Below are 255,000 nucleotides of genomic sequence, written 5' to 3'. Positions count from 1 at the left end.
AAAAATAAGAATCTTGTTCCTTGTTTGTTTTGCAAGTTAAGCGAATTGAATAATACGTTTTTAGGCTTTTTCTTCCCAATCAGAAACATACTATTAGTAAATAAAACTGAAAAATCCGTGGATTGTTGTATTGAAAATGCCATTTGGTTCCGTTTAACATTTTAAGTTCGCTAATTATTCCCCTCGATCAAAAATAAATTTCGGTTGCAGAAAAAGAAAATTCAATACGCACGAAAACAAATAAGATAAATGACTACAGTCTATTTGAATTTGAATTTCATTTGCTTCCAAAGCAGAATTTTTGTCAGATGATTCAGCTCTCTTTGGACTCTCAAGAACAACAGACTTTGGGAATGAATACCTAGGTGATCACAAATCCATAGAAGCTTTATTTTGTTATCACTCTAGGAGTAGAAAAGCTTATAACTAGGGAATGTGAAGACAGCCTAGGAAGGACGCTCGTTTCTCCGCCCGCCGGAAGATTTGAGACGATTAAAGACAGGAAACCTAATTGAAAAAGGTTCCGCGATTGATTTGAATGTCTAAATTACGTGCTGGCGTAATATAAACGTTCTTCTTTCACTGGTTTTATCAGTTCGCTGGTTTTATAATGTATATACGTAACTTAGCCGCTGTAGAAATTTTTTAAAGCTGACGTTTCGAGCGTCAGTTCTTTGTCAGTGCGAATCAATAGTGGACAATTTACAATTTGGTTTTCTCTACGGAGGCCAATTTACATTATAATAACATTTGACAATGCCGAAAAACCTTGTATTACCCTTCCACCAACGCAGCATCACAGTTTCTATAGAAATTTGCGCTCTTCATTACTCTTTACAGGGACATATTTCAATAAGAAAGTCTTGTTTCAAATTCATACTTTGATCAATACTTGGATGAATGATGCGGAAACCAGTTCTCCCGTACACAGAGCTTATTGCGTCAAGGTGGCAGCCGGCCTCGTACACAAAAATGGACCAGCGCTGCAAGTGCCAGTCTTCAACAGAACAAACCCACGCGGGACTTAAAGATTACTCATTTCCTGACAAAAAATTAACTTTTAAGGAGCAGATATTTTGTGGGTCAGCTGGATAGAAGTTGATATTTTGCACGAGCTGTGGTACAGTAAAGCTTCTTTGATGAACGGATGATGAACATCATAACTAAAAAAGCATTTATAAAAAAATTTATAGTTTTAATCGAATATTCTAAATTTCATCAAGCGAATGCAACCAATTTTCGAAAGTGAGACTTCTTTTTTCTTCACAAAATATTATAACAATTTAAAAACGACCCACCTCTTCCGAGTATTTCCCTTTTTTTTTTCTTTTATCATTATTTTTATTTATGATTACGTAGCATACCATGTATAGGCATGATTCGAAACATATTATGGGAGCGTGGATCGAACGAGCACGACGAACTTTGATGCCCAATGCAGTCCAGGAACAGAAGATTTTAAGTATCCTCAGAAACATATTTGAAGTTAAGCTTCTCTCCTTTCCCTGTCATGCAAGCCCTACAGTTTGTCACGATTGAATCATGAATGAAAATATTCCATTACCTGAAAGACCTCACTGTGTTTGCTAAGTCCTCCTTTGGAAATATATAGGTTGACCGGCTTCACAAAACTGTACGGGAAGTAGTGAAAAATTGCGTGAGTCCGATGTGACAATTTTCAGCCCAGCTAACAAAATCTTCTCTGCGTGAAATTATCGGCTTAATACCGCACCAAGCTCATAGAAACAAAGCAGCTGTTTTTTGTCGAAGAAAATTCCCTTTATGCTTATTATCCTTCTTCACTTACAATTGATTGATTTAATTTTTTCCCTTAAAGAACATTTTTTATCACCATTAAACCATTTACTGCAACATTTGCTTCAGTAGAAAGTAAAATTAAATGACAAACAGATGAACAACTGTTTACCGAACGAAAACCTTTCAGAAATCTTTTTTCCTCTTAGGTAAACGGATGAATTATTCAACACAAATATATTTTTATTTAAAGAAAAATTTTACGTGATGGTTAGTTTAAAATCTACTCTCCATTTTATCAATGGATTTCATCATAGGATTTCCCTGGATGGAGTGACAGACTGACAAGGAAATTGATTCCTACGTGCTAATTTTTATTACACTCAAACCGCAGTGTTTAAAGACCATCTTGAATATGAAGTGAGAGAAAATGTTGAATAAAACTTGTAAGAAGGAAATAGATGATTTAAGACCTCATTTGATAAATGATAATTATTTCCTTTTAGGTTTATGCAGACGCTTCCTTGGTTTTTCCGCTATTGGTGGCGGAGACCTTTGCCCGGAATTTTAAAATGGACGACTGGGACTGAAAGGGGGTAAGCGATTTGGTGAAGAAAAATACTTCGCCAATGGAGACAAATTTTGAAGCTTCCAGGAGGCTTTCAGTGAAATTAAAAGACGGCGGACGTGGTCCAAATACAGAAGATTCTCGACATTTTGTCACAGCAGTAATTGAATTTATTTAATTAAAAGTTCGGGCCTTTAATTGTAGTTTGCATAAACCATGGTTCAAATATTCGTAGATTGTAGAAAGTAAATATAATGCAATGTCTTGAAGACTGCGTGGACTTCAATTCTTACTCACTTCAAAATATTGGCGCAATTAACATTAAGAACCCAAAGGAGTATTAAAAGATGGAAAATTGAAATTCGTTCTTCAATGCGAAATTTAAGTTTGTGAGGGAACTTTATACCGAGTTGCGAAAGGTTTTCTCGGGGAATTTGTGCCACCGCACAAGATGCTGTGAACTCTTTATTTAAACAATCTTCACGTAAGGAAGAGCAAAAGTCAACACAAAACTAAACCTCAATGGCGAAACTTTACTTTGTTTTCTTCGTTACCTTAATTGCTTTGCATCTTTTCCTAAACACTAAAAAGGTAACCAAATCATCCAATGCGAGGAGTCAGAGCTCGCTTCCGATTTTTTCTCAGTTTTTCAAATAATGATTCCACTTGTCCCATCTGCTGAAGTTGTTATTAAAGAGTAAAGTTGTCAACAAGAAATGATGGTGTCTTTTTTTTTAAAACCGGGTTTGGAAGGGTTGAAAGAATTTAATTCATCGATTTGAAATCAATGAAAAAAACTCAGTGCGAGGAAAAACAACTGTCATCGCAGAACTTTGTGTTTCGATTGTTTTGATAGCTTTCTTATTCTAACATGTAAGGAGGAAGTTGTTAAACGGTGACAGCTTGCGATCTCGTATTTGTTTCTGTAATGAATTCGAAATAGTTACCAGTTTGACATTTAATTTCCGTTGTTGTATATAATGTTGGCATATAATAATGAACGCGTTTCAAACTGAAGAAAAAAAAAGCTTATTCATGTAGGGAAGAGTTTTAAGCCACTAAAAACATTCATGACAGAATTTCAATGCTGCTTTTATTTTCCACAGAGCTTTTCAGAAGTTACATTTGATCTAGCGTAATTACATGATTTTGTTTTTTGTGTGTGTTCAGTACTATTAGATTAGAGGCGATCGACTTTGTATCCTTTTTTCTTGGTAAACATGTGTACATATGACGGTTAAACAATGTTCCTGTACGTTAACAAGTGTCATAACTATTTTTGTTGATGACCATCGAAAGATCAGCTTTCAATACTTTGATAGCGGAAACAAACGAGCATATTTTTTTCACAAATTGTTTCTTCATACTCGCTTTACTGAAGGTGAGATAATGAATTTCTTATTAGAAATATCACGTTCAACAAAACTCTTCAAATTAGTAGGACGTGCTTAATTAAACACTTTGCTGCACCCGAACGAACTCAAAATTAACTGTCATTTTTAATGGTAAGCTGCGTAAAACTCAGCCCTTTTCATTGGTTTATATCCTGACAGCTTTAGAGCTTAAATGTAATTGCATTTTCCAAACAATTTTTTATGCAGGTGACAATTGTCCGTTGGGTGTTAATATTTCAGTTGAGCTTTGTTCGTCAGTAGGCGACTATCACAATGAAAAGCTGAAGCTTAAGTGCAAGCACGCAGCGAATCTGCAGGAGTGATCGACAGGTAGTTTAATACAAGATAGTCTATTTTAGCTTATTCTCCCTTAAACTGGCCTTGTATGATTGTTTCTGCCCCATTTTTCTTCTCTTGAAATTTGCGGCGAAGGGGAATTTCGGTCGTAAGCTGATACCGTTACCAACTTGTAAATTGTAATGACTATACATGTCCTGAGAAGTGCAGAATGATGTATGTTTTCCTGTAAGTTATGATGTGGCGATCTTCTTGTAGTTTTACCGACTAAAACAATATTTCACAGTATTGTCTTTCATTTTCGGTCTGTGAGTGGCTCGAAATGAAAGATGGAATCACAGCACTGAAATGGGTTGTGCAGTTACAAACCCACCAAAACAGAAGAAAATCGCCATGCGCTGGATGCTGCTTTCACGGCAAAGTTTAATCATATTTCAAGGTACTTCTTTGTTATAATAACATTCAAAGAGGCAAATTTAGGACGATCTTTTTTCCTTCCGCCTCAACAACAAACTTGTACGATGTACGAAAAAGCCTAACCATAAGTAAGTTTGAGAGAATTTTAAAAACTCTCGACAACAAGAAATAACGATACCAACGAAGATAAAGATGTAAGTTACGATTTTAAATACTTTTTATTGTGCTACTGAGTGATTTCCTTCAACTTTTGGCGAATATGTTGATTCTCATTTTCAGATTTTCACGCTTTGCACTTTAACTTCGACAGTCCAGCTGCCGTTTCCTTGCACTTTTTCACCCATTCAAAAAACAATCACGGAGACAAACAGTTTTGGCGACTCTGGCAAAATTTCGACTTAGAAATTTGCCTCAGAATAAGAGCGAACCTGATTCAGTTTCTGGACACTGAAATGAAAAGTACTTGGTGAAAACAAGGAAAAGTATACTCGTTTCTATTCATCGAACGACCAAATTTGCCATCTTTTGCTTCGAGATCTGAAATAACTATTAAAACAACTTCCCAGAAACATACAAGTTGAATGCTGCATTATTTAATTGCTACTTGGCCCTCGAGCTCCATATTAAAAGATTTGTGGTGAATTCTTTGCTTTCAGACTGGCTCTTTTTCAACATGAAGCGCTACTAAATGATCTCTCAAATACCGCGCGATTAATCGAGATACTGTTGCCATAAAGGCATTTAGCAAGAAAAAGTAATTGAAATTTTAATTAGGTACCAAAACTATTGAAAGCGTAGAGAAATATATTTTATGATGTTTGCGTCTAAAAATACAATTAGTGTTAAATGGCGATAATTCAACAATTGTTTCGAGGCTTTCAATTAGCTGCATAAGTTATCTTGAGTTTTACATTATAAACGGATTCGATTGTGCGGAGAAACGCATTACAACTTGATACTCTATCGAAGCCGAGAAACGCGCATAAAAAAAATTTATAATGGATTTGAAGCTCAACGAAGCTGCTTATTACATTTGTAAGTCACACATGTTCATTCCCCTGGTTCAGTTACTCTAAAACTTGCGAAAGGACATAAAATTTTCAAGTCGCTACAAACGTTCCTTTTGCATCACACAGTGGTTAAATTTAGAGACAATATTATAATGACATTTTCGATTTGGAAGTTGTCCAAGAAACAGTCACGATAGCTGCAAAGATCCTCATAGATTCCGGAAGTTTTAACGGCTTTCCTCTCTGGAATATGGAGGGGCTGAACCGCTGTGAGGGCCCACATTATCTTGAAATATTTTTTAAAGACCTCGAACTCTCTTATAGTTGTAAAAGAACTCTATTTTTAAAAGTATTCAAGTCTTTCATCAAAATAAATAAAGGCTCTTAACTTCCATTTAACGATTGTTAAAAATTCTACGCAGTAATTAAAGGAAGAAACATATATTCATCCGTGGAGACTGTCAAGAGGAAAGAAAAAGAAAGGCAGTTTTAATTTAACGATAAAGAAAAAAAACAGATTAAGTTGCTAAATTAAATGGGTTTCCATGAAGGACTGTTGTTTACGTTTATCCTAAACATGGTTTTCGCAGAAATTCTAAGCAGCGTTTGTTTGGCCATCAGTGATGTTTTGCGAACGGGAAGATTATGGAGCAATGAACAGTTTCTTTGCTAAGGCGTTCTCTAAAATCACTCTTTGTTTATTAAACAATGATGAATGTGTTTCTTTCAAGTTCGAGAAAATTCTTAGGTTCATTTTGCCTTGTTATTAGAGCCGTTTCCGAATGAAAGATTTTTCAACTTGAGTTGTTCCTCCTCGCCGTTTAGGACTGGTGAGTTTGTCTCGAAATTGACTTGTTGACTGGGCCATTATTTCATACACAGACTTATCATAATGATAATGTTTATGCAGCTTGCGTATCTGCGGCAACAACGATAGTAGAATATACTTTTGAGCTACGTTACAAATGTAAGTGATATGACAAAGGGAAAATGCTTACTTGTTGAGAAGAAATTAAATTTGACTAAGGCCCTTTAAGTGCATGATAAAATATTATCTTCTTGTTTTTGATAGCGAATTCCTGTTCAGATTGAAAACGAGACTTACCTGTAAGTTGAATCCATCAGGCACTTCTTTCATGTAGTCATTGTCAACGATATGTAAGCTTTGTCCTCTTTGTACAGTGACCAATGACATCGACATCACCAACTTTAGCGCGAGAGTTTTCAGATCAAGCTTCTCATGGGGTTTGAGAGAGGAAATACAAGTCAAAACAGGTTGCACATCCCAAGGTCACTGGTACCGAGAAGTTGGCGGGGAACCCTTGTATACACCTTTCATGAACCTGGAAATGAGTGGATGAGTGCCAATGGTCATATTGTTCACTAGTACAGTAATGGCTGATATGGCACTCCTGGCAGTATTAATGGTGGTGTACGACAGTCTCTTGTCATGGAGACTGACCAGAAAATACAAAACCGCTGTCAAAGGTGGGTCGTAAGGATCACTCTTCCATTTGCTAAAAAAAACAATCCATTACGTGATGCTAGGCTTGTACTGCTTCTATGTCCCTGCGGACCAGGACTTGAGGATGATTTGTGCAGCCTTGTCTGAAACATTCCTCTGCAGTAGGTTTTTCCGGAGAGCTTGCGGGCCGTTAGTTTCATCTGTTCCCGGAGGGGATGCAACGCATGATTGTGAGGTTGTATCAGTAGGTGGTGTGACCGAAGAAGAAGGACAGTGTAGTCTACTCACAGATGCAGGAGAACCAAGGTTGGGTCCACCAAATTGGAACTAGGAGTACACCAGTCGCTTGGTCCTGTTCTATTTTCTGTAAACAGGCCGCTATGACACTGAAAGGTGGAAAAGCATAGAAAAAGTATTCTTTCCATCTCATAAAGAATGCATTGACAGATATTGCGCCAGGGTCCAGTTTCCATGACACATAACTAGGAATCTTTAAATTGAGTCTGAATGCAAATAGATCTATTTGGAACGGACCCCACATTTTGTTTATATCTTCGAACACATCTGAATGTAAGGATCACTCAGTTGAACTGTTAATTTTCCTAGATTCAGCGTTGGCATCCACATTAGTTGAGCCAGGTATGTGACATGCACTGAGCCAGATTTCTCTCTCCTGGCACCACTGCCAAATTTGATTGGCCACATTATTACAGTCAGTGGATTTCATAACCCCCATTGCATTTACATATGCTACTGTCGCAGCATTGTCATATTGAATCCGAATGTGTTTGTTACGAATAGTGCTGCACAAGCATTTCGAACCCAACAGAACTGCTTTCAGTTCTAAGTAATTGATATGGAAAGCTTGTTCTTCCAGAATCCATAATTCCCCGGTTTTTTGATCCCCACGTACTGCCCCCCCATCCTATTGTAGAGGTATCAGTAATAAGGGTGAGGTCAGGGTTGGTCTGCGTAATGTTTCGGAAAGCGAAAGTCACATTGTTCACCCACCGGTACAAATCGGATCTGACCTCTTGTGACAGACTCATGGGTGCATCATAATCACCCTTATTATCCTATAAAGCCTGGATTTTGTCTTGCTCCAAATATCTATATAACAACTCCCCGTATTGTACACCTGAGAAACTGGATACTATCAAACCTATATCATGAGCAACCTCTCTAATGGTAAGGTTATGTTGGTGTAATAGGTCCTCATATGCCTGCCTGACATAAGTAACCTTCCTGGGTGGGAGGCATATACTCATCGAAATGTTGTTTAGCAGAAAACCAAGAAACTTTAGTTCTTGTGGTGGTATAAGTCCTGACTTTGCAAGGTGGATGACAAAACCCAACTTGAGAAACATATTAACCGTCTGCACAATGTTTTCCTCACAGGATGCATAAATGTATCTCATGAGGAAAGAGTCATCAATGTGGCCCATACAAAAATGGCCCAGAGATCTGAGGCCAACATGGACTAGTTTTAACAATTTGGTACTAATGGTCTCGTGGCAGATGCAAGCCCATTTGGGAGACAAGTAAACTGAAAATAGTTTCCCTTCCATTCAAACTTAAGGAATTGTCTATCGTCTTCCGCCATAGGGACGGAGTAATATGCATCCTTAGGATCATCTGCGCCTTCGAGGCCTGAGTTAGTCTTGATAAGGTGCTGGTTAGGTTCTGTAGGACGTTCATCAGATTGTTGTCGTTCATACTTGACGCCGCTACCGTTGGGCCTGAAAACTCTGCTGGTGACTCGTCTGGTATTGTGGATATGGAGAATGTTGTTAAAAATGGACTGAGCGAAGTTTCGCTTCGATAAAATCGAAAAATTGCAAAAAACAGCAAAAATATTGTCCTTAGCACTGAAGACTGCAAACTGATTTCGGGCGCCAAAAGCACTGGTTATGCGCATGCGCTTAGCTATCTCATGGGATCCCTGGGGCAGTGATGACGAGTTAGAATTACATTAAATTGTAAAGAGCTCCAAATTTAGAAACTGCTGCTATTTAGAGCATGCGCACGTCGCATGAAAATTTTTCAATGACGAGATATCTCTTGCCGAACGACAAATGGTTTTCATGAAACTTTGGAGGGCTAATGGGCCATCTATTCCTAAGTTGTCAGTTGTTTTCACAGTTGGCTTATCGTTTACGGTTTTTTGAAATGAATGTTGAGACCTCGGGCACAGTTTTTCCCAATACGGACCTCCCGGCTGGCGAATAACACTTATAAATCATGCTCAACCTCGTCCCATTATCACGTTACCGAATATTTCCCCAGCTGAAGCTGGAGAACATCTAAAGCACATGTCTGTTAGTTCATAAAATCGTACCAGAGAACACTGAAAAGTGAACATCCCACGCAACAAACGGTAAGCTATTCGTTAAAATTTTTTCACGTGCGTTAAAAAATGTTTGAAGGATAATAAACACAATAGCATCGATTTTGCACTAAAAACATCCTCGTAAGTGTGTCCTTGGGCATAATCTGTTACTCGAATCACTCGTTTCTCTTCGAGCTTCGCTCTCGAGAAACTGTATCCGTGCATTTTAATTTTTTGCCCCAAGTAGAGGCTATTGTTGATTGTTGTTTTCGAGGGTATGAAAATTAGTTTGGAGCTTTTCATTTTGTGAAAATCGCAACATTGTCGTTTACATCACTACATAATCTTATTAGGCACCCTGTTGTTAAACCTGGAATTCAAAGCAAATCTTAGCATTCAGAACTGACTCGATCTCAAAACCAACTTAGTCAGCTAACCTTACAAAGATGACGATGGCCATTTTGGTGGTTAACCTTGCTTTCGTTTCAAATTCCCATCTGTTGCACGTGGCGAAGGTGTTTATCGGATAACACATTCCTTAACGGTGCAGTAGGCGTCTGTTTTTCTTCACATATTCGAAGACATTTAAGTTTTCAGAAATTTCTAGAATAAAAGTGAGCTTCATTGTGGACTTGATGGAGGATAATTTAAGCATAAATACCTGTAGGTCAATAGTTCTTTGCCGAAGACGAGACGAGCAGCAAGCTGATGCACGTGTAGATGCAACACACTCACTGAAGAGTTTATCACACGAGGCTAAACGTATTACCATCACGACAAATTTTTATTGTTCTCGAATGATAGAATTTAATACAACATATTGTCGAACCTGAGTTAAGCGGCACCGTATTAAATGTTTACCTATTAATAAGTGGTCCTTGTCAAATTTCCCTTAAGTATTTTAACTTTTACTTCTTCATGCGCCAAGTTTATTGAGCGGTCGTGGTCACCCTTGACTAAGTCCCAACTGTTGCGTATTCCGAGCGGGGTTGCTCGTCGGGTCTGACTTCCCCATGAACAGGAAGCAGCGTGTAAAGCTTTCAAGTGACTGTTTCTCGGAATGGGGAGCCGTTGCATCTGGAGTGCCTCAAGGCACCAAACTTGGATATCTTACTTGTATTAGGCCTCTACTCGAATATTGTGCTCGTCTTTACCATCATGCACTGCCTGATTATTTAAGTGACGACATAGAACGTGTTCAAAAACGCGCACTATCTATAATTTTTCCTGGCCTATCATATCTCGCCAACCTTTCATTGTTTAACCTTAACTCACTGAAGGATAGACGTACTGAGCAATGTAATAAATTTTTCGAACCAATAGTGTCCAATACGGAGCACAAGCTTCATCATTTTTTGTCACTGAAGAACTATATTACTTATAATCATATAAATCAACGTCAGTCTGTTAACCCAGTAATGCGCGCCAAGCGTTTCTCCCAGACATATTTACCAGCCATATGTAGACAATAGGTCTGTGTATTATTCTTGTATTATTCTTGAAATAATATGTTCTGTAAATATAATTTATAATTTTTAGCCACTGTATTGCATAATCATCATGATGCAATTCAGCCTTACTGGGCTGTCATGTGATTTTTAATAAATCTATCTATCTATCTATCTATCTATCTATCTATCTATCCAACTGCTTGTTTGTATTGTTTTCCACGTGTATTGAAGGGTCACGTAAAGCGAAAACTCTAAAAAAAACCCAATAATAATCTCTCAAGTCAAATTTTCCATGTTTATCTCCCAAACCAATGTTAGCGCTTTGAGTTCCAATGTCTTTCTTTTTCGGACTGTTAAGTCAAAATGGTGTTTTGTTAGGAGGTTATGTTTTGATAAGTAGTTAGAAGGTTCTTGCGTCATCTTTACGTGATTGAATATCCGTTGTTTAGGAAGATCACAGTTTACAATAATCAGTGGTAAAATAAGATTAATGTGATGAACTTCCAAGCCAAGAAACTAATTAAGAATCAGACGTCTGAGAACCAAATGTGTTTTCCTTTTCGTACAAACATGGTTCTCCGCAGCTAACAACGCTGAGAAGACACTAGTTGTCCCGCCTTACGCGTTTTAGCGGCGCTGTCGGACTGCTTTGGACTGGGGTTTAAGGAAATTGAAAGATTGATGTGTCATTGAGCATCTGCCAAATGTTCTCTCAGTCAATAAATACGAAAAATTCATTTGATTCAATTGCAAATTTTCATTCAAGTTCTAACTTGAACTACTTAGACTTTAATTCTACATACTACTCCTGAGCTGTCAATAAAGAGATGGTATCTATTTTTTATTATCGGTTTCTTTCGATACAAAAGACAGGAATTAGATCAAGCTGATCAGACCTCGCAAGTAACCGTTAGGCATGAAATTGTGCCGTTCGATTTTGATCAAATGTGCAGTAGAGGTTCCTAGCATACGCACGCGGCAACAAAAGAACATTAGTGTTAGCTATGAGTGAACACGGTGGGTCAAGAAAGGCCGAGGTGCTTCTCTAATTTTTTAACAGGCTGACGTCTTGTGCTCTCATCAAACTATCAAATGCTTGGTTAAAAAGCAGTTTCATATTTTTCAGTCTGAGTTGTCTCTGCAGTTTAAATCTCTGTTTCCTTTTAAAAAAATTCATATGTTTCCTTTTAAAAAAATTCATAAGTTTCCTTTTAAAAAAATTCATATGCTGATTGAAAAGAAAATTGTTATTTGCAAACCTGTCCGAAGTGAATTTTGCTAAAAGCTGTAGCTACGTCATAATCGATATCTTGCGTGAGTTTTTCCCTATACAAAACTAAGTGAAAAGCTGTAAGTAGATTCTAGTGATAACTGAAGTGAGTTTTATCTCTGTCTATCGGTAGGATATCTTCAATAATTTACTTCGATAACTTCCTCTTATAATACGATGGCATACTTTAACCATATAGAATGTTTACAAGGTTATTTAAAGTCCACCAATGTACTTCGCGAATCTCTGGCAGTTGTGATGTTTGTGTGATCTTAAACTGTTGCAATGATTATAGCTCTGTACCAGCTGGGTTTTTAGTATACCAAGCCTCACGCCGTTCTTGGAGCGATCTTTGACGAGACCGGCATTTATAATTTATCACTGATTCGTCATTCATTTGTCACTCACGGTCTGAAAATTTGGTGTCATTTGTGTCAGTCAATACTCAACAAAGAATTCATCGGGGAAAATGTTTAAAAGCCTTTAAAAGTGTAATTTTGGTGATTATCGTCAGCTAATGTTTATCGAGATACAAGATACGAGAGCTGCAATGATAACTTTAATTATAATTAAAATCAATATGAAAATTCGTCATTCATATATTGACAGGTTTAAAATTCGAAGTCATTTGTGACGTTGACTATCAATAAAACAGTGGAGAGGAAGACGGAGCAAAAGTCTTTGAGAAAACAGCTTCGCACTACAGTATCTGTTGTCTGCTTATCTCTCTCACAATAAAGGTGTTAACAAAGAGGACAAGAATACTGAACGACAAGAGCCGGAAGACGGCAAAAACGATGGAGTTTATCAACAATACGAACATCGCAAACTCAACAGAGCCCTCCACGGTGGGATCTGTTTCCTGGATAGAACAGTATGAAGAACCAAAAGCTCTTTACATTTTCCGTTTTACCCTGTTCTCCGTGATCATCTCGGCCAGTTTAATCGGCAACTCGATGGTTTGTTATGCTGTGTGTACCATACCTTCCCGCAAGCCTCTGTCCTACCATCTCGTCGCTAACATGGCCTTCGCAGAAATTCTAAGCAGTGTTTGTTTGGCCGTCATGTTTGCGAGCGGGCAGAATCCAACTGACGTCGTTCTTCAAGAGGCCGCATGCATTTTGAATCCGTTGCAAGTAGTTGCTCTTCTCGTTGTGATCTACTCACTGGCTGCCATCGCTTTTTATCGTTACAGATTCATTGTAAACCCTCTTCCACGTACACCATCATCAGTAAAGACAATTACAATTCTGACCATATCAGGGCTGTGGCTGTTGTCATTTGCAATCGCCTGCCCTTATTTCTTTGGTCTCAGGTTTAGAAATGGTGAATGCATCGAGCTGCCTGTCGTAGACAATAGGTCCTATGTAGCTATCAGATTCATCCTGAACTACGCTTTACCTTATGTGATAATGCTGGCATCTTACGGAGCAGTGGCGTGGAACTTGAAGATGCGAATTGTACAGATTAACGGAAGAAATCGGACCTCGACTGCCGAATCGTCTTGTGTTGTCCAAATCGAAGATCAAATGGAGCTACAAGATTTGGGAGAGGACATGAGAATGAAGGAACGAAAGAGTGTCGTGCTCGATCAGAATAACCGAAGAGACAGCAAACCCGAAAGCACAAACCCAGAGAAAGATTTACTTAAGATGATTTTTATGCTTATTATCATTTATGTCGTTTGTTATTTTCCATATCAAGCCCATTATGTGTGGGAAAGGGTTCGTAACATCACTGTGTATCAATTTAGATATCATCGACTCCTTATTTATTATAATTTTATTTTGATTTGCCTTCCCAGCGCCTTACATCCTTTGTGTTATGGAACAATGAACAGTTTCTTTGCTAAGGCGTTCTCCAAAATCATTCTTTGTAGATCTTATGAATAATGTGTATCTCAATTCGTAAGCGGAACTTTGGATAAACCTTTACCAAGCTGCGAATCATTTACGTCGTTTGTTATTTTCCTTATCAAGCCCACTGTGTGTGGGAAAGGGTTTGTAACATCACTGCGTATCAATTTAGATATCATCGACTCCTTATTGATTATAATTTTATTTTGATTTGCCTTCCCAGTGCCTTAGATCCTTTGTGTAATGGAACAATGAAAAGTTTCTTTGCTGAGGCGTTCTCCAAAATTATTCTTTGTAGATCTTAAAAACACAATAATGAATATGTTTCTTAAGTCGTAAAGCGCCTTGTTCAAGTTCGAGCAAACTCTTAGCTTCGTTTTGCCTTGTTATTAGAGCAGTTTCAGGATGGAAGTTTTGACAACTGAGTAGTTCCTCAGTGTTTTATGCCGTTCAGGAATGGTGAGTTTATCTCAAAATTGACTTGTTAACTAGGCCATTATTTCGTATACAGACTTATCATCTTGTGCAGTCTGTGTATCTGCGGCGACAACGTTAATAGGAGATACTTTTGAGCAACTTTACAAATTTAAGTGATATGAATAAAGAAGAATGCTTATTTGTTGAGAAGAAATTAAACTTGACTAGGCCCCTTTAAGTGCATGATAAAATATTATCTTTTTGTTGCTGACGACGAATTCCCTTTCATTTGCGGCATCCAATAAATTTAAAATTACAATAAGTTGGCGAAACTGCTGCTATTTAGAGCATGCGCACATATTCTGAAATTTTTTCAATGACGAGATTTCTTTTGTCGACTGACAAACGGTTTTCATGAAACTTTGGAAGGCTGATGGGCCATTTATTCCTAAATTGTCAGTTGTTTTCACTGTTGGCTTGTTGTTTGCGGTTTTTTGACATGTTGTTTGTAAATGACAGGCACGTCACCTACTTGTCTCTGTTCATTAATCATGCGAACCATGAGCAATTTTCGATGGAGATTTGAAAACAATTCAGCACTGCATTGGTTATTCTTCAATGCGCTTTATGATTGATTTAGAGAACTCGCGCCATGGTCTTTATGCAGACTCTAAAATTGAAACCAATTGCGATTTCATTCAATCCACTTTCCGCCTTTGAGGTCGTTGACTACTTGTGATGTCAACGTTTTATCTGCTTGGCCGATGTTATCAGTTTGGTTTTGGTTATACAAAACTCAATCGAACAGCTCTCCAATTACGAAGTATAGCAGACATTAATTTACGTTATATTATAATAAAGTTCGGATATGACGTGCGCTTTCATTGGTTGATAGAGCGTGCTGAATCAGAGTACAAAACACGGAGCTGAGCTAAAGCTGTCACGCCATCTGCCAACTTTTACTATGTCCGACCATTTTCCGGACTTCTCTATCGCTTTTTTTCGTCAATTAAAAGTGAAATTTCAGAGCAAGCGTGCCGGCAAGTAGCATCAGATGAACCAAAGAAAGGTTTGTAATCCTCAAGTTATACAACATCATAAATTTTGTATAATGATACATGATAAATTGGAGATAATCTTTAAGTTGGCTGTTTCCACTTATTTACTCTGCCTAAGAATGAAATGATTTCTATAAAAGAGGACGACGATTGTTTCGTAGGGGGAGGGGGGGGGGAGAGGGAGACTGAAAATAAGAAACTCGAATATAACTTCATGGATTCAAAGATAAACTAAAATAGCACAATATAATAAATAATAAATAAATTAATTGATCGGGAAATTGTTCTTGTAGGACTGCAGAAGAAGCCAAATTCCACTTAGGACAAAAGTATTTGAAGCCAGAATTGTTATGAAGTACGAAATTAAAAGTATAATTATTGAGAAGAAAGCATGATGTTTAATAGGACTGAGCTAAAGGGTAAAAAATTATCAGTTTATAATATCTTGCTGAAGGGTGAATAAATATGTAGTGCAAATATGATCTTGCAAGTGTAATTTTAGAAAAGTTATCATCATCTTGGGAATTTTTTTTATTTTTTGCTTTTTTGTTAGAAATGTTTACAGTGATAATTTAAATAGTGCCGTAATGTTAATTTTGTAATGAATAAAAAAAATAAAAATGAATTAATTTGATGACTTGCACATTTCATCGTCTATGTTAAAGTCCTCAGGATCCATTTTTCGGTATATTAACATAAAAGAACATCTCTGGTTTAACCCGAACCATTAGCTTGAATCTCTCGAGATTTGCTATATATCCTTAGTAGTGTGACTAAAAAACAAGCAAATATTGCATGACTAATGTGAGCCTTAATTTTGTCATAGAGTTATCCAAAGTGATTTGGCGCTCTTTAGTACGCTTCTACTGAGTTGAACACGTGAAAATCGCAAAAATGTAAGTTATGGTCGAAAAATGGAAACTTTCATATTTAGCCCAGATTCCCAAAATTACTTCTGTGTTAGAAAATTCACGAAAACTGGAATGAGCACCGGGAGGCGGTGCCCTGGTTAGAAGCAAATGAAATTTGCTCATGAAAAGGGCAAAAAAAAAAAAAAAAAGAAGCTGGCATCAATTTAACAAATTCTTATAGGAGGGATCGAGTTATGGTTTAAGTTTAAAACTAAACCATTTTATTTCAATTTGAGCGGACGGCACATTTTTGAAAACCCTAAGCAATATTTCAATATCCGAATATCTTGTTTCGTGGTAAATTCTCATTTAACAATGTCTTCATGCGGTATAACACAGAATTTGACCAGGTTAAGTTCGTGATAAGAGGAATTATTATACCCTAGACTTACTACGTATAATCTGATTGGTCGAGAGCATATATCAATTTACAATAGCGTGTGACACAGTGTGAAGCTGACATGATAAATACAATATCTGCAGGGGATATGACACTCAGCGGATATTGCGTTCAAAGTCTGCTTCGTTTTCAAGCCTTCCGTCCGTGTTAAATTTTCAAACTTTTGCAGACTCGGAGAGAAGTGTCGTCTTTTGCAGATTACTATTAATTAAAAAATGTAGGATGAAACACTTACTGAATTTGGTTTTCGTATGATATCATAAATTATCAAACCTCGTGTCTGCGTTATCAACATTAGTCTTCGACTTCGGCAAATAATTCAGACCTCAGTACGGATGATTCATAAGATCATGCTCAACATCATACCATTATTCCTTCTTTGAATCCATCAAATATTTTTGCTCGCGTGCGACTGGTCTAAAAGTATTACGTTACCGAATATTTCCACAGCTAAAGCTGGAGAATATCCAAAGCACATTTCTGTTAGTTCATAAAATCCTACTAGAGAACACGGAAAAGTAAACCTCCCACGTAACAAACGGTAAGCTATTCGCAAACATTTTTTCACGCGCGTTACAAAATGTTTGAAGGATACTTAACACAATAGCCTCCATTTTGCACTAAAATATCATCGTATATGTGTCCTTGGGCATAATCTGTTCCTCGAATCTCTCGTTTCTCAACGAATTTCACTCTCGAAAAACTGTATCCATACATATTTTTGCACCAAGTAGAGGCTATTGTTGATATCCTCTACTTGAGGCGTCTGTTTTTCTTCGCATATTCGAACACATTTAAGTTTTCAGAAAGTTCTAGAATAAAAGTGAGCTTCATTGTGGACTTGATGGAGGATAATTCGAACATGAATACCTGTGGGCCAACAGTTCTTTGCCGAATACGAGACGAGCAGCGAGCTGATGTAAGTGTTGATGCAACATACTCTAGAGTTTGTAACACAAGACTAAACGTAGTACCGCAATGAAAAATTTGTATTGTTCTCGAATGATAGACATTAATACAACGTATAGTCGGACCTGTGTTTAAGGGGCACCATATTGGTCAAAGTTCCGAAATTTGTTTCGAAATTGTTTCTCCTCAAGTATTTTAATTTTTACCTCTTTATGCGCCACCGTTATTAAGCGGTCGTGGTCACCCTTGACTGAGTCCCAACTGCTTGTTTTATTGTTTCCACCTGCATTGTACGACCACTTAAAGTGAAAACACCAAAAAAAACCAATAATAATCTCTCAAGTCAAATTTTCCATGTTTATCTCCCGAACAAATGTTAGCACTTTGAGTTCAAATGTCTTTCTTGCTTGGACTGTTAGGACAAAAAGATGTTTTTTCATCGCGTTTGGCCCCTATTCTGTCGAAGCTGTATTAAGCGGTTAACCTGTATTAAGCAGCCACCCCTCCATTCCCCGTGGGTAACCCGTCAATACAAGGTTCGATTGTCAATGATGTCCATTTGACGAGAGTCAGTTTCGCATTTGATCCAGGCAGATCAATGTAACAAAGAGAAATGACTAAATACTCCTTAACATGGTCACACCTTTGATCATCATTTTTTTTCAATGCAGTTTTGAGTATGTGATTGACGACTCTATGATAAACGGATTAAGCTAAGGATAAGTTGTCAGCCAGAGCTGTCAAGTCTAAAACCAACCTTTCAAACGGCTGAAACTCTATGCATACGCTCAGTTATTACTTCTGAAACTGTGCTTGTCAACATGTAGAGCCTTCAAGCCTCTAGTAAACAGATCCAACTGAGGAAAAGTTGTCAGCAAAAGCAGTTGAGTGAAAAATCAAACTTTCTAAATGTTATCCGTAATGACGGCTAAGGAGCTAGGTAGACATTGAGTTATAATTTCTTATGCCATACTACTAAATATATACAACAGACAGAATATCTTAGTTCTTATCAATGTGATTTTAAGTTCTATGTAATCTTAAGTTTTATAATATCCTTAGTATCTTCCTATTTTAGTATAATAAATGTCTGTAATCAAAATTACTGTAATTCAGTTTGATAGGGCCATAAGGGAGAATACAGTCTTGACTGTAATTGCGCACCCTATTGAAATCAAGATTTACTTACTTATTTACTTACTTACTTACTACAACTTCCTTAAAGGAAGTTACAAAGACTGGAAACTCATGGATTACTTTATTTTCTGTAAATTTAGGAACAAAGATAAGCGGATAAAAGATTGAGTATCATTGAGGCTTGGTTCAAATATACCTTTAGTCTGATTTTCTTTTTAGAAGGACCTTCGGTTGCCTATTATATTCTCTGACAGTTCCACGGGTTTAGGAGGTTATGTTCTGATAAGCAGTTAGAAGGTTCTTGCGTCATCTTTATGTGATTGAATATGCGTTGTTTTGGAAGATCACAGTTTACAAAAATCACAGGTAAAATAAGATTGGTGTGATGACATTTAAATCCGGTTTTTTTTCAGTTTCACTTCCAAGCCAAGAAACTGATTAACAATCAGACGTCTGAGAACCAAACGTTTTTCCCTTTTCGTTTAAGCAAGATTCTCCGCGGCTGACAGCGCTGAGTTGTCCCGCCTCATGCGTTGTAGCGGCGCTTCATAGTTCGGACTACTTGAGACCAGGGTTTAAGGAAATTGAAAGATTGATGTGCCATTGAGCATCTGCCAGATGTTCTCTCAGTCAGTAAATACGAAAAATTCGTTTGATTCAATTGAAAATTTTCATTCAAGTTCTAACCTGAACTACTTAGACTTTAATTCTACATACAACTCCTGAGCTGTCAATAAAGAGATGGTATCTATTTTTTATCATCGGTTTCTTTCGATAGAAAAGACAGGAATTAGATCAAGCTGATCAAACCTCGCAAATAACCGTCAGGTATGAGATTGTGCAGTTCAATTTTGATCAAATGTGCAGTAGAGGTTCCTAGCGTACGCGCACGGTAACAAAAGAACATTAGTGTTAGCTATGAGTGAACAGTGTGGGTGACGAGAAGAAAGTTCGAGGTGCTTCTCTTATTTTTTAACAGGCTGACGTCTTGTGCTCTCATCAAACTATCAAATGTTTGGTTAAAAAGCAGTTTCATATTTTCTGATCTGAGTTGTCTCTGCAGTATAAATCTCTGTTTACTTTTAAAAAAATTAATATGCTGATTGAGAAGTAAATTGTTATTTGCAAACCTGTCCGAAGTGAATTTTGCTAAAAGCTGTAGCTACGATATCTCGCGTGAGTTTTTCCCCATACAAAACTAAATGAAAAGCTGTAGGTAGATTCTAGTGATAACTGAAGTGAGTTTTATCTCTGTCTATCGGTAGGATATCTTCAATAATTTACCTCGATAACTTCCTCTTATAGTACGATGGCATACTTAAACCCCATAGAATGTTTACAAGGTTATTTAAAGCCCACCAATGTACTTCGCGAATCTCTGGCAGTTGTGATGTTTGTGTGATCTTAAACTGTTGCAATGATTATGGCTCTGTACCAGCTGGGTTTTTAATATACCAAGTACACTCGCGCCGTTCTTTGTTCTCGGAGCGATCTTTGACGAGACCGGCATTGATAATTTATCACTGATTCGTCATTCATTTGCCATTCACGGTCCGAAAATTTGGTGTCGTTTGTGTCAGTCAATACTCAACAGAGAATTCATCGGGGAAAATGTTTAAAAGCCTTTAAAAGTGTAATTCTAGTTATTATCATCAGCTAATGTATATCGAGATACAAGATACGAGAGCTGCAATGATAACTTTAATTATAATTAAAATCAATACAATTCGTCATTCGTATATTGACAGGTTTAAAATTTGAAGCCATTCGTGACGTTGAATATCAACAAAACAGTCGGGAGGAAGACGGCGGAAAAGTCTTTGTGAAAACGGCTTCGCACTACAGTATCTGTTGTCTGCTTATCTCTCTCACAGTAAAGGTGTTAACAAAGAGGACAAGACCAACGACAAGAGCGGGAGGACGACAAAAAACATGGAGTTTATCAACAATTCGTACATCGCAAACTCAACAGAGCCCTCCACGGTGGGATCTGTTTCCTGAATAGAACAGTATGAAGAACCAAAAGCTCTTTACATTTTCCGTTTAACCCTCTTCTCCGTGGTCATCTCGGCCAGTGTGATCGGCAACTCGATGGTTTGTTATGCTGTGTGTACCATACCTTCCCGCAAGCCTCAGTCTGTCTTATCATCTCGTCGCTAATATGGCCTTCGCAGAAATTCTAAGCAGTGTTTGTTTGGCCGTCATGTTTGCGAGCTGGCAGAATCCAACTGACGTCGTTCTTCAAGAGGCCGCATGCATTTTGAATCCGTTGCAAGTAGTTGCTATTCTCGTTGTGATCTACTCACTGGCTGCCATCGCTTTTTATCGTTACAGATTCATTGTAAACCCTCTTCTACGCGGACCGTCCGTTAAGAAGATTACAATTCTGACCATATCTGGGTTGTGGCTGTTGTCATTTGCAATCGCCTGCCCCTATTTCTTCGGTCTCAGATTTAGAAATGGTGAATGCATCGAGCTGTCTGTCGCAAACAATGAGTACTATGTAATAATTAGATTCATCCTGAATTACGCTTTACCTTATGTGATAATGCTGGCATCCTACGGAGCAGTGGCGTGGAACTTGAAGATGCGAATTGTACGGATTAACGAAAGAAATCGGGCCTCGACTGCCGAATCGTCTTGTGTTGTCGAAGATCAAATGGATCTACAAGATTTGGGAGAGGACACGAGAATGAAGGAACGAAAGAGTGTCGTGTTCGATCAGAATAACCGAAGAGACAGCAAACCCGAAAACACAGACCCGGAGAAAGATTTACTTAAGATGATTTTTATGCTTATCATTATTTTTGTTGCCTGCTATTTTCCGTATCAAGCCCATTATGTGTGGGAAAGAGTTTGAAACATCACTGCGTATCAATTTAGATATCATCAACTCTTTATTGATTATAATTTTATTTTGATTTGCCTTCCCAGCGCCTTACATCCTTTGTGTTATGGAACAATGAACAGTTTCTTTGCTAAGGCGTTCTCCAAAATCATTCTTTGTAGACCTTATGACTGATGTGTACCTCAAGTCGCAAGTGGAACTTTGGATAAACCTTTACCAAGCTGTGAAACTGACTCATTTTTGAATCGAACTCAGTAAAAGTTATACGCTCCCAGTGTGGCAGCTGTAAATGTCTGGCAGCCATCTTGGACACGAAAGGAATGTCCTCCAGTCGAGAGTTCCAAAGTTTAAATACCGCAAAAGATTGTTCGCGGAAAACTGTTTGTTTTCGAACAACTTTAAAAAAAATACCAATTACAACGATGCAAGCTTGGTAGAGGTTGATATGTAAGAGTATGTTTATTTTAAAAATATAATTCACGCCAGTGAAAGCACTCGCGTCAATAGTCTCCTTAATCTAAATCACAGGAATACTTGAAACGGATACCTTCAGTAACGTATTGAAAATTGAGTTATGCTGGGGATCGTTTTCAGCAAGATCAGATTGAAGCAAACCAGCCTTTCAATTTGTCGTCGTAAATAACGACTTCCTGCCGCCACGTGCATTTTGTATAAAAACTCTTGAGAATTACATATCGGTGGTTTTGCTTGTAAATATGTTCACCGTTCGCAAGGAAAATTACTTAGACTAGAAGCTCATAGATTATTTCCTGATCATTCAGTTCCTTGAGCAAAATTTGCCAGATGATATATAGTTTAAACCATTGTATATAGAAATATATGTGCTTCTGGTGGTTTAATGAGACGAAGCTGATTAAAGGATTTTAAAATGTGATCAATAACTGTAAAAGTCCTCTGAAGTACTTCAGGAAAGTTTAATGTGTGTTTTTTGGAAGGATGGGGGGGTATTTTTGTCAACATAAAAATGCCTGAAAAGAACTGATTCTGTGGGCAAAGGAAAAATAATTTGACTCCTAATAAATCGAACTTATAGGGAAAGCGAAAGAGCTTCAAGTAATCGAGTGATCGGGTTATCGGGCGTAGGGAACAAGTGACCAGAAATACGAAACAGATGGTGTATTTTGTACTTTTATAAATACATCGCATATTTTAATAAAAATTAACCACAGATATGTCGGGTTACATAAAAATTTCAGCAAGCAGCGAAATCAGCGCCAGGTTCGAGTCTGCAAATGTTCCAGTTATTGGATATGGATCTGTGTTGAACAGAAGAGGGAGAAACTTCGAGAACAATCATTACAAGCGTGTCTTTGTTCGGAAGAAACACACGCATTTGATGAAAAGTCATCATGAAAACAAAACCTGGGGTAATTATATTTAACGCTGAGTGTGAGTCGATGTGTTTTAAACATCCTCAGGGCTCCAGACATAGTGACAATCAGAAGTCAAAACATCCTGCAGTTCAAATTTGTTGACAAGAACCTCGAGGTTGTTTACAGCTGATAGAGCTAAAGAATATTATAGATCTCATAAGGTAGATGAAAGAAGGAAACGGGAAAATCTACTTTTAAACATCTCTCAGATGTTCCTTCAGTCGGTAAACATAACATGTTCGCCGGAATTAATTGCAAATTTCAGTCTGTACCTTAAACGTTAAAGTACAGACTGCACATAAATGATAATTATATATACAAGTTCTATGAAATAACGGAACTGAGTTGTCAGTCATAAGATGGACCTAAGTATTTGTTCTCTTAATTTCAAGTGATCATTGGTTCTTTTCAAAGAAAATGACAGAAGTATAGACGCATTGATCTCAACAATAATATGATAACCGTCTTTAAAACGTGCTGTTCAATTTGAATTAAAATGTGCGGAGGATTTTTCTGGAATACGTGCGTGGTTGAAAGGCCTCACTGACACTGAGTGAATTGTCCGAGTGATGAGTTAAAATGCGGCTTCGAATATGTTATGCAGTTGAGGTTGTAGTTGAGGGGTTTCTCGGTGAAAATCCAAGATGTAAAGGAAAATCGCGGCCCTCAAACCCCCAAAACACCGGCAAAATGTCGTGCCATTAAGCAGGATTGCCACTGTTGCTTTTGTCCATGCGCGTAAACGTGCGTTTAAAAAAATTACATACTTTGGTACGTTGAGATGAACGTTTACGTGCGTCGACAAAACGTTATCATATGTCTACTTCCTCGTTTTTTTTCTGGAGGTTTACGTACTACGTGCGTTTTACGCACGTTGCAATCGTAAGAGTGCAAGTTAAGTTGCACACTTCTTCAACTTCTACGCATAGGCCAACATTTTCCTCACGTTAAAAGGCATGGCAGTCATTTTTACGTGGCGGTGGAAATTGTTCGCATGCGTTTTCTTTACGCACGTTTTACGAACAGAAAAACTCATGCGACTGGAAGCCGTGAATACACATTTACATCGGCAGCAACTGGACGGCTCATGAGGAACCAAAAAAATTTGTTAAAAGCCCTTGCTACGTCACAATCGACATTTCGCGTGCTTTTCCCCCTAAACAAACCCAAGTGAAAATCTGCTTGCAAATCCAGCGAGAATTGAGCGGCGGTCAGTTTAATCTATCGCTATATCCTAAATTATTCAGAACGATTTCAAATTCCTCTTGTAATACAACGGCATCTTCAAGGCACCGATCTGTTTGAAAGAAAAAGATTACCGAAAAAAAAATATCGGCACTTGCGGAAGGTTTGGATTCTAAGTTTTTTGTTGATGTGTCGACAAACTGTGTTTGCGCTAATCACAGTGAAATTTTCCCGCGCAGTCGTTTGTCATGACCAGCTTTTTAAAATAATTTTTTTGTGTCCTTTGATTGCCGTCGCCATTTTCATACTCTCAACAAAGTCGCAGACGGGAATATTTTGTAAATGAGAGAACCTTTTCTCAACGGTTCATTACAAACGTTTCCGCGTACACGGTTCCTATTTAAGCTAAAATTTAATGCTTTTCAAAGCAGTCTTAAACTGCCATATTAGGAACAGGTTTTGATATCTTCTTGTCAAGCTTTCGCAAAAAATAATTTGATAAAGGAGATAGCATCATCATAAGAAACAAGCGCCGTAAAATGAATGAAATCTTATCAATCGGGCTACCTTAGCTGCTCTACGATATTAACATTTTTCTACGATCACATTTCTGCCTATAAGTGTCTGTATATCTATCTTGCTAGGGTAGTAGCAGAAATTTCTCCACAGCACAATATCCGAGAAATAAAAACTAGGTAGCTTCTTGGAAGCATTGTTAACGTCTTGTTCAGCTCATTTAAAGATAAAAATTGAAATATCAATTTGTGGGAATGATTCGAGGAAAGGTCAATTTCAAGTTATGCCGACTGTACAGCACGCCATACTAACTTGATCAATAATTCACTACCGAAATAAGATGGAGCGTCATTCGATTGAATTCATAAAAGAAATTTGGACTGTCAGCAAGATAAACATCCCATGGAGACAAAGAGAGCGCGGCAAAACTCGAGTGACTAAGAGGTGGTGCAAATTTTCTAAACCAATCCCAGTCATAAAGCATCGTGATGTAACACCAATTAACTTCATCTTTAAAAGATAATCTACCAGCAGTACACCGTATCTTCTTGATTCAAAGGCGGGAATCCAAGTTAGAATCGTTATAATAAAAACTTTTGTTACTGCGAGCATTAGCGAGCAGCAAAACTGTTCCTGACTTTCCGTGTTAGGCCTGGGCTCTAAATGTATGCGTTCAACACTCGATCCATTGAATTGTGACTTCGTTCGTTCGGTGGAGATGATTTTGAAGATGCAGTATGAAGATCAGCGGCGGTAGTTTTTTAATTGTGCGTGCGCAGCCCACATGGTCCAATGTTCCTGCCATCAAGCCCTGGGGAGTTCATTAGTCGACCAGCGAGTAAGTTTTTATTGCTCTTTTTGAACTGATCTATCATGTCAGGTGCAATTATATCAATCGCTGGAACTATTTATCAAGGTCACCGACGATTTGGTGACATTTCCAGGGGAAGAAAGTGCTTTCTTATGAGTTTTTCAGCGCTGTCGTGTGCACAATCATGTCCAGTGCGACACTTGGATACTGCTGACGGGGATTGTCGATCCTTTTATTTTCATTTATTAATCAAGTCGACTTTTTTTGTCAAAAATGGGCTATTGTGTGAATAAACAAAATAAAACATGGTTATTTTCAGATATAAAATTTCTCTTCTCGTATTTGTTCTAGAGTTTTGCGGCTTTCCGAATTGCTTAGATAGAGGGAAATGCCGCAAACTGCTATATGCTGCTCAGAGTAATTCGGGAAATTGTGGCGTCTAGCGACTGGTTTGGATGCGTCCTTTTCATTTCTTTCTACGTCACGAAATTGTTCTCGGAATCGGTCACCTAGTCGTCTTCCTGTTTCACTAATGTATAACTTTTTGTATCAAGTGCTAGTTACGCAATAGATGACATTGGCGGAGGTGCACGTGAAGTGATCAGTAATCTTAATGGATCTCTCGGGTTCCGACATTTTCTCTCTACGTTGTAAATGAAAGGACAAGTTTTGCTTCGAGAGCGAGCGCATTTGCTTAGTTCCAGGTTGGCCGTTGGTCTCATATCTTGAACTTTTGACCAAAAAGTTGCTTATGTTTTTGTTACTTTGGAACGAAATTAGTGGAGGTTGCGTAAAGGTAGTACCGGTCTCTGAATCGTTTTGAAGTGATTTAAAGTTTTTAACATTTGTAACGTTGCTCAAGAGTATCTTCCACTATCTTTGTTGCCGCAGGTGTGCAGGCCGCATAAACATTTATCATCGTGATAAGTCTGTATATGTTAAAAAGCCAATTTTGAGATAAACTCACCAATCCTGAACGGCGTAAAATGCTGAGGAACAAGTTGACAAAACTTTCATCCGGAAACTGCCTTAATAACAATGCAAAACAAACCTGAGAATTTGCTCGAACTTGAGCAAAGCATTCTACGACTTGAGATACATATTTATTCTTGTGTTTTCAAGATCTACAAAGAATGATTTTGGAGAACGCCTTAGCAAAGAAACTGTTCATTGTTCCATAACACAAAGGATGTAAGGCGCTGGGAAGGCAAATCAAAATAAAATTAAAATCAATAAAGAGTTGATGATATCTAAATTGATACGCAGTGATGTTACAAACCCTTTCCCACACATAGTGGGCTTGATACGGAAAATAACAAACAACAAAAATAATGATAAGCATAAAAATCATCTTAAGTAAATCTTTCTCCGGGTCTGTGTTTTCGGGTTTACTGTCTCTTCGGTTATTCTGTTCGAGCAGAACACTTCTTCGTTCCTCCATTCTCGCGCCATCTCGCAACTCTTGGAGTTTAGTTTCAACAATACAAGAGGGTGCAACTTTCAAATCCCGATTCCTTTTCTTTATCTCTGCGATTCGCCTCCCTAAGTTCCACGCCACTGCTCCGTAAGATGCTAGCATTATCATATATGGTAAAGCGTAATTCAGGATGAATCTGATAGCTACATAGGATCTATTATTTACGACAGACAGCTCCTCACACTCACCATTTCTAAACCTGAGACCAAAGAAATAGGGGAAGGCGATTGCAAATGACAACAGCCACAGCCCAGATATGGTCAGAATTGTAATCTTCTTAGCGGATGATCCGCGTGGAAGAGGGTTTACAATGAATCTGTAACGATAAAAAGCGATGGCAGCCAGTGAGTAGATCACAATGAGAAGAGCAATTACTTGGAACGGATTCAAAATGCATGCGGCCTCTTGAAGGACGTAGTCAGTTGGATTCTGCTCTCTCGCAAACATGACGGCTAAACAAACACTGCTTAGAATTTCTGCGAAGGCCATGTTAGCGACGAGATGGTAGGACAGAGGCTTGCGGGAAGGTATGGTACACACAGCATAACAAACCATCGAGTTGCCGATTAAACTGGCCGAGATGATCACGGAGAAGAGGGTTAAACGGAAAATGTACAGAGCTTTTGGTTCTTCATATTGTTCAATTGTGCTCTCGGTGGAGGTATTGGTTCCACCTATGGTAGTGTTGGTAAATAACGACATTTCTGTGTTCCTTCGATGGAGAACTCCTAAGGGGTTGAAAAAGAGCGTTACATAGAATCGTCTATCACAGGTTACTTGCTCTACTGCTACTAGAAAGAGATATACAGAAACTTAATCCATGGTAGCTAATTTACATATCATTGCACTCTTACCTTTAAGAATCAATTAAACGTTTTTTATGCCATTGGATGTCGACAGTTAGATTTTGGTGCTTTCTGAAATTCCACATTTATGGCGAATTTACGGAAGTTATAAAAAATTGATAGCATTCCAAAACTTCCAGAGCCGCGACGAATTGTCTTTCAATCATTCTTTGTCCATCCTCAAGCGTTTATAATAATTTAAGAGAGTATCTCTGTAAGAGCAGTCCGGTCGATTTTGCTTGAGACACGGATTTCGCTCGTTTCTCGTGTGTTGTAAGACATTCATGTACCTATACTAAAACCACAATCAGTTTGATCGGATCTCTTTATTTTTCAGAGTTTTACGGAAATTAAATTTCACTCGAGCGAAGGCTTGTTGTGGCACTTTTTAAGACTTTAATTTCATACAACTTCAGAGGACAATTTACAAAAAACTACGGAACTCAGCAAAAAACAAATACCACAGCCATGTATATTAACTCTATCTTATCTATCGAGGCGACTTTCGTAAACATCACGTGTCAATCAAGGAAACAGGAAGACTTGAATGACACCTTATCGGTTCGCCTAAATCAAACACGCCAAAACCGATCAAATTCAAGGTAAATTTTTGAAAAAGTGAGGCGTTCTTAACTGGTCCAACTAACATAGCTAGGAAGTAGGTGCCATAGAAAAGATAACTACAGAAAAAAACTTTGCGGCCCGACCTTTACGAGAACTTTATAACTCCGTGAACTTACCTAATTTTCGGCAATCTCCAAGTTTGGCCGCCATTTTGAGGGACTTGTCAACATGAAGCGAAACTACTCGAAGTCTGTATTCCGTTCAACCATTTTATAAGAGTGACGCGAGTCTTTCAATTGAATGAGAAAGTCACAAACCCATTCTTTACCTCACTAGCGTAACCACTGACCACTCACGAATTACAGTAGGCTTCTCCTTTGACGCGGAAATTGAAATCGTATCGAATATACAAAGTTATAATGAGTTCCTTTAGATCTTCCGAACTTGTATCGCGTTGGAAACAATTACAAGTACAGGAAGAAGTCGTTCACAAGCGAGACGTTCATTATGTCTCAGGACTGCTTTTTGAATAGCAAAGATGGAAAAAACTTTGGTTCATCGTGTGGCTTAAGTGGTTTGGTACGACTGTCTGAATACAATGACGAAGTAAAACATCATTTGATAAGCTGCCACCTGTCTAAAGAGGTTTTTAAGTGAAAATGAGCTAATCTTGGCAAGGATTGGCCTATTTCACCTCGCTCAGGAGGATAAACAAAAAAATGTGGATTTGCTATAGGCATCGCTACACTCTGGGGAAGTTTTGGAGAAGTGCAAAGGTAACACGTCAGTACCCTGATCATGATGGTGTCAGGAAGCGTATCCAAGGCAGAGATGTAATTACCTTGCATATGTCTCAGGACTTTCAAAAGCTGTTTGGAGTTATTATTCCAGTTGAATCAGGTGGTCTTCAGTAACATTTTGTGTTATCTATTTTTGTCACGTGACATATCTGCTCGAAAAGAGAAGAAATTCTTTATTAGATGAAGGGTACTTAAGTACACATCACGTTGAAAAACGTAAGTGCTTTTTATCACAGATGGAAATATGTACAAAGTTGCTCGGTTGATAATCAATAATGTTTTTGTAGAAGATCAAATCACCTGACAACGCAATCTACTTACTCATGCGTACGGTTCACAATTATTTGCGGTCAGTTTTCCTCAGTTTGTATGATTCTCATTAACCGATATGATTAAACTTGCAGACTAAAACACCCCTTATTTGATTAAGAATAATAAAAGTAAACAGTGCATGTCGGTTTTTAATTCCTGATGGATGCTACTGGGCTTTACTTTAACTGAGAAATTTGCAATCGCTTACCTCAGCTCACTGTGTCCCATGCCGTAAGAAGCACAAGAAAAAAGTTGATGATAGTGAGTCTTGGCTGAGACAAGAAGAATCAAAGAAGAATCTACGGTCCCCAGAAACGCCACTTTTAAACACGAGACAACTAAGGTAAATTGAATGAATTGTTATTTGTTTTATTTAAAACTATCGTTCAGATTATAAGATACGCGAAAAACTCTCCCCACCGATTTTTTCCTACATACTGTTAATCAAAAGTTTCAATAATTATAAAGGCTTTCTTGTTGATCGTCTTAATAGTAACAGTTTCCAGGATCCAAGGGGAGCAAAAGAGAGAACAATTTTCTGTGTAGCTAGGTAAGGCGACATGCCGGCTTTATACTTCTTCCGGCGTGATAACGATAATGATGACAACAATGGGCAAAAAGCACCGTCCGCTAATGATGACGATTATCATAGTTATTAACAATTCTCAGTTATAGTCCTGAAAAAATTCTCAAGGGGTCCTTTGAACCATCCTCTTAATCTCGCCAGAAGTCAAAGTTGCCTAAACTCATTCTAGGGTTCGTGCGATTTTACGACGAATTTTCAATTCCGGTGTGTTGCACGCGCGACTTTTGATAGAAAAAACCTGCACGCGCCATAACTTAAAGAACGTGTCAGCGGAATGAATCAAATCTCTATCACTTTGCATACATTCTTGGGAACAGAAAAAATTAATTAGAGCAAACATTCTAAGTATAGTGTTCATTCCGTGCAATGGGGCATAAATAAAAGGTTCTGGTGGAAAAGACATTTTATTTTATACCACTGATGACAAGCAAAAAGGTTATATGGGTGCCCCGGTTAAAAATATATTGATAACTCTATTAATTAATACCAGTTCTAATTTAAAGGAGAAAGTTATGAGAATAAAACAAAAATTGTCTCTACCTCGAAGCATGCCTTCACTGTTTAGACTGATAGTCCTAAAGCTTTTTGAGCATGCATTCGAATATCTTATGACGATAAGCCCGCCAACCACCCCACCCCGCGCTATGCTATTTTCACTTAGCGGCTGGTCAGAGGTCACGTTTACGAGGTAAACAAACCGATCTATTCCTGATCACCGTTCTTGTCGATCGGAAAATCAAAATACCAGCGTGATATTGCCGCGAAGATGAAGCAGTTATGTTATTTGATTCGAACTTCATATTCGAGTCGAAGCTTGGGTGACACAGGTTATTTCTTGCGGTGGAATCGACGAGGAGAATTCGAACACTAGTTGTAGTGTTTGAATTGTTGAAAGAAATGGTCGCATGATGATTGTAAGTTTAACGAACAATTTCAAATTTTGCCGCTTGAATTGAAAGAAAAGTTCATTTGAATTGCTTTCGTATGTATTTCTGACGGTTTTAGATTAACCTGCCCTATTTATATCGGTTACGCTTCATGTTGACAAGTCCCTCAATGGCGGCCAAACTTGGAGATTGCCGAAAATTAGGTAAGTTCACGGAGTTATAAAGTTCTCGTAAAGGTCGGGCCGCAAAGTTTTTTTCTGTAGTTATCTTTTCTATGGCACCTACTTCCTAGCTATGTTAGTTGGATCAGTTAAGAACGCCTCACTTTCTCAAAAATTTACCTTGAATTTGATCGGTTTTGGCGTGTTTGATTTAGGCGAACCGATAAGGTGTCATTCAAGTCTTCCTGTTTCCTTGATTGACACGTGATGTTTACGAAAGTCGCCTCGATAGATAAGATAGAGTTAATATACATGGCTGTGGTATTTGTTTTTTGCTGAGTTCCGTAGTTTTTTGTAAATTGTCCTCTGAAGTTGTATGAAATTAAAGTCTTAAAAAGTGCCACAACAAGCCTTCGCTCGAGTGAAATTTAATTTCCGTAAAACTCTGAAAAATAAAGAGATCCGATCAAACTGATTGTGGTTTTAGTATAGGTACATGAATGTCTTACAACACACGAGAAACGAGCGAAATCCGTGTCTCAAGCAAAATCGACCGGACCGCTCTTACAGAGACACTCTTAAATATCAGGAACAATGAGCTAATGCATCGAAGACAAATAATGGCCTTGATAGCAATTATTTACTTAAGTGGAAGGAAGGAAGTACTCATAATTTTTATCATGGAAGAATAAACCTTCGGATGGATAGATATAAATTTTCAAAACTGTCGGCTGAAGGAGTTAATGAGCCGACACAACGGGGTTTTTGTTTTCATAATTTGAAGGTAGTTTTTGAATTCGTCTCGTCACATATAGACTTAACTTAAAACTCATATTGCCGTGACGCGTTGGTGAGCTGTGGTTTCCTGATTTGCAATGTTTGTTCCGTATTCTTATACATTCCGAGCTTGACTTTTCATTGCCAGCAAAACTCACTTTGTAGGCTGATGGACAAAAAAAAAACCTATTTCCTTGCATCAAGTTTATGGTGTTTTGCAGTTCAGTCAATACAACCCGATTCAAAATTACCTTTTCGCGATTCGCGTCAAACATTCCATACCTAGCTGGAGTGCACCTACTACGGTAAAGCGGCATTCGAAATTCTATAAAACTATAATAACATAAATAAATGGCAAAGTTCCCTTGCTTTTAATAAATTTGCCGTTTTTATGATAGATATTGGTTGTTCTCTGTCACCACACGTACTATTTGTACAGAGGGAACTTTGCGACAGTCTATGAAAACAGAACAATAGCTTAATTCACGATGCGTTGCCCTCAACGCTATTCGGACTTTCATAAAAAATTATATTTTTTGGTGCATCAAATATAACGGAACCAAAATACTGAGTTTTATTGGGGCCCACCGACCGCAAGAATAAAAAATCAGAATCTTGTTCCTTGTTTGTTTTGCAAGTTAAGCGAATTGAATAATACGTTTTTAAATTTTTCTTCCCAATCAGAAACATACTATTAGTAAATAAAACTGAAAAATCCGTGGATTGTTGTATTGAAAATGCCATTTGGTTCCGTTTAACATTTTAAGTTCGCTAATTATTCCCCTCGATCAAAAATAAATTTCGGTTGCAGAAAAAGAAAATTCAATACGCACGAAAACAAATAAGATAAATGATTACAGTCTATTTGAATTTGAATTTCATTTGCTTCCAAAGCAGAATTTTTGTCAGATGATTCAGCTCTCTTTGGACTCTCAAGAACAACAGACTTTGGGAATGAATACCTAGGTGATCACAAATCCATAGAAGCTTTATTTTGTTATCACTCTAGGAGTAGAAAAGCTTATAACTAGGGAATGTGAAGACAGCCTAGGAAGGACGCTCGTTTCCCCGCCCGCCGGAAGATTTGAGACGATTAAAGACAGGAAACCTAATTGAAAAAGGTTCCGCGATTGATTTGAATGTCTAAATTACGTGCTGGCGTAATATAAACGTTCTTCTTTCACTGGTTTTATCAGTTCGCTGGTTTTATAATGTATATACGTAACTTAGCCGCTGTAGAAATTTTTTAAAGCTGACGTTTCGAGCGTCAGTTCTTTGTCAGTGCGAATCAATAGTGGACAATTTACAATTCGGTTTTCTCTACGGAGGCCAATTTACATTATAATAACATTTGACAATGCCGAAAAACCTTGTATTACCCTTCCACCAACGCAGCATCACAGTTTCTATAGAAATTTGCGCTCTTCATTACTCTTTACAGGGACATATTTCAATAAGAAAGTCTTGTTTCAAATTCATACTTTGATCAATACTTGGATGAATGGTCAGCGGTCAGCGATGGCGGTCGGTCAACTAATTTTTAGCTCCGTTCTTATGTTCACTTTCCACGTGTTTTTACTGTTCAGCTGCTTGAACAATCTAAGCCACTACTCTAATTGGCGGTTTTCCTCAATTGGGCATGGATTTGACACACCGGGAAGCGCCCCAGAACCTTCCTCGATGCCTTATCTCGATCCTAGTAGTTTTTGCCGAATCCGCCATTTTGGATTGAAATCATGGTACAAAAGAATGAAGCGAAGGCGGTTTCTCCGAAGACGGCTTCTGTACTCAGCTAACGGAACAGCGTCTTTTAACCCATCTCTCTTGGAAAACAATCTTAGCGGCGACATTCATCCACATCCTGGACCAAACTCTACTTCTAATTCTTCATCTACATCGACGAACACAAATATTAGCTTTCCCTGCAACACGAAGTCAAACATCAGGATTGCTCATTTAAATATCCGCTCCTTGAAGTCCAGGGAACACTTCACTCTGCTAAAGGATTCCGTTGTCTCAAATAATTTCGACATCTTTACGATATCAGAGACTTGGCTGGATTCTTCAGTCAACAACGAGAGCATTCATATTCCAGGCTACACTTTGTATAGACAAGACCGTGGCCCGCACAAACCTGGCGGCGGACTATGTGTTTACATTAAGAAAAACTACAAAGTTTCATCACTGGAGAATGTATCCTCAGTTTCTGATAATAACTTTCAGCAATTGTGGCTAAAAGTGCAAAGTCGCTGTTATAAGTCATTCGTCATCTGCACAGTATATCGACCACCGAGTACTCCATTAAATTTTATAGATGATCTTGCCAACAGTCTTATCGAATCCCTCCTGTCAGGTCTTGATGTCATTATATTGGGTGACCTCAATTGCAACCTCCTTCAAGATAACGCAGAATCCCGTGCTTTAAACGATTTTTGCTCTACTTTTAACCTCACCCAATTAATCAATAAACCAACCAGAGCTACGGAGAATGGGGAATCGTTAATCGATGTTGTGATGACCACGAATGAGAAACTAATTGCTTCAAACGACGTCCTTATGTCAACTATTAGCGATCACAATCTTGTCTACATCTCGCTGAAGTTAAAAAAGCCAAGGATCAAGCCCTGTTACGTCACTATTAGAAGCTATACTAATTACAGCGCCGACAATTTCCTACGTGATTTGTCATTTGCGCCTTTTCACATAATAAGCCTATTTGACGATTTCAACGATCAAGTTGATGTATTCAACGAACTGTTCTTGGAAGTACTAAGTCAACATGCTCCAGTCAAGAGGGTTAAAATTAGATCTAAACCTAACCCGTTTATAACACCAGAAATTCGTCAACTAATGAGAACGCGCGACCAATGGCGCAAACTTGCGGGAAAAACAAATGACCCCTTCCACTGGAACGGATACAGATTTTTTCGTCAAGAAGTGAAAAGGGAGATTCGTGTGGCCGAAAAAGTTCACGTCAGGACTCAGATCCTGGATAGCAATGGAAACCCTAATTCAATTTGGAAAATCATTAACCGGTGTCTACCACGTAAACAACAAGATAGTTTTATGGCTTCTGAGGATCCCACTGGGTTAGCTAACGAATTAAATGATTTCTTCATCTCCGTCGGCAGTATTACTGCTCAAAAAGCCAGGGACTTATCTTTACATCATGGACTTAGTGTAAATTTGGACGTGCCGACTCCTTTACACATATCCACCGACGTTAGCCCCGAATTATTCGTTCTCCATCAAGTCACGGAAAATCAGGTAGAAAGGGTGATTAGAAGCCTACCATCTAACAAAGCTCCTGGAATGGACAAGATATCCTCCAGAATTCTTAAAGACAGTTTACCCGGTACGCTAACAACAATTACCCACATTGTGAATAACTCCTTTGTTACCAACACATTTGCACGTGCATGGAAAACAGCAGAGGTTACACCTATTCTCAAATGCGGTAATCCAGATGTCCCTAACAACTATCGCCCCATCTCATTATTACCAATAGTCTCAAAAGTCACTGAAAGGTTGGTACATGGACAACTTATGAAGCATCTAATTAGAAATAATAAACTGGCAGCACATCAGAGCGGAAATAGAAAGCTTCACTCGACAGAAACAGCTCTGTTGTACGTTACAGATCAGTTGCTCCAGGCTATGGATAACAAGAAAGTTTCCATCATGGTCTTATTAGACATGTCTAAAGCATTTGATAGTATTCGACACGACATCTTGTTATCCAAGCTACAAAATCTCGATTTTTCCCAGGGTGCGTTGAATTGGTTTCAGAGTTACCTTTCTAACCGACAACAGTGCGTTCGAATAGGTGACGCAGTTTCTAAAGTACTCCCACTTGAGTTCGGAGTTTCGCAAGACTCTATTTTAGGTCCGGTTTTGTTTACAAGCTATGTTAACGACCTCCTTTCTGTTCCTAAACGTTGTCTATCTGCCTCCTATGTTGATGACTGTAAATTGTACTTGTCCTTTTCACCTGCCGAATTACCCACGTCCATCCTCGCCTTAAACGAAGATCTTACGAGAATATCTCAATGGTGCTGTAAAAACTCTCTTTTGATTAATCCGGACAAAACTAAGGTTCTAGCTGTTGGATTACCACAACTTTTAAAGAAACTGTCATCATTCAGTATAACACTTTTTGACAAGGAAATAACACCTGTGCCTGTCGTTAAGGACTTGGGTGTTCTTCTCGACACACACCTCAGTTATAACCAACATATCACTGAGATTGCCTCTAAATGCCTTTTTAAATTGTACCAAATTAACAGAATCAAACACCTCCTGGATAGGAAAACACTTCTGTTCGTAATAAATTCTTTTGTCTTTAGTAAACTCCAATATTGTTCAACTGTCTGGAGTAATACCAGCAGCAGCAATATTGACAAGTTACAAAAAGTCCAAAACTTTGCCGGGCGAATTATTCTGGGACTAAGAAAGTATGACCATATTTCGGATGGGTTGCGATCGTTGAAATGGCTTCCTATTAGAGAGAAACTCATTCTAAATGACGCTACTATGATGCACAAATGTATTAACAAGCTTGTTCCAGACTATCTTGCTGATATGTTTAAATCACGTTCTCAAGTCCATAATAGACAAACTCGATCATCTGGTGCTTTGGATATACCTTTATGTCGCCTGTCAACAGGGCAGCGCTCCTTTGCTTTCAGAGGAGCCAAACTCTGGAACTGCTTGAATGATAACATTAAGTCTTTAAAATGCCCCAGGAATTTTAGACGTCATCTTGCAAACGTTTTATTAAGTTGATATATTATATTATTGATATATATTTTGTAATTATAATATTATTGTATTTACATTCTCAATTAATTTATATATTGAGCTGAAAAGCCCACTTAGGGAGCATCAATAAAGTATATGTATGTATATGTATGTATGTATGAATGATGCGGAAACCAGTTCTCCCGTACACAGAGCTTATTGCGTCAAGGTGGCAGCCGGCCTCGTACACAAAAATGGACCAGCGCTGCAAATGCCAGTCTTCAACAGAACAAACCCACGCGGGACTTAAAGATTACTCATTTCCTGACAAAAAATTAACTTTTAAGGAGCAGATATTTTGTGGGTCAGCTGGATAGAAGTTGATATTTTGCACGAGCTGTGGTACAGTAAAGCTTCTTTGATGAACGGATGATGAACATCATAACTAAAAAAGCATTTATAAAAAAATTTATAGTTTTAATCGAATATTCTAAATTTCATCAAGCGAATGCAACCAATTTTCGAAAGTGAGACTTCTTTTTTCTTCACAAAATATTATAACAATTTAAAAACGACCCACCTCTTCCGAGTATTTCCCTTTTTTTTTTTCTTTTATCATTATTTTTATTTATGATTACGTAGCATACCATGTATAGGCATGATTCGAAACATATTATGGGAGCGTGGATCGAACGAGCACGACGAACTTTGATGTCCAATGCAGTCCAGGAACAGAAGATTTTAAGTATCCTCAGAAACATATTTGAAGTTAAGCTTCTCCCCTTTCCCTGTCATGCAAGCCCTACAGTTTGTCACGATTGAATCATGAATGAAAATATTCCATTACCTGAAAGACCTCACTGTGTTTGCTAAGTCCTCCTTTGGAAATATATAGGTTGACCGGCTTCACAAAACTATACGGGAAGTAGTGAAAAATTGCGTGAGTCCGATGTGACAATTTTCAGCCCAGCTAACAAAATCTTCTCTGCGTGAAATTATCGGCTTAATACCGCACCAAGCTCATAGAAACAAAGCAGCTGTTTTTTGTCGAAGAAAATTCCCTTTATGCTTATTATCCTTCTTCACTTACAATTGATTGATTTAATTTTTCCCTTAAAGAACATTTTTTATCACCATTAAACCATTTACTGCAACATTTGCTTCAGTAGAAAGTAAAATTAAATGAGAAACAGATGAACAACTGTTTACCGAACGAAAACCTTTCAGAAATCTTTTTTCCTCTTAGGTAAACGGATGAATTATTCAACACAAATATATTTTTATTTAAAGAAAAATTTTACGTGATGGTTAGTTTAAAATCTACTCTCCATTTTATCAATGGATTTCATCATAGGATTTCCCTGGATGGAGTGACAGACTGACAAGGAAATTGATTCCTACGTGCTAATTTTTATTACACTCAAACCGCAGTGTTTAAAGACCATCTTGAATATGAAGTGAGAGAAAATGTTGAATAAAACTTGTAAGAAGGAAATAGATGATTTAAGACCTCATTTGATAAATGATAATTATTTCCTTTTAGGTTTATGCAGACGCTTCCTTGGTTTTTCCGCTATTGGTGGCGGAGACCTTTGCCCGGAATTTTAAAATGGACGACTGGGATTGAAAGGGGGTAAGCGATTTGGTGAAGAAAAAAACTTCGCCAATGGAGACAAATTTTGAAGCTTCCAGGAGGCTTTCAGTGAAATTAAAAGACGGCGGACGTGGTCCAAATACAGAAGATTCTCGACATTTTGTCACAGCAGTAATTGAATTTATTTAATTAAAAGTTCGGGCCTTTAATTGTAGTTTGCATAAACCATGGTTCAAATATTCGTAGATTGTAGAAAGTAAATATAATGCGATGTCTTGAAGACTGCGTGGACTTCAATTCTTACTCACTTCAAAATATTGGCGCAATTAACATTAAGAACCCAAAGGAGTATTAAAAGATGGAAAATTGAAATTCGTTCTTCAATGCGAAATTTAAGTTTGTGAGGAAACTTTATACCGAGTTGCGAAAGGTTTTCTCGGGGAATTTGTGCCACCGCACAAGATGCTGTGAACTCTTTATTTAAACAATCTTGACGTAAGGAAGAGTAAAAGTCAACACAAAACTAAACCTCAATGGCGAAACTTTACTTTGTTTTCCCCGTTACCTTAATTGCTTTGCATCTTTTCCTAAACACTAAAAAGGTAACCAAATCATCCAATGCGAGGAGTCTCTCGCCTCGAGTCAGAGCTCGCTTCCGATTTTTTCTCAGTTTTTCAAATAATGATTCCACTTGTCCCATCTGCTGAAGTTGTTATTAAAGAGTAAAGTTGTCAACAAGAAATGATGGTGTCTTTTTTTTTAAAACCGGGTTTGGAAGGGTTGAAAGAATTTAATTCATCGATTTGAAATCAATGAAAAAAACTCAGTGCGAGTCATCGCAGAACTTTGTGTTTCGATTGTTTTGATAGCTTTCTTATTCTAACATGTAAGGAGGAAGTTGTTAAACGGTGACAGCTTGCGATCTCGTATTTGTTTCTGTAATGAATTCGAAATAGTTACCAGTTTGACATTTAATTTCCGTTGTTGTATATAATGTTGGCATATAATAATGAACGCGTTTCAAACTGAAGAAAAAAAAAGCTTATTCATGTAGGGAAGAGTTTTAAGCCACTAAAAACATTCATGACAGAATTTCAATGCTGCTTTTATTTTCCACAGAGCTTTTCAGAAGTTACATTTGATCTAGCGTAGTTACATGATTTTGTTTTTTGTGTGTGTTCAGTACTATTAGATTAGAGGCGATCGACTTTGTATCCTTTTTGCTTGGTAAACATGTGTACATATGACGGTTAAACAATGTTCCTGTACGTTAACAAGTGTCATAACTATTTTTGTTGATGACCATCGAAAGATCAGCTTTCAATACTTTGATAGCGGAAACAAACGAGCATATTTTTTTTCACAAATTGTTTCTTCATACTCGCTTTACTGAAGGTGAGATAATGAATTTCTTATTAGAAATATCACGTTCAACAAAACTCTTAAAATTAGTAGGACGTGCTTAATTAAACACTTTGCTGCACCCGAACGAACTCAAAATTAACTGTCATTTTTAATGGTAAGCTGCGTAAAACTCAGCCCTTTTCATTGGTTTATATCCTGACAGCTTTAGAGCTTAAATGTAATTGCATTTTCCAAACAATTTTTTATGCAGGTGACAATTGTCCGTTGGGTGTTAATATTTCAGTTGAGCTTTGTTCGTCAGTAGGCGACTATCACAATGAAAGGCTGAAGCTTAAGTGCAAGCACGCAGCGAATCTGCAGGAGTGATCGACAGGTAGTTTAATACAAGATAGTCTATTTTAGCTTATTCTCCCTTAAACTGGCCTTGTATGATTGTTTCTGCCCCACTTTTCTTCTCTTGAAATTTGCGGCGAAGGGGAATTTCGGTCGTAAGCTGATACCGTTACCAACTTGTAAATTGTAATGACTATACATGTCCTGAGAAGTGCAGAATGATGTATGTTTTCCTGTAAGTTATGATGTGGCGATCTTCTTGTAGTTTTACCGACTAAAACAATATTTCACAGTATTGTCTTTCATTTTCGGTCTGTGAGTGGCTCGAAATGAAAGATGGAATCACAGCACTGAAATGGGTTGTGCAGTTACAAACCCACCAAAACAGAAGAAAATCGCCATGCGGTGGATAGTGCTTTCACGGCAAAGTTTAATCATATTTCAAGGTACTTCTTTGTTATAATAACTTTCAAAGTGGCAAATTTAGGACGATCTTTTTTCCTTCCGCCTCAACAACAAACTTGTACGATGTACGAAAAAGCCTAACCATAAGTAAGTTTGAGAGAACTTCAAAAACTATCGACAACAAGAAATAACGATACCAACGAAGATAAAGATGTAAGTTACGATTTTAAATACTTTTTATTGTGCTACTGAGTGATCTCCTTCAACTTTAGGCGAATACGTTGATTCTCATTTTCAGATTGTGGATCTTGTAAAACGCTTTGCACTTTAACTTCGACAGTCCAGCTGCCGTTTCCTTGCACTTTTTCACCCATTAAAAAAACAATTACGGAGACAAACAGTTTTGGCGACTCTGGCAAAATTTAGAAAATTTACCTCAGAATGAGAGCGAACCTGATTCAGTTTCTGGACACTGAAATGAAAAGTACTTGGTGAAAACAAGGAAAAGTATACTTGTTTCTATTCATCGAACGACCAAATTTGCCATCTTTTGCTTCGAGATCTGAAATAACTCCTAAAACAACTTCCCAGAAACAAACAAGTTGAATGCTGCATTATTTAATTGCTACTTGGGCCTCAAGCTCCATATTAAAAGATTTGTGGTGAATTCTTTGCTTTCAGACTGGCTCTTTTTCAACATGAAGCGCTACTAAATGATCTCTCAAATACCGCGCGATTAATCGAGATATTGTTGCCATAAAGGCATTTAGCAAGAAAAAGTAATTGAAATTTTAATTAGGTACCAAAACTATTGAAAGCGTAGAGAAATATATTTTATGATGTTTGCGTCCAAAAATACAATTAGTGTTAAATGGCGATAATTCAACAATTGTTTCGAGGCTTTCAATGAGCTGCATAAGTTATCTTGAGTTTTACATTATAAACGGATTCGATTGTGTGGAGAAACGCATTACAACTTGATACTCTATCGAAGCCGAGAAACGCGCATAAAAAAAATTTATAATGGATTTGCAGCTCAACGAAGCTCCTTATTACATTTGTAAGTCACACATGTTCATTCCCCTGGTTCAGTTACTCTAAAACTCGCGAAAGGACATTACATTTTCAAGTCACTACAAACGTTCCTTTTGCATCACACATTGGTTAAATTTAGAGACAATATTATAATGACATTTTCGATTTGGAAGTTGTCCAAGAAACAGTCACGGTAGCTGCAAAGATCCTCATAGATTCCGGAAGTTTTAACGGCTTTCCTCTCCGGAATATGGAAGGGCTGAACCGCCGTGAGGGCCCACAGTATCTTGAAATATTCTTTAAAGACCTCGAACTCTCTTATAGTCGTAAAAGAACTCTATTTTTAAAAGTATTCAAAAGTCTTTCATCAAAATAAATAAAGGCTCTTAACTTCCATTTAATGATTGTTAAAAATTCTACGCAGTAATCAAAGGAAGAAACATATATTCATCCGTGGAGACTGTCAAGAGGAAATAAAAAGAAAGGCAGTTTTAATTTAATGATAAAGAAAAACAGATTAAGTTGCTAAATTAAATGGGTTTCGATGAAATGAAGGACTGTTGTTTATGTTTATCCTAAACATGGCCTTCGCAGAAATTTTATGCAGCGTTTGTTTGGCCGTCAATGATGTTTTGCGACCGGGAAGAATCGAACTAACGTCGTTCTGCAAGAGGCTGCATGCACTGTGAATCCGTTCCAAGTATTTGCTCTTCTCGTTGTGATCTACTCACTGGCTGCCATCGCTTTTTATCGTTACAAATTCATTGTAAACCCTCTTCCACGCACACCATCATCAGTAAAGACAATTACAATTCTGACCATATCTGGGTTGTGGCTGTTGTCATTTGCAATCGCCTGCCCTTATTTCTTTGGTCTCAGGTTTAGAAATGGTAACTGTGAGGAGCTGCCTGTCGTAAACAATAGGTCCTATGTAGCTATCACATTCATCCTGAACTACGCTTTACCTTATGTAATAATGCTGGCATCTTACGGAGCAGTGGCGTGGAACTTCAGGAGGCGAATTGTACAGATTAACGAAAGAAATCGGGATTTGAATGTTTCATCCTCTTGTGTTGTTGAAACTGAACTCCGAGAGTTTCGAGATGGCGCGAGAATGGAGGAACGAAGAAATGTTCTGCTCGAACAGAATCATGAACGGAAGAGACAGTAAACCCGAAAACACAGACCCGGTGAAAGATTTACTTAAGATGATTTTTATGCTTATTATCATTTACGTCGTTTGTTACTTTCCGTATCAAGCCCATTATGTGTGGGAAAGGGTTTGTAACATCACTGTGCGTCAATTTAGATATCATCAACTCTTTATGGATTATAATTTTATTTTGATTTGCGTTCCCATCGCCCTACATCCTTTGTGTTATGGAACAATGAAGAGTTTCTTTGCTAAGGCGTTCTCTAAAATCATTCTTCGTTTAAAAAAACAATGATGAATGTGAATGAAAGTGATCTTCGCAGTGATGTGCACTACTTAGGCAGTAGTGAAAATAAGGCCTGAAAAAAATTCAGGCCTGTACGGGATTTGAACCCATGACCTCTGCGATACCGGTGCAGCGCTCTACCAACTGAGCTATCAAGCCAACTGGGAGCTGGTCATGATGGTGGAGTTCTAAATAAACCCGTGAAGTGATGAATAGACGGTTAAGAATAAGTAGTGCACATCACTGCGAAGATCACTTTCATTCATGTCTTTATCCGCAGTTCAAATATATGACCTTCATATATTCTTAATGATGAATGTGTTTCTCAAGTCGTAGAGTGTCTTTTTCAAGTTCGAGCAAATTCTTAGGTTCATTTTGCCTTGTTATTAGAGCCGTTTCCGAATGAAAGATTTTTCAACTTGAGTTGTTCCTCCTCGCCGTTTAGGACTGGTGAGTTTATCTCGAAATTGACTTGTTGACTAGGCCATTATTTCATACACAGACTTATCATAATGATAATGTTTATGCAGCTTGCGTATCTGCGGCAACAACGATAGTAGAATATACTTTTGAGCTACGTTACAAATGTAAGTGATATGATTAAAGGAATATGCTTACTTGTTGAGAAGAAATTAAATTTGACTAAGGTCCTTTAAGTGCATGATAAAATATTATCTTCTTGTTGTTGATAGCGAATTCCTGTTCAAATTGAAAACGAGACTTACCTGTAAGTTGAATCCATCAGGCACTTCTTTCATGTAGTCATTGTCAACGATGTGTAAGGTTTGTCCTCTTTGTACAGTGACCAATGACATCGACATCACCAACTTTAGCGCGAGAGTTTTCAGATCAAGCTTCTCATGGGGTTTGAGAAAGGAAATACAAGTCAAAACAGGTTGCACATCCCAAGGTCACTGGTACCGAGAAGTTGGCGGGGAACCCTTGTATACACCTTTCATGAACCTGGAAATGAGTGGATGAGTGCCAATGGTCATATTGTTCACTAGTACAGTAATGGCTGATATGGCACTCCTGGCAGTATTAATGGTGGTGTACGACAGTCTCTTGTCATGGAGACTGGCCAGAAAATACAAAACCGCTGTCAAAGGTGGGTCGTAAGGATCACTCTTCCATTTGCTTAAAAAAAACAATCCATTGTGTGATGCAAGGCTTGTACTGCTTCTATGTCCCTGCGGACCAGGACTTGAGGATGATTTGTGCAGCCTTGTCTGAAACATTTCTCTGCAGTAGGCTTTTCCGGAGAGCTTGCGGGCCGTTAGTTTCATATGTTCCCGGAGGGGATGCAACGCATGATTGTGAGGTTGTATCAGTAGGTGGTGTGACCGTGGAAGAAGGACAGTGTAGTCTACTCACAGATGCAGGAGAACCAAGGTTGGGTCCACCAAATTGGAACTAGGAGTACATCAGTCGCTTGGTCCTGTTCTATTTTCTGTAAACAGGCCGCTATGACACTGAAAGGTGGAAAAGCATAGAAAAAGTATTCTTTCCACCTCATAAAGAATGCATTGACAGATATTGCACCAGGGTCCAGTTTCCATGACACATAACTAGGAACCTTAAAATTGAGTCTGGATGCAAATAGATCTATTTGGAACGGACCCCACATTTTGTTTATATCTTCGAACACATCTGAATGTAAGGATCACTCAGTTGAACTGTTAATTTTCCTAGATTCAGCGTTGGCATCCACATTAGTTGAGCCAGGTATGTGACAAGCACTGAGCCAGATTACTCTCTCGCGGCACCACTCCCAAATTTGCTTGGCCACATTATTACAGTCAGTGGATTTCATAACCCCCATTGCATTTACATATGCTACTGTCGCAGCATTGTCAGATTGAATCCGAATGTGTTTGTTACGAATAGTGCTGCACAAGGATTTCGAACCCAACAGAACTGCTTTCAGTTCTAAGTAATTGATATGGTAAGCTTGTTCTTCCAGAATCCATAATTCCCCGGTTTTTTGATCCCCACGTACTGCCCCCATCCTATTGTGGAGGCATCAGTAGTAAGGGTGAGGTCAGGGTTGGTCTGCGTAATGTTTCGGAAAGCGAAAGTCACATTGTTCACCCACCAGTGCAAATCGGATCTAGCCTCTTGTGACAGACTCATGGGTGCATCATAATCACCCCTATTATCCTATAAAGCCTGGATTTTGTCTCGCTCCAAATATCTATAAAACAACTCCCCGTATTGTTCACCTTGGCAACTGGATACTATCAAACCTATAACATGAGCAACCTCTCTAATGGTAAGGTTATGTTGGTGTAATAGGTCCTCATATGCCTGCCTGACATAAGTAACCTTCCTGGGTGGGAGGCGTATACTCATCGAAATGTTGTTTAGCAGAAAACCAAGAAACTTTAGTTCTTGTGTTGGTATAAGTACTGACTTTGTAGGGTGGATGACAAAACCCAACTTGAGAAACATATTAACCGTCTGCACAATGTTTTCCTCACAGGATGCATAAATGTATCTCATGAGGAAAGAGTCATCAATGTGGCCCATACAAAAATGGCCCAGAGATCTGAGGCCAACATGGACTAGTTTTAGCAATTTGGTAAATGGTCTCGTGGATCATCTGCGCCTCCGAGGCCTGAGTTAGTCTTGATAAGGTGCTGGTTAGGTTCTGTAGGACGTTCATCAGATTGTTGTTGTTCATACTTGACGTTGCTACTGTTGAGCCTGAAAACTCTGCTGGTGACTCGTCTGGTATTGTGGATATGGAGAACGTTGTTAAAAATCGACTGAGCGATGTTTTGCTTCGATAAAATCGAAAAATTGCGAAAAAACAGCAAAAATTTTGTCCTTAGCACTGAAGCCTGCAAACTGATTTCGGGCGCCAAAAGCACTGGTTATGCGCATGCACTTAGCTATCTCATGGGATCCCTGAGGCAGTGATGACGAGTTAGAATTACATAAACTGTAAAGAGCTCCAAATTTAGAAACTGCTGCTATTTAGAGCATGCGCACGTCGCATGAAATTTTTTTCAATGACGAGATATCTCTTGCCGACCGACAAATGGTTTTCATGAAACTTTGGAAGGCTAATGGGCCATCTATTCCTAAGTTGTCAGTTGTTTTCACAGTTAGCTTATCGTTTGCGGTTTTTTGAAATGAATGTTGAGACCTTGGGCACAGTTTTTCTCAATACGAACCTCCCGGCTGGCAAATAACACTTATAAATCATGCTCAACCTCGTCCCATTATCACGTTACCGCTGAAGCTGGAGAACATCTAAAGCACATGTCTGTTAGTTCATAAAATCGTACCAGAGAACACTGAAAAGAGAGCATTCCACGCAACAAACGGTAAGCTATTCGTTAACATTTTTTCACGTGCGTTAAAAAATGTTTGAAGGATAATAAACACAATAGCATCCATTTTGCACTAAAAATATCCTCGTAAGTGTGTCCTTGAGCATAATCTGTTCCTCTAATCACTCGTTTCTCTTCGAGCTTCGCTCTCGAGAAACTGTATCCGTGCATGTTTTTGCCCCAAGTAGAGGCTATTGTTGATTGTTGTTTTCGAGGGTATGAAAATTAGTTTGGAGCTTTTCATTTTGTGAAAATCGCAACATTGTCGTTTACATCAGGACATAATCTTATTAGGCACCCTGTCGTTAAACCTGGAATTCAAAGCAAATCTTAGCATTCCGAACCGTACTTGATCACAAAACCAACTGAATCAGCTAACCTCGCAAAGATGACGATGGCCATTTTGGTGGTTAACCCAGCTTTCGTTTCAAATTCCCATCTGTTGCACGTGGCGAAGGTGTTTATTTGATAACACATTCCTCAACGGTGCATTAAGCGTCTGTTTTTCTTCACATATTCGAAGACATTTAAGTTTTCAGAAATTTCTAGAATAAAAGTGAGCTTCATTGTGGACTTGATGGAGGGTAATTTAATCATAAATACCTGTAGGTCAATAGTTCTTTGCCGAAGACGAGACGAGCAGCAAGCTGATGCACGTGTAGTGCAACACACTCACTGAAGAGTTTATCACACGAGGCTAAACGTATTACCATCACGACAAATTTTTATTGTTCTCGAATGATAGAATTTAATACAACATACTGTCGAACCTGAGTTAAGCGGCACCGTATTAAATGTTTACCTATTAATAAGTGGTCCTTGTCAAAGTTCCCTTAAGTATTTTAACTTTTACTTCTTTATGCGCCAACTTTATTGAGCGGTCGTGGTCACCCTTGACTAAGTCCCAACTGTTGCGTATTCCGAGCGGGGTTGCTCGTCGGGTCTGACTTCCCCATGGACAGGAAGCAGCGTATAAAGCTTTCAAGTGACTGTTTCTCGGAATGGGGAGCCGTTGCATCTGGAGTGCCTCAAGGCACCAAACTTGGATATCTTACTTGTATTAGGCCTCTAGTCGAATATTGTGCTCGTCTTTACCATCATGCACTGCCTGATTATTTAAGTGACGACATAGAACGTGTTCAAAAACGCGCACTATCTATAATTTTTCCTGGCCTATCATATCTCGCCAACCTTTCATTGTTTAACCTAAACTCACTGAAGGATAGACGTACCGAGCGAAGTGATAAATAAATTTTTCGAACCAATAGTATCCAATACGGAGCACAAGCTTCACCATTTTTTGCCACTGAAGAACTATATTACTTATAATCATATAAATCAACGTCAGTCTGTTAACCCAGTAATGCGCGCCAAGCGTTTCTCCTAGACATATTTACCAGCCATATGTAGACAATAGGTCTGTGTATTATTCTTGTATTATTCTTGAAATAATATGTTCTGTAAATATAATTTATAATTTTTAGCCACTGTATTGCATAATCATCATGATGCAATTCAGCCTTACTGGGCTGTCATGTGATTTTTAATAAAGCTATCTATCTATCTATCTATCTATCTATCTATCTATCCAACTGCTTGTTTGTATTGTTTTCCACGTGTATTGAAGGGTCACGTAAAGCGAAAACTCTAAAAAAAACCCAATAATAATCTCTCAAGTCAAATTTTCCGTGTATATGTCCCGAACCAATGTTAGCGCTTTGAGTTCCAATGTCTTTCTTTTTCGGACTGTTAAGTCAAAATGGTGTTTTGTTAGGAGGTTATGTTCTGATAAGTAGTTAGAAGGTTCTTGCGTCATCTTTACGTGATTGAATATCCGTTGTTTAGGAAGATCACAGTTTACAATAATCAGTGGTAAAATAAGATTAATGTGATGAACTTCCAAGCCAAGAAACTAATTAAGAATCAGACGTCTGAGAACCAAATGTGTTTTCCTTTTCGTACAAACATGGTTCTCCGCAGCTAACAACGCTGAGAAGACACTAGTTGTCCCGCCTTACGCGTTTTAGCGGCGCTGTCGGACTGCTTTGGACTGGGGTTTAAGGAAATTGAAAGATTGATGTGTCATTGAGCATCTGCCAAATGTTCTCTCAGTCAATAAATACGAAAAATTCATTTGATTCAATTGCAAATTTTCATTCAAGTTCTAACTTGAACTACTTAGACTTTAATTCTACATACTACTCCTGAGCTGTCAATAAAGAGATGGTATCCATTTTTTATTATCGGTTTCTTTCGATACAAAAGACAGGAATTAGATCAAGCTGATCAGACCTCGCAAGTAACCGTTAGGCATGAAATTGTGCCGTTCAATTTTGATCAAATGTGCAGTAGAGGTTCCTAGCATACGCACGCCGCAGCAAAAGAACATTAGTGTTAGCTATGAGTGAACACGGTGGGTCAAGAAAGGCCGAGGTGCTTCTCTAATTTTTTAACAGGCTGACGTCTTGTGCTCTCATCAAACTATCAAATGCTTGGTTAAAAAGCAGTTTCATATTTTTCAGTCTGAGTTGTCTCTGCAGTTTAAATCTCTGTTTCCTTTTAAAAAAATTCATATGTTTCCTTTTAAAAAAATTCATATGCTGATTGAAAAGAAAATTGTTATTTGCAAACCTGTCCGAAGTGAATTTTGCTAAAAGCTGTAGCTACGTCATAATCGATATCTTGCGTGAGTTTTTCCCTACACAAAACTAAGTGAAAAGCTGTAAGTAGATTCTAGTGATAACTGAAGTGAGTTTTATCTCTGTCTATCGGTAGGATATCTTCAATAAGATTTTTTTATCTTTACTTCGATAACTTCCTCTTATAATACGATGGCATACTTTAACCACATAGAATGTTTACAAGGTTATTTAAAGTCCACCAATGTACTTCGCGAATCTCTGGCAGTTGTGATGTTTGTGTGATCTTACACTGTTGCAATGATTATAGCTCTGTACCAGCTGGGTTTTTAGTATACCAAGCCTCGCGCCGTTCTTGGAGCGATCTTTGACGAGACCAGCATTTATAATTTATCACTGATTCGTCATTCATTTGTCACTCACGGTCTGAAAATTTGGTGTCATTTGTGTCAGTCAATACTCAACAAAGAATTCGTCGGGGAAAATGTTTAAAAGCCTTTAAAAGTGTAATTCTGGTGATTATCGTCAGCTAATGTTTATCGAGATACAAGATACGAGAACAGCAATGATAACTTTAATTATAATTAAAATCAATATGAAAATTCGTCATTCATATATTGACAGGTTTAAAATTCGAAGTCATTTGTGACGTTGACTATCAACAAAACAGTGGAGAGGAAGACGGAGCAAAAGTCTTTGAGAAAACAGTTTCGCACTACATTATCTGTTGTCTGCTTATCTCTCTCACAATAAAGGTATTAACAAAGAGGACAAGAATACTGAACGACAAGAGCCGGAAGACGGCAAAAGCGATGGAGTTTATCAACAATACGAACATCACAAACTCAACAGAGCCCTCCACGGTGGGATCTGTTTCCTGGATAGAACAGTATGAAGAACCAAAAGCTCTTTACATTTTCCGTTTAACCCTGTTCTCCGTGATCATCTCGGCCAGTGTGATCGGCAACTCGATGGTTTGTTATGCTGTGTGTACCATACCTTCCCGCAAGCCTCTCTCCTACCATCTCGTCGCTAACATGGCCTTCGCAGAAATTCTAAGCAGTGTTTGTTTGGCCGTTATGTTTGCGAGCGGGCAGAATCCAACTGACGTCGTTCTTCAAGAGGCCGCATGCATTTTGAATCCGTTGCAAGTAGTTGCTCTTCTCGTTGTGATCTACTCACTGGCTGCCATCGCTTTTTACCGTTACAGATTTATTGTAAACCCTCTTCCACGCGGACCATCCGTTAAGAAGATTACACTTCTGACCATATCTGGGCTGTGGCTGTTGTCATTTTCAATCGCCTGCCCGTTTTTCTTCGGTCTCAGGTTTAGAAATGGTGAATGCATCGAGCTGTCTTTCGTAAACGATAGGTCCTATGTAGCTATCAGATTCATCCTGAACTACGCTTTACCTTATGTGATAATGCTGGCATCCTACGGAGCAGTGGCGTGGAACTTGAAGATGCGAATTGTACAGATTAACGAAAGAAATCGGACCTCGACTGCCGAATCGTCTTGTGTTGTCCAAATCGAAGATCAAATGGAGCTAAAAGATTTGAGAGAGGACACGAGAATGAAGGAACGAAAGAGTGTCGTGTTCGATCAGAATAACCGAAGAGACAGCAAACCCGAAAACACAGACCCGGAGAAAGACTTACTTAAGATGATTTTTATGCTTATTATCATTTATGTCGTTTGTTATTTTCCATATCAAGCCCATTATGTGTGGGAAAGGGTTTGTAACATCACTGCGTATCAATTTAGATATCATCAACTCTTTATTGATTATAATTTTATTTTGATTTGCCTTCCCAGTGCCTTACATCCTTTGTGTTATGGAACAATGAACAGTTTCTTTGCTAAGGCGTTCTCCAAAATCATTCTTTGTAGATCTTTTGATTAATGTTTATCTCAAGTCGTAAGCGGAACTTTGGATAAACCTTTACCAAGCTGCGAAACGGACTCAGTTTTAAATCGAACTCAGTAAAAGTTCTATGCTCCCAATGTGGCATCTGTAAATGTCTGGCATCCATCTTGAACACTATAGGGAAGTCCTCTAGTCAAGAGTTTCAGAGTTTAAATACCGCAAAAATTGTTCGTGGAAAACTGTATTTTTCCGAACAACTTTGAAAAAAAATGTACATATTATAGCGTCAATAGCCTCTTAGTCTAAATCATAGGAACACTATGCAACGGATATCTTCAGTAACAACTTCCTGCCGCCACATGCATTTTGTATAAAAATTCTTGAGAATTACATATCCATGGCTTTGCTTGTAAATATGCTCATCTTTCACAAGGGAAATTACTAAGACTAGAAGCTCATAGATTATTTTCTGATCATTTAGTTCCTTGAAGAAAATTTGCTCGATGTTATATAGTTTCAATTATTGTATGTAGAAATATAGGCTTCCGGTGGTTTGATGAGAGGAAGCTGATAAAGGATTTTCAAATGTGATCAATAGCTGTAAAAGTTCTCTTAAATACTTTAGGAAATCCTAATGTGAGTTTATTTGCAAAGATGGGAGAATATTCTTGTTAACTTAAAATATGCCTGAAAAGAACTGATTCTGTAGGCATAAGAAATATATTTGACTCCTGATAAATCGAACCTTTAGGGAAAGTGGAAGAGTTTCAAGTAATAGGGTGATCGGGTTATCGGGCGTAGGGAACAAGTGACCAAAAATATGAAACAGATGGTGTTTTTTGTATTTTTATTAATACATTGCACATTTTAATAAAATTAACCACAGAGATGTCGGGTTGAATAAAAGTTTCAGCAAACAGCCAAATCAGCGCCAGGTTCGAGTCTGCAAATGTTCCAGTTATTAGAGATGTACATGTGTTGAACAGCAGGGGGAGAAACTTCGCGAACAGTCTTGTAAAACCGCATCATCACAAGCGTGTCCTTGTTGCGTGATTTTTTTCTCAGAAAGGGAGAGACACCTACACTTGATGGATAGTCATCATAAAAAAAACGTGGTGAAATTACATTGAACGCTGAGTGTGAGTTAAAGTGTTTTAAACACCCACAGGTCTCTAGACATGGTGGCGATCAGAAGTCAAAACATCCTGCAATTCAATAGAACTAAAGAATTAAGGAATATTATAGGTCTCATAAGGTAGATGAAAGATGAAAACGGAAGAATCTACCCTTAAACATCTCTCAGATATTCCTTCAGTCGGTAAACATAACAAATTAATCGCAAATTTTCAGACAAACATTTAAGTTAAATACTGTACATAAATAATAATTATATATACAAGTTCTATCAAATGACAGAACTGAGTTGTCAGTCATAAGATGGACTTAAGTATTTGTCCTCTTAATTTCCAGTGATCATTGGTTCTTTTCAAAGAAAATGACAGAAGTATAGACGCATCGATCTCAACAATAATATGATAACCGTCATGAAAACGTGCTGTTCAATTTTAATTAAAATGTACGGAGGAGTTTCCTGGCATACGTGTGTGGTTGTAAGGCATCATGACATTGTCACGAGTTATGAGTGAGTTGTCCGAGTGATGAGTTAAAATGCGGCTTCTCCAATGGTTTTATGAAGTTAAGGGGTTTTTCTTAGTGCAAATTGCTGATTTCAAGGAGATTTTCTCAGTGCAAATTGCAGATTTCAAGGAGAATCGCGGCCCTCAAACGCTCGAAACACTGGCAAAATGTCGTACCATTAAGCTGGATTTCGACTGTCGCGTTTGTCACGCGCGTGAACGTGCGTTTAAAAAGATTACGTACGTTGAGGTGAACGTTTAAGTGCGTTGACATTGTCATATTTCTACTTCCACGTTCTTTTCTAGACGCTTATGTATGTTTCACGCCCGTTGCAATCGTAAGAGTGTAGAGTAAAGTTGCACAGCCAGCACAGCCTTCATCTGCTATACAGGGTGAACATTTTCTCTCGTTAAAAGGCGCGGTACTCATTTTTACGAAGCAACGGAAATTCTCGTGCACGTTTTCTTTACGCACGTTTTACGGATGGAAAAACTCACGCGATACTAGAGGTTATGAATACACATTTACACTTGCAGCACTTGAACGGCTTACGAGGAAGTAAAATTTGTTAAAAGCCCTTGCTACGTCACAATCGCTATTTCGCGTGTTTTTGCCCCAAACAAACCTAAGTGAAAATCTGCTTGCAAATCTAGCGAGAATTGAGCGGCAGTCAGTCTAGTCCACCACTACAATATCTTAAATTATTCAGAACGACTTCAACTTCCTCTAATCATACAACGGTATCTATAAGCCACAAAGTTGTTTGAAAGAAAAAGTTACCGAAAAAAAATATTGGCATTTGCGAAAGGTTTGGATTCTTAGTTTTTTGTTGTTGTGTCGACAAGCTGTGTTTGCACTATTCACGATAAAATATTCCCGCGCGGTCGTTTGTTAAGATCAGCTTTTTAAAATAATTTTTTTGTGTCCTTTGATTGCCGTCACCATTTTCATACTCTCAACAAAGTCGCAGACGGAAAAATTTTGTAAATGAAAAAAGAACCTTTTCTCAACAGTTCATTACAAACGTTTTCGCGCACACGGTTCCTATTTAAGTTAAAATTTAATGCCTTTCAAAGTAGTCCTAAACTTCCATATTACGAACAGGTTTTGATATCTTCTTGCCATGCTTTCGCAAAGAATGATTTGATGAAGGAGATAGCATCATTACAAGCTCCATGAAAATGAATGAAATCTAATCAATCAGTTCAGCTTAGCTGCTTTACAGCAAATTAACATTTTTTCTACGATCACATTTCTACCTACAAGTGTCTTTATATCTATCTTACTATGAAATTTTGCTTCAATACCTACGTTATATAGAGTACTCGTAACGCTTTCTGCTTCTTATACCAGTAGAAGTTTCTTTACAGCACAATCTCCGAGAAATAAATACTAGGTAGCTTCTTGGTAGTAGATGACATTTGGCATCTACTGCCACTTGGCATCTTCTTGGTTAACGAAATATCAATTTATTGGAATGATCCTAAGAAAGGCGAAATTTATACCATACTAAGCTAATCAATAATTCGCTACCGAAATACGATGGAGCGTTATTCGATTGAATTCTTAAAAAAAATGGATGGTCAGGAAGATAAACATCCCGTGGAGCCAATGAGAGCGTGGGAAAACATGAGTGGTCAAAAAATGCAATCAGCGATTGGTTTTAATCTATCATGCGATTGGTCGGGAATATGGCGCAAATTTTCTAGACTAATCCCAGGCGTAAAGCATGGTGATGTAACGCCAACTTCATCTTTGAAAGATAATCTACTAGCGCATACTGTATCTTCTTGATTCAAAGGCGGAGATCCAAATTAGACTTGTTGTAATAAACACTTTTATCATGTAATACAAGGAATTTCAGCCCTAAGAAAAGCCGTAACAAAACACGTGAAAAAATACGATATTTTTTCACCATCAGCTGCTGACAAGTCACTCGCCTTTCGCCGGGGCCACTCGGTCAGGTTAATGAATGAACGGCGTAGCCTTCACCATTCTCAATCCAAGGTCATTTGTCGGAATTTTCTCGAATTATGGCTGCTAAAAAACTGAAAAATCCGTATTGCTTACAGACAGTGACGCTCAAACTTTCCTGAAAGGGGAAGAAAACCGAAATACGGAAAGAAAAACCGCAAGTTACGTATTCAGTGTCTTTGGTAATGGTATTTCACGCGGCTGAGAACGAAAATCGGCAACTGAAAGATTTGCCACAGGCCTATACCGAAAATGTATCTGTGCTATTGGTGGGAATATGGTGGCGAGAAAACAAGAATAAATTAGTTGAATGAAAAGCTCTCATTGATACCGTGGAGATTAAGAGTGCCGATTTGAAATACAAATTTTTGTTCTAGTGTTATGGGGCTTTCCGAACTGCCTAGACGGAGGGAAAGGTCGCAAACTACAATATGCTGCTTAAAATGATTTGGGAGATTATAGCGTCTAGCGACTGGTTTGGATGCGTCCTTTTCACTTTTCTTTGTCGCGAAGGCGTTCTCGGAATTGGTCACCTAGTCGTCTTCCTGTTTCACCGATGTATAACGTTTTACAATAAGTGCAAGTTATGCAATAGAGGACATTGTCACACGTGAAGTGATCAGTGATCTTAATGGATCTCTTGGGTCCCGACATTTTCTTCTGTTTTGAAGGAAAGGACAAGTTTTGCATCGTGAGCGAGCGCATCTGAAAGTTCCAGGTTGGTCATTGGTTTTAAATCTTGAACTTTTGACCAAAAATTTGTCATGTTTTTTTACGTTAGAACGAAATTAGTAGAGGTTGCATAAAGATAGTACCGGTCTCTGAACCGTTTTGAAGTAAATTAAAGTTTTTAACATTTGTAACGTTGCTCGACAGTATCTTCCACTATCGTTGTTGCCGCAGATACGCAGCTGCACAAAAATTCATCATCATGATAAGTCTGTATATGTTCACAAGTCAATTTTGAGATAAACTCACCAGTCCTGAACGGCGTAAAACACTGAGGAACAACTCATGTTGACAAAACTTTCACCCAGAAACTGCTTTAATAACAGTGCAAAACAAACCTGAGAATTTGTTCGAACTCGAGCATGGCATTCTACGACTTGAGATACATATTTATTCTTGTGTTTTCAAGATCTACAAAGAATGATTTTGGAGAACGCCTTAGCAAAGAAACTGTTCATTGTTCCATAACACAAAGGATTTAAGGCGCTGGGAAGGCAAGTCAAAATAAAATTATAATCAATAAGGAGTCGATTATATCTAAATTGATACGCAGTGATGTTACAAACCCTTTCCCACACATAATGGGCTTGATACGGAAAATAGCACGTAACAAAAATAATGATAAGAATAAAAATCATCTTAAGTAAATCTTTCTCCGGGTCTGTGTTTTCGGGTTTACTGTCTCTTCGGTTATTCTGATCGAGCAGAACACTCCTTCTTTTCTCCATTCTCGTACCATCTCTTAACTCTTGGAGCTCAGTTTCATCATCACGAGAGGGTACAACATTCAAATCCCGATTTAGCCATTCAATCTGTACAATTCGCCTCCTTAAGTTCCACGCCACTGCTCCGCAAGATGCCAGCATTATTACATAAGGTAAAGCGTAGTTCAGGATGAATCTGATAGCTACATAGGACCTATTGTTTACGAAAGACAGCTCCTCACAGTTACCATTTCTAAACCTGAGACCAAAGAAATAGGGGCAGGCGATTGCAAATGACATCAGCCACTGCCCAGATATGGTCAGAATTGTAATTGTCTTTACTGATGATGGTGTGCGTGGAAGAGGGTTTACAATGAATTTGTAACGATAAAAAGCGATGGCAGCCAGTGAGTAGATCACAACGAGAAGAGCAATTACTTGCAACGGATTCAAAATGCATGCGGCCTCTTGAAGAACGACGTCAGTTGGACTCGTTTGCCAGCTCACAAACATGACGGCCAAACAAACGCTGCTTAGAATTTCTGCGAAGGCCATGTTAGCGACGAGATGGTAGGGCAGAGGCTTGCGGGAAGGTATGGTACACACAGCATAACAAACCATCGAGTTGCCGATTAAACTGGCCGAGATGATCACGGAGAAGAGGGTTAAACGGAAAATGTACAGAGCTTTTGGTTCTTCATATTGTTCAATTGCGCTCACGGTGGAGGTATTGATTCCATTTATGGTAGTGTTGGTAAATAACGACATTTCCGTGTTCCTGTGATAAGTAACTCCTAAGGGGCTGAAAACGAGAATCTTCTATCGCAGGTGACCTGTGTTACTGCTACTAGGAAGAGATATATAAAATTACCTTTAAGAATCAATCAAACGTTTTTTGTGCCATTGGATGTCGACAGTTAGATTTTGGGGATTTCTGAAATTCCACATTTATGGCGAATTTACGAAAGTTATTAAAAATTTATAGCATTTCAAAACTTACAGAGCCGCGACGAATTGTCTTTCAGTCATTCTTTACCCATCCTCAAGTGTTTCTAATAACTTAAAATATCAGGAACAATGAGCTAATGCATCGAAGACGAATAATGGCCTTGAGAGCAATTATTTACTTAAGTTAGCAAGTACTCGTTTTTTTTTTATCATAGAAGAATAATCCTTCGGATGGATAAATATAAATTTTCAAAACTGTCAGCTGAAGGAATTAATGAGCCGACACAACGGAGTTTTTGTTTGCATAATTTAAAGGTAGTTTTTTAATTCGTCAGGGGCAAAGATCGTTGATTGCCCTTTCCCTTTAAGATTATATCGACCCTTTTAAAGCTTGAATTTCATTTGCTTCCAAAGTAGAATTTTTGTCAGATGATTTAGTTCTTTTTGGACTCTCAAGAACAACAAACTTTGGGAATGAATACCTAGGTGATCACATATCCATAGAAACTTCATTTTGTCATCACTCTGCGAGTGTAAAAACTTATAACTAGGGAATGTGAAGACAGCTTAGGAAGGACGCACATTTCTCCGCTCGCGGGGAAGATTTGAAAAGATTAATGACAGGAAGCCTTAGTGAAAAAAGCTGCGCGATTAATTTGAATTTCTAAATTACGTTCTCGTCGCAGATGGATCCTTTTTAGCGTAATATAATTGTTCTTCTTTCCCTGGTTTTATCAACTGAGTTGATGATGTAACTTGGCCACTGTAGAAATGTTCTAAAGCTGAAGTTTCGAGCGTCAGTCCTTTGTCAGTGCGAATCGATAGTGGAAAATCTACAATTTAATTTTCTCTACAGAGGCCAATTTACATTATAAGGACATTTGATAATGCCAAAATGCCTTGTATTACCCTTTTACCAACGCAACATCACAGTTTCTTTAGAAAGTTACGCTCTTTATTACTCTTTACAGGGACATATTTCAATAAGAAAGTCTTGTTTCAAATTCATAATTTGATCAATACTTAGATGGATGATCCGGAAACCAGTTCTCCCGTACGCAGAGCTTATTGCGCTAGGGTGGCAGCTGGCCTCGTATACGAAAATGGACCAGCGCTTCTAGCGACAGTCTCCAACAGAACAAAGCCACGCGGGACTAAAAAAATGACTCATTTCCTCACACAAAACTAGCTTTAAGAAGCAGATATTTCGTGGGTCAGATGGAGATTGATATTTTACACTGCCTGTGGTACAGATAAGCTCCTTTGATGAACAGATGGTGAGCATCATAAATAAAATGCATTTATAACAAAATTATAGTTTTAATCAAATATCCTACGTTTCATCAAGCGCATGCTACAAATTTTCGAAAGTGAAATTTCTTTTTTCTGCACAAAATAATATATCAATTTAAAGACGACCCACCTGGTCCGAGTGTTTTCCTATTTTTTTTTCTTTTATCATTATTTTTATTTATGATTACGTGGCATACCAAGTATGGGCGTGGTTCGAAACATATTATGGGAAGGTGGATCGAACGAGCACGACGAACTTTGATGCCCAATGCAGTCCAGGAACAGAAATGAAGAGCTTTTTATGGCTCCCTCAGAAACATATTGGCACTTAAGTTTTTTCCTCCTCCCCCTGTCCCTTCCGTTTGTCACGATTGAATCATGAATTAAAATATTCCATTCCCTGAAAGACTACGCTGCGTTTGCCAAGTCCTCCTTTGGAAATATATAGATGGACCGGCTTCACAAAACTGTCGGGAAGTAGTGAAAAATTGCGTGGGTCCTATGTGGCAATTTGCCGCTTAGCTGGCAAAATCTTGTCTGCGTAAAATTATCGGCTCAATACCGTACCAAGCTCATGGAAACAAGCAGCTGTTTTTTGCCGAAGAAAATTGTTTATATGCTAGTTATTCTCCTTCATTCACAATTGATTGATTTAATTTTTTCTCTTAAGGAACATTTTTATCACCATTATACTATTAAATGCAGCGTTTGTTTCCATTGAAGAAAAAACAGTTTAATAAACAGACGAAAACTGTTTACCGAACAAAAACCGTTCAGAAAACTTTTTTTTTCTCGTAGGTAAAAGGATGAATTATTTAACATAAATATTTTTTATGAAAGTAAAATTTTACTGGATGGTTAGTTTCAAAATCTACGTTCTATTTTATAAATTGATTTCATCATAGTACTTCCCCGTTAGTGGAGTGACAGGCTGACATTGAAAATGATTCCTACGTGCCAGTTTTTATATGAAGTGAAAAAGTAGGTTGAAGAAAACTTGTAATTAAAAATATATAATTTAAGTCCTTATTTGTACTTTCCGAGTCGTCATTGTCCATTATATATGATCTGCATTTGCATGTCGCGTTATTTGCGTCTAGAACTGACCATGTGGCCGCCGCTAGTGTCAAGAAGCTTCGATCATTTAAAATTGAGTGATTTTTCGTTATCCCAGAAGCATTGCAGTCAGCTTTTCTACACAAACAGCGGATTGGTTTTATTTCAATAAGATATTGCGAACCAAAAGGTTGTGCAATTGTACATTTGGGAAAGATACTGAGATAATCCAGTACCCAAAAGAACGATGAGCATATTTATAAGAGCACAAATATTGGTGACGTTGAGTACTTCTGTTTATTAAAAGTTCACAGCCTTAGACAGCTTTCTCGAGCTAAGCGCATTTAGTTCTCGTTAGTATGGCGTACAGCTCTATTGATCAACCCATTTAGCTACAGCTTATGTCCTATTTCCCGTGTGTAAAATACTCACTTTCATCTCCAACGATATCGTAATACGTAAGTATTCTGTGCTACAACTAATTACTAGTTTAATGCACAAACAGCTAAATGGAATACAGGTGGAAGAGTGAATGAGCTATTTCTTATTCCAGTATTAATATATATGATAATTATTTCCCTTTAGGTTTATGCAGACGCTTCCATGGTTTTTTCCGCTATTGGTAGCAGAGATCTTTGCCCGGAATTTTAAATGGACAACTAGGATTGAAAGGGTGTAAGCGACGTGGTGAAGAAAAAAACTTCGCCGATGGAGACAAGTTTAAAGCTTCCAGGATGCTTTAAGAGAATCTAAAAGACGGCGGACGTGGTCCGAATGCAGAAGATACTCGACGTTTTGTCGCGGCAGTAATTGAAATTATTCAATGAAAAGTTCGGGCCTTTAATTGTAGTTTCCATAAACAATGGTTCAAATAACCGTTGGTGGTAGGAAATAAATATAATATCATGTCTTAAAGACTTGTTTGGACTTCAATTCTTACTCACAAAATAAATTGTCATCTTTTTTCTGCGTAAAACTCGGCCCTTTTCATTAATGTATATCCTGACAGCTTTAGAGCTTAAATGTAATTGCATTTCCCAAACTGTTTTATGCAGGTGATAATTGTCCGTTGGGCGTTAATATTTCAGTTGAGCTTTGTTCGTCAGTAGGCGACTGTCACAACGAAAGGTTGAAGCTTAAGTGCAAGCACTCAGCGAATCTGCAGGAGTGAACGACAGGTAGTTTAATACAAGATAGTTTATTTTAGCTTATTCTCCCTTAAACTGACCTTGTACGTTTGGTTCTGCCGCATTTTTCCTCTCTTGAAATTTGCGGCAGAAAGGAATTTCGGTCGCAAGCTGATTCCATGACCAACTTGTAAATACATGTCACGAGAAGTGCAGAATGATGTATGTTTTCCTTTAAGTTATGATGTGGCGATCCTTTTGTAGTTTTGTAGTTCACAGTATTCTCTTTTATTTTCGGTCTGTGATTGGCTAGAAATGAAATATGGATATCCCCAGCACTGAAATGGGTTCTTCGCGTACGTTTCAAAATTTACCAGTTGTGCAGCTACAAACCCACCAAAACTGGAGAAAATCGCCACGCGCTGGATAGTGCTTTTACGGCAAAGGTTATTAACGTACTTCTTTGTAATAATAACATTCAAAATGGCAAATTGAGGACGATTTTTTTTAAGCCTCAATGACAAACGCGTACGATGTACAAAAAAGCCTAACCATAAGTAAGTTTGGAAGGACTTAAAAAACTCCCGACAACAAGGAAAAACAACAACACCAACGAAGATAAAGATGCAAGTTACGATTTTTTAAGATACTTTTTATTGTGCTACTGAGTGATTTCTTCCAATTTTTGGCGAACATGTTGATTCTCATGTTCAGATTGTAGATCTTTTAAAACGCTTTGCACTTTAACTTCGACAGTCCAGCTGCCGTTTCCTTGCACTTTTTCACGCACTCAAACAAAACTTGATTACGGAGGAAATAGTTTTGGTAATTCTGGCAAATTTCCACTCAGCAATTCATCACAGAAAAAGAGTAAGTCTGATTCAGTTTCTGGACACTATTATGAAAAAGTACTTGGTGAAAACAAGGCAAGTATACTCGTTTCTATTCATCGAACGACCAAATTTACCATCTTTTGCTTCGACATCTGAACAACTTCCCAGAAACATACACACTGAATGCTGCATTTAGTTGCTACTTGGGCCTCAAGCTCATTATCAAGATATTTGTGAATTCTTTCCTTTCAGACTGGCTCTTTTTCGACATGAAACGCTGCTAAATTATCTCCCAAATACCGCGCAATTAATCGAGATGTTGTTGCCATGAAGGCATTTAGCAAAAAGTAATTGAAATTTTGATGAGGTACCAGCAGACTGTGCACAAAACTATGAACAGCATAGGGAAATATTTTATGATGTTTGCGGCTGAAAATACAATTAGTGTTAAATGGAGATAATTTAAAAAATTTTTACGAGGCTTACAATTACCTGCACAAGTTATCTTGAGTTTTACATTACAAAGGGATTCGATTGTGCGGAGAAACGCGTTCCAACTTGTTACTCTATCAAAGCCGAGAAACGCGCATAAAAAACTGATCAACGAAGCTGCTTGTTACCTTTGTAAGTCACACATGTTACTTTACCTGGTTCAGTTTCTCTACAACTTGCGGAAAGAACTTGAACCCTCTTAAAGTTACAAAAGGACTTTATTTTAGATGTATTCAAGGATCTTTCATCAAAATAAGTGAGGGCTCTTAATTTAATGAACGATTGTTAAAAATTCTACACAGTCTTTGAAGGAAGACTAAAACACATATTCATCCGTGCAAAAACTGGAGTAAATGGAAAAGAAAGGCAGTTTTAAGTTATTGATATCGAGAAACAGATTAAGTTGCTAAATTAAATGGGTTCCCATGAAATGAAGGACTAGTGTTAATGTTTATCCTCGCGATAGCTAGAATAGTTCCTTTTGCCTCAATAAACTTTGAAGTGGCACGAAAGCTTACTAAAGTCTTAAATATTCTGATCTAACAGTGTAATTTAAATGAAGTCTAAAATATTCTGATTTGACAGTATAATTTAAACCTTTTAAGGTGTCAACTGAAGAAGACCAAAAGATGCTGATCAGTAACTTCACAAACATCACAAACTCAACCGAGCCCTCCACGGTGGGATCTGTTTCCTCGATAGAACAGTATAAAGAAACAGAAGCCCTTTACATTTTCCGTTTAACCCTCTTCTCCGTGATCATCTCGGCCAGTTTAATCGGCAACTCGATGGTTTGTTATGCTGTGTGTACCATACCTTCCCGCAAGCCTCTGTCCTACCATCTCGTCGCTAACATGGCCTTCGCAGAAATTCTAAGCAGTGTTTGTTTGGCCGTCATGTTTGCGAGCTGGCAGAATCCAACTGACGTCGGTCTTCAAGAGGCCGCATGCATTTTGAATCCGTTGCAAGTAGTTGCTCTTCTCGTTGTGATCTACTCACTGGCTGCCATCGCTTTTTATCGTTACAGATTCATTGTAAACCCTCTTCCACGTACACCATCATCAGTAAAGACAATTACAATTCTGATCATATCTGGGCTGTGGCTGTTGTCATTTGCAATCGCCTGCCCTTTTTTCTTTGGTCTCAGGTTTAGAAATGGTAAGTGTGAGGAGTTGTCTTTCCTAAAGGATAGGTCCTATGTAGCTATCAGATTCATCCTGAACTACGCTTTACCTTATGTGATAATGCTGGCATCTTACGGAGCAGTGGCGTGGAACTTGAAGATGCGAATTGTACAGATTAACGAAAGAAATCGGACCTCGACTGCCGAATCGTCTTGTGTTGTCCAAATCGAAGATCAAATGGAGCTACAAGATTTGGGAGAGGACACGAGAATGAAGGAACGAAAGAGTGTCGTGCTCGATCAGAATAACCGAAGAGACAGCAAACCCGAAAGCACAAACCCAGAGAAAGATTTACTTAAGATGATTTTTATGCTTATTATCATTTATGTCGTTTGTTATTTTCCATATCAAGCCCATTATGTGTGGGAAAGGGTTCGTAACATCACTGCGTATCAATTTAGATATCATCAACTCTTTATGGATTATAATTTTATTTTGATTTGCCTTCCCAGCGCCTTACATCCTTTGTGTTATGGAACAATGAACAGTTTCTTTGCTAAGGCGTTCTCCAAAATCATTCTTTGTAGATCTTATGAATAATGTGTATCTCAATTTGTAAGCGGAACTTTGGATAAACCTTTACCAAGCTGCGAATCATTTACGTCGTTTGTTATTTTCTTTATCAAGCCCACTATGTGTGGGAAAGGGTTTGTAACATCACTGCGTATCAATTAAGATATCATCGACTCCTTATTGATTATAATTTTATTTTGATTTGCCTTCCCAGTGCCTTACGTCCTTTGTGTAATGGAACAATGAAAAGTTGCTTTGCTGAGGCGTTCTCCAAAATTATTCTTTGTAGATCTGAAAAACACAATAATGAATATGTTTCTTAAGTCGTAAAGCGCCTTGTTCAAGTTCGAGCAAACTCTTAGCTTCGTTTTGCCTTGTTATTAGAGCAGTTTCAGGATGGAAGTTTTGACAACTGAGTAGTTCATCAGTGTTTTATGCCGTTCAGGAATGGTGAGTTTATCTCAAAATTGACTTGTTAACTAGGCCATTATTTCGTATACAGACTTATCATCTTGTGCAGTCTGTGTATCTGCGGCGACAACGTTAATAGAAGATACTTTTGAGCAACTTTACAAATGTAAGTGATATGAAAAAAAAAAGAATGCTTTTTCAAAGATGAGATTTCTTTTGTCGACTGACAAACGGTTTTCATGAAACTTTGGAAGGCTAATGGGCCATTTATTCCTAAATTGTCAGTTGTTTTCACTGTTGGCTTGTTGTTTGCGGTTTTTTGACATGTTGTTTGTAAATGACAGGCACGTCACCTACTTGTCTCTGTTCATTAATCACGCGAACCATGAGCAATTTTCGATGGAGATTTGAAAACAATTCAGCACTGCATTGGTTATTCTTCAATGCGCTTTATGATTGATTTAGAGAACTCGCGCCATGGTCTTTATGCAGACTCTAAAATTGAGTCCAATTGCGATTTCATTCAATCCACTTTCCGCCTTTGAGGTCGTTGACTACTTGTGATGTCAACGTTTTATCTGCTTGGCCGATGTTATCAGTTTGGTTTTGGTTATACAAAACTCAATCGAACAGCTCTCCAATTACGAAGTATAGCAGACATTAATTTACGTTATATTATAATAAAGTTCGGATATGACGTGCGCTTTCATTGGTTGATACAGCGTGCTGAATCAGAGTACAAAACACGGAGCTGAGCTAATCTGCCAACTTTTACTATGTCCGACCATTTTCCGGACTTCTCTATCGCTTTTTTCGTCAATTAAAAGTGAAATTTCAGAGCAAGCGAGCCGGCAAGTAGCATCAGATGAACCAAAGAAAGGTTTGTAATCCTCAAGTTATACAACATCATAAATTTTGTATAATGATACATGATAAATTGGAGATAATCTTTAAGTTGGCTGTTTCCACTTATTTACTCTGCCTAAGAATGAAATGATTTCTATAAAAGAGGACGACGATTGTTTCGTAGGGGGAGGGGGGGGGGGAGAGGGAGACTGAAAATAAGAAACTCGAATATAACTTCATGGAATCAAAGATAAACTAAAATAGCAAAATAAAATAATAAATAAATTAATTGATCGGGAAATTGTTCTTGTGGGACTGCAGAAGAAGCCAAATTCCACTTAGGACAAAAGTATTTGCAGCCAGAATTGTTATGAAGTACGAAATTAAAAGTATAATTATTGAGAAGAAAGCATGATGTTTAATAGGACTGAGCTAAAGGGTAAAAAATTATCAGTTTATAATATCTTGCTGAAGGGTGAATAAATATGTAGTGCAAGTGTAATTTTAGAAAAGTTATCATCATCTTGGGAATTTTTTTTATTTTTTGCTTTTTTGTTAGAAATGTTTACAGTGATAACTTAAATAGTGCTGTAATGTTAATTTTGTAATGAATAAAAAAAATAAAAATGAAGTAATTTGATGACTTGCACATTTCATCGTCTATGTTTAAGTCCTTTGGATCCATTTTTCGGTATATTAACATAAAAGAACATCTCTGGTTTAACCCGAACCCTTAGCTTGAATCTCTCGAGATTTGCTGCATATCCTTAGTAGTGTGACTAAAAAACAAGCAAATATTCCATGACTAATGTGAGCCTTAATTTTGTCTTAGAGTTATCCAAAGTGATTTGGCGCTCTTTAGTACGCTTCTACTGAGTTGAACACGTGAAAATCGCAAAAATGTAAGTTATGGTCGAAAAATGGAAACTTTCATATTTAGCCCAGATTCCCAAAATTACTTACGAAAACTGGAATATCAATTTAACAAATTCTTATAGGAGGGATCGAGTTATGGTTTAAGTTTAAAACTAAACCATTTTTTTTTCAATTTGAGCGGACGGCACATTTTTGAAAACCCTAAGCAATATTTCAATATCCGAATATCTTGTTTCGTGCTAAATTCTCATTTAACAATGTCTTCATGCGGTATAACACAGAATTTGACCAGGTTAAGTTCGTGATAAGAGGAATAATTATACCCTAGACTTACCACGTATAATCTGATTGGTCGAGAGCATATATCAATTTACAATAGCGTGTGACACAGTGTGAAGCTGACATGATAAATACAATATCTGCAGGGGATATGACACTCAGCGGATATTGCGTTCAAAGTCTGCTTCGTTTTCAAGCCTTCCGTCCGTGTTAAATTTTAAAACTTTTGCAGACTCGGAGAGAAATGTCGTCTTTTGCAGATTACTATTAATTAAAAAATGTAGGATGAAACACTTACAGAATTTGGTTTTCGTATGATATCATAAATTATCAAACCTCGTGTCTGCGTTATCAACATTAGTCTTCGACTTCGGCAAATAATTCAGACCTCAGTACGGATGATTCATAAGATCATGCTCAACATCATACCATTATTCCTTCTTTGAATCCATCAAATATTTTTGCTCGCGTGCGACTGGTCTAAAAGTATTACGTTACCGAATATTTCCACAGCTGAAGCTGGAGAATATCCAAAGCACATTTCTGTAAGTTCATAAAATCCTACTAGAGAACACGGAAAAGTAAACCTCCCACGTAACAAACGGTAAGCTATTCGCAAACATTTTTTCACGCGCGTTACAAAATGTTTGAAGGATACTTTACACAATAGCCTCCATTTTGCACCAAAATATCATCGTATGTGTGTCCTTGGGCATAATCTGTTCCTCGAATCTCTCGTTTCTCAACGAATTTCACTCTCGAAAAACTGTATCCATACATATTTTTGCACCAAGTAGAGGCTATTGTTGATATCCTCTACTTGAGGCGTATGTTTTTCTTCGCATATTCGAACACATTTAAGTTTTCAGAAAGTTCTAGAATAAAAGTGAGCTTCATTGTGGACTTGATGGAGGATAATTCGAACATGAATACCTGTGGGCCAACAGTTCTTTGCCGAATACGAGACGAACAGCGAGCTGATGTAAGTGTTGATGCAACACACTCTAGAGTTTGTAACACAAGACTAAACGTAGTACCGCAATGAAAAATTTGTATTGTTCTCAAATGATAGACATTAATACAACGTATAGTCGGACCTGTGTTTAAGGGGCACCATATTGGTCAAAGTTCCGAAATTTGTTTCGAAATTGTTTCTCCTCAAGTAATTTAATTTTTACCTCTTTATGCGCCACCATTATTAAGCGGTCGTGGTCACCCTTGACTGAGTCCCAACTGCTTGTTTGTATTGTTTCCACCTGTATTGTGCGACCACTTAAAGTGAAAACACCAAAAAAAAAATCAATAATAATCTCTCAAGTCAAATTTTCCATGTTTATCTCCCGAACAAATGTTAGCACTTTGAGTTCAAATGTCTTTCTTGCTTGGACTGTTAGGACAAAAAGGTGTTTTTTGTTTTTTCATCGCGTTTGGCCCCTATTCTGTCGAAGCTGTATTAAGCGGTTAACCTGAATTAAGCAGCCACCCCTCCATTCCCCGTGGGTAACCCGTCAATACAGGGTTCGATTGTCAATGATGTCCATTTGACGAGAGTCAGTTTCGCATTTGATCCAGGCAGATCAATGTAACAAAGAGAAATGACTAAATACTCCTTAACGTGGTCACAGCTTTGATCATCATTTTTTTTCAATGCAGTTTTGAGTATGTGATTGACGACTCTATGATAAACGGATTAAGCTAAGGATAAGTTGTCAGCCAGAGCTGTCAAGTCTAAAACCAACCTTTCAAACGGCTGAAACTCTATGCATACGCTCAGTTATTACTTCTGAAACTGTGCTTGTCAACATGTAGAGCCTTCAAGCCTCTAGTAAACAGATCCAACTGAGGAAAAGTTGTCAGCAAAAGCAGTTGAGTGAAAAATCAAACTTTCTAAATGTTATCTGTAATGACGGCTAAGGAGCTAGGTAGACATTGAGTTATAATTTTTTATGCCATACTACTAAATATATACAACAGACAGAATATTTAGTTCTTATCAATGTGATTTTAAGTTCTATGTAATCTTAAGTTTTATAATATCCTTAGTATCTTCCTATTTTAGTATAATAAATGTCTGTAATCAGAATTACTGCAATTCAGTTTGATAGGGCCATAAGGGAGAATACAGTCTTGACTGTAATTGCGCACCCTATTGAAATCAAGATTTACTTACTTATTTACTTACTTACTTACTTACTACAACTTCCTTAAAGGAAGTTACAAAGACTGGAAACTCATGGATTACTTTATTTTCTGTAAATTTAGGAACAAAGATAAGCGGATAAAAGATTGAGTATCACTGAGGCTTGGTTCAAATATACCTTTAGTCTGATTTTCTTTTTAGAAGGACCTCCGGTTGCCTATCATATTCTCTGACAGTTCCACGGGTTTAGGAGGTTATGTTCTGATAAGCAGTTAGAAGGTTCTTGCGTCATCTTTATGTGATTGAATATGCGTTGTTTTGGAAGATCACAGTTTACAATAATCACAGGTAAAATAAGATTGGTGTGATGACATTTAAATCCGGTTTTTTTTTCAGTTTCACTTCCAAGCCAAGAAACTGATTAACAATCAGACGTCTGAGAACCAAACGTTTTTCCCTTTTCGTTTAAGCAAGATTCTCCGCGGCTGACAGCGCTGAGTTGTCCCGCCTCATGCGTTGTAGCGGCGCTTCATAGTTCGGACTACTTGAGACTAGGGTTTAAGGAAATTGAAAGATTGATGTGCCATTGAGCATCTGCCAGATGTTCTCTCAGTCAGTACATACGAAAAATTCGCTTGATTCAATTGCAAATTTTCATTCAAGTTCTAACTTGAACTACTTAGACTTTAATTCTACATACAACTCTTGAGTTTTCAATAAAGAGATGGTATCTATTTTTATCATCGGTTTCTTTCGATAGAAAAGACAGGAATTAGATCAAGCTGATCAAACCTCGCAAATAACCGTCAGGTATGAAATTGTGCAGTTCAATTTTGATCAAATGTGCAGTAGAGGTTCCTAGCGTACGCGCGCGGTAACAAAAGAACATTAGTGTTAGCTATGAGTGAACAGTGTGGGTGACGAGAAGAAAGTTCGAGGTGCTTCTCTTATTTTTTAACAGGCTGACGTCTTGTGCTCTCATCAAACTATCAAATGTTTGGTTAAAAAGCAGTTTCATATTTTCTGATCTGAGTTGTCTCTGCAGTATAAATCTCTGTTTACTTTTAAAAAAATTCATATGCTGATTGAGAAGTAAATTGTTATTTGCAAACCTGTCCGAAGTGAATTTTGCTAAAAGCTGTAGCTACGATATCTCGCGTGAGTTTTTCCCCATACAAAACTAAATGAAAAGCTGTAGGCAGATTCTAGTGATAACTGAAGTGAGTTTTATCTCTGCCTATCGGTAGGATATCTTCAATAATTTACCTCGATAACTTCCTCTTATAATACGATGGCATACTTAAACCCCATAGAATGTTTACAAGTTTATTTAAAGCCCACCAATGTACTTCGTGAATCTCTGGCAGTTGATGAGTATGCAATGATTATGGCTCTGTACCAGCTGGGTTTTTAATATACCAAGTACGCTCGCGCCGTTCTTTGTTCTCGGAGCGATCTTTGACGAGACCGGCATTTATAATTTATCACTGATTCGTCATTCATTTGCCATTCACGGTCTGAAAATTTGGTGTCATTTGTGTCAGTCAATACTCAACAAAGAATTCATCGGGGAAAATGTTTAAAAGCCTTTAAAAGTGTAATTCTAGTTATTATCATCAGCTAATGTATATCGAGATACAAGATACGAGAGCTGCATTGATAACTTAAATTATAATTAAAATCAATACAATTCGTCATTCATATATTGACAGGTTAAACATTTGAAGCCATTCGTGACGTTGAATATCAACAAAACAGTCGGGAGGAAGACGGCGGAAAAGTCTTTGTGAAAACGGCTTCGCACTACAGTATCTGTTGTCTGCTTATCTCTCTCACAGTAAAGGTGTTAACAAAGAGGACAAGACCAACGACAAGAGCGGGAGGACGACAAAAAACATGGAGTTTATCAACAATTCGTACATCGCAAACTCAACAGAGCCCTCCACGGTGGGATCTGTTTCCTGGATAGAACAATATGAAGAACCAAAGGCTCTTTACATTTTCCGTTTAACCCTCTTCTCCGTGATCATCTCGGCCAGTGTGATCGGCAACTCGATGGTTTGTTATGCTGTGTGTACCATACCTTCCCGCAAGCCTCTGTCTTATCATCTCGTCGCTAACATGGCCTTCGCAGAAATTCTAAGCAGTGTTTGTTTGGCCGTCATGTTTGCGAGCAGGCAGAATCCAACTGACGTCGTTCTTCAAGAGGCCGCATGCATTTTGAATCCGTTGCAAGTAGTTGCTCTTCTCGTTGTGATCTACTCACTGGCTGCCATCGCTTTTTATCGTTACAGATTTATTGTAAACCCTCTTCCACGCGGACCGTCCGTTAAGAAGATTACAATTCTGACCATATCTGGGTTGTGGCTGATGTCATTTGCAATCGCCTGCCCCTTTTTCTTCGGTCTCAGATTTAGAAATGGTGTATGCATCGAGCTGCCTGTCACAAACAATGAGTACTATGCAATAATTAGATTCATCCTGAACTACGCTTTACCTTATGTCATAATGCTGGCATCCTACGGAGCAGTGGCGTGGAACTTGAAGATGCGAATTGTACGGATTAACGAAAGAAATCGGACCTCGACTGCCGAATCGTCTTGTGTTGTCCAAATCGAAGATCAAACGGAGCTACAAGATTTGGGAGAGGACACGAGAATGAAGGAACGAAAGAGTGTCGTGTTCGATCAGAATAACCGAAGAGAAAGCAAACCCGAAAACACAGACCCGGAGAAAGATTTACTTAAGATGATTTTTATGCTTATCATTATTTTTGTTGCCTGCTATTTTCCGTATCAAGCCCATTATGTGTGGGAAAGAGTTTGCAACATCACTGCGTATCAATTTAGATATCATCGACTCCTTATTGATTATAATTTTATTTTGATTTGCCTTCCCAGCGCCTTACATCCTTTGTGTTATGGAACAATGAACAGTTTCTTTGCTAAGGCGTTCTCCAAAATCATTCTTTGTAGACCTTATGACTAATGTGTACCTCAAGTCGCAAGTGGAACTTTGGATAAACCTTTACCAAGCTGTGAAACTGACTCATTTTTGAATCGAACTCAATAAAAGTTCTACGCTCCCAGTGTGGCAGCTGTAAATGTCTGGCAGCCATCTTGGACACGAAAGGAATGTCCTCCAGTCGAGAGTTCCAGAGTTTAAATACCGCAAAAGATTGTTCGCGGAAAACTGTTTGCTTTCGAACAACTTTGAAAAAAGATACCCATTATAACGATGCAAGCGTGGTAGAGGTTGATATGTAAGAGTATGTTTATTTTAAAAATACAATTCACGTCAGTGAGAGCACTCGTATCAATAGTCTCCTTAGTCTAAATCACAGGAACACTGTAAAACGGATACCTTCAGTAACGTATTGAAAATTCAGTTATGCTGGGGATCGTTTTCAGCAAGATCAGATTGAAGTAAACTAGCCTTTCAATTTGTCGTCGAAAATAACGACTTCCTGCCGCCACGTGCATTTTGAATAAAAACTCTTGAGAATCACATATCGGTGATTTTGCTTGGAAAATTACTTAGACCAGAAGCTCATAGATTATTTCCTGATCATTCAGTTCCTTGAGCAAAATTTGCCAGATGATATATAGTTTAAACCATTGTATATAGAAATATATGTGCTTCCGGTGGTTTAATGAGACGAAGCTGATTAAAGGATTTTAAAATGTGATCAATAACTGTAAAAGTCCTCTGAAGTACTTCAGGAAAGTTTAATGTGTGTTTTTTGGAAGGATGGAGGGGTATTTTTGTCAACATAAAAATGCCTGAAAAGAACTGATTCTGTGGGCAAAGGAAAAATAATTTGACTCCTAATAAATCGAACGTGTAGGGAAAGCGAAAGAGCTTCAAGTAATCGAGTGATCGGGTTATCGGGCGTAGGGAACAAGTGACCAGAAATACGAAACAGATGGTGTATTTTGTACTTTTATAAATACATCGCATATTTTAATAAAAATTAACCACAGATATGTCGGGTTACATAAAAATTTCAGCAAGCAGCGAAATCAGCGCCAGGTTCGAGTCTGCAAATGTTCCAGTTATTGGATATGGATCTGTGTTGAACAGAAGAGGGAGAAACTTCGAGAACAATCATTACAAGCGTTTCTTTGTTCGGAAGAAACACACGCATTTGATGGAAAGTCATCATGAAAACAAAACCTGGGGTAATTATATTTAACGCTGAGTGTGAGTCGATGTGTTTTAAACATCCTCAGGGCTCCAGACATAGTGACAATCAGAAGTCAAAACATCCTGCAGTTCAAATTTGTTGACAAGAACTTCGAGGTTGTTTACAGCTGATAGAGCTAAAGAATATTATAGATCTCATAAGGTAGATGAAAGAAGGAAACGGGAAAATCTACCTTTAAACATCTCTCAGATGTTCCTTCAGTCGGTAAACATAACATATTCGTCGAAATTAAACAAATTTTGAAGAATATTAATACAAACATTAAAGTACAGACTGTACATAAATAATAATTATATTTACAAGTTCTAACAAATGACAAAATTGAGTTGTCAGTCATAAGATGGACCTAATTATTTTTTTTCTCTTCATTTCAAGAGATCATTGGTTCTTTTCAAAGAAAATGACAGAGTTATAGACGCATCGATCTCAACGATAATATGATAACCGTCTTGAAAACGTGTTGTTCAATTTTAATTAAAATGTGCAGAGGAGTTTCCTGGGATAGTGTGTGGTTGAACGGCATCATGACACTATTACGAGTTATGAGTGAGTTTTCCGAGTGATGAGTCAAAATGCGGCTTCTTCGATGGTCGTGTATGCAGTTGAGGGCTTCTTCTTGGCGAAAATTCCAGATGTTAAAGAAAATCGCGGCCCTCAAACGCCCGAAACACCGGGAAAATGTCGTGCCACTAAGCTGGATTGCCACTGTAGCGTTTGTCCACGCGCGTGAACGTGCGCTTAAAAAAATAACATGCGTTGGTACTTTGAGATGAACGTTTACCTACTACGTACGTTTTACGCACGTTGCAATCGTAAGAGTGCAGAGTAAAATTTTGTAAATAAAAAAAACCTCTTCTCAACGGTTCATCACAAACGTTTTCACGTACACGGTTACTATTTTTAAACTTCCATATAAGGAACAGGCTTTGATATCTTTTTGTCATGCTTTCGCAAAGAATGATTTGATGAAGGAGATAGCATCATCATAAGAAACAAGCGCCATGAAAATGAATGATAATCAGGCTACCTTAGCTGCTCCACAATAAATTAAAATTTTTTTCTACGATCACATTTCTACCTATAAGTGTCTGTACATCTATCTTACTATGAAATTTTGCTTCAATACCTGCGTTATATAGAGTACTCGTAACGCTTACTTCTTTTTATAGTAGCAGAAGATTCTTCACAGCACAATCTCCAAGAAATAAAAACTAGGCAGCTTCCTGGCAGTATTTTTAAAGTCTTGTTCAGCTCATTTAAGGTCAATATCGATTTATGGAAACGATTCGAAGAAAGGTCGAAATTTAGGCCGACTGTACAGCATACCATACTAACCTAATCAATAATTCACCACCGAAATAAGATGGAGCATTATTCGATTTAATTCATAAAAAAATTTCGATGGTCAGCAAGATAAACATACCGTGGAGCCAATGAGAGCGCGGGAAAACACGAGTAATCGATTAGCGATTGGTTTTAATCTATCATGCGGTTGGTCGGGAGGGTGACGCAAATTTTCTAAACCAATCTAAGTCACAAAGCATGGCAATGTAACGCCAATTTCATCTTTGAAAGATTCAAAGGCGGCTATCCACGTTAGAAATGTTATAATAAGAACTTTTATCATATAAACTATGATGTTATACAAGGATTTCCAGCCCCAAGAAAAGCCGTAACAACACACGTGAAAAAATATCGTACTTTTTCACGTGTGTTTGATATCGCCAATCAGCTGCTGACACGTCACTCGCCTATCGCGCCTTTCAGTCAGGTTGGTGAATGAACGGTGTAGCCTTCACTATTCTCAATCCAAGGTCGTTTGTTGGAACTTTTTCAGATTATGGCGTCTAAAACACTGAAAAATCCGTTTCGCTTACTGAGACAGAGACGTTCAAACTTTCCTAGAAGGGGACAAATACCAAAATACGGAAAGGAAAACGGCAAGTTACGCATTCAGTGTTCTTTGGTAATGGCATTTCTCGCGGCTGAGAACGAAAATCATCAAATGGAAGATTTACCACAGGCCGATTTTGGAAGATTACTTCTGTCGGTAAGGACCAAGTCAATAAAGAAGGATTCTGTATTTTGAAAATTATGCCCATTGTTTGTTTTTGTAGCGTTTCAACGCGTTTTTTCATCATGAGGCTTGGTGCCAACACACTTTACGATATTTATTCGGGGATTGTCGATCCTTTTTATTTTCATTCGTTGGTCCAACTTTTCTTGTCAATAAAGGGCTACTGTGTTTATACGATAAACAAAATAATACATGGACGCGCGTAGATACAAAATTTCTCTTCTCGTGTTCAACTCGACGTCTGACTCGTTCGCTGCGATCACTCGTGAGATATCAAGTCAACATCATTGTCATCATCATATCTTTATTTGATAAGTAGGTTAAAAAATTGTAACCTTACAGCTGATGTGGACCTACTATATTTTAAGATAAAAGACAAATAAACGTAAAATAAGATAATAACCTAGAGTTAAGTCCTGAATAAGAAACAAAATGAATGCAAATATAAATGCGTCATAATATATCAGAAATAGTAGAAAGTTGAATTCTTATTATAAACAACAGAGCCACCCCCCCCCCCCCCTTTCCAAAATTTATATTTACAACATCATTTTTTGCCTTTTTAAGCCTATTTTTAAAAGCAATTGGATCGGAAAAGTGTCTTAAATTATCCGGTAATGAATTCCATGCAATTGCTGCCCTGTGTACAAAAGAACTACGGCCAAGTTCTGTATTAGGTCTATCAATTAAAATATTTAGCGATTTTCTGAGATTTTAACTATTGGAGCACGTAACAACCAAGGAATTTACTTCATCTAAGCCCAAGCCATAAAATGCCATGTGAGTGATAGTTAGAATACGAAACTTATAGAAATACTCAAGAGGCATCCACCCAACTCTTGCTAATATATCATCATCCTTCATACATTTTGGTAAGTTATGTATCAGTCTAGCAATTCTAATATGTTTCATTTCTAGTTCTTTAAGTTTGGTGCCAGACCCCCATATCACAATTCCATATAAGGCACTTGGGATTACTGTCTTAAAGTAAATAGTTTCTAAAATAGATTTGGGTAGATAACTTATACGTCTCAGCAGTTTAACTTTCATGTGAAATGAAGAACAAGTTAGTTCGATCAGTGCTGAGACCAAGATAATTTGTCATCGATTGTAACTCCGAGGCACTCAGAGGAGGATACGTGCCAAATGATGTCGTCGCCCCACTTCAGAGGTTTCATAGGACCTATAAAGGGCTTAGTGCTCAAAATCATTGCTTCGAATTTACCTTCGTGGACAACCAGTCTGTTCTTAAGACTCCACGAATTAACCTGGTCTCAGACTTCTTGTAAAATTATGACAATATACTCGCAGAGAAATTCCATATCTACGCGCGCACATGTAACTGCGTGGTTGTCAGAATGAAATGTTAGAGTGAAAGAAAGCGATCAGTATTTTCTTTCTCAGCCGTTTGTAGTGCCGACTGTCGATCAATTTGTTGGACCCTGCGGTGGCCCGCTTGAACGAAAAAAAACCGTAGGATGGCCAGGTTTATCGAAAAACTGGCACATAGCCTTTAATTTTTCGGAAAAATCAGAGTCGTCACTAAATAAACGACGAAGTCTGAGATACTGTGAAAAAGGTATGAAATTCTTGATGTGTGATGGATGCGAAGACGAATACAAGTAACTGTGAATCTGTAGGTTTGTAGCAAACACTAGTGCGTAGACCTTTGCCTTCGATTGAAATCTGATGTTAAGAAAAGCCAAAGAAGTGTCGAAAATTTCCCAGGTATTTTCCCAGGTATTTCTTAGTCCAGGGGAGAAACGTTGAAAGATAGGTCAGCAATATTAAAGATAAATAATAATCTGTTCTTGAGAATTTACATTGGTCAATCTTTCCTATACAGGACTTCATGGTAAAAGTTGGATTGGAGATGTCAACCACTTTTACTGGAGGTACTGCAATTCTACTTTATTCCATGTTTTGCATAGTGTAAAAAGATTAATTTACGTTTGGAGCGTTTCCTCGCCAGCCATGCTACTTCACTCAAATATAATCCTGTGCTGTTATGGCATTTCTTTACACAAGTAAAATATCAAAACTTTATCGAAATATACACAAGAATAAACTTTTCACACCTCGATCTTCGGATTGGTTAAATAGAGTTTTGCTAATGCTGACTACCATTATTAAAAGCGATAAGCTAGCTTGAGCTGCGATTCTTAACCTGGTCAGGTTCTGAGGACCACACATGCACTTAATATACAAATATACTATTTCAATTTTCACTTAAGATTGCATGGATTTGCAGAGAATAATTTTGGAGAACGCCTTAGCAAAGAAACTGTTCATTGTTCCATAACACAAAGGATGTAAGGCGCTGGGAAGGCAAATCAAAATAAAATTATAATCAATAAAGAGTTGATGATATTTAAATTGATACGCAGTGATGTTGCAAACTCTTTCCCACACATAATGGGCTTGATACGGAAAATAACAAACAACAAAAGTAATAATAAGTACAAAAATCATCTTCAGTAAATCTCTCTCCAAGTCTGTAGTTTCGTGTTTAGTACCTCTTCGGTTCTTTTGCTCAACCATTCCTTTTTTTGTTTCGTTCTCCTCACATGGAGCGTATCTTTGCTGCTCGTTGTCTTGCATAACTTCGAGTTCAGCTTGAGTTTGGTCAATTGATGCGACCGTCGAGTTTCGGGTCCTCTTTTCTATCTGTCCAATCCGCCTATTCAGGTTCCACGCCACGGCTCCGTAAGATGCCAGCATTATCACATAAGGTAAAGCGTAATTCAGGATGAATCTAATTATTACATAGTACTCATTGTTTGCGACAGGCAGCTCGATGCATTCACCATTTCTAAATCTGAGACCGAAGAAAAAGGGGCAGGCGATTGCAAATGACAACAGCCACAGCCCAGATATGGTCAGAATTGTAATCTTCTTAACGAATGGTCCGCGTGGAAGAGGGTTTACAATGAATCTGTAACGATAAAAAGCGATGGCAGCCAGTGAGTAGATCACAACGAGAAGAGCAACTACTTGCAACGGATTCAAAATGCATGCGGCCTCTTGAAGACCGACGTCAGTTGGATTCTGCCAGCTCGCAAACATGACGGCCAAACAAACACTGCTTAGAATTTCTGCGAAGGCCATGTTAGCGACGAGATGGTAGGACAGAGGCTTGCGGGAAGGTATGGTACACACAGCATAACAAACCATCGAGTTGCCGATTAAACTGGCCGAGATGATCACGGAGAAGAGGGTTAAACGGAAAATGTACAGAGCTTTTGGTTCTTCATATTGTTCAATTGCGTTCTCGGCGGTAATACTGGTTCCATTTGTAGTAGTGTTGGTAAATAACGACATTTCTGTGTTACTTCACGCTTTGGATAACTCTTGAGGGGCTGAAAAAGAGCGTTACACAAAAATGTCTATCACATGTGACTTGTGTAACTGCTTCTAGAAAGAGATATATAAACTTAATCCATGGTAGCTAATTTGCGTATCACTGCACTCTTACCTTTAGGAATCAATCAAACGTTTTTTGTGCCATTGGATGTCGACAGTTAGATTTTGGTGTTTTCTGAAATTCCACATTTATGGCGAATTTACGAAAGTTATTAAAAATTGATAATATATGAAAACTTCCAGAGCCGCGACGAATTGTCTTTCAATCATTCTTTACCCATCCTCAAGTGTTTCTAATAACTTAAATATCAGGAATAATGAGCTAATGTATCGAAGACAAATAATGGCCTCGAAAGCAATTTATTTACTTAAGTTAGGAATTACTCATAATATTTATTATTGAAGAATAATCCTTCGGATGGATAGATATAAATTTTGAAAACTGTAAGCCAAAGGAGCCGACACAACAGAGTTTTGTTTGCATTACTTAAAGGTAGTTTTGAATTCGTCTCGTCACATATAGACGTAACTTAAAACTTATATTGCCGTGGCGTGTCGGTGAGCTGTGGTCTCCTGATTTGCAATGTTTGTTCCATATTCTTACACATTCTAAGGTTGACTTTTTATTTCTAGCAAAACCCACTTTGTAGGCTGATGAAGAAAAAAAAGGACTGATTTTCTTGTTCATGTTTGTAAGCCTTCCTATGGTGTTTTGCAGTTTAGTCAATTCAATTCGATTCAAAATTACCCGCTCGGCGGTCGCATAAAACATTCAATACCTAGCTGGAGTGCGCCTAATACAGTAAAGCGGCATTCGAAATTCTGTAAAACTATAATAACATAAATATATGGCAAAGTTACCTGGCTTTTTTTAATCAATTTGCCGTTTTGATGATAGATTATGGTGCAGAGAGACCTTCACTCATCGGCGACAGTTTTATGAAAACAAAACAATGGCTTCATTCACGATGGTGTTACCCTCTATGTTATTCTGAATTTCGTAAGAAAATAATTTTTTGGTGCAGCAAATATAACGGAACCAAAATATTAAGTTTTATTGGGGCCCACCGTTCACACGAATGAAAAAACAGACATTTGTCCTTTGTTTGTTTTGCAAGTTAAGCGAATTGAATAATACATATTTAGGCTTTTTCTTCGCAGTCAAAATACACACTATGAGTAAAATTTAAAAATCCATGGACTATCTCATTGAAAATGCAATTTGATTCCGTTTAATATTTTAAGTTCGCTAATTATTCCCCTCGATCAAAAAATAAATTTCAGAAAAAGAAAATTCAATATGCACGAAAACAAGTAAGATAAATGATTACAGTCTATTTGATCCGAAATATAACTGTGAGTTTCGAAATGGCTCTGCATGTATTTCAGCATCGCCTTCAAGCTCACAATCTTACGAAACACGCAAATTTGATGGCAAGAGAGAGGGGCAAAGATCTTTGATTATCCTTTCCCTTAAGATTATTTCGACTCTTTTAAAAGCTTGAATTTCATTTGCTTCCAAAGTAGAATTCTTGTCAGGTTTTTAGCCTCTTTTTTTAGACTCTCGAGAACAACAAACCGTGGATAAGATTTGAGACGTGTCGCAAGGAGAGCTGCTGGAGTCTGGTACTCTTAGTGTCAGGCCCTTAATAGAGATCTCGCGGGCACGCGCTAATAAGAGCCCACTCGCTGGCCAACTCATCATTAGTTAGCGCTTTGCTGTCGATACGTGTCAAACCTGGAAGGAAAATTAACTTTTAAACACGTAAAAAAAATTAAACACGCCAAACTTCTGTTATCTTTCGTTGAAACATACCCTTGTCTTTTACCGTGAGTAGCGTTTATTTCCAGTATCATCAAAGCTGTTCAAAAGTTGGCCTTCCTTGCTGCCTCAAAGCCACGCCTTGAAAACCAGAAGTCCAACTGTATTTAAAAAAACCGAAGCAATGTAAACAAATCACCTAATGAAAGATTAGAATCGTTCACTTTCCGAGCCTGCCTGCCTGCCGACGTTTCGTTATCAAGAGTATAAGATCTAATTACGTTTTCCGAAAAAATACTCGACCTAATGGACCTCAGTTTCAAACGACGACAAATCGTCAGCATCGAAGTTGATTGATACAAATGCATAAATCACCAGCATTGTCGATCTTTACCTGAAAAACGACCATCAAGAAATGACAAGTTCTGGATGCAAACCTTTGATAAAAAAGATCCGATATATTAGTGCCCGCTTTTGAGTCTCGATTTTGCAACAAATAAACAACTGCGATAACGGTATTCAAATAATTTCAGACGGTAGGAGTTCCGGATATTGTGTCGCTCTTAATTAAAGGGGAAAGAGGAAAACCGAATATTACCATTAAAGACAGGAAACCTAAGTGAAAAAGGTTCCTTGATTGATATGACTTTGTAGTGGATCCTCTGCAGCTTCATAAAATTGTTCTTCTTTCACTGGTTTTATCAACTGAGTAGATGATGTAACTTGGCCACTGTAGAAATTTTCTTGAGTTGACGTTTCGAGCGTCAGTCCTTTGTCAGTGCGAATCGATAGTGGACAATTCATAATTTAATTTTTTCTACGGAGGCCAATTTACATTTACATTGATAAAGCCAAAACACCTTGAACTACCCTTCCACCAGCACAGTATCACAGTTTCTCTAGTAACTAACCCCCTTTACTCCTCTTTAACAGGAACGAATGTCAATAAAGGCAGACATGTTTCAAATTCATACTTTAATCAATACTTGGATGAATGATCCAGAAACCAGTTCTCCCATACACAGAGCGACTTATTGCGCTAAGGTGGCGGCCGGCCTTGTACACGGAATTGGACCAGCGTTGCTGGCGCCAGTCTCCAACAAAACAAGCTCACGTGTGACTTAAAAATTACTCATTTCCTCAGACAAAATTAGCTTTTAAGTCGCAGATATTTCGTGGGTTGATATTTTGCACGACTTGTGGCACAGTAAAGCTTCTTTGATGGACAGATGATGAACATCATATATAAAAGTGCATTTATAAAAAATTTATAGTTTTAATTAACGAATATTCTACATTTCATCAAGAGCATGCTACAAATTTTCGAAAGTGATTATTTCTTTTTTCTGCAAAAGAAATAATAACATAAATAAATAACACTAACAATTTTAAAAGAAGATCCACCTCTTCTGAGTCCTCCTTTACAGGTTGATCGGCTTCACAAAACTGTACGGGAAGTGGTGAAAACAAAGCAGCTGTTTTTTGTCGAAGAAAATTGTCTATATACTAATTATTCTTCTTCATCCACAATTGATTGATTTAATTTTTCCCCTTTTAGAACATTTTTTATCACCATTATACCATTAAATGCAGCGTTTGTTTCCGTTGAAGGTAAAATTATTTAACAAACAGACGAGCAACTGTCTTTCTCAAAGGTAAACTGATGTATTATTTAACATAACTATATTTTCATTAGAGGAAAAATTATACGGGATGGTTAGTTTAAAAATCTACTTTCCATTTTATCAATGGATTTCATCATAGGACTTCCCCGTTAGTGGAGTGACAGGCTGGAAAGGAAATTGATTCCTACGTGCCAATTTTTATATGAAATGACAGAGTATGTTGAAGAAAACTTGTAATAAAGAAATAAATAATTTAAGTCCTCATTTGTGCTTTCGGAGTCGTCATTGCGTCCATGATATATGATCTACATTTACATTTCGCATTATTTGCGTCTAGAATTGGCCATGTGGCCGCCAGAAGTGTCAAAGAAGCTTCGATCATTTAACATTGAGTGATTTTTCATTACCCATAGGTATTGCAGTCAGCTTTTCTACACAAACAGCGGATCAGTTTTATTTTAATAAGATATTGCGAACCAAATGGTTGTATAATTGTACATTTGGGAAAGATACTGAGATAATCCAGTACCCAAATGACACAAAGATTGGTGACGTTAAGTACTTCTGACCATTAAAAGTTCACAGCCTTAGACAGCTTTCTTGAGCTCAGCGCACTAGATCCTCGTCAGTATGGCGTACAGCTCTATTGATCGACCCATTTAGGTACAGCTTACCAGACCTATTCCCCGTGTGTAAAATACCCTCTTTCATCCACAACGATAGCTTGATACGTCGATATTCTCTGCTCCAACCAGTTACCATAAAAAGAATATCTGTGTGGTTATATTTTGGTGTACTATTTTAATGTAAAAGTCTTCCTCCAAAAGTGACTTGGATTGAAATTAAAAACAGTCAATGCGCCTGCTGTTTAGATAACAAGGCCACTTCAAATGAAATGGATCCATCTTCCAGCTCAACAATAAAATACAATTGTGTGCGGTTGAAAAAGAAGTTGTAACCGCAGTCGGCGTCAATCCGGAAGCGAAATACCATAATCAGACAACAGATTATGAAGTGATTATATTCTCTTGAATCAGATTAACAAAGTTATTCCACGTTCTCGTGCGTGCGTCTGTTCAGTTAACCCTTTACACCCTAACATCAGTATATATATTCCCATACTGCTCTTTATACATTTCCTAAGCTGCTAACAAGGAGAATTTGTTTGCCAATCAAAAGATTCTTTCGTTGGTGATCATTTCCTTTATTCTCACGACCTTGATGTGTGATTTAGGCGTGATATTGTGGGGAGAAATTTGATGTTAGTCACTCTTGGGGTTTGAAGAGTTATGAATCACTGATAATTGAGTTTCATTAATGTTCTTATCACATATGGACTGACGTCTTGTGTGTTCTATTACCGAACAGACCCATGCATATGGCGGCATATAATCCGTTTGTTTTATGCGAGTGTTATAAAACTCTGTACATTTCTTTGCCATCCTCTGCAAAACAACAACGTGAAATCACTTAAATTCATGTGGTCTGAGAATGGAAACCAGTCCTGCTATATGGTTGTAAAACATGGAAGATCACAAAGACCGATCAAAGAAAACTGAACAGTTTTCAATGCTAATGCCTATGACTTGGACAAGGACTGTTGAAAGAGAGAGAGGCAAGGTGCAGGTGGGGTGGAAGAGGTGGATTGTGGCCAAGGCGGCGGCATACGACAGGGGGAGTTGGGCGGACAATATGACGGCCTTATGCGCCCACTGGCGCAACGAGCGATGATGATGATGGGAATGGAAACGCTAACGTTTCCACTTGAACTTGATATGGCTCCGTGAGAGACAGTAGACACATCCAGCCATTCGCGAAATACTAACTAAAAATATAAATTCCCTTTTTTTAATCGACGTCTTCCTCGGCTTTGCCGTCTTGACTGCTTAAGGTCCCAATTAAAAATTTTAAACAATTATTCACCGAAGTGGAGGCGAATAAGGGTGGATACCTACCGAACCACGAAGCCACGAAGAAAATTTCCACCACTTCTACTGAGTGGAATGATTGTTTCAGTATAGACTTCACAGATACGAAAAATGGTAGAAAATTAAACTCTTGACGCGCGATTTTGTCTCCTCGGCTGCTCGGAAGTAAATAGTGCTTGCTATTCACTCCCGAACTAGCCAATCAGCGCGCGCCAAAGGCACTTTTCACTTAAAATCTTAGTCTTCTGGCCATCGATCTTAAATACACTTTTACTCCGTCATTAATTGCATTCAGTTGTTTAGATATAGGAAATTGCGACAAAGTTTAAAAATTGCATTTAATTAAGAGGGCATGCAAAAGCTGCATCTGTGAACAATTGGCCTTAAAATGGCCACCAACGAGAGTGAGTCTTTGTACAAGAATGAAGTATTTCGTGTGAGCCATCAGCTAGTGTCTTCTTATGTTCGCGTTTAAAGCAAAATATTTGGGATAAAAAATAAACCGATATATTTATTCCGCTCTCCGATCCTCTTCATTCATAAGAATGCAAATGGTTGGTTTCTGAAAAAGGGGAAAGGGAACATATCCGAGATATTCATTTAAAAGTGAGCAACAAACGGAATTTAATATTCTAGAACATTGCCAGCTTCAGCGATTGTTCAGAACTTTGAACTTTGGATGCACTTGGCAGTATGTCAATTACTGAAGAAAAGAACTCCTCTAATATGGGTGTGGCCAGATTAGCTAGTGTTACTCCTCCCAAGTTTATAGGTGAAACTAGTCTAACTAAAATCAAACAGTCGCACTTTTATTATTATGATATCATGTGTAACTTAACCATTTGCATCAAATAAAGCCAAAAGATCCCGTAATCGTTAATTTTTTACAAAAATTTTCTTTGTTTCTTGGTCAAAATGCATTTTCCTTGTATACATTAATTGAAATTAACAGGAAAACCTATTCGCGTCAGCCAACCTGACTTTCGGTTCTTAATCAGAAATTCCAATGACATGCCATGCGGCGTTAGTCCCCTCTCTAAATTGTATAAGGGCGCGATAAAACCTAACAGCGAAAAGTAAGGGAGCTTGGCTTGCTTATCGCTATCCGTTTACGAACTGAAGGCCTGGATCGAGTCAACTGGCAATACCTCGGTTGATATCGCATGATACGGCATTTTTTTAATGGGTATTTTAAAAAAAGTAAAGTTTTTCAACAAAACATTCAGTTCTGTCACATTTGCTTACGTTGAGGTTTCTTCTGCTTTCTTTTCTCTCAACATGTTTTATTTTTTTTATATATTTATTTCGCTGAGTTCATATCTAATGCATTTCTTGGCGTTGCAAGGAGAAGCAAGTAAACATGCGAAATTCCTCTGTTGATAGAAGTCTCAGTATTGTGACAAATCATGAAGCTTTAAGTGAAGTGGTGCAGGTACGAGCGTGGTTTCCGGTGTTCTTTCGACATTTCTTGTTGTTGAAAAGCAGAGTGCGCTCAAAGAAGCCTGGGAACTATCCGACACATCATCTCTATGTTCATATGGAAGATATCTGCGTCTGAAACGGAAAAATACAGTAGAATTAAAAGCTTTGGAACCCTAATCATTAATATTGTCTAAGTTACAGTAAGATTTTCATTAGACGTACTTATTCTATGATTTACTTAACTTCTAATGCTAGATAGCTAAATCGTAGTTAAAATGATTCAGCAATCGCTTAAAAAGTTAATTGTGTAGATCTAGGGAAGAACAAGATGATACTCAAGGTTAAAATTTGATTTTTTTAGGTACATGTTTAGTACTGTGAGGGAAAATTATTAAATTAAAGCATTTTTGTGTTTCGAATGAATGAATGAATGAATTCTACGTTTCTTTTGAGGAAGTTAGCTTGAAAGGTCTGTCAGTCTGACCGACAAAGTGATAAAAGTAAATCAGTAAACATATGACCGACGCATCGCCAATCTTTGATGAAAAATACAACAATATCCTTAGAAGTGGTCCGTTTGATCATATTGCCACGTCGTTTTACATTATTGAAATTTATTGCAGTGAGCTCTGAACTTCCTCAAACTTCTACACGTGGCCAATCCACGCGACTCAACACATGCGCAAATGTAGCGAGCATAATGCGAAACAGTGGCTCAGCTGGGCGCTCAAACATGGCACACGTTCGTGCTACAATAGTGATATTCTCTCAGCTTGGAGTCGCGCTGCGAAGCATTTTGCGAAATATTAACTTTAATTAGTTGTTTTAATGGCACGCGACACGAGGGTAAACAAACAAGACCAAATATTTCATCCAACTTAAATGTGTCATGCTTCGCTAAATCGTAAAACAAATGAGATTGTTGCTTTTCATTTTGCAACAAAATTGTATAGAAAATATGAGCTTCTTCAAACTAATGCTTGTTTAACCGAAGACCTGCTCATTAAGATGTATCAGGACTAGGCAGATTTCAGGTTACAGAGGGCGTTTTGAATGAAATGAAATCACGCCTTACATCTAAAATTGTGTATCTCCAAAGATCATTTGCTATGATTTTTAATATTCTGTTTCGTTATTATTGGCTCTAAGCTTATTCTAAAAAGTCGCTAATATAACAGTTAATTAAAGTTGGACCATGTGTTACAATTGAGCAAGAGTGACGGATCAAAATAACCTCATGCAGGTTCACACCCAAGAAAACGAAGCACACATTCAACATGCTTGATAATGATAACGATATGAATAAGTTTTGGTTTCACACGCGGGTTATTAGACCTCGAGCTTTGTATTTGGAAAGAATCATCAAATCAAAGGAGAGTTGGGCTAATCAATGGCCCCTTTAAATTAACCTCCAGAAAGTTCCAACATAAGAGAGTTGTACCTGCTCCAGCAATAATCTGCGCAACTTGTGGAATTCGACTTTGAAAAACGCTGAGTATATGTAAGAATTTTTAAGCATGGTTCAAGCCGGGAAAAATATCCTCGATAGAATCGTATGGTGCAAAAGTTTTGTTCTCAAACTTTGCAGCGAGTGTCAGCTAGGTGGGCTGTGGTTAGAATTGTAATAAACACATCTTAATAAATAAATCTAACCCGAGCCAATGTCCCAAGTGTTTCGCGACATCTTTCAAAAAAGGTAACATGCAAGTAAGTTGCTTCAAACATATAATGGGAAAAACCGCACTGAAACATGATCTTGATAAATATTTTCAGTATGCTTCTTCTAATGTTGCCTGAATAAATTTCAACTTGGTCTTTAACGAATGACCCTGAACTGGAAAACTTAAAAAGCAGCAGCGACAATCGATTGAAATGATAATAAAAAAAGCAGTCTGATACTCAAAGATGTCAAAAATGTATCAAAACACGCAGATAAGATTCCAAGGAATTATAAAGGAAAAACTCTTTAATCAAGTGGAAAAATCCTTATAAAAGCAACACAAGATCAGAGACAAAATAATGAAAAATTTGTTTTCAGTGCTATCGAGATATATTTAGGGTGTGTCAAATGATGCTTTCTTGTGGGAAATCGTTTGATAAATTTGGTTCACTGAACACCTTGCCACAGAACAAATGCATCTTTTACTAAATAACTAAACGCTTTTTGATTTTCCACCCGGCCTGTTGCCTGGAGCTCGAAAAGAGATGTTACCCGTAAATAGATGCATCCCACAAATTTCACTTATCATATTTTATTAGATCGGTACATAGGCGATTAACAGCTTGAACAGTGTTCTAATTGGCTATTTAGTTCGCTTGGCACGCGACACACGGCACGAGTGAATAAAAGTTTATTATTCCTATGGACAAATTAAATTTTTAGAGATTAATATATCACTTAACTCTCCACTTTTCTTTTATTTCGGATAGGGAGCGTTACGTGTCTTGTGTCGATACAGATAACAGATATCGTGAAGTGCCACTTTAACACATCATTTTTTATTTTACTCTTCTTTCATTCTCAAACAACTGAAAATGACGGAAAAATGTAACAAGCAGGTTGTGATATTGAGAAAAATTATGTTTTCGTGTTTGTATGTTATTCACAAGACGTTTGTGAATGGTAAAGCATTTTTCTTAATTTCTCTTTGTTTCATGAAGCAAAGAAAACAGAAAGGGATCAATGTCGGCACGCGACACGAGGCTGAACAAAAGAATCTTTTGTGTTAAGTCTCATAGTACTTGTAACTTTAACGGGGAATTTCTCAATAATGTTGAACTATAAACTTAGCAGTCATGTAAACAAATCCAGGCCTTCAGAAATTCATGGCTTTCGAGAAGCTTATCAAAAGCTTAATTGATTTTATTTATAAAGTTTGGTAGCCTCTATTCTCCGGACGCTTTTCGGATATATTAAGCACGAATGAACTTAGCTCAAAAGTAACTATAATTATACAATTTTTACGAGAAAGGCCCCATGTGCCAAATAGCATTATAACACGTTGGAAAAAATAGAACTGGAAATGATATCACTATTGGTGAGAACAAAAAAGTAGAAAATACATCACGTCGCACATAATTCCTCGTAATATTATCACCTTTCACATCGCTTATATAAAAAATTAGGGTCATGTATAGTTCTTATACGCTTTAAACTCCAAGGTAATATTTTTCCAATAGTAAAAGTAATATTTCAGTAGGTTTTTAATTTATTCTTGTTCTTGACTTTAAAAAAGAAGAAAAAAAAAGCCTAAATATGTTAATTACTATTCTGTTCACTAAACAAAATTTCACGCACCTTAGCAAAGGACAATAACCCACGTGGCATCAAGCGAGAGCTTTTTCTAATGATTCAACAATGAAGGCACAGTGGACGGCGAAAGAGTTTCAAATGTTCCCCTGATGTACTCTTGCGTGATGTTTTAGTAGAACCACAACATTAACTGGGCATCTTGATTATGCTTATAAGGAAATAAAACCAAAAATGTTCTCTTTTCGTCAGCCGGAAATAGGTATTTGAAGTTCAGCTTTCGATTCACTGAAGTAAACCGCACGACCCGAGGGCACATATCCGAATCAAATTAGCCTCTGCTTGTACATATCTTTTTAATATATTTGACGCAAATTTCAGTGATTAATTAACCGCTTTGTGTCTGGAAAGCAAAAATACCGTCATCGACCGTGAATATTCTGTCCCAGTTAAATAACTGTAAAGTTTCTTAGTAGGGCTTTAGATTAATTTTCTAAAACTAATAAATTTCTGAAATGCATTTCATTTTAAACAGAAGCATAGGTGTTCTTTCCTCCATTCTTATTAAAGCTTTTGGTATTCAGCGTAACTCTGTATATGAAATCAACACACACCATACGCAAAAAATTGCTGAATCTCATCATAGATGCAAGCTCTCCATGAAAGTTGTTTCACTCGTTTCCTGAACAGAGGTTCAACGCAGTTCAATAATATATGTTTTCAGACTATCACAAACGCCACATTTGCATAGGAACAAAATTATTTTCGTGGTTTACTTCTGGAAGCTTTCGGACCACGTGGTTACGTGTAAAAAAAATCATCGCATGACTTCAGTTTCCATAACGTTACTCCATGTTTTTTATAGAAGACACTTTCAATCTGAGCTGGACTTCAAACAAGAAGTATATATTTTGACTAATCAAAAATTTATATGGATCCAAGTCTCCCTGTTCTTCTTAACATCATCATACAATATTTTTGAGTGTTACAATCCTTTGCATTCTCTTCAGCATTGTTGTCGTTATTGCCTTTGGCTTTGTCAACTCAAATCAGTCTTCTAAAACAAAGCCTGGGAAAGGCGTATGTAAATTCACCTCAAGTTATAAAGTGTGAAAACAAGGGATGAACGAAAAATTCATTACGTCAAATGAAGAGAACTGGTTTTTTTTTTTTTTTTTTTTTCACTGTGTCTGAAAATACTCATTTACTGACAAATGTGTTCAGTCCATTCCCGCGTGAGGAAAGCTCTTGTGTAAGGTGAGCTATGAGATACTAGAGAGCCGCTTGAAATATGCATTGCACGATAGTCGAGTTTTCCGCGTCGCGCAAACATTTTGAGATGATGAAGTAAGTGTGCAAATGTTCAGCAGTGTAGTATTTAACATGCTCTAACTGCTGGTAATTATATTTAGAGAAAGTTCCTGAATTAATTGATTAAGTTTATGGTGTGCACAGAAATATCAAACGACGTTTCGATTTGATGACGGTTACTCGTTTTTAACAAGAAAATACCGTGATAAACGAAATTGAAGATTTCTTGTAGGCGATGTAAATTCTTTTCGATCAGCCCAATGTGAGAATTTTACACTTCAGAGTTATTAAGAATGTTATTAATCTCACAATGATGATTAAAAATAAGTCAAACATGACTAAACTTCAGATCTGTGTTCGTGTAAATACGATTTTAGATTACTGCAGAGCCATATTGATATAGCTGGATGCAAGCATAACAAAGCTGCTTGCGAATGCCTCGTGAAATTTTTCACTAGATTTAAGTTATTTGTATATTTTTTCCTATACTCGTTTTTCACAATTTCCCGTTTGTTTCAACAATAGGTGATAGTAAGCTCAGTGAGTGAAAGCATTTTAGAACACAGAAGTTTGACTTAATAGCAATTTATAAATTAATTTCATATGCATTGTTTGAATAATTTTATCTGTAATCCACGCCACTCTGCGATTGCTAAAAAAATATCTTTTTAGGCCGTTTTTATTTGCAAGCATGTAAATTGTTCTTTAATGCAATCGGCTCGACTATCTCGGTATCTTGCGCGTGAGATTTCCGATAAAGACGGACTGGTATATCTTGTACTTTGTCAGTCTTCAATCTTTTCAACAACGTACTTAGCAGGCACAATTTTCAATCCAATTTCAGCTGTCTGCATTGTGGGAACGCTTATCATAAAACTTCATGAAATATTTAATGTTTACCTTGTTCCTTTGTCTCGGAAGCCTTTGGCAAATGGGTTATGGTCGATTTTCATTTGAATCAACTAAAAGAAAACAAAACAACGTAAGTCAACAAACATACCAAAAATATATCAAAAACCAATGACATTTTAAGCACAATTTGAAAGTCCCTTTATGAGGATCAAGACGCGATAATGCATTCGGAGTAACAGCCTTGAATCTAGACAGCACATCCTCGAAGTTAGGGTATAGGAGATTACGAGGGAAGAATCTAAATTGATTGTCATTAGAACAAATTTGACTTATGAGATTTTCTAGTCTTAAATTTTTTGTTGTAAACGGCTGCAATGGCGAGACTCCTAAAACCATTGTATAGTAAAATTACTGAAATTTGAACTAACACAGATCAGAAATGAGGTCGTGCTTTCCGTAATTTTTTCCTTTTGATACTCGAGCTGTAGTGAGTACCGTAAAATGGAACTTAATCTGAACACATACCTCTTCGTTCTGGTAAGTTGTTACGGCGATAAAAGTTGTTTCAGGGAACACGTAAGTTGAGCATGAAACCTTTACACCTTCTTCTGTTTCTTCAACAACATGAATTCTTGGCTGGTATTTTCTGTTTGGACTCAAATGGAGCTGTAAGAGACAAGAAACGACAAAACTTTTGGCAAACCAGTTCTCCGCGGAAAAGAAAAAATGATATCCTTGAAACATTTGGTTTGTGAGATGGGGACAAAGAGACTGAATCGAATATCTATCATGCTTCAATTCTGAAAAAAACAAACTCTACTACTTTCAAGAGAATATTCAAACTGAAGCTAATACCGAATTAGATCCTAGATATTACTTTTTAAACTGTGCAAATGAAAATCAACTGTCAGCATCTTCTTTAAAATCGCTCTGTCAACCATTTTTTCCTGCTGTATGTCCTTAAAAATGAATTTTTGTTACACAAATTAAAACAAGCAAAAAGAGTAAAAGTTTCTTTGCTGTTTTAACTTAGGTGGTTTTCTTTCGCAGAATTATTCAAGAAGTCTGGATGATATTAGTTTTACGCTTTTAGTTCGCGGCGCGAACTTTGCATTAAAAAACTTTTTGGCCACGCGGTATATTTTTCATGTCGTGTTCAAATACCTCGCTGTCACTTGCCTTCATTCGCATTATGTATATGTAGCGTTCTGAAAGCTAAACGGTGTCATCTTCAGCTAGTTCAAAGATTTTAAGATAATCAAGTTTTTTTGAAACGCTTAACTTCGAAGCATGAAAATAAAGCAGAAACACGAGGTGAAACACGAACACAAAGGAAACAAAGGAAACGATATATGAATAAGTTATGAGATCGTTCAGTGGAAAATCACCAAAATCGTCATCTCGCTATCGCCAAAAAGTTCCTTAATATCCTATGACAGCTCTTGCGGGTTAAAGCACGCAGTGAACTTAACCCGCAGTAACTTAGAAACATTTGATCTGTTCGTGTAGTATGTTTGAAAAGATAAAAAACAGCTGGAAATTCAACCAAAATCATAGTATTTCCTTCGCCAGACACCGTGGCTATAAATAACGCATGCGCACTTAGAGCCCATCCCATGATTCTCTGTTTTTCGCTGTTACGTTACACAGTGCGCTCTCTTTATCTGCATCTTTCAGATACAAAAACCCAAAATTCTCAAAAAGAATTACTTTTAGGGGAAATATCCACACAAAAAAAATTTCTTCCAGCTAGATAGATCAGCTCTAGCAGCTTAATTACGTAGATAGTTCTAAGATGTAATCGTGAGCAACTAACCTCGCCATCTTTGAATGGGCCAACGCGACGATTTGTGAGACGAACCTTCTTGAAGTCTACGCCATTTTTCATCCAGTAGAGCCCTGTATGAGCGACTTCATCCGCTTGGTAAGACTGTATGTAGGGTAAGGCGTGCATCTCGCTTGCCATTCCGTTTATTTGCCACATATTGTTCACAAACGTATACGCGTACCCATCTACAGGGACAATGTCAACATGCACTGAGTAATAGCAACGAGGATCCATTCCGAGGAAAGACAGCGCAAGTGTGGGAAACATCCGTCTGCAAAGAAATGAATCTGTTTAGCATCAGATAATTTCAAATAAATGATGGATGTGTGCTCTGTGGGGTGATCCACCTGATAAACAATCTGCTCGCATTTGCCAAGATAGGTTCAAGAAGGCAGGTGAAATGCAATTTAAAGGTGCTGTTTCATGATGAAAGCCTTGTTGTGAAGCCTTTTCATGAAAAGCAGCTAGATAACGATAGATTCTAAGGCCCAGCCTCTGAGGATGATGACAAAACCCCTCCTAAGGCGTGAGCGTGTTAGACCGGTAGTTATGACCGGCACGCATCAAGAGTTCTAAATATCTGCGTTGTATGAGCTACGATCACGGTGGGCACAATGAAAATAAAGTACAAAAGGGTCAAATTTAGAGTAATCTAAAGCACATGCTATGCGATCACTGTCATCTGTTCAAATGACCTCTCTTCTCATTAGCAGAGGCAAAACATCGGTCATTATTGTAGGAGTCACGAACAATTAGACACACCCATAGAGAGCGGGGCACGTGGAGGAGACAATCTGCCTTAAACCCTTAAGTGGTTGTTTACTTTACGTTACCCATATGCCTTTCTCCTTTTGTGGTTTTGTTACTATCTGTAGCTTCCACCTCCTACGCTTTTTCTGATCTGCAGATCTGGGAGTTGTATAAACAACTAATGTCTCAAAAGACAGATTATCAAAACGGTGATATTGCTAATATTGCCGATCCTCGTGATGGGGAACAATTTTATCGGTACAACCTTGTATGATGAAAGTGAAATGCAGGTATCAAAAACAAGCAAAAATATATACATTTGACGATAACGCTCTCAAGAAAACAGACAAAATCCGTACCACCTTTAAATCGACAGTCCATTACCCCTTTGCATCTCGATAATGTTTCCAACTCGAGTTCATTGTCACGACTATGGCCCCTTGAATCTCATATTCATTTAAGCTAATCTGTGACCTGTGTTCATTATCTCGATATTTTGATACCTCGGGGCACACCGTTTTGTACTATCGGATCTTCCTATGATTTCGACTTTTGTTTGAGCGTGATTGATCAAAGAAGACATGCCAATTGAATTATTTTCGGTAGATATTCCGCACTCGGGAAGATAAGCGATCAAAAAGCTCTTTGTGTCCACATGTGAATAATCCTTATCTTTATTATATCTGGTATTTTTTTGCATATTAAAAGTCACTAACCCGAATTTTAATAACTCTACACCTGGGGGAACATAATAGCAATATTTGAAAGGATCCAGAAATTTTATAACACTGTAACCTTTTTAGTATATTTTGTATCAAGAACACTGCACAATAAATAAAAAAAAGTTATCTCTGTATCTTGCGATACGTCGTTTTAGTTATTTTCTCTTAATGTCATATAGGTAACATAGTTTGGAATTGCTGTTGATAACAAACATAAGAAAAAAGTAGAAGGAAGGAATGAAATACATGCGCCCAGTTTTTGTTGAGACATCGGGTAAATACAACCACAAACTTTTTTTTATGCATTTACAATCAAATGCAGAATTCTTCAGAAGTCATCGTAAGACCCCTACAAAAGTTAAATCTTAAGAGCAGAAAGTGCATTAAAAGATTTAATTGTGAATAATAGGCTTATTTTTGGCTGGCGCCAATCTCGCCTGCTTGCTTAAAACAATCGACTTTCGACAGAAGAAAAGGCTCCCTTTGAAAGGCACATGCAGAAAAAGCAAATCAACAGTTTAAAAGAAACTAAAAAGAGATTTGCTTTGTTGGTTACACATGGGGAAGGTATAGAAAAGAGAAATACTATTCTTGTGGCACGCGACCGCACTCTCAGCATTCAAAAGCGTGCGTTAAAATGCCGACAGAAAATATCTTAGAACGTGACGTCATTTAAGGATGGAAAGCTATAAACGATATACTTGAAAACAACTTAGGAATTAAGCGGATACATTATTTTTCATATTTCAGCCCAGGAATTAGCCATGTCGGATGTTTTGAGCAATTATCAGACGCGAATTAAGAAAACCAAGTTACCCGCAGTGAAAATAATCGTTGACTAAATGAAATGCAAAAAGCCTGTATGTAAGCTTTAGATTGCGTTTCAAAAATAAGGCCAATTTAAACGATAGTGAACTGGGGTTCTAAGTAACTTCTATAGGAGATTGTCAGTTATTAGACCGTAATTAATACGCTACGAGAATCTTTTTTCGTGTCAGCAAAGGTAGTGAAAGTGTCTCAGAAGAGTGGTTAGAAAATTTACACCAAAACCACTGAAGTTTCATTCACTTCAATATCAAGTCTCTTAAAGTCTTTCCCATTCTACAAAATTTAGTCGAAGAAGTCAGGAAGATTGAACTAAGAGATTGAAATTCGAATCTTGACTTTTTTAAGGCGTAAAATTTGGTAAAATGCGGCCGAGTTTCTTACCAATTTAATAACATTTCATTTCAGATAATTTGTATAATTTTCACCGGCATGTCGAAAAACATAATAGGAATTTTAGCATATACGTTTTTGATGATAAGTATTTCATAAACATTTGAAGTGACTTTTGAAGAATTCATCTGTAGTTAGGTTTTGTTGATGATTCTTTCAATGAAGAAAAGTCTGAATTATTTTGCCACACAAAGTATCACTACACACGAATTTTTCTCACCTTCCTGTGCGCGTAATCACCATCTCTGTACCGCAAGCGTAGAATTTCCACCACAGATCACTTTGTTGCATAGCGACTTGTACCTCTCGGTGCAACTCCATAACTCTCCTCTGGGGAGGGCAATACGATGAAGTGTTCTTGAAGGTGTCTAGATTTCTAACCAAGTCACAACAAGCAGCAAACTGCTGTAAAGGATCAAGGATTGATGTGTTTCTTCTTATTCCACTTCTTTTTATCTCTCCGTATTTCTCAGTGAGCGGCTGTTCGTTGTTCAAAATGTTCTTAATAGAATGATCTTCACTCGCCAGCCTTAAGAACGAAGGTGATTTCGTCTTTTGTGCTGGTTTATCACGTTGGCAGTCCTTCCACCAATTTCCTTTCTCTTTGAGATCTATTAAGGGCGGATTGAGTTCACTTGTCTTTCGAGTGCTGGAATTTTCATCAAAAGTCTTAGTTAGCAGGCTGGCGATAGAAAAAGCTGCAGCTTTAGGTGAGAGGTTTTCTGAGTCACTTGTTGAAAGGCTCATAGTTTTAAAACTGGTTCTATATCCCTCGTCTCCGTTTCTTAGACGCGCACTTTAGAAGTCAATAAGTGACCTGCAAGGCTTTTAAGTCGTGTATCACCTTTTTACCGCGTTTATGTTAACAGAGGCTTGAGATGAAAACTAGCCTGCGCGTGCGGCAAGTGTAAATTGATTGGCTGGTTTTATAAACAATCGCCTTAATTGACCCCCGAGATGTCAAGTTTATACAAAACTGCTTTGAAGTGAGGAAGGTGTCACACTAACAATTCGCTGTTGGGCGTTAATTGCTCAGGGACTATGTATTCATCGACTTGTGATTGGGCGGGCCAGCTTAGCATTGGGCAATCTGCGCAAAATATTTTCCCTGTGGTAAGGGCAGGTGTAAAAAGCTCGGTTTTCTGGTTTTGTGTCTTATCGCGCAGTATTAATACTATCCAATTAAAAGTTTTTTAAACTGGCTTATGACGCAGCTGATCGCGCCCAGATAAGGCGACTTCAACAAAGCATCCCTGTGGGTGCAATAATTTAAAAGTTAGGAACTCAGCGAAACCATTTGTGCAAATGAAGTGGATGATGGTAATATTCATCGGCGCATGAAAAGAAAAACACGGCGCACTCAGTTGTGACACATTTTGCGCACAAACACGAATATAACAATAGTAAGAAAGTTTAATTGTGTTGTACATCGAGTATCTGTTTAAAGACTTTCTCGACAGCGTAATAAAAACCGACGTCTTTGTAAGTGGCAAAAAGAAATTTAATCCGATATTTAGTTGTATTACGCCAATAATCACTCTGGTTTTACGGTGCCGACCAATTTTTTCCTTTTTTACTTTTGCTCTAGATATTTTGAAACAATACTTCGTCACACTCAATGATCTTTTGTAAACGATCAATTCAAGGCAGATCTGATTAATCGGCCAAGTTTATTTCCTGCTCTATCCTTTTCAACAGGAAAAACCCTTAATGCAACATGTAACTCTCGAAAGCTCTTTAATATGTTTCAAGTCCTGACATGCACATAAGACTCTTTAATTTGTGACGCTGCTAATTCCACAAAAGCGCCAGAGCTTATAACACAGAAATCTCAAATATCCTCTTAAAGTCAAGATTTCCAAACGACATTGAGCAAAATTGTTAATGATGGTGAGAAATTGCCTTTCAGTAGGTGTGAAGTGGATAGATTTCCCTATGGGATTATCAGTTCATTTCGCGACTAATCAAGGTGTAAAAGGTGATGCGTGAAAAAGAAGACAATTCTGAACGATTTGAAAGCTTTTTCTACGGTTGGCGCAGCTTATTCAAAATCAAGCTGGCAGCCTTACAGATTATCAGTCCTGGAAAGAGCGAGATTTACTGACGAAACCTTTTTTGATAAACAGCGAAATATAATTCAACCTTATGTTCGATTCTGTGAACGAGCTTGTATTCAATTTTTTTCTTTTTTCTTTTAGAGCTTTCAATTTAAATCTATAGAGATTCAATTGTCAATAATTAATCAAAAGAAAAATTCTCAGTTTGAAGTTGAATGAGCCGAGAAGTTTCTAGTTTATGAGTACATTTATACTGACGTATCCTTTATTGGAAAATTAAATAAAAGTGTTGTTTTCTCTTTCCCATTGTAAGACACTGAGCGCCAAGTAGCTCTAGAAGCATTTTCTTCAAGCTTCCGTCGTGCTAACTTTGGTAGCGAGAAACATTCGCAAAAAGAGGAAAAGAAAAATTCAGCATATCAGCAACAGTGAAAAGATGACAGTGCCTAAGAAAACTATTTTTGGGATGTAAAAAATAATAAAGAAAGGAAGGATTCGATCACTTTTTTTTTAGTTCATGTACTCGCTGATGAGTTCGATTAGCCGTATCAGTTTTAAATATTTCGAAGGCCTGAACAAATGCGAGAAAGGAATTCCGGCGAAAAGGACGTAGCATTCGTTATGCCCTCTTTAATTTCTTGTCACGCGTAATAGAAGTATCCACTTTCATAAATGTCTAAATAATTGTCCGCGCGAGAGCGCAGCCGGGAAAGGTTGGAACTAGAAAAAACAAAAAAATAAGACTGGGTACGAGTCTTCAAAGCGCCCGCAGTACAAACTTACTGCTGAACTTTGTGCGGCGTGGGTACAAAATCTAAAATCTGAAAAAATGAGAAGAAGCAAGCGTCTGCAGGCGAAAAAAACTGTAACTTCTTCCGAAAATGAAGGAAGTAGTCAAGATGAAACTGGAGTTATTGAAACACTTGAGTCCACCTCTAAAGAAAATGATTACATTGCGTTGAAAACTACAAACAGTGAAGACGAAGAAGAGAATGATGAACAAGTTTTCTGTGTAGACAGGATAGGAAGTTCACAAGATGAGCTACTAGCAAATGCAGGGAATTCTTCATCTCTCTCTGAAACAGATGAATTTCTCAGTATTCCAGACGAATTTAAACGAAAAGTAAAAGAGTAAGTCGTACCTCAGACGTTTACCATTCGACTTCTGTAAGCTGGTTCGCTCTCTGTAATTCACACATCTGATCACGGGAGACAAACAACAAATACCATCAAATTTCGGTGTTATCTTTGCTTTCTTTGGCCTTTAGCACTGTTCGATTCACTCTAATTTAGTGGGACTTATTGCAAATTTCCTAGGTGTGTGGCGAGTTTTGTCTTTGCGGCCTTCATTGTTTATGCAGGCCACCTTTAAATTAAACCACCTTTGGGCTAAACTGGGCCAGCCTGTCTTAAAATCGCAAAGACGTACATACATAGAGTGACTTTACAGGTTACAGGTGATCATTAAGGAGTTGAGCAAGTTCGATTTACATGGCCTAATCAGCTTAGATGTTTTACGATCACTTCCATCTATATGGTCATTTGATTTCATTCCAAGTCAGTTTGTTCTAAGTTTTGGCCAGAATGTATTATGCGTATCATAAAAAAGTAGTATGTGCACTATAAGGAGGTAAAAAAGAGGCCAACTCTTGACTTTTCTGGACGAGTTCAATGCACAACATTTCAGCCGTTCAGCCTTCTTCAGGTTAAAAATTAAAAACTAAAAATCTATTTACAGTGATTGCAACTTATATACAAAACAGAAATTTTAGGATTGAGGTTATGTAATACAACAAAGGTCTAAATTACATACTGTTAAGGGTTAAAAAATGAAAGGCAAATAAAAAACTATGGGTGGCATGTGAATAAAAATAAGTGACAAAAATTAGAGAGAAAAAGGAATCTAACTTAATTAGTAGTGTTTACTCCGGAGTAACAAGCTCCCCATTGAATATACACATATATATATACATACATACTAAATGGAGTTTGTTGTTGTTTAGTCCTTCAGAGCTGTCATCAGAGCTACAAGTTGGTATCAATACACAAGATTTATATCTCAAGTTTGACAAAAACAGCTTCAAACCTGTCACAACAAGTAAAAGCTTCGATGACATCTGTAATAACAGAGAGGTAAAACAACTGCTTACCATCATATGGTTTAAGTGTATTTTTTGAGATTTCAACCAAATCATATGGCTGTTTAGACTTATGATTAATGAATTTTGGAAATAAATTCTTGATAAAATATTAAATTTTGTTATACTAACATTGCCTTTGTCATGATTTGAATGTTAAGGTTTTGAGTACTGGCATGGTGATGTCCTTTGTTCTTTCAGCTGTTGAAAAGAAGTGTGATCACAAGTGATTTTGAAAAACAGCAGTCTATTCCCCCAATGCATGTTTCCCGATATGCTCAGAAAAAACAGAGGAAGGTAATATTTTCATTCTATTAATTCCTCATAAATCCAACATACAGCAATTTTGATTTTAGTTTCAAGCAGTGACTTTCCACACTTTACAACTTCATGATGACAATGATGATTATTTTTGAGGTGAAATAAAGAAATATTTTATCTTCAAATGAAGTTTCCTAAGGTTACTGTCAACAAAATAGGGTGCTTTCCATAAAAATTGTCCTTCGCATGTTACTTTTAAAGACAACATAGAAAACTACATTCCACTGTTAAACTTCTTAAGTACAGATTACAAAGATAACAAAATTTTTCAAAAATCTTGTTAAGGTAGTTGAGCACCAGCCTTTAAACTCAACACTGACAGTGTTTGCTTTACTGAATTACCAGCCTCCATATTACTGTGAACCCTAAAATAAATTGGACAGGATCACTCAGCAGATATTAGGCTAACAAAGTGTGTTAGGCTACGAAGTTGGACAATAGGAAATATTTTGGTTGTTTTCAGGCTTTGTGATGTTACAAGAGAAATATTTCCAATTTCATCATAGCATCACACATTTTTGTGCATTCATATCTGATTAATGTTTTGGCCAATTTTCATAAAAATCCAGCAAATCTACATACCCCATTAATTTGTTCAAGTAGAGGTAACTCATGTAAAAAAAAACCATGAGTACTTGACTTCTAAAGAAATCACAGTTTTTGCACCTCATTGAAGGGCATGTCAAAGTGGTCATGCCTCTGTCCAATGAAATACAACATTGAACCCCCATTGCAAGTCTTGTGATAAAGAACTCTTTTGAAATTTACGGGAAAGGTCATTTCACCCAAAGAGGAACATGAGTTACTCAAAATCTAAAGTTCATTGGGAAAAACAGAAGGAAAAGTGGGCAAAGCAAGCTAGGAAAAAAGAAAAACTCGACTTTTATTTATTTAGCTTGGGCTCTCTCACAACTTTCCTCTTTTTGTTAGTTTAATGAAGACTCTCTTTTCCCAACCTTTTGCACATTTTGTTAGAAATTCCCTTTTGTTGCGAAGTGCAAGACATGATGTAAACAAATTATGCAAATAGAGATCACAGATGAAAGCCTGCTGCAAATGCCAATGCTATGCTAGAGGCCCTGATTGTGACACCTTTGCTCTTCTGTACAGGTTCCCCCAAAACATTCTTTCAACTATATTTAACATTCTTTTTGTGATTTTACAATTTTTTGGCAAATTAATCTTGATTGCTTTCTCTAATTAAAGAGCGAAAATAACCAAACTTTTAATATTTGACCAGATTTTGTTGACAAAAACTTTAAGATAACTTGACATGCATTTACATACATGTATGTAAATATTAAGAGGAAATTGACTTTGAAAACCTGTTTTTATGTCCAGTGAAATGAAACTACATATATGTAAGTTGTTTTTCATCAATGATAGCAGCTGTCAACAACACATGCCATTTTTGTTCGTAATTCAAATTCAATCACTTCAATGAGAAATGAGTAGCAGCATTGAAGCAGAGAATGGTGTCAATCTAACCGATATGATTCATAGACCAGGACCTACCATGCAGTTGTTCATAGGGCAGGAAACACTATCCAACAAATAAATTGCTGTCCACTAGAATAAGATAGAGATTTAATGGCTGGATAGCATTATCCTCCTTTCAAGCAACAAGGGCTAGGATTTACGTTATTTACATATAGATCCTTAGCTGCCCTTAATAAAGCAGGCAAAAATTGTAATTATTGAAAGTGGTCATGTAAAGAATGTAAATGTAGTTTTACCTTTCTTTGGTTAAATTTTGAGGTCAGTTGCTTATTGAGATATTTAGATGTACACAATGTAATCCAATTTTGTGTGTCCTTGGACATTCTAGAAAGCTAGAGAGGAGACTGCAGGACCAATGTGGTTTAATCTTCCAGCAACTCAGATTACACCAGAGATTGAACGTGACATGAAGTTAATGAAGATGAGAAATGTTTTAGACAAGAAACACCATTACAAGAAGAACGATTCATCAGCGTTACCCAAATATTTCCAGGTAATGCTATTATTACTAATTATTCTTTTAAGTTAATCCTAGTATGGCATGCATAATCTTTCAAGGAACTAAAACAGCCGTCTATAATTTCTTTGATTTGAGATATGATTTGTTTCAACCTTGTAACTCCCATAAGTGACCAAGCCAGAATTTCTCCTTACAATATCAATACAATGTCAAGCAGACAAGTGATGAGAAGGAAGAAAAATATCAATTAGGGGATTATAAGTTTATACAATCCCAAATTCTCCAAACTAACATTACAAGAACTGTATGGCAGACAGAAAGGAGAATTACTAATGAGATCTTGGGAGTTAAAGGATTAATACTACTGACAGCTTAAAGCCACCACACAAAGCACTAACTTTTGAGGAAAGTTTAGCAAAGGAAAAAGTATTTTTATCCCTCATACCTGCTGTCATTGCAAATATTCTGAAATAGAAGCTGATAGAAGAAGATTTTTGTGTAACCCTTGTTTTTTGTTGTGTGTATTATAGACTGAAACTTAAATTTTTAAGTAAATTCAAGGGGTCCTCACTCCTGTTGAGGAAAAGTAACACAGTTTAACTTCATGTATTTCCTTGTGATATCATTATGATTGTATTCAGGAGTACTGTTATTTCATGTTGATTATCAATTGGTAACAAGTTTAATTAATCGGCTAAACAACCATTGCTGTTGGTAATAGGAAGGTGGGTTATGAACTTGCTAAATTCACATTTGTGAATGAGATAGTTTTAGTAGTGTGCATGGAACTACAGGTGACAATAATGTTTAAAACAATATCTTGGATGACCACAAGGAGTCTATTGATATAGGCAACAACAATATATCAACTTGAGGAAGTCTGTTGCTTAACATGTACAAAATGTTATTGAACTAGAATCAGCATATCTTTGATCCTGTTTTTTAGATTGGTACTGTTGTGGAGGGTACAGCAGACTTCTATTCCTCTCGTATTCCAAAACGGCAACGAAAGACTAACATGATAGATGAGCTTCTTGCAGATGCTGAATTTAGGAGGTATGTCCAATTACTCAATCAGTAATATCAATGGTGTTGGTTAGTGTAACAAGGGGTTTAAGGCTAAAAAGGAACTTATTTTATTACTCTAACAGACAGAAAGCAGTTACAAGTTGAAAACCATGAAAAATTAACAACCCCGAATGCCCATATTATTATTAGGTCATTAGTAGCGAGCTTATTGTGATTAGTTGGTGTGTATGTGCATATGTTTGCCACTTCTATAAAGCTGGTAATTTATGCCTGCATAAACAATGTTTTGTCACAGAAACTTAAAATTTAAAGTAGATTTATTTTGTCATATGAAGATAGATTTTATTAAGCTTTGTTGAATTTCTCTTGATATTAGTCCAAGTACCTCGCATTAGTCCTTTCTTTTGAAAGTCTTTTTTTTTTCATTGAAGGTTCATATGCAAACTTTCTTTCTCACTATGAGTAACATTTTTTAATGGAGACGCAAGTACAGACCATTCCCTAGTTTATCTTCCCTTGGAAAAATACAGTTTAACAATTGAAAACTATGAAATTGTAGGTGGAATTACATGAATATTAATGCACTGTATTTGTCTGTTGCAGATACAACAAGAAAAAATACCTAGAAATACAAGCTGCAAAACAAAGTGGAAAGAAAGGGTTTTATAAACAGAAAAAGGACAAAAGAAAACAAACTGCAATGAGAAGTTGAGGCAGTGACTTTGATGCTACAGTATTTTTATGGTTATGATGGGCCACTTTTCAATTCTTTATTCATTATAAAACAGTCAAGAAATAAATGTATTTTCCTCAATAGTGGGGACCAAAGATCAAGTTGTCAAATTAGTAAGTAAACATTTGAATGTTATTTCAGAGAAATTCAATTTTAGATCTGCAAAGTTTTCAGAAACCCTCACCTAAAAGGTTATGTCTACAATGAAATTAAGTCAATCTTCTTGACTGGAAAACCTTACTCAAAGGAAGACAGGGTGGTGTATTGGGCTAGCCTGAGCTATCACACATTAATATGAAAAGATATTGGGATGAAAGTAAGTAAATAATACTCTTTCAATAAATCCAAAGCTTCCATCTTGGAATTTGTTGGATGTGGTCAGATTAGTTTATTTCCTTCTCCAGCTCTTTTTCTAGAGATAATGTGCATATCTATGGCATAAACTCTTTGTTAATAGCCCCATTTTTCAATTTATTACATGGTCACCACTGTCATAAGTTTATGAAATCCCCTGACAAACATAAAATTTCTCTGACCAACTGAATATCCAATTTCACATGTGAGTACCTTGAACAGCCTCCAATTTCCCCTCACAGCTTTTCTCTGCATTATAAATTTATGCTTTCAACAAGTCAGTCAAATACAGTGACAATGATTTGATAGTTCCCTAGTTCCCATGGATCAAATATTTATTTGCTCTGAAATCCAACATCAGATTGTCATTCAATTTTATTAAACAATTTTCTACTATCTAACACCTTTAAGACACCTTTTTCTATCTTTTTTTTTTTTACAAACTGATGAATGCAACTACCCTCAGTTTGATCATGAGATATCAGTTTCTGCTACCCCAACACATCATAGTTAATTTCTTACAAAGAAAATGCAACTACAGCTGATGCCTTCTGTTCATGCCTAGCCTAACTGCATAGTTACACTGAAAGTAAATCAGTAAGTGATTTTAGTACTATTGAGCTTTAATTCATTTGATTTATTACCAAAGTTAGCTAGTCCAGTGCTTAAATTCATAAGGGCTGAATCAGAATGTTTTGTTTTGTACACAGAACACATAGTCTCTCTTGGTTCTTTCAACAATGACTTGATTTGCTTCAGCAAGAGCTTTTTGTAGCTGTTTGTTTTCATTTTTAAGCCTTTCATTTTCCTCAAGAATAGACAAAAGTTCCTTTTTACACTTCAAGCATAATCTAGATTGACAAGCAAAGTCTTCCTTACAATCTCCACTTTGCTCGTACATACAGTATGTGTGATCATTTTCCAAGGCATTTGAAACTGATGTCAGCAACTCACTTGTTTCCTTTGTATTGTCTTCACTTGAAACTTCAGCACTTTGTTCAGGTACAGCCTGTAGAACTCCTGCATTGTCTTTAGGAAGAACATCGAGCATTTTAAATTTCCCACTGCTTGTCTGGGTATGCGTTGTGTCTCTTTTAATAGTGTGAGGGTTTATGAACATATCACTCTGCACATCAACGTTAGTCAAGGACTCCAGAATTCTTGAAACTTCTTCACTGTGAGTTTCCTCTGTATCATATCCGTTCAGCCACAGCTCAGGGTGCAAATGGTCACCCAAGGGTTTGCCAAATACAAAATGATTACTGCATACCTTTGTGTTTTCTGTCACCTGAAAGCTTTTGCGGTTGATAATTCGCTCCCATACTTTAAAGTGCTTTTGATTCGGCTTATGCCACTTCATACAATGTATATGGGGTTTCACAACCCACCTGCAAATAATAAGGATTTCCATCAGCCACCATAAGTTGCTTGTATAAGCTAATTAACTTGATGGCCCCAAGAGTGACTAGCATCTAATTTCTCCTTAAAATATCACCCTTGAATTACACACTGAAGTCGTGAGAATAAAGGAAGTGATGAACAAATAAAGAAACTCTTGATGGTTAAACAACTTCTTCGTTTCAGTTCTTCGGGAAATGTTGAGAGCTGAGTGGAGAATTTGGATGCAGATGTTGGGGTGTAAAGGGTTATTACATCCCCTATAATATTGAAGAAAAGACTTATAACTCCTGCCAAAACAAACAAACCAACAAACGAATGCCTAAAACGCACTAATGTTATAAAAGCACCACAGTTCAATGAGCACGCTGACAGGCGTCTAAATTTCCAGGAATTCGGCATCAATTCTTGAAGATCACATGCGAAAAATATTACCTTTCTGGATACCTCCGATCATTTCGACATCCAAACACGGCGCAATGGTCACCTTTACCCATGTGTATTTGGCGATATCGTCACGTCCGAGAAAATCTCCATGAGTTCACAGCGTTAACCACGGGCCAGCGGCCAAGACAATGCACCCTTTTCGAACCACAGCCCTTTGCGAAATCAATATATTCAATAAGTCTAATATCCTCAGGTATCTTGCCTAGAATCAGAACACAGTGAGCGTTACGAGATACTTTAACTCATCTTCTCCGCATTTTATGATCAAGAAAAAAAACTGAAATAACGATCAAGTTATCAAAACCGCCAGAATTTACTGTTGTCACATGTTATGGTCCTTACATGACATATAAAGGGTTTCATGAAATCCGCTGTAATGGAAAGAGTGTGCTGTATACTTTGAAGTTCCCATAGCAACCACAACCACGATCGCCATGTTGTTTTTTTTGTGACTGCGTGTGACACTGTAGATTTCATTCGAAGTGGTTTACCGTTTCAATACTCCCCGATAGTTTTGAGTTATGCCCCCGAAAAAGAAGGGAAAGAAGAGTGGAAAGAAGAAGAAGAGTGGTAAAAGGAGTGCCAAAAAGTCACCTTCTGCAGCACCATCGAGTGATGTGCTCAATGAACTTTCGAAGGAATATTTTCTTATACAGATACGAGATTTAGAAGAAAGGTTAGTTCGCTATCAGAAAAAATGCGACGAGCTTGAAATTGCTAATCAGGATTACAGATCACAGTATGAGCAACAAACGACGGATAAAAAGGAAATTGTGTCGTTTTTGAAGAAACAGTTGGAACAAAGAGCGGACGAAATTGCTGATCTTCAAGATCGTTTGATAGGATTACAGCAGGCCAAGGATGGAGAGAAGGATCAGTACGAAGTACAACTGGCGACTTTAAGAACTGAAATGCAGGAAATCAAGGACCAGTTAACTTCAGAGAATATGGTTCTGGGCGGAAAGTTAGCCTCTTTAGAAGAATTCCGTGTTCAAAAAGAAGATTTGATGGCAAAGTTTGCGAAGATGGAGGAGGAATTGGAAAAACAACAAAAGGATCATAAAGAGGTTATTTACAATCTGGAGAGGAAGGCCGTCGTGGACAAAGATAGGTCTGTAATTTTAATCCCTTTGTATGAAATAAATACACGTTATTATGCCTCCTGTTTAACATAATTTGCGAGAGTTATTTAATTTGTTATGTGCGATGCCACGTCAATTAGACATTAAGAAATATCTAACTTTGCCAGGCTTGGTTTTTTGAGGTGATTGAGATGAAAGAACCTCAGCAGATGCGGTAAACGTAATAGAGACTGCAGGCAAATTGCTAAGATACAAGATGCTTAACCACAGATGGTGACAGAGTAAATGATCACAATCAGTATCCCACGTGTACTGTTTCAAAAATTTTACCGACCAAATCACTATTAAATAGTGATGGTTGGAAAAATTTTTGAGAAAGTTCAAAGTTTGCAGCTCTTTGACTATGGTCCATCATGTCTATATTGCTGTAAAGGTAACCACTATGTCATGTTTCTCTTTAAAAAACAGGAGTGTTCTCCCTAAACTGTCTTGTTTCACAACACTCAGAAAGGCATATTTTCATAAAGTTAGACTGAGTAAGTGAGCAGGCTCTAGTTTAAGTGCTGTTGTGCAAAGTAAGAAGCTGTGAGGTGTGTAATGGAGAGGGGTATACAAGGCATATTTTCATTTTTCTACCAGACTGTTATCACAATCACTATCTATGATACTTATGCTTGTTACCTTCATTTCTTTGTACATAGGTTGAAGAAAGAGATGGTACTAAGACTGAATCAAGTAGCTGCTGAATTTAGAAAAGTATCAAACAAACAGATGGCTGAGACAACCAAAAGAACCATTAGAGAGAATGTCTCTATCAATGCTCAGCTGGCCAAAATGTCTGATAAAACTATGGAACTTATCCAGGAAAATGATGAGCTTAGAACGAAGGAGAAGAAAATGAAAATGCAGGTTGACATGCTGGAACATAATGAGAAAGAGCTTGCTAAGAAGAACAGTAGTAATCAAAAGGTACTTACCAACAGCAGACTGTCATGTACAGAGTTTGTGTAATCAAAAAGCTTAGTGACAATTTTCCATAAGTGATCAGCAGTAACCCAGTGATAGCTCTGGAAGCTGTATCTGCATACATTTTTGATAAAATTTGTTTTTCATTTAAATAGTTTCTCTCCTCCACATCTTTATAACTGGAGTTACATGTACTGTTGATGTGGGAGATTTGAGCAGTAGAGCTGTGAAAATAAGTAATAAAGCTGCTGAAGGAATGATGGAATGTGGGTTTTTGCACACATTGCATCACGTGTAATGAGTATGAGTTACCAGTCTATTAATTACAAGCAGGTAATAAGCAGCAGTGCCACTTTTCATTAGTGCAGGTCCTCCACTTGTATTATTTTCATCCATGAACCACCAGCTTAAGTGGTATTTGTGGTCTTAACAGTGAACCCCTCTTGCAATCTGCTGAAATGGTGAAATACATGTATGTGGAGCCTCCCTATCTCTTCAAGGTCCTAAGTTTCAAATTGCAGGATGTAAAAAAGCCATGTATGTATTCTTTCAGATTATCCGTATGTTGGCAGAGAAAGCTAAGCAGCAAGAAGAGATGTTACTTGAATATGATGAGAGTGAGGCAAACAAAAAAGACTTGGAGAGTGAACTTGATCTGCTGAGAGCTCAGGTTGACAGTATGAAGGATGAGCTTAAAGTGAGTGTGATTCCTTTTGATTTTATTTGTTTTTGCTGGAAGTACTTTAAAGTTGATGTATAACGGTGTTTGAAATCATGAACTGCTTTTGGTATGTATTCCTTTTCAAACCTCTCACAGAGTTTTGAATTTTCTAGTTTTACCAAAAAAGTTTGCAAATATTCATGCACCTTTGATTTGATTTTGACCAATCACTGATCAAGGACTTAAGATGAATGAAGTGCAGGAGTGACTCATAAACAAACCTATTGACATAAATTGCTTAACAAAACTTTTTCTTGGTTTAAGTTTTCTGAGGTTGATAGTTAGTAAGCAGCTCTTTATATACTCCAAGTATTATTTTACCATTGCTGAAATATTAAATCAAAACTTTTTCTCTTAAAAATTTGAAATGTTAGAATTCTTTAGAAAAGTTTTTTTTTTGTTGATACATATGGTACACCTTATAGGTATAGATGAATGTAATTAATTTTATTGCATTTTAATGTTTGAGCAGAGCACAACAGAGAAAAAAGAGTCCTTAGAGAGTGAACTTGCAAAAGTTACAAAGGACAGAGACCTGTCCATGAAGAAGAAAGATGAACTGACTGGAATTTTGTCTCAAGCAGCACAAGCTCTTAGATCTTCATTAGTGGTAATAACTGTTACTGATTATGGTTTTGGACTCTAGCTCTCAAGATCTCATTGTTATTTCTCCCCTCTAACTGCTACACATTTCCTTGTAGATTACAGTAGTTACAACAATTTTGTGTTAGATCAAGATATCATAGCAACCTCTACCTGATAGAATTCTCATTACCTGTTTGGTGGATTATAATGTACTGACCTTATAGGGAAAAGTTACATGTTAATCACTTCTGGGTGTTAATTAGGGTTAAAGGCAGCCTAACTGAATAAGTGAACATTTGGTCTTCATATATTAACTGGAATGAAATCAATTGCAGAAAATTATACTTTAAAAACTGTAGACTTCAACAGGAATTAAATTTATGCCTTAGACAGGAATTGGGCACCACTTTAGACTGCTTTATAAATTAAGAATTGGGAACTGTGTACTGTAAAAGTTTACACCAGATTTTGACAATAAAATACGGTAGCCTTGCCAATTAATGCAGTGCAATCATTGATGGGTCATTAAACAAACAAACAAACTCAGTTATAAAGAATATTCCTGAAACTGTTAAGCTAAAATTTAAATATTAAATACCTTCATCCCTTGGTTTTCAGGCACCCACTGTTGTCAATGGAAAGCCTGATGAAGCAGAAGCCATCTCTCAACGCGAGAACCTTGTTCAAACACTGCTAGGAATTTTGAATGATGCAGTTACATTTGGTGTGGGACCCAGTGCCAAAGATTTTATGCCACCACGTAAGACTAGTGGATACTCAAGCCCAAGCCCTGATATAGGACGACACATTCATAGAAAAAAGGAGTAAGTAATCAGAAGGACTGCTCTGAATTTTCATTTTTTAAGTTGTCAAGATTTATTACTTCTTTTAATTAGTAATTGGTAGTAATAAAGCATATCACCACATAAGCTCAACCTTAAACTCCTATGAGTGACCAAGAAAGAATTTCTCCTTACAATATCAATAAGAAAAGTAATAAGAATAAAGAAAAATATAAATCACGAGATTATTAGTTGACCCAATTCTAAATTTTCCAAACTAAAGTCATGAGAATTGTATGACGGACAGTAAGATGAATTGCTAAAAGATTTTGGGAGTGAAAGAGGTTAAATAACATCCTTAAAAATGATCATTGATGAACAGTGTGTTAAGCTTTGCTGTCCAATAAAATCTCAAGTGAGATTTTACTTGTTTGAGTTTTTGCTTTTGAAGAAGGAATTCTTTTTACACAACAAGACATAACTTATACTGACATTGATGTTTGTTGCATATCAGGACACTCCCCTCTAAGGCCCAGGCTGTGGCAGCAGCAGTGAATCGTCCACTTCCTCATTACAAGCTAGGTGATTTGGGAATAGTTCCCAGGTCTCATCCAAAGCTTGGAGAAAGGCCTGGGGCCTCTTCGCCATTGGCTCCTATCAGTCGGCAGACTAGAAGTGTTGGTGTACAAACAGTCAGTGCACAAAAAGTGAGTGCTTTCATTACCATACTGCCAATGATTATAAGTTATAAATTATCTACAAGGTTCTTAAATAGCCAAACTCCTTGATCATCACCTGATTGTGGAGAATTACTACTACATTGCTTTAAGTTATTGGAATCCATAGGTGATCTGCAAGAGGCTTTTGCTCTAGCAAAATAATTTGTTGGCAGGCTTTGTCCCCCCCGTTACTATTGTCACCTTGTGTGACTTCAATTGGCAACGGCTTCTGCTTATTTGTTTTGTTTTGCTTTGCGCAGAAAGTTGTCATCAGAAGGAGAAATTTAGATACTAGTTTGCTTATGTAGATAAACACTTCTGTGATAAGAATAAAGTGAAAGGTGACGCGCACAGAAAAGGAAGTAAAAGATCATCACGGATTACAAAGCGCAAACTGAAAAATCCCGGCTATAACGCTTTGTTTGTTCTCCTCTCAGGCCATGTTCTTCGCTGATCAGCTTCTTTCAAAACGGAGCCCTACCTCGTCTGGTCATTCTTTGTCACATGACTATAAGTCACCAATCAGAACAGAGCTACCTGTTGGCGCTGGGTCACGTGGTAGAATACCTTGACGCGGCTGTATTGACTCTTGGTTTGCAGGATTTTTAACTATTTTCCCGACAGAGATCATTCAAGCCACATATAGGATCTGTAGTGCTGTGTTGTTCAAATCTTTCCTTAACCCTGCTATTAGAGGGGACTTCCCAGTCCAAATGATAATGAAATGAACGTCCTTTTGTCTACGTGGACTTGCTACATGCAGCCATAGTCTCTCATTTTCCACGCGTGGAAACTTTTTACCACAATGAACAACGATTTTGTCCTTGTAGTTGCCGAGTAACACATTCTTAGCAAGCTTAGATTTTTATCCTATGATAACAGTCCGGATTGAATCCTGTTGTTTGCAGTGTATTTGTTTTGTGTGTAGATGCTAGACACGTGGATTGTGTAAATATATCCTTAGAGTGCAATAAACACCGTAATTTTGACAAATGTCTGTGATGAGAATAACCCTTGGTAACGGGAGATCGCTTGTTTCAGGCCTATAGGACATATGACGGGGCGCAGTAGTCGCGCTGAGCAGAAAAAGGAGAGAGGAGGTACAGGTGAGGTCGCGTAAAGTCCTTTACACGACTCGACCCAAACTTCCTTCCTTTTCGCCTGGCGTTTCTGTTGCGTTTTATTTACCATCTGGAAGCCAAGGACGGGTTACTCTCGTCAATGTATTGAGAAGGCATTTACGAGGGTTGCAATGAGGTTTACTGTTAGTGGCGTTAAAAGCTTACCGTAAGGACTTTTTTGTCTATGTGCAATGCGTCATTTTGAGAGTATTATTGCGGAAAGAAATTAACTGTTAGCCATAAAATGACCAAACTTTTAACCGGTTAGCCATAAAAGCCATCATCCCATCAAGACTCATTTATATGGGAGTTGAGTTATAAGACCTTTCTCTTCTAATTTTCCTACATTTATTAAACTGTTAAACTGATTTCAGTGGCTCAAACCCTCCAAACAATTGCCGTTTCCCCTCAAATCATTTTGTTTGTAACTTCACCTCGATAACCTTAACAGACTTAATTAACAATCAGTGTGCCACTTGCTAAAAATGAAGTAAAAAAAACATTGCTATGCCAATGGTATTCCAAATACTGAATTCACTTGAGGCAGCTGAAATGAAGATTTTAAGAGTAACAAACATCTTTGTTGTACACAGATACTCGACATAAGTGTCTTTTCGGTTCCTGGTTTTTAGTTTTGACCTTTATGACCCACGTCGCGTTTATCGTTCAGCCGGAGGAAGTTCACGAGTTTTCTCTTCTTGTTCAAAAGCACAGAAAACAGTTTGATAACGGCTCCACCGTAAGTGCAGCTTGAGCTAAATTTCATAAAAGTATCATTTACAAATCATCAGAGAACATAACTGAAAGAACCTTTTCCTATATTACGGTAAGTCAAGAACCCTCGAATTTCACGGAACATCATACGTGTGACTCTCGCGAGTAACGAGAATTTTCTCCCCAGTCTTACCAAACAAAACTTCACGCTCGCTCCGATCAGAAAGTTCTTGAACAGACCAACATGTTGAGTTTAAACAAGCTTTTCTGTCACGAAACACGAAATGTTTACTTATCCATTATCACTGGAGATGAAGGACATGTTCTAAGCTGGACTGACTGAGTATTTTTGTTTCTCTCTTAAGACTCCAGCATTGCGAGAAACGAAATAATTCGTCGAAGCAACTGGTCTCCTGAGGGAAATGCCTTTGTATTTTCTTGCAAATTATGAACCTTGTTTGATAAGGCTAGATGCAATTGCTCCACAATGATCAGTAATAAAACGATAACAGTAAGAATATGAGCGTAAACTTCTTAAAGCTTCAACAAAGATTTGAAATATATTTTGATCGTTTTGAGTTCCGCAACGGCCGCCGACCTACTTCACTACGGAATTTTTCAAACATCGATGACATCTGTCAATTGTTGAGAAAACAAAGCAGTTACGGATGATTGACCACTGATGTGAATAAACAGACGTGACATGCTGTATTGCCACTGAATTTGAAATTTATATCCGTTGCGATGTGTTGTAAATACCGTGCCGAACACTTGGTTGTCTTGGTTTTGTGCTGTTAAATTACTGGGTTAACTTGAGCCCGCATGAATGCAAACGAATTGCGTTTTACAAAAAAATCACGATGGAAAATGACCGTAAAAGTAATGAAACCGTTGAAGATTTATTCTTCAAATTTATGGACGCTCAAGATTGTCCCGAAATCACAAGTGCTTTTGGACAACTGGTGAAACTTCTTGGTATCAAATCTGAAAATCCGCGCGAATTTTATTCGTTGCTTAAGGGAAAACTTCAAACGTGGAGGTGTAAATCTCTTTGGGAACTGTTAGATTGTCGGGCTAATCAGAAGGAATACGGCAAAGGAAAAATATGCGAAGACACTCAAGTATTAATCATTGGTGCAGGTCCGATCGGCTTGAGAACTGCTGTTGAAGTTGCTCTGCTTGGTGCACGGGTTGTGATTGTGGAGAAGAGAGAGTCTTTTGTGCGAAATAATGTTCTTCATCTTTGGCCATTTCTCCTTACGGATTTCCGCTCACTTGGAGCAAAGAAATTCTACGGAAAGTTCTGCTCTGGCTCTATCGACCACATTAGTAAGTAGAGTATTATTAGGGCAATTTTTGTTTGTGATTAATGGTTTCACTAATTGTTTTGCGTGTCACTAATGTTCATAGATCTTTGAGTGCACACTTAAGGTTTCAGGTTTGTGCAAATCATCGACTGATTCAGTAAGAACTTGTATGTGTGTATAGACTTATTTCCATACCGCCTAGTCTCACGTAATCGCATATGATAAACCAAATATATAATTGACGATGCTAAAGCTTTGAAAACAATATAATATCGGTATTTCCTTCCACCGCCAGCAGCTCTGATTCTTGCCTGTAAAACATGACCTTTTGTATGTTTCGGAACAATGAAAAGTTTGAGGGTATTTCCTTGTGTCTGTCATTTGAAAGTTTTCGTAAAAATTTCCGGTCGCTTTTTTATTTTCATAACTGAACACCAATTTGTTGTTTGTTTGAATTAATTCACTCTTTGGAAGAGGACAATCACGTTGTGAAAACATCATACTTTCGGTCCGTCGAAAGCTGTTGAAAGCAACTTAATAGCAACCGTTGTAGATAAATGCCGTATTACATGGATAGCTGTCAAGGACATTTATCTCATCTGTGTTCCAACTATTAAGGTCAAGTTTCGTGGCGACATTATAAGCGCTTATAATCCGCGACTATACCATTTGTTTTTGTGAATATGGCGGATTGTTTATCATGTTAACGTAAAGCGAAGCAGGTAATTTTCCAGAAAATAACAACGTAAGAAATTCGATCCAGTCGCCTACTCACATACATTTACACGAAAGGAGTTTATTATCAGCGATGATATTTGAGGGGAATCATTTTCCAAGCTTGGATATGATTAAATCTGGCCTTTACGCCAAGATCATCACATATTCAAAATTTTGAAGTTGTTTGTTTCCTTGCAGTGTTTACGCTTAAAAGCTAAATAAATACAGGAATCGCAATTTTAATTGGCTGTTTATAAACACTGGCTTCGCACCTGTCTCAAGCAAGAAAGATTCAGCAATAAAAAAGTGCTAGCATTCTTTCCTCAAGCTGTTCAAAACCAGCTTTACAAGATCTTCGGTTCTTTTGCGAAAGTTTGAATTAAACTATATTTGGAATAGCCACAATAACTTTCAAACAAAATTAAAGCACATTAGACAATTGCGACATTGATTTTGTAGGTTGTTGCTATCTAAGTTTACAAAATTATTTTTTGTTTCAACTTATCTTTAACTTGTGCTGACTCAGCCCAAGAGGCTTAAATTATCTGTTTGGTTCTGTGTTTATGAAACGCAAAATTTGGACTGCATGTCTTTTTTAATTGTTGATATCACTGTTTATGTTATTTTAAAACTAATTAACGTTTTGTTCGTCCCCGGTATCTCCGTACTCTTGGATGACGCAAAAGTAAAAAGTAACAATTACGAATTCGTGCGAAGGTGAAGCACTTCACCGCAGCCATTTCTTGTTTAAAAAAAAATTGATATGTTCTGACATGCTGATCTCCTTGCCAAATCAATTACAGTTTGTCTTCAGGCAATTTGTATCAGCATTCGGAAAGAAGAATACATTAAACATACATAAATAATTTAACTAATGCTCTCTGTGTTTAAAAACAATTTACATTCTATGTTTTCACTGAGTTAAGTAAAGAGAGTTCACTTCGTCAATTTGACCAGTTGGCCATTTTACAACTTTCCTCTCATCTTCGCCGAAGAAAGACTTTACGTGATATGGCGCGTCTAATTTGCGTTTAATTTAAAAATGAATATTTAAAATTCTGTTACCAAATAATGAAAAGAAAGAGGTTTTTTTTTCATAAAGAGCCTTAGGCCAGAGACTCAACACTTACGGTAGCGTTTTAACGGGCAATTAATTGAAACTTTTTAAGAAATTGTGTAAGACGGGCATTAAAAAAAACAACCGACCGGTGGGAGATTGACCTTTGCCAAGGTTAGTGTATTCGGTATAAGATCTTTTTCAGCACGATCACGCCAGTTTATTTATAGGCATCTAAACATACCACGGGAGGAATAATATTAATTCTCTTTTTGCCTCCAGGGCACACAAAAAAATATCGGTAGTAGTTCATTTTCTCAACTTGATTTAATGTAAATGTTTAGTCTACATAGTTCATTTTTTTTCCAATTCAGTACGGAACTTTATTTTTCTTAGAAGACAAAATGAAACAAGTGTTATTTATTGAACACCTCCAATACGTGCCCTCGAAAGTGGAAAAATAGCTTGCATACCGTACTTTGAACGAGAAAACAAGAAATCAGATTTTTTTCACCACCCCTGCTGTAAAAAAAAAACAAGCCAAAAAAAAAGTAGAAGAGAAGGCAGGAAATTACGCATCCTGTCAAATAATCTGCGGGCAAACTCCATATCCGTCCTCCGCCCGATCGTAACCACAGCGATCTTGCTTACACGCTTGTTGTTAGTAGACTTAGTAGACGAGTCTTAACTTTATGGCAATCGTCGACTTTGATATCACCCCTAATACCAATATTGTTTTTCGAAAGCTCCAAGCCTGAGCGGAAAATTTCGAAGAGCGTTTCCCTTTCTGCATATAATTTTCAGTCACCCTTTCAGAAAGACATGCCTCATTAAACTTGCTTTTGTCTAGGTATTCGCCGACTTCAATCTGTTCTCCTCAAAACTGCACTTATTTTTGGTGCCAAGCTGTATACTGGTGTCACATTCGACGGTGTGATCGAACCGAACTCAGTGGAGGATGGGTGGAGGAGCAAAGTGTCCCCCGCGTCCCACCCTGTCAGTGAGTATGAATTTGACGTCCTCATTGGCGCCGATGGCAAGAAGAATGTTATTCCTGGCTTCCAACAAATTGAAATGAGAGGTAAGTGAAGACTTACTTCGTTTTGAAATTCTCCTCCATTAATGATCTAAACTGAACCCCAAAAGATAAATTTAAATTGAGTATCAATTAAGACTTTGTCATCCTCAAATAACGCCATAATTTGCAAAGAGGGACTTGAGTGTGGTCAGGAAAAAAATTATACTCAATATCTTATTAATTTTAAATACTTAACATAAATTGTATAAATATAGATCACGAAGTTGTGCAAATCGTTGGACCTCAGATTCATTTATTCATGATCCTTGATAGGGAAATCGAGCTTTACCTCTCTGAGCTGACAGACGATTCTTTGTGACATAATTGAAAAATCAGCCAAAGGCGAAGATGAAAGAAAAATGCGCTTGCAGTGATAACGCTCGATGTAAATTGTGGATCAATTGCTTTTTTAGGGACGCTCGCCATCGGAATAACGGCAAACTTTGTGAATCACTGCACAGAAGACGAAGCTAATGTGGAGGAGATTAGTGGCATCGCGTATCAGTTTAATCCGCAGTTTTTTGATGAGCTCTTTAAACAGAAGGGAATCAAGCTGGAAAATATTGTTTATTACAAAGATGAAACACACTATTTTGTCATGACTGCTGGTAAAGCAAGCTTACTTAAAAGAGGAGCTCTAAAAGAGGTAAATGAATGGAATTTGTTCATGCTGTTATCTCCTGGTCAGTCTATTAGTATTTAGATCAGCATGCACCCTAACCAATCGGCCACACTGCACTCGTAGGGAGATGGAGATAGAGATATTGTAGCCAAAAAGAAAGTTACTAATATCACAGGGTTTGTATTGGTCAACAGGCTACACCTTAAAAGGACAGGAAATTATAGCTAGAAAAGATACTCTCCGCACTTTTCTTGCTACTGTGGAATTACTTCACACTGCTTAAATCGTGATGCGTCCTCAAAAAAACATGCGATTATCTAATAAAGATGAAACTGATGCCAGTTTTTACTGGTTTTATCAATTTCTGCAGGATTTTGGCCCTTCTGCAAAGCTTCTCTCACCGAGCAACATTGATCACTCCAAATTACTGGAGTATGTCACAGATGTGGTCAAGTATGCTACAAAAGGAACCCTGAGGAACTTGGAGCTGAAAATTGTTGGCAATAATCAACCAGATATTGCTGCATTTGATTTCACTTCGATCAAAAAAGCTGAACACGCTGCTAGGATCATTGAGAGAAAAGGAAGCAAGTTGCTTGTTGGCTTGGTAGGCGACAGCTTATTAGAGGTCAGTCTCCAAATTCTCATTACTATTTCCTTCTTCTACATCTGTTGAACACTTTTGAAGAAAATACGGTTTTGTTGCATGAAGGCAAAGAGAGTTTAAATTAATTTTAACACAGCCGAAATATCTGTCTTATTTAGCGATTACTTTTGCTAATTAAGGCTACTTGTAGTTGTTTTACAGTTAACGTCTTCATTGCTGAAACTAAAGTTTTGTTATATCTCCCCCGACCTGTAGCGGCTGACGAGTATTTTGGGATGGTGATAAAAGAATTGCAAAATATGAACCAGAAAAGAGAGAAAGTGAAAAGGAAAAATAAAATGTTTCATTTTACGGGAAAGAATTTTTAACTGTAGTTGCTCATGTGCGTGATCGACGACTCGTGCTTAGCAGAGGTTTTTCATGCGTTATCATTCCTGTTTTACATATGTTCAAAAATGTGCGCAGCTTTGAAAAGATTTTCATCTTCCTTTCTTCAGCCTTTTTGGCCCACTGGATCTGGCTGCGCTCGCGGTGTTCTGAGTGCACTAGATGCGGCATGGATGATTCGTTCATTTGCACAGGACAAACCACCGCTGCAGATACTCAGTGAGCGGGAGAACATCTACCGACTACTTTCAGGGACCAGCTCGGAAAATCTCCACAAAGATCACGCAAAGTATACAATAAACCCGGCTACACGATATCTGCACATTACACAGAAACGAATTCGAGAGGTGTACCATTTGTTTGACACTGATGATCCAGTGAACGCCGATTTCAGTGTCGGAAGCCCTCAGATAACTGTATCAAACAAAGGTAAATTTAGAGCTTTTGTCAGTAGCTAAGTCGTTGGTGTTCGTGTCCCTTCGTGCGCTCGTCAAAACGAGCTTGTATCTTTGCCTAGAGAGATGGGACAATACATTTCCCCTCTTAGCTCAGATTACTGTTGAGATATCCAATCAGTTTGATTGAATGTTGGGTCTTTACAGCATCGGTCCAAAGGAGAGAAAACACTTCATGCAAGGTTTATGCAAGGGTGTTAACTGCATTTATGTATATGATCATATACTTATTCGTCGTTTTTTTTCCTCTCTTTTTCCAGCTTCTCGTAGAAGAAGAATCAGTACTGGTGCGAAGTATACTTCATCTAAAGGTCGGGCACGAGGCCGAGCAGGTTCCCATCTAGATATTGCTGCAACTAGAATGAGATCAACTTCGGGATCTAGCGTGGAAAACTTAGTCTCGCATAACCCCCTATCCTCTTCACAATCTGCACAACTCGACAGCAGAGTTCGCGCCAGTACATTTGACAGTGATGATGAAGTGTTCAAAACAAAAACAAAGCGCGTGAGGATAAAAGATTCAGCTAGACGTAGTAGGAGCTCCACTGTGGGTAGTTCAGGCGATGAACTCAAAGACACAAGGAAAAAATCCGCAAGAAAGCGATCTATGACGAAAGACAATCCGGAAAATCCGAAAGAAAACACTCGCCGCAAAAGAGGTTTCTTTGGGTTTGGAAGGAGTAAAACGAGAAGGAAAAGCGCAGGAGAATCAGATTATCATTCTGACAAAGAAAATAAATTGCAGAAGATGAAGCAAGGAGAAGAGCAGGAAAAAATGGAGAATACATGTGTGAACGGAGTGGCCTTTAAAAGTGTTCCACGGAAAGAGGAAGAGAAGGCAGGATTTGCGAGGGATGATTCCTTGAAAAGGCGCCCTGCAGGATCATTCTCGAGACAGCAGTACACAAGAAGATCTACAAAGGACATTATACGAGAAATGGAAGCTAGATCCAAAGGAGACACTGCTCCAAATGTAAATATAAAGAATGAAAAGCTTTCGAGTAAAGGGTCTGACTCAAAAAGACAAGAACTTCACTTGAACGGTGAACCTCGTGGTGAAGGAGGGAAAAATAGAATGAATAAAAATGACAATAGGGAAGTGGAGGAAAAGGCAAAGATCAAGAGAGAGGATGAGAAAAGGAAGCAAAAGGAGGAAGAGAAGAGAAAGAAAGAAGAACAACGAAAGAAAAAGGATGAGGAGAAGAGAAAACATGAAGACGATAAGAAGAGGAAAGAAGAAGACGAAAGGAAAAGGAAGAAGAAAGAAGACGAGGCTAAGAAGAGAGAACAAGAGAAGAATTTACACAACAAAAAACAACAAACTACTCCGCAAAACAAGAAATCCATAAAGAAAAGTTTATTGGATGAGATAGCGGCGTAAGTATTTAGTTTTAACGCGTAAAGGAAAATATTAAGATGACGGACAGGCTTCGTTTGCTTCTTAGGAAAGGTTAGGAAAGGGAAGGAAAAACATCTGCACTAAAGCTAAAAGTGACTTTGTCTCTGTGCTAAATCATCAACACCTTTGGGCTTTGTGGATTTCAAGTCGCAGTTATTGCTCTCTATTTATTAATCGCTGTCGAGTCAGTTGACATCTTTTCTCTCGTTTGGTTTTGTCAACACAGGTTGTCTCCCGTAGCCAAACGTGCCATGCCGGTCCTGTCAAAACTGAGCCCTGAAAACGACAAAGAAAACGAAAAGGCGCACGAACATAGTGTAACGTCAGTAGTGCGGGATGCCGCCATGTTAGTCATGGCAACACCTCTGCTGATTGACGGAATAATACCCAAAATAGGAACGGACCGAAAGGGATCTTGGGTAAGGTGCTAATATTTTTATTTATGACAAATTAAGGCCTTCCTTCACAAATTTTCCGTCGCTTGGAGTGTTCTTCTAGTTGTTTCAATTCTTTGTTTCCTCTGATAGAATACACAGACTTCAAATTTTCTTGAGCAAGCGTTATGCTTCATCAATTTTTAATTTTCTTTTAGCTTGGGAGAAGTAGTGGTCGCGTCCGCGATGTTGTTAATCGTTACAACACATTGAATGACATGAAACCCACCTTAGACAAGATGAATGGAAATGCAACTCCCTTGAAAAGGCCGAGAGATAGGTATGACTGATTTTAACACACGAGATTTACCATGTAAATGGAAATTATCATTTTTCCTATGTCTACCGTTACTCTGTATTAATGAAAATTTGTAATCGCAAGCATCAGTTCCTAGCTATAGCTAGCTTACGGGAAAAATATGTCCCGTCGGGCTGGTCTGTTAATTGAAGGATGTTTTAACACACTGTGGGTCACTAAGGCAACCGGTTTGCTTGCTAGTTACTGCATGTCAGCTCACGTCCCGGTCTTTAATTCAAATTAAAAGTAAAATGGCCTTTGTCAGTTTGTCCTGCATGCATGTTCGATGAATTTCGCTTTAGCACTGGACTGTGGAGTGAGAAAAACATTTACAGGATTGATACGTACATGTACTTAACTGTCGTGATGATCCTAATTTATTTTGCTCATGGCCCTTTTCCGTGAATAAATTATTCTCTTGATGTTGTAATTTCTCTTCTTTCAAGTGTTGATGGCTCTGAAAGGAAACCAAGAATGATAAACGTCGACAACGAAGAAGAGAAAGGAAATCAGAAAGTAGAAGATGCATTTGATGTAAAACCAACACCTCCCTCAGACAAGAAGAAGACTTTGCAGATGAAGAAAGATGAAAAGCTTTTAATTTCCTCTCCTTCACTGGAAAGGCTTAAATTAAAGGTAAGCATTACAATCAGCAATTTCACTTGCATTGATAATTGTTTCATAAACATATAAGTATCTTTAAAGGATGGGCGCAAATAGGTATGATCTTTTATCGAAAATTTGTTATTTTGATGCAAAAGTTTCATCCTTTCTTTTCCTGTTTTGCGAGTTCGCTAGCCTTTTTTGTGACTAAAATATTTTTTTCATATCGAGCAGATGAGAATAGATTCTTTTACCTTTCCTGGCCTATGCCTTTTAATCTGTTATCACTGAGTTGGGCACCTTTTTTCAGCCTCACGCCATTCCTCATGCAACTGAACCTAGCACCTGAGACCTGAAAATTTTTTATATATATATTTTTTAATCTAGTTACAGGACGAACCATCTGCCGATGATAGAACGTGTTCTACTTCGTTACCAAATGGACATGTAACAAAGGACTTTAATTCTCCTATTTGGCAAAAAACGGTCATTGCCCAAGTTGCAGAGCATCAAGACAAGAGAAAAGAAAACGAGAATGAGCATACCACAAAGATAAATGGAGAGGTAAGATTGGAAGAGAGAATGGGGCTCATTGTGTTGGTCATAGTCAATGATCTACTAATCGCATAATCGAGATTAGTGTACACGTGTGAACGCGAAGATTCAATATTGTAGGGCCAGATGCGACATTTTCTGGTACTTCTCACCAAGTAAGTACTAGCCCACGAATCTCTGACAAGGGCTAACGATCGAAATGTTTTTATTTTTAAGGCGAAAGAGATGCAGCCTGTTCGTACCAAACTCTCAAAACAAAAGCGGCGGTCGTCCGTGTTGCCTTCTGAAGCGATGGAGGAAAAACTGGTGAATCTACTGAACAGTACTACAGCTGAGAGAGCAAGGCGGTCCATTAAATACATGATAAGTCTCTTCAGGTACAAAATTTTGAAATCTTTTACTATATTTTCCGGGTGTTTGGCGGCTAAAAAGATGGCGCATAGTATCACAATTTAGGTTACGGTTCACAATATGTTGCATGTAGTGACAGTTTCTCGTCCGGTATAAGGAAACATTTCAACATTTAGTGAATTATCAAACACAGGGCTTATTACTGCGGATAGGTTAATATTTTGTTATGGTTTTATAAAGCTGGTGTAGAAATGAGTTTCCCTACAAAATCATATGGAATAGTTTTTGGATTATTTTAAACTTTGACTGGGAAGATTTTACATCTGAAACCTCAACGTCCATTCTGGGTCTGGCCTTGTTGCTTTCCTATCCTTTATTTTTTCCTCTCGAGTTCTTCGTGGTAAAATGTATGCAAAAGAACTTAGATTTAAAAAAATCTCTGTTTACCCATCATGGCCAGTCCCTCCGTTCTGTATAACACGAAATGTCCCCTTCGTTTTAAGTTTGAAAATAATTTTAAAAATTCCACCTAGGGTTTAAATGACATGTTTTCTTAGATTGACCTATTTCATATTTGTTGTCTACAATTTTCCAGGCAAATTCAGAAAAACCCGACCGATGAAAGATACTACAGGATTTTCAAGGGAAGAGCGAGGTTTAGAAAACACGTTTGGTCTTTGAGGAACGCCAAGCTGTTCATGACTTCAAGCGGTTGGACAGAGGTATCACTTAAAAAGCGGTATTCTTTTAGGCGGTCTGTTGTAACAAATGCGGAGAAGACTGGCTTTACGACCGTTAATTCCTGAATAACCTCCTATTAGCATGTGAAGTTTGCAGCGCTTAGACAACCAGCTGTAGGGTATTTTTTTTTTTTGGGGGGGGGGGGGGGAGAGAGGGAAGGGAGGATGAATTGAGAGAGAGTGAAAGTTCTCAAATTATTCTCAAGAAGTAAAAGTTCAGTCTCATGAACCATTTCAAGTTGCTCATTTCTATTGATCCTAAGGCCACAGTAATATTATCTTTAGTCATATAAGGTTTCTCTTCTTGCAGATTGGCAGTTTCATTGTATTTCCGTTATCGAAGCAGACTGAGGGACCAATGATACTGCTTAACAAGTACCTGAGGTACATGGTTTTTTTTTTTTTGCTTGGCTGCTCAGCTTTCTTCTGATGCACCGTGCCCTCTTCTTGGAGTACAGATTTTCGTTTTAGGACCCTTTTTTTCTCAAAGAAATGTTTATGAATTTGACTTCTTAAACAGGTGACTTGGGCTACTTGTAAAGGTTGTGGATAATCAAAAAGCATATCTCGGTTTAAAAACTCCTTCTTTAGGGTTAGAAGCAAATAAACGCAGAATTGAGCGCCTACAGCGAGAGAAACCAAGTAATGGTACTAATATAAAAATAGCCATACAAGAAGATGAACTTATGTTACTGTGAAAAACTGCACATAAAAGGTAGCGATAAGACGTACAAACTGCTTTGTTTAGGAAGCTGGTATAATATGCTACAAAGCGTTGAATCTAATGCCAAATTTCAAGATTTCATCAGTTTTAAAATTATTTCTTTGTTTATTTGTTAGTATAACAGAGGAGAAAATTAAAGAAGAGAGCAGTGTTCCCCCAAAGAGAGATGCTCCGAACCTGCGTAGGGCGAATTCCTCAGATTTGGCAGAGAGAATACTGGAACTGAAAGAAGCTTTATCTTCACCTAGGAACAATTTGAGCACGAAGACAAAATCTGGTGGCACTAATGACAGTAGAGGTTTAAGAGTATTGCAAAGAACAGTATCGCTGGATGAGGTAAACATTCGGCTAAGAGCGAAAACTGGCGTGTCTGGGACTTCACTGAAGGAATATTCAACATCCAGGAAAAGGGAATTGTCACAGAAACTGCGCAGTCATCTGGATCAAGGTAACGTCAACAAGCCAAACAAATTGCGGCGCTCTGTGAGTGAAAACTCACTTTTGGAATCAAGTGAACCTTGCGATAACTTTGAGATAATTTCATCACGAGTAATTGACAGAGATGAACAATCACAAAAACAGCAAGTCCATTCGGACCAGGTGGATGAAAACAAACCAAGTAATCTTCGTCGTTCTGTGAGCGAAAATACTCTTTTGGAAGCAGGTGCAACTTGCAATAACCTTGTGCCAACTTCATCACGATTTACTGACAGCGATAATTCATCACAAAAGCTGCATAAGCATACGGAAAAAGAGGATGAAAACAAACCTGGTAATCTTCGTCGTTCTGTGAGTGAAAACATGCTTCTAGAGTTGCCTGAAACTAGTCATTCGGATAGAGTAGATGAAAAGAAACCAGGAAATCTTCGTCGTTGTGTGAGTGAAGACACATGTCTAGAGTCAACTGAAGCTAGCGATAACTGCGGACCTATTTTCTCGCCATTTACAAGGCGATTCTCTCAAAGGCGCGTCGAAGAACAAGAGGTGTCGTGCGATCTACTTATGGAGAATCCAATACACTCGGAAATTTCCACTGTTGGCATCACTTCAGATGAAGAAGATCTCCCCACAAGTAGTGCAGTAAATTCGCATTCTGAGCGGTTAGAGGTTCGCTCGCCGCAAGAGGCCGTTCTAGATGAAGCAGACCAACTGTCCTCCGTTTTGGGAAATCTTATTGACACCTTAGGAAGCTCTACAGACAACGAGAGAGAGGCTGACTCGGAGAAAGAGACAACAGACAAACCTAAGAAGAACAAAACGAGTCGAAAAGCCAAAGACGAGCACAAAGATGAGGAACTGGAAACTTTATGTGAAACACTGGACATGTTAATCAATGACACAAGCAGCGACTCCTCCTCTGAGAGTCAGAAGAAGGCCTATAAAGAAAGGAAAACACATAATCAAGAAGAACGCCGTAAAACTGCTTTTAAACCTCCCCTGCCCCCCACCCAAAGGACCAAGCAGCAGCAGGGGAAAAGTAAAAGCGTAGAAACTGTTCAAAGCGGCTCTAAACGAAGATCGACAACGGATGGCCTTGTAAGGCATGGACGAGTTTCACAAGCGAAGAGCGTCGATATAGCGGCGTCAACGAGTAACACGAGACGAAAGGATAGGACTTCTGGAAGTGCTGACTCGAAGGTGACAAAGACAAAGACACAACAACGACAAGGAAGTTCAACGCGAACATACATTACGAGGCAAAACGAAACAAGTAACCCTAATACTTCTCGTGCGACTAATCGAAAAGAAAACTTGTCAAGTAAACGAAACTCTGATGCAATATCGTCACAAAGAATTTCGAAACGACTTGCCACAAAAAGCAAGAGTGTTGATTTGGAAAGGTCAAGAACGCGGCCTCCAGTGGCAAAGACAAAGAGTGTAGATCATCGAAGAAACGGAGTGAAAAGAAATAGGTCTGGACGTTCGGCAAGCGGCAGAGACGGCGACAAAGCACTACGGCAGAGCATAACCGAACAAAGTCCAGTGAAGTCAAGAATTCAGACTAAGAGAGAAATCCCTCGCGAATCTCTAGCTGAGCATTCAAAGGGTAAGACAGAAGAGGAAAACAATGAAGAGTCGCCTGAGCTTCTTCACGAAAATACCATCACAAAAGACGCTTCATCGCAGGAGGACGGTTTTACAGTACATGTGCCCATTGATGACAACGGTGTCAACGATGCTGAAAGCCTGGCTTTACTTGGTAAAACATCAGACAGTTGCATCGCAAAAGATCAAGACGTGACTGACGTGGGAAGAAACAGTGAAAACGAGCCTGAGAAAGAGATTGCTGAAGATCATCCCTGCTGCGAATCTAACGTCCGAAAAAACCACGTTTCTGATGAAACAGAATCATCTCAAGGAAACAGTGATGAAATCATTAAGGTATCGAATTCTGTTCAGACCTATTCCCATGAAAACGAAGTTTTTCTAAACAATGACGTCCAAGGTGAGAATGTGGACGCGAAAAATCTCGGAAATTGCCAGAAAGAAAAGCAAATGACTGCAAGTAATGGGGAACTTCGTAAGCTTGTCAATTCTGGGAAGGAGCAATCAACGGCAAATGGAAGCCTTAAAGATATGGACACGCATACGCAGAAAAAAGAAGATAGAAACCCCAGCATCACTCAAAACGGCAACACAGAGTTCATTGTACCTCAATCAGAAAATCGTAAAATGACTTTGTTGGATCTTGGAAAACAACAATCCAGAGAAAGATCAACTAGAAAAGAAGCAACGTCGCTTTCGCTTGAAGAACGAAAACAACTAATGCGAGATGCCAGTGTCACTAAACCAAAATCTAAACCTGCTGATAAAAGAAGAAGTATTCTACAAATTAAGAGCCGGAATGACGGTAATCTGGTAAAAAACAAAAAGCAGGCCTTTGAAAAACCCAAAGAGGCTCATTCAGCTTCAGACGGCTCTGATGTGAAAACTTCTAAGCAACGGCATTTCCGCTTACCGGGTAGAAGGAGAAAGTCGTTTGAGCTCCCAAGTGAACCTTTAGAGGTTTTAGCTGAAGATCAAGAGGAAGTATTTGAAGAGATGCCGACTGCAAATGAAATAAAAACTCCTACAAAGGCCAACGGCAGTTGGAGGGATGCCTCCTCTAAAAACGGCGAGATCCCAGAGCTAAATAACTCTAGCGGAGAAAAAATTGAGAAAGTTGAGAAAGGAAAAAGTCATTCCCCAGTCAAAATAAGCCCATTTCAGATGCGTTTTACAAAACGAAAAGGTTCTTACGATTTAGAAAAAAGAGCAAGCTTAGAAGGCATCGTGGAATCACCAAAAAAAATTTCAGGCGATTGCGAGTGAGAGGTCTACCCTACTCAAATATATCAGTTAATTAGACTTTTCTTGGAAATAATACAAGGAGTCAACACATTCCTGCTTTCTGAGCAGAAAATGCCAATACGACTTTCCATTTGATCAACTTAGTTGCAAGAAATTCGACAAAATAATTAAGATGGACTTATGCTAATATTCTCAGAGTTAAAACGCAGCCATATTTCTCTGTCTAAGACAGACTTTAACTAGAAACAGTTCAAGACAGCTGGAGAAACGTGACAAGAGCATTTTATTTCAAGAACAATTTCCGTGTTTTCTATATGTTGTTGCAGATTTCCCTTTCAATTTTCTTTCTATTAATTAGTTTTCAAAATTTTTATGCACAGGAGACACTTATTTCATGTAATAAATTTCTACCAAAACGACCTCATTATTATTCGTTGTGTTTCCTTGTGCCGGAAACGTGAAAAGATCGTTTACAACAATCTCAAAGAAAAAATTCCATTTTGAAAGCTGTACAGGAAAAAACCGTAAGAGAAATCTGTTAGTTTTTTAGCCATCAGAATTCAACGGGTTACACAGGCTGGGTATTCGCTCGTCTATAGATTGAGAAAGTACAGTTTCCGTAAGATGCAGAAATTCCCTGAAACTAAAACAATGGTCCGCTGAAATTTCTCTCGATGCCCCCTGGAATGGTCACACAGTACAATTTGGTCCGTCCCTCATTCAAGCCGGATATATTGTCCTGAAACTCACAATAGTAAAATTTAAACTTACGAGAGAGAGAGTTTTGATTCTCCTCAGCCTGACAGTATCAGACAGCGCAATTCGCTTTTGGTTATTTCCTGCTCTCTCAAGAGGACACGTGAGAGTAAACGCGAGCGATATTCATTCTCTAATATTCTCTCCGTACTTTATTAGTAAACCAGAGAATTATAATTCCCGAACAACTCTGAAAGTCAAATAACTTACCCGAACCTAAGTCTTCCTTATTGCTGATCTGTGTGGTACCGTGACGAGTTATATTCCAGACACCAAATGCGCTTGAGTATAACGCTGTATGGCTTTTGAATTTGCGGGCTCACCATATAGCCTAGATGTGCGAAAATGAATTCACGGAAAATAAATAAAGTCCCGAAAATTAAGAGATCGAAGATATTTATTACAGTGAGTCACATGACAATCCACACAAAAAAAAATATCCCGCAACATTGCTTTTTTTACTGGGTGAGGGAAAATTATGGCTTACATTGATTCCTAGGTAGTATGTTCCGGGCCGTTCCCTTTTTGGCTCGTCCCCACTGACAGAGAGCCTGGCTCAGGGTATCGTATAAGCGCAAGGTCCCGCTTATGGTTTTTTAACGGGATTGCAATAGTCAATAGGATGCGTATTTATGACGTGACGGGAAAGCGAACCGAAATACTGTTGAAATAACGCATTCTATGAATTTTTTTAGCGTCAACTCTGTACTCGAGAAACTTTGTCATTTTTTTACTGGAGCTCCTACTTTACTTTAACCGTCATTTCAGAATATAAACAACCGCTTCCTGGTCTTGCCACGCAATACGAATTTGAGACGAAAAAGTTGAGAAGTAAGTATTATCATCACAATAATTGTTATCATTGGGTATTATTCAAATCAAAAGACAGAGCATTTTAGCAGAGAAGGGATTAGGGAGTTTCGGTGTCAACTCTCCCGGATTATCGACGGCATCCCGGATATGGAATTTTTCGGGATACGGAGCGAATCTTTCGGTCTCCCACATAACTCGCTAATCTATTGGATTAATGTTAATTGGATTTTTTGCCTTTAAAAAGGGAAATACATCAGTCATAAAAAATTGGGCACTCTAATCAAAGTAAGTTTCTTTTTAGGTTGGATAATGTGTCAATTCGTCTGAAAGGGGTTAAGGGCCGGGTCGCACTAAAGCGAATTAAATATTTCCCAATTTTACGCCAGCCAAAATATCGGCAAAAATTTTGCGATTTCCAATTTTTGGCGGCGGTCGCATCAAATTAGTATCCTCTGGCCAAAACTTCATTGATTGACACACACGTCAATCACAAACCCATCTTCCTCTATTAAAGATAAGGAAAATTTCCCGCTCGAATTACTGGGCAAGAAAGGACTGGGGTCGAATGATTATCTTCGCGGCTCTGCGGGTTTTTTCGTAGCGTTTTCTGTATTGTAAGTACATTATCAACAAGCTTCTATGCGGCCAGTCTCATCCTTTAGACGAAGAAGACGAAGAAGACGAAGACTTCACTTAAATAAAGCTCGCTTTCGAAACCGTCCTTAATTTAGGTCTTCCCGGCGACCAGCGGTTAGACCATGTACCGTACTTCGCTTGGTTGCAGCTTGCACCACTTGTGCTAGCTTCGATAATTCCAATGGAAGGAGAGTACTCGTTGAAGCCGATCGTTCTCCAAATTGCCGCCATGCAATGACCGGGCCAGGGTACGAGTCATAGACATTCGAATAAAAACTTGGCTCAAATTCCTCGCTTCCCAGAGGAAAACTGAGGGCCAGATGGACAACGAAAAAATTGTTGTGTCCTGCCATCGCGCGCGCCAAACTACACTATCGGACCAAAGTTTATTCCCGCTTAAATTGCAACTAGACATGTCTTGCGAACGATGACAGCTAACTAGTTGGAAAAACAAGAAGCAGAATATCGGCTCCTTTGAGGATTGGCGAAATTTTGGCGATCCGCAAAATTTGGCAAGGTCGCACTTACTTTACGCTACTTGTTGACAGATTTTTCGCTTAAACAAACAAAAGAAGCTCTAGTACGGCCCGGGCCTCAGTCATAAGCTTGGATATTTTTATCAGCGTTGAGTGGAAGTTGATAAGTTCAACAAGAACCGGAAGTCAAAGAAACTGTTGCATCACAGTTCAACTGAATTAAGATATACCTTGAATAAAGGGGTAAGTTTCTAAAGAAACTGTGGTGCTGCGTCGGTGGGAGAGTATAGCAGGTAATTTAGTGTTAACAACTGGGTTGAAAACGTAAATTAGCCACCGTAAAGGGTAAAAAAGCTGACGTTTCGAGCGTTAGCCCTTCGTCAGAGCGATTAGAGGAATTTAATTCAATTCAACAATTCCTCTAATCGCTCTGACGAAGGGCTAACGCTCGAAACGTCAGCTTTTTTACCCTTTACGGTGGCTAATTTACGTTTTCAACCCAGTTGTTAACACTAAATTACCTGCTAAGATATACCTTATTTCTTTCTCTTCTAAGCAAGACGTCGGAAACGCTAACGCTCTATACCGATTTGTTTTCAATCATTTGTCAGCGGCCTTTTCTATAGGCCCAAGAGAACTAATGTCCGAATGTAACGTCAGCCGTAGCCTGCAAAACAGGCGTAATTTTTTTTGAGTTTCACAGGCGAACGAAACAAGCGCTAGGCGAGCGCGAAAAAATTGCGCCTTTTCTCTGAGTATGATACTAACAAAATATCGTTACGTTTCGTTTCATTTTTCCTTCTTCACTGCTTAAAGAGCGCTTTAACGCTCGGTTCATTCCTTTTGTTCCTGGAAGATGAGGAAGTTGGCCCGGGCCAACCTCTGCTGTCAATCAATGTAAAAACTTCCTCATATTTTTGTGTAATCTCATTCAGCGTGCACATCACCGGAAGTTAAAGCATGTTTTTGGTCAGCTGTTCTTCTTGAAATATTCGTTCTCCGGTGTTCGTATACTCCTCTTCGAAACTCTGGCCGTTGTTTATTCTCGTCTGCGGTTCCTATTGTGTTAAACAATCGACTCTTTTATAATCAGAGTTACGAGTGAGTCCACAGTTCATTCGTTGCCGGAAGTTTAAACTAATGTGAACCATCCATCGGCCACGTGGAGTCCAACAGATTAATCAAGGAATGTTATTGATTGTTTAAAGTTAATTCCACATGTCTTAAACGCGCAAATGATGTATTGATAGGCTCGCATTCCTTATGATTTAACATAGTAAAGTTGGTCTACCACAAACCAAACAGGAAAATTGCTTGAGATGATTTTAAAGAAAACAGAACTTTAAGCCCATGCGGAGCATAATTGGCAATGAAAGAGTTTTCCGCTCTCACGGTTGATTTCGCTGGTGGGAAGGGGGGGAGGGGTAAGGGGGGACTGGATAGTCTCTCTCAGAAAACCAATTTTTCAGACCCACTTTATTTACTTTACATTCTATAACTTACACGTATATATTATTTTTATTAGTATATAACTTTAATATTCCAAACCACCCTCACCTCGAGCTGATCGGGCCGCCCCAGTCCCTCTTGAGTGACACACGGTCCCAAACAAATATAACCCGTCCGGTATGCTTCTATTAATAACGTAAACTCGGTGACTCAGAACGGCATGCCTGTTTGTATTGTGTGTCTGTGAGCAGCTTCGAAGTTCTACGCAAACAGAACCAAAAATACCCGCTTTTGGTGAGTAGCCTTTTAAAGATACTTCTTCAATAATTCAAAGCGGTTTATTAATATTTGAACATGGGACTGATTCTGTTCCCCGTTAGATTCGCTTGCGAACCGAGCAGGACTTTATTTCCGCTGAAACCGGAGAATGAGATCGTGTCTGTGTTGAGTGTTTACCGAACTATTCCCGTTTGAAGCTTATCTATTTCTAGACACCTTTTTTGTACTTGGTTCTTTCTGATATCATAACATCGGCCAGTCTAATCATTGAGTTCTTCAGCTTGTTCTAGTATGGCGCTGTTTCGTGTTTTCGGATAACAGGCCAGCATCACGGAATCACATTCCGCTACTACGAAGAAATGAACCGAGTTCTTGATTTGGACACAATTGTTTAGCCTAAAATTACTTTGTGTGTATTTTCGTCATCTGTTGCCATTACGAGAATAACATTTTCGCTTGGTGAAACCTTTAGATGATGAAACAAAATGTGTCTTAGTTACTTTGCGCCACGATGCAAATCTATGTGTCTTCAGGCGAAACCATGCATAGTTTTTCGCAGCATTCCGCATGAAATCAGCGCGCAGTAAGATCAAGGTCACTCTCCATGTGAAGTCGCCGTTATTTCGTTGTGGTGACTGTTAAATAAGAGCGCATTTTTATCATAACTGTGATGTAGCAGGAAATTACTGATTCATTTGAAGCAGAGTATTTTGAAGCGTGATTTGAATTTCGTAATTAATCTCGCTTTAGGGCTGATATCAGAGACGAGCGACAGATCGCTAAGTTCCGCTGGACTTTGTGTCGTTCAGTTGCTTAATAAGAGCTGATTGTCAATTGCGTAATAGACACTATTAATTGTCTTGGGATGTTCTATTGTGTCGCAATGTTTTATACTTTGTTTAATAAGGCAACTTTGGTTAAACACATCTTGGCTGCCATTTTGTTGTTTTTCTCGATTCGCTTACACAGTGTGAATTCAAGATCAGTCAGCTTTTCTGTTTCATAAGTCATGCGTCAGGTCATGTGGACACTATATTCTGATTACACGTCAAACACTAATCATGAATAAAGAGGTTGCCCTCGACAACAGTAAGTGTTCTGGAGGTTTCCGGTGAATTAGTCACGGTCTTAGTTTGCGATAAAATCTATGGGTAGTCTGTCGCTTAGGAAAACCCCTACTTTTTCGATCTATCTATCAATCTTATTTTAACGTAAAATGGGAAATGAGGCTTGACGAATCAGAAAATACGGTTTGGTTTTCATCGTTTATTTGTTCTCGCGCGTAACCTTCCCTTGACCCCCACCCACCTACCCACATGACCCAACGCAGTGCTTTGCTTTGTGTCACGCATCGAATTCATTGAGTTAGGAGGCGTGTCATTCCTAGAAGGTACGTTTCTGTTCTTCTGTCGCTTTACTTTCAATACACAGCTCTTTTTGTTTCCTTAAACAGCGTCTGGACTCAAATATCGTTTAGCTTGATTTATATGACGAAGGTCCTGAACATACTAGTGTGATTTGATCGGGAGGTTGTGTTCGATCCACACTGATTATGTTGAAATACCTCAAATGTGGAATGATCACAGAAATAGAGATCTCGTTTTAAAACTGGACAAGTTGGTAATTGAGACACGAAAACAACCCTCCATAAAGGTTGGTAGAGCGATTTCATTAATAGGTTTTTTTTAATTTTTCGAATACCTCAGATTCAGATGGTATTTATTAGATCGAAGGTTAGTTAATAAAACCTTTACAGAAGATGTTTTGAGTTCAGTCTCCAGGCTGAAGGCACGGAATCACATTCCTGTAGTAAGGGATCGAGGAGCATGAAGCAGTGCACTGCAATCAAGAACTTTACAATTGTAGTAGTAGTTGTCATCTAAAAGTTGTCTTTTTGCCCTGGGTTTGTGACCAGCGCGTGTAGTAATATTATCATGCAAAATATGCAAAATATTGATGCGCATGAATGCTAATTCCACGTGGATGTGAATAATAATCTCTCTGTTTAGTTTACACAATAATGTCGTTGTTATGCAATCACGTTTTATTCCCTTACCGGATTTTATGACCAGACTGCACTAGTAAAGCTATAATTGGATAATTTCGTTGGTTTCTAAACGCGGCAGATTTATCTGTGAAAGTATCAGCACGTGAGAGACAATGACGCGGCAGAATCTAGGGTTCGAACGTGCTGTTGTTAATGCTTGAATTGAACAAGGATTATCCACTTGTAGAACGTCTTTTAATAACCTCTACGTCTTGAGGACGTAAAATTTTGTTTTCAGTTGATTTTAATAGCTGGAATTTCCAAAGTAGACCTATATTTTGATTTAAATAAAGAAATGAGCACAAACGTTCTGCCCTCTCAAGTTTCCTTTGACCCGGAATCCTATGAGTTTATCTGGATTAGCCGGAAAAAATGTCATAGATTTCGTTTTCGTAAAGAAAGGAAAAATCTAGAATCGGAACTTACGTGTTGCGATCTGAAGAATTTGCATAGCGGAATTTGTAATTATTTTTGTTTAAACACAGCTGAAATTTAAGCAGCACGTAGTGCTAGGTTCCGTCGTCATGTCTTTCAGTTGACTGTCGAACTTGTTAACTTACAACTTTTTGGTTTAAACTAAATTGTGAGTATTTCCTTCCCTACGCTGAGCGGAATATATGCTGTATATAAGATCTATGATATTAGAGCGGTTAATTTACGAGCGCATTATCTTAAAAATAATATGTGACCGCGAAGCGGAACTCATATTACAACACTGCGTGCCCGGATTTTACCACTGGTTTCCACAGGTCAGTTCGCACTTACCACATCACCAGAGCGATAAAAAGGAGGTCACGCAATGATCATGCAGACTGGAAATTTTAAGCGGAGGTTTTCAACGAGATTGCATTTCATTTATCTTTCCCTGTGACGTAAAAAGAATAGAAGTCTCCTGTGCTAGGCGCTCATATTAAAAAAAAAAAAAAAAAAAAAAAAAAAAGGAAAAAGTTCTGTTAAGTTGATAAGATGTGTAAAGTACAAAATTTGTTGATTTGAGATTGATAACCTGCATTGAAAACAAGTCACAATGACATCAGTACGTACCGAAAATTCAAAGTAAAATAGGCATAAGTGGCTAAGTTACTTTAAACAAAGCTATCGTACTGAATGTCACACAGACAAAAAGAGCTTGATAACTTCAAAGAGATTAAAAATCCTTGGGACTTACAATACGATAGCGTTAATAAGAACGAAGAACCATCTTATATTTACGTCATAATTCTATTTTCATTTTCATCGTATTGGTGCCGTTGTCACAAAAGAAATGCGTGTTGTCGGTGAAAGGAAGACATAACTGTGAGACATAACCGTGAGACATCGTTACTGCTTGGAATGTTTTTGTTCACTCGACTAAGAAGGTCAGGAGTTTCTGTTTACAGATAAAATACTAATTCTAGGTACGAGTGCCAGTATATTTCTCAAAACATAGTTGGGGAGAATTCAGTCTTGAACCGGAAATGGCCGTATCGATATAGGCGAATTTATCTTTGTATAGGATATAAGAAAATGAACTTTGTTATATTATGTCTACCGCTGCAAGTATCAGTCACGAGCGTGGGAAAAAAAATTTAAGCATCCCACGAGGATTCGAAACTTAGACCTGATTTCGCGTAGGATGCTCTACCAACTGAGATACAAATGTAGAGGAAATTTGTCGTTGAGCTAAAGCTATGTGCTAGGTTTGATTGTGATAGCAGCTGGCTTACTGCTACGATTAGCAAGGGCGACACCGTCCAGTGAGGAGATAGGAAAGAAAGAAAGTAAATTTTGAGCTCGGTCGTATGCGTTGATTGACCGACTTTTGATTTACTACAACTAGTTACAATGCCTCCTTTTCCCTATGCCTTACTTCATTAATCGAAATCAGTAAACTTGGCTCGCATTAAGAAAAACAGGACCCGTTAAAGCTTCTTGAATTGTGCAGAGGTCTCACATTTATTCCTAATAGAACACATACATATGTCATGCAAGGTAGAAAAAAATCTTTGGTTATCGAGAAGCTAATCACATGCTTATATCTCAAGAGTGACCCTTCGCTCTGGCGCTTCCGGCTAAAACTGAAAGAATATTTTTATATTATTGCGACGAAACGGAAAAAAAGATCGATACCTCTGTTTTGACTTCTACTAAAATGAACAATTGCTTGAGATAAAAACACTCGAAAATGAAACGATTATTTACGTCCGCAGTCACTATTTCGTTTTTCAATGGCCAAGAATGAGCTTCAGTTTTCTTGCCAGTGTAACGAAATGACTCAGTAATTGTGAGAGAAAACCTTTATTGCAAGTTACACACAAGGCCAATCAATTGAATGTTTGAAGTTTACTGATCTTTTATTTCTGTGGCTTTCTTGCTCTCTTTCCAGTTGGACCCGTGATCACCACAGCCCAAAACTAGTTTCCAAAGAGCTATGCCGAAGTATTCACCGCATACAGCAAGTTAAGTGTTCACGTTTCTTTGGCACTCTGAGGAAAATACTGAACTGTTTTTGGCTGATATGTATTCACTACACGACATTACAAGCGTTTGTCCAAAATTGGAGCCGCTGGCTTCTGACGAATCTTGCTGTCGCGAAGAAGAAAGTTTAAGATTGATGAATCACGCTAATGGACAGATGGAAACACTCGTACGCGTTTCTGCTGAGAACAACAACGGTTTAATGATGGAATCGGGCCAGTTGGATGTGTATGGAAAGACACCTTGTGTGGAAATGAGTGTGTACGAGGGAATAACGACCAACAACACGATCGCTTACGAAGTGAAATCGATGGCAACCGTCGTGAAAACGCTGCCTGCTGATGCCTACCATGGGAATGCTTCGGGCCAAATGTCTTATGCAACGGTCAAGATTCCTTACGAAATCAAATCGATTGGAACTATCGAGAAACCGATTCCTTTCGGAAGCAAGCCGAATGGAATCGAGAAATCGCGGCCAGATGAAGCTTACCATTCGAATACTTGTGGGCAAAGATCTAACGGGGCGATAAAGATTCCATACGAAATCAAATCGATTGGTTCTATTGAGAAGCCACTTTTGCCAGAGGATTCGTATCCCACGAGTGTCTCCGAGGAGATGCCCCATGGAAAAATTTTGAACGTGTACACGGTTCCAATTTACGAAAACGGTGGCAGTCATGAAGTTTACTATTATCCCATGGAGAGTGATACCCAAGAAGGAGGAGCAATTTCACAGACCTCCCAAGCTGGGACTCCTGTTAGTTATGTTTACGACAGTGGCTATGACCCCTGCGAAAGAACCCGGAGCAAACCAGAAGTGACACCTTCACCAGCGGGACTGGCCGCTTACCAGTCGAGTACTTACGGGACAATTCCGCGTGATCAATTGGGTCCTGATAGATTGTCACCACCATACGATGTGCTTAATCAAGAAAAAGCACCAGGTCTCCAAATGAATACCTTCAGGGGTACCCACAGGGCCTTGACCCCGTATGAGATAGGAGCTCAGCCAAGACCCAGTTGTAATTGTTCTTGTCATCATTCCGATCCAGGTTCCTCTCATTTTCCCGCCTTTGGTTTGAGAAATGAACGTCCTTCTGTCATCATGGTTCCTTCAACATGGAATGGTGAGGTCATGAGCGATGCAGCAGGCAAGGTGAGCTGTGACATATCTGGGTTTTTATGTCTTTCTTTTAATGTTTTGTTTTGCTACCATTATCTTTGAAATATTCTTACCAAATGCATTTTACTGTAGTCTGTAGTTTTATTTTCCATCTATTAAATATAACTTTTGTTGTTGCCATTTTTTAGTGATAACAACAACAAAAGTAAACCGTAACCACAACAATAACAGCGATAACACTAAGAACATCAAAAAACAGCAACAACAAGAGCAATAATTATAAAAATAATAATAATATCAGTAATGATAATGATGATCAATAGAGGTAATACTATTCATGGCAAAAAATAGACTTGGTATTATTTTTCAAACAGTTTGAATCCACCGCCCATGGAATCAGACAGGATCTGCAACAGAAAGAATACCATGAATTGGTAGGTTTTGCCGTTGTCAGTCGTACTCGATAAAAATTGATTATGATAATTGTTAGCTTTATTCAAGCGTTGGATGTTGTCCTTGATTAGCATAGCGTCAAAAGTCAGACGTGTGAATCAAGTGAGGCCAGGTATGCTACGAAAATTTAGTTTTCCGAGCTTTTGCCGATCTACGGCATCATCAGGGAATTTAGATGGAATCTTTGCAGTGAAGAGTATATCGGGTGAAGTGTTAGGCTAAATAATAGGGGTTCGGCAGATTAAAGGACAGGACGATGGCAAGTATGTAAATGCAGAAGAAATACTTAGAACAAAAGGTCTATGCAGAAAATAAATATAGTCAGGGTAAATAATGTAGTCAGAATAAAAGTAACCTTGGTTTTTCGTTTTCATAGGACGATTCTGACTCATCAGATGATGGCGATGAAGATGGTAAACATGAAAAGTATTTCCGCAAGAATATCGACGGAACTACGGCGAGATTTAAGCTGTCCAAAGAAGACTGGAAGAGGATTCCAATCAACACATTCCCCAGCGGTGGCCGATTATTGAGTGGCGACTGGACACGAATCTTCCTTAGCAAAGTCAAAGAAAGCAACCCATGGTGCAGTTTGCGCTTCAAGAATAATCACGTAAGATCAGAAAACTCTCGCAAAATCCACTCAGCGGTGTTCTTCAGAGGAGGTGCAGAATGCAAGCGACCAGAGTGTAACGTGAAGGTGCGATTTGTGATCCGAAAAGAAAAAGGAAAACACGTGGAGGTGACATACGTCGGAAATGTTTGTCACAACAGTCAGCCAGGTGGTGGTGACGTCATAACTGACAAGAGAAAGAAGCGTTGTGTTCGCCGGCCAAAGTTTACGTCCAGTCTGGATGACTGAACTTTACTTTCATAACGAAACAATAACTGTTCAAAAAGAGTGAGTAATACTACTGACTGCTTAAGAGGCTGGTATGCTGCGTCCGCAGGCATGCAAAACGTTCCAGTGATTGACTATTAGAAGGTTGCAATTAGTCCGCTCGAATCGTAATCTTTTCAAAATCCGCTGAAGCGTTATATCTATTTTTCTCACCTCCTAATCTACAAAAATTACATGCTGCCTATTAAGGTGCTGGTTGTAAGAATTTCTTCCCATCCAGCGCCAGTTTGTCCAAAGTTCAAACTGAAAATTAAAAGTAAGAAAAAAGGAAATCCTAAGTGATGAAGCTTTTTTTTTCAAAAGACTAGTTACAAAAAGGCACTACTGTGTACTAGGAAAAACTAAACAAATCTGTAATCAAAGAACTATTTATTTCCAAAATTTAATATTTTTCTAAACTGACTTTTTACATTTTGATTACTTGGTTGAACGTAGGTTTAATTGATTGACATCAGATGTCCGTTATTTTATAGATATGACAGATATATTTTATACCTTTGGCCGGTGGAATAGTTTTAAAACTTTAGGGTGACGTTTGTATGAATTTCTTGCAAAGTTTTGGAGGTGAACCCAGTATGTGATAGCTGCATAGAGAATTATCGTAAATCATAAAATTTATATTTCATATTGGTTTGAAAGAGTGAATCATAAACAAGAAAAACACATTTTATGCTTATCAGGGGCGTGGCCAATCTATACTCCTATAGGCCTGGGCCCACGATTTTTTCCGCCCGGTGGACTTTTATAATATTGTCATGAATTACCAAAATTCGAAGTGTTTGGGAACTACTAAAACTAGGAATGTTCTGGCTAAATGTTTGAGAATTGTTTAGGCCTGTTGGATTATCTTGAAATCTTTATGCGAGTCTCACATTACTCAAAGGGTCTTTTACCCTTTGAGTGATGCGTCTTGGACCCTTATAGTTGGGCTTAACTCTCGTACGATGATTGTCATCGCTGGTCGTGTTTGAGTTTGTCCTTGACCTTGCTTAAAGTACTCAACGGGAGGTTTTGTTTAGGTTTTAGTTCTCGAAGATTGGTTGTGTTTCAAGTACTGTGTTGTTCATTTCGAATGTCTCGTGAGATTGTTTTGGTGAACATTCTAAAAACATGTGTTCTCTGCCAAGGTCAGTTGTTCCGTAAGCCTAGCAGTATGACTTTTAAAAATTTTAAAACGAAAATTGTACTTTCTTAGAGTACAGGCCTATAAAACGTTGAACTGAAAGCTGGCTACGCCCCTGCCAACGTTAGTCAAGTTTAGATTGCTTCGAAGTGATGAAAGTATTACTCGTGTGATGGGCATCGGTTAAGAGGATTGCAATGTCGATATATTGATTGGTGTATGCTAGTATCTTGTGGCGAATTCATTTACATGGTAAAGTGATGTCCTCGATTTCTAGCCATGTTTAAGTTATTACAAAATTAATCTTCCTAAGCAGTGTTTTAGCAATTGCTGAATTACATGGATGCACGCAAATGCATTTAGCTTCTTTGGCTTGAGTTTAATTTTACCAATTTGCCTTTAAATAACCTGGGGCAGCATAGTTGGCAAAGTAGTTATAAACTTCTGGAAGATAATTAATTCACTATTTGTATGGCTCTGTGCACGCAACTGCGTTTAAGATGAGAAATTTGTATGCATTGTGTTAGATTAGAAGATATGTTTTTGATGACTGACCTTAGATAACATCGTTGGTGAGGTCGTTAAAACCATTTTCAGAATATTATTTTTCCATTTTTATTGCTATAAACACCAATTGCATTTTATAGTAACAATTTTTTTGAAAATGTGTCTATTGGTTCCTTACATTTGTAAAAAAAACAAATAAAAAAATAACCAAATGTTCACAGCATTATTTGCACTGATTATGCTAAGTTAAGTAGAGAATAAAGCGAGAATGATTTTACATGTGGTGATAAGGATTTTGTGTTCATAATATCGCAAGACCCTGTCGATGAGTTATTGCACGACGTAGTGATGAAATTTCAAAATATTGCTTCCCGGCAATATACTGAATTGGAGGAAGTACTCCGTAAGTAAGGGGAAAAAAATTACCGGGTTCCACTTGCGTACATGCAAGCTTGATCCATAATAAAATATATTTTCGTGCGTCTTCCCTTGCCTTCCTTGTCATCACTAAGACCAAAACTGTGTTGATTGGAATAAAATTGTACCTTGCGTTAATGTTTGAATGATCCGCCTTTTGTAACAAACCCCCTATCTAGAACCTCAAATTTCTAAAAGGCCTCAATCCCTCTCTCTAGGAAGCCACCCTTTCACTACTGCCCTTAAACAAAAAGTTTAAGATCGACTTTTCTTTCAGCCTGGTAGTTGGACAGTATCGAGATAAACATGGATTGAAATCGTCAGTTTCTTAATTTCAATATTTTCCTCTGAATATTATAAATTTTCCATCCAAAGAAATGTATAGCGCGCTAAAAGTTCATTAAATTTACGGCTGAGCGACGGTGAGTGGTAAAGTGAAAGTTATTAACAACAATTTTGTTTTTCATCATCGAGTTTCTGATTAGTAGCCATCTCCTAAACTTCCCCCCTATCCTGAAGCTTTCGTCAATTTTAAGCATCCCCTTGGGCCTATCAAAGTAATTACGGTGTTATATTCGGCGTCCTATAGACACACTTCATTCACACCTGCCAAAGTCCTCACGTTATGTTAAGATAAAGAGAAGATACGGATTGATAGATTGAAAAGATTACTCGTTAAACACAGACCTTTTGTGAATATTCTCAATTCTTTCGGTAGCTGACTGAAAAGAATAAAACAGAGGAGCTATGACTCAACCTGAGACAATTAAAGTTATACTCCACAAACTGAGACGTGTCAGGATGGATTTCCGAACAGCCGTTTTTCTGATGTGTATTTTGGTGTCAGCATCTTTTATTACTCAAAGTAAAGCAGTCATGGGCCCTTCGATCAAATCTGGGAAAAGATACTCAAAGTTTTCACCAGAAGCGGATGAAGGGAACTTCAACCAGGTTCAGTGTTTTATGTTCGTTACTTTAAGAAATATGAGCTTCATACAGGCTTCTTCATTACTCTCCAACGCCGTTGATGTAGTCACACTTTCCTTTTGTTTGTTTTGTTTTTTTTATTTTACAGAACTCATTTGACGAAGGACGGACTATTCGAGATTTATGCGTGGCTGCGAGGGACGTCTGTGAAGGAGGAAAAGGAAAGTGATGAAAACACCTCACAACAAGTTTAGAGCTTCTTTGCGTCAAGTTATAATAATCAAAACTATATGTAAAGTTTCGGAGAATATTGTGGATCACGGATTGTAAGGAAAGATAGTAAAATAATTAAAATCGACCGTAAAATTTCAAATTGGTGGCTACTTTCAATTTGTTTGAAGGGTGGGGGCGGGTATGTTCGTTTGACTACTGAGTAACTCTTGTCGGGAGGTAAAAGAAACAATGAGCCCGCGTTATAAACATATCATCTCGTGTTGATAGTATCTCTTAAGTGTTACTGAAAAAACTTTTCCTTTAATGGGATATAGTTTAAATCATACTAGTTGGGCCTTAAAGAAAGGAAAATATTTAGTAAATGAAAAGAGTTGAAAACCAGGCAAAACGCAAGGGAAGATATGTCCGAACTGAATTTAAAACCTTAGTGCGTTCCAGATTTTATCGTGGAACCCAACATATCAAAGTCAGACTTAAAAAAAAACCGTAGAAACACAATTGTAAGGGTAGAGACACAAACCAGCTTTCCCGGTTTTAAAGTACATGGCGATAAGCCCACTGAAACCTTCAAACGGGCACTAATAGTATTCCTTCCCTAAAGTTTATCCTCGAACGTAATGAGGATATTTTGAATGGAAATTACTCTGATGGGTTCATCAATAATATCGACAGTCACATCGAATATTACCAAGTTAGTTACTATTATTATTATTATTGATATCATTATTATAATTATCATTATTATAATTGTTGTTATTACTATTATTAACATCATCATCATAGTTTGTAATATATTAATCGTCTCCTGCCATAATGGAAATGATCCAAATAATATTTGATAATAGCATGTACTCAGAGCAAACGCTACCCTGAGCTTCCCTATGCCAGCTTGATTTTACATATTCGTAGTTGTTAGGGATAATTAATGAAAATTGTCGTATTCCGCTCCGCCTCCACCTCATTACTTGGAATCTTTATTGAGATAGTTTGCACCAGGACAAAATGAGTGGACCCTTGACATGGATTGAAATTGTCAGTTTCTTAATTTCAATATTTTCTTTTGAATATTGTAAATTTTTCATTCATTCAATGAATGAAGCGCGCTAAGAGTTTATTAAATTTACAGCTGAGCGACGGTGAGTGGTAAAGTGAAAGGTATTAACAACAATTTTGTTTTTCATCATTGAGTTTCTGATTAGTAGCCATCTCCTAAACTTCCCCCCTATCCTGAAGCTTTGGCCAATTTTAAGCATCCCCTTGGGCCTATCAAAGTAATTACGGTGTTACATTCGGCGTCCTATAGACACACTTCATTCACACCTACCAAATTCCTCACATTATGTTAAGATAAGGAGAAGATACGGATTGATAGATTGAAAAGATTACTCGTTAAACACAGACCTATTGTGAATATTCTCAATTCGTTCGGTAGCTGACTGAAAAGAATAAAACAAGGAAGCTGTGGCTCAGCCTGAGACAAGTAAAGTTATACTCCACAAAACTGAGACGTGTCAGGATGGATTTCCGAGCAGCCGTTTTTCTAATGTGTATTTTGGTGTCAGCATCTTTTATCACTCAAAGTAAAGCAGTCTTTGGCCCTGCCCCACCCCCACATGGGAAAAGATACTCAAAGTTTTCACCAGAAGCGGATGAAGGGAACTTCAACCAGGTTCAGTGCCCATACAGGCTTCTTTATCACTCTCCAACGCCATTAATGTAACCACATTTTTCCTTTTGTTTTGTTTCTTTGTTTTTTATTTTGCAGAACTCATTTGACGAAGGACGGACTATTCGAGATTTATGCGTGGCTATGAGGGGCGTCTGTGAAGGAGGAAAAAGAAAGTGATGAAAACATCTCATAACAAGTTTAAAGCTTCTTTGCGTCGTGTTATAATAATCAAAACTATATGTAAAGTTTCATAGAATATTGTGGATCACGGATTGTAAGGAAGGATAGTAAAATAAATAAAATCAATCGTAAAATTCAATGGCTACTTTCAATTTGTTTGAAGGGTGGGGGAGGGTATGTTCGTTTGACTACTGAGTAACTCTAGTCGGGAGGTAAAGGAAACAATGAGCCCGCGTTATAAACATATCATCTCGTGTTGATAATATCTCTTAAGTGTTCCTGAAAAAACTTTTCCTTTAATGGGATATAGTTTAAATCATACTAGTTGGGCTTTAAAGAAAGGAAAATATTTAGTAAATGAAAAGAGTTGAAAAAAGGCAAAGCGCAAGGGAAGATAAGTCCAAAATGAATTTAAAACCTTAGTGCGTTCCAGATTTTATCGTGGAACCCAACATATCAAAGTCAGACTTGAAAAAAACCATGGAAACGCAATTGAAAGAGTAGAGACACAAACCAGCTTTCCCGGTTTTAAAGAACTTGGCGATAAGCCCACAGAAACCTTCAAACGGGCACTAATAGTATTTCATACCTAAAGTTCACCCTCGAACGTAATGAGGATATTTTGAATGGAAATTACTTTGATGGGTTCATCAATAATATCGACGGTCACAATGAATATTATAATGTCAGTTACTATTATTACTATTATTATCATTATTAATATCATTATTATCATTATTATGATTGTTGTTATTATTATTATTAACATCATCATCATAGTTAGTAACATATTGATCGTCTCCTGCCGTGATGGAAATGATCCAAATGATATATGATAATAGCATGTACTAAGAGCAAACGTTTCCTTGAGCTTCACTATGCCAGTTTGACTTTACATGTTCGTAATTGTTAGGGATGATTAGTGAAAACTGTCTTATTCCGCTCCGCCTCCACCTCCACCTCATTACTTGGAATCTTTATTAAGATAGTTTGCACCAGGACAAAATGAGTGGACCCTTTGGTTTCTATTGTTTTGTCCCTTAATTGAAAAGTGAAAATTCTCCATATTTTAACGCTTTGCTAACGGCCACACCTGCCTACGGAGCTTGAGGACTGTAGTATATGTCGTCACAGTTCATAATCAAGAAAACGATACGGGTACCCAACGGGCAAATAAGGAAAGTGCGGGAGGCTATCTAATTTAGGCGTGGAATGTGCGAGAGTGGAACTCTTAACTCCTGACATGTCAGACAGCGGGAGAGGGGTATGATAATATGGATATATGATGAGGAGAATTTCGCGGCTGAATTGAAGAAGTGACCGAGAGTCCGTGATCAGAAAGAACATTCTGGAAACAGTTAGTGATATTTCAAGCGATTTATTATTTGTTATTTATCGCTCTGACATGGATACCGGACGAGATTACACTTCATTTTGAAATAATCTTTACTGCTTAAAGAACTTATTGAAAGAGTCCGTTTTGGTCGTCATTTTCTTGTTCACAAACTTCCCTCATAGCCACACAAATGTCACGGACAGTGTTCGCTTGATAAAATGAACGCTGAAAGATATGAAAAGATACGAAGAAAAGGCTTTAACAGTAATCAAATAAACGTCGTTGGTCTAAACATCATTATTGGTCTACAAGAGCAAGGCAATAGACCCAGTTGACAACACCGTACCTTCTGAAATAATTCTCTATCTTTTTTCATCCTTAGTGATCCAGGATGACGAGGACCGAACACTGCTTCTGTTTGACAGATCATGAAGGCTGAAATCAAAACACAGAATAAGAGGAAAGTGACTCTTCGAGAATCCATCGTTTCAACAATCTCCGAAGCGTGAGAAAAACAGCAGCAATGAAAGATAAACTGAGCTCTGCCCAGGGAAGTTTGTGCGTTTTATACCTTTATTCACATCGGTTGATCACGCACTGCATAAACAGCCATTCAGTTGAGTTTAAAAATTGGCTGAAATTGTCTCTAAATACCAAAATTAAATGTTATTAGAGGTTTTATGGCGTCTGAAATATGTTTTGGGCACACTAAATATGTAATGGGTGCATATTGAGTAATTACTGTAATGAGTGAAATTTTGCCAAGTGAGAATCCTCTTTTTTGGCAACAATTTTTCACAGAATTTTGTCGTCAGAAAAATTATAAAAAAATAACTGATGGGAGGGTCGGAGCTCTCCTGGCCCCCCCTGCTAACTACGCCTCTCTTTAACTTTACAGTTCGCGCACTTAAAATCAATCTTTCAAAACTTCAACAGTGGTTTGAGTCATTTTAAGTAAAATCCTTCATAAGAACTGACTTAGGGAAAAGCTGCATTGCTTCCCACTTATAATTAAGGGAAGGTTGGAGTTAAGGCAGTCAGCCATGTCCATGTAGCTTTGATGCAAATTTTTCTTTAAAAAATTATCAGATGCCGGGTGTTTCACATTTTTCTTAAACCGACATTTTAATACAAAATAAATTCTTCATACTTCCAAATTGTTTCCAGCCAATGGCAACCTAAAATATTTCTTACAACCGACCGTCAAAAGAGGAAAGGCCCAGTTGATATTTCAAGCATCTTTGGTGACAAGAAAAGAATCAATTTAAAGATAAGAGTTGTTGAATGCACTATCTTAAGTATGGCACTAAGGGCCTGTTTACATGGAGGTGTGGGACCCCTGGTAGGTGAGGTAACCCGCCTGTCCATATAATTTCTTATTTTATTTTGATCACCTTCACATGATAGGTGGGGTGACCCGCCTAGGCGGGTTGTCCTGTCTGCCAGGTAGGGTAACCCTGTCAGCCGGGGTGACAATTTGCCATGTAAACGTCTCAAGGTGGGGTAACTCGCCTAGCCAGGGTAGCGTTCATGGCAAAAAGCTCAAAAGCGAAACATGTATGTTTTAAAACTTTTCACATTTCCTAGCCGTCTCATGGCAGAATTCACCAGAAACCGCAACGGACACACAAGGAATGTAAAAATTTTCACATTTCGGAATATTTAGCGTTGTTCCCAAACTACTCCGTATAACGAATTAAGTCAACGGTTTCTCGCGAAACCAAACACTGCGTAACACAACGCGTGACGCTTTCATGAATAAATACATTTGTGTCCGAGAATTAATCTTTCGTCTTTTTCGAGATATGAGCTTGGGACGCCTCTGCTCAAACTCCTTAATTGCAAGCGTAACAACAACCTCAAGAAACCTCACCCCAGCACCCCGGGGTTGTAAGATTGCATGTAAAGGCGTTTTTATTTTTTGACCACGGCTAGGCAGGTTACCTCACCTACCTGGGGTCCCCCACCTCCATGTAAACAGGCCCTAATTTCAAAATAATTTTAGGCGCCACACGTCTTGAAAGTAACGTTTTTTTCCCAGTCAAAATTTGAAAACGTTAAGTCGGGATTACGCGTAGAAATTTTGTTCCAGTTATTAGTATTATGAAGTATGTTTTGTGGCAGAGTGTCTGTTAATCCTTTCGCGTAAGGAGGCGCGGATGTTACGGGCTTGTAAAATGTTTAGGAGCTTTTCAAACGTGACACCTGCATTAAAAAGGCAATTTTGATAAGTGATGAATTCATTACAATGGTCCAATCTTATCACAAAAGAAGATAATAAACTTCTCTACCAATGAAGAGGCATTGCTGTTCACAGGTGCAAAACTTCAGTAAAAACAACGGGCAGCACAAGAAACTACAAACGAATGAACTAATTTGAATAATAAACATATGCGGTCTTTTTCCAGCTTAATTTTGAGCCTTTCAAACAAGAATTTTTATCCAGCGTCAAAAAATTCGTTTTTTTCGGGCGAGTTCTTGTCGGGTAATACTCTACAAACAAATGGGTCAGTTGTTGGTAAAATTCAAGGAATGGCGTGAAAAACTTGAGTTATCGCACGAAAAGGCAAAACATGGTAAATATTTTAAAAATATCTCTTATTTACCGTTTGTGAGTTTACACGGTTAACAAAACAGTTGTTCGTGGTAAATTCCGGTTCATCTTTAAAGAAAGCAACTCGAATTTGACGCATGTTGTTGACTCCAACCAAGAATATTGTTTGTAAACTTTTCACATACGCGATGATGGCAATATTTTTACAATGATTGTCTCATATGCTCCGTGACTTCAAGATGTCACTGAGCGTTAGGATCAAAGATGCTTCGTTATTATCATTATTACTACATCTTATGACAGATAATCTTAAATTGAGATCGGCAAATACTACATTTGTTGGGCACACTTACCATAACGCTTTTTCTAACGAAGATGTTTTCATAAAACTGAATTCCCGTTTAAGTTTCTTTGAGCGCTAACAGCGACGATCAAAGAGCGAGATATTCCAATACAATCCTTCTTTGACTGTCAAATGAAGGCGGATCACATTTTAGTCCAGAATGGTTAAATTTTAGTTCCAAAATTAAACAACCTATTCAGAGATTGCCTGTTTATAATAACTTCTTCCTTGAAGAAAGGGTGCAGAATCGGTGAACTTCCGAAATGAAAATAATATAAAAGCCACCCACTGAAAGTCCGGTCAGGAATATTCATTTTCATTTAACTGTCACATTTTATTCCCCTTAACATTTTCAGTATCTTTTTCAAGCACAAGAGTCAATTATGACATTAAAACCTTGGCAAATGAACTAGCTTTCTCAGCTCATTTTACATATATATCAGTCAATATGTTTTCAGTGTTTAAGTACTATTTTTTAACAGATCGTTCAGACTGAGGATCGAAAGACAATCTTTTTTTTATTATCATTTACCAAATATTGCTAAGATATGAAGATTTTCGTCATCAGTAAAACTGTTAGGATTTTGATGTTTGACATGATTTTCACAATGCGTTTTCCTGAATATCATTTTCTTGTAAGTAAGCTGTAAATAGTGTTATATCCATATCATGAAGTAGACTAAGCACTAGTTGTACTGAGATTGGTCAATTGTACAAGAGCGGAAAAACGGCTTTTCGTAATGCAACAGTTACTACTAGAACAGTTATTGAAGTTTTCAAACAAATTGATCTCTTTCGAGATATTTCACCGGCCAAGAAGGAAGCAAGAAGAAAAAGCAAAGAAGAATACAACTATGTAGAGAATTTAAAGTTGTTTTAATTATTTAGTTATATTTTTGTATTGTTTTGGTTCGTTTGATTGCAAAATTAAACGTAAGAACTTCATAAAGATGCAAAAAAACGTTTTAAAACTGTTTGAAAAGGCATTTTGACGACGTTTCGACGTTGCTTCACGTCATTATCAAGTCAAGAGTAAAAAAGACGAGTGGAAAAATGTAAAGTAATTGAAAACAACCAAAAGAATGTTTTTGGCCCGTATGGGTATACGTTTCCAAGGTGAAACTACTCTGACGCAGGGCTAACGCTAGAAACGTCAGCTTTTAAACTCCTATCAACTCAGTTGATAACACTTAATTACCCTGTTATACTCTCCCACCGACGCAGCACCCCAGTTTCTTCAGAAACTTACCCCCTTAAATATGTTAGGTGAAAGAAAGGCTTGGAGCGAGTCGAGTCATTCTGCGCGTTCAATGCGGAGAGCTTGATGTCACGGATAACAAGGATATCGTAGATTGCCTCATTTAAGTCCTTAAAATATGTACCAGCAAATTGACTGTTTGATTTGATATGCATTTATATGATGAGGTCTTTTTTGTGTGTGTGTTTATTAATTATTGACTCATTTTTGCACAGGGTCTTCCAGGACCATCTCTCTAGAGCAGAAGTTGTTACCCAGTGAAGACGATCAGAAACCAACCAAAGACTACGGTGCAACACATGAAACTAAAACACTGCCATCCTCAGATGAACTATTCACGAAATTAGACACGTTGGAGCGTGTCTTGGATGACCAAAAGAAATTCCTCGAGGATCATGATGCAAAGATACAAGAAATAGAAAATTTTATTAGAAAACTAGCCAACGAGCGAGAAGAAAATCAGCAAGGTGAGCATGGGGAGAACGTAAACTGAATCTAGAGGTTTTCAGCTTGGAGGCACATCTTAATGGCCGATAAAACTGTTTCAGCAAAATCGACTTGAAAATGATTCAGGTTACCAAGCAGTTGGGAACAATGCTGTTCTTTCCGGGACTATTAAGCTTCAGGAGACTTTTTGTAGCCCAGCCATTAGCGTCAAAAGACTGTCCTGCATTGCGCTAAGATTCGAATGTCTCAGAGTTCCGGTACCGGTATACCATCTACTTTACTATCAAAAATTGAGTTCTAATTTTGTAAGCAAATGCTTTCCATTTTTCGTTCTCCAGCTATTGAGTTGCCTCACTGTCTCGTTTCAGAGGTTAAACTCAGTGACCCCTGGAGAAGGTTTGAGCAGCACAAGCAGATTCTAACGAGCCACGAGGAACGACTCGAGAAAAATGCCACCAAGATTGAGATTATTAAAGAAATGCTGGATGACATACAAGGTACGGTCTTAAATAACCTTTTTGGTACCAGTATTTTTTTCGTTTGTTGATTTTTTTGGGTCACCATCTGGCTCTCTTAACTTTTGTACATGTAGGACCCATGTAGCTTAGGCCTATGATCAGCCCTCGTGGGCTCCCCTCGTGAGCTCCCCTCACGCACGTTTCGCGGGAAATAACTTTTCCTTTCACGATTCATGGAAGGGAATTCTAAAAAAAAATTAAAGATCTTTAAAATCACTGTATCTGAAAGGTGGGCTTAAAATTTCTCTCTTCACAGATATTAGTTTGATGAAATGATGCCTTTCGAAAAATACATCCCATCAATTCAATTTCCCATTTGAATGAAAAGTCCTTCCGTGAGTCACGAGTATGCTGTTACCATCTGCTGAACAGTAAATATTTTTCCGTAGCCCCATGTAAGGGGTATTGGAAATGCATACGTAATTTTGCTCAATGTCAGTTTCAACACGACTGCACCCCTACCCCTCCCCTCACCCAACAACAATGAACTACTAGCACCTTTGAATTATTGTTACGTTAGGGGAGGGGTAGGTGCTTAGTTGCTCAGATACTCACATTGATCCTGTAATTTTGTTTTAAACTTAAAAGGAGGCCAAGGAAGTGAGGTGTTGAAGCAAAAACTTAAGGAATACAAAGAACTGTTGAAAAAGGGAAGAGAATGTTATGAGAGGTTAAAGGAAGAGGTAGAGGAACAGCTTCAAATCCAACAGAAGCAACTCGATAACATGTTAGCTGGTTTTATAGTGGGTTTTGTGGTACTGGTGATAATTTTCATGGTACCAAGAACACTTTTGACATCTGGATAATACCTGTACCACCAACATCACACATTGTTGGAACAATGCTACCAGCTGTTAATTACTGTCATTTAACATTGGCAAACATGGGCAAGGCCGCAAAACAGGGCTCAAATATCAAACTGCATTAAAAATTATTACTTCTATTTAACATTGGCAAACATGGGCAAGGCCACAAAACAAGGCTCAAATATCAAACTGCAGTATTTTTTTCGTTTGTTGATTTTTTTGGGTCACCATCTGGCTCTCTTAACTTTTGTACATGTAGGACCCATGTAGCTTAGGCCTATGATCAGCCCTCGTGGGCTCCCCTCGTGAGCTCCCCTCACGCACGTTTCGCGGGAAATAACTTAAAGGCTCAAATATCAAACTGCATTAAAAAATTATTACTGCTATTTAACATTGGCAAACATGGGCAAGGCCACAAAACAAGGCTCAAATATCAAACTGCATTAAAAATTATCATTACAGTTGTAATATTCGACAACAAACAGTTTTAGTCATTAAGGGGTGATTTTCACAAGAACTCACTCCCTAAGGTATGAAGTAATTTAACTTCCTTAAAAAAATTATCTTGACAAGCGTGTATGACAAGCTTATTCCAAAGGAACTGATCTGTTAATAAAATAGACTCACTCTTACAAAGTTCTTGTTTGCTGCATCCTACAGACACCCTACAGACTCTGATATTAACCACCATATGCTAGGAAAGAAAAGAATGTAAAAAGGGACCAAAATTATTAGCCTTATTAGAGCCCCTTTCCACAAAGTGGCTCAGGGATAGGCTTGTAATTTTGTTACATTCTGCCATCAATCATCATTGTAACAGGCAGAAACAAATGAAACTGACTGAAATCATGCCATCACATTCAGCACATAATCCTTTTAACCCCATCAAACATTTCTCCTGTTAATCAGAAGGTCTGCTACATGACTAAAGGGGCCTCAGAGAAAATTTCCATGATCAATCTCCACCCTTCATGATTTACATGTTATATAGTTTCTCCACAAAAAAATTGACCTTTCAATTGAAGGAACCCCAGAAACCAAAAAAATGCCAAAACCATACACATCAAAGGCTCAACAAATATCATGATTTACATTCAATAGACTTAAAATGATTTTTACCTTTGATTTCTCTTAAGAATGGCCAATTTTCTTACTTTGAAGTTCATTGTCAAACAAGATACCAAAGAATGTCACCTTGCCCAGACTTAATAGTGACATCAAATTGATTGTTTTTCCTTACAATTATTAAAAAATGGGCATTTAAGTTTGTCACAAAGAATATGGTTGGTAAGAGGGGGAGGGGAACAAGGGGCATTTTATTCACCTCTCTCAGGTTACATACCATAAGTCAGAACCAGTCAACCAGATCAGGCTATCAAAAATAATAATTTTTTTGCTTATAAGTTCTTTCTAGCCAGACTAGTCATTTCCTAAATTATGTTCCCTGTTAGAATGGAATTTTAAAAGAATCAGCAAAATAGTGGAAAAATGAAAGAAAAAACATTCAGGCAAGCACCCGGGGTGAAGGTCTGAGTTGGTCACTAAAAAGCCAATATGAACAATCAGAATGAGGTTTATTGATAATTACAGGTAGAGAGCTTGGGGTTATTCAATTCCTACTTTGTTCTTACTTCATGACTTCCTACATCATAGAAAAAATTCAGTGATCTTCCTCTCCAGTGGAAAAAAGCACTAGCTAGCTGACTGATCTGCTCAGTACAAAGGTCTCTTACTGTAAGGTCATCTGCAAACTCTAGCTCATCAAAAATCGTATGGCTTCCTGGGCTAATAGTTTCCATTACATCTAACACTTTGCTTTTTGGTTTAACCAAAAGAAGTCTGATAAAGTAGTTTAAATATTCCAGATCTTCCCTTGCTATGTCCACACTTGGTTTTTTTTTAGGTATAATACTCACCAATGTCAGAAAACTATCTTTTTCTTTTCTTTGAACAGGATAAAACATTGAACAGGGTTCTCGGAGTAAAATATTTACATCGCAAAACATTTCCAACATGATTGACTGTCTGTTGTAATATTTACTCCCAAACTGAGCAGTGATTTTATGCGCTCGATCCTCTGCAAAGAAAAAAGCCAGTTCACTCCTCCCTTTGTGGAAGATGCCGTTCTTTGCTGCTATTGCCCCAAGATGCCTTAACAAATTTCGGTGCACAACGTCAGGGTTAACAGCAGCCTCGATACCAATAAATCTCGCTGCTAAATGATCGGATTCCCACGGCTGGGGTTTAACCGATCGAAGCACATCCTCGGATGAAATAGCTGGAGGGATGCAGACATCTTTCTTCATTAGATGAGGGTCGATTTTACTGAAATCACCATGAAGGATTTCAAATCTTTCCCCTTCTGGAAGTTCCGATTTGAGGTCTGTTAACGACAGATGGAATTTCCTCTCCGGTTCAAGTCCAATAACATGACTCGCTCCGGCTTTCAATAATGCTTTCGCAAGAACTCCCGTACCAGGATTTGTTACAACTATTGATTCGTCTCGTAAAGGTTCAAGCCTTTTTGCAATTTTAGCGGCCAATTTATCGTCTAGAATGTATTTGTAGTTTCTCTTCAATTGCGTATATAAATCATTGTAATTGTATCTCACCAAGGATGAGTTTTGTGAATGGTACAACGAAAGAGTCCTATTTAAGGAATAAAAACTTTTAACCATCCACGATAAACTCTTCCACCTAGCTGCCATGTTGTTATGTAATAGTTCGCATTGATTGCTGGGAATGTTTTAGTTTCAAGATGGCGGAGGACAGGGAGGTATTACGATACATATGGGACGGAAGATTACCTGTCTGTTTTAATTTAAGTTCAGATGAGGTGGTTACTGTAGAACAGCCAGATCCTTACTACGTAAGTATTGTTTTACCCTATGTAAATTGAGGTGGTTCAAGTGCCAAGTTGAATGCATTGAGCTGTTTTAGCAGTGAGTTATTTCTCTTCAGTGTAATTTCTTCATAGCAGTCGGAAACATTTTTCTTTCTGTGTTTCTGAAATCCCATGATGGATCTCTTATAATAATTTCTGTAGGTAGAAAATAACTGGTTCAATATGTCTTTCAGCTGTTGGTCCCAAGACTGAGTTACCTGACTCTTGTCACGGATAAAGTTCAACGACATTTCCAAAGGGCAATCAGTAATGAAAGTGTCGATGAAGTGTGGTTTGAATATGATGGACAGCCATTGAAATGGTAGGTGTCTCTAAGATTCTACCTTAAAGGCGAAAGTGTGTGAAAAATACAGGCTAGTCATTACTTCTTATCTTATCCGCAGGTCAATTTGTATATGTTTGATTTGCTTTAGTATTTCTACCTTAATATAGTCTGCAAGTTTTCCATACGTTTTCCAAGGTACTCAAAAAGAAACTTTGCTAATCAGTCAAGAGCCTCTAGAGTTGCCGATCATTTCCTTAATTCATCTGACCTTAATTTTTTATTCAACCACGATACTGTCAGGAGAAATTAGTTGCTGATCTTTCTTAGGGGTTAACGGTTTTGGACTAAAGGATTTATGAATGGGTGTTAGTGCAGGTATTCTCACAACATGGTGAGAATTTTTCTACCATATAAGACAAGGCCAATTCTCAAGGTTGTTTAAACAGGTCATTTTTCAAAGGTCAATTTTTTAGGTGGTTTAACCAGGTCATGTCTGAAAGGTTAGTTAGATTTTGTAGATATTGTGTGGAATTAAACCTTCACACCCTAACATCAGCATGCATATTCTCCATACTTTTTCCTATACATTTCCTAAGGTGCTGACAAAGAGAATTTGTTTATCAATCAAGAAAATCTTTGGTTGGTGATCATTTCCTTTATTCTCATAACCTGACTGTGTGTTGCAAGGGTCATACTGTTGGGAGAAATTACATGCCGGTCACTCTCAGTGGTTAAAGGGTCAAGAAAATTTCGGAATAAAAAATAAGTCTAGTAAACGATTTAACCATGTTTGTTATGTTTTCAAATTCATTTACAAGGATTTAAGAACCAATCAAAAGTTGCATTTTTCTCAAGATTTGCCTTGCTTTGTAGCTCATCTGTTAGTGGCACTGAGCTAGTACCGTATTTACTTGTGTATAAGTCGAATTCGTGTATAAGTCGACCCCTCATTTTCAAGGTCAAACATCAGATTTTTCTTTATTTCAAGTCAAAGAAGTAACTCTTATTTTGGAGAATGTATTGAAAACACAGGGAATTAAAAAAAAAGCCGAGCAAAATGTAACCATATGCTGTGAAGTTTATTAGCACTTGTTGATATCACCATGATTTAAGTATATATGAGCACTTCGATTTACTGGAGAAGTATTTTACTATATTTTGTGAATCATATTGAAAATGAAATTTTGCATTAATATTGCCTTCATCTTAATGCTGAGTTTGAAGGAAGATTAATTAGACCGAAGGAGAACCGAAGAACTTCGAAGGATCACACAATTAACATACAAGACCGTGCGAGCCAGGTCATCAAGCCACTGAAATCATTCAATGAAAACAAAAGTTCAGCACTGTTAACAGCAGCAAAGCTGAAGGCAAAAATGTCTGCTCTACCGTCTAAAGACACAATAAAAATCAGCTCCAGTAGCTTTTTGTTAAGCCACTTAAAATTTATTATTTCAAACATTTTTGTTGAGGAAGAATGTGGTAAAAAGTGACAAAATTCAAACACAATTAGAACTGGTTTTATAAACTTGGTCTTCCCAACGGACTTCAGGTAAATTTTATGCTAATTTCTTGGATTGCTCAAATCAGGTCTTTGTGTGTAAGTCGAGGGTGATTTTTTGGTCGTAAAAGGTTGACTTATACACGAGTAAATACAGTATCTGGAATGCATGAGTGTAATTCTTTTTGAACCCTGAATTTTTTTTTCACTGAGTCTTAATTATCAATGATGAATTTGCTTGCAGTCAACCAGTGAATATTGATTCATTATGTCTTACATTTCCCAAGATTTGCCCAGCTTTGTAGCTCATTTGTTAGTGGCACTGAGCCAGTATCTGGAATACATGAGTGTAATCCCTTTGAACACTATGTCTTTATTATCAATGATGAATTTGCTTGCACTCAACTAGTGAACATTGATTCATTACTTATTACGTATATATGCTACTAATCAGAACAACAAGCGACTTCCTTTTTTCCTTTCTTCCTTTCAATTGCCCTAATTGATCCAGAGGAATTAATGGACAAAGTCATGTGATCTATGTTTTACTGCACTTTAGGCACTATCCTATTGGTGTCCTGTTTGACCTACATGGTTCATCTGCTTCTTTACCATGGAATCTTACAGTTCATTTCCAGGTAATTAGCAAATATCGAATTTCCAAATAGCTGAACTTGGTAAACGTATTTACATCACAAACTTATAAATTCATCTTTTTTATGGTTGAAACCTCGTGGTGTTCCATGAGGAGGTGGACTCCAAACCTTTGGGCTACATGCACTGTTAGGATCATTGTCTGTGTCTGAGCACCTACCCCTCTCTTAACCCAAGGACAGTTAACTGCGTGATAGCTAGTTAAAGTTGGTTTTGTGTGGGGAGGGGTAGGTGCACAGTTACTCAGACACTGATATTGATTCCAATGTTTTTTTTTCTTTCAACATGTTACAGAGAACTTGGTGCTGAGTTAGGTCTTTATTTATATTAGTACTAGCCAAGGTCATATGTGATAAACTGTCTGTATACTGTTAGATATCAAAAGTGTAATGTGGATAAAGAGACTAATTTGAGAACAATTTGAGCTTCTTCATTAACAACAGAAATGTTTCAATTTTTTTCCCAACCAAGGGAAACTTACATCTTATTTGTGGTATTAACTCAGTCATTTGAATTGCTGGAACCTTCAGAGTATACAAATGTAATTACAATGTAATGGAGACCTTGTACTGAGTTTGTAATAGATACTCTAAAATTCAATCTGCAGAAATTTCCAGAAACTGAAGTGATGAGATGTCCTGGAAAAGACGCTATAGAGTCACATTTTATGTCTGCTGTTAAAGAGGTAACAGTTAAGTAAATGTTTAGTAATAGTTTATTAGTTTAGGTAACAATATGAAAGATTTAACCCTTTGCAGCCTAACATCTGTATCTATATTTTCCATAACCTTCTTTTTACTGTTTCTTTGTTACTGACAAGGATAATTTTCTTAACAGTTGAAGCCTCTTAGGTTGGTGATCATTTCCTTTGTTATCATGATCTACACTAACTTTAAAAACGAATGATTCAACAGTATTACTGTGTGAAGAAATTGGATGCTGGTCACTCTTAGGGTTTTTAGGACAGCTCTGATCCATAGTTTTGTTTTCCATATTTGTTTATAAACATTAACAACTGAATCGGGGTGGTAAACAGTTTTACCCATAAATATGATTTGGATAATTTTGGATACAGTCAATTTGATTTTTAACAATTTCTTATGCCTTGTTAATGTTTGAAAATCATGAACAGAAAGGTTTAGGATGTTGATTACCCAATACAGATCATAGTTCTGCAAATTTGAACACTTTTGGGGAGAATATTTTATCAAATAGTTCACAATTATCTTTGAAAAGTATTTATTTTTACATTCATTTGGTTATGTACTTTTCATTTGCCAGGCAGACAATTTGAAGCATAGATCGCAAGTTATAAACTCAATGCAGAAGAAAGATCATAAGCAACTATGGCTTGGTTTAAGTAATGGTGAGTGAAGAATGTTGTATTTTGTACAAAAACATAGTTTTACAAATCCCAAGCACAAGCTCCCCGCAAAATATTTGTCCACGTTTGTCTCAGTTCTTTTTCTCTACTAGAGGCAGAGAATTCTTCCTGAGAGAACAAACTCCCCCACTTAGAGGTGATAATATGTAATAATATTTACCTGTGAATAAGTGTTGCATCTAGGGATGCAGTACAATCTTTGAATAACAGTGTTTTCCAGACAAATTTGGCTCCTATTTGTCAGTATAGGATGAAAAAGAGTTACCCTGAAATAAATTCTGCCTCAAAACAAATTGCATAAATGAAATTCTAAGTAGTTAGTTGCAATGGACTGAAACCCCAACTGATGGGAGTAGCTTTGGTCCTAGATGCTAAATGTTAAGGAAATAGGATAAACTTCAACCAAATTAGCCTCCTAGCTTGAAAATTGACTTGTAAACCTCATGGGGAACAAAGACTCCAATTTTGCTTGTTAAATTCCAAATAGACTTTAAGATGTTATTGTTGACGTATAAGGCTATCAATGGCTTAGCACCTTGTTATCTCCAGGAACTTATTAGTCTTAAAAGAAGCATGTAAGTACAAGTTATGCTCCGACTGTGATGGACTGCTACTAAACCCTGTGAAATTTAAGACTTTAACAATGTTAGGAGATCGATCTTTTGCTGCTGCTGCTCCTGAACTATAGAATTCATTGCCCTATGCAATTAGGAGTACCAGTAGCCCTTCAGTAGCTTCTTTTAAAAAAAACACTCAAGACATTTTTATTTCAGAAAGCTTTTTTGTGATTTTATGTACTTTTTAATCTTAATTTTAGTAGGTTTTATGCAGTTTTTTTTTACAATTTAAGTAGTCTGGGTAATTTTGAAATATTTTTATTTTTAAGCACTGATGAAAATAGCAATTTTGATATCGGCACTATATAAGTATTATTATTTTATCATTATATTTTTAAATTTCCATCTCATCCAACACGTGGCTTCACAGTGCATTCATAAGAAACCTTCAACTGCAATCTAGAAGGAGCAATTTTAAGCTACATTCAATCATAATTTTTAGACTTCACCCTTGGTAATTGCTTTCACTGCACTTAACTTGTGAGAATCAGTGAGCACATATCATATGAATGATAGTTTGTTTTGAAATCTAACAGATAAATTTGAGCAGTTTTGGGCTGTAAATCGCCGTCTGATGGAGAGAACAGGAGATGATCCTTACTTCAAACATATCCCCTTCAGAATATTTCAGGTAATCTTTTAAAGGCTTTTCCTTGCATCAGGATTATGTCAATAAAGCGGTCACCCAATGGGGACACAGAAAACAGTACAAGAGGATACTTTTTGATGAACACTTAAAGTACCTTTCAGTGCAAATATTTGTGCCTTGGTGAGATTAGAATGATGATTTAATTGTTAGAAGCCAAATTGCATGCTTAGCTCATCTTGCCTACTTAATTTTGCCCTTTTGTAACCCTCAACACCCTAACTGACATCAGTATGTGTATTCTCTACACATTTCCTATGGCACTGACAAGGAGAATTTGTCTAAAAACCAAGAGCTTTCTGATTTCAGATGAATAGATAAAGAGATCAATAGATGACCTTTATTTATACACAATAATGTTTTAAAGCTACAAGCTTGTGAGAAGAAAGAAGGAAAATTGCATGTTGTGTATTAAATATTACTTGAATTCAAAAATAGAAAATGTTATATATTGTAACTTCTAAGTAAAAACAAGATGGGTGTGTATAAGGCAAGCAGTAGAAGCGGAAAGTATGTTAAATTTGAATTCCTTTAAGTAGTCTGTAGTGAGTAGGTGTTATTTCCAGATTATTGAGACTTGAGTGTCCAACTTCTTGTTCATAGTCACAAACAGTGTTCCATAACACAGCACTGCGACATTTATTTCATGTACCGTAATTTCCGGTCGTTTATCCGCACGGCCGATTACCCGCACTGGTGGATAACCCCCACATTATGTTATTCAACTTATTGGTGGCGAAAACGTGACATTAAAGGTGATACATTTCAATCTTTTAGAAGCTGTCTGATCTAACTTTCGACAACTTGAAAGCGTCCTTGTCGAGTTTAAAGGTCAAAGAAATTCAGAAGCGTGCACAATTCTGTGTCAATATTAGCATGTACTTTATTGATAAAAATATACAGTAAAAACACTAGCGGCCCACGTCCCAATCTCAACGTTCATACTTGACAGAATGCGAATTTGTGGCCACATTTTGTGCGAGCGACCGTTCAGCGCCATGTTGATTTGTTGAAAGAAAGCTGAGTGAGTATTAAAACTTGAATTATAAAGTACTGTCGGCGATTACTGAAAAAGTCGATATCTCCGGTTCTATTGGGCCTAACAAGTCCCTTAAAACGGGAAAATTCTCTTTAGCTCAAGCTAGTGTTAAATGGAAATTTGTTACTAATGCGCCGGATATCTTTGGATTATTTTTGTCACCATCGAGGTTTCGTTTTCACGCGTGCCGATAGCAATTTGTTCGTCACGTAACTAATTATGCGTGAAATAAACTCGAGTCGGCATCATGTTTTTGTGCCGCTTTGTGGCACTCTTAATACAATAAAATTCATTTGAGAGGTGGAAACGCATGTTGGTGATAAGTTTTTTCAATTCAACTACCGGTGGATTTTAAAATTGTCACATAACCCGCACTTCCCCTCCCCGCGCGCGTTTAATGCAAAATCAACAGATTACCCGCGGGTAAACGGCCGGAAATTACGTACCTTGTTTGGAACCTGTGTACCGTTAAAAGGTCATTTCCCTCATTTCACAATCATTTCTTTTATTTTCATGACCTTAATTTATGATTAAAGGGAGAATTTGTTTGGAGAATTGAAATCCCTATCACTGTTGGGGTGTAAAAGGTTAAATCAGAACAGAACACTTCTTGAAATCTCATAGTATTATCCAGCCCAAAAATAAAGAGAATACAAACATACATGTGTCAGTCAAACTTTCCTTGATGAAACACCAAATTCTTTGAACTGATTTATAGTGAAATATAAGCATCAGGAAGGGAGTATTGCTAATTGGATCTCAGGAGTATAGGAGTTAAGTCTGCTCCATTTGAGACTGAGGGTTTCTACTATTACTGGTATGAACTGTTACCTCTAGAACTCAAGTGTGGCAGAAGTTATTATGGTTTTATGTTATGTTTGTTTATCTTGAAGTGCTGGTGATTTCCACCCATTCTAATTGTGTTATATAATTGGGTGCATTGTATTTTGCAGCCTGACAAACAGTTTATCCAGGAGTTGTTCAGACCCTTTAATGAAAATGGTAAGTGTCATCTTCCATAGAGCTCTGATTGGAATGTTTAAGACTTTTATCTTCTGTCACTGAAATACTGCAAAATTATTCCCTCAGTCCATAGCTTAACTGCATTCTCCATTGTTTCACTTGTACTAAATACTTGAACCTGTAGATGTCCTAGGAATGTAAACTACCCATGAAGTACTAGAATGTAAAGGTCTCTATTGTAGAAATGTATGCTCTCACGACTAAAACAAATTCTCCTCTGTTTGTATTGAAACCAAAAGAAAATTTTCAATTAGATATTAAAAATTTCATCTGCATTCATTGATAGGCGAGCAGCACACACTTGGTGATCTGTTACATGAGTTTGCTCCTGAGGTGTTTGCTAATGGCATTGCAAAGATAGACAATGAATGGAGGATTCTGATTCAAGGAATTGAGCCCCCTCTAGAGACACCTATACACTGGATCAGTGAACATTTTAGTCATCCTGATAACTTTTTGTACATTGTTATCGTCCGGGTTGTGTAGTGTTATTGAAGGGGGCATCTAAACTCATTTTATCGTCTTGGATTGGAAGGGGTAACTCCTATTGACCACATTTCAATCAAGTGTCCCTAAACAACAATGATCATGATAGCTTAAGAAAGGAAAATCTAAGAAGCAGTTAATGAGAACTCAAAGTCAAGACAAGCATGATGCCTTTTCCAAAGCTCTCCTGGCCAAAAAAAGTACCCTACTTCAGGTATACTGTACCCTACCTGCAGTATATTGTACCCTACCTCCGCTATACTGTACCCTACCTCTGGTATATTGGACCCTACCTCTGGTATACTATACCCTACCTGCAGTATAATGTACCCTAACTCTTGTATACTGCAACCCACCTCTGATATACTGTACCCTACCTGCGGTATACTGTACACCACAGGTTACCAAGATAACACTCATTTGTTTTCTAACTCACAAAAAATAACTACTCCCAGGCGGGTAATGACGTCCAGGAAAATTTAATGAGAGAGATTTTTTACTCTTCCCTTCTTTGTATAAAGGAATTTATTTTTTTAATTTATTGATAGAACAATTGTAAAGTAACAGTGACTTTAAAGACATTTAGATATTGAATGTACGCAAGACTATCCATAACATTCTGGTGTTTAATTTAAAGCCCGTGTTCTTCATAAACCTACTTTAGAATTCTTCACTTTTGCTTAGAGGTAAACGAAAGTTTTTTTTATGCACCTCGGGTGCGAAGGATTCCACGAAGCGTAAAGCTTTCGTTTCGGCTGTAATCAAAGGCTCTATGGCCGGTTTTGGAACGGTGTGTCGGAAAAGACATCGTGATGATATCCAAGGAGATCCTGGTAAAAATGATTAAAGAGCAAGAGCCATACCAACGATTTATGCATGAAAATTCTAACCAAGTGACCTGTCAATCATAAGCCACCAATCAACCGTTGTCAAGAGAATATCGCCTTAGAGAACTTATCGATAGATAGATAGATAGGTAGCCAAAAGGCTGAATTGCCCAATATTTTACAATAAATAAAGAAAATGTATAAACTACTATAATACAGGTTATGCTTGAAGGAAATTGATAATACTACTAAGCTTAGAATCAATAGAATTATGTACGCACATTTACAATAGGTTGTTGTTCGCTAATCTACACATTGCAGGGATGAATGAGCGCTAGAAACGATTGGTGCACGCATGGGGAAGGTCATACTCCCTTTTTTTCCCTAAGATTGTAGTGATATCCCCCATACATACCCCTCTTCCAATGAGAATGTTTTTTAATTCTAATTTTTAGTGCGCGCTCCTGCGGCGGGACTAATTTGAGAATAACGGCTGATTGGTCGGTAGTTCTGTGGTGAAATTTGATGTGTGATGTTTGGTTGCCTGTGGTTTGTGGTGTTCACCATGATGACGTGATGACATTTTTTGGTCAAGATGGCAAAAGGCTAAGGTTGTGCTGTAAGGAAAATTGAAGAGAGCCCAGAGCTCTGAAACTGTGAAATCCAGGGTGTCCAGCATATGCTTTTTATGGAAAAACTAAAATTCCTAAGTCACCCATGAGCAAAAGTTAGGCGCTAGGGGCCAATGGGCGCTGCTAGACCACAGCCATGAAAGCGCAACCTCTGGCGCTACCCTTGAAGACTCTTGTCTTCCCTTGTACTCCACTAGTTAGGGTACGTGGAAGAGGATTTGATTGGAAGAACTGAATATCGGGTTATCGATTAACCCTTTAACTCCCGAGATCGCAATAGTTATTCTCCTTACAGCCTGCCTTTCCATTCTTATAGTGGTAGTTCGAAGAATTTGGTACTGGATCAACTAGCAATCCCCTTGTTGATGTTTTTGTTTATTCTCATCTTGTCTGCTTGATATTGTACTGATATTGTAAAGAGAAATTCTGTCCTGGTCATTCCTGGAAGTTAAAGGGTTAACCAACAATGGCGCAACATAACACAATTTTCAGAATACAGAAAGCGAGCCCGGCTCGATCTTGACGATTTCTTAATTTTGAAATCAATGCCGTTAATTGCTGACCTCAATGATGCTTGGTTAGTTATGTGACTTTTTACCTCGACCCTCGAAAAAATAATTTAGAATTAATAAATTATTTTAAAATAATTTAGCTCAGAATTCTTTCACGAGAAACATTATTATTTCGGATTTGGAAGAAGTTTGGCGAAGTTTAGAGGCTCTCGACCGTGAGCGTCAGTGAAGAAAGGGCAATAAACCGCCCCACCCCCCACTCCACCGCAAAAAAATGATAGCAATAATAATAATGATGATGATGATGATAACAATAATAATAAAAATAATAATAATAACTCCAGACAAAACAGAAAGCCTAAGGCTAATATTTTTCATTCATCTGACAGTGTTAAGACCCAAATGTTTCACGCAATCTCTTGATACAGCTTTGTCTGAATGAGGACTTAACAAACGTTTTCAACTGGCTACAAGCGAATAAACTCACACTGAATATGACAAAAACCGAACTCATGCTAATAGGGTCAAGGCAGAGACTGGGTACTCTCACAGCTTCACCAACAATTAGAATGAACAGCACTCAGGTGAGCCAGGTTGCTTCTACAAAATCGCTTGGTGTGATTATAGACGATAGGCTCGATTGGCATAGTCACATCGAAAAATTAACAAAAAAGATTGCCTCTGGTATCGGTTGCCTAAAGCGAGTCAGGCATCTGATCCCAGCATCGACCTTACATCTGCTTTACCAAGCTTTAGTAAAACCTCACTTTGATTACTGTGACATTGTCTGGGGTAGCTGTGGGATAACGCTACGAGATAAGCTGTAGAAATTACAGATTAGAGCAGCCCGTGTTTTGACATTTTCCAGCTATGATGCCGATGCAACTAAGCTACTTGAATTTTTAAGTTGGAAAAATCTGACAAGCCAGCAGGAAATTCATAGAGTTACCATGGTTTTCAAATGTCTGCACGGGCTAGCTCCTGAATATCTTAATTCTAAGTTTAGATGGCGTAACTCTGCTTATGACCTCAGGGACTCTGAAAATAAACTCAATGTTCCTCTACCTCGCACTAACTATTATCGAAAAAGCTTTAGCTATAGTGGAGCCACATTATGGAATAGTCTTCCATGTGATATAAGGAACATAGAGTCTCTGGGGTTATTTAAACGCAAGATCAATGCCACTCTATAACGCACGGCATTCACGGAAAACAGCTTTCAGTTATTAGTTAGTGTTTTAATTTTTAAATAGTTTTAGTTAATGTAATTGCTGATGAATTTTTTCGTGCTTAAATAAAGATTATACTATACTATACTACTATACTATACTATACTATACTATACTATACTACTATACTGAGGTAAGTCGAGGTCTTCCATATAATTCACATAAGAAGTAAATGATTCCAAATAAATGTATTGTGACGCGTCTTCAAACTCATCAGGTTAGTTGCTTTTCGCATAATCACTTGTAAACGCTGGGCAATTGGTTTCTTGCAAAGTTCCTTATCGCCCTGCGCAAGTAACGCATGCGCCAGCAGTATATTAAAGGATTTAAGGAGGAATTGATATAAACGAAGACAGCTGACCAACTGAGAGTGAGGCGTACCAAGCTGAACGGCCACCGAACAATATTAACGACAATTCTTATGGAAAGATAGGGAGTGTAAAATAAACACAACCAGAGAAACACCAAGAACATATTGACTGCGGGCTTCCTTAATCGCGTTCTATTCAAAGTTTCTTGCATTTGAAATTGGGTGCGCCTTTGATGGCGTCGTGCGATTCTGAAAATGATGTGATAGACTATGGAAGTTGCAATCAGACTTGAACACACGATCGTAACGCAGAAAGACAGGTGTAATAAGTCCATTAAAACCGTCAAACCATATGCAACGCTTGCTATCCATATCAGAAATAAAACAATCAGAGTTCGCTTGACTGTTACCACGGCCCTGTATTTCAAATGAAGATGCAGAGCGAGAAATCTATCGACGCTTACTGCTGTTATTGTTAATAGCGTTGTTGACACAAAAATTGCTTGGGTTATTCTGTACGACGTCCATGCAGAGGTTAAGTATTCTTTTGTCACAACTTCAATGATCTGTAGGGTCACATACAATGGCTGCACGATAAGACCCACGCCAAAATCTGATGAGGCGAGCCCAAAGAGGAGAATATTGGAAGGGGAGTGCAAAGAAGGGGTTTTCCAAATCGCGCCAAGAACGAGACCGTTTCCCACCAAAGCTGTTAACGAGAATACTGCATTCACAACACATTTGATTATGAGATTGTTAAAGTCATCTGCCTGGCTAACTCTGATCTGCTGTTCATGGGTCTTGCTGTTCAAAGTTTGGTTAAACAAGCTCGTCATGGCAGTCTTCGGTCTAGGTTTTTTTCGTTGCAGTTTTTAGAGGAGATCGTCAACAAAGTTTCCTTCTGTCCGCCTTAAAAGGCCTCAACGTTTCTGAAAATACAGTAGACAGTATTTGATTTACATAGTTATAATTCGAGAACCAGTTATCTGAAAAGGTCAATATTCTTTAGCTGACTTTATCAGTTCTGTCCTTTCGTTGGCTTGATCTTTTGATTGCCATCGATAATGTGACACGTATTAACGTATTGCTTTAACACATTTTGAAAGAATAAAATAAATTTATTGGCCACATCTATCGTGAGTATTCAATTTTTTCTTTGCGGAAGCTTATTGACTTATATTGCTAATCTCTCCCGAATGTCTTGTCAAGGGCTCGTTCGTATCGGACTCAGCGTTATTTCAATAAGTGCTAATGGTATGATTGAACATAAGTCAACAATTAACTATTCGGAACTCTGGCGAGGAAACATGGATGGAAGTTCTCAAAAGGAAAAGTAAAGACAAGTTATATTATTTTAAAATGAAAATGAAGCAGTGGGAAATGTAACATGTGTCTTTATGAGGAACCCCCGCCTCCCACGGAAAAAAGGAGGCCATATTGTCCATCTTTCTTGTTTGATATTTTAATTCCATTTGCCACCCGGCTCGTTCATCCATTTATCTTTGAAAGCATGGAAGTAATGAAAAAAATATAATCTTTTTTTGTTATTTACGACTGGCTCAGTGCACGTTAATAATTGTTGGTAGATTTGAGGGTAAAAGTGATATTGATTCCTTATCGTCTCCCTCAGCCAGAAACTTGTAGAAATGTATTCCTGTAATATGCATCGCCCCATGGAAATGGAAATTCTGAGGCGCTTTTTTTTCTTAGACTTATGATTATTTTTTGTGTTTTGTGGCAATAAATTTTGCAGTTCAACATGAAATTTTGCTTGGAACTGGATTTAAACTATTTCCTTCCTTAACTAGCAGCACATAAACAAGGAGAGAGACATAAAATGTTTTAAATTTCTTGACAACTTGTTGTCGACGAGTAATCCATGGTAGAGCTCGATCCACGATTGATGATGTCGTAGGTGGCCTAATGCGAACAATACGAATTAAAACTAAATTCGGATTCTCCGATTCATTTTATTGAATGCAGTAAATTTTCGCGGCGTTAAATGTTGCCAAAGTTTATTCTTGCTGCTAGAGGAACTTGCGCAAATTCAAAAAACTTAAAGCCCGTAATCTACGTATGTTACACGCCCTAATTTGACAGGAAAGAAGATAGCTATTAGAGACAAAAATACACAGTAATAATAACTTTTCACGCACACATATCATGGGAGGCATATGCATGATTTGAAATTTATGTAGCTGTTATTTCAAGCGTTCTCATTGAGACTTAAGTTGCTGTATTTGTTGCAAATTTTAACTTGGTTCTCTTAATCAATCTGGGCTCTAATTTTCAAGATATGTAAGTAAACTTTCGAGAGCTAAAAACATCAGGCCTATATAGTGTAGAATTTAAGATTTTGTCTTGGGCTCGATATACAATTGCCAAATATAACTTTACAAAGACAAATATGGAAACTAGGCAAGGATATACTAAATTGTTGCTGCATCTGATTTAACAAGACCTATACAATAATAGCAATATTATTTTAAAATCTGAAAGGATTTTAAAATACTCTATCACCTTGCATCAGGGCTAAACAATATCGTTCGGCATCTTTTAATTCACATCAGAACAAATTTTCTCTGATTCCAAATTGAGAAATTATTCCTGAGATGTTGAGTATTTATTCATTTTAATTACAGTAAACAGGTTTCAAACGGCAGGATGATTACAAAGCAAATAATTTCATAAAAAAAACTTAATCAACTTTCGGCGTCGAGTATATAGAGCCGCAAAAACTATGAAATTTAAGGTGCAAGATGGAAATTGTTAGTGGAATGAAAATGAGAAAGATTTTGAAAACGGAAACTTAGAATATCGAGCAATTGACGGATAAATTATTGAGTATTTTTTTGGCCGCGGCTTACTCTTTTAAGAGAGATCTTTAAACAGAGAACGCTTTTAAAGTAAACAAAAAGTTATTATAACTCCTGGTATTTGTAGAAAGCTAAGTCCGATTTACAATTTCTCTCAGCATTTTAAAATGAAAGCCTCGTCGGTTAAAGCCTTTTACCGCAGCAGGTTTTGTTCCTACCAATGTTTGGGATTAAAAGTCGTATGAGCAAATATTTATACTTTCTTAGGTATCAGAGAAAGTTGTAATTGTGTTTTTTGTCTGGGACTATAGGGCTTAATTACGTAACCTACTAAGCTATTGAATGGAGAGAATTGAAAGTTGATTGAATAAAAATACCAGGCCTGTTTGTAAACTTGAAATATCCAGTAGCTGTGAGAGATTAGAAACAAAGAAAAAATTTCTTGCACTATTCTTTGTCATTACTATTTTTGCTTTTCTACTCAATAGTATTCTTTTTTCAGTTGGAAATACTCCTCTCAAAGTATATAACATAGTAACGAGATGTTGAACTATTCTTACATGTGATCAAATACGTTTTCAACTTGCTAAATATTTCTTCATAATTATTCAGCATGGCATGAAAGCTAATAATCAGTATAACAAAACTGCATAACCTTTTACAGGTCCTGAAGATAAGAAGGTTTCTTCAGCTTAACTTTAAGTTTTGGAGCTGCGATAACGTCAGGTATGAATTGTACTGTATCGACAGACAATCATTGGTAAATCTTCCCGATACTAAATTGAAGAAATTTTAGTCAGTTAAATTCTTTTTGTAATTCTTCTGAATCAAAACTTTCCCTTACGATGGTACGCGCAGATCCCCCGCACCACATGTTAACGAATTAAATGAAATGCGCAATCTGAGCAAGAAATCTGCTCTCAATTCGAGACTCTTGATTATGATATTTTCAATTTCTTCAGAAGGTCTTAAAAGAGACCAGATCACGTTGTTCTAGTTACTCAACAAAGCGATCTAAAGATTGAGGGAAATGACTTTATTTATTTTCATTGATCATAACCTATTTTACTCCGGTACAGAAATGGCTTCTATCTTCCATATATTGGCTTTTCTATATCTGCTTACCTCTCGAGCCTTTGATTCCCGCGCTGAGGACGAAAAGGATGAACCAGAAAAAAACCTTGCCGCTGAAATTAAGTCTCTTCGAAACACTCTAGGAGCTCTGTCCCGCCAGGTGATGTTGCAACAGCTGTTTGTCGAAGAACGTATCAGATCCGACGGTGATTCTGGGGTAAAGCAAGTACGTCTTGCGAATGATGGAACCCGAAATTACTTTTCGGAAGCTCATGGATATGCTAAAAGGCTTTTAGCGATTCACGACCACACTAACAACATCCGCACAGTTGGGTTAGGAGAATTCGTTGGAGTTCTCAATGGTGTGGAGTTCAGGACTAGGCATAATGATTACCGTCTGTTCATGCCCAGTACGAAAAACAAAGAGTATCACGCCACAGAAGAGATTCCGTTCCCCGATGTTCCACCAGAGGTCAAAAGTAAACCTACTGTAGAAGAAGAGATCATTGAGATGCGTGAGTGGTTCAAGGCGTGGAAAGATCAAGACTATAGCGTTAGAGACTACAGAAAGTACTTCAAGCCTGTACTTTGTTACCTTGAAGGGGCATGGTCAACCGCGACCAAGGACATCGACGAGCCATTTGAGAGCGACCGGCATTTCATTGATGCTCAAACTTGGTTCGAATTACAAGAGAAAATTCGTTTCACCTCTTATACTGGGAGAAAAGACAATTTGGAAAACTTCTCCTTTCTACCCACTACTATTATGGAATTAATTAATGAGACTATACCTGTTTTCGCTCAATGGAATTACCGAATTCTCTGCCATCCGTTAAGGCGTGACATACCCACAAACAGGTTTCGTATGGTTGATGAGTTGTATTCCAGAGTTCCAGCTCAAAGAAATTACTCGGATCACCAAAACTTCAGAGCAGCAAGATTTCAACTAAATCCCAAAGACAAAAACAAGTGGTCCGAAAGATTCAATTCTAACCCCAAATTTACCTTGCTGGATCAACTCATGAGCGAGATTCCAGGAAAAGACAACTATCAAGGCAATCTAATAGATGAAGCGTTCGACCTGCCTGCCCAAACTGTTCATCCCAAACAAACAGGAACGCTAAACGCTGCTTATTATCATCGACTGTTCAAAGTAATGGGGAGAGATGCCATGGGTCAGTCCATACGTCATCGTGGTTATTCAGATGCAAACCTGTACGTGGCCTTGACCAGTCAGTCAAAAGTGGCCGGAATGAATCTTAAGATCTGCAAGGGACCAAAGCCAAACTCCCGATGCAAAGAAGTCAATCAGAAGGTCTCATATGCCATTCCCATGGAAATAATTTTTCTGACACCCTTAAGCAATTGGAATCCCTTTGATATTGAGTACAAAGGACCCGATAAAGAGCCATATGGAAAGACAGTATTTGAAAATGGAAGAAATGGAGACAGAAACCCTAAGAAGGCTTACAATGGTACTAACAGCAGGAAGTTTTATCAGACCCCTGATGCATTTTTCACGGGAAAGGAGGTGAGTGTCGATGCCGCGGACACTACCAGAGAAAGCGTCGGCGTTTTAGACAGAAATGGTAGGGTGAGGATCTGTCGAGCGAGTGGAGTCAGAGTCTTCCTTCCACCTATAAAAGGAATAGGATCTTTGCGTCAGCGCTACCCCATAATGCCTGTTCATGGAGAGGGAAGCGCAGTGTGGAAAGAGCTTGGAGCTATGAAAGATCTTCTCCTGCAGTCAAAAACTTATGGTTACCTCTTCAGGGAACCATTAGGGGGCTCTGGTGTCGGGTCAGTAGCACTACCAGAGAGATCGCTCACACTTCAGATGGAAGACGCCACAAGAACTCCCCCAGGTGCACATACTCACGAAGTCACTTTAACACCACAAGAGGTGAAAGACGCCAAGACAAAGGGGAAGCACATTACAAAGTTAACGACGCAGGGAGCTGGGCATCAACACACCATTAGAGTTGCTTGGAAAAACGACATCTGGGTGATTCGCAAATGCGATGAGTACGACGAGAAAAAGTACAAATGTTTCGACCAACATGGAATGTACTTAAGTGAAGATTTAAACGCTTAGAGGGCATTTGACACAGCACTATTTTTTCTTCTTCTTTAAGGGAATCGTTAGAAATATTCAGTTTTATTTCAAACAAGAAACTGGGAAAATTTAGTAAACTATACTTATTAAATAGTAATTATTGCCTCATGGGAAAAGGCTGAAATAAAAAAGGGGAACAATTATGTGCCTTAAAGAATTTGCTTATCAACGGCATCTGCATATCTAATGCTGCTTAGGCAGATAGCTGAGTGATATACTTCTATCGAGTTTTGAAAGCTTCTGCAAACAGGAATTTTTTACAACGAATGACTGACTGCAGCTTTCTGCCTTTTACAATGATATTAATGTGGAACTCTAAATAGAAGTCGTTTGAATGCTTTCCTTAGGTCTGTATTTTCATGGCGATAAGCCAGTTGAGACTGAAGCAGTTGAAGTCTCTAAAAAGAAAATTTACCAGTCTTTCTCGCTTGAAACGCAGCAGCCCCTTGAAATATTTGTCGCCAGACCTCTATGCGATTCCCAATTCAGTATTTTCCACCTGTTTGCACGCGTATGAGTTCTGCTACCTCATTCTTATTCACCATATGGAAAGAGGAACCAGCGACTGGCCGTTTTGTTTTGTTTACAGCGAGCGTCACCATAGGAAGTTGAAGTTTGCTCTCGAATCAGAAAAGCCACGAATACGACAGTGGTCGCTACCTGTGATTTTTTCATTTGCTTGAAAGTTCTGTTCTTCTCCAATAGAAATCGGAAAAAACCCAAACGACCAAACAAACCTAGATCATTTGATCTTGATAAAAAGAAAACAACTAAAATAAGACATATTTGATATCTTAAGGAATCTAATAGCGCCTGGCAACCAAGTGACATTCTAAAAAGGCGCCATGTTAGGTTTATGTGCTATGAATCTATGTACGATGGCGTTGCAAATTGGCTAACATAAAACAGACAAACAGACTAAAGATAACTGATATTTCGGTGTCACCGTAACAAATTGATACAAACGTATCGTGCGGCGAAGGTAAATTACAGGGAACTTTACAGCTTGCTTTTAGTCTAATTGCAGGTGGAGACTGGATGTTAATTGTCTTACAGAGAATATTTCGTTTACCAGAATCAAATTTGTTAACGCAATAACTCAAATGCGAAAACGTCCCAGTAGGTCATATTTGTGTGTTTTCCAAGTGTTTAGTTTTTCGGTGTTACCGAATTCATTACCTTTTTAATGTTTTTTTGTAATTTTCATTTAAACTTATTCGCCACACCACAATAAAAAAATTTACAAGGAAGAATGATAAGGTAAGAAAATACAGAAACAATTCTTCCCTATGAACGCCTCTTTTAGTTTCTTAGTTTATTTTTGCCTTCCTGATTTTACGTTTACCTATACATATTGCATCCGTGAAGAAAATATTTTTTCCTCGTTTTAGTCCACAAAGCGCAGTTTTAAGGGTGTTCACACCGGGTTCTTTGAGTTCTTTGCAAAGTGCGGTATAAATTATATGATCTTGGTCTAAAAAGCCTGCTTCTTCATTTTTTTTAAAAGCTTAGCAAATAGAGGTCAGGTTAAATAAATAACATGACGAAGGTGAAATGGTTCGCATCATCATCAGGCAAAACTCCAGCCGGTGAAAAGTTTTTTTTGACTCCACCTGCACCATATGTTTTTTTTAACTTTATCTTCCGAAGAACGGCAGAAAAGAAATACCGGTACTGCAGATATACATAATGTTTTATTTCAATTGACCCATACGATCGGCAAACTTGTTTCCGAATGAATTCCTTTGAAGTCCACAAATTGTTTCTACAATGAATAAAATTTAAAAGAAAAACTTGGTAAAATTCTCCTAGCTTTCTATCAGCAAGGCCTTCCTTGACATAATGCTGTATTCTCATGTATTTCAGGATTAGTTAAGGAATAAGTATAGTGCAGGGCAAAATAGAGAAAGAACTTGCCCCAACAGCCATGTTTGGGTGAGTGTAAAAGACCTCTTTGAAACATATCTTCTCAAGAACCGTGACTGGTTTCATGTTTGGTTGTGATATAACGTACGAAGTGACACGCTTTATCAGGAACTTCTTATTTTGTTTGGCGAAAGTGAGACGCATTGTAAGGTTCATAGAATATAGCAAGTTTCGCCGTGTTTTCTCCAAAGTCTTTTCGTGACCTTAACAGTGAACAATTAACACGTCAGCAGAAAACAAATCGAGCGAAAAGGATCTCCCAGCTTTCACTTCGGGACAGGGTTTGAATATTCAGTCGCGACGTGTCACATTATAATAGTAGCAGCGGCAGTCGTGGGGAACCTTTTAGTTTTGTATACCATAGTCGCTAACAGAAACCTGCGCAAGAATCCAACAAACATCTTTTTTTTTCCTTAGCATCATCAGATCTTCTCACAGTGACACTATAGTTGAGCCATTTGAAATAAAGAGCATCTCTTTTCATTTTCAGAGAGCATCTGGAACAATAGAGAGATGATGTGCAGGACGCGGGTCACATTGTACCTCACGACTGTCCCTACCTCAATTTTGACTCTTTTGGCCGTCAGCGTGGATCTATACAAGATTCTCAGTGATCCTGGGAATCCTTTTCGCCTTTGCGGATTCACGACTGGGAAGAAAGGTTTGACAGTAAGCCTCATAATATGGCTTTACAGTTCACTGTTGGCCTCACTTCCCGTTATGGCAAACAGATGAAGAGCTCGTTCATATCGAGCTCTGTTATGTTTCCTTGCTTCCGCCCTTTTTTCTTCCCATCTCTGTTCTGAACTTCATTTTACTAATCATGGTTACGAGTGGCATTTACCTTATCGTTTCCAGTTACCACAAAAACGTCGACATAGATAACAGCCGAAGAATGCGCTCCACCGAAGAAAATAAGATGTATTTGAAGAATGAACAAAGTGGTAAGGAGATATTTTACTTAGTGGGGGCTTTATTATGCTGCTGGTTACCAGGCTCCTGTGTCAGTCTTCTCTCTTTCCTTTGCAGAAGCGTCTACATCCCATTTAAAGTTTTTGTGGTGCGGTTAATGGTTGGTTACCTAAACTCCGCACTCAACCCGTTTCTTTTGACATTTCTCGACAAAAAATTCAGAGCTGCCGTGTCAGGTTAAAATATTTTGAGTTAAGATCTATAGTTCTTCTTTATTTAAAAGTTTGTTCATTAATCCTCGTTCCATACCACACGAGAACGTAACTATCTCGTAACATGTTATTTATTAGAATATTTGTAATTTGTGATGAAGCCGGAGCGTTTGTTTGAAATGTCCCATGAAATTGACCAGCTATAAAACCCAAGAATTTCGTTTTAAAAGTGATGAAAGGTGGGAGAGCATCCTGATATTGTTACAAACGAAGAAAATAAGCTGTTTCTCAATAGCGTTGTGCCAGAGGACACTGAAATGTCAACAACCCTTACAGCAAACGAATGGAACTCTATTCAAGCCCACGCATTGTTCTTAATCCGGCAAAAGCAGGCAAGGGAAGGCCAAGATGACGGCAAGACGTGGCAAAAAACAGTCGAAAAAGAGCTTAGAGAACAAGTACTGAGAAACCTGAATTGAGGCAGCCATATGTGCAGAGGATAGCGTGGCCGTGAGATCGAGTGAGAAGGAGTGGCCCTATTCTTCACAAGGAGAGGAAGGAACAGTGATGATGACTGTATGTAACGACTTTTTCAATGTAAGGCCTGCCCGGCAGGCTACATCCTGTTGTAGAAAGAAAATAACAAATACAGACTTCATTCACAAAGAGTGGAAAACCCTAAAAATAATACCAGTTTTAGCCATAAATCCAAAATACGCCTTAACTGAAACGGAAATTTATGGATCAGTGTGCCCTTAACAGAGTTCAGTACGTCATACATGCAATGGGACACGTAGGTAACAAGATGCGGATACTTTTAAGAAAATTCACGAATGAGTCAATTGTAGGCTGAGCACGTATCACCCCACGATTCATATATAGTACGAAAATTCGAGACTGACTTCGCTCACCGCAAGTGTGCTTCTGGAATTTCCTTGTTAGTGTCTGAGCGGAGGATATACTCACTGTAAAAAAGAAAACCGGAGCTTTATTGGGCCTATTCTGGGAATAGACTCCACCTAACCTGTTAGGTTTTCGAAGTTCAGTCCTTAGAAGTAAATATGCATGGGGGAATTACCTTTGCACAAGAAGCCGATAAACCTTGGTAAATAATTTCTATTCTTGTATAGGTTGATTTACAGGGTTAAATTTAGCGTGGCGTGTGCGACTCACGATCAGGAAGAGGTTAGCAAAGAGAGGGGATCCTGATCTCTCGTTTCACGCACGAATTTTAGGACAGTTCACGCGTCACGTACACTGTAAACAGCATTTCAGAGAAATCTTGAGGTTTTCACAAAATGAAAGAAAAACTAGTCATGTATATTTCGGGAGGCAAATCAATCCTCACACCGGTGCATAAATTCACGAATCACTCTCGTTTGCCGTTTGCCTTTCTCAGGAAATAGTTTAAAGCGTGGAAACACAGACGGTGTACCGCTTTGAGGAAATGTATAAAATTGAGCAAACTTACCGAGAAGTTCAAATGAATGAAGTTAACCTCTCTGGATCAACACGACGTATCATCTACCATCGCTTCTTTGCCTCCACTTTATACCGAGTGATAATCTGAAGTAAGTTATCAGCTTAACTCTTATTTCATTTTAATCGTCTATAAAACTGATGACATCAACAACAAACGATAGCTGTATTTTGAGTGGAGTTATTGACCTCGATGGAATTTGTTATTTGAGTTTGCGAACATCTCATTATCCTACCTTTGCAAACTGGCGTCGATGATGTTAAACTATTATTAATTTAGCTCGCGAAGAGTTCAAGTATCCCTTGACTAACCCTCATAACAAGACGATTAAACTGAATGCCAAATTTTCGATTAGTGGGACGGCACTTATCGCAGAATATTATCCGGGAGTTTATGATATTATCTAATCATAGCTGGCAAATTTAACTTGATGTTTTGAGGACTAGCAATCAGTCACGCGAACAACTGACTAGAACTGTTTTGACCTGTATTGATGGCTACTGCAACGTTACCGTGAGAATTTTACAATAAAAAAAATAAATCTTGATATGTGAAATTGAATAGTACTTAAGAAACTACGATCTAGTGTGACTTTTAATGTGTAACTTGAGATAAGAATTACGGCCTTACTGCGGTTGTCTTTTTGGTTGTCTTGTTCGGACTCAAAGCCGGACGAGATTCTTTTAGTACAAAAGGCAAAATTTTCTAGTGTGCTACTTTCTTTGTTATCAGTAGACCTTTTTCTCCCGCTGTAAATAAATAACTCAAGGGATTTGAACCTCTATACGTTTTTATAAAACGTGCAGTACGACGAAGGCAGTATTATGTGCACAAAATGGAAATCTGTAATTTGCGAAATGCAAATCTTTAATCTCGAAAGGAGAAATCCAGTGTAATTTGCGAGCGACAACAACTGCTTAAAAATGTTTTTACGGATAACCGGAGGGGTAATTAGAACATGAACTGTTCGCTAGAATTTTCTTCTTTTCCTCTCTGTTGCATTTCAGTAATGCAGCCTTTAGTTTGCAGCCCACCAGTGAAATTTTCCATATGAAAATGTATGTGGTTACTCAGCTGGCGTTCAAGAAGATATATTGTCTTTTAAAAAATTGTCAACAATGCAGCTGGCTCATCGATTAGTGGTAGTTTTCTCAGGTATTCAACTGTTGGTGTCCTATGACAACGAAATCGTCTAAAGATCATTATTAGATTCACAGATTAGGGGGACTTTGCTGTCTGTGCTAAATGTGAAAAAAGAACATGTAGGAAAAAACCGTAGCCTTCGAAAATCTCACAATTTAGTTTTCCTGTGGGAAAAGTGTTTTTTTACTTCGGGAACATACATACTATTTGAAATTTAATATTACGGGTGCTAGTAAGGTACATCTATTTAGTATTTATGTTAAAAGTCGATTTATAAATGAAAATTCGTGCTTCTCGTTTTAGACAAACCAAAACTTGAAAAAAGGAAAAGTTCTTGGTTTGACACAAATAAGTCAAGATGAAACTGTATTAATCTTGACGAGCATCTAAAATCTCGTCTTTCCAAGTAGGACAAAACTAAAATGAAAAGAAACGTTTTATTTGTTTTTATAATATCAATGGAACTTCAGGTGTTTTTCCAATGTCATCAAAAGTTCGGCTGACAACAATATTTATCTCCCACCTCTGCAAAAAATTTCTTCGTAGGACTCTTTTGGAAAGTTGGACAATTTTTCTCCATTGAAGAACCTTTAATTGCCAAAAGCCCCAATATAGGAGGTAGACATACAAATCCTGTTTAGTGTAAATATTAATTAATGGTCTTTACGATCTGTATTATTCAAGTCCAAACTTTTCTCCTCCGTAAGGGTGAGCTCAGTTAAGCTACATGAAACTTGCTTGGTTTTTCTAAGAGCTGTTTGTAGAACTTTCAAGCTGGACAGTCTTTGATAAGGGTGCAGTTGTGGAACAAGTAGATTAATTAATAGAGTAATAGGAAAAATACCCCACTTTGATGATGCAGCGTTAAATTATTAATGTATGAAGACAACTAGAGTCGAAAATGTGCAGAATGGAACGGTTTAAAGCTAATGTAGTGAGAAGGCTCGCACACCAGTAGAGTTATATATCCTCGCCGGACACAGACAAATGTTTGTGCTCATTTTTCCTGCAGATTATACACTATCATCCTGATCCTCAGAAAAAAAGGATAAGGATGAAAAAGAAATCTCTACGTATTGAAACTTGGAGGGAAAATTGACATCTGGTGAACTACAGCAAGAGAAAAGATATATTTCCTTTGTAGGGAACATTTAAAAGTCTGTCATTCAATAATTGACTTCTATTTCAATTTATTCTTGATTTTTTTTTTAGTCATGAACTCCATCTAACAATACCATAAGAGATCTAGAGGCTTTAACCAAGCAAAAGCGTAAGCTGCAAACTGTTTTTAAAGTCAAGAAGTCATTTTATTTGATGAACATAACACGATGCAGCCAATATCTCTACGTGACCTTGAACAATTTCAAACCGTAACAAGATGAGAAAAGATTAACAGCATGCCAGTTACATGCTACAAATCATACTCGGGCTCGTTTCATACGTGGTTGTCTTTTCTTGTCCTTAATTCACGATAGAAAAACTTTGCAGCTAACAGGAAAAAGAAAGTAATTAGCTAGTTTACAACATTTCAGTCGCTTTGGGCAACACAGATAAGTAAACATTCTTTTAGAGAAAACAGAAACCGAAAAACATGATATTCCAAACAGCATTTAGTTGGGGAAAAGAAAGCTATTTAAACAGGAACAATAGTCAGCGTTGTAAACTCAAATATTTAAAGTTTAACTTGAACAAACTGCTGAAAAGAAAACAAAGAAGTAATGTGTTGAGTATTCTTTCAGGTGCCCAGTGAAACCTTCCTTCCACAAACAATATGGTTAGTTATGGTGAGAACTGTTCATCTGAAATTTGCTAGGTCAATGTCAGCTCTAAATATCGTACAATCTCAAAGGCTCCCATTTAATGAATTGACGGAAACAACCATATGTTCAAACAACCCTTCAGTAAAGAATTGCAAAACAAGTACACACCGACGAATATTGAATTAAAATGAACATTAAGGTAGACTCATGCAGTTTGACATGCCTAAAACCCTTAAAGAGGACACACTCTTTGGAGTCAGAATCATTTTCCCGCGGACTTCGAAACGAGAGGGTACTTAGTCAGAGAAGCTTTGCAAGGGAAAAGGTTTAGGCTTTAAACAAAAGGTACTAGTATCAGGTAGTGCATGTTATTTCTCTACGCTGATATATTTTTCAATTTCAGTCCATTGTTTTCAACATTCGTTTGTTTGAATCCTTTTCGCAAAATAGGGTAGGTCTTTGGAAAAAAATATTCAGGGAAGCAAAAATTAGCCGGACCGATAAGTAACCTTAATCGAGTGCATATACAACTCTCGATATATTTATTGAATGGAAAGTGTCATCGCGAAAACACTTTTGGTACCTTTTAATGTGGATATCATGTCGTCAATTTCGAAGAATGATCACGTTTATTAGGATGCTATTAAGAATTACGTATATATGATAAGTGATATTGGTTTTGAATTATAGCGGATTCATGCTTAGGTTAAATCTTTCCATTTTCCGATTTAGTTTAACACGACTTTTGCTCGTATAATCACATATTGGTGGATATGTGTGAACATGATTTAGATCAACAAGGGTCTCACTAAGAGAAACTCCTTGAGCACTCTTTAACCCACGACTCACGCAGATGTTTGACTCAGAAATATGCAAAATGAGTTTTACCTGGCAGTGCAAGGCTGGGGAATCTCGAACATCTTCGAAATCTTTTTGAAAACACACTCAAACAAATAAAAGATAAAATCTGGCGGCATCTTGTTTAGCGGTCACTCGCTTAGACTCTTTGTTATTATTTGGTCATTTCTCACGTAAAAAGGACGGTCACTTCACTCAGTTCCCTCAGATTAACAAGTCCTCGAAATGGGACATTGTTGCTCAAATCCTGGCAATACAACAATTTTATGCTCCAACAACTTGGAAAGTAAAACAATCATTCAACAAAGTTCCAAACCCAAGAAGCTTTGTTACATGATATTCCTAAGAAATCCTTGCTTTGCTCACTCAGTATGACGGTTTATAAAATCGTAGATTTTTTTATAGTGGTTGCTAATCATTTATTAATGACAACATTTTCACTCTCTCGATAGAAATGAATCCACCCTTCCGAGTAATACTCGTTGTTTTGGCATGCGCAAGTCGTACATGCTATGCTGACGTCCTTAACGACGTAGTAGATGCAATTGGGGATGCTGACATGAAGCTTGCCAAAGAGCTAAAAACATTCCGGAATATTTTGGGTGCCCTGTCCCGCCAGGTGATGTTGCAGCAGTTTTTTACCGAAGAAAGAATCAGATCTGATGGCGACTCTGGTGTAAAGCAAGTACGTCTTGGGCACGATGGCACGCGAAATTACTACTCGGAAACGCACGGATTTTCTAACAGGCTTCTAGCAATTCACGAACACGCCAATAATATTCGCACAGTTGGTTTAGGAGAATTTATTGGTGTTCTTAACGGAGTGGAATTCAGGACCAGGCACAACGATTACCGTCTCTTCAAGGCCAGTAAAAAAAGTACAGACTACCATGCTACTGAAGAAATTCCGTTTCCAGAAGTCCCACCAGAAGTCAAAAATAAAGCTACGATAGACGAACAAGTCGTTGAGATGCGCGAATGGTTCAAGGCGTGGAAAGATCAAGATTATTCAGTTAGAGATTACAGAAAGTACTTCAAGCCAGTACTCTGTTACCTGGAGGGAGCCTGGGGCACTGCAACCGAAGATATTGACGAACCTTTCGAGAGCGACCGACATTTCATTGACGCAACATCCTGGTTTGACTTACAAGAGAAAGTTCGCTTTACCTCTTACACCGGAAGAAAAGACAATCTGGAGAACTTTTCCTTTCTACCAACTACAATTATAGATATAATCAATGGCACCATCCCCGTCTTTGCGCAATGGAATTATCGGATTCTGTGTCATCCCTTAAGTCGAGACGTCCCACTCAACAGGTTTCGTATGGTTGATGAGCTGCATTCAAGACTTCCCGCCGAACGGAAATATGAGCAACAGATAAATACCAGAGCAGCAAGATTCCAACTCAATCCCAAAGACTCCAACAAGTGGTCCGACGGATTCAATAATAATCCCAGATTCACTTTGCTTGATAAACTCATGGGAGAGATTCCTGGAAAGGACAACTATGTCGGCAATCTGACTGATGAAGCATTTAACCTGGCTGCCCAGAGTATGAACCCCAAGAAACCAGGAAAACTGAACGCTGCTTACTACCATCGACTGTTCAAAGTGCTGGAAAGAGACGCCATGGGACAGTCTATACGTCATCGTGGTTATTCAGATGCAAACCTGTACGTGGCTATGACCAGTCAACCAAAAGTAGCTGGAATGAAACTGAAAACTTGCAAAGGACCAAAGAGGAAACCACGCTGCACAACGGTCTCCCAGAAGTACACGTACGCTATTCCACTTGAAATAATCTACATGACGCCCCTAAACAGATGGAATCCATTCAATCTTGAGTACAAAGGCTCAGAGAGAGAGGCGTATGGAAAAACAGTATTTCAAGGCGGTCGCTCTGGCGGAATAACTCCCGAGAAGGCTTATAATGGTACCAACAGTAAGAAATACTACCAGACACCCTCTGCATTTTTCACAGGGCAGGAGATCAGCACTGATTCTGCAGACACAGCCAGAAACAGCGTTGGTGTTTTGGAAAGAGATGGCAAAACCGTGCGGATCTGTCGAGCAAGTGGAACGCGGATCTTCTTTCCAGATATAAAAGGTGTTGGAGTCTTGCGTCAGCGTTATCCCATCATGCCTATCCATGGAGAAGGCAGCGCCGTGTGGAAGGAACTTGAAGCAACGAAAGATCTGCTCATGAAATCACAATCCTACGGCTATCTCTATAGGGAACCATTTGCAGGCTCTGGTGTTTTGCCAACGGCACCTACAGATAGACCACTAACACTTCGAATGGCAGACGCCACAAAGACTCCCCCAGGTCCTCACCAACATGAAATAACTTTGGAAGCTCAAGAAGTGAAAGACGCAAAGACCGGAAGAAAGTCGTTCAGAAAGCTAACGACGACAGGAGCCGGACACCAACATAGCATTTTAGTTTCTTGGAGAAACAACAACTGGGAGATACGACGGTGCGATAGTTTCGACAATGAACAGTACAAATGCCGGGACCAACATGGCAAGTACCTGAGTGAAGACAAAAGTGCGTAGTGGGACGTTAAGGTTTTGTCTTTCGGAGGCTGGAAACACCATTAATCTCTTACGAGGGCCCAGATGATTCTTTGCGAAATCTGTGATTTTTGTCGTAATGAAGTAACCCAATAGTCAATAGCAGTGTAAGCAATATATTTAAAGATCAAACAATTAAAATGCGGAAACAAAAGTTTAACTTGTGAGTCGGATAGCGTTTTCTTTTTCAGAAAATTTAAAAGCGTGGGAAATAGATTGACCGTTATCGCCATAGAGTACGGATTTTCCGGCCACCAACAAAAGAATATAACAATCTATCAATTCAATTCACTTCTCAAGACCGTCCGTCCGTCACTTAAGTCCCAATCGCAATAGCAGACAAATGGAAAAAACGAAACAAAAAAACCGACAAAACGTTCTTTTGTTGTTGTTGTTGTTGTTGGTTTTTTTTTTTTCACATTGCTGATTATACACTCGAAACTAAAGCTTTGTGCGCAAGCATTTAGAACAAAGGGGGATGACTGGGCACGACATCGTGGGATCGTAGTCTGGTGGTTGGATTACCTCCACCACCATCCGACACAAGACCCCTTTAGATATCGTTGGCATCCCGCAGAAGTTAAAAAAGACAAAAAAAGACAAAATGAACCAAAACAGACAAAATATGACAAATTAAAGGTAACTGAAAGTTAACAATTTATTTACATTAGCACGGTACAAGTCTTAGAAACAAATTTACCAAGATTCGTCAAACACACGAGCATAATGATGACCAAGTTTTTCAATGTTATTCACAAAGATCGCCTTCACCACTTCCTTTTGAGTTTTGAAGGCTGTTCCTGAAAAAAAGAAGTCATAACTCAGTGGTTTAGAGCGACGATCTTTTTTTTAAAGCTCAGCGCGATTTTGCTGACAGAGCCATTACTTAGCTTGCCACGTAATGTTTCAGAGTACTCTTCTTAGTAATGAGATGTATAGCAAACTAGATATCTTGACTTCACAAAATGATGATGATGTCACTCGCACTGACTCGCAGCGTGATATTTCCCTGTACAACAGTGTTACAAAGGCAAAATTACAGACCTTCCGTTCATTTTTCCCCTCTTCCCCTTTTTTAGTCACGGGACAAAAATATGAAGATACTAAAATAATTCTCATTTATTACAAAGCTTGCTGCCTCACAAAACAACACAGCAGGTGCGTAAAATAACAAAGATAACGTTTAGATATCATGATGCAAGAAGGTAACAGTAAGAGGAGATATATCCGGAATGCGAGAGAATAGGAATTATGCACCCCAAATAAGAAGTTTTGTTACCTTGCTGCCACCTTTGCCGAGTAGCTTCTGGTGTCATGGCAGAACTTGGAGGAGGAAATTCCTTAAAGAGAAACGTCAATGTATGGAACAGAACTCAGTCTTTCGACTTATACTGTCGAATGAAAGTTTTGCTGTTCATTTTTCTGGATATGCATGCGGTTGACATGATTTTCATGTAACATCGAAAGTTATCTGTGAAACGTGTTGTTAATTCAAGGGCTGTGACAACCTTGTAAATTGAAATATTAGGAAATATTATACCACACCAGAAAGACAAGTAAACAATGCCATGTACTCACCTTAAGGACTTTCCACATGGTGTTGAGTATGGTGTAAATTTCCTTTGGCTTCAGGAGACCAAATACAGCACCAACCCGACTAAGCGGAGGAGGCAACCAACTTGCCTACAAAAAGAAATCACAGTGTTACTGACCAGCAAAGTTTTTCTTCCTCAGCCGAAAGAGACACAGGCTTACATCTCTATTAATGAGATATATTCATTCCTTCGTAATGACTCTCAGAGGAGCAAAAAATTGAGTGATTACTTAAAACTCTTTCGAATGTGGTATAGAGGATTCAGTTTTCTTTTCAAACCCAAAATTACCAAAGAAACTGAATGACGAGGACAGATCCACAAATGTTTCCTCTACCGATGGAATAAAAACCCAGAAATGAGCAGAAGGACACTTCTTGTTCTCGACGAGGAAGTCAGTGTTCTCCTTTTCGGGCAGTAACCGGTAACATTTACCGCTTGTAGTACCTCTTATTACCGTTTAAAATTGCTTGCAATTCTTGAAAATTCAACAGGTAAATGGATTGCTGTACCGGTTTGGAAATTTATTTTACCTGTCATGCTTAAAATAAGGGAGAACACTCGAAAGTTCTTCGCCAACTAATTGTCACGTATTTCATAGGCTCTGCTATGTGAATACAGCTTGCACTTCGCTTCTTTGCATTACTCACCTTTGTCATAATGTCTGTTATGAAACACGTGACTTTAAAATTTAGTGATGATTGGTCAACTGTCGAGCCTCTATATACTTCCCAGTTGGACATAACAGTTGCTAGCAGACTGGACACTAGAGGGCTGCATTTGGACAGTGATGAGACACCTGATGAGGAGTAATGAAATAAATTATGAGAAATCTCAGCACTTTCCTTGACATGATACCGTTTACTTTAGGTGAGTGTTATGAGCTGTTCAGTACGCTCAAGACAACAGCAGTTTTAAATGGAATGAGGGAGCACGTATAAATCAGTCAGGCCTATCATCACAAAAAGCTTAAAGTGAATAGCTACGTATTAGTTGGGCGATGTACTGTTTCGCGGTAACAGTCATGAAATCCAATGATGATTGGAAATCAATTTGGGTAGATACATTATCAACGGAACAATCCAAAAAATTGAAGGGTAGATCCATCAAACAATCCATTGGTGCTAAATACAGAACACATTTTATGCCCCCCTCAAAAAAAAAGGGTCGTTCTGATCTATAGCATTTTCGTTTTAGGTCTCACAATTCATGACCTTTACACCTCAGTGATGTTTCTAAGATCTAAACAATACCACAAGAAGTATACAAGTATCAATCAACAAAAATATTCAAGAAAAAAGGAACCACATACCTCTTGCCACAATGCTTACAAGAGCCCACAGGATTGGATTATCGTCAAATGTTTTCTTTATCCGTAAGTCGCTGTAACAAATCATCAGATCAAGTATGTTTGGATAGTTTTCTTGGTGTTGGCGAACGACACCGTACATTTTCCATACCATCATATTGACATTGCTTATGTTATGATGTTACGGAAAATTTTTGTCGCATCGACATAAGCGTTACATTCCCCGATCATATTATTAGATTGCCACTTCTGAAGATTGAAAACGGCTCCAGTAACTTCTGAATTTTCAGATCTGCTTCACCAATTGTTCCTCTTACAAGGTAAATATTTTGAAAAGATGAGCTGAATATACACATATTGGAAGGATGTTTATAGAGTTCAGAAATCCCAAGGAACTTCCGTCAACGTATCCCTTAGGCTCTTTTTAAAAAATTCCCTGGGAATTGTTTCCTACAGCTAATTGAAGTACCGCAGGGTGTACGATCCCAATTTTAACACTAGGGGGGAAAGAGATCTTGAAATCTATAAGATATCTGATATCCCAGGGAAACACCTCCTCGAGTACATGCCTATGTTAACCTACCGTTCAATTGTAAACTTTAGACTTTCATCATCTGGCCAATCAAAGCTAATGGGTACAACATCTGGACACACAAGCTCCATCAGCAGCAACGATAAAGAGTCCACATATTTATGGTGAAGAGCAAGGTTAGAACCGTCTGCATCTCCCTGATCACACGTGCACAGCATGAACACAACATCCACAAACACTTGACTCGTCTGCTGCCATACTTGTGGCTAAAGAAATGTAATAAATGCAATTTTTTTTAAATTGAATCTCCCAGTACTTGTCAGCTACAGAACCAATTCGCGCTCAGTTCCTCTCCTCATTTAATAAACCAAATCAATGATGAAACATATGACAAAATAGGAAAAGAGAGACAAGAGTAATAGCTGGAGACAAGAAAAATTAGGCGCAAAAGCAAAACGATAGAAGAAAAATATTTGATCAAGCAAGACAGCTCATGTCCATATTTGGTTTATTTTAATGCTATCAGCCTTTTAATACTACATTATCGTTATTTGTTCTTTGACTTAACATCATCACAACTACAGTCTGTATGTTTTCCAACTCAGAATGATATTAAAAAAATTCCCTCATTTCGAGATAACTTGTTCGTGGAATTAAAGGTAATAAGAAAATAACCTAAACCAGGGTTAAATCAGTACTTCACCTCAGGTGCCTTTATTCTGTTGTTTTTCTCTATGTTACCCACAATTCCACTGAAGAAAACCGACGAAGGAGTTAAAGGAAGGTGCGAAGAGATATGAGGGTTTCTGTTTCTCTCCAATAATGACACGTTAATGTTTGTTAAGTCCTTCTCTGAGTCACTTGGTTCAGCTGTTATGCAAAATCAATCAATCAATAAATCGGCACAGGAGCGTGCATGTATGAAATCATCAACTGAGAAAAATTCAAATTTATTTTAACTGATACCACGCTTATGGAGGATGAATGTCTGAGGTATTCAGGGATTTTTTTAATCAGGTCCCAGAAACCATTCTCATGGCTAACAAGTCCCTGCAATTCAGCCATGGTGTCTACTCCAGTCGAATAAATTTTACAAAATATCATTGTAATTCACAAACAGATGGAAAGATGCTCAGAATAGCGCACTCTATAGTCTCTAACCGTCCACATCTAAGTTAATTTGGTGGCACTAAACATTCAAGCACAGACTGAAGCAAATCCACCAAAAAAATTCAGCCCAGACATCAACCAAATCCCTAAAAGTGCAAACTCTGAGCAGCATGAATTGAGAGTTCTCAAGCTTGTTTGATATTCTAACTAACCTGGTAAAATTCCACCAAATAAGGAAACGTGCTCCTATAAAAAGCAAAATGACATCAAAATGAAAAGCTACCGAGATACGAAAAATTCAAATGCTCAAATGTATTGTCCCAGGTCTAGCTAAAATTTATAGAACTGGTGTGGTTAACTTTTCCGAAATCTTTTCCTCCTGCTAGCCTACCTTTTTAAGTGTTCCCTCCACCAGAAGTCTCATCAAGTAAAGTCTGCATCTGTCATCTTTGGAGAGAAGAAGAACCATCTGTCTGCAAAGTTTTATGGACTTCACTGTTTCTGCAAAGAAACAAATTAAAAACCTTTCCGACAATTAGTGTTTGATGAAAAGGCTCGCCACAAAAGAGTCCCTTGGATTTTTCTGGTGACTTCAAAAGTGCTCTTATTAAAGGTTACTGAATTTTTGCTACTAGACCAACATGGTTTTGAACTTTTTTCTTTAGGTTAGCACTTGGTTTTAATGAAATAATCTGCAAAGAAAAAACAAACAAACAAACGTGTTCTTGTGTGGTGGATTCTGTGTGCCAATTCTTTCATGGACTAGATATACAGGTAAAATATTCATCCTGTTCCTCTTAAGAATGGAAAGGTGATGAATTGGGAGGCGATAATTAATTGCGAAGAAACTGGAAATCTTCCTGCATAAGTCCCTTTAGATGGAGTGCAGAATAACGTTAAAAAGAGGTTTTATCCCATGTTTGCCTCCTAAATTAAAATCTACTTGCACAATTTCAGTAACTTTCAGCACTTTAAAAATTGACTAGAAAATTGAGGTGAATATCGGCCACAAGTCTTTAAGTTCCCTCTGTTTGATACGATGGCATGAAGGAAACGGAAAAAACACAGAAATATCTAAATGCAGTTGTAAGCTAAGGAGCTAAATTCTTAGGGGTATTATTTGTTTGCTGAAATTCTTTCTTCATCATAATCTTCACACAAAGCAGTCCGACACAAAACCCATGCAGAGTGTTGATCATCCAAACAATAACAAGCTCTCACCACTTATGCTTCCATCTTGTTTTCTCACTTTGTTTAACAACTTGTAGAACAGCCCCACACAGTTACTACATATTTTCATCATGTTAGAAACTTTGTCTGGCATAATTTTGTCCAACGACAGAAGAAGCTCCAGAGACTTCAAAGAGACGTCCAAGTTTGGATGAATCAGTAAATTAGTCAGGAGGCTGTGATGTCTTTGAAGTGATGTACACATCTTTGACCTGTATTGGTTGGAGATTAAGATATTTGTTATTCATGATTAAAAATAAAACTTAATTTTATACTAAAATTCATGCTAACATACATGAAAACAGGTGTTCCTTGAAAAAGTTCCTGGAAAACACTGTTGTCCTGTGTTTAATGCACTGGAGTCTGTATTGAATGGCCTGGGTTTGAGTTCAAATACCTCTCCCCACCACCAAGGCAAAGTTGTTCTGGGGGCAGATAATGCTATCCAGTGGATAAAATACTATCCAGCGGATGTGTTGACAATACATGCAACGCTATTCCCTGTATAGCATAGTATGTATTTATCCAGTAGATAGTGCTACCACAATTTGAACAGCCTGACCCCGCAGGGGCGCAAACGGGTATCAGTGAACAGTCACAGAAATCCTGAAAGCAGGAAGTAGAGGGGGGAGGGTGAGGGTGAGGGAGGGGTTGGTGCAGGTTGGTGGTACATGGCTCTTGTCTCTCTTTTCTGACTTTGTCATACATTTATTAAATTTTATGTATCAATTATATTTCTTGATCTAGTTTAAAGCCCTGTGATGATTCACTACAGCAAGTTAGGCCTCTTCATTCATAAGATGATTTTACCTCTTTCAAATGAATAACAAGTCTTCTTTTATTAAGCTTGGCAACAATGTTTTTTTTATTTGCAATATCACGTACCTCAGCAGATTTGCATTTTTGCTTCCAATGGAAATTAATTCATGAAGATTACTCAACAAACCCAGCAACTTAAAAGAAACGACATGATCAAAATAAGATTACATTTGTCTACGTTTGTCTTTATCAAGTCTAGTATATATCTCGTCTTTATTTGTCTATATCACTGTTTCTTCCGTCTAACGTCTTTATAAACGCATTAAGCTCATCCAGGATTCATTTTGCTTGCAGTTAAGTTCCAGTTTGTGTGAAAACTGATAAGACAGATGTAACTACTTGGAAAATGCACTTTTTAAAATTAATAATCATGAGATCTGACCAATTTTAGTCCAAAAGTGTAAATATCAGGATCCAACAGTTTCATTTTCATTCTACCTTAAAAATGCTGGACTCAACTTCAAAAAGTTGATTTGGTTGAAAGAACTGAAAAATTAACTTCCTCACAATGATAAATGTGATGGCTTAGTACCTTCTTGGAGTGTGATGCAGTGCCAGGATACTTGCCAGTTGACAGACATGTTTTCACAACATCATCCAACAGCTGTGTGTAGTACAGCTCAAGATCACAATGCAGTTGAACAAATAGCTGAAGCTAAGAACAAACCATCACTGTCAGATAAAAGCTCTACCTGTAAACTGTCAATATCTAGACAAAAGACAAAATTTCAGTGTAATCAGCTACTGATGAAAATTGCCTTTTCCCAGCACATGCTTTCTATGGGCCACTGATTGGTCTCCATCATTTTTAATGAGAGCCTAAAATAAATGGCTGTCATGAATGATAATTGACAGCTAAGGAACTAAAACCTGACTGTCATCTAATATCATCTCATTAATATTATTTTTTTCATTTCAGGTATATTTATAATATTATGCTAACATTTTAAAGAATTCTTTTTACAAGCAAAGTCACAAATTTTACCAGTTTTAAGCACCAGTTCACTTTGTATTCAATTGAATCTGCATACAAGACTGACTGATACAGCCTCTGTAACCTGTCCTTATGTACACATGTAAAACAGAACACCTTGCAGAATTTGCTAAATCTATGTATGTACATGGATCTGATGCTACTGCATATTGCATGCAACCCCTCTCCCCCCGCCCTCCTTCCTCTGCAGCAATGCCTGTCTTTCCTTTGACACTTCAGATACTTCAAGTACACTTACAGAAACTTGTAAAATCTTAGAAAATTCAGCTATTTATAAATTAGCTCTTAACCCTTTAAAGGGGGGAGGGAGGGAGGCACAGAGAACTGTTTACATCTCAGACCAGATAATGTCAGCAGACAATTATATGTGCATATTTTTGCGCAAATAGAGGCTAATACTTATCTACTTCATTTAAGTTACAAATTGATGACATCTTACTGATTGACTGGATCTACTATTCAGCAGAACATGGTTGAGAATCCCTGCTGCTAAAGTTCTTCCGCTGTAAATGGCAATGGTGACTAACATTTGAAAAGTGTTAGAAACCCTGTAAACATAAAAATTAAAAGTTTTTTAAATGACTTGACCACTTCTCCATTGAGATGTACATGTACATTTGTAATTAGTTATGAGAATTTGGTGTTTGATCAAGATAACTTCTACCTGATAAGTTTGAGTATTCTCATTAAAATAACTGCATGTGGTGCTACATTGGTGGGAGAGTATAACAAATGAAGGTAATTTGGTATCATCACCTGAGTTGATGTTGTAAATTGGCCACTGTTGAGAGTTTCAAGGCTGATGTTTAACAAAGAGCCAATGCCCAAAACGTCAGCTTTGAAACTCTTAATGGTGGCCAATTTATGTTATCACCTCAGTTGATAATATCAAATTATCTTGTTATTCTCATTACCTGTTTGGTGGATATATGTATAGATATTATAGGGAGAAGTTGCATCTTAACCACTTTTGGGAATTAAAAGTCAAAGGACACTAAAGAAAAATTAAGCAGCACTGTCTTATATTGTACATAATGGTTATGAAATAAAACTTAATTTTGACTCCAAGAAATTAAAAATTTAATTAAAAAAGATCTATTGGCTGAGGAGGCTTGCTTACAAACATGCACACACAAAAAAATAAACTAATCATGTCCCCAACTTAAATTTTTACATACATGATGGAACTTTTTTGTCATAAAGCAGAAAAGATGTTTTCTGGAGTACTAACTTGTTCCCAGTTGACGTGATAAGTGCCTGGCACAGATCTTTTGTGTGATGAGCCATTTCTGTAAGAAATTCACTCTCTGTTTTTCTAGTGTCAAGTGAAGCTATGGTTGTGTTCTTGTAAAACAAGCTGTGCCTCTCTATAGCAATGTCTTTAAGTCTAGTCAGCAGTAATCCCTGCAAATTTACATCATTTGACTTAAATTTCTTTTTTCGAGTACAAAGGAAAAGAGGCATAATTCAAGTCAATACTGTATCATTCATTACAATGGTTAATATGAGATCTAAGAGCACATCATGACATATATATCAATCAACTTATTCCCCATCTTTCTTATTAATTAAGTTACATAACTCACCATCGTTAAACTGAATGTTTTCTGCAATTCAGCTTGAGCCAAATCAACCTCCTTTGACTCTGCAGTTAGTTATGAAATACAAGACCACAAATTATTGACAGTAAGATGCTCTTTTGTTTTATACAGTGCAAGATTATTCAATGGGAAATAAGCAATTTTCAAATGCATGCAAGAGACTTGTGTAATGTATATTAACTAACATGCATCCAGAAATTATTCAACATACTATAAAAATTACATCGAGTGACCATTGTTAGAACTTGATGCTATCTTGGAAATGATTTCAAGAATTCATTTGATTGAATGTTTTGCTACAAATGCAGTCTCCGTTTTTTCCATTCTGTTACTTTCAGAGCACTTTCTCTCAATCAAAAGCTTCAAAACACTTTTGTCATATCAAATACATGTAGAGATTTCATACAGTCTTCACCCAAACATTTAATAATAATAATAATAATTATAATAATAAAAATTTGAGTATTTTGTTGTGTGATTTACATACAGTTACTTTACTGTGTGAATCATTGTAAGGCACTACTGATCATTTTTGTTAGAAATGATCAGTAGTGCTCTACAATGATTCACCGATAAAAATATTCTATAACAACCTAAGCCTACCATATAAAATGTAAATGAGACTTACAATAAAATAAAACAAATCAGGTTAAATAATGCTCATAAACACTTACTAGATAAAATAAAATTCTGGTCTAAAATGATTCAAGAAAAGCCAGACCAAAAAGGTAGATCTCAAGATTCGCATTTAAAAATTGTCAATGATGGGATAGCATGCAATTCAGCGAGCAAACTATTCCACAAACATGGTGTGTATTAATAGTGTATTCTTACATACTGTTAGTGCTGTAGTACTGATGAACACTGTTAGTACTGTCAGTAGTACTAATGAATAAGCAAAATCTAAAGGAAATCTTTCCTAAAACAGGCAGCATATGGAAAAAGTAACACCGAATTTTGTATTTTAACTGATACCTCTATCTGTAGGCTTCTGACAGTTTTCAAGAAGAAGCTGAAACACTTCAAGTGCTCCTTCCTCCATGTTCTTTATGACATTGACAACTGATGACACCAAGCTGAAGAACATTGGGGGGAAGTAAAATCTTCAAGAAGTTTTCAATAAATAAAAATAATTTCCTTATTGGGCAATGGATAGTATTGAACTAAAAGTTAAAGTCAAACAATTCTCTAATTCTATATGTAAATGGTAATGTGCTTCTAAATGATGATAAAGCTGAATGACACTGCATGCATATTTGGAATGTGCAATCTAGTGCAAAATATAAAGTTTTCCACATGAAGGAGGGACTAAGAAAACAAACAAACAAACAAATTTTCAATAATTAGTATGGTGAGAAACAAATCAAAGTGCTGGAAATATTATTTTGTTTGTGTGTGATAAAAATTATGTGTCACTAGCTACAGTGTAATCTGGTCAAACTATTGCAGCTTTATTCATCTGATTTGAATTTTTTTTACCTAATTTTCCATTCCCCTCTCTTCTTAGACTGCTCCAGCAACTGAAGAAGGACTTCAGGAGTCACTTAAAAATAGGAAAAAATAAATTTAACAGCAATACATGTTCAGTCAACTAAATCAACAGGCATTGCCATCATTACTGGACTGTAAATGTTTTGAAACAGTTTAATTTTCATGTTTCTAATTTGCCTTGTAATTAAAATGAATCATTGTTTGAAACAAACTTTAAGGTTTTATATTACAACTAGAAAGAAACTGATTTGAAAACTTGTCACAAGAAAAAATTTGAACATAACATAATTATACAACATAACTGTATTACTTTGGTATTTACCTAATTATAAACCAAATATTAAGAACAGCTGTATGATTCCCATTATATATCATCTTAATATAATTTTGCAAATCACATTTGATGGTTCAAACATCAAAACTAAAATTCCCACCACAAAGCTTGGTCTTTTTGCAAGCTGCTCCATACTAACTAAGAAATTAAAAGAATGAAATAGTACATAATTTGTACTATGTACACATACTTATTGACTTAGCAGGAGGACCTGATAGAAAATATTTAGCTTGAGGTCATCAAGTATGGACAAGATGCAACAAGGTCTGTAATGTGTCATGACCAAAACCCAAACATTATACCAGGATCTGGCATGATCTGACTCAGTCAATAAGTAATTAACTACAGACACACATCAATTCTCTTCCTTCCTTTCTTATTTCAGCTAGCATATCACAGAGCTGCAACAATGGCCATTCACCTTTTTCTTGCCCTACATGTACTTGGACCATGACTTACAAGCACTTATACATGGATTTTTTCAAATGTTTTTCAATGAAAGGAAAGGTGAGAGCAGGGTCTTAGGGTTCCTATGAAAATAAATTTAAATTGAATTCACCCCATGATAATCAAACCCAAAAAGAAACAAAACAATACTTACAGGCAGTAATAAATTCAGTGATAGATCCCCTCAGTAAGTCAGGTGATGATGTAGCAATGTGTAGAAGAAAAGGAAGAGTGGATAACTTTTCTTCTCTTTCAACATTGGACTTTGGAGAGGTTGCGATACTTTCCTGAAAATCATAAACACAAAAATACTTGAAACCAGTCTTGATAAATATATTCATGCTGGGGTTCAAATTTTTCTTTGGTTCTGAATTCTTCAAAGCAGCTGATTTTTTTTCTTTGGTTTGTAACTAAGAGAGAGAAAGAACAGCTTCACTTACATGAAACATGGCTAGCAGGTTATTCTTGACTTCTTGGGAATGTTGAAGAGAAAGGTATGTCAGAACATGCACTACAGTGGGGGTCATGACAAAGGTATCACCACCCCCTCCCCCTGGGGAATGACTTGCTGTGTATTCTTTAAGTGCAGCAGACAGCAACTTAGGAATAAAGACCTGATGGAAATGAGACCTGCAGCAAAAAATGTGTATTTTAATATTTACCTCATAAACAATAGATCATCAATAGAGACTGATGTACTGATGATGTTCACAAAAGTTACTGTACTATACTTATAAATCACATTAATTTATTACATTATTATAGTTTACATTAAAATCACATTTATTACATTATTACAAATTTAAGTTAATTTATTATGTTGTTATAGTAAATTTACATTAAAATCACATTTATTACGTTACTATAAATTTAAAAAACAAAAAAAAAACACAGACCTGTTTAGAAATCAGCTAAAACAGTTCAATGGGCATTCACATGTGTTTAGACATGAATACATGCCAAGGGTTGTTAAAAGAATGATTAAAACTTAATAAATGACTTGCAGTGACTTTGACAAGCATACATGTGTAATAATTTCGGGAAACTCTGATTCTTACACATTTGGCCTACAAAGAACTAGTAAAGTATTTCTGTGCATGGTGCCATGATATATGTGCTAGGAATCTCTCCATAAACAGAGGAAAATCTCATACACATACCCAATATGAGCTACAACCCAGTCCAAATGAGGAGAGCTGTTCATTGCTATTTGAAGCAGACACTGCACACATACGTCAGCCTCACCACGGCTAACTCTGGCAAATAAAAAATTTAAAAACAATAGTTGCTATTGATAAAAAGTTAAAATTGAACTAAAAGGAACTCAATAATCATTTGTTTGGTTGTTTTTTTTTTAACAAGATTTAAATAACAACAATTGACTATGATCATGTCTGCCTTCTGTAATGAAAACATTACATGTAGGTGCATTACTTTGCATTTTTAAATAACTATGAATTATTCTTAGAGCTGAATAAAACACCTTATGAAGCAAAATTACTCTCAAGCCATTCTTACACAGACAAGAAATATGTTACACTGCATGCATACAAACATACAGGTAGCTTACAATTTAGCACTGCAATGGACTGTAATATCCATCAATCTTTGAACAGCAGGAAATAACATCCACTTATGAAGACCCTCACTTAGAGACAAAGTTATGCCAGTGGCTGTAATGAAAATATAATTATTCATGATATTAAAAAAAGATGAAAGAAATTTGTTTTTGTCACAAGTATAGACATTTGCATAAATCTTTTATCATCCAATTAGACAGGCAAGGGGTGTAAGGGTGTAAATATTCAGCTTAATCATCAAAATGCTGGTCAAACTGACCTCTCCTTCCATTATTCTTTGTGACAACTTGCCCAAGAAGGTTCAAAGACCACTGCATAGAAATAAAAAAAAAATAGATTATGAGTTTTAATAGGTGCATAATGCAAAATAATTTCTATTTAATTTCAGTTGTAATTAACTGGAAAGTGGTCCTGAGAAGGTTCTGGTTTATTTCAAAATTAAAAACTGCAGTTATAATAAATTACAAGGTCATATGCTATACATATTCATACAGTTTGTATCACTACACTGCACTCAAAGACACTGAAGTAAGGTTCTTGAAGAGTTTGCTTTTGTTACAATTAAATAATCAGTAACAAAAAGAGAAAAGAAACCAAAGAAAAAATAAATCAAACAAAATTTTTAAAAATTAAAAAGAAAAAAAAGGAAGAAAGGAAAACATAAAAACTACAGGTAGAGAGAGTCTACCTCTTCAGATCAGTAGAAGCTCATAATAGAATAATGTAATTTGCCTAGCTCAGGAGGAAGATGACAGCAAAGATGCAATAAAAAGATGAGCCACTGCATTCATAACCTTAAAATCAAACTATCTGAACACTGTCAGTATTACCTGACAAATAAGTGGTGCCCAGGCAGTAGGGTTATTATCAACAAATCTGCATACAACTTCACTGACATTCTGTAAAGCAGATATTAACTCAGGGTCCAGGGTATCTCTATGACAGGCAGCTGTAGTCCCTTAAATGCATTAAGAAACTAACCTCAAAATAGTCCTCTTTATGCATTTGTTTGATCAAATGTTCTTTTTGAGACTTAATGAAATTTATACTTAGACCTCTCTCACCACCCATCCCTGATGATAGAACTTATTACAGTCTAAAGATGGCAGACACTACATGAGGTTCTACAGTCAAATATACATCAGTGACATATAACACATGACATATAACACATTTACACACACACACACACACACATACACACACAACCATAATTTCTTAAAGGCACTGAAGCCTCCCCCTATAACATTGGGATGGTTCCATCCATTCAGAAAATGAAAATGATGTGCTTATGTAGTTTGTAAAACTGTAAAATCATGAAACCACTCTACTATAAGAAGGATAATTGCAAACTCTTTTCAAAATCAATCTCCACATAGTAAGAGAGCTTTTTAAGCATATTACCTGCCAATGGACAAAGTGCAACAACAAAAATGTTACCGGGCTAAGTTAGAATTTGAAATTCAACAACAACAGAAAAATCAGCTGTATTATCTCACGGAGTGCACAGCTGTAGACAAATATGCAAACACACATAGAAAAAAAACGTACCAGATAATGCTTGCCTTTCTAACTCTACCATATATTTTTGAACAGCTTCATGAAACACATCGCAGAGTTGCTCTAAAACGGCATGTCTTGCACAAGGAAGAGAGTGCAGCAGTGCAATCGCACACTGTGTTTTCTCAGCGTTGGACAAGATTTTCCCTGTTTCATCCTTGCCACTCAGAAAAGACTGCAGACGAAGCCTTAAACTCTTGTTTTCAGGCAAATTAAAAAAAAATTATGAAAGTACACTTGTGAAATCAAAATGTGAGTTTGTGCGTTAATCAATTCAATTTCTGGATAAATTTACAAAAACGTGCATGCATACCATATTTCGTAAACTAAAACAAACCAATCAAACCATTTTATTCAAAGTAAGGTAGAGCTAATCAATATAAGATTAAAGATTTATGGGTTCAACGGTGGAGAAGATGAATTTAAACAGACTTAAGGCCTGAAAAAATGCTCCGAGATTTACCTGGGATTCTTCCGCTGCTTTGTCCGCCATTTTGCATCTAGTAGTCGTTCCAGTCTTTTTCTTGTGTGGAATCTCACCGCAGACAAGTAATAATAACGGGCTCATATTTCATCAGCTGGAATCTGCACGCCTTGCAGCATTATAGGTTACCAATAGTTTAGGATGGGAACTTGTTTTCCTGTGGAAAAAGCTCTTTCACTTTTACTGTGTGAGTGAGATGACATGTAAGCTGACTCGTGATTTGAAACATGTTTCGTTCGTCGCGATTGTTGCAAATCACTGCCTTGTTTGCGTTGTCGCTTGGCGCAGGAACTCTCCTGTTTCTAACAGCGCGATATTTGAAACGGAAGCGCCGTGAACCATCAACAGGAAAGAGCTCATCGTACAACGATCGGCCTTTGAGAAGAAAGAGAACTTTCACAGCAGGTAAAGATAGAACGGCAAAGTGGTTTGATTTAAATAATAATCCTCCTTCATGTCGACAAACTAGGCTTGAGCTGATAGAAATCAAATTCGCGAAAGTAGCTAGCGAGCCCACACACATCAATAATTTAGTTTTCCAGTGTATCTTTCAATATTGATTGTACATTGTACACCTTACATTGTTTCAAAAAAATAAATTTGTAAAATTTTGTTCAGGTAGAGGTATAATTATTTTCTATCCCATTATTTCTGAGAGTACTTCAAACTTACTGTTTACTGGGAATTGTTTTGATCATGAAATAGCCAGATTACCAATAAATAAATCGGAGAAGCATAATTTGACAAAACCTTTCCATGGCTGTGACACAATGTTGATACTCAGTAAAATATGATATTGAAAGTATTTCATTGTTTGTTGGAGGACATTTTTGATATTTTTCACGTGCGCGACGAGGTACTTGAAATGGCAAGTCATTAGAGCTAATATGAAATTCGTTGTCTGTTAAATTTCAGGCAAATATTAATGAACGTTGCTCAGGGAGAAGTTTGTCACCGCAAAATATGTGGTTAATATTGACAGAAACAATACTGGTGGTTTCATAAATTCAAAAAAAATTCGGCTTGGCCACGATAGTGATAACTGTTTAGTGCCTATGTGAGAGTCTATGGAATGTAAAATGATGATTCCTCTTTCACAAATGTATTAGTTATCTCCTATTATTGTAACACCATATATCATTTCAGGTCAAAAGTACTTTAAACTGCAGCTGCACGTGCAGTGTATATAGGGTTTTCTGAAGAAATTGTGTTCAAAAAAGCTGATAAACATTAAAGTATAAGTGCATACATACCTGTATTATAATCACTCAATATATAACACCAGAAGTTTATTATCCTATTTGTCATGCAGTGTGCAAAGACATTGAAATTTTATTTTTGATCAGTATCACTATGGTTACTGTATTAGTGGATTTTAATTCTTTTCACATACTGCATCAATGAAATAGAATGTATGATTTCAAGTTTGAAACAACTTGTGACAGAAAATTGACAGAAGGACAAACTACTAACAATGAAATAGGTTACTGTACTTTTGCTGTGTAGCATTCTACAAGAATATCAGTCATACACTTGTAGCTTAAAATTATTTAATCTGTGAACCTCATTAGTACTGACAGTTGCTATCAACAACCAGATAATGATTGATTTATGCTGTATATATATGTACACCTGTTATGTCTTTTGATTTATTTTTGTACTCATTTATTCAAATTTTCCTTCCTTTGACAGGGAGCTCAAAGATATCTGCAGCTGGTGAATCTTCCAGACACACCCCTAGAAGTACAACAAGCTTAGATAATGAAGTTGTGTTGCGAAGACATGCAGCAAATCTTCAATCACCAAATGCTGCATTGGATGATGGTGTTCTAGTTAATGGTAAATAATTGGATGATTATTTTCTTCTTGCTAGAGTTCATGAACTGTATAGTTTAGGCTTAGCCTAATATTACTTAAAATAAAAATATTACTGGACAGTACAAATTACATCAATTTCTACCAGATGGAAGGGTTTCTGAAGATAGTGCTATTGACCTAGGAGATGTTATCACAGATGAAGAAGAAATTGTTGAGGAGCTTATAAAGAGAGGTATGTTTTTTATTCATAATCCTGAATAATTTAAAACTCCTGATTTTCCAAAGTCCTTGTGTACGAAGGAGCTATGATCCTGTGCAGGTTAATAATTGTTTCTCATTCAAAGGACATTACCCCATAAATGTATATAAACATATCAGTCTAAATGTCAATTAAAGTTGTACAACCATTTTGAGAGTCTCTTGAATGTAAAGAGCTACATGTATAATAAAGATTTTAACTACATTTTGTACAGAAGTGTCTTATTTGTTTTATATAAGTATTAAAGTTTATTTTCCTATATGTGACCTATCAATTGAATTTTGTGATACAAAACAGGTGTTGAAAACTTTGACATGGCATTGGAACATTGGTATGAAGCTACAGATTATGTGATGGAATGGCGGCGTCCAGGTCTCTCTCAGGGAGGAAAAAACTCATTCTTCCTTATTGAAGCGGACAAAAAGCTGAATGCCTTGATTAGTGGTTCCAGAAAGCTGCGGAAAGTGATTGAACAGTATGATCTCATGGAGACACCTTTAACACGGACACCAAGCAACATGTTGACATGGATTGATGATGGGAGTTTACAGGAGCAAATACCCTTGGAATTCAGTGAAGATCTGGAAGATCAGAACTCTTCTGATGCTGATTCCTTTGTGTCTGCATCTGATAATGCACAGTTAGAGGTACTTTTGTTGTTGGAAGTATTCAATTTAAATGTAGAATAATTAAATATTAAAAGATAATTGAAGTTTAGTTAAAAGATGATATTCCTTAAGCCACCTTGGAATACCAAGCAGGAGTTATTTCAATTTTTTCCATTTAACCCTGTTTGTTTGTTTGTTTGTTTTTTTGTCTTTTTTTTAGCTCTTTCTCTGTCTCCTTCTCTCCAACTTTCCGTCTTCCTTTTGTGTTAGTCACAGATTCCAATTCTTGGCAGCACTTTATCAGATAGTTGTCTGGTTTATTTTATGGGTACTGTATGTGTAGACCTCCAGACTTTTCACAAAAAAAATTTGTGGAAAGGAAAGTATCTCTTTACTTTACCATATGATGATGAAATTATGACTTGTACTCAGGCTGCCAGAATTATGTGACTTTGTTAGCTTCTCAATGCTGCTTTTGGGCTGAACAATCAGACAGCATTAAATATATAAATAGTGTGATGTTTCTTCTGAGTTAAAACATATATTGTACCAATTTTGTTCTGTAGTTTGACGATATCACTGATGAGAGACTTGTCAATGAGTCACAGCAACTGAAGCTGTTTAGGGAAGCTGTTCTTCATACAGCTGGAAGTCATAGGTACACCAATAGAATTTAGTGCTTCTATCACAAGCAAGTAAACTACATGTATCTACAGCTCTGTAATTAAATAATTCAATAATGGTGACAGTTTCATGTGTTTTACCACCATAATATTATAGTTTATGTATATGCAAACTTTCATAAGTTCAACAGTTGGAAGATTGATTTAATATATGCTGTACATATTTTGATTGTTTTTTTTGTTTACTCTTTTAGTCACCTTGAGTTTTATGTGTCTGGACTGCAACATTACATTCGTCATGGTATCTGCTGTCGTAAGATCAGGTGCAATGGTTAACAAAATAAGTAACATGAAATTGGAAAATCCCCTTTTATTTTTTTTGTTTTGTGTATCACAGTAGCTGTACCTTTTACATGACTCATTCACTATAAGAGTAAATTTAAGTTAAACTTAAATTTGTTCCTATACATGGTCACGACATGCTAAAATTCTTTTCCTTTGTTTTGTGTTAATGTTATAATTTGTTTTATTGGAAAGCAAGTTTTTCCTCAGTTTGTATTAATTTAAGTTGTTTTAAGTTCATACATTGTATACATTATTTCATGTCATCATTAAATAAATATTTATTTCCCATGATGAGGTAAACGAAGAAGATCCCATGTTTTCAAAATATAAAGTCAAACAATATTTGCTCTTGTCCTTGGATAGATCTCATTTAATTCTTTCCAATTTTTTGAAAACATATTTATAACATTGTTTGTTTGTTTTTATTTATTTTAGAACAAATGAGGTGGGATGTGAAAGTGACATGGAGTTTCTTGCCAAAGTTCACTGTGTGAGACAGGCTTCTGAGGTTTGATTTGTTTTCATCTTTTTCAGTGATAGTAAATTTAATTAACTATATGACATGTCCACTATGGGTTTTTTGGAAGTCCTTTCATCAATTTTTAAATTGTTTTTCTCAGATCCTCTTTGTCTCTTTTTTTTTTCAAGATGGTGTTTTTGTCTTCAGAAACACGACAGTGGTTCATTGATGCTGGTAGACAAGCTTTGTCAGCTGTCATTGAAAGTGCAGGCAAGGTAAAATACTGAGTGCAGACTTTGGTATTTGATTGTATGAACATCTTTCTGTGATTACTTACTATTTCTGTTGCAGATATCTCCTAATCTTTACTACTGACAGTAGTTTATGACAGAAATTTCCTGGTGCAGTTTTACAATCTGCTTTTACTACCAGTGTACTATAAAGTTCCTGCTAGATTTTTCAGTAAAAGTGAAGAACAGTTCTTGAAAGATACTGTCAGCCGACTGTTGGCCAACTGTCGGCTGACAGATGGCCAACAGTCGGCTGACACAGTTTTTGTTATGTTTCTAGCCAAAGTCTCGGCTGACTGTCGGCCAACAGTCGGTGACCTGTTGGTAACCTTTCAGTAACCTGTCAGTAACCTGTCAGTGGGTCATAAACTAAAATGATCATAAACATTTACCAATTTAATACTTCTAAAACTACATAAAAAGGGGAAAAGTCATTTCAAAAAGATACCTTGCACTATACTCTCAATAGCTATAATGGCTTTTGCCCACTTTTTTGCATTGTCTAGCAAAACTTGATTTCATTCATCGGCCATATTGAAAAGTTTTTCTAGTTCCCAATCCCCTAAATGCACTACAGTTTTCTATCAAATTTTGGTCAACTTAACACTGTCAGCTGACTGTTGGTAATGTGTTAGTAATGTGTTGGTAACCTTTCAGCCAACTGTTGACCAACAAGTTACCAACAGCTGGAAATGGGAACCGTTGTTCTCTATTACTGATTTTTCTTGATTGGGTATCAGTGAACTTGTGATTTAACAGAGTACACTGAAGTGCATGTGTGCACAGGTGAAAATGTGAATGATGTAACCCTGTTCAGTTTGTCTGACTTCACTTTGTATAGGATCCATCTGACTTTCAAGCAGCATTTGATGAGTTGGTGGAGTACTCGTCATCAGCAGAAAACTGGGGGCAAATCAAAGAGGAGCTGAATGAGAGAGGAGTAAGACTAACAATGAACACTGTGGCTTAAATCTTGTAGTGAACTTACAATAAATGCTTTAACTTAATTTAAGTGAATTAAGTTCAAATCAGACCAAGATTAGAGTGATTTGTAATTTAAGCTGCAAAATACTGTTGACATATATGAGTCAACATCAAATTTTATTTAGTCAGTCTTGTCTTCTGATAAAATGATAAAGTATTTTAGGAAATTACTCAGAATTTCCAACAAGTCACATTAAGGTGCAAAAACTGGTTCATTATGGGTCATATTGCCTGTGGGAGCACAGATAGTGCTGAATACTTCTGGTTTTTGATTTGCAGGAACTAGAATTTTCCAAAACTCTACGTGAGGCCTCTCATGTAGTCAGGTCCAGAAAAATTCTCACACCTTAAGTAAGCTTAGTAGTGTAGTAGGAAATGAACCACTGTGTGTGACCTTACAATGTAAAGTGGCACAACTTGGTCCTGTCTTGGCTACCAAAATGTGACTGTTATGGTGTAGATTATCTGAATTTGTCAGGTACTGGATATTTTGTTATGTCTGACAAGCTCTTTTTCCTTTCTTATTCATGCTCTGTTGTACCCATTGAACAATCTACCACCAATAATGTGAACAAATCCATGTAACATATGATGATTCAGTTTGAAAATTATGTTCTGTGGGCTCTTTTTTAAGGTGGTTGAAATTTCGTTCTATGACGTACTTCTGGACTTTGTACTATTAGATGCATTTGATGACTTAGCCACCCCTCCCTACACAGTAGCTACTGCTGTTCAAAACCGATGGTTGTCAGCTCGAATCAAGGAGACTGTAAGTGATAATAAAAACTCAGGCTTGTCTGTATTCATGCATTTTTTTTAACGGGGGTTTGTATTGTACACATTTTTGTTTCCAGAAAAAAAAAAAGCATGTGCACTATACTGTAGTTGCCATCCCACTGAACAAAACAGCCCAGGGAATGAAACTGTGGACAAAGAGCCACACAGCTGTTTGCAAGTACTTCTAAAATGAACTTTCTTGTGACATGCAGAGTGTCTGCAGATAACACCAAGGCATTTTATTTAACTACAGTTTTAAAATTTTATTTGCCTTTTACCATTTTACTGTTGTCATCTGAACATGCTGCAATTATTTCTATTACAGCATTGTATATTCTACATTGTTGATGTTATTTTGATGTCGATAGGCCCTTACTACAGCCATCTGGGGAGTTTTAAAGGCTAAAACTTCTTATCTTAAGGTCTGTTGCCACTTCCAGCCATAGATCTTTTTATTATTTTTACTGATGTTTAAAACCAAAATACACAGTATTTATAGGCGATCCTTACTTAAACTGAGACAGAATTGCTTCTTACAATATCAAGCAGACAAGTTATGAGAATGAAGAAAAATATAAATTAGGTGATTATTAATTGATCCAATGCCAAATTCTCTAAACTAACACCACAAAAGTTTCGTGGCAGACAGTAAGGAGAACTACTTATGAGATCTTAGGAGTGAAAGTGTCAAAATCTTTTACACTAACTAAAGTTGCAGCTATTGTAACTAGTGGTGTCGTTTTCGTTGTTTGAAATTGTAACTTTATATAAGCAGGGACAAAACAGGGGCCTCTCTGTATAAATGGTGTTGCTGCTCAACTGATTTTGGACGTTTCTGTGAACACAGGACCCTTACGGTTTCATGGCTCATTTCTATGTAGTGGCGCAGTATGTTTCTCCAGTTCTCGCCTGGGGATTCCTGGGATCAGATGACAAACTGAAAATAGTCTGTGAATACTTCAAGGTAAATTAATTTAAATCACTTGACAGTCAAGCGTATGTCATTAATTTGATATAATTCAAGAGTTTAGTAGAAACTGTATTTTCTCGAATAACTGCTCAGGATGATTGATTTTTGTGTAGACATGCAGGCGGCTTTATTTTCTACCCTTAAAGTATTATTTTCATCCTCTGCAGAGCCTTATCCTTGATTTCATCAGGGACTTGTTTGACTTCACAACCTGTGATTATTCGTCAATTGAAAGCTTGTGCGACTCAATCGTGAGGCTGGCCAAAGAAAGAAGCGAACAGTTATTGAATAGCGATACCTGTGAAACCAAGCTTCTCCAAGCAGCTGCTTCTTTTGATGAAACACTGATCGAGGCACCGACCACTCCCAGCAAAGAAGTTCAAAAAAATGAAGAACACGTCTGAAGGAGGACGTTTTCAATTCAACTTGACAAAAGAAATTTTTTTTAACCATGTCTCCGAGCCTTGTTAATCAAAAAGAAAAATGACTTGCGTGATGCTAAGAGTGGAAATAGCGCGATGAAATAATTCGGATTTCTAATTTAAGGCCAGTTACGTTGAAGTGCAAGATTTTGGGAGTATATTTGAGTATATTTTTATCTTGGAGGCAAAATCTTGCTACTCAGTGGATCACAAATCTTGGTAATTATTTTAAATAGGAAATGATCATAAGATATTTCATTTTATTGTTGGTGGCTAGAAAATTGGACATCTTACTTTTTCTCGAGTTCTCCTGATATTCCTTGTCTATTTCGTATCAAGAGTCACTTTTCCATGCCAGTTTTGGCAAGGTCAGAAGACTTGGAGGTGAAATGGCTTGCCATTTGTACATATGAGTAACAGTGGATGTACGGTGTGAGCATTTTTTAACGATTCATGAGTACAGAGCTATACAAAGATGCTTGGGACTTGAAACAAAAGTATTCGGTTTTGTGTCCCCTCTTAAAGACAATATCATTAAATTATTTTAGTGTTTCAGAGGAGTGTAATGACATTTTTGTAACTGTTTCTTATTTATTATTACCTACAAAATAACTTTATTCATCCCTTATGGCGAAAAAAACACACTTTACTGATCTCGTCAATTACTCCAGCCTCACCTCTTTGTTTTACTACCATGAGTGATCAAGACAGAATTTCTTCTTACAATATCAATGCAATATCAAGCAGACAAGTGATGAGGATAAAAAATATCAATTAAGGGATTACTACTTTATCCATCAACAATTCTCCAATTCATCACTAAGAATTGTATGTCAGACAGTAAGGAGAATTACTAAATAGATCTGAAGGGAGTGAAAGGGTTAAAAGCTAGAACTCGAGTAACGAAAAGGCTTGGTATGTTTACAAGGCCTTGAAGTTATGATTAAGTCGAGGCTAAATAATCAGGAATTACTGCCTGTGAAAAAGGGACAACTGGTTCTAGTGCAAGATTAAAGGTACCCACCCCCTACTCCGTCCTCGTCCTAATGTCAAGCTAGATGTTCCTATACCATGAAAAAAGAAGTACTTTTTGTTGTTAGACAAATTTCCGAGTTAGTTCTATTTCAGAGGTATCATCTAAAGCAGCGCAGACACGCTGATTCCAATCACAAACAACAACATTGACGTATTTTTACAAGTTACTCCTGGAAGGACGAGTAGTAAAACAGAGTTTGATTGCGGAAGAAATTCAGCTCGTTAACCAAACCTTGAAAAATGGAAAGGCACTTCTGCTGTTCCTCAGGCTCTACTTGGACAAAGAAGTGATCTACGAACCTTTCCAGGTGGCTTTTGTGGCCCGGGCTTGGCTTGTTGTCTTTAAACCAGACGTAATATGGGTTGTTCTTGTCGACTGAATCTATGAGTTGGTCGGCAATCCAGGGCCATAGCATGGTACATGGTAACATGGCAATGCAAAGGTACTTGGGATCGTTTTGGCTCAAGGCTCGTTCATATCCCACGTACGTTGCTGCAGCCGGCCCCATAGCCACGCTGTCTCAGTGAATTTCGAAGCCGCCATGTTTGTAGAAAATCCAGGTTGTAGCGTTTGAAACTCTCTGATTGGCTCCTGTAGAGTAAAGAGAATTCAGGTTTGCCAACTTCTTGCAGCTCGTTCGAAAGAATCCACTGCATTGAAGCAACAAGCAGCATCCTGCACCATGTAGCCGCCATAGACATTAGGGTCAAGTGATCCTTTAACCATGCCCTGGATAAACGTGGATTCCTTTGCCAGATTGCGGATTCTCTCACTCTTTGGAGCGTTGAACAAGGCGCTGCAGAAAGATTCTCCTGGTTTGAGAGAGGGTACTTGTGGAAAGGAAATTACATCCGGCAATCCAGGGCCATAGATTCTCTCGTTGGACAAGCAACTGCTGAGAGATCCATCTTGCTCGTCATAGGTCACTGGTGAAAAGAAAATTAGATGAAATGTAACCTTCCGCGCTGTCTGGGGATTTCTTCTGGTTTCTTGGAAGGAATAAGAATTCATTCAGATTTCTTACACATTTCCAGCGAAATGAAAATCAGGGTCGGGGCAGGGGAGGAGAAGTAATGATCTTTAATGAGGATGCTCCACTCATACAAACATGATTTTCAGGGAGGTCTTAGCTAAATGTCAAAAATATAAATAAATAAATAATGAGGATAATTAATATTATATATAAAAGATTGTAAAATATAACAAAGCTATATGCGAAATAAAAAAATAATGTTAAGAAAAAATCTTAACAATTGATTTCTTAAAGGCATTGAGGTTATCAGCGTTTCTGGTTTCCAAGTCGAAGGTGTTCCTTTCCACAGTGTGGGACAGTTTTGAAAAAACCCCAGTTTGTCTTAGATAATTCAAATGCAAGGTTTTGTTTGTTTCTAGTAGAGTAATAATGTCTATTTTTAAATGATTTAAAACCAAAATCAAACCCAATGAGGTTGTTCAGGCATTTGTAAACAAAAATTCATCGGTCGGTAGTTCTCTTTTTGACTTAAGTTAACCAGTTGAGATCTTTCAAAGCTTGTGTAGCAGAATCTCTTAATTCTCTGCCAAAGATTATCTTCGCAGCTCTGTTCTGAAGTATTTGAAGAGTGTCCATATGAACTGTATTTCTTTTGTCTCCCCCCGCAACACTATTGTATTCAAAAATGGGCTTGATCATGGTGTTATAGAAAGTTAGTCTTACAGATATAGGTAGCATGTATTTAATTCTAGATAAAATTGATATTCGTTTACGTATTTTGGAGGCAATGTTTGAGACGTGATCTTCTGAAGACAGACGCTGATTCAGTGTAACCCCAAGATATTTGTAACAATCCACACGTTCAGGATCGCATTTTTCTTTTCGGATAGCTTTTAGGAGTTCCATTTCAAAGTACAGTAAAACACAATCAAAATAAAAAGGGGAGAGAGAAAGGGCTGAGAAAGCCAGATTAGACATTTACTGTAATGTAAACTACAATTAAAACCTCGATGCAGATCAAAGACCACTGATCAATCTACAACACACCTTGCTGATATTTGCAAAACCTGCGAAAATAAGGCCAGCATCTTGCTTTCTCTGCCGATACTTTAATTTAAATATTAAATTAAGAATCAACTGACCATCAATTTGGCCTTTTATGTGTGCAAGAGAGCTGGAAAAATGACAGCGGGCCACTTAAGATATAAAATAGGAAAAATATTAATTTTGGTAAGAAGTCGACTGACCTTTAGCGTCACCCATCACAGAAACTGAAGACATCAATGGAGTAAATATCTGAAAGAGAGCACACTGGAATGAGCAAAAGACAGAACATTATTTCAGAATCGACCATGTAGTACTTCATTGAGAGTAGCGAATTGGCGAACACTCGATCTACAATGATTGCCGGCTCTATGTTTGATCATCAATTATCAATTATAATAAATACCTTTTTTTTTCTAAACTTAGACCAGTTGAGGACATGCAACATTTAATTGACACTGAATATACTCGTATATCTTTGCGGGTCAGAACACTTTTCATTATGTCTTTGTGTTCAGTTAACAAAATGAGTCTTAGAGACAGGCCAAATTATTTGAAGACTTAAGTCATGTTGGTTTCAATTCGCTACATTATTTTCTAGAAAAAACAAACAAGAGAACAGGTTATAGTTTACTGGATACTTATACAGATCTATCTTCATCTAAAACCTTCAGAGTTCAGCTAAAAAATAAATATTTTGAACAAAAATTAAAAATAGTCCGCTGCTGTTGAGAGAAAATTATGTTGTCTCCTGTCATTGATAAGACCTCCTTAAAAGTGCTTAGCTACAAAGCAAAGGACGCCATTGTTGACTTTCATATTGCTTCGGTTTGTAGTTTGAGTGCATATGATGTCTCCTCCTATACAACTGACTCTTAACAATTTGTACCTCCCTTTTTGCGCTATATGACTTATATTCCTGTTTGTCGTGTTTTATTCTACCTGTGAGCCTATCCTTGTTAGAGTTTGACATTGTTGTAACGTTTCAGCCGGAGGACCTGAATAACTAATTTCCTTTAGGACCTTTAGTGAGAAACATGTTCTATAACCACTAGTAAATAAAGCTTATTTTACGAAGTTATTTTGAAATGACGTGAGGCAAAAACCCTTTCCAAAGGGCGAACAGAAAGATGTTTTGATGTTTCCTCACATAGGCCGAAATTCATTTCATAAAATCGTCTTAAAATATCATAGAGAGAGTATAATATTTTTGATAATGGTTGCTATTAGTAAACCTGTCTTGACTCTCCCATAGAGATAACCACCGCCAAACCGACAACGGCAGCACGTCGGTCGAAAACTATTCGGTGGCAAATCTGTTGTTTACTTCCTTTTGTTAACGAACAACGTTTTTTCAGTGCTATGAAGTCGATAACGATGTGCATTAATTATTGCTTTACGAGGAAAATCTCGATGGTCTTCCCCCTCGAAATGAAAATATTAAGACACTTCGTCTTCTACGCACAAAGAACAAATTTGTGCAGATGCATTCGCTGCTTGTTCAATCAGCTAAAAAGTGAAATGAGAAGTCAACTTACCAAAGCTCTTTGACTTCTCTCAGAAGTTCTTGAAGTTGAAGGAAGATGATCACTCAAAATGCTGAAGAGATGTTATCTGCAGGATCCCAGTGACTAACAGTTACTCGTCGCCGAGGTTGGCTGCGGAATAAATAGTTGGTAGAAGGAAAAAAGAACGCTTAGTAACGATGACCTTTTTATATTGATCTAGTATTGTGATTGGGTAGTTACATTCTTTGGCAGAATGTCATGAAATCAGAATTAGTCATAGGTTTACTCTTTTGTTCTTCAGGGCAAGGTCAGAGCAATAAGAATTACAAGAATTCATGATCAAAACAGCTTATTTTTAGCGGGATACTGACGCATTAACGACCACAAATGACCGCAAGTGAAAGCAGTATATCGTGTTTCCTATGTTTTTCCCTCATTTTCCTACTCTAACGATGCTCGTCATTTTTATGATGCACACAAACCCACAAAAGTTAATAAGCTCTTTGGCCAAAAACGAAAAAAATCTGGCAATCTTTATGAATTGTTACAATGGCTTAGAATCTCGGACAAGCCTTATTGACTCAAACTAATTTCACTCTACCCTCTCGATCGCAACGAATAATTGCGTTAATTGTTGAGACTGGGAACAAATGATTATTTCGAAAGTCGGAAAAAGACAATGAAGCACATTTTCATTTTAGTAACTTCACAATTGAACATGAAACTCTTCTTTCATTTCCCTTAGTCGCTCGCTGTTGGCTTGGCGAGGCATGGAAAATGTACCTGTTGAAATTTTCGACATTTTCGCATTATTCCACTTGGTTGATGGCCTTTCGTGAACACAAATGAACGCAACATACTGTATCCGAAAAAAATAGCTTAACTGATGATTGATTTGAGTCCTTGTGTTCATGACGCGGCACAAAAACAGGAAGAGAGACGCTCTGCTTATTGGACTGGAGTGTTACGACCACAAATGAACGCAACATACCGTATCTCCGAAAAATAACTAAACTTTTGTTTAATAATGAAGCTACACAAAAAAAGGAAGAGAGACGCACTAGTGGGTTTTGAAATGAAAGTTTACTTTCTTCAAAAACAATGTCAATAAACATGGCACACATACAGTGAGAGAGCCCGCTACACACCAACATGATATTTTATTGCTTGTCAATTATTTGTCTACGTGTTCCATGTCTCTGTTGGCGTCGCAAAGAGTCTCTTGTCATAGTTCCGGGTTCTGACGTCGTACGTAGTTGAACAGTTCAGGGGGGAAGAGATGTTTAAATTATAACGGTTTTGATGCTGGCTTAAGAACTGACATAGATTAAGGCGGACATTTGAGTTGTTGCTGTAACTCTTTTGATCTTGAAAATGTTGATGAAATGGCGATCATGATTTTAAATGTATGAGAATGAAAATAGACAGTGAAGAGAGGAACTAATTTCTTACCCAAATGGCCGCGGAAGGTCATGCATGGTGCATGGCAATGGTAACACAGAATATCAGAAATTTGCATATAAGTAGCGAAAGCCACAGATCTAAACAGTTTGAAAGACAAAGTATCTAAGTTTGATACATTATTTCCTGTTTTACTTTTTTGTTTAAAGTAAAAAATGCACATTGATTAACGTAATCAGTGATCAGTTTGCAAAGTAACACTGAACTTTTGCTATTAACAACAGCTAATTCTGTTTAAAAAGATAAGTTTCGAAAAGCACATCTTTATGAAAGTTTTGATGTTTCGATGCAGCGAAGTTCCACTTCCACCCCTCCCCCCACCTGTCTCCTATTACGACTTTGCCATCGACTCAGTATGAACAATAATCCACAGGAATTGAGTAATTTATTTTTAGATTTGGTCATGCTAGGAAAATTTTATTGACTTAAACTAATTTCACTCTTCCTTCTCGATCGCAACGAATAAATGCGTTAATTGTCAAGACTGGAAACAAATGATTACCTCAAAAGTTGACAGAAGGACAAACTACTAACAATGAAGTAGGTTACTGTACTTTTGCAGTGTAGCATTCTACAGAAATATCAGTCATACACTTGTAGCCTAAAGTTATTTAAGGTGTGAACCTCATTAGTATTGACAGTTGCTATCAACAACCAGATATTGATTGATTTATACTGTATATATATGTACACCTGTATGTCTTTTGATTTATTTTTGTACTCATTTATTCAAATTTTCCTTCCTTTGACAGGGAGCTCAAGAATATCTACAGCTGGTGAATCTTCCAGACACACCCCTAGAAGTGCAACAAGCTTAGATAATGAAGTTGTGTTCCGACGACATGCAGCAAATCTTGAATCACCAAATGCTGCATTGGATGATGGTGTTCTAGTTAATGGTAAATAATTGGATGATTATTTTCTTCTTGCTAGAGTTCATGAACTGCATAGTTTAGGCTTAGCCTAATATTACTTAAAATAAAAATATTACTGGACAGTACAAATTACATCAATTTTTACCAGATGGAAGGGTTTCTGAAGATAGTGCTATTGACCTAGGAGATGTTATCACAGATGAAGAAGAAATTGTTGAGGAGCTTATAAAGAGAGGTATGTTTTTTATTCATAATCCTGAATACTTTAAAACTCCTGATTTTCCAAAGTCCTTGTGTACGAAGGAGCTATGATCCTGTGCAGGTTAATTGTTTCTCATTCAAAGGACATTATCCCATGAATGTAGATAAACATATCAGTCTAAATGTCAATTAAAGTTGTTCAACCATTTTGAGAGTCTCTTGAATGTAAAGAGCTACATGTATAATATAGATTTTAACTACATTTTGTATAGAAGTGTCCTATTTGTTTTATATAAGTATTAAAGTTTATTTTCCTATATGTGACCTATCAATTGAATTTTGTGATGCAAAACAGGTGTTGAAAACTTTGACATGGCATTGGAACATTGGTATGAAGCTACAGATTATGTGATGGAATGGCGGCGTCCAGGTCTCTCTCAAGGAGGAAAAAACTCATTCTTCCTCATTGAAGCGGACAAAAAGCTGAATGCCTTGATTAGTGGTTCCAGAAAGCTGCGGAAAGTGATTTAACAGTATGATCTCATGGAGACACCTTTACCACGGACACCAAACAACATGTCGACATGGATTGATGATGGGAGTTTACAGGAGCAAATACCGTTGGAATTCAATGAAGATCTGGAGGATCAGAACTCTTCTGATGCTGATTCCTTTGTGTCTGCATCTGATAATACACAGTTAGAGGTACTTTTGTTATTGGAGGTATTCAATTTAAATGTAGAATAATTAAATATTAAAACATGATTGAAATTTAATTAAAAGATGATATTCCTGTAGCCATCTTGGAATACCAAGCAGGAGTTATTTCAATTTTTTCCATTTGACCCTGTTTGTTTGTTTGTTTGTCTTTTTTTTTTAGCTCTCTCTCTATCTCCAACTTTCCGTCTTCCTTTTGTGTTAGTCACAGATTCCAATTCTCGGCAGCACTTTATCAGATAATCGTCTGGTTTATGTTCTGGGTATTGTACGTGTAGACCTCCAGACTTTTCGCAAAAAAAAATTTGTGGAAAGGAACCGTATGATGATGAAATTATGACTTGTACTCAGGTTGCCAGAATTATGTGACTAATTGTTAGCTTCTCAATGCTGCTTTGAGCAATCAGACAACATTAAATGTATAAATAGTGTGATGTTTCTTCTGAGTTAAAAACATTTACTGTACCAATGTTGTTCTGTAGTTTGACGATATCATTAATGAGAGACTTGTCAATGAGTCACAGCTACTGAAGCTGTTTAGGGAAGCTGTTCTTCATACAGCTGGCAGTCATAGGTACACTAATAGAATTTAATGCTTCTATCACAAGCAAGTAAACTACATGTATCTACAGCTCTGTAATGAAATAATCCAATAATGGTGAAAATTTAATGTGCTTTACCACAATAATATTATAGTTTGTGTATATGCAAACTTTCATAAGTTCAACAGTTGGAAGATTGATTTAATATATGCTGTACATATTTTGATTGTTTTTTTGTTTACTCTTTTAGTCACCTTGAGTTTCATGTGTCTGGACTGCAACATTACATTCGTCATGGTATCTGCTGTCGTAAGATCAGGTGCAATATTTAACATAATAAGTAACATGAAATTGGAAAATCCCCTTTTATTTTTTTGTTTTGTGTATCACAGTAGCTGTACCTTTTACATGACTCACTCACTACAAGTGTAAGTGTTAGATAATTAAGCTAAACTTAAATTTGTTCCTATGCATGGTCATGACATGCCAAATTCTTTTCCTTTGTTTTGTGTTAATGTTATAATTTGTTTTATTGGAAAGCAAGTTTTCTCTCAGTTTGTATTAATTTAAGTTGTTTTAAGTTCCAGTGTACTATAAAGTTCCTGCTAGATTTTTCAGTAAAAGTGAAGAACAGTTCTAAAAAGATACTGTCGGCCGTCTGTCAGCCGATTGTCAGCCAACTGTTGGCCAACAGGTGGCCAACAGTCAGCCGACACCGTTTTTGTTATGTGTCTGGCCAAAGTCTTAGCTGACTGTCAGCCAACAGTCAGTGACCTATTGGCAACCTGTCGGTAACCTGTCAGTGGGTCATAAACTGAAATGATCATAAACATTTACCTATTTATTGCTTCTAAAACTACATAAAAAGAGGAACAGTCATTTCAAAAAGATACCTTGCACTGCACTCTCAATAGCTACTATGGCTTTTGCCCACTTTTTTGCATTGGTTAGCGAAACACGATTTCAATTATCCACCATATTGAAAAGTTTTTCTAGTTCCCAATCCCCTAAATGCACTACCATTTTCTATCAATTTTTGGTCAACTTAACACTCTCGGCTGACTGTTGGTAATGTGTCAGTAATGTGTTGGTAACCTGTCAGCTGACTGTTGACTGACAGGTTACTGGATTTTGTACTATTTTACAAGGGTTTGTATTGTACACTAACAATAATTTCAAGGCCACATTTTGATTTCTGTTGACCCTGAGAGGGAGGGGATAGGTAAGAAAAAGCTTCTTTCCCCCAGAGGAGAATGAAGTTTTTGTTTCCAGAAAAAAAAGAATCTACATTATACTGTACATAATTGCAATCCCACTGAACAAAACAGCTCAAGGGAATGAAACTGCGGACAAAGAGCCACACTGCGGTGTGAAAGCACTTCTTAAATTAACTTTCTTGTGACATGCAAAGTGTCTGCAAATAACACCAAGGCATTTTATTTAACTACAGTTTTAAAATTTTATTTGCCTTTAACCATTTTACTGTTGTCATCTGAACATGCTGTAATTATTTCCATTACAGCATTGTACATTCTTTATTGTCCTTTACGACAGCCATCTGGGGAGTTTTAAAGGCTAAAACTTCTTATCTTAAGGTCTGTTGCCACTTCCAGCCATAGATCTTTTTATTATTTTTACTGATGTTTAAAACCAAAATACACAGTATTTATAGGCGATCCTTACTTAAACTGAGACAGAATTTCTTCTTACAATATCAATACAATATCAAGCAGACAAGTTATGAGAATGAAGAAAAATATAAATCAGGTGATTATAAGTTGATCCAATTCCAAATTCTCTAAACTGACATCACAAAAGTTTCATGGCAGACAGTAAGGAGAACTACTTATGAGATCTAATAGGAGTCAAAGTGTCCAATCTAATTTACACCAACAAAAGTTGCAGCTATTGTAACTAGTGGTGTCATTTTTGTTGTTCGAAACTGTAACTTTATATAAGCAGGGACAAAATAGGGGCCTCTCTGTATAAATTGTGTTGATACTCGACTGATTTTGGACGTTTTTGTGTACACAGGACCCTTACGGTTTCATGGCTCATTTCTATGTAGTGGCGCAGTATGTTTCTCCAGTTCTCGCTTGGGGATTCCTGGGATCAGATGACAAACTGAAAATAGTCTGTGAATACTTCAAGGTAAATTAATTTAAATCATTTGACAGTCAAGCGTATGTCATTAATTTGATATAATTCAAGAGTTTAGTAGAAACTGTATTTTCTCGAATAACTGCTCAGGATGATTGATTTTTGTGTATAAATGCAGGCGGCTTTATTTTCTACCCTTAAAGTATTATTTTCATCCTCTGCAGAGCCTTATCCTTGATTTCATCAGGGACTTGTTTGACTTCACAACCTGTGATTATTCGTCAATTGAAAGCTTGTGCGACTCAATCGTGAGGCTGGCCAAAGAAAGAAGCGAACAGTTATTGAATAGCGATACCTGTGAAACCAAGCTTCTCCAAGCAGCTGCTTCTTTTGATGAAACACTGATCGAGGCACCGACCACTCCCAGCAAAGAAGTTCAAAAGAATGAAGAACACGTCTGAAGGAGGACGTTTTCAATTCAACTTGACAAAAGAAATTTTTTTAACCATGTCTCCGAACCTTGTTAATCAAAAAGAAAAATGACTTGCGTCAAATCTATGATTTGGTCTGCAATCCAGGGCCATAGCATGGTACATGGTAACATGGCAATGCAAAGGTACTTGGGATCGTTTTGGCTCAAGGCTCGTTCATATCCCACGTACGTTGCTGCAGCCGGCCCCATAGCCACGCTGTCTGAATTTCGAAGCCGCCATTTTTGTAGAAAATCCAGGTTGTAGCGTTTGAAACTCTCTGATTGGGTTCTGTAGAATAAAGAGAATTCAGGTTTGCCAACTTCTTGCATCTTCTCAGCAGCTCGTTCGAAAGAATCCACTGCATTGAAGCAATAAGCAGCATCCTGCACCATGTAGCCGCCATAGACATTAGGGTCAAGTGATCCTTTAACCATGCCCTGGATAAACGTGGATTCCTTTGCCAGATTGCGGATTCTCTCACTCTTTGGAGCGTTGAACAAGGCGCTGCAGAAAGATTCTCCTGGTTTGAGAGAGGGTACTTGTGGAAAGGAAATTACATCCGGCAATCCAGGGCCATAGATTCTCTCGTTGGACAAGCAACTGCTGAGAGATCCATCTTGCTCGTCATAGGTCACTGGTGAAAAGAAAATTAGATGAAATGTAACCTTCCGCGCTGTCTGGGGATTTCTTCTGGTTTCTTGGAAGGAATAAGAATTCATTCAGATTTCTTACACATTTCCAGCGAAATGAGAATCAGGGTCGGGGCAGGGGAGGAGAAGTAATGATCTTTAATGAGGATGCTCCACTCATACAAACATGATTTTCAGGGAGGTCTTAGCTAAATGTCAAAAATATAAATAAATAAATAATGAGGATAATTAATATTATATATAAAAGATTGTAAAATATAACAAAGGTATATGCGAAATAGAAAAATATAATGTTAAGAAAAAATCTTAACAATTGATTTCTTAAAGGCATTAAGGTTATCAGCGTTTCTGGTTTCCAAGTCGAAGGTGTTCCTTTCCACAGTGTGGGACAGTTTTGAAAAAACCCCAGTTTGTCTTAGATAATTCAAATGCAAGGTTTTGTTTGTTTCTAGTATAGCAATCATGTCTATTTTTAAATGATTTAAAACCAAAATCAAACCCAATGAGGTTGTTCAGGCATTTGTAAACAAAAATTCATCGGTCGATAGTTCTCTTTTTGACTAAAGTTACCCAGTTGAGATCTTTCAAAGCTTGTGTAGCAGAATCTCTTAATTCTCTGCCAAAGATTATCTTCGCAGCTCTGTTCTGAAGTATTTGAAGAGTGTCCATATGAACTGTATTTCTTTTGTCTCCCCCCGCAATACTATTGTATTCAAAAATGGGCTTGATCATGGTGTTATAGAAAGTTAGTCTTACAGATATAGGTAGCATGTATTTAATTCTAGATAAAATTGATATTCGTTTACGTATTTTGGAGGCAATGTTTGAGACGTGATCTTCTGAAGACAGATGCTGATTCAGTGTAACCCCAAGATATTTGTAACAATCCACACGTTCAGGATCGCATTTTTCTTTTCGGATAGCTTTTAGGAGTTCCATTTCAAAGTACAGTAAAACACAATCAAAATAAAAAGGGGAGAGAGAAAGGGCTGAGAAAGCCAGATTAGACATTTACTGTAAACTACAATTAAAACCTCGATGCAGATCAAAGACCACTGATCAATCTACAACACACCTTGCTGATATTTGCAAAACCTGCGAAAATAAGGCCAGCATCTTGCTTTCTCTGCCGATACTTTAATTTAAATATTAAATTAAGAATCAACTGACCATCAATTTGGCCTTTTATGTGTGCAAGAGAGCTGGAAAAATGACAGCGGGCCACTTAAGATATAAAATGGGAAAAATATTAATTTTGGTAAGAAGTCGACTGACCTTTAGCGTCACCCATCACAGAAACTGAAGACATCAATGGAGTAAATATCTGAAAGAGAGCACACTGGAATGAGCAAAAGACAGAACATTATTTCAGAATCGACCATGTAGTACTTCATTGAGGGTAGCGAATTGGCGAATACTCGATTTACAATGATTGCCGGCTCTATGTTTGATCATCAATTATCAATTATAATAAATACCTTTTTTTTTTCTAAACTTAGACCAGTTGAGGACATGCAACATTTAATTGACACTGAATATACTCGTATATCTTTGCGGGTCAGAACACTTTTCATTATGTCTTTGTGTTCAGTTAACAACATGAGTCTTAGAGACAGGCCTAATTATTTGAAGTCTTAAGTCATGTTGGTTTCAATTCGCTACATTATTTTCTAGAAAAAACAAACGAGAGAACAGGTTATAGTTTACTGGATACTTATACAGATCTATCTTCATCTAAAACCTTCAGAGTTCAGCTAAAAAATAAATATTTTGAACAAAAATTAAAAATAGTCCGCTGCTGTTGAGAGAAAATTATGTTGTCTCCTGTCATTGATAAGACCTCCTTAAAAGTGCTTAGCTACAAAGCAAAGGACGCCATTGTTGACTTTCATATTGCTTCGGTTTGTAGTTTGAGTGCATATGATGTCTCCTCCTATACAACTGACTCTTAACAATTTGTACCTCCCTTTTTGCGCTATATGACTTATATTCCTGTTTGTCGTGTTTTATTCTACCTGTGAGCCTATCCTCGTTAGAGTTTGACATTGTTGTTTAAACTTTGATTGTGAATACTCTTGTGGTTTTTCTGATTAGCTATTAAGCAAAGTTCATAGCGCTAGTTGGATTGTTCTATTTACGTCAAGTGCAGAGATCAATTTTCTGAAGAAGAAAAGATAAACTAACGGAGTGGATCTCACTGTAACGTTTCAGCCGGAGGACCTGAATAACTAATTTCGTTTAGGACCTTTAGTGAGAAACATGTTCTATAACCACTAGTAAATAAAGCTTATTTTACGAAGTTATTTTGAAATGACGTGAGGCAAAAACCCTTTCCAAAGGGCGAACAGAAAGATGTTTTGATGTTTCCTCACATAGGCCGAAATTCATTTCATAAAATCGTCTTAAAATATCATAGAGAGAGTATAATATTTTTGATGATGGTTGCTATTAGTAAACCTGTCTTGACTCTCCCATAGAGATAACCACCGCCAAACCGACAACGGCAGCACGTCGGTCGAAAACTTTTCGGTGGCAAATCTGTTGTTTACTTCCTTTTGTTAACGAACAACGTTTTTTCAGTGCTATGAAGTCGATAACGATGTGCATTAATTATTGCTTTACGAGGAAAATCTCGATGGTCTTCCCCCTCGAAATGAAAATATTAAGACACTTCGTCTTCTACGCACAAAGAACAAATTTGTGCAGATGCATTCGCTGCTTGTTCAATCAGCTAAAAAGTGAAATGAGAAGTCAACTTACCAAAGCTCTTTGACTTCTCTCAGAAGTTCTTGAAGTTGAAGGAAGATGATCACTCAAAATGCTGAAGAGATGTTATCTGCAGGATCCCAGTGACTAACAGTTACTCGTCGCCGAGGTTGGCTGCGGAATAAATAGTTGGTAGAAGGAAAAAAGAACGCTTAGTAACGATGACCTTTTTATATTGATCTAGTATTGTGATTGGGTAGTTACATTCTTTGGCAGAATGTCATGAAATCAGAATTAGTCATAGGTTTACTCTTTTGTTCTTCAGGGCAAGGTCAGAGCAATAAGAATTACAAGAATTCATGATCAAAACAGCTTATTTTTAGCGGGATACTGACGCATTAACGACCACAAATGACCGCAAGTGAAAGCAGTATATCGTGTTTCCTATGTTTTTCCCTCATTTTCCTACTCTAACGATGCTCGTCATTTTTATGATGCACACAAACCCACAAAAGTTAATAAGCTCTTTGGCCAAAAACGAAAAAAATCTGGCAATCTTTATGAATTGTTACAATGGCTTAGAATCTCGGACAAGCCTTATTGACTCAAACTAATTTCACTCTACCCTCTCGATCGCAACGAATAATTGCGTTAATTGTTGAGACTGGGAACAAATGATTATTTCGAAAGTCGGAAAAAGACAATGAAGCACATTTTCATTTTAGTAACTTCACAATTGAACATGAAACTCTTCTTTCATTTCCCTTAGTCGCTCGCTGTTGGCTTGGCGAGGCATGGAAAATGTACCTGTTGAAATTTTCGATATTTTCGCATTATTCCACTTGGTTGATGGCCTTTCGTGAACACAAATGAACGCAACATACTGTATCCGAAAAAAATAGCTAAACTGATGATTGATTTGAGTCCTTGTGTTCATGACGCGGCACAAAAACAGGAAGAGAGACGCTCTGCTTATTGGACTGGAGTGTTACGACCACAAATGAACGCAACATACCGTATCTCCGAAAAATAACTAAACTTTTGTTTAATAATGAAGCTACACAAAAAAAGGAAGAGAGACGCACTAGTGGGTTTTGAAATGAAAGTTTACTTTCTTCAAAAACAATGTCAATAAACATGGCACACATACAGTGAGAGAGCCCGCTACACACCAACATGATATTTTATTGCTTGTCAATTATTTGTCTACGTGTTCCATGTCTCTGTTGGCGTCGCAAAGAGTCTCTTGTCATAGTTCCGGGTTCTGACGTCGTACGTAGTTGAACAGTTCAGGGGGGAAGAGATGTTTAAATTATAACGGTTTTGATGCTGGCTTAAGAACTGACATAGATTAAGGCGGACATTTGAGTTGTTGCTGTAACTCTTTTGATCTTGAAAATGTTGATGAAATGGCGATCATGATTTTAAATGTATGAGAATGAAAATAGACAGTGAAGAGAGGAACTAATCTCGTACCCAAATGGCCGCGGAAGGTCATGCATGGTGCATGGCGATGGTAACACAGAATATCAGAAATTTGCATATAAGTAGCGAGAGCCACAGATCTAAACAGTTTGAAAGACAAAGTCTCTAAGTTTGATACATTATTTCCTGTTTTACTTTTTTGTGTAAAGTAAAAAATGCACATTGATTAACGTAATCAGTGATCAGTTTGCAAAGTAACACTGAACTTTTGCTATTAACAACGGCTAATTCTGTTTAAAAAGATAAGTTTCGAAAAGCACACCTTTATGAAATGTTTTGATGTTTCGATGCAGCGAAGTTCCACTTCCACCCCTCCCCCCACCTGTCTCCTATTACGACTTTGCCATCGACTCAGTATGAACAATAATCCACAGGAATTGAGTAATTTGTTTTTAGATTTGGTCATGCCAGGAAAATTTTATTGACTCAGACTAATTTCACTCTTCCTTCTCGATCGCAACGAATAAATGCGTTAATTGTCAAGACTGGAAACAAATGATTATTTCAAAAGTCAAAAAAAGACAATGTAGCACATTTTCATTTTAGTAACTTCAAAATTGAACATGAAACTCTTCTTTCATCTCTCTTAATCGCTCGCTGTTGGCTTGGCAAGGCATGGAAATATACCTGTTGAAATTTTCGGTATTTTCGCATTATTCCACTTGGTTGATGGCCTTTCGTGAACACAAATGAACGCAACATACTGTATCTCCGCAAAAAAAAGCTAAACTGATGACTTATTTAAGTCCTTGTGTTCATGACGCGGCACAAAAACAGGAAGAGAAACGCTCTGCTTATTCTTGGACTAGAGTATTACGACCACAAATGAACGCAACATACCGTATCTCCGAAAAATAACTAAACTTTCGTTTGATAATAAAGCTGCACTAAATCAAAGTGCTCTGTGAGCAAACTCGTGAATTGACACATGATTTTGACACATGATGTTTAATATTATCTGGTTTAGGGAATTTTGTGGTTGATTGTCATATCTATAGTACGAGCAGTAGTTCAGTGTTCGCTAATGTAGCAAAGAAACAAAGTAACGTTGGGATAAGAAGGCATTACAATTGAAATGATCATGCTATTACATTTGACAAGGTGGATGATGTCATGTGTTTTAAACGTCTATCATTTTTGTTTCTGGTTCAAAAGAAAAGGTTGGAAGTAAATGTGGGTGAAAAGTGAAATTTACTGTCTTTCGTTGTAAATATTAGAAAATCAAGGCAATACTGTCTTAATGAAAACATTAACGATTCCCTCTTTATCAAATCAGACAAACTGGAACGAGTTTTGAGTGATATAACTAAGCCAAGCCTGCCACCGTCATTTTGGATCTCCGCCTAGGTAGATTTAAGTTACGTGCTAGGCAACGTATAATCAATAACAAGATAGAATTTCATTTCAGGCCTATTTATCAATTTTGTGGTTTGTAACTTTTGCATTTTAGTACGTTGTATGTATGTTGAATCTTCAAATTGTCTTGAAACTTAAAAGAAAATTGTTCTTTAAAAATTCACTGAAAATCGGTAGCTAAAATTGTTTGTTTAGGTGTTATCTGATTTTCGTGTTAACTTATAATTTCGTCAGTCGCCGGCATCTTTTGTTGCTTCACACAGGAAAAACACACGCGACGAAACGTAATGATCAATTTTGTCCTCAATCTCACGCCATAACAGAAAAAGCTTTTGAACATCTGTAAACTTCGAGCGCTTCGCAGTAAGTAATATTTTCAATGAATCTTCGGATTGTTTTCGAGTTCAAGGATTGTAAATTACAATTTTATGAAAAACGAAGGTTGTTCTGTTATTTCAGTGTAAATCCTTGCATGCCTGCCAGTCGCTGGCGCCGCTTGTTGAAACTAAAACGAAAAAAAAACTCTTTTAAGATTATCATTGGCTTCTTTTTCACTCCACCACAATTCTTAGCAACAAAGGTCGCCATTTCTTCTGTTTACTACTCGCTAAAAACTATCAAATGCACTCAAAAGCCTAAAATCTAAAAAAAGTTTACAGGAATCGACCAATCGAGCGAGCGAGCGAGCGAATGCCATTCCCCACATGGTATCTATAACTCGCTCTAGCGCATGCGCGCAATTCACGCGTTAAAAAGGAAGAGAAACGCTCTGCTTATTTTTGGACTGGATTATTACGACCATAAATGAACGCAACATACCGTATCTCCGAAAAATGACTAAACTTTTGTTTAATAATGAAGCTACACAAAAAAGGAAGAGAGACGCACTAGTGGGTTTTGAAATGAAAGTTTACTTTCTTCAAAAACAATGTCAATAAACATGGCACACATACAGTGAGAGAGCCCGCTACACACCAATATGATATTTTATTGCTTGTCAATTATTTGTCTACGTGTTCCATGTCTCTGTTGGCGTCGCAAAGAGTCTCTTGTCATAGTTCCGGGTTCTGACGTCGTACGTAGTTGAACAGTTCAGGGGGGAAGAGATGTTTAAATTATAACGGTTTTGATGCTGGCTTAAGAACTGACATAGATTAAGGCGGACATTTGAGTTGTTGCTGTAACTCTTTTGATCTTGAAAATGTTGATGAAATGGCGATCATGATTTTAAATGTATGAGAATGAAAATAGACAGTGAAGAGAGGAACTAATCTCGTACCCAAATGGCCGCGGAAGGTCATGCATGGTGCATGGCGATGGTAACACAGAATATCAGAAATTTGCATATAAGTAGCGAGAGCCACAGATCTAAACAGTTTGAAAGACAAAGTCTCTAAGTTTGATACATTATTTCCTGTTTTACTTTTTTGTTTAAAGTAAAAAATGCACATTGATTAACGTAATCAGTGATCAGTTTGCAAAGTAACACTGAACTTTTGCTATTAACAACGGCTAATTCTGTTCAAAAAGATAAGTTTCGAAAAGCACACCTTTATGAAATGTTTTGATGTTTCGATGCAGCGAAGTTCCACTTCCACCCCTCCCCCCACCTGTCTCCTATTACGACTTTGCCATCGACTCAGTATGAACAATAATATCCACAGGAATTGAGTAATTTGTTTTTAGATTTGGTCATGCTAGGAAAATTTTATTGACTCAAACTAATTTCACTCTTCCTTCTCGATCGCAACGAATAAATGCGTTAATTGTCAAGACTGGAAACAAATGATTATTTCAAAAGTCAAAAAAAGACAATGTAGCACATTTTCATTTTAGTAACTTCACAATTGAACATGAAACTCTTCTTTCATCTCTCTTAATCGCTCGCTGTTGGCTTAGCGAGGCATGGAAAATATACCTGTTGAAATTGTCGGTATTTTCGCATTATTCCACTTGGTTGATGGCGTCTCGTGAACACAAATGGCAAAGTCGTAATAAAAGACAGGTGGGGGGAGGGGTGGAAGTGGAACTTCGCTATTATTCCACTATTATCCATTATTCCATTATTCCACTTGGTTGATGGTCTTTCGTGAACACAAATGAACGCAACATACTGTATCTCCGCAAAAAAAAAGCCAAACTGATGACTTATTTAAGTCCTTGTGATCATGACGCGGCACAAAAACAGGAAGAGAAACGCTCTGCTTATTCTTGGACTAGAGTATTACGACCACAAATGAACGCAACATACCGTATCTCCGAAAAATAACTAAACTTTCGTTTAATAATGAAGCTGCACTAAGAAAGGAAGAGAAACGCTCTGCTTATTTTTGGACTGGATTATTACGACCATAAATGAACGCAACATACCGTATCTCCGAAAAATAACTAAACTTTCGTTTAATAATGAAGCTACACAAAAAAAGGAAGAGAGACGCACTAGTTGGTTTTGAAATGAAAGTTTACTTTCTTCAAAAACAATGTCAATAAACATGGCACACATACAGTGAGAGAGCCCGCTACACACCAACATGATATTTTATTGCTTGTCAATTATTTGTCTACGTGTTCCATGTCTCTGTTGGCGTCGCAAAGAGTCTCTTGTCATAGTTCCGGGTTCTGACGTCGTACGTAGTTGAACAGTTCAAGGAGGAAGAGATGTTTAAATTATAACGGTTTTGATGCTGGCTTAAGAACTGACATAGATTAAGGCGGACATTTGAGTTGTTGCTGTAACTCTTTTGATCTTGAAAATGTTGATGAAATGGCGATCGTGATTTTAAATGTATGAGAATGAAAATAGACAATGAAGTGAGGAACTAATCTCGTACCCAAATGGCCGCGGAAGTTACGACAGTAGTTGGGAACCTAATAGTATGCGGTTGTATTCAAAAATAAACATAGAAATATGTCTGTTTTGAACAAGAATTAGATTTGTACTAAAGCCATTAGATTATTCGCTATCAATTTTTAAGCGTCTTTAAAATCTTGAGCCTTTGATCTAATTGTTATGAATAGTTTTTGCGGGTAGTTTTAGCTTGTGTTTTTTGTCTTTGTTTATTTAATTTGAAGGAATTCAAGACAAGGAATTTCTTTGCTGGCACAAATGTTGTCCTTTGCCCCTTAAATCCGTAAAGTTTTTATGGATCTGTCTCTTTTTGGCATGTACAGAAATCCTATTGACAAAAGAAAAAACATAAACAGTTGTGCCTTTAAACGTTTGAAGTTGCCTTTCAGTAGCATGTTGCTTAAATGAATGATTCAGTTAAGGCCTCGAGCTAATGTATTTCTCTTTTACTCCAAGCTAACGCCGATCTACGACATGGTCAGGGAATATAAAAAAGTATTCCACTATGCGTGATATAAAAGCGATGTAGGTGATACGAATAGTTATAATTAATGAGGACAGAGAGTTGTCCAAATGTGGCGATGGTAACACAAAATATCAGAAATTTGCATATAAGTAGCGAGAGCCACAGATCTAAACAGTTTGAAAGATAAAGTCTCTGAGTTTGATACATTATTTCCTGTTTTACTTGTTTATTTAAATAAAAAAAAGCACACTGATTAACGTAATCAGTGATCAGTTTGCAAAGTAACGCTGAACTTTTGCTATTAACAACGGCTAATTCTGTTTAAAAAGATAAGTTTCGAAAAGCACAGCTTTATGAAATATTCTTCTGCAGTTGTGTTTTCCGTGTTTTGATGTTACGATGAAGCGAAGTTCCGCTTCCACCCCTCCCCTCACGTGTCTCCTATTACGACTTTGCCATCGACTCAGTATGAACAATAATCCACAGGAAATAAGTAATTTGTCTCAGGAATTGTTTTGTCGTAAGTTTAATAATTTGTTGTGTGATATATTCAGTGATAAAATTTGTCATGTTCCTCAACCTATTCAGACAAAATACAAACCTAGCCACTATAAACTAGCGTTTCATAACTTCCGTTTCATCCAGGGTTTCTTTGTGGAAAAATAAAACTGGTCATGTTTCGATATACATGATAAAAACCTTTGATTTTTAACTAGATTCTTCGTGTGCTGAGCGAAATATAAAACAATATCTGAACTTTTAAATATAATCAAAAATATAAATACATTGGGTATGTGAAACCAACATTAAGAAAAAATGTATGTAGGAAGGTAATGTGGAGTAGTTTCACGTGAGCTTGATCGCCTGTAAAGAAAAGCCAAAGAAGCTCATAAAATAACAGCCTTTTACTCAGTCTATCATTGAATTCAGGGAAGCTAAAATGGTCTTATAGTTTGTGAGGCGGCAAAGTCTCACTATTCTTGTCTGTTTTCTGAATGCAGAAATATTAAAATGATCTTAGAGGATTACGACCACAAGTGAACGCAACATATCGTATCTCCAAAAAATACTAAACTTCCGGTTTATAATGAAGCTGCACAAAGACAGGAAGAGAAACGCTCCGGTGGGTTTTGGACTGAAAGATTTTTTTCTTCAAAGACAATGACAATAAATGTGGCACACATACAATGAGATACAACCTGTGATTATTCGTCAATTGAAAGCTTGTGTGACTCAATCGTGAGGCTCGCAAAAGAAAGAAGCGAACAGTTATTAAATAGCGATACCTGTGAAACCAATCTTCTCCAAGCAACTGCTTCTTTTGATGAAACACTGATCGAGGCATCGACCACTCCCAGCAAAGAAGTTCAAAAAAAAAGAAGAACACGTCTAAAGGAGGAAGTTTTGAATTCAACTTTAGAAAACCATGTCAATCAAAAAGAAAAAATTTCTTGCGTGATGCTAAGAGTGGAAAGAGCGCGATGAAATTCAGATTTCTAATTTAGGGCCAGTTACCTTGAAGTACAAGATTTTGATAGTATATTTGAGTGTATTTTTATCTTGGAGGGAAAAGCTTGCTTCTCATCGGATCACAAATCTTGTTAATTACTTTAAACAGGAAATGATCCTTAGACATTTCATTTTATTGTTGGTGGCCAGAAAATTGGACATCTTACTTTTTCTTGAGTTCTCCTGATATCCTTTGTCCATTTCGTATCAAGAGTCACTTTTCCATGCCAGTTTTGGCAAGGTCAGAAGACTTGGAGGTGCAAATGGTTTGCCAATTGTACATATGTGCAACGATAGATGTACAGTGTAAGCATTTTTTAAGGATTCATGAGCACAGAACTGTACATAGATACGTGGGACTTGAAACAAAGGCATTCGGTTTTCTGTCCCCACTTTAAGACAATATCATTAAATTATTTTAGTGTTTCAGATGAATGTAATGACATTTTTGTGACAGTATTTTATTTATTACACTTTACTGATCTCGTTCATTTCTCCAGCCTCACCTCCATTTTTTAACTAACACGAGTGATCAAGACAGAATTTCTTATAACAATATCAATGCAATATCAAGCAGACAAGTGATGAGGATAAAAATATCAATTAGGGGATTACTACTTTATCCAATACCAAATTCTCCAAACTATCACCAAAAATTGTACATCAGACAGTAAGGAGAATTACTAATTAGATCTGATGGGAGTGAAAGGGTTAAAAACTAGAACTCGAGTAACGAAAAGACTTGGTATGTTTACAAGGCCTTGAAGTCATGTTTAAGTCCAGGAATAATAATCAGGAATTACTGCCTGTGAAAAAGGGCCAGCTGGTTCTGGAGTAAGAGTATAGGTACCCACCCCCTCCTCCGTCCCCGTCCTAATATGAAACTACATCTTCCTATACGATAAAAAAGGGAGTAATTTTTATAGTTAGACAAATTTCCGAGTTAGTTCTATTTCCAAGGTGTCTTCTGAAGCAGCACAGACACACTGATTCCGACCACAAACAACAGCATTAAGATATTTTTACAAGTCACCCCTTAAAGGACGAGTAGTAAAACAGGGTTTGATCGCAAGCCGCACAGGTGGTTTTTGTGGCCCGGGCTTGGCTTGTTGTCTTTAAACCAGATATGATATGGGTTCTTGTCGACTGAAGCGATGAGTTGGTCGGTAATCCAGGGCCATAGCATGGCACATGGTAACATGGCATTACAAAGGTACTTGGGATCGTTTTGGCTCAAGGCACGTTCATATCCCACGTACGTTGCTGCAGCCGGCCCCATTGCTACGCTGTCTGTATTCTGGAGCCGCCATGTTTCTAGAAAATACTGGTTGTAGCTTTTGAAACTCTCTGATTGAGTCCTGTAAAGTAAAGAGAATTCTGGTTTGCCAACTTCTTGCATCTTCTCAGCAGCTCGTTCGTAAGGATCCACTGCATTGAAGCAATAAGCAGCATCCTGCACCGTGTATCCGCCAAAGACGTTGGGGTCAAGTATTCCTTTAACCATGCCCTGAATATACTCGGATTCCTTTGCCAGATTGCGAATGATCTCACTCATTGGTTCATTGAACAAGGCGCTGCTGAAAGATCCTTCTTGTTTGAGAGAGGGCATCTTTGTAAAGGGAGTTCCATCCATCTTGTCTCCTTTTCTCTGATTGCAGATGCTCTTACTCTTTGAATAATTTGACAAGTAACTGCTGAGAGATCCATCTTGTTTTTAATGGGTCACCGGTGAAAAGAGACTTAGATTAAATGTGACCTTCCGCGCTGTCTGGGGATTTCTTCTGGTTTCTTGGAAGGAATAAGAATTCATTCAGATTTCTTACACATTTCCAACGAAATGAGTATCAGCGTCAGGGCAGGAGAGTAGAGGAGGGGATTGCTTTTCATTTCTTAGCGGATAGCTTTCTCGTCTCGAAGTACAGCAAAACACGACCGACAAGGGGGGGGGGGGGAGGGGGGGGGGGCTGAGGGCGGCTGAGGCAGACAGACTAGCCATTTAGTATAATGTAGACTTCAATTAAAACCTCGATGCGGATCAAAGATCACTGACCGATCTACGACACACCTTACTGATATTTACAAAAGCTGGGAAAATATAGGCGGCATCTTGCTTTCTCTGCCGATACCTTAATTTAAGTATTAAATTAAAAATTAACTGAACTACTAATTTGGTCTTTTATGTGCGCAAGAGAGCTGGAAAAAGAGGAGCGGGCCATTCAAGACATATAACAATATATAACAATTTTGGTAAAAAAAAAAATCGACTGACCTAACGCGTCACCCATCACAGAATCTGAAGACATCATTGAAGAAAACAACTGAAAGAGAGCACACTGGAATGAGCAAAAGAGAGAAATCTATTTCAAAATTAACGAAAGGATTATTACAAACAGGCCAAAATTACTTGAAGACTAGAGTCATGTTGGTTTCAAGTCGCCACATGATTTTCTAGAAAATAAGAAAAACATCTCAAAAGATAACAGGTTATAGTTTACCGGATAATCATACATATCTATCTTCATCGAGAACCTTCAGGAGTTCAGCTATAATAATAAGGATTATTTTGAACCAAAACAAAGTTCACTTGTGCACTATGTGTCTGTCTTTGGTGGACAAAAAGGTAAATTTTTGTCTGTTTACCTTGCACTGCTTGAAATTCCATATGCAATCGAACTCGTAAAACAGACAACCGAAAGCAGTTTACAAATGCAACATTTCCTACTCCTTGAACTAGATACACTGATGGACGAGGAATATACTTAAATACCGCTTACGCAAAGGTGTTGATGTTGGATAAGAAATGAAGGTTTTAAATCAAAACGGAAGTGATTCCACGATAGACCATTTCGTTCAGTCTAAAAATGATATCGCGCGCTAACTATGGTAGATTATTTCTCGAAAAATAATTTATATTTGGAAAAATGCAAAAAACGATTTCCAAACGAACGGAAAGTCTTTTCGCCTCCAAATCAGAGACGCCTCACGAAACCAAATGAGATCCTTCAAAAAGAAACTTGCTATAAATTTAGAATAAAATAATCCGCTGCAATGGAGAGAAAATTCTCTTGTCTCCTATCATTGGTAAGTCCTCCTTAGAAATGCTTAGCCACAAAGAAAAAGACGCCACTGTTGACTTCTGTATTGCTTCGGTTTGTAGTTTGAGTGCATGTGATGTACCCTCTGTATATCTGATTCTTAAAAAATTGTACCGCCCTTTTTTGCGCTATGTGACTTATATTCCTGTTTGTTGTGTTTTATTCTTACTGTGAGCCTGTCCTCGCTAGAGATTGTACTTTGTTGCTTGAACTTTGGTTATGAATACTCTCGTGGTTCAAAGCAAAGTTCATAGCATTTATTCGATTGTTTTATTTGCGTCAAGTGCAGAGACAAGTTTTCTCAAGATAAGAAGATAAACTATCGGAGTAGATCTTGCTATAACGTTTCAGCCGAAAGACCTGAATAACTAAAGGTTTTGCTTTAGTGACTGCAGTGAGAAACATTTTCTATAACCACTGTTAAATAGAGCTTATATTACGAAGTGATTTTGAAATGAAAAGAGGTAAAAACCCTTCTCACAGGGCAAATCGAAAGATGTTTTGATGTTTCTGATTATAATTGCCTAAACTGGACAAAAAACGCTTTCGTAGGCCGAAATTCATTTCATAAAATCACCTTTTAAAATCATAGAGAGCGTCTACTTTGTTTGATGATGGTCGCCATTGGTAAACCTGTTTTGACTCTCCCATAGAGATAACCACCGCCAAACCGACAACAAAACGTCGATCGAAAACTTTTCGGTGGCAAATTTGTTATTTACTTCCTTTTGAAAACGAACAACGTTTTTCCAATGCCATGAAGTCGATAGCGATGTGCATTGCTTTACGAGGAAAATTTCTGTGGTCTTCCCCCTCAAAATGAAAAGATTAAGACACTTCTAGTTTCAGTTCTATTAATAAAATTTATGCGAGACAAGGTTACCAAGGGAGTGACGGTATGAAGCAATCTTGGCTGCTTAAGTTAAACTGAAGTTGATAACGATCCTAATCAACGCAGTGTATCGCTCAACCGAATTTAGTTTTTTAGGTCATACGCGTGCCCAGGTAAATGTTTGATTACGAACACGAATTGCACCAAACCGACGCCACGTTATTTAATCATGATCATTGTACATTATTACAAGGAACTCAAAATACGTCAACTAAACAGATGGAAGTGTACCTTTAACGCAAAGTTCCTCACAAATTATGTTGGTATGTTAACGTTTTCCGAGAAAGTAATTTGACTGCTTAAGGAAACATTCAAACGCGTCTCGAACCGAAAGTAAACACTCTTCTTCGTTTTGTACTTTGAGGGTATCTCTCTAAAATAAAGACCCCATCGATTTCGCTCATCTGAAATGTTTTGACGGCTTAAGGAAACGTTCAAACGCGTCTCGAACCGAAAGTAAGCACTTTTCTTCGTTTTGTATTTTGAGGGCATCTCTCTAGAATAAAGACCCTATCAATTTCGCTCGACTGAAATGTTTTTGAGATGAAAGTCTTTAGAGTTCAGTCTACAGCCTCTGTCCCATATACTCTAATGGCATGCAGCTGGTACCTCGCCTGAAGTCGCCTTCTATACATAAAGAACAAATTTGTGCAGATGCACTCGCTGCTTGGTCAATCAGCTAAAAAGTGAAATGAGAAATCAACTTACCAAAGCTCTTTGACTTCTCTCAGAAGTTGCTGAAGTTGAAGGAAAATAATCACTTAAAATGCCGAAGAGATGTTATCTGCAGGATCTCAGTGACTAACAATGACTCGTCCCCGCTGCAGAATAAATTGTTGATAGAAAGAAAAAAGGGCGTTCAATATCAATGACGTTTTTCTATTGATCCAGTATTGTTATTGGCTAGTTTCATTCTTTGACAAAATGCCATGTGCTCAGAAGTGATCCTGGGTGTAATCTTACGTTCTTCAGGGAAAGATCCGAGAAATAAAAGTACAAGAAGTTATGATCAAAACAGCTTGTTTTCAGCGGGATACTGACGCATTAACGACCAGAAATGACCGTAAGTGGAAGCGGTGTATCGTGTTTCCTATGTTTTTCCCTCATTTTCCTACTCTAACGATGTTCGTCATTTTTACGATGCACACAAATCCACAAAAGTTAATAAGCTCTTTGGCCAAACTCGCAATAAAATCTGACAATCTTTATGACTTATTACCATGCCTTAGAATCTCGGACAAGCCATCTGTTCTTGTACATTTGGCCATGCTAAAAAAATTTAATTGACTCAAACTAATTTCATATTACCTTCTCGATCGCAACGATAAAATTAATGCGTTGTTGAGACTGGAAGCAAATGATTAGTTCGAAAGTAAAAAAAAAAAAAACATGTAGCATATTTTCAATTTAGTAACTTTACAATTGAACATAAAACTCTTCTTTCATGTATCTCAATCGCTCTCTGTTTGCTGAGCGAGGTATAGAAAATATACGTGTTGAAATTTTTGGTATTTATGCATTATTCCACTTGGTTAATGACCTTTCGTGAACACAAATGAACGCAAAATACCGTCTCTCCGAAAAAAAAAACTAAACTGATAATTGCTTGCAGTCCATTGTTGATGAAGCTGCACGAAAACAGAGAGAGGAACGCACTGCTTATTTTTGGAATGGAGAATTTCGACCACAAATGAACGCAACATACCGCATCTCCGAAAAAAAAGCTGTAGTTGTCATCGCACTGAACAAAACAGCTCAGGGAATGAAACTGTAGACAAAGAGTCACACAGCTGTGTGCAAGTACTTCTAAAATTAACTTTCTTGTGACATGGGGAGTGTCTGCAAACTGAACAACACAAGGTCCTTTGTCCCTTAAATCTACAAAGTTTTTATGGATCTGTCTTTGTTTGGCATGTACAGAAATCCTGTTGAAAAAACCAGGAAAGATTTATTACTCGACGTTTCGGGGTCATCGTGACTCCATTATCAAGAGACTAGTTTAAAAAAAACATGCAAATAAGGAAAGGTACAAGAATAGCATAAATTAGAATGAACGGCTTAAACAAACACCTTGGCGCGGATGGAATCCGTTTGCACGTTCAGTGTTGGCTTACGCATGCGAATATACAACATTTCATTAACAAGGCAATCAAATTTGCCGTTACATTTGGTGATGACGTTGAATTGCTCGATCAAGCGTTCAGGCATTTCACTATTGTGCTGGAGGTGGTAGTGTTTGTAGATAGAAGATGATTTCCTTGTGTGCCCTTCTACGCGCTCGTGTAAGTGACCACGAGTGTAGCCCACATACCCTGCATCACACAGGTTACATTTAAATTCATAAACGATACATTGTTGGTTAGGTATTAGTGTTACCCTTCAAGGACCAGTCGTCAGCTAATCATGTTAAACAACAACTGAACAGTCTAAGCTCGAAGTTAAGCGTGACTGTCCAACCAGTGTTCGTTAGCCCTAAGCTCGATCAACAGCTTAAGCAACACGAAATTAAGCCCCCTATTGTTAACCAACAATGTATCGTTTATGAATTTAAATGTAACCTGTGTGATGCAGGGTATGTGGGCTACACTCGTGGTCACTTACACGAGCGCGTAGAAGGGCACACAAGGAAATCATCTTCTATCTACAAACACTACCACCTCCAGCACAATAGTGAAATGCCTGAACGCTTGATCGAGCAATTCAACGTCATCACCAAATGTAACGGCAAATTTGATTGCCTTGTTAATGAAATGTTGTATATTCGCATGCGTAAGCCAACACTGAACGTGCAAACGGATTCCATCCGCGCCAAGGTGTTTGTTTAAGCCGTTCATTCTAATTTATGCTATTCTTGTACCTTTCCTTATTTGCATGTTTTTTTTAAACTAGTCTCTTGATAATGGAGTCACGATGACCCCGAAACGTCGAGTAATAAATCTTTCCTGGTTTTTTCTATGCCTTTGCTTTAGCAAATCCCTGCTGATCAAGTGTTAGAAATCCTGTTGACAAAAAAAAAATAAAATGAACATTTGTACCTTTAAACGTTTGAAGTTGATCTTTAGTAGCATGTTGTTTAAATGGATGATTCAGTTAAGGCCTTGAGCTAATGTCTTTCTCTTTTTTTTCCAAGCTTTCGCCGATCTACGGCATCAGGGAATGTAAAAATAACTTTCCTCTATGCGTGGTACAAAAGTGATGTAAAAATATTCGGTGTGTAGCCAGGCATATTAAAAATTCTGGTAAAAAGAATAAAAAAAAGTTGACACTGGCTAAAAAATACATTGTTCTGGACGTTTCGGTTGCTACTGTTACCTTCTTCAGCAAAGATAAAAATGCGAATGTCTAACGGCGTTCTGCTTGGTATCTATGTTCATGATGTGTGATAAAACTAAATCTCGAAGGAATTTTCTAAGTGTAACAATAGTCTCTAGAGTATTTTTAATGGCTCTAAAAATTCTTAATGTTATTGTACATGTTTGGTAACGTTATGTGTTCGTTTATAACATTTCTATCTCGCATGGAATGCCAAGCTTCAAGAATTAGACTTTGTCACCACACCGATGATCTGTCAACAATTTCAACACTCTCCAAATCTATTTGGTGCCTGTGAAGCATATGGTGTTTGGCCAACAAAGAGTTTTCATCCAATGTTGCTATGGCCTTTGTGTGTTCTTTCACGCGTGCTTTTTGTGCGCGCGATGTCTGACCAACGTAAACACAATCACAGTCTTTACATTTTATCTTGTACACGATTCCGCTGGAGGCCTCTTTCTCGATCTTGTCTTTTGGCTTTTTAAGTATGCTCGAGATGGAGCGGATGGGCTTATGGGCGACCTTGATGTTGAAACTTCGAAGAACTTCTGTGACTCAACAAATTTTCGGTTGTCCGATGGGATCCCAGTCAGCGCCATCTTAGGCAATCTAATCATGGAACATGTCGAAGAAAAGACTCTCTCATCGGCCCCTAACCCTCCCTAATGGTGGATTAGATACATAAATGATATCCACGTGTGTATAAAAAGGAACACGTAGATGAATTTCATTCACACCTGAATTCCATCAACCCTCACATCAAGCCATTAAGATAGATTAATCAAAAAATTTTCAAATTTTTTCTATTTCACAAATAGATGTGTGAAGAAAACTCAAACAGGTAATGAAATGAAATTCTAATAATTACATCCACCACAGCTTTTCTTTACGCAAAGTGATTATTATAGTTCACCCTCAATTATCTTGGGGAAAATATGAGCAAATGAAAATATTTTAAGAACATTGAAATTTTCTTCCCATATATTGTCTTTTTAACAAATAGATTCCAAGTTGCCGTGCGTCTGTTCCGTAATAAATCACAGAGGACGTCAAAATGTGGTAAGAACAAAAAAGTGGCTCAAGTCACTGATGTTCTTACCCCATTTTGACGTCCTCTGTGATCTATTACTGAACAGACGCACGGCAACTTGGAATCTATTTGTTTTATATAATAAAGAATTTTAAAAAAGTTTTAATGATGACGTCATCTATACGACTGTCCTCCAATAGATCATAAGTGAGAACCAATGAGAATGCGTGCATAACTGAGCTTATTATATAAAGGAATCTTGATGACTACTGTCTCTTTTGTGGTCCATACCACAAAGAAACAGATATCTCTCTTAGAGAAACACATATAGATTAAGTTTTATCACACTTCATGGACATATGCCAAGCAAGACGCCGTTAGACATTCGCATTTTTATCTTTGCTGAAGAAGGCAACAGTAGTAGCCGAAACGTCCAGAACAACATATTTTTAGCAAGTGTCAACTTTTTTTTATTCTTTTACCAAAATTTTTAAAAGAGATGTAGGTAATACGAATAACTATATATAATGAAGACAGAGAGTTGTCGAAATGTGGCGATGGTAACACAAAATAACACATAATAATATGAGTATAGCGAGAACCTCTCATCACCCCTCATGGGGTCCCTCATGATATCCTCTGCTCTAAGTTGAAAACACTTGATATAAATCCATACGTGACCAATTGGATTATTAGTTTTTTACAGAACAGGAAACAAAGAGTTGTTGTTGATGCCATTGTCACGGACTATGTAAATATCAATAGAGGTGTCCCTCAGGGGACAGTTTTAGGCCCTATACTATTTTCTATTATGGTCAATGATATTAAGGCCATTCTACCAAATCAGAATTTACTTGTGAAATATGCTGATGATTTAACATTAAGTATTCCAGTAAAATCGCTGGCTAATAACGGCAATTTAGCAGCTGAGGAGGTCCGATCGATCGTCGCATGGACATCTGCTAATCGTATGCAACTAAACTTCAAGAAAACGTGGGAGATGCTTCTTAGAGGCAAATCCACTAAGGCCTTACCTGCTCCTCTGGTTTCTATAGAGCGTAAACCATGTCTGAAGTTGTTGGGTGTAACTTTTCAATCTGATCCGTGTAACTGGGACTTACATTTTGATAATATTATATCGAAAGCCAGTAGTCGTCTGTACATCTTACGTGTTTGTAAATTCTATGGACTGCCGCTGGATCATCTTCATCTTCTCTTTATCAGTCTTATTCTACCTATATTTACATATGCTGTAGAAGTATGGGGCTGCGCGTATTATCATAAGTATCTGAGTCGCATAGACAGGCTGTTCAAGAGAGCTTTTAAGCTTGGCTACTGTAAAGAGCTTTTTTCGATTGAAAATATTATTATTCTAAAAGATAAGAAGTTGTGGGCCAAGATCACCGACAGCGATTTTCCAACAGCTTTAGATGACCTTTTGCCACCAGAGCGAACAATGGATACGCTACGTAAGAGGCGCCATAATTATATTCTCCCGCTTGTCAGAACTGAACGTTTCAAAAGGACCTTTATTAATAGATGTTTGTTCTCTTATTAGTTATTCAGTTAGTAATTTAGTTAGTTTATTAGTTTTATACTTGCTGATTTCATATCATTGTAACTAAACACGTTTGTTGTTTAGAGTGCTTAATAAAGACTTATTATTATTATTAGAACCAAGCATCTGAGCAGTTTGAAATATAAGGTCTCAGAGTTTGATACATTATTCCTTGTTTTACTTCTTTATTTAAATAAAATAAAAGCAGTCAAAGCCTGCATATGGCTAGTGCTGTGTAAAGCGGGTTAAAATGAATAAATTTTCATGTAATTAATAGAATTTCTTATTTCAACCAACTGAAGAATGCCATTGAAGCTGTTAGCACTAATATGCACTTTTTGTTGGAGTAGGATTCCTGTTTTGAATCGTCAGAGAAATGTGCAACGTACAACTTTGTAAACAGTATTTATTTCCAACAATATAATAACGTTTTGAAATGGGTATAACATTTACAAATAAAACGATAAAAACAAGGTTTCAGTCGCATTGTTAAAGTCATTGTTCTTAATTAATCCAACAATGTCATAACGTTATAAAGACAAGAACTCATGATTATAGATAAATCAAAGAAGAAAATGTGAAATTACGCGTGAGGAATGATTAATAAGCATCTTTTTGGGGCCACATTTTAAAAATAACATTTGAAGAGTTATTCTTCAATTAACTAATAAATAAAAATAAAAATACTTCAATTGCGAGGATCACTTTCATTCACATAATCATTTCTACTGCTAACAGATTTACCATCAATGCTTACATTACTAGAGGAAGATTACCAGCTAGAATACAGTGAAAGTTACACTGGTGATGTCCATGGTTAACCTACCATTGAGGGATATCAATACTGTATAGGCCTGAAAAGAGCTTTTGAATGTCGAATACATGGCAGGGAAAGTTAATCAAAGGCTTGGCCTACTTAGACGCATTAAGCATTTGTTACCGTTTAAGGCGCGCATCCTTTTTTATAAAAGCCTTGTTATGCCCTTATTCGAGTATGCTGATTTAGTTTGGGGAGACAAACATAATGTAACTTTAATGTCTAGTTTGCAAGTGCTTCAAAATAAGGCGGCTAAAATAATATTAGATCGACCACTGTATTCCTCTGCGTCTGATGCGTTAACTACACTGAAGTGGTTAACACTAGAAAAAAGGCGCTTCCAGCGCCGATGCGTACATGTATGTAAATGTCTTAATGGTCTCACGCATCACGAACTAACATTAGTCACTCAGCAAGAACAGCATAGTTACAACACAAGAAATAAAGCAAACCTCAAAATTCCATCCGTTAAAAGAAACTGGGGCAAACAAAGAACTGGCTATCATGCTGTAAGTGATTTTAACTCGCTAGACAAAACTATACGAGCCTCTGATAATGTAAATGTTTTGAAGCGTCAGATTTTAAATTCATTGATTTAAGTTTTGTATTACACATAAGATACATTAGTTTTTAGTAGCATCTTTTAGCATTTTTATTCATTGTAAATTTTTAATTTTTAATTTTCGAGGTCCTTTTTGTAAACCACTTTTTAGTGAAAAAGTTTCCTCATTAAAGATTGTCATTATTATTATTATTATTATTATTGTTATCTGAACGATATAGGGTATTTATTTTAACAGTTGGATGTACTGCTGTGGGTACTAGTTACTGTGCTGATAATGGCCATTTGAAAGTGTTTGACTCACATCCTAGAGATTTTTATGGTAAAAGTCGCGCTCGAGGGACATGTGTTCTATTAGATATATCATCTACAGACAACTTAGTGCATCACTTTCAAAGTTTATTTGGAGCAACTGATCTGTATGAATTAAAAGGTTTACAAATTACAAAATATGATATGGCAATAATATAAGAGAGGTGTTAAAGAGATCAGGTCAACACAAGTGTTACAAAGACCAGTGTTTTGCAGTAGTTCTTTATTCCATTTCATGTTACTCTATCATTTCACCTTGTAGTTACTGGAACTCAAATACCTTAGATGCAATCATTGAAAATGGATCTCAGCTTAACAATACAATGCAGAGTAAGCACTGTTTAACATCTATTACCCTGCCTAACAGTGTTACAATTTTTGGTACTGACATAAATGCACACGTTAATGAAGTAAGCCACGGAGAAATAAGTAATTTAACTGAAAGCAGAATATCTTTAGAGACCTTGATTTTAAGGAACCACACTGGGAAAACAGGTTTTCAAGTTACCGTATAGCTTGTATTTATCAAAAAAATACAAAAGTAAAGCAATTTTTTTTACTCTTCTGATATATGAAGACGGTCATTCACCTGAAATGAAACACACAAATCACATTCGTGGTGTAAATGATCTAGTACAGGAAATTAATAATATCATTCAAAATAAACAGGAATGTCAGACTATGGAATACAATATACAATTAATTTGCTGTTCATGTAAAATTACTGAAATTAAAAGGAAACGCATCAAGAGAAAACACAGAAAAAAACATGACAGCATGGAACCTGTTTCCAAGAAAAGGTTTCTAGAAGACATTAAAAGAAAATATTCAACTATTGATGCTAGAAAGAAGAAAGAATTATTTTCCCACCCCAATGATAAATTAGTGAAAGCCAGATCGGTTGAATTGTGTATTAACCAGATTAAGAGGAAAATATGAGAAGGCCCTTAATTTATATGTACTGTCTGTAATTGAATACTTTATAAAAATTAGTAATAACATGCATAAACAAGAAGTACCCTTGCCAAACATATTTCAATATTCAACAGTCATTTGATGGAAAACAGTATATATGCAATACATGTCATTCAAAGGTCATAACGGGAAAATTACCATGTCAGGCTGTAGTGAATAATACGTATGTGGATGAAATACCCACGGAACTATCCTCACTAGAAAAACAAGAACAAATACTAATAGCGAATAGTATTTAAGAAGATTGTATATGTATATCTTCACCTTCTATCATATCATTTAAATAAATTTTGATAGATTTCCGATTTTCTTTGTGTGTTTTTATTTTTCCTTGAGGGATATCTTTATCTAAGGAATAAAGAATCATAGTTTGCTTCACAAGAGGCTGAGGAAAATTGAATCTACATTGACTTGTTGTATTCTTTACAATAAGTATGTGAATGTCTATGTACTTGTATAGTATTTACAAGATCAAATAATTTAGGATAATGTACTGGCTTATGACAACTAATTATCTTATCATTATATGCTGTCAATTGTTCATCAATATCTATATGAAACTGAGGTGCTCCTTCACTCCACACGAGCATGTGTATATGAGGTGACTCTCTCTGTTGATATTCTACTCTGTAAAACCAGACTGATATTTTGCCTAATGGTTCAGCAGAGCTCAACAAGAATTTTGTTGGAAACTGATTAACTTGATAGTCAAAATGCCATACGCATGTTACAGGGTCACTTTGAATTAAGCAACACCTATCCTCCCAGTTCAAACCCTCTATTTGTTCATCTGTATATTTTTTATTGTCATCAAACTGACCAAGTGTTCTAAGTATATGAATCCATTCTGTTTCTGCTGACGAGAAAGTACAAAACAGTGTAATATACAGATCCTAGCTGTCTTATCATAGCAAACAAATCTCTCTTAGCTTTTTCAAGGTATGGAGGTGAACCTCTCAATGCATTTAAAAGCTTATATCCCTCATCATGACAAAATCTGTCTAAGGCCCCCTGCTGCTTTAATTGCTCTGCTTTGACATTCCTACTATTTCCTTTGCATTTTCTAGGAGCAATATGTGACTCTCCTAGAAGGATTTTCATTTGTGACTTTTTTGTTTTAAAGAAAATATTTTCTACACACATTGCAGCACGTCTATCAGATCGTCTAAGTTCTGATTTACAAATATCGCTGAAGTTAACATTGACTTTTCGGTGCCTAGTGTCTGACCTTGATTAACCAAGAAATATACCAAGATATGCTAATTCTTCACAATATTTATCTCTAAAAACACTCAATGGTCTGTTGCCTTCAGCTGGAGCTATGTTTAAAGTATTCTGCCGTTCACTATCTTCTAAAAAGTCAGTTGCTGTTAACATAGTATCAGTTGCACCTACAGGTATTTCTGTTTCACCTTCACTTAAGTCATTGTTGTCTAATATTTCAGAACTGCTATTGCTGTGAGCATTTTTATCACCTGATTCTGCTTGTGAACAGTCATTGTTTGAATTTCATCTTAAGCAATTTATATTGTACTTATCAACCCAGTCTTTATCAAAGACTATACCTTCATCTCTATGTAAACTGCTATAAGTAATCAACCATTTTGCTCCTTGAACAACTTTATGTGGTCTGACATTTAATGACAATGCTGAACTTTTTTGCTGTAGCTTTCTTTTCAAAATAATTTTGATTGTTGTAGTTTGGCATGGTACCTGTGGTAACATAGTAAGTGTATAAGTTGCATCAACTGGTACATTAACAATATTTCCATGTATCTTAAGTTGTCTTCCTCTAGGTGCATGTATTAATTTCTAAAATGCAATTCTTGGTGCTAGTAATCTACACTCTAATTAACTAAGGTAAAAAAAATATGGTTTCTCTGGAAATATCATACCATTAGCGACTGCACATGGTGGCATCTTTTTCTTAATCAAATGATGCTGACGTGTCCTACAAATCCACTCTTTGTTATCAACACTTGTTTTATTACACAGATAAATTTTAATGTCGGGATTGGACCTGTCAAAGTTTGTCAACATTTAGTACACCATATCTATACCACAACTGGTCGCAGCAAGTGCATATCTACAGTGGCCCTCGACTCACTATTTAATTAATAACTCAATAGAAATATTTGAAGCACCATAATTTCTTTGGTATTCATTACGTTTTGCTTTTTTCTCTGGTGTACTTGAAGTTTTATTATAATTTCTTTAGTATTCATTACGTTTTGCTTTTTTCTCTGGTATTCTTGAAGTTTTTCAGTCTATAATTTCTGTGGTAGTCACTACATTTTGCTTTTTTCTGTGGAGATGTTTGAGTTGTTCTATAATTTCTTTGATATTTATTTTGTTTTGCTTTTTTTGGGGTGATTGCGTACAAATTCTATATTGTTTCCTGTATTCAGCTTTTTGTTGCCTTTTGTATTTACAATTATTTAATTGAAAATTTTTTGATACTTTTTTTCGACTAGAAAGTGTACAAGCATTGCTGTCAATTGAATTACTAGGTGTTTCACAGTCAGGTTGAACTGATTTGGAGTACACAAAGCTGTGGATGATGAAACATGATACATTTCATCTATATGTCCTAAATAGATTGTTTTTGAGTTTTCTAACAAATCAGGATGCACAGGTTCAACTTATGTCAATTTTCTTAAGTTTTCACTTAATTATATAATTTGAATGTTTAGAATCATTGCATCAGAAACTGCTTTTATTATAATGTTATCTGCTCAGGTACGTTGTATAGACATATCAGATAAATACTGTAACAAAGTCACATCAACTACTTTTTCTATGAATCGTTCAGGATTGTCTGTCAAATAACCAAGTCCTATGGCTCTGATTTCTACATGATGACTTGACTCACCATCATAACTGGTGTGATATTGATTTAAATAAACAATCACCTCCACCGTAAACATCTAATGGTCTTAATCCATCTCTTAACATTCCACAGTGCAATATAAAATTAGGGTTACTAAAGGAAATGTTTTCAGTAGTAATAGCTATCATGGGACCAGGATTTAATTCAACATCACCATGCAGACATTAATATTCTTTGTGTATAGATACATATGTAGCTGCTGATTTTATAGTTTTCTTATAATAGAAACTATAGAAACTGTCTTGTCTTTGTTCCATTTAAGCTTAAAATTTCTAGCAATGTGATGTAAAGCAGAAGAAAAAGGTAATGTTTTTCTTAGCATTTTTTGGCATTTGGTTCTTATGGGTATACTATTTAGTGAATGTAACATTATTTTCAATGGTATTCGATCTTGATGGTTCTCTATCTCTTACTCTTCGATTTTGAACTTTTGAACACAATCGGGAATGTTAATGGTTTCCAACATATTTCAGTAAATTTATCTGAGACACTGACAGTTCTTTATCTGAAGATGCATTGCAATCAATGGACACTTGATTATATATAGAACCAGGTACAACTTTCATTAATGCATTTATTGAAAAACACAGTTGTTTATATTGTTTGCACAAATAATCTGGCGTTCTAGAGTCAATTTTGGCAAAATTCACAAGGTTATGGCATAGTAAGTAAATTTTGTTCCCCACTGCTGGGTTTGTTTGCCTCCCGAAGGAGTTATCTTGTCCCATTCCTTGGTTTGTTTGCCTCCCGAAGGAGTTGTATTGTCCCATTGCTAGGTTTGTTCGCCTCCAGAAGGAGTTGTATTGCTCCATTGCTGGGTTTGTTCGCCTCCAGAACGAGTTGTATTGCCCCATTACCGGGTTTGTTCGCCTCTAGAAGGAGTTGTATTGCCCCATTGCTGGGTTTGTTCGCCTCCAGAAGGAGTTGTATTGTCCCATTGCTGGGTTTGTTCGCCTCCAGAAGGAGTTGTATATATCGTCCCATTGCTGGGTTTGTTTGCCTCCCGAAGGAGTTGTATTGTCCCATTGCTGGGTTTGTTCGCCTCTAGAAGGAGTTGTATTGTCCCATAGCTGGGTTTATTCGCCTCCAGAAGGAGTTGTATTTCCCCATTGCTGGGTTTGTTTGCCTCCCGAAGGAGTTGTATTTCCCCATTGCTGGGTTTGTTTGCCACCCGAAGGAGTTGTCATGTCCCATTGCCGGGTTTGTTTGACTCCCGAAGGAGTTGATTTGCCCCATTACTGGCTTTTTTTGACTCCCGTAAAACATGTCTCGATTTAGTTTTTTTACTTTGCTTTAAAACTAAGAGAGAGAAAGAACAGCTTCACTTACATGAAACATGGCCAGTAGGTTATTCTTGACTTCTTGGGAATGTTGAAGACAAAAGTATGTCAGAACATTGACTACAGGAGGGGGGTCATGACAAACGTATCACCAACCCCTCCCCTGGGGAATCACTAACTGTGTATTCTTTGAGTGCAGCAGACAGCAACTTAGGAATAAAAACCTGGTGGAAATGAGACCTGCAGCAAAAAAAAATTGTATTTTAATATTCACTTCATAAACAATAGATTATCAATAGAGACTGATGTGCATGAAGTTCACAGACAAATAACTACAAAGAACATTTATTACCTTATTACAACTTCACCTTGGTTGTAATGTATACAAACCAGTTTAGACATAAGCTTAAACAGTTCAATGGGTATTCACATGTGCTGAGACGTGAATGCACGCCAAGAGTTGTTAAAATAATGACTAAAACTCAATAAAGGAGTTGCAGTGTCTTTGACAAGCATAATAATCTCAGGAAGCTCCGACTCTTACAATTATGGCCTACAAAGAATTAGTAAAGTATTTCTATGCATGGTGCCATGACCTATATGCTAGGATTCTCTCCATAAACAGAGGAAAATCTTTTACACATACCCAATATGAGCTACACCCGGTCCAAATGAGGAGCAGACACTGCACACATACATCAACCTCACTACGGCTAACTCTGACAAATAAAAAAATCAACAACAACAACAACAGTTGCTATTGATACAAATACCGAAAATGAACTCAATAATCATAGTTTATAGTTGTTTGTTTTAACAAGCTAATAAATAAAAGCAATAATTAACTGTGATCATGTCTACCTTGTATAATGGGAAAATGTACATGTAGGTGCTATTGCATTTTTCAATAGCTTTGAATTATTTTGGAGCTACATGAAACACCTTATGAAGCCAAACTGCCCTCAAGCCATTCTTACACTGACAAGAAATATGTTACACTGCATGCATACAAACATACAGGTAGCTTACAATTTACCACTGCAATGGACTGTAATATCCATCAATCTTTGAACATCAGGAAATAACATCCACTTATAAAGACCCTCACTTAGAGACATAGTTATACCAGCGGCTGTAATGAAAATATAATTATTCATGATATAAAAAAAAGATGAAAGAAGTGTGTTTTCGTCACAAGTATGGACCTTTGCATAAGTCTTTTCTCATGCAATTTGATGGGCAAAGAGTAAACACATTTTAAGGGTGTAAATATTCAGCACTCAAAGAGCACTGCATAGAAATAAAAAAAATCAAATTATGATATTTAATAAGTGCATGATGCCGGATAATTTTAATTTATTTCACTTATAATTTACTGGAAAGTGGTCCTAAGAAAGTTCTTGCTTATTTCAAAATTAAAAATTGCAATATAATATGTGGTTATTTCTTATAAATATCCATATGATTTGCATACCTACACTGCATTTGAAGACACCGAAGTAAGATTCTTGAAGAGTTTACCTTTGTTACAATTAAATAATCTTAAAAAAAGAAAAGAAAGAAAAGAAAAAATAAAATAGAAATTAAAAAATTAAAAAGAAAAAATGGAAGAAAAAAAACCCTACAGATACAGAGAGTCTGAGTCTTCTGATCAATATAAGCTGATACTGTAATAGAACGATGCAATTTGCTCAGCTCAGGAAGTGGATGAAAGCAGAGATGCCATTAAAAGACAAGCCATGGCTTTCATAACCTTAAAATCAAATTATCTGAACACTATTGGTATTACCTGACAAACGAGTGGCGCTCGGGCAGTAGGGTTATATAATTATCAACAAATCTGCACACAACTTCAATGACCAGCAAGCGCTTGAGTGAAACGTTCTAAGGCCAGAGTTCCTTTTACAAGCTGGTGTTGTAATATTGTTATTAGAAGCGGATCTCGTGTTATAATTAACCAATTAGCAGGTGTTTGGTCTTCTTTGTGTTTGGTATCATCCTGTTCAATTTAAACCAACTGTTGGCCTTGTCTAGACTATTATTAAGAGTGTTTTGAATATCTGTACAATTGGTTCCGCTCGACCAGATCGTTGTATCATCGGCATATATGTCGACTTCAGTGTTCTTTAACAGGAGGGGTAGATCATTCATATAGATAGAAAACAGAAGCGGACCTAAAATGGAACCTTGTGGTACCCCGACTTCAAGATTTAAAGGGCTAGACAACACACCGGAGACGGATACAACTTGTGTGCGGCCTGTTAAGTAAGATCTGAACCAGTCTAGTGTGTTTGTTGCAGTGTGGTATTTATCAAGTTTAGCAAGTAAAATGTCATGGTTGACTAAGTCGAAGGCCTTGCTTAGGTCTAAAAAGACAGTACCAACGAGTTCACTGTTGTCCATGGCTTTCAACCAGTTGTCGGTAATATTAAGCAGAGCAGTTTCACATGAGTGATATGGGCGGTAAGCGGACTGGTTACTGTATAGTAGATTGTTCGAAGTTAGATACCGTAAGTAGGCGGATGCTATCTGTCTTTCTAGCGGTTTAGAGAGTATAGGTAGAACAGATATGGGACGGTAATTGCCTCTCTCTTGTATCGAGTCTTAATTATGGAGTGGTAGTACTTTAGCTATCTTAAAGGCATCAGGAAAAACGCCATTACTGATGCTAGCATTGTAAATAAGCGCGAGGCTTGAAGATATTACTGGGAGAGCTTCTTTCAGCACACGGACACTGATACCATCTAGACCTGTTGCTTTGTTTGAAGGAATTTTGCTCAGGTCTGCTTCAACAATTTCCTTGGTAATAGGTGGGATACAAAATTTATCTTGTGAAGAGGGCGGTATATGACTGTTAACAAAGTCCTGTAAGAGGATATCAAGCTCAGATTGAGAGGTTGCCAAGTTTCCATAATCAGGTAACACAGTTGTTGCATTTATCGAGGTGAAGTATTCATTAAATGCGTCAGCTATTTTGGCTGGATCCGTGACGTGTTCACCATTAATTGTATATTATGTACGTCTTTCTATGTTTACTTACTTTTTCTGTTGCAGTTATCTCCTAATCTTCGCTACTAAACGTTATTACGACCGAAATTTCTAAGTACAGTTTTACAATTTACTTTTATTACCAGTTTGCAGTGAAGGTCCTGCTAGATTTTTCTTGGTTGGGTATCAAAGATCTTGTGCTCTATCAGAGCACAATTACATGTGTGTACAAGTAAAAATATGAATTATGCAACCTGTTCAGTTTGTCTGACCTCACTTTGTACAGGATCCATTTGACTTTCAGCGGCATTTGATAAGTTGGTGGAGCACTCATCATCAGCAGAAAATTGGGGGCAAATAAGAAAGGAGCTAGATGAGAGAGGAGTAAGACTAACATTGAACATTGAGGCTAATTCTTGTAGTGTACATACAGTAAATGTTGTAACTTAATTTAAGTGAATTAAGTTCAAATCAGACCAAGATTAGTGTGATTTGTAATTTAAGCTGCAAAATACTGTTGATATATATGAGTCAACATCAAATTTTATAGTCAGTCTTTTCTTGTGATAGGGTGATAAAGTGCTTGACGACATTACTAAGAATTTCCAACAAATCACATTAAGGTGCAAAAACTGGTTTTCCTATAGGTCTTATTGTCTGTGGGACCACAGGTTTTGATCTGCAGAATTTTCCAGAACTCTACGTGAGGTCTCTCATCAGTGTAGAGTTCTGGAAAAATTCTCACACGTTAAGTAAGCTAATAGTAGTATAGTAGAAAATGAACTACTGTATGTGACCTTACAGTGTATATGTGGCACAACTTGGTCCTGTCCTGGCTACCAAAATGTTACTGTTGATTATCTGAATTTGTCAGGTATTGAATATTATGATATGTCTGACAAGCTCTTTTGCTTTCTTGTTCATGCTCTGTTTTACCCGTTAATCTAGCATCAAGAATGTGTACAAATAATGTAACTTATGATGATTCAGTTCAAAAATTATGTTCTGTGGTCTCTTTTAAGGTGGTTGAACTTTCGTTCTATGATGTACTTCTGGACTTTGTACTATAAGCTGCATTTTATGACTTAGCCACCCCTCCCTACACAGCAGCCACTGCTGTTCAAAACAGGTGGTTGTCGGCTCGCATCAAGGAAACTGTAAGTGATAATAAAAACTCAGGCTTGTCTGTATTCATGCATTTTTAACGAAGTGTGAGCTAGGTTTGCATTATACATTAACAATAATTTCAAGGCCACATTTTGATTTCTGTTGACCCTGAGAGGGAGGGGATAGGTAAGAAAAAGCTTCTTTCCCCCGAGGAGTATGAAGTTTTTGTTTCCAGAAAAAAAAAAAAGAATATACGTTATACTGTAGTTGCAATTCCACTGAGCAAAACAGCTCAAGGGAATGAAACTGCGGACAAAGAGCCACACCGCTGTGTGAAAGTACTTCTTAAATTAACTTTCTTGTGACATTTTGAGTGTCTGCAAATAATGTTAGGACACATTCAACTGCTGTTTTAAATTTTTATTTGCCTTTTACCATTTTATAATTGTCATCTGAACATGCTATTATTTCCATTACAGTATTGTATATTCTACATTGTTGATGTTATCTTGATGTTGACAGGCCCTTACTACAGCCATCTGGGGAGTTTAAAAAAAAAAAACTAAAACTCAAGTAACAAAAAGGTTTGGTATGTTTACAAGGCCTTGAAGTCATGTTCAAGTCGATGCTAAATAATCAGGAATTATTGCCGGTGAAAAAGGGCCAGCTGGTTCTAGTGTAAGAGTATGGGTACCTACCCCCTCTTTCGTCTCCGTCCTAATTTCAACCTACATGTTCCTATACGATAAAAAAGGAGTAATTTTTGTAGTTAGACAAATTTCCTTGTTAGTTCTATTTCAGAGGTATCATCTGAAGCAGCACAGACACACTAATTCCAACCACAAACAACAAAATTAATATCTTTTTACAAGTTACTCCTGGAAGGACGAGTAGTAAAACAGGGTTTGATCGCAGGCACTGCGGAAGAAATTCACTTCGTTAACCAAACCTTCTTGGAAAATGGAAAGGCACTTCTGCCGTTCCTCAGGCCCTACTTGGTCAAAGAAGTGATCTACGAACTTCTCCAGGTGGCTTTTGTGGCCCGGGCTTGGCTTGTTGTCTTCAAACCAGACGTAATATGGGTTGTTCTTGTTGACTGAAGCGATGAGTTGGTCGGCAATCCAGGGCCATAGCATGGTACATGGTAACATGGCAATACACAGGTACTTGGGATCGTTTTGGCTCAAGGCGCTCTCATATCCCACGTACGTTGCTGCTGCCGGCCCCATAACCACGCTGTCTGTATTTTGGAGCCGCCATGTTTGTACAAAATACTGGTTGTAGCTTTTATAACTCTCTGATTGGGCCCTGTAAAGTAAAGCGAATTCAGGTTTGCCAACTTCTTGCATCTTCTCAGCAGCTCGTTCGTAAGAATCCACTGCCTTGAAGCAATAGGCAGCATCCTGCACCGTGTAGCCGCCAAAGACATTGGGGTCAAGTGTTCCTTTAACCATGCCCTGGATATACTCGGATTCCTTGGCCAGATTACAGATGATCTTACTCTTTGGATCGTTGAACAAGGCGCTGCTGAAAGATCCTTGTTTGAGAGAGGGTATTTGTGAAGAGGGTGTTACATCCGGTGAAAAGGAACTCAGATGAAATGTGACCTTCCGCGCTGTCTGGAGATTTTTTCTGGTTTCTTGGAAGGAATAAGAATTCATTCAGATTTCTAACGCATTTCCAGCGAAATGAGTATCAATACAATAATACAATACAATTTATTTTATGTCGGTAACGTAGGGGGTGGTTACCCAATCCCCCGAGCCTAATGGCTCATGTTGAAAACGCTCGACAATCAGCCTGATTGATTGTAAACCTGAGTATCAGGGTCAGAGCAGGAGAGGAGAGGAGGAGATTGCTTTTCATTACTTAGCGGATAGCTTTCTCGTCTCGAAGTACAGCAAAACACGATCGAAATAGAAAGGGGGGGGCTGAGGAAGACAGATTAGCCATTTACTGTAATGTAGACTTCAATTAAAACTTCGATGCAGATCAAAGAACACTGACCGGTCTACAACACACCTTAACGATGTTTACAAAACCTGGGAAATTAAGGCCGGCATCTTGCTTTCTCTGCCGATACTGTAATATAAGTATTAAAATTAAAAATGAACTATCAATTTGCTCTTTTATATGTGCAAAAGAGCTGGAAAAAGAGGAGGGGGCCATTTAAGACAGCGGCAAAATAAGAAAAATAACATTTTTGATAAAAAAAAAATCGACTGACCTTTAGCGTCACCCATCATAGAATCTGAAAACATCAACGATGATAACAACTGAAAGAGAGCACACTGGAATTAGCTAAAGAGAGAACACTATCTCAAAATTAACCTTATAGTACTTCATTGAGGGTAGCGGAATAGCGAACACTCGTTTACAATGTTTGCCAGCTCCATGCTTGATCATCAATTCATCAATAGGCATTTAAAATCGATACTATTATCCAAACTTAGACCATGTAGTTGAGGACATGCACCCTTTTATTTAGACTAAATATGCGTATATCTCTGCAAGTCAGAACACTTTTCATTTTATCTTTGTTCAGTTACCCCGAAATGATTATTGGAAACAGGCCAAAATTACGTGAAGACTTGAGTCATGTTGGTTTCAAGTCGCCACATGATTTTCTAGAAAAAAAAACAAACATCTCAAAAGAAAACGGGTTATAGTTTATCGGATCATCCGATAAACTATAACCCGTTTTCTTTTATACATATCTATCTTCATCGAGAACCTTCAGGAGTTAAGCTCTAATAATAAGGAATTTTTCGAACAAAAACAAAGTGCCCTTGTGCACTAAGTATCTGTCTCTGGTGGACAAAAAGGTAAATCTTTGTCCGTTTACCTTGCGCTGCTCGAAATTCCATATGCGACCGAGCTAATGAAATAGAGAGCCGTAAGCAGTTTACAAATGCTACATTCCCTACTCCTCGAACTAGATACGGTGATGGACGAGGAATAAACTTAAATACCACTCACGCAAAGATATTGGATCTCGGATTAAGACATGAAGGTTTTAAATCAAAACGGAAGTGATTCCTTAATAGGTCTCCTCATTCAGTCTAAAAATGATATAGTGCGCTAACTGGGGTAAAATATTTCTCGAAAAAGAATTTCCACTTGGAAAAATGCAAAAAACGATTTCAAAACGAACGGAAAGGCATTTCGCCTCGAAATCAGAGACGCTTCACGAAACCAAATGAGATCCTTCAAAAAGAAATTTGCCATAAATTCGGAATGAAATAATCCGCTGCTATTCAGAGAAAATTCTCTTGTCTCCTATCATTGGTAAGTCCTCCTTAGAAGTACTTAGCTACAAAGAAAAAGACGCCATTGTTGACTTTTGTATTGCTTCGATTTGTAGTTTGAGTGCATGTGATGTACCCTCTGTATAACTGACTCCTAAAAAATTGTACCTCCTTTTTTGCGCTATATGACTTATATTCCTGTTTGCCGTGTTTTATTCTTACTGTGAGCCTTTCCTCGTTAGAGTTTGTGCTCTGTTGTTTGAACTTTGATTATAAATGCTCTTGTGGTTTTTCTGATTAGTTATTAAGCAAAGTTCATAGCATTGGTTCGATTGTTTTATTTGCGTCAAGTGCAGAGACAAGTTTTCTCAAGAGGAAAAGATAAACTAACGGAGTGGATCTCACGTTATCTTTTAAGCCAGAAGACCTGAATCACAGTAAAGGTTCCCTTCAGTGACTGCAGTGAGAAACATTTTCTTTAACCATTAGTAACTAAAGCTTATTTTACGAAGTTGTTTTGAAATGACTGAGGTAAAAACCCTTCTCACAAGGCGAATCGAAAGATATTTTGATGTTTCCTGATTAAAATTGCCTAAATTGAACAAAAAAACACTTTCGCACGCCGAAATTCATTTCATAAAATCATCTTTTAAAATCATAGAGAGCGTCTACTTTGTTTGATGAAAGTCGCCATTGGTAGAGCCGTTTTGACTCTCCCATAGAGATAATCACCTCCATACCGACAACAGCACGTCGATCGAAACTTTTCGGTGGCAAATTTGTGACTTTCTTTTGAAAACGAACAACGTTTTTCAATGCTATGAAGTCGATAACGATGTGCATTGCTTTACAAGGCAAATTTCGATGGTCTTGCCCCACAATGAAAAGATTAAGACACTTCTAGTTTTAAGTTCTATAAAGAAAATTTATGCGAGACAATGTTATCGAGAGAATGACTGTAGGAGGCAATCTTGGCTGCTTTAAGTTAAACTGAAGTTGATAACGATCCTAACCAACGCAGTGTATCGCTCAACCATTCTACCGAGTTTAGTTTTTTTAAGTAATACCTGTGCCGAGGTAAATGTTTGATTACGAACACGAATTGTAAAGAACCGACGCCACGTTATTTTATCGTGATCATTGTACTTTCTAACATTATTTCAAGGAACTCAAAATACGTCAACTAAACAAATGGAAGCGTAACCTTAGCGCAAAGCTCCTCATAAATTATGTTGGTATGTTAACGTTTTCCAAGAAAGTAATTTGACTGCTTAAGGAAACATTCAAACGCGTCTCGAACCGAAAGTAAACATTCTTCTTCGTTATGTATTTTGAGAGCATCTCTTTAGAATAACGACGCCATCGATTTCGCTCACCTAAAATGTTTTAGAGAAGAATGTCGTCAAGTTTCGATTTTTAGAGTTCAGTCTACGGCCTCTGTCCCATAGACTCTAATGGCATGCAGCTAGTGCCTCGCTTGAAGTCGCCTTCTACGCACAAAGAACAAATTTGTGCAGATGCATTCGCTGCATTCGCTTAGTTATTAAGCAAAGTTAATAGCATTGGTTCGATTGTTTTACTCAAGTGCAGAAATAAGTTTTCTTGAGACGGAAAGATAAACTAACGGAGTGGATCTCACCTTAACTTTAGCCGGAAGTCCTGAATAACTAAAAGTTTTCTTTTGGTGACTTCAGTGAGAAACATGTTCTGTAACCAATAGTAACTAAAGCTTATTTTATGAAGTTATTTTTGAAATAACGATAGTCTTCCCTCTCAAAATGAAAAAATTAAGACACTTCTAATTTCAGTACTATGAATAAAATTCATGCGAAACAATATTACCGAGGGAATGACGGTAGGAGGCAATCGTGGCTGTTTTAAGTTAAAATGAACTTGATAACGATCCTAATCAACGCGGTGTATCGCTCAACCATTTTATTATTATTTAATCGTGATCATTGTTGTTTTCAACATTATTACAAGGAACTCAAAATACGCTAACTAAACTGATGGAAGTGTACCTTTAGCGCAAAGTTCCTCATAACTTGTATTAGTATGTTGACGTTTTCCGAGAAAGTAATTTGACTGCTTAAGAAAACATTCAAACGCGTCTCATTCAATATCAATGACGTTCCTCCAGGCTATTGATCTAGTATCATAAATGTAATCGGGTTGTTTCATTCTTTGACAGAATGCTATGAACTCAGAAGTGGTCCTGGGTGTACTTAATCGCTCTCTGTTTGCTGGGCGAGGCATAGAAAATATACGTGTTGAAATTTTCGGTATTTCTGCATTATTCCACTTGGTTAATGACCTTTCGTGAAAACAAATGAACGCAACATACCGTTTCTCCGAAAAAAAAAAAAACTAAACTGATAATTGCTTGCAGTCCTTTTGTTGATGAAGCTGCACGAAAACAGGAAAAGTAACGCCCTACTTATTTTTGGACTGGAGGATTTCGACCACAAATGAACGCAACATACCGCATCTCCGAAAAAAAACTGTAGTTTCCATCCCACTAAGCAAAACAGCCCAGGGAATGAAACTGTGGACAAAGAGCCACCAGCTGTGTGCAAGTACTTCTAAAATGAACTTTCTTGTGACATGCGGAGTGTCTGCAAACTGAATAACACTAAGTCCTTTGTCCCTTAAAGCCGCAAAGTTTTTATGGATCTGTCTTTGTTTGGCATGTACAGAAATCCTGTTAACAAAAAAAAAAAGAATAAAATTAACAATTGTGCCTTTAAACGTTTGAAGTTGCCCTTCAGTAGCATGCTGCTTAAATGGATGATTCAGTCAAGGCCTTGAGCTGATGTCTTTCTTTTTTTTCCCCAATCTCTCGCCGATTTACGTCATGGTCAGGGAATGTAAAAAGATATTCTTCTACGTTTTATATAAAAGCGATGTAAAAATATTCGGTGTGTAGCCAGGCATATATAAAATTTTTTGTAAAAAGAATAAAAAATAGTTGATACTGGCTGAAAAATATATTGTTTTAGACATTTCGGCTGCTACTGCTACCTTCTTCAGCAAAGATAACAATGCAAATGTCTAACGGCGTCCTGCTTTGTATATGTCCACGATGTGTGATAAAACTAAATCTCGAAGAAATTTCTTAAGTGTAACAATAGTCTAACAGTAGTAGCCGAAACGTCTAGAACAATATATTTTTTAGCTAGTGTCAACTTTTTTTTATTCTTTTACGAAAATTTTAAGTGCGATGTAGGTAATACGAATAACTATATATAATGAAGACAGAGAGTTGTCCAAATGTGGCGATGGTAACACAAAATAACACAGAAATCTGCATATGAGTATAGCGAGAACCAAAGATCTGTGCAGTTTGAAATATAAGGTCTCAGAGTTTGATGCATTATTCCTTGTTTTACTTCTTTGTTTAAACAAAATAAAAGCAGCCAAAGCCTGCATAGGGCTAGTGCTGTGTAAAAGTGGGTCAAGATGAATTAATTTTCATGTAATTAATAGAATTTCTCATTTCAACCAACTGAAGAATGCCATTGAAGCTGTTATCAGTAATATGCACTTTTTGTTGGAGTGGGATTCCTGTTTTGAATCGTCAGAAAAATGTGCAATGTGCAACTTTGTAAACAGTATTTATTTCCAACAATATAATAACGTTTTGAAATAGGTATGATAAAAACGATAAAAAACAAGGTTTCAATTCCATTGTTAAAGCACGTGAAATTGGACTTTCACCAGCGTCAACAATACAATAATGTAACAACAAGTGTCAACAATATAATAACGTTATAAAAACAAGATCTTATAATCCAACAATATAACAACGTTTCGAAATGGGTGTAACATTTACACTTAAAACCATAAAAACAAGGTTTCAGTTGCATTGTTAAAGTCAGTGTTCTTAATTAATCCAACAATGTAATAACGTTATAAAAACAAGAACTCATAATCATAGATAAATCAAAGAAGAAACTGTGAAATTACGTGTGTGACATGATTAATAAGAATTTCTTTGGGGCCACATTTTAAAAATAACATTTTAAGTTCTTGTTATTCGATTTCATTAACGGATGTTTTGCAGCTGATAGTTTCTAGAAAATTTTCAATACCATCGCTGAAACAGGTGAAGTTCAACAGTTCACCAATGTCAGTATTTTTCACAACTATAGTGGCAATCAGTTTGGTTTGAACTGCACTTTTAAGTGTTGTTACCTTGCAGTCGTTTCATTTTATTGTTTCTTCATTCGAATTCATTTGAGCAATTTCAGTATTACAAACAAGACATGAAGGTTTTTTGTTAATTTGAACATCTAAGCATTGTCTGGTGATTAAGTTGTCTTTGAATTCTTAGATTTCCAAGTTGACATCAGGTAAGATGGGAATTTCAGTAACGATAGTGTCTTTGTTGGTATTAAGGAACCTTTCATCATCAAACAATCGAATTGTTACATTTTGAAACTTGTAACTATTTCCAGCGTTTACTTTATCGATAATACTTTCCCATAAAACTAGTTTAATAGAGTCAGTACTATCTGCAACTATACACTCAGATTTACAGATTGTTTTTTTGGCCATGCACAACAGAGGTCTTGTTTTCAGATTCCTCCATCACTTTGACTTTTTTGTCAACAGTTTCATAGATATTTAGGCTGAGACATTCTTTAACTTTGTGCAACTGAGATGAGAGTTCTTTGTTAAACGAGAACCTTGTTTCTGGAGGTGTAATTTTGGCATCCTTTGGAATTTTGTATTGTGATTAAGCATCACATGAAAGGCTTGTCGTGGACAAGCGTTTCACTCCTTGTATTTTGCTTGCAGCAAGTTGGTTCTTTTTTTTGGAGAATAGCAAACAATTTTAACTTTTTCATCTTCAGAAGTTTGGATATTACAGTTTAAGTAGTTTGTTGCAGTATTTTTCGCTGTTTTAACTGTTGATAATAAATGTACATATCCTTCAAGTGTTGTTTCTGCAAAACATTCAATTAATGAATGTTTTATTTTTCCGTTGACATAAATATACATATACGAATAAAACTCCATGATTTCGGAACCGTAGCAACAAGACTTCGGTCGTTAATTTCGTGATTGACTTCACGAGCATCAAGAACGAGGACGTACCACAGACATACAAGATACGCTTTGGTGGACTTTTCCAAGATTTCAAGAGTTAACCAAAGACAAAAAACATTAGATTTTTCCTTTAAGAGACAATAGCCTAAACTGCACTTAATTGTAACATTTAGAATACAAAACGTTGAGTTAGTTTCTCAACATTTAGGGATAGAAATTTTACAGCCCAACAATGATTACATGCGCAAGCATTTTTAATAGTGAATCTTTTTTTTGCTGTAATTTTTCATGTACACCCCGAAAGTATATATATATATATATACGCTCAGCTCTAATTTAATCTATTGAGCACCATTTACAGTCCATGACGACTTCCATCTGTTATATATTTATTAGGACTAGGAATTCTCTATGAAACAATTCAGCAACAAATGACAGAAGAAATTACTTTTGTCCAGTAAATACCTGAGTCTGAGTCTTGTTTTGATTTGTTGCTAAAAAGAAAAAAAAACATATATTAGATAATGTTAGTTTATTTGAGTGTAGTGTTAAGAGAAACACTCACCTTTTTTTTGGTAGCCATTGTTGCCAATGTATGATATGTCTAGTAAAACAAACTATGGAAAATATGTTACAACTGAAAACCATAGCTAATGAGTTAACGCATCAATTTCTCTTAAGTCATTTTTAGTGATTTTGGATGACATCTATGCACAGCAATAGCATCATTTTATGAACACAGTTGATAAGGATCTAACTATTAATAAACTTACTATTTATTAACAATTTTACCAAGTCATAAAACTAATTTTAATTAAAGCAATTCAGTAAAGCACAAAATTTGAATGTTTACTTGTTCTTGAGGTAGGGTATTATAGATGTAATCAATGCAAGTATTACTGTCAGTAGTACTACATGTTACTAACTGACTTTAAGCATTGTCTCTTATGAAGAAATTGTAAAGTGGTGTACTCTGTGAATCAGTTTACAGCACTACACAAGTCTCCTA

General features: G+C 37.4%; 25 protein-coding genes, 3 long non-coding RNA genes and 6 pseudogenes across 38 annotated transcripts; 19 read left to right on the top strand and 15 right to left on the bottom strand.

The window, feature by feature from the left end:
• The first annotated feature begins 3,969 nt into the window (after positions 1-3,969).
• LOC136280478 (substance-K receptor-like) lies at positions 3,970-14,380 on the top strand. The gene is made up of 2 exons (XM_066165738.1): positions 3,970-4,047; positions 12,566-14,380. Exon 2 carries the CDS (start codon positions 12,754-12,756, stop codon positions 13,846-13,848), a length of 1,095 nt encoding a protein of 364 aa, XP_066021835.1. The 5' UTR covers positions 3,970-4,047; positions 12,566-12,753; the 3' UTR covers positions 13,849-14,380.
• LOC136280132 (uncharacterized) lies at positions 7,484-8,351 on the bottom strand (annotated as a pseudogene).
• A 6,050-nt stretch (positions 14,381-20,430) lies between the features above and the next one.
• On the top strand, positions 20,431-22,342 carry LOC131788896 (tachykinin-like peptides receptor 86C; annotated as a pseudogene).
• Positions 22,343-26,515: 4,173 nt separating this feature from the next.
• On the bottom strand, positions 26,516-37,503 carry LOC136276716 (substance-K receptor-like). Its single transcript, XM_066164821.1, has 2 exons — positions 37,395-37,503; positions 26,516-27,603 (listed from the first exon to the last, which is right to left on the bottom strand). Exon 2 carries the CDS (start codon positions 27,575-27,577, stop codon positions 26,516-26,518), a length of 1,062 nt encoding a protein of 353 aa, XP_066020918.1. The 5' UTR covers positions 27,578-27,603; positions 37,395-37,503.
• A 2,297-nt stretch (positions 37,504-39,800) lies between these two features.
• Positions 39,801-51,370, top strand: LOC131797259 (substance-K receptor-like). Of its 2 annotated transcripts, none has more exons than XM_059114879.2 (2): positions 39,801-39,879; positions 49,320-51,370. In XM_059114879.2, the coding sequence occupies exon 2, from the start codon at positions 49,508-49,510 to the stop codon at positions 50,597-50,599; it is 1,092 nt and encodes a 363-aa protein (XP_058970862.2). In that variant the 5' UTR covers positions 39,801-39,879; positions 49,320-49,507; the 3' UTR covers positions 50,600-51,370. The 2 variants fall into 2 exon arrangements, with proteins under 2 accessions (XP_058970862.2, XP_066022047.1); XM_066165950.1 differs by having other exon boundaries at positions 39,829-39,879; positions 49,451-51,370.
• On the top strand, positions 41,861-42,727 carry LOC136280131 (substance-K receptor-like; annotated as a pseudogene).
• On the bottom strand, positions 44,382-45,247 carry LOC131797239 (uncharacterized; annotated as a pseudogene).
• A 3,938-nt stretch (positions 51,371-55,308) lies between the features above and the next one.
• LOC131785378 (D(4) dopamine receptor-like) lies at positions 55,309-56,675 on the bottom strand. The gene is made up of 2 exons (XM_059102267.2): positions 56,609-56,675; positions 55,309-56,455 (listed from the first exon to the last, which is right to left on the bottom strand). Exon 2 carries the CDS (start codon positions 56,374-56,376, stop codon positions 55,309-55,311), a length of 1,068 nt encoding a protein of 355 aa, XP_058958250.2. The 5' UTR covers positions 56,377-56,455; positions 56,609-56,675.
• Positions 56,676-57,606: 931 nt separating this feature from the next.
• LOC131785368 (tachykinin-like peptides receptor 86C) lies at positions 57,607-64,834 on the top strand. 3 transcript variants are annotated; one of them, XM_059102259.2, is made up of 4 exons: positions 58,981-59,363; positions 59,491-60,083; positions 60,346-60,478; positions 61,963-64,834. In XM_059102259.2, the coding sequence occupies exon 4, from the start codon at positions 61,987-61,989 to the stop codon at positions 63,079-63,081; it is 1,095 nt and encodes a 364-aa protein (XP_058958242.2). In that variant the 5' UTR covers positions 58,981-59,363; positions 59,491-60,083; positions 60,346-60,478; positions 61,963-61,986; the 3' UTR covers positions 63,082-64,834. The 3 variants fall into 3 exon arrangements, with proteins under 3 accessions (XP_066022046.1, XP_058958242.2, XP_058958241.2); XM_066165949.1 differs by lacking the exons at positions 58,981-59,363; positions 60,346-60,478 and adding an exon at positions 57,607-57,833; XM_059102258.2 differs by lacking the exon at positions 60,346-60,478 and having other exon boundaries at positions 58,982-59,363.
• A 4,521-nt stretch (positions 64,835-69,355) lies between these two features.
• Positions 69,356-71,247, top strand: LOC131785362 (tachykinin-like peptides receptor 86C). Its single transcript, XM_059102252.2, has one exon. The coding sequence runs from the start codon at positions 69,503-69,505 to the stop codon at positions 70,592-70,594; it is 1,092 nt and encodes a 363-aa protein (XP_058958235.1). The 5' UTR covers positions 69,356-69,502; the 3' UTR covers positions 70,595-71,247.
• Positions 71,248-75,619: 4,372 nt separating this feature from the next.
• On the bottom strand, positions 75,620-79,708 carry LOC131785361 (octopamine receptor beta-2R-like). Of its 2 annotated transcripts, none has more exons than XM_059102251.2 (4): positions 79,614-79,708; positions 79,410-79,452; positions 77,366-79,176; positions 75,620-77,249 (listed from the first exon to the last, which is right to left on the bottom strand). In XM_059102251.2, exon 4 carries the CDS (start codon positions 77,209-77,211, stop codon positions 76,120-76,122), a length of 1,092 nt encoding a protein of 363 aa, XP_058958234.2. In that variant the 5' UTR covers positions 77,212-77,249; positions 77,366-79,176; positions 79,410-79,452; positions 79,614-79,708; the 3' UTR covers positions 75,620-76,119. The 2 variants fall into 2 exon arrangements, with proteins under 2 accessions (XP_058958234.2, XP_058958233.2); XM_059102250.2 differs by having other exon boundaries at positions 79,070-79,176.
• Positions 79,709-83,374: 3,666 nt separating this feature from the next.
• LOC131785321 (T-box transcription factor TBX20) lies at positions 83,375-94,668 on the bottom strand. Its single transcript, XM_059102201.2, has 5 exons — positions 94,142-94,668; positions 91,220-91,502; positions 89,929-90,069; positions 89,452-89,513; positions 83,375-84,122 (listed from the first exon to the last, which is right to left on the bottom strand). The coding sequence occupies exons 1-5, from the start codon at positions 94,666-94,668 to the stop codon at positions 83,957-83,959; spliced, it is 1,179 nt and encodes a 392-aa protein (XP_058958184.1). The 3' UTR covers positions 83,375-83,956.
• A 2,116-nt stretch (positions 94,669-96,784) lies between these two features.
• LOC131785366 (uncharacterized) lies at positions 96,785-102,492 on the top strand. Its single transcript, XM_059102255.2, has 6 exons — positions 96,785-97,109; positions 97,982-98,111; positions 98,318-98,413; positions 100,266-100,430; positions 101,344-101,453; positions 102,030-102,492. Exons 1-6 carry the CDS (start codon positions 96,808-96,810, stop codon positions 102,136-102,138), a joined length of 912 nt encoding a protein of 303 aa, XP_058958238.2. The 5' UTR covers positions 96,785-96,807; the 3' UTR covers positions 102,139-102,492.
• A 49-nt stretch (positions 102,493-102,541) lies between these two features.
• On the bottom strand, positions 102,542-104,646 carry LOC131785367 (uncharacterized). The gene is made up of 2 exons (XM_059102257.2): positions 104,347-104,646; positions 102,542-103,901 (listed from the first exon to the last, which is right to left on the bottom strand). Exons 1-2 carry the CDS (start codon positions 104,406-104,408, stop codon positions 103,199-103,201), a joined length of 765 nt encoding a protein of 254 aa, XP_058958240.1. The 5' UTR covers positions 104,409-104,646; the 3' UTR covers positions 102,542-103,198.
• A 141-nt stretch (positions 104,647-104,787) lies between these two features.
• LOC131785340 (cilia- and flagella-associated protein 157-like) lies at positions 104,788-110,206 on the top strand. The gene is made up of 7 exons (XM_059102220.2): positions 104,788-105,469; positions 106,142-106,409; positions 106,960-107,103; positions 107,600-107,737; positions 108,331-108,536; positions 109,009-109,201; positions 109,651-110,206. The coding sequence occupies exons 1-7, from the start codon at positions 104,880-104,882 to the stop codon at positions 109,783-109,785; spliced, it is 1,674 nt and encodes a 557-aa protein (XP_058958203.1). The 5' UTR covers positions 104,788-104,879; the 3' UTR covers positions 109,786-110,206.
• A 1,575-nt stretch (positions 110,207-111,781) lies between these two features.
• On the top strand, positions 111,782-126,468 carry LOC131785351 (axoneme-associated protein mst101(2)). Its single transcript, XM_059102236.2, has 14 exons — positions 111,782-112,377; positions 114,980-115,210; positions 115,621-115,853; positions 116,200-116,457; positions 116,934-117,252; positions 117,539-118,655; positions 118,904-119,096; positions 119,270-119,391; positions 119,856-120,045; positions 120,400-120,576; positions 120,784-120,944; positions 121,514-121,640; positions 121,969-122,042; positions 122,499-126,468. Exons 1-14 carry the CDS (start codon positions 111,909-111,911, stop codon positions 125,692-125,694), a joined length of 6,867 nt encoding a protein of 2,288 aa, XP_058958219.2. The 5' UTR covers positions 111,782-111,908; the 3' UTR covers positions 125,695-126,468.
• Positions 126,469-129,963: 3,495 nt separating this feature from the next.
• Positions 129,964-138,970, top strand: LOC131785343 (uncharacterized). Of its 4 annotated transcripts, none has more exons than XM_059102223.2 (4): positions 129,964-130,097; positions 134,495-135,742; positions 136,084-136,143; positions 136,539-138,970. In XM_059102223.2, exons 2-4 carry the CDS (start codon positions 134,627-134,629, stop codon positions 137,022-137,024), a joined length of 1,662 nt encoding a protein of 553 aa, XP_058958206.2. In that variant the 5' UTR covers positions 129,964-130,097; positions 134,495-134,626; the 3' UTR covers positions 137,025-138,970. The 4 variants fall into 4 exon arrangements, with proteins under 4 accessions (XP_058958206.2, XP_058958208.2, XP_058958205.2 ...); XM_059102225.2 differs by lacking the exon at positions 129,964-130,097 and adding an exon at positions 131,370-131,472; XM_059102222.2 differs by lacking the exon at positions 129,964-130,097 and adding an exon at positions 131,510-131,735.
• An 826-nt stretch (positions 138,971-139,796) lies between these two features.
• LOC131785376 (uncharacterized) lies at positions 139,797-140,410 on the top strand. The gene is made up of 2 exons (XR_009340295.2): positions 139,797-140,061; positions 140,186-140,410. It is a non-coding gene; the product is annotated as an uncharacterized lncRNA (long non-coding RNA).
• Positions 140,411-141,662: 1,252 nt separating this feature from the next.
• LOC131785377 (uncharacterized) lies at positions 141,663-142,259 on the top strand. The gene is made up of 2 exons (XR_009340296.2): positions 141,663-141,940; positions 142,037-142,259. It is a non-coding gene; the product is annotated as an uncharacterized lncRNA (long non-coding RNA).
• A 1,223-nt stretch (positions 142,260-143,482) lies between these two features.
• Positions 143,483-144,026, bottom strand: LOC131785370 (uncharacterized). Its single transcript, XR_009340293.2, has 2 exons — positions 143,803-144,026; positions 143,483-143,681 (listed from the first exon to the last, which is right to left on the bottom strand). It is a non-coding gene; the product is annotated as an uncharacterized lncRNA (long non-coding RNA).
• Positions 144,027-145,847: 1,821 nt separating this feature from the next.
• Positions 145,848-149,575, top strand: LOC131785372 (oxidized low-density lipoprotein receptor 1). 2 transcript variants are annotated; one of them, XM_066165943.1, is made up of 4 exons: positions 145,848-146,032; positions 147,827-148,078; positions 148,427-148,555; positions 149,165-149,575. In XM_066165943.1, the coding sequence occupies exons 1-4, from the start codon at positions 145,960-145,962 to the stop codon at positions 149,380-149,382; spliced, it is 672 nt and encodes a 223-aa protein (XP_066022040.1). In that variant the 5' UTR covers positions 145,848-145,959; the 3' UTR covers positions 149,383-149,575. The 2 variants fall into 2 exon arrangements, with proteins under 2 accessions (XP_066022040.1, XP_058958246.2); XM_059102263.2 differs by having other exon boundaries at positions 148,397-148,555; positions 149,165-149,574.
• A 143-nt stretch (positions 149,576-149,718) lies between these two features.
• LOC131785371 (dimethyladenosine transferase 1, mitochondrial) lies at positions 149,719-152,090 on the bottom strand. Its single transcript, XM_059102262.2, has one exon. The coding sequence runs from the start codon at positions 152,088-152,090 to the stop codon at positions 150,999-151,001; it is 1,092 nt and encodes a 363-aa protein (XP_058958245.2). The 3' UTR covers positions 149,719-150,998.
• A 37-nt stretch (positions 152,091-152,127) lies between these two features.
• LOC131785307 (autophagy protein 5-like) lies at positions 152,128-161,004 on the top strand. The gene is made up of 8 exons (XM_059102168.2): positions 152,128-152,251; positions 152,461-152,588; positions 154,613-154,691; positions 155,315-155,392; positions 155,989-156,073; positions 157,245-157,339; positions 159,347-159,395; positions 159,703-161,004. The coding sequence occupies exons 1-8, from the start codon at positions 152,141-152,143 to the stop codon at positions 159,900-159,902; spliced, it is 825 nt and encodes a 274-aa protein (XP_058958151.2). The 5' UTR covers positions 152,128-152,140; the 3' UTR covers positions 159,903-161,004.
• Positions 161,005-163,237: 2,233 nt separating this feature from the next.
• Positions 163,238-164,307, bottom strand: LOC131785323 (adenosine receptor A3-like). The gene has a single exon (XM_059102202.2). It carries the CDS (start codon positions 164,246-164,248, stop codon positions 163,340-163,342), a length of 909 nt encoding a protein of 302 aa, XP_058958185.2. The 5' UTR covers positions 164,249-164,307; the 3' UTR covers positions 163,238-163,339.
• A 3,002-nt stretch (positions 164,308-167,309) lies between these two features.
• On the top strand, positions 167,310-169,397 carry LOC131785324 (uncharacterized). Its single transcript, XM_059102203.2, has one exon. The coding sequence runs from the start codon at positions 167,310-167,312 to the stop codon at positions 169,395-169,397; it is 2,088 nt and encodes a 695-aa protein (XP_058958186.1).
• A 4,515-nt stretch (positions 169,398-173,912) lies between these two features.
• On the top strand, positions 173,913-180,424 carry LOC131785336 (uncharacterized). 2 transcript variants are annotated; one of them, XM_059102215.2, is made up of 2 exons: positions 173,913-174,039; positions 178,162-180,424. In XM_059102215.2, the coding sequence occupies exon 2, from the start codon at positions 178,164-178,166 to the stop codon at positions 180,264-180,266; it is 2,103 nt and encodes a 700-aa protein (XP_058958198.2). In that variant the 5' UTR covers positions 173,913-174,039; positions 178,162-178,163; the 3' UTR covers positions 180,267-180,424. The 2 variants fall into 2 exon arrangements, with proteins under 2 accessions (XP_058958198.2, XP_066022184.1); XM_066166087.1 differs by lacking the exon at positions 173,913-174,039 and adding an exon at positions 177,070-177,196.
• A 488-nt stretch (positions 180,425-180,912) lies between these two features.
• Positions 180,913-195,393, bottom strand: LOC131785365 (integrator complex subunit 5). Its single transcript, XM_059102254.2, has 25 exons — positions 195,347-195,393; positions 194,875-195,079; positions 194,154-194,281; positions 193,583-193,634; positions 193,314-193,416; positions 192,904-192,999; positions 192,184-192,373; positions 191,898-192,030; positions 190,951-191,014; positions 190,447-190,547; positions 189,457-189,515; positions 189,102-189,274; positions 188,310-188,418; positions 187,409-187,531; positions 186,943-187,010; positions 186,049-186,269; positions 185,219-185,328; positions 185,040-185,073; positions 184,421-184,587; positions 183,769-183,983; positions 183,189-183,259; positions 182,527-182,675; positions 181,863-181,967; positions 181,564-181,624; positions 180,913-181,084 (listed from the first exon to the last, which is right to left on the bottom strand). Exons 1-25 carry the CDS (start codon positions 195,374-195,376, stop codon positions 180,981-180,983), a joined length of 2,871 nt encoding a protein of 956 aa, XP_058958237.2. The 5' UTR covers positions 195,377-195,393; the 3' UTR covers positions 180,913-180,980.
• Positions 195,394-195,467: 74 nt separating this feature from the next.
• Positions 195,468-203,480, top strand: LOC131785359 (mitoguardin). 2 transcript variants are annotated; one of them, XM_059102248.2, is made up of 13 exons: positions 195,468-195,772; positions 197,060-197,206; positions 197,367-197,417; positions 197,742-198,091; positions 198,619-198,710; positions 198,930-198,998; positions 199,456-199,528; positions 199,669-199,755; positions 200,612-200,710; positions 201,389-201,523; positions 201,900-201,953; positions 202,379-202,495; positions 202,669-203,480. In XM_059102248.2, exons 1-13 carry the CDS (start codon positions 195,595-195,597, stop codon positions 202,903-202,905), a joined length of 1,689 nt encoding a protein of 562 aa, XP_058958231.2. In that variant the 5' UTR covers positions 195,468-195,594; the 3' UTR covers positions 202,906-203,480. The 2 variants fall into 2 exon arrangements, with proteins under 2 accessions (XP_058958231.2, XP_058958230.2); XM_059102247.2 differs by having other exon boundaries at positions 197,331-197,417.
• A 50-nt stretch (positions 203,481-203,530) lies between these two features.
• LOC131785360 (uncharacterized) lies at positions 203,531-207,626 on the bottom strand (annotated as a pseudogene).
• A 2,971-nt stretch (positions 207,627-210,597) lies between these two features.
• On the top strand, positions 210,598-213,877 carry LOC131785325 (mitoguardin 1-like). Its single transcript, XM_059102204.2, has 6 exons — positions 210,598-210,726; positions 211,221-211,312; positions 211,531-211,599; positions 212,803-212,875; positions 213,315-213,431; positions 213,605-213,877. Exons 1-6 carry the CDS (start codon positions 210,598-210,600, stop codon positions 213,839-213,841), a joined length of 717 nt encoding a protein of 238 aa, XP_058958187.2. The 3' UTR covers positions 213,842-213,877.
• Positions 213,878-213,903: 26 nt separating this feature from the next.
• On the bottom strand, positions 213,904-217,375 carry LOC131785326 (uncharacterized). Its single transcript, XM_066164819.1, has 3 exons — positions 217,264-217,375; positions 215,779-215,827; positions 213,904-214,487 (listed from the first exon to the last, which is right to left on the bottom strand). The coding sequence occupies exons 2-3, from the start codon at positions 215,810-215,812 to the stop codon at positions 213,904-213,906; spliced, it is 618 nt and encodes a 205-aa protein (XP_066020916.1). The 5' UTR covers positions 215,813-215,827; positions 217,264-217,375.
• Positions 217,376-234,013: 16,638 nt separating this feature from the next.
• Positions 234,014-235,581, top strand: LOC136280130 (uncharacterized). Its single transcript, XM_066164818.1, has 2 exons — positions 234,014-234,671; positions 235,499-235,581. The coding sequence occupies exons 1-2, from the start codon at positions 234,014-234,016 to the stop codon at positions 235,579-235,581; spliced, it is 741 nt and encodes a 246-aa protein (XP_066020915.1).
• A 2,246-nt stretch (positions 235,582-237,827) lies between these two features.
• LOC136280129 (uncharacterized) lies at positions 237,828-239,319 on the bottom strand (annotated as a pseudogene).
• A 7,244-nt stretch (positions 239,320-246,563) lies between these two features.
• LOC136276768 (aminopyrimidine aminohydrolase-like) lies at positions 246,564-247,352 on the bottom strand. Its single transcript, XM_066164817.1, has one exon. It carries the CDS (start codon positions 247,350-247,352, stop codon positions 246,564-246,566), a length of 789 nt encoding a protein of 262 aa, XP_066020914.1.
• Positions 247,353-255,000: the final 7,648 nt, after the last annotated feature.

This window comes from Pocillopora verrucosa, chromosome 4 (assembly GCF_036669915.1).
Source record: "Pocillopora verrucosa isolate sample1 chromosome 4, ASM3666991v2, whole genome shotgun sequence".
Classification (NCBI taxonomy): domain Eukaryota; kingdom Metazoa; phylum Cnidaria; class Anthozoa; order Scleractinia; family Pocilloporidae; genus Pocillopora; species Pocillopora verrucosa.
Note: the sequence above shows the minus strand (reverse complement) of the source record. Positions and strands in the feature narration are given on the sequence as shown.

What these genes read in the sequence shown, in the direction of transcription:
- LOC131785366 (XM_059102255.2), top strand. Translation starts at nt 96,808, where the DNA reads ATGAGAAGAAGCAAGCGTCTGCAGGCGAAAAAAACTGTAACTTCTTCC. An exon ending in CTCAGAAAAAACAGAGGAAG is followed by an intron (nt 98,414 to 100,265) that starts GTAATATTTTCA and finishes TGGACATTCTAG; the next exon opens with AAAGCTAGAGAGGAGACTGC. An exon ending in CGTTACCCAAATATTTCCAG is followed by an intron (nt 100,431 to 101,343) that starts GTAATGCTATTA and finishes CCTGTTTTTTAG; the next exon opens with ATTGGTACTGTTGTGGAGGG.
- LOC131785324 (XM_059102203.2), top strand. Translation starts at nt 167,310, where the DNA reads ATGGCTTCTATCTTCCATATATTGGCTTTTCTATATCTGCTTACCTCT.
- LOC131785365 (XM_059102254.2), bottom strand. Translation starts at nt 195,376, where the DNA reads ATGGCGGACAAAGCAGCGGAAGAATCCCAG. An exon ending in ATTTGGTGGAATTTTACCAG is followed by an intron (nt 184,588 to 185,039) that starts GTTAGTTAGAAT and finishes TTTGCATAACAG; the next exon opens with CTGAACCAAGTGACTCAGAG. An exon ending in ACAGAATAAAGGCACCTGAG is followed by an intron (nt 183,984 to 184,420) that starts GTGAAGTACTGA and finishes ACATTTCTTTAG; the next exon opens with CCACAAGTATGGCAGCAGAC.
- LOC136276768 (XM_066164817.1), bottom strand. Translation starts at nt 247,352, where the DNA reads ATGAATTCTTATTCCTTCCAAGAAACCAGAAAAAATCTCCAGACAGCG.
- LOC131785323 (XM_059102202.2), bottom strand. Translation starts at nt 164,248, where the DNA reads ATGACGAGCTTGTTTAACCAAACTTTGAACAGCAAGACCCATGAACAG.
- LOC136280130 (XM_066164818.1), top strand. Translation starts at nt 234,014, where the DNA reads ATGGTCAATGATATTAAGGCCATTCTACCAAATCAGAATTTACTTGTG. An exon ending in GCGAACAATGGATACGCTAC is followed by an intron (nt 234,672 to 235,498) that starts GTAAGAGGCGCC and finishes TACTGCTAACAG; the next exon opens with ATTTACCATCAATGCTTACA.
- LOC131785326 (XM_066164819.1), bottom strand. Translation starts at nt 215,812, where the DNA reads ATGTCTTCAGTTTCTGTGATGGGTGACGCTAAAG. An exon ending in TGTGATGGGTGACGCTAAAG is followed by an intron (nt 214,488 to 215,778) that starts GTCAGTCGACTT and finishes TCTTTTCACCAG; the next exon opens with TGACCTATGACGAGCAAGAT.
- LOC136280478 (XM_066165738.1), top strand. Translation starts at nt 12,754, where the DNA reads ATGGAGTTTATCAACAATACGAACATCGCAAACTCAACAGAGCCCTCC.
- LOC136276716 (XM_066164821.1), bottom strand. Translation starts at nt 27,577, where the DNA reads ATGTCGTTATTTACCAACACTACCATAGGTGGAACCAATACCTCCACC.
- LOC131785371 (XM_059102262.2), bottom strand. Translation starts at nt 152,090, where the DNA reads ATGGCAGCTAGGTGGAAGAGTTTATCGTGGATGGTTAAAAGTTTTTAT.
- LOC131785367 (XM_059102257.2), bottom strand. Translation starts at nt 104,408, where the DNA reads ATGGGTAAAGGTGACCATTGCGCCGTGTTTGGATGTCGAAATGATCGG. An exon ending in GATCGGAGGTATCCAGAAAG is followed by an intron (nt 103,902 to 104,346) that starts GTAATATTTTTC and finishes TATTATTTGCAG; the next exon opens with GTGGGTTGTGAAACCCCATA.
- LOC131785340 (XM_059102220.2), top strand. Translation starts at nt 104,880, where the DNA reads ATGCCCCCGAAAAAGAAGGGAAAGAAGAGTGGAAAGAAGAAGAAGAGT. An exon ending in GCCGTCGTGGACAAAGATAG is followed by an intron (nt 105,470 to 106,141) that starts GTCTGTAATTTT and finishes CTTTGTACATAG; the next exon opens with GTTGAAGAAAGAGATGGTAC. An exon ending in CACATTCATAGAAAAAAGGA is followed by an intron (nt 108,537 to 109,008) that starts GTAAGTAATCAG and finishes GTTGCATATCAG; the next exon opens with GACACTCCCCTCTAAGGCCC.
- LOC131785321 (XM_059102201.2), bottom strand. Translation starts at nt 94,668, where the DNA reads ATGAGCCTTTCAACAAGTGACTCAGAAAACCTCTCACCTAAAGCTGCA. An exon ending in CAACTTACCAGAACGAAGAG is followed by an intron (nt 89,514 to 89,928) that starts GTATGTGTTCAG and finishes GTTTTCTTTTAG; the next exon opens with TTGATTCAAATGAAAATCGA. An exon ending in TTCCGAGACAAAGGAACAAG is followed by an intron (nt 84,123 to 89,451) that starts GTAAACATTAAA and finishes TTTCCGTTTCAG; the next exon opens with ACGCAGATATCTTCCATATG.
- LOC131785343 (XM_059102223.2), top strand. Translation starts at nt 134,627, where the DNA reads ATGTATTCACTACACGACATTACAAGCGTTTGTCCAAAATTGGAGCCG. An exon ending in TGAGCGATGCAGCAGGCAAG is followed by an intron (nt 135,743 to 136,083) that starts GTGAGCTGTGAC and finishes TTTTTCAAACAG; the next exon opens with TTTGAATCCACCGCCCATGG. An exon ending in AGAAAGAATACCATGAATTG is followed by an intron (nt 136,144 to 136,538) that starts GTAGGTTTTGCC and finishes TCGTTTTCATAG; the next exon opens with GACGATTCTGACTCATCAGA.
- LOC131785307 (XM_059102168.2), top strand. Translation starts at nt 152,141, where the DNA reads ATGGCGGAGGACAGGGAGGTATTACGATACATATGGGACGGAAGATTA. An exon ending in TCCCCTTCAGAATATTTCAG is followed by an intron (nt 157,340 to 159,346) that starts GTAATCTTTTAA and finishes TGTATTTTGCAG; the next exon opens with CCTGACAAACAGTTTATCCA. An exon ending in CAGACCCTTTAATGAAAATG is followed by an intron (nt 159,396 to 159,702) that starts GTAAGTGTCATC and finishes ATTCATTGATAG; the next exon opens with GCGAGCAGCACACACTTGGT.
- LOC131785325 (XM_059102204.2), top strand. Translation starts at nt 210,598, where the DNA reads ATGTCGACATGGATTGATGATGGGAGTTTACAGGAGCAAATACCGTTG. An exon ending in CTGATAATACACAGTTAGAG is followed by an intron (nt 210,727 to 211,220) that starts GTACTTTTGTTA and finishes GTTGTTCTGTAG; the next exon opens with TTTGACGATATCATTAATGA. An exon ending in TAGTCTGTGAATACTTCAAG is followed by an intron (nt 213,432 to 213,604) that starts GTAAATTAATTT and finishes CATCCTCTGCAG; the next exon opens with AGCCTTATCCTTGATTTCAT.
- LOC131785362 (XM_059102252.2), top strand. Translation starts at nt 69,503, where the DNA reads ATGGAGTTTATCAACAATTCGTACATCGCAAACTCAACAGAGCCCTCC.
- LOC131785361 (XM_059102251.2), bottom strand. Translation starts at nt 77,211, where the DNA reads ATGTCGTTATTTACCAACACTACTACAAATGGAACCAGTATTACCGCC.
- LOC131785359 (XM_059102247.2), top strand. Translation starts at nt 195,595, where the DNA reads ATGTTTCGTTCGTCGCGATTGTTGCAAATCACTGCCTTGTTTGCGTTG. An exon ending in AGGAGCTGAATGAGAGAGGA is followed by an intron (nt 200,711 to 201,388) that starts GTAAGACTAACA and finishes CTCTTTTTTAAG; the next exon opens with GTGGTTGAAATTTCGTTCTA. An exon ending in CAGCTCGAATCAAGGAGACT is followed by an intron (nt 201,524 to 201,899) that starts GTAAGTGATAAT and finishes TGATGTCGATAG; the next exon opens with GCCCTTACTACAGCCATCTG.
- LOC131785336 (XM_059102215.2), top strand. Translation starts at nt 178,164, where the DNA reads ATGAATCCACCCTTCCGAGTAATACTCGTTGTTTTGGCATGCGCAAGT.
- LOC131797259 (XM_059114879.2), top strand. Translation starts at nt 49,508, where the DNA reads ATGGAGTTTATCAACAATACGAACATCACAAACTCAACAGAGCCCTCC.
- LOC131785372 (XM_059102263.2), top strand. Translation starts at nt 145,960, where the DNA reads ATGGGTCAGTTGTTGGTAAAATTCAAGGAATGGCGTGAAAAACTTGAG. An exon ending in GCACGAAAAGGCAAAACATG is followed by an intron (nt 146,033 to 147,826) that starts GTAAATATTTTA and finishes ATTTTTGCACAG; the next exon opens with GGTCTTCCAGGACCATCTCT. An exon ending in AATGCTGGATGACATACAAG is followed by an intron (nt 148,556 to 149,164) that starts GTACGGTCTTAA and finishes TAAACTTAAAAG; the next exon opens with GAGGCCAAGGAAGTGAGGTG.
- LOC131785351 (XM_059102236.2), top strand. Translation starts at nt 111,909, where the DNA reads ATGGAAAATGACCGTAAAAGTAATGAAACCGTTGAAGATTTATTCTTC. An exon ending in TTGAAAAGGCCGAGAGATAG is followed by an intron (nt 119,392 to 119,855) that starts GTATGACTGATT and finishes TCTTCTTTCAAG; the next exon opens with TGTTGATGGCTCTGAAAGGA. An exon ending in CTGCTTAACAAGTACCTGAG is followed by an intron (nt 122,043 to 122,498) that starts GTACATGGTTTT and finishes TTTATTTGTTAG; the next exon opens with TATAACAGAGGAGAAAATTA.
- LOC131785368 (XM_066165949.1), top strand. Translation starts at nt 61,987, where the DNA reads ATGCTGATCAGTAACTTCACAAACATCACAAACTCAACCGAGCCCTCC.
- LOC131785378 (XM_059102267.2), bottom strand. Translation starts at nt 56,376, where the DNA reads ATGTCGTTATTTACCAACACTACCATAAATGGAATCAATACCTCCACC.